Source organism: Phyllobates terribilis, unplaced genomic scaffold (assembly GCF_046119375.1).
Source record: "Phyllobates terribilis strain yellow unplaced genomic scaffold, ASM4611937v1 Scaffold_7__3_contigs__length_470593459, whole genome shotgun sequence".
Classification (NCBI taxonomy): Eukaryota; Metazoa; Chordata; class Amphibia; order Anura; family Dendrobatidae; genus Phyllobates; species Phyllobates terribilis.
The window spans coordinates 430706879-430994606 of NW_027362767.1; the positions used below are offsets into that span (position 1 = coordinate 430706879).

The 287728-nt window shown below is 46.2% G+C and overlaps 5 protein-coding genes across 7 annotated transcripts; 4 read left to right on the plus strand and 1 right to left on the minus strand.

The window, feature by feature from the left end:
- The first annotated feature begins 43287 nt into the window (after positions 1-43287).
- On the plus strand, positions 43288-47927 carry LOC141153322 (carbohydrate sulfotransferase 4-like). Its single transcript, XM_073638039.1, has 3 exons — positions 43288-43719; positions 46356-46418; positions 46525-47927. Exons 1-3 carry the CDS (start codon positions 43589-43591, stop codon positions 47678-47680), a joined length of 1350 nt encoding a protein of 449 aa, XP_073494140.1. The 5' UTR covers positions 43288-43588; the 3' UTR covers positions 47681-47927.
- Positions 47928-68019: 20092 nt separating this feature from the next.
- On the plus strand, positions 68020-81966 carry LOC141155237 (carbohydrate sulfotransferase 4-like). Its single transcript, XM_073642035.1, has 2 exons — positions 68020-68219; positions 79050-81966. Exon 2 carries the CDS (start codon positions 79062-79064, stop codon positions 80199-80201), a length of 1140 nt encoding a protein of 379 aa, XP_073498136.1. The 5' UTR covers positions 68020-68219; positions 79050-79061; the 3' UTR covers positions 80202-81966.
- A 13925-nt stretch (positions 81967-95891) lies between these two features.
- MGAT1 (alpha-1,3-mannosyl-glycoprotein 2-beta-N-acetylglucosaminyltransferase) lies at positions 95892-123573 on the minus strand. 3 transcript variants are annotated; one of them, XM_073642037.1, is made up of 4 exons: positions 123359-123573; positions 109109-109170; positions 100151-101043; positions 95892-97170 (listed from the first exon to the last, which is right to left on the minus strand). In XM_073642037.1, the coding sequence occupies exons 3-4, from the start codon at positions 100742-100744 to the stop codon at positions 96418-96420; spliced, it is 1347 nt and encodes a 448-aa protein (XP_073498138.1). In that variant the 5' UTR covers positions 100745-101043; positions 109109-109170; positions 123359-123573; the 3' UTR covers positions 95892-96417. The 3 variants fall into 3 exon arrangements, with proteins under 3 accessions (XP_073498138.1, XP_073498139.1, XP_073498137.1); XM_073642038.1 differs by having other exon boundaries at positions 109105-109170; XM_073642036.1 differs by lacking the exons at positions 109109-109170; positions 123359-123573 and adding an exon at positions 105434-105649.
- Positions 123574-123841: 268 nt separating this feature from the next.
- PPP1R11 (protein phosphatase 1 regulatory inhibitor subunit 11) lies at positions 123842-132173 on the plus strand. Its single transcript, XM_073642039.1, has 3 exons — positions 123842-124238; positions 124616-124724; positions 130676-132173. The coding sequence occupies exons 1-3, from the start codon at positions 124161-124163 to the stop codon at positions 130843-130845; spliced, it is 357 nt and encodes a 118-aa protein (XP_073498140.1). The 5' UTR covers positions 123842-124160; the 3' UTR covers positions 130846-132173.
- A 1370-nt stretch (positions 132174-133543) lies between these two features.
- On the plus strand, positions 133544-194247 carry LOC141155608 (uncharacterized). The gene is made up of 10 exons (XM_073642475.1): positions 133544-133693; positions 156882-166676; positions 166767-166952; positions 169287-169405; positions 184783-184841; positions 185855-186012; positions 186311-186370; positions 190845-191007; positions 191453-191626; positions 192850-194247. Exons 1-10 carry the CDS (start codon positions 133615-133617, stop codon positions 192917-192919), a joined length of 10863 nt encoding a protein of 3620 aa, XP_073498576.1. The 5' UTR covers positions 133544-133614; the 3' UTR covers positions 192920-194247.
- Positions 194248-287728: the final 93481 nt, after the last annotated feature.

A 287728-nucleotide genomic window follows, 5' to 3' on the forward strand; every position in this document is an offset into this window, starting at 1 on the left:
ATTGGACATGTATTCTATGACTGGTAAACAGAGAGCCGATGAGGTTCTACCATTGTACCCAGAAACCTGAGGACAATATCCGGGACTACGCCTGGCGCTTACAGGAAGCCCTGCGGGCCCTGAAACAGGTTAGTCCAGCCAGCATACAAGATGAGAATAAAATGCTGACGGAACAGTTCATCCGGGGGTTGAGGTCCCAGGAGGAGAGCAGAACTGTACGCTGGTGGGCTTTAGATCATCCAGACGCCACCTTTGACACCCTTAAGGACATGGCTATAAAGGGTCTGCAGCCCCTGGAAACATCAGGGACTGCTATCCAGCGTTACCGGGGTGAGGCCACCCCAGTGCCCGCAGAACCCACTGCTCCTTCATTAACGGCTGAAACAAAGATGCAAACAGTGCCCCCTAGCGAGCTGGACAAACTGCGCTCTGAAGTGCGTCAGCTGAGTAAAACCCTGGCCACTGTCATGAGCACCCTGCAGCTACAGACGGAGCCCGAGCCGGAAGGAAGGATCCTACTCGCCGACAGCCCTGAGGATGTCCCCTGGATGAGGAGAAGAAGGAGGACAACGCCAACCCGTAGGAGGACAATGCCACCCCGTGGGAGCACCAACGACCAGCGTCGCCCTCCAGGAGACTTCATCTGCTACCGTTGCCACAAGGCAGGCCACACAGCACGGAACTGTCCTTTAAAAGGGCAAACCCTGGGGCCGAGGGCCGACACCCAGGAGTAAATCAACCAGGCCCATCAAGCTGGTACCACCGGTTCGTAGGAGGAAGGCATTTCCTGTCCATCGTGCTGGACAGTATAGCCACACCTGCATTACTGGACACCGGCTCACAGGTAACCATCATACCTAATGTCCTCTACAAAAGGTACTGGTCCGTAGATGAACTCCAGCCGCCAGCCCCGAACCTCTCTGTGTATGCCTCTAACGGCCTTCCTCTTAACCTAGTAGGGGTTAAGGACGTGACAGTGAAGGTGGGGAGAGTGGAACTAAAGGACCAAGGACTAATTGTCATAGAATCTAACCCTGGTGATACAGACTTGTATATGATACTTGGTACAAATATTGTTGGTAACTGTTTGGGAGAAGTGTTGTTTTTGCTCCAACAGATTGCTGACACTGCCAAACCAGGGCAGAGGAAGGTGCTCCAGAGAGAGATTCGAGCCCTCCTGTACCAGCAGCAGGTAAAGCTAACCGGTGGTGAGATTAGTAATGTACGGGTGACAGACCCGATACCCATTGTGATTCCCCCAATGAGTGAGATGCTGATTTGGTGTAGGGCAGCAATAGGTCTCAAGGGACAGAACTACCAGTCGGTAGTGGAGCCCATTAGCTCGGAACACAGACCTACGCTCTTAACTGCTAGAGGAGTAGTTGACGCACGCAATGGGAGGGTACCCGTCCATCTCCTAAATTGTGGGGAGGAGGAAGTTAAATTGCCAAGGTATGCCACTGTTGCTAGATTGTATACTGTGAATGATGATGCCATACACACAGTAGAGTCCTTAACCTCATCAGACACAGTGGAGGGTAATGACTCAGAAACCCAGGTGGGGGATTGGTGTCAACAGCTCCATGTTGGGACTGACGCCACTCCTGTCCATCAAAAACAAGGTGTATACAGGGTGGTTCAGGAATACGAACAGGTATTCAGCAAACACCCACTTGATTTTGGGAGGATTAAAGGGGTACAACACCATATACCCACAGGTGACCATCCACCCATCAAAGAACGTTACAGGCCCATACCACCAGCACGCTACCAGAAAGCGAAGGAAATGTTGCATGACATGAAGAAAGCAGGGGTAATAAGAGATAGCTGTAGCCCCTGGGCAGCTCCCCTGGTCCTGGTCAGGAAAAAGGATGGAAGCATGAGAATGTGTGTAGATTACAGACAGGTAAATCGCATAACACATAAAGATGCATACCCTTTGCCCCGTATAGAGGAATCCCTGGCTGCACTAAAGTCTGCAAATTACTTCTCTACCCTTGACCTCACTAGTGGGTACTGGCAAGTAGCAGTTGCTGAGGAGGATCGGGAGAAGACGGCCTTCACTACCCCGATGGGACTCTGCAAGTTCAACAGTATGCCGTTCGGACTCTGCAACGCTCCTGGAACGTTCCAAAGATTAATGGAGTGCTGTTTGGGACACCGTAACTTCGAGACCGTGCTGCTATACCTGGATGACGTGATAGTGTACTCCAAGACGTATGAGGACCATTTGAAGCACCTGGCGGAGGTATTTGAGTTGTTGTCCCGGTATGGGATGAAATTGAAGCCTTCCAAGTGCCACCTGCTCAAACAGAAGGTCCAGTACCTGGGGCACATCGTCAGTCCAGAAGAAGTAGCACTAGACCCGGAGAAGGTCACTGCCATCCAGAAATGGCCGGAACCGAAGAATCTCAAGGAGGTACGTCAGTTCCTGGGACTGGTCGGGTATTACCGGAGATTTGTAAAGGACTACACCAAGAAGGCAGCGCCTTTGCAAAATATCCTGGTAGGACAGTCCAACAGAGGCAAAAAAAAACCCCTTCCAGTGGGGTAAAGAGCAGACTGAGTCCTTTGCAGTGATGAAAGAGATCCTGACTGGTGAAGAAATCCTGGCCTACCCTGACTACAGCCAACCTTTCCTGCTGTACACTGATGCCAGCAACGAGGGACTAGGAGCTGTGTTGAGTCAGAAGCAGTATGGCAAAGAGAAGGTGATTGCCTATACCAGCAGGAAGCTTCGCCCTACCGAGAGGAATCCAGAAAACTATAGCTCCTTCAAGTTGGAGTTCCTGGCCTTGGTTTGGGCCATCACTGAACGATTCAAGCACTACCTAGCCTCCACTAAGTTCACGGCCTATACTGACAACAACCCCTTTACATATCTAGAAACAGCCAAGTTGGGAGCCATGGAACAGCGTTGGATGGCCCGGCTGTCAAACTATCAGTTCACCATCAAGTACCGGGCAGGCCACAAGAACGCCAACGCCGATGCCCTATCCAGAATGCCTCACCAGTCGGACACTGAAGAAGAAGTGGATGACCTGGAGGAGATTGAGCTACCTGCCTTCCACAGAAATGGGATGGTCCACGAGCAGCACACCTCCAGGAGGTATCGTGGTAAGACACTAAACCCTTTACCTCATCACAGTTGAAAGGAGACCCAGGACAGCGACCCGGTTGTCAGCCATATCAAAGAACTGATAACCCAGGAAGGTTCCTCCCTGGAGAAGGACGTTCCTCCAGAAGCCAAGCAATTGTGGAATGAGAGAAGCCGGCTGTTCATCTATAGTGAGAAGCTGTGCCGAAGGTATGTCAACCCAAGGACCCATGAGATGGTATGGCAGATCGTAGTGCCCAGGACAGACATCCAGATGGTGCTGGAGGCCTACCACGATCAAGCAGGTCACTTTGGCTGGAAGAAGCTGGAAACCCTGCTGAAGGACCGGTTCTACTGGGTTGGAATGCGGAGCTCCATAGTGAGGTGGTGCCGGAATTGTGGGCCCTGTAGCCTCAGAAGAAAAGACTATGGCAGCCAGAAAGCACCCCTGCAGTCCATCAAGACAACCCAGCCCCTGGAGATCGTCGCTCTGGATCATGTCAAGCTGGCACCCAGCAGGTCAGGATACTCCTATGCACAGACCATGGTGGATCACTACTCCCGGTTCCTGGTGGTAGCCCCCGTCAAGTATCTGACGGCAGAACCTGCAGCAAGGACGTTTCAAGCATACTTCTGCAGGCTCCATGGATACCCGGATAAGGTGCTGACGGATCAAGGCCCTGCCTTTGAAGCCGAGATGTTCAAAGAGTTTTGCCATCTGTACGGGTGTAAGAAGATTCGGACTACGCCGTACCACCCTCAAACCAATGGTCTATATGAAAAGATGAACAATATCGTCATAGACCTGCTGAAGACCTTACCTCTAGAAGAAAGGAATCAGTGGCCAGACAAACTACCTGACCTGGTAGATCTGTACAATCACATACCTGTGAGTGCCACCAATTGTACTCCAGCGTACCTCATGAGAGCAAGACCCGGAAAGTTGCCCATAGACTTGGAGCTTGGAGTGGTAGAGCCAGGAGCAGATATGTCCACTGAAGACTGGGATACGACTCGACAGGAGCAGTACAAGAGAGTACAGGCCTGTGTCGAAGACAGTCTAAATAGGGTGAGAGATAAGCAGGAAGCACAGTACAACAAGAGTGCACCAGCAGAACCCTTCACACCTGGAGAAGTTGTGCTGAAGCGAAAGAGAAGAACCCACAAGCTTGACGACCAGTGGGAAAGAGAGCCTTACACTGTGCTGGATTCCAGGTTCGACAATAGAAAAACCTGTCTAATCAGTAAAGATGGAGGTAAGACAACTGCAACAGTCTCAAGAGACCACTTAAAGTTGTGCCCAGGTCTATTGAACCCACAGGAAGAAGTACCTCTTATAGTGCCTGAAGAACCCAAAGAAGATGTACTCCATACTGTCTTCGGAGATTTGCCGGCAGATTGGCCTCAACTGGATGGAGCTGTAATAATACCTGTGATACACTTCTACCAACAGCCAGAAGACCCTCCACTGCAAGTAAGACCTGTAAGTGCCCCAGAAGAGCCTGCTCAAGAAGAATCCCCGGAAGAAGGATCACCGGTAGAAGCAGAGCCAGAAGGCCCAGCAAACAGTGTACTTGCCAGTCCCATCGAGAGGTTAAGACAGTTCTACAATTTGCCCACACGTACAGTACAGACCAAAAGTTTGGACACACCTTCTCATTAAAGATTTCTCTGTATTTTCATGACTATGAAAATGTACATTCACACTGAAGGCATCAAAACTATGAATTAACACATGTGGAATTATATACTTAACAAAAAAGTGTGAAACATCTGAAAATATGTCTTATATTCTAGGTTCTTCAAAGTAGCCACCTTTTGCTTTGATGACTGCTTTGCACACTCTTGGCATTCTCTTGATGAGCTTCAAGAGGTAGTCACCGGAAATGGTTTTCACTTCACAGGTGTGCCCTGTCAGGTTTAATAAGTGGGATTTCTTGCCTTATAAATGGGGTTGGGACCATCAGTTGTGTTGTGCAGAAGTCTGGTGGATACACAGCTGATAGTCTGAATACTGTATACTGAATAGACTGTTAGAATTTGTATTATGGCAAGAAAAAAGCAGCTAAGTAAAGAAAAACGAGTGGCCATCATTACTTTAAGAAATGAAGGTCAGTCAGTGCGAAAAATTGGGCAAACTTTGGAAGTGTCCCCAAGTGCAGTTGCAAAAACCATCAAGCGCTACAAAGAAACTGGCTCACATGAGGACCGCCCCAGGAAAGGAAGACCAAGAGTCACCTCTGCTTCTGAGGATAAGTTTATCCGAGTCACCAGCCTCAAAAATCACAGGTTAACAGCAGCTCAGATTAGAGACCAGGTCAATGCCACACAGAGTTCTAGCAGCAGACACATCTCTTCAACAACTGTTAAGAGGAGACTTTGTGCAGCAGGCCTTCATGGTAAAATAGCTGCTAGGAAACCACTGCTAAGGACAGGCAACAAGCAGAAGAGACTTGTTTGGGCTAAAGAACACAAGGAATGGACATTAGACCTGTGGAAATTTGGTTCCAACCACCGTGTCTTTGTGCGACTCAGAAAAGGTGAACGGATGGACTCTACATGCCTGGTTCCCACCGTAAAGCATGGAGGAGGTGTGATGGTGTGGGGGTGCTTTGCTGGTGACACTGTTGGGGATATATTCAAAATTTAAGGCATACTGAACCAGCATGGCTTCCACAGCATCTTGCATTGGCATGCTATTCCATCCGGTTTGCGTTTAGTTGGACCATCATTTATTTTTCAACAGGACAATGACCCCAAACACACCTCCAGGCTGTGTAAGGGCTATTTGACCAAGAGGGAGGGTGATGGGGGGCTGCGCCAGATGACCTGGCCTCCACAGTCACCAGACCTGAACCCAATCGAGATGGTTTGGGGTGAGCTGGACTGCAGAGTGAAGGCAAAAGGGCCAACAAGTGCTAAGCATCTCTGGGAACTCCTTCAAGATTGTTGGAAGACCATTTCCGGTTACTACCTCTTGAAGCTTATCAAAAGAATGCCAAGAGTGTGCAAAGCAGTCATCAAAGCAAAAGGTGGCTACTTTGAAGAACCTAGAATATAAGACATATTTTCAGTTGTTTCACACTTTTTTGTTAAGTATATAATTCCACATGTGTTAATTCATAGTTTTGATGCCTTCAGTGTGAATGTACAATTTTCATAGTTATGAAAATACAGAGAAATCTTTAAATGAAAAGGTGTGTCCAAACTTTTGGTCTGTACTGTAGATCTGACAGGGTAGCAGACAGTGCAAACACAGACATCAACAACACCCCAGTACTACGTAGGTCAACACGCAGTACAAAAGGCCAGATCCCTGCCAGGTATAAGGAATAAGTTAGAAATACCTGCAGTGTAAATAGTTACCCAGTTGGGTATTGCCTACTGTCATTATTAATTATGTGAACTGGACATTATATGTGCATTTAGTTACCCGTAAAGGTATAAAGACTTGTAGGCTGAGGACTGTGAGCAGCCCAAAAACTGTTCCTATACATAGTTGCACTCCCTAGAGGAGTGCCCCTTAAGTGACCACAGAACAAAAACCCGTTTGGCGTGGCCGAAGACGTGGTCCAGCACCTGGATCACTTATGCCCTGTAGCCACGCCCAGGGCCTACGTTGAGGGTTTTCAGGCTGGTCCCTCATGTTCTTTCATCGGTGAAATGAACACCAGGTTACAGGACTTACTGTAACTTTATTAATGTTAATATAATTGTTGTTATTATTATTATTGTTGTAACCTGTTACAAAAATGCTTCAGTCCAGGAGTACTGAATTGTACTAGGGGGGAATGTGACGCCCTGCTGTGCACAGGTGCCACAGAACCCAGTAGGGTGCATGGATGGACTTCTCCACAAGAGGCCCTCACACATTCACACACTACCACCCTACCACCTCAGACCACCAGAGGGAGCCCCGTTAGGGACATATATAGATGGAGGGTGGAGCCAGGCAGCTCAGTTTAGTCTGTGAGTTGAGAGTGTGCTGGCACTTAGACCAGTGAAGAGGCAGCACGCAGGCTGCAGTGCCAAGGCCTACAGCATGAGTTGAAGCCTAGTGAGCTCCCTGAGTGTGGCCGAAGGCGAGAGGAGAGAAGAAGTAATGAGGGGGCAGAGGAGCGTATCAGGCTCACCCCGAACTATAAACCAGACACCGGGTCCGCGCATACAGGGTCCCTTTATACCCAGTAGGGATCACCGGCATACCTGGAGGACTACAAGTCCCAGGTCGACCAACGCTGACTACCGTACCAGGGTTAGCAGTCACGGAGGCCCCAGCGTCCAGGGAGAATGATCTCCAAGAGAAGGCCCTACCACCAGGTCAGCAGGTGCAAGAGAGAGAGACAGTAATCAAGCCAGGCCTAGCTCCAGGCAGGTCAGAAGCTTAGCAAGTGAAAGCAATGGATCAGGAGGTCCTATACCCGCTCACTGGGGAGAGTCCAGAAGTGCACCCTTCGTACCGAGTACCCTGGACCATACCTGCATCTACACCAGTAAAGGTACTGAAGCGAACCCCCGTGTGAGTGTCCGTCATTTCTCCCTGAGCCGTCCTGGTCGTCTCTCACCTGTTCCACCATCCATTTCCCCACGCTGCCCTGAGGCCCGCTCCACCTGTGGGGAGCCGTTCCATCATAAGCTGCCCTAACATCCGCCTCAGAGGACTGTCGCAGCGCTGGTAATTCTTACCAGGCACCACAGGTGGCGTCACAAACTATTCCAAAACCCCATATAAATAATTCCCCCTTTTGTTGACCGCCCTGGGCCACGGACCGGGCCAGCCACCGTGATATCCCCCACCAGCATCCATAGGCCCGGCTGCCGAGTACCCCACGGCTCTGCGGGCGCGTCATCTCCGTATGTCATGTGAGTGCTATGCGAGTATGCGATTATTTTCTCACCTAGTATCCATATGACATCCATCTGCAATGCATTTTTAATATCTTTTACATACTATAATGCTCTATGTAACTTAAAGCTAGTTTACAAAACTAATAAAGCAATCTTATATAAAGATATAGATAGATGATAGAAAGATATTACTGTAGATATATTATTACTGAAGATATATAATAGATAGATAATGAATAGATAGATATTAGAAAGATCGATAGATATCCTGCAGATATATAATTTCACAAACCCCCTACATATTATAAACTTACACCCTTTAGTGCCTTTCATGTAGAGTTTATTCTACAGATTTTTAGCCTTGTTTAACCTAATGAATAAATAAATGAAATCATGACATCAGGTTCCACTTATTTTATAAAACCAGCCAAGGTAAAGCAGACAGCTGTGAGCTGATATTATCAGACTGGGAAGGTCTCTGATTATTGGGCCCTTCCCAGCCTAAAAATACCAGCCCACACCCGCCCCAGAAGTGGCGCACCACGCACCACATTAGCTGCTCCATTTCTGGCGCTTTGCCAGGCTCTTCCCAATTGCCATGGCGCAGTGGCAATCGGGGTAATGGTAGTTGGGGTTGATGTCAGCTGTGATTTGTCCAAGAACACAGCTAACATCAAACCCTGGTATTAGAAATGGAGAGGTGGCTATCAAACACCCCCATTAACAAACCAGTAATAATAAAAAAAAACACCACACATAGAAAAATACTTTATTTAAAAAAAAATCCCTCCCTGACACTTTCTCTGGTTCACCAATTTATAAAAATTAAAAATCCCATGCAGGTCCGACGTAGTCCAGGGAATCCGACGTAGTCCACAAATGGATACCTGAAAGACATAAAAAGAGAGAAACAAAAACAAAACACTGTCCCTCGTTCACCAATTTATTATTAAAAAAAGGTCCCACGCAGCTCCGACGTAGTCCAGCACTTCCTACGACTAGTGTTGAGCGAATTTGTTTAAAATTCGGGTTCGTGTATTTGTATTCGTATTTTATTTAACCCTAGAACGCATACCTGGGGCCTCGCAGACCCTCCCTGTTAATTGTTTTCTATTTTCTGCAAGATTACTTTAGTTAGAATTTTTAAACTCTAGGTATTCCTCACGTATATAGTTGTTTGTCATAGAATCATAGAATCATAGAATGGTAGAGTTGGAAGGGACCTCCTGGGTCATCTGGTCCAACCCCCTGCTCAAAGCAGGATTCACTAGATCATCTCAGACAGATGTCTGTCCAGCCTCTGTTTGAAGACGTCCATTGAAGGGGAACTCACCACCTCTCGTGGCAGCCTGTTCCACTCATTAATCACCCTAACTGTCAAAAAGTTTTTTCTAATATCTAATCTGTGTCTCCTCCCATTTAGTTTCATCCCATTGCTTCTAGTCTTTCCTTGTGCAAATGAGAATAAAGATGATCCTTCTACAATGTGACAGCCCTTGACATATTTGTAGACAGCTATTAAGTCTCCTCTCAGTCTTCTTTTTTGCAAGCTAAACATTCCCAAATCCTGCAACCGTTCCTCATAGGACATGGTTTGCAGACCAGTCACCATTCTGGTCGCTCTTCTCTGAACTTGCTCCAGTTGTCTTTTTTAAAATGTGGTGCCCAAAACTGTACACAGTATTCCAGATGAGGTCTGACCAAAGAGGAGTAAAGACCGATAATGACTTCACATGATCTAGACTGTATGCTTCTGTTAATACATCCCAGAATTGTATTTGCCTTTTTTGCTGCTGCATCACACTGTTGACTCATGTTCAGTCTATGATCTATTAGTATACCTAAGTCTTTTTCACATGTACTGTTGCTTAGCTCTACTCCTCCCATTCTGTATATGCTTTTTTCATTTTTATTGCCCAGATGTAGTACTTTGCATTTTTCCCTGTTAAAAACCATTCTGTTGGTTGCTGCCCACTGCTCCAGTTTATTTAGGTCTTTTTGAATCCTCTCTCTCTCTTCTCTAGTATTAGCTATCCCTCCTAGCTTTGTGTCATCAGCAAATTTAATCAGTTTACCCTCAATTCCTTCATCTAAATCATTGATAAAGATGTTGAACAATACAGGTCCCAGGACGGAGCCCTGTGGTACCCCACTTGAGACATTCATCCAGCTGGATGTGAAGCCATTTACAACCACCCTTTGAGTCCGATCACTAAGCCAGTTATGAATCCACCTAACAGTTGCCTGGTCCATTGCATACTTGGTAATTTTTTCAATAAGGATGGTGTGAGATACTTTGTCAAATGCTTTGCTGAAGTCAAGATATACTATATCTACAGCATTTCCCTGATCCACCCAGTCAGTGATTCTGTCATAGAAGGAAATTAAGTTAGTCTGACATGACTTGTTAGTTACAAACCCATGCTGACTCTGGTTAATCACTTCATTCTTATCCATGTACTTACATACATGTTGTTTAATAATTTGTTCAAAGATCTTTCCTGGTATAGAAGTCAGACTCACCGGCCTATAGTTCCCTGGGTCCACCTTCTTCCCCTTTTTGAAGATAGGAACAACATTTGCTTTTCTCCAGTCTTCTGGGACTTCTCCTGTTCTCCAAGAATTTTCAAAGATTATGGAGAGTGGTTCTAAAATTTCTTCTACGATCTCCTTCAGTACTCTGGGGTGTAATTCATCTGGACCTGGAGACTTGAACTCATTTATGTTAGCTAAATATTCCCTCACAATCTTTCTGTCTACAGATAACTTGGATTCCTCTATTCCTTTAAAAGGACAGTGAAGATCAGTTGATGTTACATTTTCTTTCTGAGAGAAAACAGATGCAAAATAGGAATTAAAAAGTTCGGCCTTCTCAACATCCTCTCTTACCATTTCTCCATTTTCATCCTGTAAAAATCCTATAGCATCTTTGACTTTTCTTTTACTTTTGACATACCCCCAAAATCCTTTTTTATTGCTTTTGACATCTCTTGCAAGCCTTAATTCATTGTCAGCTTTAGCTAACCTGATGCGTGCCCTGCAGGATCTGCAGACTGCATTATAATCTTCTTTAGATATGCCTCCCTCTTTCCATTTAATAAACATTTCTTTCTTTCTTTTTAGCATGTGTTTAAGTTCTGTGTTCATCCATCCTGGTTTCCTTAAATGCTTCCCATTCTTCCTACTTTTCGGGATTGTTAACGATTGTGCTTTGAGAATCTCATTTTTAAAAATTTCCCATCCTTCCTGGACATTTTTGTCCTTAAGGACATCCAGCCATTGGATCCCTCCTATTCTCTTTCTGAGTCTCTTAAAATCTGCCTTTCTAAAATCTAACCTTGAAGTTTGAGTCTTCACATGTCTTCCTCCTCTAGTTATCCAAAATTCTATAATAGCATGATCGCTGCCTCCTAGGGTCCCAGCCACCTTTACCTCCTCAACCATTTCCTCCCTGTTTATAAGGATTAGATCCAAAGTAGCAGATCCCCTTGTTTTCTCCCCTACCTTTTGGAAGATAAAGTTGTCAGCAAGAGAGGATAAGAATTTGCTTGACCTGTTAGTTTTACTTGAGAGAGATTCCCAACAAATGTCTGGATAGTTGAAATCTCCCATGACCACTACGTCATATTTTTTGGAGAACTTGGTCATTTGAAACATAAAGAGTTCATCCATATCTTCAGCTTGCCCAGGTGGCCTGTAGTAAATGCCTACAATGATGTCCTACAATGCCTACAATGCCTACAATGCCTACAATGGTGTCCTACAATGGTGTCATTTTTGTTTGAGTTATTCCATGTTATTTGCACACGGGCCTAAAAGGCCCCAGGTATGTGAAAATGTAGATTTTTATGGTCATGCATTCTATGGTTAAAAGATAAATCATTTTCTGACGACACATCCCCTAGAATTGAATAATGTTACAATCAGTTTGAAATCATCAAGGCATCCAGAGAACAAGCATGAATTCATTATAAACACCAGTTCTGTACTTTTCCACTTCCTTTCTTCTGGTGATCTCATTTAGTGGTGGTACTTCTTCTTTTACTACATTGGCTACGGTGATAATCGATTTCTGAAGAGGTTCACCTCTTTCCAACTGTGCAACAGTGCTTATGGCCTCCTGGCTGTGGAGGGAACTGCAGCCGCCACTATTTACGTAAATGGGGCCAATATGAGTTCTTTACACGGTACCTGGCTCCATCATGAATGGGCGTTTGATCTCAAGATCCTCTTCCATCACCAAAGAGAAGACCTGAAGCTCCTGTGAGTGTCAAGTCCTAATGTTTATGGTTGCCAAGTTATCTTCATTTTGAAGACCAGCAATGGTCCTGGATAGTGATGATCTTACAATGTAAATTCTACACGAATATGGCACATTCGGATTCGTGATCAGAAATGCGAGCAAAATTTCTTAAATTCGGGAAAAATTGGCAATGTTCGGCAAATAAATGCGGGACCGTGATTGCCGAGCAACTCCAGCGTTTTTAGCTGTTTTGCTAGCATAGAGCTTGTTTATGATGAGCGGGGGGACGTGGTAGATGAGTGGGGGGGGCTGGTGATAGCTTAGAATCGGTCAGATCAGCGGCACGCTTGTAATTTCTTTTTTCTTCCTGTAGGCGGTAACTTTAAGTCAGGAAACTGCAGCTAGCCAATCAGAGTGCAGGAAGCATCCACAGTGTCCCAGACACAAAGGCTTCTGCAATTGGCTGCTGAAATCACATGTTCTCTCTATATAAAAAGCGTCCATGTTCCCTCAGTGCCATCTTATCCATGTTACCGAAGGAGACAGACGCTGCTGAGTGTGCTCCTCATGTGTAATGAGAGATATTATCTAGATAGATGGGCCCTTGTGTGGAAGTCAGATAGTGTAGACAAGTCTTCTGCTGTGTACCTGTTCAATCAACCTTGCAGCACTTTTTTTTTTCTTGCGCAATTACTGAGATTCAGACAGAAAGAACAGGGCTCATGGCATACAACTGTGTTGTGCATTGGTTGTACTGCGCTCCATGCAGGAGTATCCCTTCAATCTATTTTTGCACTTGCTAATGTCATCAAGCAAGCAAGCCCTTGTAGGCCATTTTTTTATTTTGTGGGGTTGAAATTCAGCTATCTGCAGAGCTCGTCAGTGCGGAGCTTCTGAGTGCAGAGCACAAAAACCTTTTTTTTTTTCATTTGCTAATGTGATATTGCAAGCTGTGTTAGCCCAGTTTGTGATTTTTTTGGTGGGTGAACTTCAACTGTATGCACAGTAAAACAAATATATTTTTTCTGTTGTCAGGCAGAGTCCACCAAAGATTTTTTTGTGTGGCAAATGTCGTCACTTAATTTTGGGTCTTCTATCCTTTGGATTACGGGCTCGGAGAGAATGAAGACACAGGACAGGATGTTTGTGTCTAAACATACTCTAAAAACTTTATTACAAAACACAGGGCTAATATACACCCTAAAGGCAGGAAACGGATTTGCCATATATGGTTCGATTATACAGTTTAGTTGAACAAGCGAAAAAAGCTAGTTTCTGTATGCTTTAAAATATTTAATTAGACTTATCTAGTTAGCAAGGTCATTTCATCTTTCTGCAAGAACACATTATTGCTACAAGAAGAAACATCTGGCCAGGGAGAATCACGTTATCTTTTTAGCAAGGACACGCTATTGATACAAGAAGGAACATTCATAGCTGTTGTTTTCACCTAAAATAACTGTCAGACTTATATAGCATAGATGGGGCCTTTAAACTTGAGGGACTCCATCTTCTACTATAACATTCCATCCTTTTGTTCCTTCATTTATCAATACGAATTTCTATGTTTTCTTTTAGTACAACGCTGAATACACATTAAAAAAAAACTTAAAAACCAAATAAACCGCAAGACACATTAGCAAAACCTGTAAAATAGCTTGTACTATACCAGCCAACCACCCACCAATACCTTTAAACCAATTTGTGGGATTTAGAAAGGAAAATCTCTGTGTGGAATTATTGGCCCAAGTATCTGAACAGTTCACCCAAAAGTTTATCTCTTCCCATGAGACTGGGATAGCGAGAAAGGGTATGCTAGTGGACGTCACAGGGGCATGTGTACATATCCAACAATTAGCAATGGTCTGGTTTTGCTCCTTTAGTCCATCGATTAGAGCAAGATGGTGTCTAATGAATCTATTGTCGTCTCCATCCATGGTGCCTAACCTAGTCCATGCACCTGTGGTCGCATGTATGCAGGTAAGTATAAACAATGTCATCATTCTTTGTCCGCTGGTTCTCCTAGTATCTTTTTGCAATGGGACGCGTGGATCCAGGTCTCTTTTCCCTCTAGCTTAACGGCTGTACTTGTGGTCAGCAGAACTTGAAAGGGTCTGTCAAACCGTGGATCTAGGCTTTTCCTCACGTGTCTTTTTAGAACCACCCAGTCTCCAGGTTGCAGCGTATGGCTGCTAGAGTCTTGATCTGGATCTGGAAGAGAACTGAAGACATTATCATGTACTTGCTTAATCTTTTTGTGTAAAGCCCTCACATAGGAACTTAGCACATGGTTGTTCATTTCTAATGCTTGCGGATAGAAACACCCTAGGCTGGGTACGTTGCCAAACAATATCTCATATGGAGAGAGTCCAGTCTTTCTATTAGGCGTGTATCTTACTGAAAACAGAGCAAGTGGTAAACAGTCCAGCCATGGTTTTCCTGTCTCAGCCATGGCTTTCTGAATTTTTAATTTCAATGTCCCATTCAGTCTTTCCACTTTACCACTACTTTGCGGGTGATATGGGGTGTGGAATGCTTGTTGAATTCCTAGAGCTGACATGACTTCATTCATTATTTCACCTGTGAAGTGTGTACCTCTGTCACTCTTAATTACCTCTGGTACCCCATACCTGCAGACCACCTCCGCAAGCAGTTTCTTTGCGGTTGCCGCAGCCGTAGCTTTGGCAATCGGGAAAGCCTCTGGCCATCCTGAGAACAAATCAATACAGACCAACACATATTCCCATGATCCTGACTTTGGCAGCTGAATATAATCAATTTGCAGTCTCTGGAATGGATAGAGGGGCCGGGGTGTGTGTTTGGGTGGTGTTTTAACTACTCTACCCTGATTATGTGTAGCACATATCATGCACCATTGTACCAGGTTTTCAATACAGGTGGAGAATCCTGGTGCCACCCAATGTTTCTGCATCACACTCATCACACCCGTTTTAGATTGGTGTGTCGGCCCATGTAGTATCTGGGCAGCTGCTGGGTACAGTGCCCTTGGAAGGCATCGTCGTGTCCCTTTCCCCCATACCCCATTTGCTTCATTCAGGCATGCACCTTCCTTTAACCACTTATCAACCTCCTCCTTTTGAGCCTGAGCCTGCATTTGGGATAAGATGTCCTCCAACACAAAGGGGTTTTTAGGGGCACTTAACTGACGTACTGTTGACCCTTGTTGCGGCTTACAGGCTGCTGTTTTTGCTGCTGCATCTGCCATCGCGTTTCCTCTGCTTACCTGGTCGGTGCGTCTGGCATGTGCTCTTACCTTTATGACAGCTACTTGTTGGGTAGTTGTAGCGCATCAATTAACTGCTGGACCGCATCAGCATTCTTAATGGGGTGTCCTGCTGCCGTCAGGAAACCTCTTGACTTCCATATTGGACCAAAATCATGCGATATACCGAATGCGTACCTAGAATCTGTGTAAATGTTAACAATACTACCTCCCGCTAGTTTACAGGCCTCGGTTAGGGCCCTAAGTTCAGCTTCTTGAGCTGACTGGTGTGGGAGCATTGGTTCTGCCTTGATTACTGCATTGAGGAAGACAACTGCATATCCAGTATGGAAGGTACCTGAATCGTCCTGATGACGGGATCCATCTGCAAAAAATTCAAAATCTGCATTTTGTAATTCATGTTCAAATACAGTAGGTAAACCTGCCGTTTCTTGTGCCATCATTTGTACACAGTCATGAGGAACTTCCTCTCTTGGATCTTCCTTAAAAAGCACAGTACCTGACTCCTCCTTTATATCCGAGAGAGGTAACAAAGTTGCTGGATTCAGGGTAGTACACCTCTGTAAAGAAACATTGGGAGGCATTAACAGTGCACATTGTAACCTAAGATGACGTGCTGCTGAGAGGTGAGCAGGTTGCACTTGATTCAATATAGTGTAGACATCATGAGGTGTTAGAACGGTGAGCGGATGATCTAGAACAATGTCTGCGGATTTATAGAGTAATAGTCCAACAGCATGCAGAGCACGTAGCCAGGATGGTGCACCTCTGGCTACCGCATCCAATCTGCCACTAAAGTAGGCAACAGGTCTCTGATTATCACCGTGTGTTTGAGTTAAAACTCCTGCTGCATGTCCAGCTTGTTCATGAAGGTACAGAGTAAATGGGAGCTCATAATTAGGGGTACCCAAAGCTGGAGCGGCCAAAATACGGTTCTTGAGAGAATAAAAACAGTCTATTGCCTCTGATGTTAGTACAAAAGGTGTTGGGGTAAGCAGTCATAGAGGGGCTGCATTAAAACAGAGACGGCATGAATCCACTGTCTGCAATAGGAAACAAGTCCAAGAAAAGTTCTGAGGGCTGCAACATTAATGGGGACGGTGAATGCCTGTACTGCTTGTTTGCGTGCATTTGTTAAATGACGAGCTCCTGGTGTAATGCAATGTCCCAAAAAGGTGACTGAAGATTTACAAAACTGAAGCTTATCTTTCGATGCCTTGCAGCCAGCGTGATAGAGAAACAACATAAGCGATATAGTTGCACTATGACATTGTTTCCTGGAGGGGGCACAAATGAGCAGGTCATCGACATATTGCAGAACAACGATATGTGGTTCAGACCATCCCTCCAGTATTTCCTGCAGACTTGCAGTGTACATTGTGGGTGAATTCTGGGCACCCTGTGGCAACACTGTCCATGTATATTGACTGCCCTGGAATGTGAAAGCAAACAGGTACTGGCAGTCAGGATGTAATGGTACACTGAAAAATGCATTTGCCAAATCGACCACTGAAAAGCAAAGAGAGTTAGAAGGTATCTGTGACAGAAGAGTATGCGGGTTGGGCACAACTGGTGTTAGAAGTTCTGTGACTTTGTTAACCAACCGGAGGTCATGGACCATTCTATATGCGGCTGGTTGTCCTGGCACACTCTTTTTCTTTACTGGGAACAGGGGAGTGTTGCAAGGGGACTGGGTTTTGACTAGGACTCCCCTGTGTAGTAATTTTTGGACCTGCTGGGCTATGGCATTCTTCTGAGCCGAGCTAAGGGGATACTGCCTCTGTTGAGGTAAGATGGCTCCTGGTTTTCATTTTACCATTACTGGTTGAACTCTTAACCTACCAACATCTGTTTTGTCTGAGGCCCAAAAGTCATGTGGTACAGCCTGCTCCAATATCGGGGGAAACTCATTTGTCTCTTCTATGCTGGCAATATCTAGTGACATAATTTTGCAAAGGCTACTTGGTTTTAAACCTGGGGTCATGGTGACAGTGCCATCGGGATGATACTCAATATGTGCTTGTAATTGGGACAACACATCATTTCCCAAAAGGTTACATTGGCCTCGGGGCGATACCATGAGCTGGCTATGTACAGTAGCTCCTTGAATTTGCAGGGGAATTCTCTTAGTGACAGGGAGCAGGACAGACGGGGAATTGAAGGGGGTGGCAATGACATGATGTGAAAAATCAGTGTCAGTGTATGGCCAATCACCTTGCGTAATTACTGAATTGTCTGCCCCCGTATCTACTTGGAAATCGATTTCATGTCCCCCTGGTAGGTTCACCTGCACTATACAACTGGGAGTTGGGGGTAAGGAGATGAGGGGGTTCATGTGCAAGCTACCCTCATCCTATGGGGGCGTTGTTTGGTCGGCTGGAGGACCCGTACTCTGAGCATTTGGATACGGGTTGGTCCTACAATTCTTTCTAAAATGTCCTGGCTTTTTACATCCGTAACACAGTTTCTGTCCTCCTCCTTCAGTCCGTCTTCTGCCTCTGTTGTTTCTGGGGGTCGTCTCTACTACATGTATTCTGGCAGCTCTTTTTGCCAGCGCTATGTCATGCTGTGCCCCCTGAGCTATTCTAGCTAAATCTTCTGCCTTCACTGATCTCCAGTCCGGTCTACTTGCTTTTACCTTCTCTGCAATCTCTTTCTTTAGTCCATTCATGAAAGCACTTGCTAATACCCTCTCACTAGTCTTATTTCCGGGGTTGAACCCCATTTCTGACCAGGTTTTCTTTAGTGCATAGAAATAATCCTTAGGATCTTCCTCCTTTCCCTGCACTCTATCTTCTAGTGTAACTTGCTTTTCTGCTTGTCTGTCTTGACATGCTTTTACCAACGCTGCTGCGAATAGGACTCCAGCTGCTGCATCATTAGATTCTGCATCTACGGGTCCGGTCCTATTGGCATACTGTTTTTTTGTCTCATCTATCAACCTATCATAGCGGGCTTCATCTGCCAATTTTCCCTTAATTACCCCCTGCAGATCTATTCTAGTGGCATGATACGTATCCTGTATGGTGGTGATCATTCTAGCAAAACCCATAGGGGACTGGGACGGATCTGGCAGCTGGGAGATCAGTGCCAACTGCTCTGAAGGGCTCCATGGTCTATACATTAACATTGTACGAGCTTCCTGACCTGGAACCACTGCATCCCCCCCGGCTGCTGCTGCTGCTGGTGCTCCTGGCACAACTACCGTCCTCATTGGGAATAGACTAGCTGGGTGGGGTCTCGGTCCTCCTCATGCCACACAGATGTCTACTGTCAAGGGATTCTGCTGTCCACATCTGGGGCAAACCCAACATTTAGGTTCCTGGGAATTCTGGTACTGGGGTGGGGGTGACGTCGGGAGCGGACAGGGAGGAAAATCTGTCATTCCAGTTTTTGTCAGTCTGTAACGTCCGTCTCCTAATTCTTCAATATTTCCTTCAAAATAAGCGCATGCATTCATCCATGATAGGAGTTAAAGAAGGATTTCCATTTCTCTCCATTCATCTCTCCATTCTCATTCATTCCCGCTTTACACAATATTTTGTCAATTCCAATCAGTGCCTGTTTCCCTTCTCTGCGTACCACTAAGTCTTTGGCTATAATGCCTTCCTTGGCATTTTGGTTCCCCATTTTTTCGGTTCTCCTCACCTAGAAGAGACTCCTCAGTCACTTAGACAATGGTCACTTAGACAATGGGCCACAAAGGTTTCTGAACCATTCCACTACTAGCCTCTCTAGGACTTATACGCCAACCAGAAAAACAGACCAAAAACATCAATCCCGGGACACATCCACAACACAATCATCGGATCCATACTTTCATTCTTAAATTCTCCAAAGGATAGAAGGCAGGACTGTCAATTTATCTGAGGGATTCTACTGGTTCAAAGGGACCTGAGCCAGACAACAATCTGTTGAATTACCTGGGGAGCCGACCGCTCGGGGGTGAGGGAGTCTCTTCTTTGCAGTGATATAATTAGGTAGAATATAACAGTTATTCTTACCTCAGCGCTGTATATATCACCAACAGAGAGCTTCACTCGTCCCACGTCTCGGACCGGTCGAGCACCCTTGGGTAGATTAACTCAAGGTCCCTGTTTGAGGCGCCAGCTGTCGTCACTTAATTTTGGGTCTTCTATCCTTTGGATTACGGGCTCGGAGAGAATGAAGACACAGGACAGGATGTTTGTGTCTAAACATACTCTAAAAACTTTATTAAAAAACACAGGGCTAATATACACCCTAAAGGCAGGAAACGGATTTGCCATATATGGTTCGATTATACAGTTTAGCTGAACAAGCGAAAAAAGCTAGTTTCTGTATGCTTTAAAATATTTAATTAGACTTATCTAGTTAGCAAGGTCATTTCATCTTTCTGCAAGAACACATTATTGCTACAAGAAGAAACATCTGGCCAGGGAGAATCACGTTATCTTTTTAGCAAGGACACGCTATTGATACAATAAGGAACATTCATAGCTGTTGTTTTCACCTAAAATAACTGTCAGACTTATATAGCATAGATGGGGCCTTTAAACTTGAGGGACTCCATCTTCTGCTATAACACAAACGTCATACACTCTGCTAAAAGCCACCTACTATCTTAGTGGCGGTGAAATTCAGCTGTATGCAGAGCATAAAAATCTATTTATTTTTGCTGTGACTAATGTGGTACAGCATGCTAGATCTGAGTTTGAAATATCTTGGAGCATTTATTCTATGTTATACAGTCCTCATCCACAGTCAAAAAATACTTTCTTAGATTCCTAACGTTATACAGCAGGGGATATCGCTATTTGAATTAGTTTGGTGAACATCTCGTATGTTCTACAGGCCTCGTCCACAATAAAAAAAAGACTTTCTTTTGTTACTAATGTGATACAGTAGGGGACATCTCAGTTTTAAATTGTTCGTAGTATATCTCCTATGTTATACAGGCCTCATCCACACTAAAAAAATACTTTCTTCTGTTACTAACGTCATACACTAGGGGACATCTCAGGGTGCCAAGGGAAGGTGGTTCACTGCGATCGAGGGGAGTTGACGATACCAGAAAAACTGTTAGTGAAGGCGAGGAGCAAATGGAAGAAGAAGAGGTGATGGGCGAGCAACAGTCAGAACATGAAGAGGATAATCATCGCCTCTCTGTTTGTGTTTGGCGGGAGGGGACAGAGGAAACAAGCATCAGAGTTACCCAGCCACCAACACAGCATAACCTCAGGTAAGAGCTTGAACCTCAGGTAAGAGCCCTACATGTGAGTGCATTCTTGCTGCACTATCTGCAACATGATCCCCGTATAGCTATGATTCGAAATAGTGCTGACTACTGGTTTGCCACTCTGTTAGATCCATGTTATAAGAGTAAATTTTGCCTGATGTTTCCCTCCCTGGAAAGGGACCTGCTAATGCTGGAGTATCGAAACATGCTTTTACACAACCTTAACATAGGTTTTCCCAAAGCCAGCAGTGAGGCACACAGAGTTCATTGCAGCTCTACACTTCCAACCTCCGGCACGTCAATTCGTCAACGCCAAAATATAAGCAGCAGCAGTAGTGTAAGTGGCAGAACCAATTTCTGTGAGTCCTTTCACACATTTTTTAGACCAGCTCATGCACCTGCACAAGAGAGTACAAGTCTGACATGTGGTGAACGACTGGAGAGGATGGTGCACTCCTGATTGAGTCTCCATCTGCTGGGTTGGCTGTAGTGGAAGAGGTGTCATTCCTAATTCTACAATTTCTACTATAGTGAAATTAATGCCACTTTGCAGGTGTCTGCCACTAATTTTTGGAAATGTGGGGGATCCTGATAGGGTCTCCATCTACTGGGTTAGCTGTAGGGGAAGAGGTGTCTTTTCTAATTCTACAATTTCTACTGTACTGAAATTGATGCCACATTGCTGGTGTCTGCCACTAATTTTTGGAAATGTGGGGAATCCTGATCGGGTCTCCATCTATTGGGTTTGGCTGTAGTGGAAGAGGTTTCTGTCTCCATTAAACTACTACTCTGGTGAAATTGATGTCACTTTGCTGGTGTCTGCCACTAAGTTTTGGAAATGTGGAGAATTCTGATTGGGTCTTCATCTACTGGGTATGGCTGTAGTGGAAGAGGTTTCAGTCTCCATTAAACTACTTCTACTCTGGTGAAATTGATGCTACTTTGCTGGTGTCTGCCCCTAATTTTTGGAAATGTGGGGAATCATGATTGGGTCTCCATCTCTTGGGTTTAACTGTAGTGGAAGAGGTTTCTGTCTCCATTAAACTACTTCTACTCTGGTGAAATTGATGACACTTTGGTGGTGTTAGGCCCTATTTTAGGGAAATGTCGAGAATCCTGATTGGGTCTCCATCTATTGGGTTTGGCTGTAGTGGAAGAAGTTTCAGTCTCCATTAAACTACTTCTACTATGGTGAAATTGATGAAACTTTGCTGATGACTGCTACTAATTTTTGGAAATGTGCGAAATCCGGATTGGGTCTCCATCTATTGGGTTTGGCTGTTGGGGAAGAGGTGTCATTCCTAATTCTACAATTTCTACTGTACTGAAATTGATGCCACTTTTCTGGTGTCTGCCACTAAGTTTTGGAAATGTGGGTCTCCATCTATTGGGTTTGGCTGTAGTGGAAGAGGTTACTGTCTCCATTAAACTACTTCTACTCTGGTGAAATTGATGCCACTTTGCTGGTGTCTGCCACTAATTTTTGGAAATGTTGAGAATCCTGATTGGGTCTCCGTCTGCTGGGTTGGCTGTAGTGGAAGAGTTGGCGGTCACAATTATACTAGTTCTACTCTAGTGAAATTAATTCTCTGGTGCAGATATTTTTGTCACAGGGGTACACAAGATATAATTGAATTTGGTTTTCTTAGTACCGTGGTATATAAAGCAGGCTATATTTCATCTTTTATTGTTTTTGGTGCTGATATTGTTCTCCATACAGGGATGCACATTAGTAATGAGAGAGCACTAAATGTGCTCAACTTAGTGGTTCAGCGGTTTCTCAGATCCTACCCAGACCTGCCAGTACTTGTGAAAGTACAATGGGTGTGTTCCCATTTCAGAAAGTCAGCTATAGCTTCCGCCACCCTTCAGCAGCGTTTCCTGCTCACCGACTGTTGTGCGATGTCACCACATGTTGGAAATCAATGTTGCAGATGTTGGGAAGGATTTGCGAGCAGCAGAGGGCAGTTGTTGAGTACCAGCTTCAACACGCCCATTGGCATTCAGGTCAGCCTCTGCACTTAAGAGCTGATGAGTGGTCATTGATGTCTGACATCTGTGCCGTCCTCCAAAACGTTGAGGACTCCACCAAGATGGTGAGCGGCGATGACGGCATAATTAGCGTCACCATCCCGCTTCTCCATCTACTGAAATGCTCGGTGCTCACAGGTAAAGAGGAGGCATTGCAGGTGGAGCAAGGAACTTTGCTGCCCAGCCTCAACTCATCTCAATGCAGATTGGGTGATAATGAGGAGGATGAGGAGGAGAACATGGACAGTCGTCCTCTTGGGGAGGACAGGGTACTCTTGGCTGTCTTGATACCCCTCTTTCAGTCTCTTCTCCCCCACTAAGGAGCCCAATAGTAGCTGGAAGGTTTGCGCTATGAACTCACCTGAAGGAGAAGCCAGGGCCCACCTGAGGATTCTCTGGTTCTCTGGTGGGCCCGTCCAACCCTGCCGAGAAGCAGCCCTGGCTAAGAGAAGTCTGTGTGAAGGTTCCTGGACACTCTATAGCTGCTTTTTTACTGAGGGGGAAACCCCTGCAAACATGGGGAGAACATACAAAATCCTTGCATATTTTGTCCTTGGTGGGATTTGAACCCAGGATCCCAGCGCTGCAAGGCTTCAGTGCTAACCACTGAGCCACTGTGCTGCCCACTCTGTTCCCCCTCTGATATCTAACATGCTGGAGAAACTTGCACCTACTGCCACTCAGTATCTTCAGCTCCTTTGTGAGAAACGAATGTATTTGGGCAGCCACTCAGTCTACCAAATAAAATTCCTGAGAAGGAAATTGTGGATGGCGTCGTGCCATAGTTCACTGGAAATATTCCACGCTGGTTGGAGCCAAACTGATTCCCATAGAAAAGTACCAGCAGCAAACTAAGGAGATGGTATCCTCTATCATCATCACGACCTTGGCACTATGAACTCTCCTGAAGTAGAAGCCAGGGCCCACCGGAGGAGGCTTCGGTTCTCTGGTGGGCCCGTCCAACCCTGCCGAAAAGAAGCCCTGGCTAAGAAAAGTCTTTGGGAAGGTTCCCGGACACTTTATGGCTGCTTTTTTACTGTGGACTGGCTCCAGTGAGATGTACCGTCCCTGGCCAAATTTACTTGTCCACGTGTTTGTGGTTGGCGGTCCTTCCCACTAAGTGCACTGGGGAGGGCACTGGTAATGTCCTGGAACCGGTGCTTGTGGAAGGCAGGATAACACTGGGAGAAATAGTGGCGGCTGGGGACCGAGTATGGAGACCCGGCCGCCGCCATGAGGTTGTGAAAAGCTTTCGCCTCCACAAGCCTAAAAGGCAACATTTCAAGTGCAAGCAGCTGTCCAGAAATGTGGCAGTTTAGTATTGTGGCCTGTGGGTGGGTGGCTGGCTGCATATTTGTGCTTGCATTCCAAGTAACAGAAAACTAAGGAGATGGATGGCCTCATCATCATAACAACTTGCAAGGTTTGCGCTATGAACTCTCCTGATGTAGAAGCCAGGGCCCACCGGAGGAGTCTCCTTTTCTCTGGTGGGCCTGTCCAACCCTGCCGAGAAGCAGCCCTGACTAAGAAAAGTCTGTGTGAAGGTTCCCGGACACTCTATAGCTGCTTTTTTTTACTGTGGACTGGCTACAGCAATCCATAAGATTGCAATCTATAAGATGCCTTCACTGGCTCCCAATTGCCCAGTGTATCTAGTTCAAACTACTAAAACTGATGTACAAAGCTGTCCATAACCTTTCTTCTCTGTACATCTCTGAACTAATCTCCCGATATATTCCCTTACGTAATCTCCGGTCCTCCTCACACCTCCTTCTTTCCACACTTATATGTTCCTCACCCAATCGCCTCCAATACTTCTACCAAATATCCCCCATCCTCTGGAATTCTGTGCCTCAACACGTCCGATTAGCCAACACATTCGGATCCTTCAGACACAACCTGAAAACCCATCTCTTCAAGACAGCCTACAGCCTGCCATTGCCTCACTGCCACCTCAACACGAGCGGAGCTAATGCAACGCCACAACCTACTGTCTCCTTCCCCACCATCCTATAGAATGTAAGGCCACAAGTGTAGGGTCTATAAGACTACAGTATATGTCACCTTGTCAAAGCCCAGTTATGTTCTCCCTCTGATATCTAACAATAACAAACAGATCATGCTGGAGAAACTTGCACCTACTGCCACTCTTCAGCTCCTTTGTGAGAAACTAATGTTTACTCAGCCAGTCTACCAAATAAAATTCCAGCGCTTCCAGGCCGGGATAGTGGGGAGAAATTGCTGTACCATTAGGTTGAGGATGCGAGCCATGCAAGGCACGAGTCTGAGGTTGCCCCGGCATAGGGCCACCACCAGGTTTGCACCATTATCGCACACAGCCTTCCCTTGCTCCAGGTTCAGTAGAGAAAGCCATTGCTTAAACTCGGCCTGGAGAGCTGCCCACAACTCTTCAGCTGTATGACTGCGATCTGCAAGGCATATTAATTTTAGCACTGCCTGATTGCGGTGAGCCCTGGCTGCGCAGTACGGAAGTGGGGGGATTCTCTCTGCACTGTTGGAATGTGTGTCTCATTAAGGCAGAGGTTGAAGGTGCAGGTGGAGACCCAAGAGGAGGTAGAGGATGCTGAAGCACTGGAGGAAGTGTTAGATACAGAGGTTTGTCCCGCAAGCCTTGGGGATTCAAACGCTTGCTGTCTAATGACATCTTGGTGTCTAGTGGTTTAGTTCTCCATCCCCTGGTGTGTAGTGGTTTAGTTCTCCATCCCTAGCTGTTTAGTAGGTTAGTTTTCCAACCCCTGTTGTTGTGGCGCTCAGGGGATGGGGACTACTCGGCGCCCGGGCCTTAATGCCTGGTCTTGGGGGAAGTCGCGGTGGTCGGCTCCCAGGCCTGTACCCTGGGGTCTCTCTTAAAAAAGGGGAAAATGAAATGTCAAAGTTCGTGATGCCATCTGTGGTGTCTGGTGAGGATCACCAGCGCTGCGGCAGTCCACTGAGGCCGGTGTTACGGCAGCTTTGATGGTGTAGCTCCCCACAGGTGGAGCTAGGCCTCAGGGCAGTGATGTTAGACGAGGTGCACGATATGGCGGTGACCCAGCCGGGTCCAAGGAAGAACAGGGCACACACACACACGGTTTGCTTCTGTACCTTTTACTGGTGGAAATGCAGGTACCGTCCGGAGCACTGTAGGGTGAGGGGTGCACTGCAGGACTCTCCCCAGTGAGCAGGTGTATGGCCTCCTGTTTCTTCACCGCTTAGTGTTAGTCTCTGGCCTGCCTGGAGCTAGGCCTAACTTAGTCTCTGTTCTGCACCGGCTGATCCTGTGGTAGGGCCTTCTGTTGGAGTACACACTCCCTGGTATATGGGGCCTCGGTAACTCCTGACCCTGGTATAACAGTCAGCGTTTGGTATTCCTGGGACATGTAGTTCGCCAGGGGTTTGGTTGTCTTTTGCTGGGTGTAAAGAATCCCTGCAGACTCGGACCCGATTTCCTGTATATGGTTTCTGGGGTGAGCTGGTAAAGCTCCTCTGCCCCCAGTGCTACTCACTCCTCTAGCCTTCGGCCTACTCGGGCCCTCACTAGGCTATACACACTGGCAGTTAGTTGGCTGCCTCTTCTGCTGCTCTCTGAGCGTCAGCAACGCTCCTAGCTCACTTAACTCGAGCTGCTTGAGTCTGACTGAGCTCCACTGCAGACTGACCTGTTTCTCTGTGTCTCACTCTGCAGGAACTGGCTGTGGACTCCAGACTGTTCTGCCTCACTCACTTCCTGAGGAGAATTTACTCACAGACTCTTCTGCTCTGTTCTTAACTCTGGAGCAGACTGACTCTGCCTAGCTCCACCCTCCATATTTATATCCCTATCCGGGCTCCCTCCGGTGATCTGAGGTAGGGTGGAAGTGTGTGTATGCTCTGAGGGCCTCTTGTGGAGAAATCCTGAAATGCACCCCTCCAGGATCTGTGGCTCCATGCACAGCAGGGCGTCACATTGTCTTATTAGTTTAGTTCTCCAACCCCTGTTTTCTATTAATTTAGTTCTCCATGTTCTGGTGTGTATTTATTTCTTTCTCCAACCCATCCATGCCCACCCCCAGGGGTTAACGTTTGGTGATGAGGGTTTGGATTCTTCTCGGACCCTACTTCGTCCAGGCCTGGATCAACTGAAAAAAATTTTTGGGCATCGCTACACATGCGTTCCACTTCTTGAGTCTGTGAATCTTTGGATCAGACCTCTGATGCCCCGGAATAGAATGTGTGAACAGCTCTGCAGACTCGCCCATCTGTGCTTCCCCACAGTCAGTTGGCCGGTTGGAGAGTTGTGACGTGGGTGAAAACAAGGGTAGTTGAGGTGCCACCTCTGAGGACTGTACTGTGTGTGATGTTAAGGTGGAGGAAGAGGAGCAGAGGCCACTTGATGCTGCGCTTGTCATCTACTGGAGCATATGTTCTTCCTGCCCCTCATCTACAAGGTGTGCTGCTGTTCGACTGCCAAAGAAAGGGAGTGGAGCGCAGTAACAGAAATTTTAAAAATGCTGCACAATTGCTCACTGCAGCAAAACAAACCTACTTCTCGCCTCTCATATCATACGTGTCTCACAACCCTAAACAGCTATTCAGTACTTTCAAGACCGTCCTCTGTCTACCAGCTCTCCCTCTCCTCTCCTCTCAGCTGAAGACTTAGCCTTATTCTTCAAGCAGAAGATTGACAACATAGCAAAGCTTTTGCTTTAAGTCCCAACAACCCCTTCTCATAACGACTCAACTCTCCTCCTCCAAAGCCAGATTCTCCGCCATCATGGAAGATCATCTTTACTCTCCAAATCACATCTCACCACCTGTGAACTTGACCCAATACCATCCCACCTCATTCCAAAGCGTACCACAGTCTTCACACTAAGCCTAACCCTCCTCTTCAACCTGTCACTAACAAGTGGTGTCTTCCCCTCATGATTCAAACAAACCTCGATCACACCCATCCTATGTTTAGCTATCGCCCCATCTCACTTCTCCCCTATGCCTCCAAACTACTGGATCAACACGTCTATTTTGAACTGTCCTCCCACCTCTCCTCCTGCTCCCTCTTTGACCGCTTACTATCTGGCTTCCGACCGCACCATTCCACTGAAATTGCCCTGACTAAAGTCACCAACGACCTACTAACTAGAGATGAGCGTTGTTCTACTCGAACTGTTCGCCAATCTCAAATTCGAGCTGTTTTGGGCGGTGTTCGAGCCGGTCGGCGAACACGAACAATTTGAGAAAAATTCGGCTGTTCGAGGTTATGTTCGATAACTGTTCGTGCACCAAAATCATAACTGGATTTTTTCTCAGTAATGCTGATAATCAATGTTAATACGCAGTTTGAGTGTACAGCGGGGGGAGGGGCAGGGGATGGATCTCTGCAGGAACAATGAAGATCTCCATTTTTTTTTCTCTTTCCCGCATTTGCAGTGGGGAGGTGCAATCTGTCAGCCTATCAGCAGCGCACACACGGAGCGAAGTGCTTTTTTTCACACAAGCAAGGGCATGTGTCATTGGCAGTGTATGTCACATGTCCTTGCCCTATAAGACCCAGCCATTTTCCCCGTCGCCACCATTTTCTCACTGCTGCAGCTGCGTGTTAGAAGGCACCGCTGTTGCTGTGTGCGCTATACCTTGTTAATTTCAAGCCAATTTTCGCACAAATATACAGATAGCTTGGGAGTAGGGAATAGTTGTGATTGCAGTCCTTTTAAGGACTAGGTTACAGCATTTCCTACGACTTTTATCAAGCAGGTCTGTGCTCTTAAATAGATAGATTGTGGGAGTAAAGACTAATTGTAATTGGAGTCCTTTTCAGGACTAGGTTACATCAGTTCTTATCAGTTTTTGCCAGGCAGGTCTGTGCCAGTGCTGTGCAAGTTTTTTTCACAGCATTTGGCTGAATCTAGCAAAGCTAATCCTTTTTGGCCTATTGCAGAGTGTGTTAGTCAGTGGAGTAGCCTATCTGTGTTGCAAGATATACCACCTGTGTATAGAATACCAATTTTTTTACTGCACCTAGTGAAGTAAAATCTTTTGGGCATAGCATCATTCTATTAGTCCATCTATACTGACCTCCATCAGGTTGCAAACTGAATATAATTTTTTTCTGCATCTAGCTCTGAAAAAATATTTGGGCTTCTAGCAGTGTGTGGGACTTGGTCTATTAGTCCATCTATACTGACCTCCATCAGGTTGCAAATTAAAAATAATTTTTTTCTTCATTTAGCTCTGAAAAAATATTTGGGCTTCTAGCAGTGTGTGGGACTTGTTCTATTAGTCCTTCTATACTGACCTCCAGCAGGTTGCAAATTGAATATAATTTTTTTCTGCATCTAGCTCTGAAAAAATATTTGGGCTTCTAGCGGTGTGTGGGACTTGGTCTATTAGTCCATCTATACTGACCTCCATCAGGTTGCAAATTAAAAATAATTTTTTTCTGCATCTAGCTCTGAAAAAATATTTGGGCTTCTAGCAGTGTGTGGGACTTGGTCTATTAGTCCATCTATACTGACCTCCATCAGGTTGCAAATTAAAAATAATTTTTTTCTTCATTTATCTCTGAAAAAATATTTGGGCTTCTAGCAGCGTGTGGGACTTGTTCTATTAGTCCATCTATACTGACCTCCATCAGGTTGCAAATTAAAAATAATTTTTTTCTGCATCTAGCTCTGAAAAACTATTTGGGCTTCTAGCAGTGTGTGGGACTTGGTCTATTAGTCCATCTATACTGACCTCCATCAGGTTGCAAATTAAAAATAATTTTTTTCTGCATCTAGCTCTGAAAAAATATTTGGGCTTCTAGCAGTGTGTGGGACTTGGTCTATTAGTCCATCTATACTGACCTCCATCAGGTTGCAAATTGAATAAAAAAATTTTCTGCATCTAGCTCTGAAAAAATATTTGGGCTTCTAGCGGTGTGTGGGACTTGGTCTATTAGTCCATCTATACTGACCTCCATCAGGTTGCAAATTAAAAATAATTTTTTTCTGCATCTAGCTCTGAAAAAATATTTGGGCTTCTAGCAGTGTGTGGGACTTGGTCTATTAGTCCATCTATACTGACCTCCATCAGGTTGCAAATTAAAAATAATTTTTTTCTTCATTTAGCTCTGAAAAAATATTTGGGCTTCTAGCAGTGTGTGGGACTTGTTCTATTAGTCCTTCTATACTGACCTCCAGCAGGTTGCAAATTGAATATAATTTTTTTCTGCATCTAGCTCTGAAAAAATATTTGGGCTTCTAGCGGTGTGTGGGACTTGGTCTATTAGTCCATCTATACTGACCTCCATCAGGTTGCAAATTAAAAATAATTTTTTTCTGCATCTAGCTCTGAAAAAATATTTGGGCTTCTAGCAGTGTGTGGGACTTGGTCTATTAGTCCATCTATACTGACCTCCATCAGGTTGCAAATTAAAAATAATTTTTTTCTGCATCTAGCTCTGAAAAAATATTTGGGCTTCTAGCAGTGTGTGGGACTTGGTCTATTAGTCCATCTATACTGACCTCCATCAGGTTGCAAATTGAATAAAAAAATTTTCTGCATCTAGCTCTGAAAAAATATTTGGGCTTCTAGCGGTGTGTGGGACTTGGTCTATTAGTCCATCTATACTGACCTCCATCAGGTTGCAAATTAAAAATAATTTTTTTCTGCATCTAGCTCTGAAAAAATATTTGGGCTTCTAGCAGTGTGTGGGACTTGGTCTATTAGTCCATCTATACTGACCTCCATCAGGTTGCAAATTAAAAATAATTTTTTTCTGCATCTAGCTCTGAAAAAATATTTGGGCTTCTAGCAGTGTGTGGGACTTGGTCTATTAGTCTATCTATACTGACCTCCATCAGGTTGCAAACTGAATATAATTTTTTTCTGCATCTAGCTCTGAAAAAATATTTGGCCTTCTAGATGTGTGTGGGACTTGGTCTATTAGTCCATCTATACTGACCTCCATCAGGTTGCAAATTGAATAAAAAAATTTTCTGCATCTAGCTCTGAAAAAATATTTGGGCTTCTAGCGGTGTGTGGGACTTGGTCTATTAGTCCATCTATACTGACCTCCATCAGGTTGCAAATTAAAAATAATTTTTTTCTGCATCTAACCCAGCCAATAGTTTTGGCCTAATACCACAGTTTGGCCACTCAGCTCTGCTCGGTTACCATCCATTGTTTTTTGTGCAAACAACTCCAGAGTTGTGAATTAGTTAACCACCAAAATGAGTGGAAAAAGGCCTGCTGCTGGTGGAAAGGGGAATAGGCGTGTTGGGAAGGGGAAAAAAGGTTGTGTCCGTGGGGTAGGTGTTAAAGCAACAGTAACATCTGCAGAAGAAAGACCATCTTCCAGCCAAACTAAAATGTCTACTTCTTTTAGCGGACAATGTGATAAGATCCCTTTCTTACGGCCACGCCAATCGCTACAAATTCCAGATGAGGCACAAAAACAGCAGGTGCTTCAACGGATATCAAGTGCTCCTTTAAGTGGGCTCTCCTCCACATCAACTTCAACATCACAAATACTCCAGTCCTCAAAGGTGTCACCCAAATCGCACTTGCTTCCTCACAGCTCCCAAATCTCCAGCTGCCCGTCTGAGTATGAGGTAGAACAGATGGTTGAGTCTGCAGAGCTGTTTACTCATACTATAGCCTGGGAATCAGAGGTCGACTCCAGCGCTTCTGTGAATCCAGAAGAGGAAATGATCTGCACTGATGCCCAGAATCTTTATGAGTCGGATCCAGGACCAGACGCAGAAGGTTCTGACCATAATGTAGACCCTCATTCCCAAACTGTAACTCCTGTTGGTGGAGACAATGAGGAAGACGATGATAACACTCAAATACCTGATTGGAGCGACAACTTTAGTTTTTTGTCAGGGCAGGAACAGGTTGGCTCTGAGGACGACGGGTGTGATAACGCACAGGGTGATGATGATGAGGTCGGAGATCCCACTTACTGTCAACCCACAGTCAGCCAAGAGATGAGGTCAGCAGAGGAGGTGGAGGAAGATGCTAGTGACGACGAGGTCAGGTTGTGCCTTCCTGGACAGAGACGTAGTACTGGAAGCACGTCAACAACTGCATCCTCAAACACAACTCTGCCTCTCACCACAAGTCGTGGTGGCTCTTCAGGTCGCATGGGTGCTAAGCCTTGCATAGCCTGGGCATTTTTTCAGATCGATAAAGATGACCCAACTCGTGTTATCTGTAACATTTGTCAGCAAAAGCTAAGTAGAGGCCAAAAAATACATAGTTTGAGTACTTCATGCATGAACCGGCACATGGACATGAAGCATAAGTTGCAGTGGGAAGCTCAGTGTGCTACAATGCGGCCTAGCCGGCCGGGCCAACCACCGTCTGCCATATCTTGTGCATCCGCGGCCTCTTCATCCTCTGTGACTGGGGGGACAGCAGTCACACCTGTTTTGGGGCGCAGACCTGCCACCTCTTTACCCGCAACAGCCAGCGTGATTGGCAGGTCATCATTTTCTTTGGAGGTGGTAACACCAGCTGGTCTTGAGCGCTGTCCGACATCGATAGCACCACCTTTGGATCAAGGCAACCTAACATGTCCGCCTGCATCTTCCTCACAGACCGGCAGTTTGCCGGGGACACCCTTATCAACCCCGTCTAAGCACAATAGCCAGCCCTCGGTCCCTCAGATGTGGACAAGTAAAAGACCATTTCCTCCTAGCCATGAGAAAGCTAAGAGGTTGAATTTCACCATCTGCAAGCTCTTGGCTACAGAAATGCTGCCTTTCCGCCTGGTGGACACAGAGGATTTTCGAGACCTTATGTCCGTCGCAGTGCCCCAGTACCAGATGCCCAGTCGGCACTACTTCTCAAAGAAAGGTGTGCCTGCGCTCCACCAGCATGTCGCACACAACATCACCGCTTCTTTGAGAAACTCTGTGTGTGACAGGGTGCATTTCACCACAGACACTTGGACGAGTAGGCATGGACAGGGGCGTTACATGTCGCTGACTGGGCACTGGGTAACTATGGTGACAGCAGGACAAGGGGCTGCTGTCCAAGTCTTGCCGTCCCCACGAGTTGTGCGTCAATCCTCTTTATGTCAAAGTTCCTCCACTGCTTCTGCCTCCTCAACCTCCTCTCGGTCTTCCACCTGCACCCAAAGCCTGTCTGGTCATGCCACAAGCTTTCTAACTGCGCAGAAGGGATCCTGCACACCTCCTTACTATGCTGGCAGTAGGGCTCAACGTCATCAGGCGGTTTTTACATTGAAATGTCTGGGAAATGTGAGTCACACAGCTGAGGAGTTGTGGTCAGCTCTGGAGAACCAATTTCATTAATGGTTGTCTCCACTGGACCTGAAACCAGGGAAGGCCGTGTGCGACAATGCTGCAAACCTGGGTGCGGCCCTTCGCCGGGGCAATGTCACACACGTGCCTTGTATGGCTCACGTGTTGAACCTGGTTGTCCAGCAATTTTTAGCCCACTATCCCAGACTAGATGGCCTTCTGCAGAGGGCACGGTCGCTGTGTGCTCACTTCCGCCGTTCGCATCCCGCAGCTCAGCGACTTACATCTCTACAGAAGTCGTTGGGCCTGCCACTTCACCGGCTAAAATGCGATGTGCCTACCCGGTGGAATTCAACTCTGCACATGTTGCAGCGACTGTGGCAGCACCGACAAGCCCTGGTGCAATACGTTCTGACGTATAGCCTGGGCCAACGAGATTCAGAGGTGGGGCAAATCACGCTGGAGGAGTGGTCTCAGATCAGGGACCTATGCACCCTTCTGCACAGTTTTGAAATGGCGACGAAGATGTTTAGTGCTGACGATGCCATTATCAGCATGACTATTCCGGTGATTTACATGCTGGAGCACATGTTAAACAGAATTCGGAGTCAGGTGGTGGCACAAGAGGAGGTGGAGGAAGTAGAGGAGGAGGAGTTGTATGCGGAAGGGCTAACATCTGCAAGGTCCAGACGGTCGGCAGCACCAAGGCGGCAGGCATGTGAGGGTGGGGGAGATGATTTTACCAGGGCGCATGGTAGCAGCCAAACTAGTGAGGAAGGTGCAGGAGCCCAGGAAGAAGTGGAGGACGAACTGATGGAAGACTCATCAGATGAGGGAGACCTTGATCACATTTCTGTTGTGCGAGGTTGGGGGGAGAGGACAGAGGAAGAAAGCATGATTGTTACCTCGCCACCAACACAACAGGGACTTGGTGCTCCTGGATGCGCAACACACATGAGTGCCTTCTTGCTGCACTACCTGCAACATGACCCTCGAATTGTGAGAATTAGAAATAATCCTGACTACTGGGTTGCCACACTGTTAGATCCCCGGTACAAAAGTAAATTTGCAGAAATTATTCCTGCCATAGAAAGGGATGCACGCATGCAGGAGTATCAGCAGAGACTGTTGCAGAATCTTACATGTGCTTTTACACAAAATACCAGTGGTGCACGTAGTGAATCTCACAGTTCCAACTTGCCAACCGTGGGACCGTCAAGTGTTCAGCACTCAAACCGTAACAGAACCACAGTATCTGCTGGTAACATCAATTTTGCGGAATCATTTCACCACTTTTTTAGCCCATCCTTTGCAAGGCCACAGGAGACAAGAAGTCTGACACATAGTCAACGCCTAGAGACGATGGTACAGGAGTATCTCCAAGTAAACATTGAAGCCACGACTGTGTCACTGGACCCTTGCTCTTTTTGGGCTTCCAATCTGGATAAATGGCCGGAGCTAGCCACTTACGCCTTGGAGATCTTGTCATGCCCCGCAGCCAGCGTTCTGTCTGAACGTGTGTTCAGCGCTGCTGGTGGTGTGCTGACAGATAAGCGCACGCGGCTCTCCACTGATAATGTAGACAGACTCACGTTCATAAAGATGAACAAATCATGGATCCGAAACGACTTTTCTACCCCTGTGTCATCCTGGGGAGAGTAAAAGCTTGATGATTGGTTAAAATCACCCTACCAACCGTTTTAAGCTTTCAAATTACTAATCATGTTTATCTGTATCTTGACTGGAAAATAATTTGGGCTTTGTAGCAGTGTGCAGCACTGATCCTATTAGGCCATCTATAATAAGCTTCACCAGATTTAAAATTAAAAATAATTTTTAGCTGCATCTAGCCCGGAAAATAATTTTGGGGCTCCGAGATGCGCAAGACACATAAGTGCCTTCTTGCTGCACTACCTGCAGCATGACCCTCATATTGTCAGAATTCGAAGTAATCATGACTACTGGGTTGCCACACTCTTAGATCCCCCAAACTTTTCGATCAACCTTTTCATTTTAATAAAGACCAAAAAAATGGTCATTTTTGAAATTATAAGCATTAGCAGGTTGTTAGAAACTGAAATCAAACAGTTTTCAACTCAAAACTTTATTCTAGGTGATGTTACATTTTCACATAGGACCCCTTGTTCGAAAGGAGCTTCTGAACTCTCTCGTCCATTGAATTTGTCAGGTTTTGGATGGTTTCTGCTTCAATTGTTTTGCATGAGGATAGAATACCCTCCCAGAGCTGTTGCTTAGATGTGAACTGCCTCCCGCCATCATAGACACTCCTTTTAATGATGCTCCAAAGGTTCTGAATGGGGTAGAGGTCAGGGGAGCATGGGGGTCACACCATAAGTTTGTCCCCTTTTATGCCCATATCAGCCAGAGATGCAGATGTTTTATGTGCAGCATGAGATGGTGCATTATCATGCAGAAAAATGATCTTGCTGTGAAATACACGGTTCTTCTTCTTGAACCATGGCAGGAAGTGCTGTTTGAGAAAATCCACATACATTATGGAGTTCATCTTTAGCGCCTTCAGGGATCCTAAAGGGGCCGACAATCTCTCTCCCCATGATTCCAGCCCAAAACATTACTCCACCTCCTCCTTGTTGGCGCTGTAGCCGTGTTTGCGTGGGGTGTCCATCAACCAGCCATCCTCCACTCCATCCATCTGGACCATCGAGCGCTGCACGGCACTCATCCGTGAACAAAACAGTTTTGAAATCAGTCTTCATGTAATGTTTGGCCCACTGGAGCCGTTTCTGCTTGTGTGAAGTGGATAGAGGAGGTCGACAGGATGGCGTATGCACAGCTGCAAACCTCTGAAGGACCCTGCATCTTGTTGTTCGGGGGACGTTGGAGGCACAAGCAGCTTCAAAAACTTGTCTGCTGCTATGACAAGGCTTTTTTGCCGCTGCTCTTTCAACCTGACGTAATTGCCTGTAGGAAAGAGTCCTCAATTTGCCCTTATCAGCACGCACATGTGTGTACTGTGAATCAGCTACATACTTCTTGATTGCCAAGACACTTCATCCTGATCATCGCACAATGTTGATTGTAGTCATGCCTTGACCTAAACACTCCACAATTTGTTGCTTCTCAGCAGCCGACACATCCTTTTTCTTTCCCATTTTGGCAGAAAATGTAGGCTGCTTAATAATGTGAGACAGCCTTCTTAAGTAGTCTTGCCTTTCATTGGACACACCTGCCAAACTAATTAGCACAGGTGTCTGCAATTGCTTACAGTGATATAAAGAGCCCTGACACACATCACCATCAATGAGTTTAACTGACAAACAAACAAATTCTTCCCTTATCACTCCTAAACACTTTTTGCATAATAATTTGGAACGCAGTGTACATGTGCTTTTCCACAAAACACCAGTGGTTCACGTAGTGAATCTTACAGTTCTAACTTGCCAACCGTGGTCTGTATGGAATTGTTCAATAAAGGGCCCAAAATTAAGATAACATAGATGGGAGAGGTCTCTATGAATAGGAATTCCTAAGTATTTGATACCCTGTGAGGGCCAGGCAAAGGGAAAGTTGGACTGGATGGAATCCTATATGGATTTGGGAAGGGAGACATCGAGGGCCTCAGACTTCGCTGCATTGATTTTAAAATTTTACCATGTAACAAAGTGATCTATTTCAGCCATAACAGCATGGATGGATATATGTGATTGAGTGATATATACTAGGACATCATCAGCAAATAGAGAGCACTTGTACTCGGTGCCTCCCACCTCAATCCACCTAATATTGGGGTTATGGCGAATTGATGAGAGCAGGTGCTCCGTCACTAGGATGTATAAGAGAGGGGACAGAGGACATCCCTGCCTTGTCCCACTGGTGATTGTGAAAGGTGATGAAAATGTTCTGACGCACCCCCTGGGCCTTGGGACACCCGGAGCCGGACCCTTTTTGGTGGATGCTGGTGGTTGTAGTCTTCGTGGCGGCGACCCGGTTCCGTGGCTCAGGGCGGTCAAACCAGTGGCGGAACTATTTATGTGGTTTTGATGTTTAAATGTCCGACTACGCCACCCGTGGATTGCGGTCAGAGTGAACCGCCGCTACAGGGCAGACCGCTGAGGCTGGTGTTGTGGGTGCAGCAGAGCGTAGCATAACTCCCCACGGGAGGAGTATAGCCTCAGGGCAGTGTATGCGGAGGATGGGGGTGATGGTGCAGGGCAGCAGCAGTAACGACACGGAGTCAGTGATGCAGTTCAGGGCCTTTACTCACAGTTCTTATTATCCAGACCACGTCTGCAGGTAACGGCTGCCCACGTCGTACTGTGCTCACCAGGTGAGGGGCTCAGACAACTCCCAGATAACTTTGGAGCGCTTCACAGGACCCCCTTTGTGTGTCCTTTGTCTGGCCTTTCTTACCAACACTTCTGTCCGGCTGCCTCGGGCCTCCTCTTGGTAAACTTGGCGCCAGTTTCCCTGACCCTATGTGGTGCCTTCCTAGCGGGTGGAGCAAGGGGCTGCGCCACATAAAATGTCAGAGCCTCCGGTTTCTAGCTGAGGGTCGTTTCCTGCCTCCACTAGTTCGGGGACCGGTCTCCCCCTTTGGCCTGACCCCTCCACGCAGGTGGATTCGGGCGTGCGGTGGCGACTCGCCCGTCCGCACCCCTGGGATCCCTTCATTCCTCGTTCCTGGAGCCTTCTCCGCTCCTCTTCCTTCCTTCTCCCTCTTGCAGGCCTGGGCCTCTGTTACTAGGCCTGCCTCCGGAGCAGAGCTCATGCAGAGCCCCTGCTCCCTGCCACTTCTGCTCAGACTTCTCTGCACTGAACTAAGATGGTGCCCACCTTTTATACTCCCTTCTCAATGCACCCAGGAACTGCTTCCTCCCTGCTCCTGCACTGCAGGGTTCCCCTTCCTCAGTGTTCCCTCCCCCCACTCCAGCCAGGGACAGGGACTGTCGTGCCCATCTCAGGGGCATATTGGTCGCCCTGCCCCACGGCAATGTGGTGTAATGCATGCAGGTGTCGGGTCCTGATCCACACTCCATCCTTATCTGAGAGTGAGATATCACACCTCTGGGTGAGGTGCAATACGTCTGTAGCAACCGAGCCCTCGGTGCTACAGTTCCATTTATCTTCAGCCTAGGTGACGTATTGTGATACAGGGCCGTGATTTTGGCTATAAAAGGGTCCCCTAGACCCCTACCCCAAGCTTTTTAAGAGAATCATATATGGCGTGCCAGGAGACTCTATGGAATGCTTTCTCAGCATCCAACGAGAGTATCTACTTACAAATTTTTAACTGCATCTAGCCCAGGAAATACTTTGTGCCTAGTAGCAGTGTCTGCTAGTCAGCGGATTATCCCGGCTGTTAAGCAAGCTACACCACCTGTAGTTTGGACACTTAATTTTTTCAAAGGAAATGCTTCGGGACCACGGGATACTCAGTGAAGAGCATCAGGAGGCACCCCAAGGCATAGGGGCTGGGACTGGCACTAGGATGCCTTGCGGTGGACAGCCGAGCTCGATCCTTATAAAAGCTTTTTAACTGCAGCAGCTTTAGTGGACGCTACTGGAGCTGGAATTACGCGGCTGCTGGCATGAGACTTGCCCTCCAATAGATCCTTGTAAATGGATTTAAAGTGTATTCATTCAAATTAGAGGGACAATCTAAATTAAAAAGCTTAGAGCTGCCTCCACCACAGGGGGGCTCTCTCGACCCACCAGCGGACATGCACCAGTATTGGGAGAGGGGGGCTGGCCGTCAGGGTTCACCGCGGCTCTGGCACAAACCCGGCGACACGGAGGTGGCACGGGCAGGAGCGGACTGGCCGTCTCGGCTTCTCACTTTTTGGATTTTAGAAGGGCATGACATGCCTATATCTGTGTCTCCCCCTCCTTTTACTCCTCCACCTCTTTTCTTTTCGCATGACTATATGTACTTGTCACTTTTCCATGTGTTAGTTGTGTCTTCTGAGCAGTTTGTCAGCTTTTGGACACCTTTGAAGGTGTTTTCTATGTGTTTCTATGTGTTTTTGTTTGCCTGCCATTGGTTTTAACGGTGTTCGAAGGTGTTCGACGAACAGTTCGACGAACAGTTCGGCGAACACACGGGTGTTCGACGAACCGAACCGAACTCGAACACTACGGGGGTGGCTCAACACTACTACTAACTGCCAAATCCAAGCAAGACTACTCTGTCCTCCTCCTCCTAGACCTGTCATCTGCCTTTGACACAGTAGACCATGCCCTCTTTCAACAGACTCTCATCTCTCGGCATCACAGACTTGGCCCTGTCTTGGATCTTTTCATACCTAATTGACAGGACATTCAGTGTCTCCCACTCACACACCACCTCCTCATCTCACCCACTATGTGTCGGTGTCCCCCATGGTTCAGTTCTAGGACCCAGGCTCTACTCCATCTACCCCTTCGGCCTGGGACACCTCATAGTCTTATGGCTTTCAGTATCACCTCTATGCTGATGACACACAGATCTACCTCTCTGCACCTCATATCACCTCCTTACTAACCTAAATCCCACAATGTGTGTCCTGTATTTCATCTTTCTTCTCTGCTAGATTTGTAAAAATTAACATGGATAAAACAGAATGCATCATATTTCCACCATCTCATTCACCCCCCCAACTGACCTATCCATCAAAGTGAATGGCTGCCCACTCTCCCCAGTCCCGCAAGCTTGACTCTGATCTGTCCTTCAAACGTCAGATCCAAGCCATTTCCACTTGCTGCTGACTCCAAGTCCAAAGTATCTCGGGGATCCGCACATTCCTCAACCATGAATCTAGAAAAACACCAGTGCACACCCTCATCATCTCCCGCCTCGACTACTACAAGCTCCTGCTCTGTGGCCTCCCTTCTACCACTCTCGCACCCCTCCAATCTATCCAAAACTGCGCTGGCTGATTAATCCACCTGTCACCTCGATATTCCCAGGCTTTTCCCCTCTGTCAATCTCTGCGCTGGCTCCCTGTTGCCCAGAGACTCCAGTTGAAAAGCCTAACTTTGGCATACCAAGCCATCGAAAACCTGTCTCCTCCATACATGTGTGACCTAGTCTCCCTGTACTAGTTCCCTGCACGCAACCTCCCATCCTTCCAAGATCTACTTCTCTACTTCCCTCTTATCTCTTCTTGCCACTATTGCATACAAGATTTGTCTCGTGCATCTCACCTACTGTGTAATGCTGTACCCCAACACATCAGACTGTTGACTCGCCCAGGGGGATATGGGGGACTCGGTACCCGGGCCTTTACCTTCTTGGGATGTCACGGCAGTCGGCTCCCAGGCCCGTACCCTGGGGTCACTCTTTAAAAGGGGTTTGTTACTTGAAGGGATGTGTCAGGGACGGCACCGGCAGGATCACACAATATCCCACCGCTGCCACCAATTGTCAGGGATTCCACCCACACACAGTCAGTACGACACCGGGGAGATCACACAATAGCTCACCGTGCCGTCACGCTGTCCGTATTTCGTCCGGAGTCGCGAGCACGCGATCCAGACTACTCTATACGTAGGTATCGGTAAGCGACCAGTGAGCGTATGGCTCAACACCCTGGGTTCCACAGCCTGGAAACCGTGTTTAACGCCCTCCGTACAGTCACTGTCAGCTTCACGATAGCCCAATTATTAATACTCTCTGCCACCACTGGCCGAGTTTGAAATATAATACAGGCCTGGCCGGACGCCTGCGTTTTGGTAGCGTATATGGCTTCGGGAAGGGAACGATTACAGAACAAAAGAAACAGAACTATTAAATTTTATATTTAATCCAAAGGGAGGCAGTGTTTAGGAAAAATATATACAAGGATGTTACAAGGGAGACATTAAGATACATAAGCAGTTACAAAAAATAAACAGGGTAAAAAGAAGACAACTTACTCTATACGATCGTGGAGACGATTCAATATAGGTGGAGGAGGGGCTCCCCGGATTGAATATGCTGTTATTGAACAGGACCCGTTGCTTATAATTCTTGTTCCCCCCTGGCAATGAGTGCTCCTGTCTTCTCCATAGATTCTTTTATACCTAAGGGGAGATCTGGCCACACGCCCCTTGTGACATCATGTGGGCCGGTCTCCAGCCTGTACATTTTTTTTAGAAACGCTAACTTCTGCGATAACTCATCGCCCGTTGATCGCAGAAGCTTGCAGACTACGCCATTTTTTCCCTTAAGATTTTATCTTTATTTTGATATCACACTTCACATAGCTGCAGTCTGCCATTCTGATGTTTTTGCACTGCAGCTCCCTGATTTTGGTTACAGCCCTGGAAAACTACCTACACATTCCTGGGCTGATTTAGTTACTACCCATTTGGGCCTCGTTATTGCCGGACGTATGGAACTCATAATATTTCATATCTAATATCGGAGTCAGTGCGTCTAGAAGTTTTCCTTTGAGGCTCGGGAAGCCGCTTCAACAGTTACACGCAAATTAGTGCAAGCCTGCGTTTTAATTACCTCCTGCGTCTCTCAGAGACAAGATGCTTGTTTCCTAACGAAGTTATAACACTCCTTGGCGGGCCATGTTTGCATAACTATTTACCAGGCGTGTGTTAATTGGGGCTTTTGTGCTGAGCAGAAGGGGAATAAGGGAGGGGGGTGAACATCTCTGTCAGGCAGATATGGAAGAACATTTTCCTGACATTTATATTTTATAATATTCCTGACAGGATGAATAACAGTTTTGTCTCGTGACGCCACCTGTGGTTCCCGGTAACGGGTACCGGCGCTGCTGCAGACCTCTGGAGCAGGTGTTAGGGCAGCTGGGTTGGTGCGGCTCTCCACAGGCAGAGCACAGCTCCAGGGCAGTGTAGGTGCAGATGGTGATGCTGGGCGTTGTAGTGCAGGAGCGATAGCGTGGTAGAAATAACTGACAGAAGCAGTGGGGTGCAGTCATCCGAGTTTATTCACAGTTATTTAGGTTCCTCAGGTAGCACTAGATAGCTGACAGTCTCCCACGTCGCGCTGCGTTTACCAGGCAGAGGTTCAGCACTCGCTCAAGTATCTCAAGAGCACTTAGCGGGACCCCTCTCTGTATGTTCCTTTCTTAGCCGACTTCCCGCGCTGGGTCTCTCCCTCCTGCCCTGCGCCCCGCCACACAAAGTCCTGATAGGGTACCTTGAGATCCCTCTGGGCAACTTGAAGTTCCCGGACCTTGCTTGGTGCCCTTTTCGGCGGCTTAGGTGCGGATGTGGCAGCTGCACCTTGAAAGTGCAGAAGCCTCCGGTTTTCTAGCTGAGACGTAAAGACAGTGCTCCCCTGTTCTGCGTCCTCCACCCACACCCACTACTTGGTTCCCCCTCACTTTTGGTTCCCCCCACTCCAGCCAGGGACGGGGCAGCAAAAGAAGTGCATAATGCCCTTCCAGCCGGCCTGGAGTAGTGTAGTGTTGAGTACAGATGTTGGGGTCCCGGGCAGTACTCCATCCTTACCTGAGAGAAGGAGATTCCATACCTCTGGGTGAGGTACAGTACCTCTGTGGCGACTGAATCCTCAGGGGCGCCACACTGCCACCTACCATGGAAACCTTGAAAAGGAAGCTGAAGACACACTTCTTGTGACAAGCGTACAATCTGCGGTAAGCCTCACTCCAGCATACCGCTGTACCCTGACCTACTGTACCCTCACCCATCCCTTGTACATTGTTTATGCGCCCTCGTAGTCAGGGTCCTCTCTCCTCTTGTACCAGTCGATGACCCTTTTTCACATGTAACGCGCCACGGAATAAATGCCTCTGTAATAGTAATAATAATTATAGTACTTGTACTCTGGGTCAATTGATGGCACTTTCCTGGTGTCTACCCCTTATTCGATGTGTTTTGACAGCTTTTGGGCCTGCATGAAGGTGTTGTATATGCATTTTTTTTGTCCCCCCCATTGAATCCTATGATGTTCAGAAAAGTTCGTCGAACATTCGACGAATAAATTCGGCGAATGTTTAATTGTTCGGCGATCATTTTCGAACCGAACATTGAAATGTTCGCTCATCTCTAGTCCTGGAGGTAGGACCCTCCACAGATAAAGCATTGAATGCCTCTCCTAAGCCGTGGTTGTCTAAGTCATGGAGGACCTCTTTCTCTTTTTCAGCTCGGGATTCGGCACAGCATATACCACCTATATACCATGACTTTTTTTTTTCTTAAGGGCATTATCATTGGGGTAAGTTTTGTATCACAAGAGGAGTACAGACCCTCCTTTCATATTGCCAATGATAAAGTATGACTGGAGCAGATGGAAGCAGACAAGAATGGCCAAATAATCGCAACAGGTCATTGTGTATCTTAAAATAGTAAGGCATCTAATCTGCATGACCTAGTTATGATAATAGATGTGTGCGGTTGTATAAGTTTCACCTAATCAAGAAAAACTTTTAATCACACCTTGAGCCTGGACTTCATGCAGACTAATTGGCACATATTTAACATTTAGCTAATAATTTCAGGAAGGGAAATATCTCAGGAGCTTCTTTAAGAGTTCAGTTAGTTCTCATCTACTCCAAGCTACGAACAGGTTCTTCTCCAGAACGTCAGGTTCCGCTTTACGAGGCAGAATAATTGGTTCCTGTAGATTGTAAATTTGGATTTATTCGCCCACAGCGATCTGTTCTGTTTGTTGACTCATTTTCATCGTTTTAATTGTTTTCTATAGTAAGTGAGGAAAGGTTCCAGCTTTACTGACATGTTTATGGGCTTGAGTTTTCAACGGCATGTAACACCTTTGTTGCCAATGGTAAAAATGTATGGAGAATGGAAAGACGCATTCAACAATCTTCACTCTGGCTCCTCACTCAAATCAGATTGGAGAAGAAGGTAAGAAGTTCCTGTCCACTGTCCTCTCTTAGGACTAGTTATGATTTTTTTAGCTATAGAATTTGTATGTTTGATGACTCTTTGTTAACCTGTTGATATTTTGGGAAAATAAGAAATGAGAAAGCGCTCCTAGTGTAGATCATATGGCTAAACCTCTGACTGAGTCGGTGGATACACTCACCAGATGCTGTTGTGCGCTGTTAGACACAACACTGAGAAACACATGATGGATCTCTCTGACGGCTGCAGCTACGCCCGCTGGGCCTCGGACTGGTGAGCTCCGGAACTGTAGTGATTAGCAATGCAAAAATTGTTTTCAGGGCTGCAAGAGCACTACGAATATTGGAATTTCCAAGTGGATAAAAAATAAAAATTCTTGAATGGGACTACGCGTTTCGCAGCTGATCTAGCTCCTTCCTAAGGTATGTACAATCAGGAAGTAACAGGTGACTTTTATAAGGGTCACAAAAGAATCAAACATTGTAAAAACATGAATCAATGTATATAATAAAATACGCAAAACAACATATTACAACTAAAATCTTATCCTGGATCATATTATGGACCATTTGCACTTTTGCATATGCAAATCTAAAGGTAATTCTTGAGATATTCCCTCAGATTAACCCTTCAATGGAAGGTGCTCTCAGTGCATTCATTGAGGCCCTCAGGTGTTAGGTTTGATAATTTGAAGATCCAATAGGATTCACTATTAACCCCTTTACCACCTTGGATTTTTCAGTTTTTTGCATTTTCTTTTTTTGCTCCCCTTCTTCCCAGAGCCAAAACTTTTTTATTTTTCGATCAATATGGCCATGTGAGGGCTTGTTTTTTTGCGGGACGAGTTGTACTTTGGAACGACACCATTGGTTTTACCATATCTTGTACTGGAAAACAGGAAAAAAATTGCCGTGAATCTGTGAAATAGGTGAAATTGCAAAAAATGCAATTCCACTATTGTTTTTTTTTTTTACCATGTTCACTAAATGCTAAAACTGGCCTGCCATTATGATTCTCCTGGTCATTATGAGTTCATAGACACCAAACATGTATAGGTTCTTTTTCATTTAAGTGGTGAAAAAAAAATCTAAATTTGCAAAAAAATAAATAAATGGCGCCATTTCCGAGACCCTTAGCGTTTCCATTTTTCGGGATATGGGGCCGGGTGAGGGCTTATTTTTTCTGCACCGAGCTGTCATTTTTATTAATACCATTATGGGGTAGGTAAAATGTTTTGATCATCCGTTATTGCATTTTATTGCAATGTTGCTGCGACCAAAAAAACCCATAATTCTGGCGTCTTGATTTTTTTCTCTTTACGTCGTTTGCCGATCTGATTCATTCTTTTTATATATTGATAGATTGGGTGATACCAAATATTTGTATTTTTTATAATTGTTTTATTTTGAATGGGGTCAAAGGAGGATGATTTAAACTTTCATATTTTTTTTTTATTTTTTTATATTTTAAAAAACATTTTTTTCACTTTACACATGCTTCAATAGCCTCCATGGGAGAGTAGAAGCTGCAATCATCTGATCGCCTGTGCTACACACAGCAGAGCTTCAGCCCTGCTATGTGTAACAAAAGTGCTCACCTGTTGTGAGCGCCGACCGCTGGGCTGCGCTCATAGCATCCCGGCAATGACAACCGCAGGGGTCTCCTGCAGACCCCGGTTTGTCATCCCAACCCATCAGCGACCCACGATCATGTGACACGGGCGCCGATGTGCGGAGTTAGTGATGCGCTTCCGGAGCATGCATGTTAAATGCCGCTGTCAGAGATTGACAGCAGCGTTTACCTTGTTAACTGCCGCGAGTTAACAGCTGCTGTTAGGGGCACCTGATAGCTGCACAGATCAGCTGTCATGTGCCCAAAAACATGCGGGCTCATCGCCGGAGCCTACATGGACTGCAGCGATACGACCTTGGACGTATGAGTATATCCAAGGTCGGAAAGGGGTTAATCAGCTTCTGAAATCGATTTGGAATCCTTTCTGCTATCTGTTCAATGATAGTAAGATTTAACCCACTCGGATCTTTCTGATATTCTAATAAGAATAATAATTTCAAATACAATTTCAGAAACAGATTAATAGGGAATCCTATTGGATCTTCAAATTATCAACCCTAACAATGAATGCATTGAAAACACCTTCTAATGAAGGGTTAATCTGAGGGAATATCTCAAGAGTTAATCTGAGATTCGCATACGTAGTTTTTAGTGCAAATAGTCCACAATATGGTCAAGGATAAATTTTCCAGCAGTTGTAATATGTTGTTGTGCACATTTTATTACATTATATACATTGACTAATGTTTTTACATTGATTATGGACGTCACTGGTGACCCTTGTAAAAGTCACCTGTTACTTGTGTTTGTAGATACCTGAGGAAGGAGCTAGATCAGCTCCGAAATGCAAAGTCCCATTAAAGAATTCTTATTTTTCATCCACTTGGAAACTCCATTAGTCGGCAGCGCTCTTGAATCCCACCAGAGAATAATTTTTGCATTGCTAATTACTGTTGATATTTTTTGACTTCCATTTCTTGATGGATAAAATTTTAAGCCTCAATGCACTTTGACAGTTCTTATTGACTTCTAATGGCTTCCATCACATTTCTGTGTTTCTGAAGGCAAGGCTTACTCGTAGGAACCAAGCAGTACGGAAAAGAATGCCGATGTGAACAAAGACTTAGGTATATTTCTATTGTTTTTTGTTTCTTTTATGTTTCCATTGTATGATATGTGGAAACCTTTCTTGTTTCCTCTCCCTCACTCACATGAATAACTCTCTGCTCTTAGGTTTTGCAGCGCCATGTCCATCCGATCAGTCTTCTGCTTCTGTGTGCTTTTATACATCATTTTCCTTTCATACCAGCTTTCCACACTCAGTTTGGTCTCCAAGTTGCCAAACTCCAATGAAACAAAGAAAGCACCCATCCATGTTCTCATTGTATCTTCTTGGCGTTCTGGCTCTTCCTTCATCGGGCAGATCTTCAATCACCACCCCGATGTCTTTTATCTTTTTGAACCAGGACATTCAATCTGGATGAGATTTAGAAAAGAAGGGGCCAGACTTCTTCACTACGCAGTCAGAGACCTCATTCATTCGCTTTTCACCTGTGATGTTACCCCATTACAACATTACGTCAGTGGTGATCGCCAGCACATCTCCAGCATATCCTTCTTCGCAGAAAGTCGAGCTTTGTGTTCACTACCTTCTTGCTCACTTCCTCTACCATCTGAGGTCTACGATCGGTCAAAATGTGTCCAACAGTGTCAGAAATCCACCTTCGATGAAATGGCAAAGGCATGTGGCACTTACAGTCACAGGGTCATGAAAACAGTACGAATCCTGGACTATTCTGTTCTCCTTCCGCTTTTTCGAGACCCTGCCCTTGATCTTCGGATCATCCACCTTGTTAGAGACCCCAGGGCGATAGTATCATCGAGGAGATGGTTTGAACTCAGTGTTGATGATCCCATTGTGCTTAAGGAACATGACAAAGCCACAAAAGGTCCGGTCATGGCCACGATCTGCAAAGCACAGGCAAGCATAAACAAAATGGTCAACACAGCCGGAGATTACCTAAAGAGGAGATATCTGCTCGTCCGTCATGAGGACTTGTCAAGAGAACCTATCGCGAATACAAAAAAAATCTATGAGTTTGCTGGACTTAAAATGACTCCAGATCTGGAGCAATGGATATATAACATCACTCACGTCGATGTTAGGCAAAAGAACGCATTCATGACATATTCTAGAAAGTCTTCAAATGTTGTTCAACAGTGGAGGAAGACCATGGACTTCAACAAAGTGAAGGAGATTGAGGCATACTGCAAGGAAGCCATGGACTTGTTCGGTTACTTGCCAGTGGGTTCAAAAAGTGATCAGCAAAATATGAGCCTGGACTTTGATATCGTCGTGTCCGAAAAAAAACCATTTATCAAAATATAAAATTATTTAATCCATTTGTTAAACACCTAAAAAAATCGAAATCACAGAATCAACGTTTTTTCGAACGCCCCACTTCCCTAAAAAAAATACAATAAAATGTGATCAAAATCTATCTATAGCTGTAAAATGGTATCAATAAAACTACAGCTCAGAAAGCAAAACACACACAAGCTCTGACACAGCTCCAGGGACGCGAAAATAAAAAAACGGAAAAAAAACTGTACAAATATCAGGATATGACATGAACCAAATTTTTTTTTTTTACAAGGGTCTAAATTTTTTAACCACAAAAAAAAAAAAAATATATATATATATATATATATATATATATATATATATATATATATATACACATATAAGATCTAAACTGTTTTGCTCAGCAACAAGTACTTACAAAAAACAAAGGTTTTTAGCACATAAATTGGCCAATTCATGTGTGCCCATCAACCACGGCAAGGTAACCACCCCCTGATGGGTAACTACTCTGCCTTCCATGCCACTTTTGGGCTACAAGCCTACAACTAAATGGACAAACATGTTTTCTTCTGGGCTAAAAACACCTACATTTAATATTTTCATTGTTAAGACATATCTGCTGCTGGAGGCTGCTGCATTCTTTTGATATATTTTACTAGCTATTGAACCCGTTCTACGCCCGGGTGGCGAGCATTTTTATTGGTATATGGTCTCCCATGCTGGTATGTGTGGTATGTGCTGCCCCCCTCCTGGTATTTGTGCTGCCCCCATCCTGTCCCCACCATCCTATCCCGGTATGCATGGCACCCCTCATCCCCAATCCCGGTATACATGGCACCCCTCATCCCCTATCCAGGTATGCGTGGCACCCCTCACCCCCAATCCTGGTATGCGTGGCACCCCTCATCCCTATCCTGGTATGCATGGTACCCCATCCCTCATCCCCATACTGGTATGCATGGCCCCTCATCCTAATCCTGGTAGCATGGCACTCCTCATCCCTATCCCGGTATGCATGGCCCCTCATCCGAATCCCGGTATGCATGGCATCCCTCATTCCCATTCCCGGTATGCGTGGCTCCCCTCATCCCAATCCCGGTATGCGTGGCTCCCCTCATCCCCAATCCCGGTATGCATGGCCCCTCATCCGAATCCCGGTATGTATGGCATCCCTCATTCCCATTCCCGGTATGCGTGGCTCCCCTCATCCCAATCCCGGTATGCGTGGCTCCCCTCATCCCCAATCCCGGTATGCATGGCCCCTCATCCGAATCCCGGTATGTATGGCATCCCTCATTCCCATTCCCGGTATGCGTGGCTCCCCTCATCCCAATCCCGGTATGCGTGGCTCCCCTCATCCCAATCCCGGTATGCGTGGCTCCCCTCATCCCCAATCCCGGTATGCATGGCCCCTCATCCGAATCCCGGTATGTATGGCATCCCTCATTCCCATTCCCGGTATGCGTGGCTCCCCTCATCCCAATCCCGGTATGCGTGGCTCCCCTCATCCCCAATCCCGGTATGCATGGCCCCTCATCCGAATCCCGGTATGTATGGCATCCCTCATTCCCATTCCCGGTATGCGTGGCTCCCCTCATCCCAATCCCGGTATGCGTGGCTCCCCTCATCCCAATCCCGGTATGCGTGGCTCCCCTCATCCCAATCCCGGTATGCGTGGCTCCCCTCATCCCAATCCCGGTATGCGTGGCTCCCCTCATCCCAATCCCGGTATGCGTGGCTCCCCTCATCCCAATCCCGGTATGCATGGCATCCCTCATTCCCATTCCCGGTATGCGTGGCTCCCCTCATCCCAATCCCGGTATGCGTGGCTCCCCTCATCCCAATCCCGGTATGCGTGGCTCCCCTCATCCCCAATCCCGGTATGCGTGGCTCCCCTCACCCCACAATCCTGGTATATGCGTGGTCGCCTCACCCCACAATCCTGGTATATGCGTGGTCGCCTCACCCCACAATCCTGGTATATGCGTGGTCCCCTCACCCCACAATCCTGGTATGTGTGGCCCCCTCTTCCCTTTCACACTGTACACACATACAAAAAAAAATAAACAGTTATACTCACCTTTCTTCTCTGTGCTCCAGCGCTGCTGTGTCCTCTTCTGCCGGAGGCTGGGGGAGGAGTGCGGAGCCGGAGCTCCGCGCTGTCCGGCGCCATTTTGCTGAAGACACACTGTAAATATGTCTTCAGTAAAATGGCAATGGATAGCGCTATGAGCACGCGCCGATCCGATGCCTCACTCCTGCCCCCGGTCTCCGGCCAGAAGAGAGGCGCCGCGGCAACGCTCTTCCCAGGTAAGTATGCAAGTATGGCGCCGGAGATCCCGGTATGCGTTCAGTGTCTACACATACCGCGATCTCCGGCGCCATACACCCCCTCTTACCTGTAACGGCTGGATGCCTGCTTCTGTCTGGAGCCAGACTGAGCGTCACGCATGCGCAGTCTATCGAGGCTTCAGACAGAGGGACGCTTGCAGCGTTATATTATAGATAGTTACGGCAGCTGGCACCAGTTCACATTAGGAGGTGCTGGTCAGGTTTGTGTGTATATATATATATGTAAACCTATATGTTATATGTTTGGTATCGCCGTAATCGTACTGACCTGGAGAATCACATTACCAGCTGGTTTTTACTGCACAATAAACGCAGTGAAAACAAAATCCCCAAAACAATGGCGGCATTGTGATTTTTTTAAACCATTTTAGTAATTTTTTCTCTGTTTTTCACTACATTATTTGGTAAAATCAATGGCGTCATTCAAAAGTAAAAGTCAAAAACCAGTCCTCGTAGGGCGAAGGGGAAGGAAGAATACAAGTTATGGCTCCTGTAAGAAGGAAGGAGAAAAGCAAAAGAGCAAAAAACGGAACATGTCGGGTCCTTAAAGGGTTAAGTGGCTAGTCAGCTGTTACCTGAGCCGGATCCATAATCAGGTATATGATTATCATGTGGATGGGAGATAATTCCTCATCTCCATAACTCGTCCGCCTGACAGCGACATTCCACTCTCTGTGGAAATCACAGACGCAGGAGCTTCTCCGGGGACGACGCTCACGTATTCAGAGTCGCCGGTCAGTGACCCACGGGCAGCAGCCTGACGCTGCATGTACAGATGTAGCAGAGCTGGAACTGCTCCAAAATGTCTTCTGAATTGCAGTGACTTCATTTCCTGCCATGCCATGGAAGGGAATAACGTTGTTAGTATATGACATACTCAGCTCTGCTACATGGCCAAACTTATCTCAGCTCCTTCTCATAATGACAGTGAGATGGTCAGGTATAGCAGAGCAGTGTTTGTCAGTGAGATGGTCAGGTATAGCAGAGCTGTGTTTGTCGGAGAGATGGTCAGGTATAGCAGAGCTGTGTTTGTCAGTGAGATGGTCAGGTATAGCAGAGCTGTGTTTGTCAGTGAGATGGTCAGGTATAGCAGAGCTGTGTTTGTCAGTGAGATGGTCAGGTATAGCAGAGCTGTGTTTGTCAGTGAGATGGTCAGGTATAGCAGAGCAATGTTTGTCAGTGAGATGGTCAGGTATAGCAGAGCTGTGTTTGTCAGTGAGATGGTCAGGTATAGCAGAGCTGTGTTTGTCAGTGAGGTGGTCAGGTATAGCAGAGCTGTGTTTGTTAGTGAGATGATCAGGTATAGTAGAGCTGTGTTTGTCAGTGACATGGTCAGGTATAGCAGAGCTGTGTTTGTCAGTGAGATGGTCAGGTATAGTAGAGCTGTGTTTGTCAGTGAGATGGTCAGGTATAGCAGAGCAGTGTTTGTCAGTGACATGGTCAGGTATAGCAGAGCTGTGTTTGTCAGTGAGATGATCAGGTATAGCAGAGCTGTGTTTGTCAGTGAGATGGTCAGGTATAGCAGAGCAGTGTTTGTCAGTGAGATGGTCAGGTATAGCAGAGCTGTGTTTGTCAGTGAGATGGTCAGGTATAGCAGAGCTGTGTTTGTTAGTGAGATGGTCAGGTATAGCAGAGCAGTGTTTGTTAGTGAGATGGTCAGGTATAGCAGAGCTGTGTTTGTCAGTGAGATGATCAGGTATAGCAGAGCTGTATTTGTCAGTGAGATGGTCAGGTATAGCAGAGCAGTGTTTGTCAGTGACATGGTCAGGTATAGCAGAGCTGTGTTTGTCAGTGAGATGGTCAGGTATAGTAGAGCTGTGTTTGTCAGTGAGATGGTCAGGTATAGCAGAGCAGTGTTTGTCAGTGAGATGGTCAGGTATAGTAGAGCTGTGTTTGTCGGAGAGATGGTCAGGTATAGCAGAGCTGTGTTTGTCAGTGAGATGGTCAGGTATAGCAGAGCTGTGTTTGTCAGTGAGATGGTCAGGTATAGCAGAGCTGTGTTTGTCAGTGAGATGGTCAGGTATAGCAGAGCAGTGTTTGTCAGTGAGATGGTCAGGTATAGCAGAGCTGTGTTTGTCGGAGAGATGGTCAGGTATAGCAGAGCTGTGTTTGTCAGTGAGATGGTCAGGTATAGCAGAGCTGTGTTTGTCAGTGAGATGGTCAGGTATAGCAGAGCTGTGTTTGTCAGTGAGATGGTCAGGTATAGCAGAGCAGTGTTTGTCAGTGAGATGGTCAGGTATAGCAGAGCTGTGTTTGTTAGTGAGATGGTCAGGTATAGCAGAGCTGTGTTTGTCAGTGAGATGGTCAGGTATAGCAGAGCTGTGTTTGTCGGTGAGATGGTCAGGTATAGCAGAGCTGTGTTTGTCGGAGAGATGGTCAGGTATAGCAGAGCTGTGTTTGTCAGTGAGATGGTCAGGTATAGCAGAGCTGTGTTTGTCGGTGAGATGGTCAGGTATAGCAGAGCTGTGTTTGTCGGAGAGATGGTCAGGTATAGCAGAGCTGTGTTTGTTAGTGAGATGGTCAGGTATAGCAGAGCAGTGTTTGTCAGTGAGATGGTCAGGTATAGCAGAGCTGTGTTTGTTAGTGAGATGGTCAGGTATAGCAGGGCTGTGTTTGTCAGTGAGATGGTCAGGTATAGCAGAGCTGTGTTTGTCGGTGAGATGGTCAGGTATAGCAGAGCTGTGTTTGTCGGAGAGATGGTCAGGTATAGCAGAGCTGTGTTTGTCAGTGAGATGGTCAGGTATAGCAGAGCTGTGTTTGTTAGTGAGATGGTCAGGTATAGCAGAGCTGTGTTTGTTAGTGAGATGGTCAGGTATAGCAGAGCTGTGTTTGTCGGTGAGATGGTCAGGTATAGTAGAGCTGTGTTTGTCAGTGAGATGGTCAGGTATAGCAGAGCTGTGTTTGTCAGTGAGATGGTCAGGTATAGTAGAGCTGTGTTTGTCAGTGAGATGGTCAGGTATAGCAGAGCTGTGTTTGTTAGTGAGATGGTCAGGTATAGCAGAGCTGTGTTTGTCAGTGAGATGGTCAGGTATAGTAGAGCTGTGTTTGTCAGTGAGATGGTCAGGTATAGCAGAGCTGTGTTTGTCAGTGAGATGGTCAGGTATAGTAGAGCTGTGTGTGTCAGTGAGATGGTCAGGTATAGCAGAGCAGTGTTTGTCAGTGAGATGGTCAGGTATAGTAGAGCTGTGTTTGTCAGTGAGATGGTCAGGTATAGCAGAGCAGTGTTTGTCAGTGAGATGGTCAGGTATAGCAGAGCAGTGTTTGTCGGTGAGATGGTCAGGTATAGCAGACCTGTGTTTGTCGGAGAGATGGTCAGGTATAGCAGACCTGTGTTTGTCAGTGACATGGTCAGGTATAGCAGAGCTGTGTTTGTCAGTGAGATGGTCAGGTATAGCAGAGCTGTGTTTGTCAGTGAGATGGTCAGGTATAGCAGAGCTGTGTTTGTCAGTGACATGGTCAGGTATAGCAGAGCTGTGTTTGTCAGTGAGATGGTCAGGTATAGCAGAGCTGTTTTTGTCAGTTAGGTGGTCAGGTATAGCAGAGCTGTGTTTGTCAGTGAGATGGTCAGGTATAGCAGAGCTGTGTTTGTCAGTGAGATGGTCAGGTATAGCAGAGCTGTGTTTGTCAGTGAGATGGTCAGGTATAGCAGAGCTGTGTTTGTTAGTGAGATGGTCAGGTATAGCAGACCTGTGTTTGTTAGTGAGATGGTCAGGTATAGCAGAGCTGTGTTTGTCAGTGAGATGGTCAGGTATAGCAGAGCTGTGTTTGTCAGTGAGATGGTCAGGTATAGCAGAGCTGTGTTTGTTAGTGAGATGGTCACGTAAAGCAGAGCTGTGTTTGTTAGTGAGATGGTCAGGTATAGCAGACCTGTGTTTGTTAGTGAGATGGTCAGGTATAGCAGAGCTGTGTTTGTCAGTGAGATGGTCAGGTATAGCAGAGCTGTGTTTGTCGGTGAGATGGTCAGGTATAGCAGAGCTGTGTTTGTTAGTGAGATGGTCAGGTATAGCAGAGCTGTGTTTGTCAGTGAGATGGTCAGGTATAGCAGAGCTGTGTTTGTCAGTGAGATGGTCAGGTATAGCAGAGCTGTGTTTGTCGGTGAGATGGTCAGGTATAGCAGAGCTGTGTTTGTTAGTGAGATGGTCAGGTATAGCAGAGCTGTGTTTGTCAGTGAGATGGTCAGGTATAGCAGAGCTGTGTTTGTTAGTGAGATGGTCAGGTATAGCAGAGCTGTGTTTGTTAGTGAGATGGTCAGGTATAGCAGAGCTGTGTTTGTTAGTGAGATGGTCAGGTATAGCAGAGCTGTGTTTGTTAGTGAGATGGTCAGGTATAGCAGAGCTGTGTTTGTCAGTGAGATGGTCAGGTATAGCAGAGCTGTGTTTGTTAGTGAGATGGTCAGGTATAGCAGAGCTGTGTTTGTCAGTGAGATGGTCAGGTATAGCAGAGCTGTGTTTGTTAGTGAGATGGTCAGGTATAGCAGAGCTGTGTTTGTTAGTGAGATGGTCAGGTATAGCAGAGCTGTGTTTCTCAGTGAGATGGTCAGGTATAGCAGAGCTGTGTTTGTTAGTGAGATGGTCAGGTATAGCAGAGCTGTGTTTGTTAGTGAGATGGTCAGGTATAGCAGAGCTGTGTTTCTCAGTGAGATGGTCAGGTATAGCAGAGCTGTGTTTGTCAGTGAGATGGTCAGGTATAGCAGACCTGTGTTTGTTAGTGAGATGGTCAGGTATAGCAGAGCCGTGTTTGTCAGTGAGATGGTCAGGTATAGCAGAGCCGTGTTTGTCAGTGAGATGGTCAGGTATAGCAGAGCCGTGTTTGTCAGTGAGATGGTCAGGTATAGCAGAGCTGTGTTTGTTAGTGAGATGGTCAGGTATAGCAGAGCCGTGTTTGTCAGTGAGATGGTCAGGTATAGCAGAGCTGTGTTTGTCAGTGAGATGGTCAGGTATAGCAGAGCCGTGTTTGTCAGTGAGATGGTCAGGTATAGCAGAGCTGTGTTTGTTAGTGAGATGGTCAGGTATAGCAGAGCTGTGTTTCTCAGTGAGATGGTCAGGTATAGCAGACCTGTGTTTGTTAGTGAGATGGTCAGGTATAGCAGAGCTGTTTTTGTCAGTGAGATGGTCAGGTATAGCAGAGCTGTGTTTGTTAGTGAGATGGTCAGGTATAGCAGAGCTGTGTTTGTCAGTGAGATGGTCAGGTATAGCAGAGCTGTGTTTGTCAGTGAGATGGTCAGGTATAGCAGAGCTGTGTTTGTTAGTGAGTTGGTCAGGTATAGCAGAGCTGTGTTTGTTAGTGAGATGGTCAGGTATAGCAGAGCTGTGTTTGTTAGTGAGATGGTCAGGTATAGCAGAGCCGTGTTTGTCAGTGAGGTGGTCAGGTATAGCAGAACTGTGTTTGTTAGTGAGATGATCAGGTATAGTAGAGCTGTGTTTGTCAGTGAGTTGGTCAGATATAGCAGAGCAGTGTTTGTTAGTGAGATGGTCAGGTATAGCAGAGCAGTGTTTGTCAGTGAGATGATCAGGTATAGCAGAGCTGTGTTTGTCAGTGAGATGGTCAGGTATAGCAGAGCTGTGTTTGTCAGTGAGATGGTCAGGTATAGCAGAGCTGTGTTTGTTAGTGAGATGGTCAGGTATAGCGGAGCTGTGTTTGATAGTGATATGGTCAGGTATAGCAGAGCTGTGTTTGTTAGTGAGATGGTCAGGGGTAGTAGAGCTGTGTTTGTCAGTGAGATGGTCAGGTATAGCAGAGCTGTGTTTGTCGGTGAGATGGTCAGGTATAGCAGAGCTGTGTTTGTCAGTGAGATGGTCAGGTATAGCAGAGCTGTGTTTGTCGGTGAGATGGTCAGGTATAGCAGAGCTGTGTTTGTCAGTGAGATGGTCAGGTATAGCAGAGCTGTGTTTGTCAGTGAGATGGTCAGGTATAGCAGAGCTGTGTTTGTCAGTGAGATGGTCAGGTATAGCAGAGCTGTGTTTGCTAGTGAGATGGTCAGGTATAGCAGAGCTGTGTTTGTCGGTGAGATGGTCAGGTATAGCAGAGCTGTGTTTGTCAGTGAGATGGTCAGGTATAGCAGAGCTGTGTTTGTCAGTGAGATGGTCAGGTATAGCAGAGCTGTGTTTGTCAGTGAGATGGTCAGGTATAGCAGAGCTGTGTTTGCTAGTGAGATGGTCAGGTATAGCAGAGCTGTGTTTGTCGGTGAGATGGTCAGGTATAGCAGAGCTGTGTTTGTCAGTGAGATGGTCAGGTATAGCAGAGCTGTGTTTGTCAGTGAGATGGTCAGGTATAGCAGAGCTGTGTTTGTCAGTGAGATGGTCAGGTATAGCAGAGCTGTGTTTGTCGGTGAGATGGTCAGGTATAGCAGAGCTGTGTTTGTCAGTGAGATGGTCAGGTATAGCAGAGCTGTGTTTGCTAGTGAGATAGACATTTAGAGCAGAGCCGTGTTGTTTGCTCCTTTTTGCAGAACTGAGCTTCCCCGGTGCAGCGGAGCTGAGTTTGTAAAGTGCATTAGAGCTGGGTTTGTCAGATATAAGCTGAGAGTCATTTGCAGATTTCTTTCATTAATTTGATTTGATTCCCATAAAGCTCAGCCCGTCTGATATCCCCGGAGACGTTTGGCACTTTACTGGTTCACGCTGTAATCACTTTACTGTGTTGTATTTGTTGGGAATAGTGCAGCGGATAGTGGTGATCGTGGGTAGGAAATATTCCTAGAAGTTCATTTTATTTATTAGATCCAGGATTCTTAAAAAAGTTAGGGGCTCATGTCTTTTGCTATAAAGAGCCACATCCCCTGGTGTCTTCACACATCTATATATCCCGGCAGTCACCACTAGAGGGAGCTCATTAAATTGAGAATTTTACATATTCATATGCTGTGTCCGCCATCTAGTGGTGGCAGATGGAATAAAAATGTTTTTAACTATTTTTTAATATTCAGAATTATCAAATGATAATGAAAAATATAGAAAACAAATCATGTCTATATATGTGTCATCTATCTATCATTCTAGTATCTATCATCTATCTATCTAGTCATCTCAAATCACTATTTGTGGCAAGATACATACATTACATTTATACATTTAACACTGCATTACTGCAATATAGACTATACTAATTCCACAAATTGGTCAGTTCATGTGTGCAAAGGAACAAGGAGGAATTCAGCACTTCCATCCAACCATTAATAAAAATTCTGACTTCATTGGAAAAAAATAAAAACTTGGAATCCAATTCACATCTTAAAATCTGGCGCGTTTCTGGCTATCCAGCAGTCAATGAATATAAAACAGATCATTAGAATCTGTGCAGTGTATCAGACAAGTGTGATGCATGAATCAGACCTGAATGTAACACTATGTATACAGTCTGCATCTTGTCATCGATGATCATCGCACTCCATCTATCTATTGTTCTTACAGGTGTGGCACCCAACTTTCCAACTGTGTGATAAACCTTACCATTCCTGTCTGCACGAACCTGGTATGTTTGTAAGGGGACCCTGCACGACCCCCGTTCAGCACTTTTTTCTTTATGGCCAGCCTCTTTTACTTTGCCTGCCTTTATATCCTGTATCTGTCTCAATTTGTAATTATCTGATAAAGATGGGTCAGAGGCCTCTCCCCTCTGCTTCACATCTGAATGCATTTGTTAGCACATATATTGTGAGCAGTGAGTCTGCCGACGTAGTCTACGCAAGTGTGTCAGACAAGTGTGATGCCTGAATTAGACCTGAATTTAACCTGAAGGAAACTAAATACCCAGTCAAAGTAAACAATGTTTTTGTTTGTTTTCACTCTCTCCCCTATAGTCCTTCACTTTCTACTAACCTCCTAAAAACTAAACCTAGTAAGGAACTGGTCATCTCACCCTCCATTCTCCCCATCCATCTCACCTCCTCCTCAGAACTGTTCCTCAACATTCAATCCTCTGTCTCCAAACACAGACAGCCACCTCATGCCCTTTCCTGCTCCCACCTGCTAACACTTTCCTTGCTCCTCCTCACTGCCGGCAATATCTCTCCAAATAAATAATCCTGGCCTTACTCAGGACTTCCCCACAGTCACTTCCGCTTTCTATCCATGATCTGTCACAAACTCTCGTAACCCTTCTAACCTTATACCCATCCGCACTGCCCAAGCGTCCCCAGTACCACTAACAGGAGCTCTATGGAATGCTCGCTCCGTCTGCAATAAACTTTTCTACATCCACGACCTTTTCATTACTAACAAACTTTCCTTCCTAGACATCATCGAAACCTGGCTCACCCCCTCTAACACAGTCTCTCCAGTTGCTCTTTCCTATGGTGGATTTCACCTTTCCCACACACCCCGTCCCAGCAGCAAACATGGCGGAGGAGTTTGTTTTCTCCTCTCACATAACTGCTCCTTCACCCAAATTCCACTGCCACCTTCCGTTACTCTCCCCTCTTTTGAGGTGCACTATGTGCGCATCTACTCCCCCTCCAACCTCCAGCTGGCCGTCATTTACCGCCCCCCAAGGCCAGCCACCACTTTCTTCGACCATTTCACCACCTGGCTACTTCACTTCCTTTCCGCTGACATCCCCACTATAATCATGGGCGACTTCAACATCCCCATTGACACTTCCCACTCATCTGTCTCTAAGCTTCTATCTCTCACTTCCTCCTTCGGCAGTCCACTCACAAAGATGGCCACACGCTGGACCTCATCTTCACCCGCCTCTGATCCCTATCTAACCTCTCTAACTCTCCTCTCCCTCTTTCTGACCACAACCTACTTACATTCTCTGCCTTCTCATCTCCAGGTGGACAATCCTCACTCCACAAACTTGCACACCCTCGCAGAAATCTCAAAAACCTCGACCTACACTCGCTCTCTGAATCCCTTCTCCCTATTACAGACATACGTTCCTTACACGATGCAATGCTGCTGCCGCTTTGTATAAAAACCAACAGCTGCAGCTCTCGATTCATTCACCCCCCTCACACATACCAAAGCTCGCGCAATCAACAGGCAACCCTGGCATACCAACCTGACTAAATAACTGAGACAGGCCTCCAGGGTTGCTGAGTGGGGTAGGAAATGGTCCCACTCCAAAGAGCACCTCATCGTATTCAAACAGTCCCTCACTACTTTCAAGTCCACACTCACTGCAGCAAAACAAACATACTTCTCATCTCTCATATCCTACCTGTCTCACAACCCTAAACAGCTTTTCAACACTTTCAATTCTCTTCTCCGTCCCTCAGCGCCTCCTCCCTCTCCTCTCAGCTGAAGACTTTGCCTCATTCTTCAAGCAGAAGATTGACACAATCAGACAAAGCTTTTGCCTAAAGTCCCCACAGCCCCTCATCATATCTACTCAACCCTCCTCCTCCAAAACCAACCTCTCCACCATTACAGAAGATCAAGTTTCTGCTTTACTCTCCAAATCACACCTCACGACTTGTGAACTTGACCCAATCCCGTCCCACCTCATCCCTAACCTTGCCACAGTCTTTATCCCAACCATAACCCACCTCTTCAACTTGTCACTAACAACTGGTGTCTTCCCCTCATGTTTCAAACATACCTTGATCACACCCATCCTCAAAAAGCCCTCCTTTGAACCATCCTCTGTGTCTAGCTATCGCTCCATATCACTTTTCCCCTATGCCTCAAAACTACTGGAACAACATGTCCACCTTGAACTGTCCTCCCACCTCTCCTCCTGCTCCCTCTTTGACTGCTTACAATCTCGCTACCGAACCACACCATTCCACTGAAACTGACCTGACTAAAGTCACCAATGACCTACTAACCGCCAAATTCAAGCGATATTACTCCGTCCTTCTCCTCCTGGACCTGTCATCTGCCTTCGACACAGTGGACCATTCCCTCTTACTACAGATTCTCTCATCTCTTGGCGTCACAGAGTTTGCCCTGTCTTGGATCTCCTCATACCTAACAGACAGGACATTGAGTGTCTCCCACTCACGCACCACCTCCTCATCTCACCCCCTATTTGTCGGTGTCCGCCAAGGTTCAGTTCTAGGACCCCTGCTCTTCTCCATCTCCATCTACACCTTCGGCCTGGGACAGCTCATAGAGTCTCACTGCTTTCAGTATCACCTCTATACTGATGACAAACAGATCTACCTCTCTGTACCTGATATCTCCTCCATACTAACCAGAATCCCACAATGTCTGTCCGCTATTTCATCTTCCTTCGTTGCTAGATTTCTACAACTTAACATGGGCAAAACAGAATTCATCATCTTTCCCACATCTCACTCAACCCCCCCAACTGACCTATCCATCATAATCAATGGCTGCCCACTCTCCCCAGTCCCGTAAGCTCACTGCCTCGGGATAACCCTTGACTCTGATCTCTCCTTTAAACCACATATCCAAGCCCTTTCCACTTCCTGCCGACTCCAACTCAAAAATATCTCCCGAATCCGCACATTCCTCAACCACGAATCTGCAGAAACACTAGTGCACGCCCTCATCATCTCCCGCCTTGACTACTGCAACCTCCTGCTCTGTGGCTTCCCCTCTAACACTCTCGCACGCCTCCAATCTATCCTAATTTCTGCCGCCTGACTAATCCACCTGTCCCCCCGCTATTCCCCGGTCTCTCCCCTCTGTCAATCCCTTCACTGGCTCCCCATTGCCCAGAGACTCCAGTTCAAAACCCTAACCACGGCATACAAAGCCATCCAGAACCTGTCTCCTCCATACATCTGTGACCTAGTCTCCCGGTACTTACCTGCACGCAACCTCCGATCTTCACAAGATCTCCTTCTCTACTCCCCTCTTATCTCCTCTTCCCACAATTGCATACAAGATTTCTCCCGTGCATCCCCCCTACTCTGGAAGTCTATACACCAACATATCAGACTCTCGCCTACCGTGGAAACCTTCAAAAGAAACCTGAAGACCCACCTCTTCCGACAAGCCTACAACCTGCAGTAACCACCGCTCCACCACACCGCTGCATGACCAGCTCTACCCTCACCTACTGTATCCTCACCCATCCCTTGTAGATTGTGAACCCTCGCGGGCAGGGTCCTCGCTCCTCCTCTACCAGTCGTGACTCGTTTTTGTTCAAGATCATTGTAATTGTTTTTGCTATGTACACCCCCTTTTTCACATTCAATATACAACACTATAAATAACCAACATATACAGTATGTGTGGGTGTTCACCCAAAAGATATAAATAACAACAAAAGATCGAAAGAACACCCAAATTATCAATAAAAATGTTTCTATTTCATATTAAATATAAAAACTGCTAAAAATATATAAAATAGGGGAAAGAAACCAGGAAAATCATAGGGAAACGTATAGAAAGTGGGTCTAATTAATTAGTATCAATTACAAGGTAGCATAGTAACACATAGTGAATCCAATATTGAGGTTACACAAATGTACTTGTAGGATTCACACATCTATCTCAATAGACCTACAGAATATAATGCCCTCTGCATACACAAAAACCTATATCTATAGGGTAATCACATAAATTTCAGTGGACCAACCAAGTATAATTCCATACACATACATAGAAGACCTCTTAGGAATATATCACAAAGTAGAATATACCATATTTTTCGGACTATAAGACGCACTTTTTTCCTCCAAAATTTTGGAGGAAAGTGGGGGGTGCGTCTTATAGTCCGAACATATGTTCTGTGGCTGTGGGAGGTGGGGAAGCTGGAGGAGCAGGGCACAGGAGACAGCAGCCGCCTCCTGCAGCCATGGGTTGTAGTGAATATTCATGGTCTTTAATAGCGGGAACACTGACTGCCGAGCGCAGCAGGAGCCGCGCTGCGGCTACAGTGTGCACACTGTTGAAAAGAGTGAATGGTCACTGAGCCCAGAGTCCCGGCGTGGGGAGCGGTGATTATTCCGGCACAGCACTTCACTGTGTAAGGGCAGATGGCAGGGACACCATGCGCGCCCTGCCATGCGTGGCTCACACATTGAGAGTGTCGGCAGCAGAGCGGTACGCAGCGCTGGAGGAGAGAGGAGATGAGTATGATTGTTTATTTTTTTTGTGGCCAGCGTGACGGGGATTAGGGGGTGCCAAGCATACCAGGATGGAGGGAAACCATGCATACCAGGATCAAGGGGTGCCATGCATACCAGGATGGGGGAATCAAGGGGTGCCATGCATATCAGGATGAGGGAATCAAAGAGTGCCATGCATACCAGGATGGGGGAATCAAGGAGTGCCATGCATACGAGGATCAAGGGGTGCCATGCATACCAGGATCAAGGGGTGCCATGCATACCAGGATCAAGGGGTGCCATGCATACCAGGATCAAGGGGTGCCATGCATACCAGGATCAAGGGGTCCCATGCATACCAGGACGGGGGAATCAAGGGGTGCCATATATACCAGGATGGGGGATCAAGGGGTACCATGCATAACAGGATGGGGGATCAAGGGGTACCATGCATACCAGGATCAAGGGTTGCCATGCATACCAGGATCAAGGGGTGCCAAGGATGGGGGATCAAGGGGTGCCATGCATGCCAGGATGGGGGATCAAGGGGTGCCATGAATACTAGGATGGGGATCAGGGGGTGCCATGCATACCAGGATGGGGGATTGTGGTGCCATGCATACCAGGATGAGGATGAGGGCCACGTATACAAGGATGGGGATGAGGGCCACGTATACCAGGAAGGACTGGCCATATATACCAGGATGGAGGATATTAACAGAATTGGGGGACATTACCCCAATACCAGTGTCAGCAGCAGACCCCCTCCCCCCATAACAGGGCATCATGACCACATTTTTTGCTTCCATTTTTTTTCTATTTTCTTCCTCTAAAACCTAGGTGCGTCTTATGGTCCAGTGCGCCTTATAGTCCGAAAAATAAGGTAGATAGATAAATGGAAAAATTATTATACCAGATATAGCTGCCCTGAGCAGGAAAGCCAGGAACAGGGTGATTGAGGTGATTGCAACGTGCTGGGAGACGGCATATTTCCCAATGAGCGCCTCTTTCTGGCGACACATTAGCAGCCCCTGTGAATTATTTTGCGGAGGATTTCACCCTGGAAGGTATTTCATAACAATTTTCTTAATTTCATTGAATTGAGAACCGTATGGTGTAGAAAAAGTAACAAAGGATGAATAATGTGTTGATTTAAGAGGAGGACTGTTTCTAGAATTGTATAACGAGCTATCTCTAGATTTGTTTTTAATCTTATTAAACGCATTGCTTTATTGTCAAATCACGAAAGCCTCCGTCTTTAAGTTTGTTGCAAATAAAGGTGTCCTCGTGAAGGAAAGCGTCATCATTAGAGCAGATACGTCTGGCATGCGGAAATTCACCATAAGGGATAGCTTGAATGTCTTGGATGACAGCTACTAGAGAGAAGAATTGTATGGCCTGCAGTATCCTTTCGGTATAATGTTGTCTCTTCCCCACCCACCGATGGTATGCCTGAGTGTGAGATACAAAAATTAAACGTGAATATCAGGATGATTAGCAGTAAAAAGTATATTGTGATCACCGGTGTTGATGTATTGTATAAACTGTGGGATGGCCGATGTGTCTCCCGACCAAGTGATGAGGAGATCATCTACATAACGGCCATACCACATGATGTGGGAAAAGAAAGCATTATGGTCAGAAAATATGAAATATTCCTTCCAAGCCATATAAAGAATGGCTAAAGATGTGGAAAAATTGCGAGCCCATCGGGGGCGCCTTGTATTTGTAGGCAGAATTGTGAATGAAACATGAAAAAATCATGACTTAAAGGGGTTGTCTGGTCAAAACTGATAAGTCTGTAGTCAGACTGGAGACTTATGAATCCCCCAAGCGTACACACATTCCACTGGGGGGATTCACCAGTTTCAGACCCGGTAAAGGAGAGTATATATGAATTATACCTATCCCCGGACAGTGGGCAGGCCTCGCTCTCCATACACTTGTATAGAGCTGTGCATAAAGTGTACTACAGATTTGGGGTTTTTTTTCGCAAAGATTTTAGTTACTTACAGATAAATTACATTTGTAAGATTTAGGCCACAGATTTTCTCAGGGAAACATTTTTTACAAACTGGTCACCTCCAACTACAGACTCCTGTTCGCATCTGATTTGACTCTTGTGCCCGGCATTCATTTGAATGCGGTAGGTTTTAGGTCACTGCCATTTTTCCGGGTCATGACAAATACCTTCTTGAGGGTTTCCTGCTGTTCAGGAGGTTTCAGCATTACCCAGGAGATTTTGGCAACTCTCATAGGGCTTTAGAAAGTCCTCTTTTTGGCCACCTCACAGATGTTATCACAATCTATTCGCCAAAATCCTCATTCCTATTATGTCCAAGAAATTTATGGAAACAAACATTACTGAGTTTAGGAAATTTTCAGTCCTTCCTTACATAATTCTTAAAAATCCCTCCACAGCTCACGTTACCTCTCCAGCCCAATTTACACAGGCACAGCCAATGCTCCCAGAGTAGTTCACCGAACTATGACAGCATCTAAAAAATTAGGTCACTATTACATATATTTTCCAGGATGCCTAGACGGGTTGGAACAAATCAATAGTTACCAACAGTCCTGAGTTGCCAATTTGTCAGGACTTCTCAGATTTATTGGAAACAATTTCAACAAAGTTGTAAATGTCCTGGACCAAAAAGGGGTGATGTTTGTCCAACCCAACCTAAAAGTTGAAGTTCCTGCTGGGTTCTGACCATACCCAGGGATTGAGTGGACACTGTCAGCTCACAGATCAGATTACAGTAGCCTATTGAAATCTATGGCGTGAGGAGGAAGAAGGAGTAATAGAGAACCCAGATTGTACTGCTGCTTTCAAGTGTCTTATCTCAGCTCACTGCTGGACTCACACCTTCACAGCTCAGCACTTCTGTTTAATGTCCCTATGCTGCTGCTTCTAGTAAATGTTTTATCTTAGCTCAGAGCTGGATTCACATCTACACTGCTCAGTACTGCTGTTTCATTTCCTCCATGCAGCTGCTTCTAGTAAATGTATTATCTTACCTCAGAGCTGGATTCACATCTACACTGCTCAGTACGCTGTTTCATTTCCTCCATGATGATGTTGCTTCTAGTAAATGTATTATCTTACCTCAGAGCTGGATTCACATCTACACTGCTCAATACTGATGTTTCATGTCCTTCATGCTGCTTCTAGTAAATATATTATCTTACCATTCAAGCTGGATTCTGATCTACACTGCTCTCTACTGCTGTTTCATGTCCTTCATGCTGCTTCTAGTAAATGTTTTATCTTACCTCAGAGCTGGATTCACATCTACACTGCTCAGTACTGCTGTTTCATTTCCTCCATGATGATGTTGCTTCTAGTAAATGTTTTATCTTAGCTCAGAGCTGGATTCACATCTACACTGCTCAGTACTGCTGTTTCATTTCCTCCATGATGATGTTGCTTCTAGTAAATGTTTTATCTTAGCTCAGAGCTGGATTCACATCTACACTGCTCAGTACTGCTGTTTCATTTCCTCCATGCAGCTGCTTCTAGTAAATGTATTATCTTACCTCAGAGCTGGATTCACATCTACACTGCTCAGTACGCTGTTTCATTTCCTCCATGATGATGTTGCTTCTAGTAAATGTATTATCTTACCTCAGAGCTGGATTCACATCTACACTGCTCAATACTGATGTTTCATGTCCTTCATGCTGCTTCTAGTAAATATATTATCTTACCATTCAAGCTGGATTCTGATCTACACTGCTCTCTACTGCTGTTTCATGTCCTTCATGCTGCTTCTAGTAAATGTTTTATCTTACCTCAGAACTGGATTCACATCTACACTGCTCAGTACTGCTGTTTCATTTCCTCCATGATGATGTTGCTTCTAGTAAATGTTTTATCTTAGCTCAGAGCTGGATTCACATCTACACTGCTCAGTACTGCTGTTTCATTTCCTCCATGCAGCTGCTTCTAGTAAATGTATTATCTTACCTCAGAGCTGGATTCACATCTACACTGCTCAGTACGCTGTTTCATTTCCTCCATGATGATGTTGCTTCTAGTAAATGTATTATCTTACCTCAGAGCTGGATTCACATCTACACTGCTCAGTACTGATGTTTCATGTCCTTCATGCTGCTTCTAGTAAATATATTATCTTACCATTCAAGCTGGATTCTGATCTACACTGCTCTCTACTGCTGTTTCATGTCCTTCATGCTGCTTCTAGTAAATGTTTTATCTTACCTCAGAGCTGGATTCACATCTACACTGCTCAGTACTGCTGTTTCATTTCCTCCATGATGATGTTGCTTCTAGTAAATGTTTTATCTTAGCTCAGAGCTGGATTCACATCTACACTGCTCAGTACTGCTGTTTCATTTCCTCCATGCAGCTGCTTCTAGTAAATGTATTATCTTACCTCAGAGCTGGATTCACATCTACACTGCTCAGTACGCTGTTTCATTTCCTCCATGATGATGTTGCTTCTAGTAAATGTATTATCTTACCTCAGAGCTGGATTCACATCTACACTGCTCAGTACTGATGTTTCATGTCCTTCATGCTGCTTCTAGTAAATATATTATCTTACCATTCAAGCTGGATTCTGATCTACACTGCTCTCTACTGCTGTTTCATGTCCTTCATGCTGCTTCTAGTAAATGTTTTATCTTAGCTCAGAGCTGGATTCACATCTACACTGCTCAGTACTGCTGTTTCATTTCCTCCATGATGATGTTGCTTCTAGTAAATGTTTTATCTTAGCTCAGAGCTGGATTCACATCTACACTGCTCAGTACTGCTGTTTCATTTCCTCCATGATGATGTTGCTTCTAGTAAATGTTTTATCTTACCTCAGAGCTGGATTCACATCTACACTGCTCAGTACTGCTGTTTCATTTCCTCCATGATGATGTTGCTTCTAGTAAATGTTTTATCTTAGCTCAGAGCTGGATTCACATCTACACTGCTCAATACTGCTGTTTCATGTCCTTCATGCTGCTTCTAGTAAATGTTTTATCTTACCTCAGAGCTGGATTCACATCTACACTGCTCAGTACTGCTGTTTCATTTCCTCCATGATGATGTTGCTTCTAGTAAATGTTTTATCTTACCTCAGAGCTGGATTCACATCTACACTGCTCAGTACTGCTGTTTCATTTCCTCCATGATGATGTTGCTTCTAGTAAATGTTTTATCTTACCTCAGAGCTGGATTCACATCTACACTGCTCAGTACTGCTGTTTCATTTCCTCCATGATGATGTTGCTTCTAGTAAATGTTTTATCTTACCTCAGAGCTGGATTCACATCTACACTGCTCAGTACTGCTGTTTCATTTCCTCCATGATGATGTTGCTTCTAGTAAATGTTTTATCTTACCTCAGAGCTGGATTCACATCTACACTTCTCGGTATTTTTATTTCATTATCTCCATGCGGCTGCTTCTAGTAAATGTATTATCTTACCATTCAAGCTGGATTCTGATCTACACTGCTCTCTACTGCTGTTTCATGTCCTTCATTCTGCTTCTAGTAAATGTTTTACCTTACCTCAGAGCTGGATTTACATCTACACCGTTCTGTATTGCTGTAGAACATCCTCCATGCTGTGCAACATATAGATGGTGGAGCAAGAATCCCTCCTATTTGCATGTATTGTATACAAGGGACATCATAGCAGCTCTTCTAAAGACTCAGAGACAATTGAAAATTACTGATAGAATCTGTAGAGGAAAAAAAATTGAATAATGCAGAAATAAAATCATCTAATGGCCAGAAACAGTTTTATTCCTCTTATGCTCAAATGACGGTCCCTTTAAAGGGGACAATCTACGTTCTATACCTCTGTTGATTGAAATAATTATAACAATATGGCCATTTTCTTTTCAACTTTTTTTTTGCCATAGCCGTTGCATGATGATCTTTGGAATCTTTTTGATTAACTTCACTACACTTTTTCTTTTTTTTTTCTTTTGGCTGTGGGTGTATAAAAACCTTGGCTTCATTTTCATGACAATAAAGTGAGGAGTGGTGTCTATATATATATGGAACTTGACAGCTTACTCAAAGGTCGCTAATATGAAGGAAGTGGAATGTGCTCTGCAGCAGGTTCCTCCACCGGTGACATTATAAGTCTTTAGGCTTCGGAATTCACTTTCCAAGGGATCGAATGCAACTGTAAAAGGCACAATATACCAGAGATAAAGGACATTTCTCCAGAAGACCAGGGAGCCATGAAGGATTACTAGCCGGGTTAGAAAAAAAGGTGAGATGGCTCTTTATATTCCTCTTTTGATAGAGGGTGGGGGGGGAGATAAAAGGTCCAATCAGTGATATGAAATGATACAAGAACATAGGAAAAAAATGATGGTGTATAAATGTAGTGGGCCAAAATGCATGACGGGCTAGAGATCTTCTTCAGGCTCCAGCCATTAATTCTATGGGCTTATGTGTATCATATACAGTGGCATGTAAAAGTTTGGGCACCCCAAGTCAAAATTACTGTTATTGTGAACAGTTAAGCAAGTTGAAGATGAAATGATCTAAAAGGCCTAAAGTTAAAGATGACACATTTCCTTTGTATTTTAGGCAAAAAAAAATATTTTCATCTTGAAAATTGCAAAAAAGAAAATGGGTATAGAAAAAAAAAAGTTAATGATGACACATTTCCTTTGTATTTTAGGCAAAAAAAAAATAAATTTCATCTTAAAAATTACAAAAAAAGAAAATGGGTATAGAAAAAAAAAAAAAAAAAGAGAGGAAAGACCAGGACAAAAGATCGTTTGTGCTTCCTAAATTTATATGATGTAAATCTTTAGTAAGTAACAAACACAAAAGCCAAGACAAAGAGAAACATTTAAAACTGCGCCAAAACCTGTTCCCAAGACTGGGATACAAGCCATATATCCGGCATGATGACCAATAGAGCCATGTAAATGTGGTGGATATCTGAGATACCTATGAATGGACACTAACCCTAAACTGATGTCCCGTAGTGTTAAGTAAAGAAGAAAGGTGCAATATACATGTACAGAAATAAATGATGCAACATAAAGAGGAGATATAAAATAATCAATAACTGTGTACAATAAAGTGCACCCAGGTAAGTTGGCTAACGTATCGCTACAAGAGGTGGCTTTTTCAGGTGGTTGACCCCTGATGGAGCCACCTTCTATAGCGAAACGCGTGGGTCCTCATTCCCGTATGATGCTTTTCCTATGAGCTAGTTTACCTATCCATTTACTTCCAGTTATTTGGGTATTTTGCTTGTTTTTGGTTTTTCTCGAGCTAGTTTACCTGTATGACACTACACATTTTATTGCATTTTATCCACACTTTATTGCACATAGTTATAGCTTGCTTTTTTATATATAGATTTTTATACCTCAAGATTTATTGTCTGTGCATGTGCATTGCACCGTCCTTCTTTACTGAATGCTATTGGACATCTTACACATGGTGACTTTTTAGCATAGAGATCATGCACAAAGGTAAATCTCTCCATTGTGAGAGAACTCCAAAAACTTGAAGGGCATAGATATAACTATTTTCCATTGTTTCAGCTCGTGGCGAAGGGGGGTGGTAATAAATATAATATTGATGGACAAAATTAAGGGACATATCTTATTTTTAGAGGTAAAGTAATTTAATTAATTACGGTAGAAAAGGGTTCTTTACAGTAAGAGCAATCAAATTATGGAACTTTTAATCACAAATGTTAGCAATAGCAGATACAAAGTCAGGGGTCGCCAAATAGGCTAGACTTTAATCTCATAACTGCTCCTAAAGTTTGAAAGGTATCGATATAACAATTTTTCAATGATACAGCAGAGGATGACTGATGGGATGTTAATGGTGACATCTACATATAGTCCTTCAAAAAGGTTTAGTTCCAATGAGAGAAATTACAGAGGGGACAACCAGTTCATAAATCAAAGAAAGAAAAAGAAAGAACAATCCGACCATAGAGACCCAACACGTCATCTAAGGTGAAAACAAGGTTATTTTTATTTAATACAGGTGGCAAAAATAGATAATAGAACAATGACAAGAAAAGTAAAACATATAAAATCATCTAAAAACAGGAGCGCACACCCAAGAGTATGTAAAGGTCATGAAGGGAGAGATAAATCGAACAATACGTTGTATTCACGTGTGCTGAAAATAGAATATACACACGTATGCAAAAGCCATATGGAATGGACCGATACATTTAGCTGCATTAGGTATTCCAATTGTAAGGATAATGATTCAATACTACTACAAAATATGTAGAATGCTACTGCGTATATGTACACTGCTCAAAAAAAAATAAAGGGAACACGCAAATAGCACATCCTAGATCTGAATGAATGAAATATTCTCATTGAATACTTTGTTGTGTACAAAGTTGAATGTGCTGACGAGAAAATCACACAAAAACCATCAATGGAAATCAAATTTATTAACCAGTGGAGGCCTGGATTTGGAGTCACCCCCAAAATTAAAGTAGAAAAACACACTACAGGCTGATCCAACTTTGATGTAATGTCCTTAAAACAAGTCAAAATGAGTCTCAGTATTGTGTGTGGCCTCCACGTGCCTGTATGACCTCCCTACAATGCCTGGGCATGCTCCTGATGAGGCTGAGTATTGTGTGTGGCCTCCACGTGCCTGTATGACCTCCCTACAATGCCTGGGCATGCTCCTGATGAGGCTGAGTATTGTGTGTGACCTCCACGTGCCTGTATGACCTCCCTACAATGCCTGGGCATGCTCCTGATGAGGCTGAGTATTGTGTGTGACCTCCACGTGCCTGTATGACCTCCCTACAACGCCTGGGCATGCTCCTGATGAGGTTGCGGATGGTCTCCTGTGGGATCTCCTCCCAGACCTGGACTAAAGCATCCGCCAACTCCTGGACAGTCTGTGGTGCAACGTGACGTTGGTGGATGGAGCGAGACATGATGTCCCAGATGTGCTCAATCGGATTCAGGTCTGGGGAACGGGCGGCCAGTTCATAGCTTCAATGCCTTCATCTTGCAGGAACTGCTGACACACTCCAGCCACATGAGGTCTGGCATTGTCCTGCATTAGGAGGAACCCAGGGCCAACCGCTCGAGCATATGGTCTCACAAGGGGTCTGAGGATCTCATCTCGGTACCTAATGGCAGTCAGGCTACCTCTGGCGAGCACATGGAGGGCTGTGCGGCCCTCCAAAGAAATGCCACCCCACACCATTACTGACCCACTGCCAAACCAGTCATGCTGAAGGATGTTGCAGGCAGCAGATCGCTCTCCACGGAGTCTCCAGACTCTGTCACATGTGCTCAGTGTGAACCTGCTTTCATCTGTGAAGAGCACAGGGCGCCAGTGGCGACTTTGCCAATCCTGGTGTTCTGTGGCAAATGCCAAGCGTCCTGCACGGTGTTGGGCTGTGAGCGCAACCTCCATCTGTGGACGTCGGGCCCTCATACCACCCTCATGGAGTCGGTTTCTAACCGTTTGTGCAGACACATGCACATTTGTGGCCTGCTGGAGGTCATTTTGCAGGGCTCTGGCAGTGTACCTCCTGTTCCTCCTTGCACAAAGGCGGAGGTAGCAGTCCTGGGGTTGTTGTCCTCCTATGGCCCCCTCCACATCTCCTGGTATCTAGACACTACGCTGACAGACACAGCTACCCTTCATGTCACAGCTCGCACTGATGTGCCATCCTGGATGAACTGCACTACCTGAGCAACTTCTGTGGGTTGTACGGTAGACAACGCCTCATGTGACTGTACCTATAGGGGTGAGAGCAATGGCAAAATGAAAAAGTGACCAAAACAACAGCCAAAAAGGATGAGAACAGAGAAATGGTCAGTGGTCACCACATGTAGAACCACTCCTTTATAGGGGGTATCTTGCTAATTGTCTTTCATTTCTACCAGTTGTCTGTTCCATTTGCACAACAGCAGGAGAAATTGATTCACAATCAGTGTTACTTCATAACTGGACAGGTAGATTTCACAGAAGTGTTATTGACTTGGAGTTACATTGTGTTGTTTAAGTGTTCCCTTTATTTTTTAGTGTACAGTATATACAGGGTTGGCCATTTATATGGATACACCTACATTAAATGGGAATGGTTGGTGATATCAACTTCCTGTTTGTGGCACATTAGTATATGGGAGGGGGAAAACTTTTCCAGATGGGTGGTGACCATGGTGGCCATTTTGAAGTCGGCCATTTTGGATCCAACTTTATCTTTTTCAATGGGAAGAGGGTCATGTGACGCATCAAACTTATTGAGAATTTCATAAGAAAAACAATGGTGTGCTTGGCTTTAACGTAACTTTATTCTTTCATGAGTTTTTTACAAGTTTATGACCACTTATAAAATGTGTTCAAAGTGCTGCCTATTGTGTTGGATTGTCAATGCCGCCCTCTTCTCCCACTCTTGACATACTGATAGCAACACAGCAGAAGAAATGCTAGCACAGGCTCCCAGTATCCGTTTGCTGCACATCTCGTATCTTCACAGCATAGACAATTGCCTTCAGATGACCCCAAAGATAAAAGTCTAAGGGGGTCAGATCAGGAGACCTTGGTGGCCATTCAACTGGCCCACGACGACCAATCCACTTTCCAGGAAACTGTTCATGTAGGAATGCTCGGACCTGACACCCATAATGTGGTGGTGACCATCTTCAGGGAAAGCGCCATCTTCAGTGCATAAAGAGGGCAACACATAATCATGTAGCAATTTCAGATATCCAGTGGCATTGAGGTTTCCATTGATGAAGAATGGCCCCACTATCTTTGTATCACACCATACATACTATCAAGATATTAACTTGTAAAAAACTCATGAAAGAATAAAGTTCCGTTAAAACCAAGCACACCATTGTTTTCCTTATGAAATTCTCAATAAGTTTGATGTGTCACATGAACCTCTTCCCATTGAAAGAAATAAAGTTGGATCCAAAATGGCCGACTTCAAAATGGCCGCCATGGTCACCACCCCTCTTGAAAAGTTTTCCCCCTCCCATATACTAGTGGGCCACAAACAGGAAGTTGATATCACCAACCATTCCCATTTAATTTAGGTGTATCCATATAAATGGCCCACCCTGTATATAGTACAAGACCAAAGATTTCACTGACTTGTTACATTACATGAGTGATATCTATTGTAAATTCAACAATATCTCAGAAATCGGCGAATCCTTGCAGCGCACAGTGCAGACCGGACATTATAGTCCTCCATACAGTATTATGAGCCCCATATAATGCTCCATACAGAATACTGGCCCCCATATAATGCTCCATACAGGATACTGGCCCCCATAAAATGCTCCATACAGGATACCGGCCCCCATAAAATGCTCCATACAGGATACTGGCCCCATAAAATGGTCCATACAGGATACTGGCCCCCATTTATTGCACCATAGAGAATACTGCCTGACCCCCATATAAAGCTCCATGAAAACTGGGCCCCATGTAATGCTCCATGCAGGCTGTGGCCCATGCAATGCCCCATGCAGGCAGGGCCCCTTATAATTCCCCATGCAGGCTGGGCCCCTTATAATTCCCCATGCAGGCTGGGCCCCATATAATTCCCCATGCAGGCTGGGCCCCATATAATATTCCATGCAGGCTGGGCCCCATATAATGCTCCATGTAAGGCTGGGCACTATATAATGCCCCATGCAGGCTGGGCCCCATATAATGCACCATGTCATATATAATGCCCCATACCCCATATAATGGCCCATGCCTCCTGGGCCCCATATAATGCAATATGCCTCCTGGGCCCCATATAATGCAATATGCCTCCTGGGCCCCATATAATGCCCCATGCCTCCTGGGCCCCATATAATGCCCTATGCCTCCTGGACCCCATATAATGCCCCACACCTCCTGGGCCCCATATAATGCCCTATGCCTCCTGGGCTCCATATAATTCCTCATGCAATGCCCCAAGCCTCCATACATAAAAAAAAATAAAAATATCAAATACTCACCTCACCTCTCCAAATGCCGCTGCCACTGCTCTGCTCCGGACTCCTTAGCATCGCCATCTTCCCGCTCTTTGCTACACTGTGACTGCTCAGCAGAGGGCGCGGTGGAAAGATGTCATTGCGCCCTCTGACCTGAGATGTCACAGTTAGGAGGCGCGAGACACCGGAGCTGCGGGGAGAGGTAAGTATTGTGCCAGACGGGGCACTGAGCAAGAGGAGGGAGGGGCCCATAGTGCGCCAGGGTGCCCGATGGCGAATGGGCCCTCCCGCCTGCTCAGGGCCCCATAGCAGTTGCATGGCCTGCTGCCATTGGTGGTACGCCACTGCCTACGAGAAACGGATAGAGGACCTGAGAATGTTTAGCTTGCAAAAAAGAAGGCTAAGAGGAGACACAATCCCTGTACTGTGCCGATTTGATAATCTATTGATAATCCCGCTGCAACTTGATTGTGGTGTGCAGACGGGTTGCGATGAAAGCCCAAGGTCTGCTGAAGGTCGGGCCTGAGGAGAGGCTATATACTGCAATATTATTGTACATATGTATATAGTACAAGCGAGCAAACTATCGCAGGTTTAAGTCCAATAGGGAGATCAAAACTTTTTTTTTAAATATTTTAAAAAAAAAACTCAAAAGTTTGATGCACCCTGGTGTTTCCAGTATAACAAGAAAGACATGAAAAACATTTTAAAAAAAAACAATTATTTAACCTGTATGGTAAACAGCATAAAGCAAAAAAAGAAAATGAATAAAAACAATAAAACATCATATGTTCCCCCAAAATGATCCGAAAAAAACTACAGCTTGCCATGCAAAAATAATAAAACCCCTCACACAGCTCAATTGCCGAAAAATAGGGGTGTTACGAGTCTCAGAACTGCAACATTTTTTTTAATAACCTTAAATATAGAGTCGTAGATCGCTCATTCAGCTGCACATGGAGGTAGACACAGGTGCGCTGTCCCTTTAAATTTCTGGTTGGTTTATTAAAATGCAGCATAAACCAACTCTGAGTCCATAAAAGAAAACACGGCCCTTTGGGCAAAACAGGGAAAACAAAGCAAAACTGGTGACACAAAAACACAGTCTTTGTGGTAGCAGGGATCCACCTGCTCAGAGTTCAGCAACTCCACGTGGTTCAGGATAGCTCCACACGCAAACAGATCTGGAGTTCCTCTCTCCAGACCTACTGAACACTGAATGCCTCAGCAGGCCGAGTATTTAAACCCCAGACCACACCCTGGGGTGGAGATACGGTGAATGGCCTCCTGCCCGTACTATGGCCATTCACAAAAAACTGGCCCATTTAAATATGACTGACTAACACTCTCAGCACATATCATGCAGGAGAAGACTTCCAGTTCCACATCACTTAAGCTAATAACCTCAGTGAAACACGTCTCACCTCCGACACTCTGCCAGTGACTTTGTCACTATATATATATATATATATATATATATATATATATATATATTATATATATTTAAAAAAAAGAAGAAAACTATAGCTTGGAAATTTTCTAGAACTCAAGAATACTTGACTGGACCCACCAGTTTCAGAGTGGTAGACCATGTAATGTGAATGGCGACCTTCTGAGGAGAGAAAAGTTAGGCGAGGAGTCCGATCCTTTTTCTCTGGCAGGAGATAGTCTGCCACTGAAGGAATCTTGCCCCATCCCACCCTATGATGCTTTCACTTGGGGGGGTCTTCAGACCTGGCAGCGATCTCAGGTGTATTGGCACCAGTAGTTATGAAGCGAATCCTACTTAAGCCGCCACACAACCAGCAGAGGACAAGAAGAATCACTTATTAATCTCTTAGGTAAACTCTGTTCAAGAACTTTTCCAGTGACTCATTGTATAGCCATACGCTTCACTTCTGGGTGTCTACTGCTGCTGCATCTTTAATAAAGCGCTGTACCTTTAAATACTCGAAGTGACATTTCCTTGGAGACTCATACCCCACCACCTTTTAACGACGAGGACAATTTTCATTCTCACGCATTCATTTTTCCTCTCCTTCTACCAAGAGCCAGAATTTTTTTGTTTTCCCATTCCCATCGCCATCGCCATACGAGGTCTTGTTTATTGCGGGACGAGTTGTAGTTTTGAATGATATTTTCACTTGAACATACAGTGGTGGCCAAAAGTATTGGCACCCCTGCAATTCTGTCAGATAATACTCAGTTTCTTCCTGAAAATGATTGCAATCACAAATTCTTTGGTTTTATTATCTTCATTTAATTTATCTTCAATGAAAAAACACAAAAAGAATTGTCCTAAAGCCAAATTGGATATAATTCCACACCAAACCTAAAAAAGGGGGTGGACAAAAGTATTGGCACTGTTTGAAAAATCATGTGATGCTTTTCTAATTCATGTAATTAACAGCACCTGTAACTTACCTGTGGCACCTAACAGGTGTTGGCAATAACTAAATCACACTTGCAGCCAGTTAACATGGATTAAAGTTGACTCAACCTCTGTCCTGCGTCCTTGTGTGTACCACATTGAGCATGGAGAAAAGAAAGAAGACCAAAGAACTGTCTGAGGACTTGAGAAATCAAATTGAGAGGAAGCATGAGCAATCTCAAGGCTACAAGTCCATCTCCAAAGACCTGAATGTTCCTGTGTCTTCCGTGCGCAGTGTCATCAAGAAGTTTAAAGCCCATGGCACTGTGGCTAACCTCCCTAGATGTGGACGGAAAAGAAAAATTGACGAAATATTTCAACGCAAGGTTGTGCGGATGGTGGATAAAGAACCTCGACTAACAGCCAAACAAGTTCAAGCTGCCCTGCAGTCCGAGGGTTCAACAGTGTCAACCCGTACTATCCGTCGGCGTCTGAATGAAAAGGGACTGTATGGTAGGATACCCAGGAAGACCCCACTTCTTACCCCGAGACATAAAAAAGCCAGGCTGGAGTTTGCCAAAACTTACCTGATAAAGCCTAAAACATTTTGGAAGAATGTTCTCTGGTCAGATGAGACAAAAGTAGAGCTTTTTGGGAAAAGGCATCAACATAGAGTGTACAGGAAAAAAAAAGAGGCATTCAAAGAAAAGAACACGGTCCCTACAGTCAAACATGGCGGAGGTTCCCTGATGTTTTGGGGTTGCTTTGCTGCCTCTGGCACTGGACTGCTTGACCGTGTGCATGGCATTATGAAGTCTGAAGACTACCAACAAATTTTGCAGCATAATGTAGGGCCCAGTGTGGGAAAGCTGGGTCTTCCTCAGAGGTCATTGGTCTTCCAGCAGGACAATGACCCAAAACACACTTTCAAAAGCACTATAAAATGGTTTGAGAGAAAGCACTGGAGACTTCTAAGGTGGCCAGCAATGAGTCCCGACCTGAATCCCATAGAACACCTGTGGAGAGATCTCAAAATGGCAGTTTGGAGAAGGCACCCTTCAAATATCAGGGACCTGGAGCAGTTTGCCAAAGAAGAATGGTCTACAATTCCAGCAGAGCATTGTAAGAAACTCATTGATGGTTACCGGAAGCGGTTGTTCACAGTTATTTTGGCTAAAGGTTGTGCAACCAAGTATTAGGCTGAGGGTGCCAATACTTTTGTCTGGCCCATTTTTGGAGTTTTGTGTGAAATGATCAATGATTTGATTTTTGCTTCATTCTCTTTTGTGTTTTTTCCTTGCAAGCAAATTAAATGAAGAGAATAATACCAAAGAATTTGTGATTGCAATCATTTTCAGGAAGAAACTAAGTATTATCTGACAGAATTGCAGGGGTGCCAATACTTTTGGCCACCACTGTACAATGTACTGAAAAACGGGGAAAAAAAACAAGTTGGATGAAATGGTATTAAAAAACTAATTAGCCATGGGGTTTTTTGGGTTTCAGTTTTACAAATGTCATGATCTGGGAACATTTTTCTTCGTGTCAGTACGATTATGGAGATACCAGACTTAGAAGTTTTTTTTTTAATTATTATTTTGGTAACTTAAAAAAAAATTGGTTTATGTCGTCATTTTTTGAGACTCGGAAATGGTTTACTTTTCCGTGTGTAGGACGTGTGTGCAGGATGAATAATTGTGTGCCGGGCTGATTATTTTATTGATACCATTAAGCAGTATCAATAAATAGATTTTTAATGTATTTCTTGGGGGATGTAAAACAAACAAAAAATATGGCAATTGTAGCATTTCCGCTGTTTTGTTTTTTTACCGCATTTACGTTAAATTAGTTTTAGAATATTGATAGATTGTAATTTTGCCAACTGCTTTTTTTTTAATTATTTTTTTTTAATCCTTTAGTTTTGGAATTTATAGTTAAAATCATGGTCTTTTATGCTTCACATGAGAACCTAGATGAAAACCATGGACCCTTCAGCAGGGGCGGAGTGATGAGTGCCTGAACTTGAGGCCACCAGGATCACGCCACTTAAAGGGAACCTGTCATTTTGGAAGACACTATTTACCTTGCAGATATAGCATTAATCTACAGGTTAATAGCGTTCCAATGATGACTGGCCTAACTGAAAGTGTGGCTACTGGGAGAAAATTAACTTATTTCCTCCTGGGAGCTGCCAGCTTTTAGTCATGGGGGCGTGCACAACGGGGCTGCAGTCATCGCTCACATCACCACAAAAATATTGATTACTTCCAGTCCCTGTTGGATCTGATCTGAAAGTGTTACTCAGCCTTACCCATCTCTTTTACCAAGTGACCACAGAGTTATGATATCTGTCGGCCAAGTGGTCATCAGTGGTTCCTCCCTTCCACCCTATACAGACATACCCTCTGCATGGCATTTGTTCTCCTCTGGTGGCAGGTTACCTCATTTGAGCTGAAACGATCAGTCATGCTGAAAATCCAACATGCCCAACCTTTCTTTAAAATCCAACATACCCAACCTTTCTTTCCTTGACATTTAATGTTGGGGAGAGTTTGGACACACTCATACTTTGTAGATAATCAAAAGTGTCAGACTCTTCCTATGTTCATCTTGTATGGTCCAGTTTTCGAGGAGCCCCCTCACCACACTTCAACAAGACAGGAAGAGAAGAAGGCGTTTTTACATTATGCCCAGAATATGCTGTTGTTGTTATTATTATTATTACATTTTTGTTATAAAGGGACTTTTTTTCTCATTACAGACGAACCACAACATGGCTCCTCGCCTTACACTCCTACGCTTCACCATTGTGTCACTTCTCATCTTCTTCTCTGCATGGATTTTTAAAGGCTATGTAGGCTTTGAAGGCCATGAAGAAAAACGCATTCATGTTCTCATTCTTTCATCGTGGAGGTCTGGCTCTTCTTTCTTGGGGCAGATATTCAACCATCACCCTAATGTTTTTTACATCTATGAGCCGGCACGAATGGTTTGGGTCAAATTCCCCAATCACAAGGCCAGCCTATTGCATTATCCTATCAGAGACCTTTTCCGGTCATTATACAGTTGTGATGCGTCTCCTGTACATGAATACCTTCCACGAGGCGGGCGGTATATTTCTGATCTACCTTTTTGGGCTGAGAGTTGGGCTTTATGTTCAGCACCTGCTTGCAAAGCCTTAAATAAAAATGAGGAGTATGATCGACCCACTTGTTTTCAACGTTGTGGTTATGTTCCCTTAAAAAAGATGGAGGAGTCTTGTGAGGTCCACAGTCATGTGGTTCTGAAGACGGTTCGTGTCCTAGACCTTGGTTCTCTGGTCCCACTTTTAGAAGATGCCAATCTTGACCTTAGAGTCGTTCACCTGGTAAGGGACCCACGGGCTGTGGCTTTATCTCGATTAAACTTTAAGCTTCTGAATGATGAGGATCTCATCGTGGTCAGAGAAGATAAAGAACAGCAAAATAAAAAGTCAAATCCTAATGTCACCCAAGTTATGGCCAAAATATGCGAAGCACAAGTGGCGATCAACAATTTTAGCAGACAAGCAGGTAAAGCCTTGCAAGGAAAGTATATGATGATACGGCATGAGGACTTGGCTCTTGAACCATTGACTGTGGTCAATAAGGTCTACAAATTTACAGGTCTAAGCCTAAATGAAGATCTTCAAAAATGGTTGTATAATATCACCCACCAACACAAAAAAGTGCAAAGAGGGTTCATGAACTTTGCTGAAGACTCCATGAAAATTGTTCAGAAGTGGAGGAAAAATCTTGACCACAAAGTGGCATTAGAGATTCAAGCTGTTTGTCAGAAGGCGATGGAAGTGTTCGGATACAGCCAAGTGAGGACTCTGAAGGCGCAACAGGACCTTTCGTTAAGTTTAATGAATGACGTAGAGAAGAACAGATAGTGCTCACTTCAAGTTGGATATTATATTTCTCGATCGTAGTTACAACTAGTTGTAAAGAATCCCGTCAGTCAATAATGTTAGGGCCTCCTATACATTTTGGGGTCCTGCTGCAGAGTGATATCTATCTATGCACCATAAATACTGGGATTCACCATTTGCCTCATGGAAAATCGACACCAACATGAGTTTAGATGTATCATTTTAACATAACTTATTTATTTTGCCAATATGTAATTTAGAATTATACAATAAAGCCTTGATAATTAGTTTGAGGGTAAGATTTGGCCAGTACCCAATATGGTTGCCATTACAATCCCTACTAGGGCTGTGAAATGTTTTTTGCGTTCTTGAGTGATGTTTTTCTTTTTATGGAATGACAGTAGCTTGGTATATTTGCGAATAATAAGTCAAAGTCGCTAAGAAATTGGGGGAGCAATTTGCATGAAGCCAGGATGGCAAAGGACATGGGCTATATCAATGAAGTTTTATCAAAGCTAACTAACAGAACGTATCCAAGAAAAAGTTTTATTTAAAACATGAACGACCAAAGACAAAAAAAAGCAATAAAGAACGCAAGTAGCCTATTTCAGAAATGATGCAAGATCAAATACCCACCAATTACTCAAAGTGGGAAATTAGTCTAACCATCATTTTATTTTTTATCATATAAATCAATAGTGCATGTGAACATAAGAAACTTTGCAATACACGGACGAGCAAAAGGGTAACAATGTTTTCAACTTTTGACTTTCAGGCTCCATATCTCACCATCCACTACTGTTTCGAACGTGAAACTACCATCATTTAAAAAACAATCATCTTGGCTATCTCATACATAAATTTGACTTACAACTATTTAGCAATCTGTCAGCTAACAGTTTATCATAAACAACTACGAGACAACTGTAATATAGTAGTGCAACCTGCAGATAAAGAAGGCTAAATAGTTATCCTGGATAATCTGTTATATCACAAATTAGTTATGAATCTTTTGTCAGATTCATCCACATACCGCAAGTTAACTTATGATCCTACCAATCGCATTGCTACTAGTGATGAGCAAGCGTGCTTGTTGAACCTTTTCACCGAGCATGCCTGGGTGCTTACTGAGTATCTTCGGCGTGCTCGCATATTTTTGAGTCCCTGCGTCTGCATGATTTATGGCTGTTACACAGCCTCAACACATGCAGGGATTGCTTGTTTGTTAGGGAATCATCACGTTTTCAGGATGTATAACAGCCATAAATCATGCAGACGCAGGGACTCGAACATAATATACGAGGACGCCGAAGCTACTCGGTAAGCACCCGAGCATGCTTGGTGAAAGGATTAAACGAGCACACTCGCTCTTCACTGATTGCTACCAATGTCTAAAGTTACTTGAAGGAGTTATCCAAAGATACATTACCAAAAAGAAACAAGAATATTTTTTGAATGACACTCCAGCATGTCCCATCTTTAATGCCCTTCCCAAAGTACACAAGGGTTGTTTTCCTTCACCACTTCGTCTCATTGTGGCAGGCATAAATTCACTGAGAACTTATCAACATGGCTGGACAACCTGTTGCAACCTTTTGTGTCCAGACAAGCAGTCATATTAAAGACACTAAACAGTTACTACAAATTATGGATAATATGACTTGGTTTGATCACTATAATTGGGGTACCGGTTGTGTTATTTCACTATATTCATGCATTCCCTATGACATGGCTCTTAGAGCTTTATCATTTCATCTGCATAATTAAAGACAATTTTCAGACAGTTTATTTGCATATATTTTATCTGTCACTTAATTTTTATTAACAAATATTTTTTTTCCTTTGATAATGAATATTATTTGCAGGTTAAAGGCGGTACTATGTGCATTAAATTTTCACCTTCGCTTATATATGGCATGATAGAAGGAGACTGTTTTATATTCATCATCTAATCCCTTCCACAAGAATATTGTTTGGTACGGTAGATATATTGACGATTTGCTGTTTATCTTCTCTACCAGCCATAATTCTTGCCAGATGTCTTCTTTTTCTAGTTTTCTTAACGATAATGAAATCAACTTGAGATTTACGGTTGAATGTCATACACATACTACACCTTTTTTGGATATCCTGTTAAAGGCAAACTCTACTAAGAAAGGAATAGATATCAAGATATATAGAAAGCCAATTAGTGGCAATTCTAATCTGCATGCCACTAGCTGTCACCCATTTCATGTTGTAAAAAACCTTCCGGTCGGTGAGTTTGACAGGACTCGCAGAACATGTTTTAAGGATAAAATTTTTGATACAGAATGTGACATCATCCACAAAAGACTTACTTTGCGAGGATATGCCAAACTTTTATTAACCAGAGAACAAGCTGTTGCTAAATCTAAAACAAGACAGTGTCTTTTGTACAATAACAGAGATTATAATGAGCGAAAATATTCTAATCAAATCACTTTCACAACTACTAGTTATTACAACATCCAAGGTATCACAAGTAAAAACCTACCTGTATTGTATCAGGATGAAGTCCTTTCACAAATCTTGTCCTCTTGGAGTAAAATTCTCTGCGCGCCGAGCCGCTTCCCTTGGTAATATCCTCTCACCTAGTCTGTTTACCAGAAATGAAAATAAATCAAATAAAACGTGGCTATCCTGTATAGATAATATTTGCTGCGGACAATCAAGGTGTAGTTTATGTAAAAAAAAAATTCATTTTTTTTGTCATTAAAGCCTAAACACATATACGATATAAAAACATTCATTAATTGCAATACTACACATTATGTATTCAGCAGAGTGTTGCATACAATATACTACACGGAAATTGAAGATAAGGATAGCAGAACATACTCATGATGCGGTTCCTGACCCGTTGAGAATTAGACGTTCCATGTCTGGTTTATCCAGGCATTTTCATGATATACAGTACAGACCAAAAGTTTGGACACACCTTCTCAATTAAAGATTTTTCTGTATTTTCATGACTATGAAAATTGTACATTCACACTGAAGGCATCAAAACTATGAATTAACACATGTGGAATTATATACTTAACAAAAAAGTGTGAAACAACTGAAAATATGTCTTATATTCTAGGTTCTTCAAAGTAGCCACCTTTTGCTTTGATGACTGCTTTGCACACTCTTGGCATTCTCTTGATGAGTTTCAAGAGGTAGTCACCGGAAATGGTTTTCACCTCACAGGTGTGCCCTGTCAGGTTTAATAAGTGGGATTTCTTGCCTTATAAATGGGGTTGGGACCATCAGTTGTGTTGTGCAGAAGTCTGCTGGATACACAGCTGATAGTCCTACTGAATAGACTGTTAGAATTTGTATTATGGAAAGAAAAAAAGCAGCTAAGTAAAGAAAAACGAGTGGCCATCATTACTTTAAGAAATGAAGGTCAGTCAGTCCGAAAAATTGGGAAAACTTTGAAAATGTCCCCAAGTGCAGTTGCAAAAACCATCAAGCGCTACAAAGAAACTGGCTCACATGAGGACCGCCCCAGGAAAGGAAGACCAAGAGTCACCTCTGCTTCTGAGGATAAGTTTATCCGAGTCACCAGCCTCAGAAATCGCAAATTGACAGCAGCTCAGATTAAAGACCAGGTCAATGCCACACAGAGTTCTAGCAGCAGACACATCTCTACAACAACTGTTAAGAGGAGACTTTGTGCAGCAGGCCTTCATGGTAAAATAGCTGCTAGGAAACCACTGCTAAGGACAGGCAACAAGCAGAAGAGACTTGTTTGGGCTAAAAAACACAAGGAATGGACATTAGACCAGTGGAAATCTGTGCTTTGGTCTGATGAGTCCAAATTTGAGATCTTTGGTTCCAACCACAGTGTCTTTGTGCTACGCAGAAAAGGTGAATGGATGGACTCTACATGCCTGGTTCCCACCGTGAAGCATGGAGGAGGAGGTGTGATGGTGTGGGGGTGCTTTGCTGGTGACACTGTTGGGGATTTATTCAAAATTGAAGGCATACTGAACCAGCATGGCTACCACAACATCTTGCAGCGGCATGCTATTCCATCCGGTTTGCGTTTAGTTGGACCATCATTTATTTTTCAACAGGACAATGACCTCAAACACACCTCCAGGCTGTGTAAGGGCTATTTGACCAAGAAGGAGAGTGATGGGGTGCTACGCCAGATGACCTGGCCTCCACAGTCACCAGACCTGAACCCAATCGAGATGGTTTGGGGTGAGCTGGACCGCAGAGTGAAGGCAAAAGGGCCAACAAGTGCTAAGCATCTCTGGGAACTCCTTCAAGATTGTTGGAAAACCATTTCCGGTGACTACCTCTTGAAGCGCATCAAGAGAATGCCAAGAGTGTGCAAAGCAGTCATCAAAGCAAAAGGTGGCTACTTTGAAGAACCTAGAATATAAGACATATTTTCAGTTGTTTCACACTTTTTTGTTAAGTATATAATTCCACATGTGTTAATTCTTAGTTTTGATGCCTTCAGTGTGAATGTACAATTTTCATAGTCATGAAAATACAGGAAAATCTTTAAATGAGGTGTGTCCAAACTTTTGGTCTGTACTGTACACCGATCAGTCGTCCTGGTCCCTTGGCAGGGAAACAGCCCCAAAGCATGATGTTGCCATCCCCATGCTTCACAGTAGGTATGGTGTTCTTTGGATGCAACTCAGCATTCTTTCTCCTCCAAACACAACGAGTTGTGTTTCTACCAAACAGTTCTACTTTGGTTTCATCTGACCATATGACATTCTCCCAGTACTCTTCTGGATCATCCAAATGCTCTCTAGCAAACTTCAGACGGGCCCGGACATGTAATGTCTTAAGCTGGGGGACACGTCTGGCACTGCAGGATCTGAGTCCCTGGCGGCGTAGTGTGTTACTGATGGTAGCCTGTGTAACGTTGGTCCCAGCTCTCTGCAGGTCATTCACTAGGTTCCCCTGTGTGGTTCTGGGAGTTTTGCTCACTGTTCTTGAGATCATTTTGACCCCACGGGGTGAGATCTTGTGTGGAGCCCCAGATCGAGGGAGATTATCAGTGGTCTTGTATATCATCCATTTTCTAATTATTGCTCCCACAGTTGATTTCTTCACACCAAGCTGCTTGCCTATTGCAGATTCAGTCTTCCCAGCCTGGTGCAGGGCTACAATTTTGTTTCTGGTGTCCTTCGACAGCTCTTTGGTCTTCACCATAGTGGAGTTTAGAGTGTGACTGTTTGAGGCTGAGGACAGGCGTCTTTTATACTAATAACAAGTTCAAACAGGTGCCAGTACTACAGGTAATGAGCGGAGGACAGAGGAGCCAGTACTACAGGTAATGAGCGGAGGACAGAGGAGCCAGTACTACAGGTAATGAGCGGAGGACAGAGGAGCCTCTTAAAGAAGAAGTTACAGGTCTGTGAGAGACAGAAATCTTGCTTGTTTGTAATTGACCAAACACTTATTTTCCACCAAAATTTGAAAAAAATTTCTTTCCAAATCAGACAATGTGATTTTCAGGATTTGTTTTCTCATTTTGTCTCTCATAGTGGAGGTTGACCTATGATGTCAATTACAGGCCTCGCTCATCTTTTTAAGTGGGAGAACTTGCACAATTGGTGGCTGACTAAATACTTTTTTTCCCCACTATATAGCCAGAACTGTTTATCTCTCCCATAGTAATGACTCTGCTTTCCGTCACCTGTCTCATCCATTGCATTATTTCTGTGTCTTATTCTGTATAAATATGTGACTCTTCAGATTTTGCGTTATGCTAGCCTGAAGAAGAGACCTGCATAGTCTCGAAAGCTTGCAACTTGTCACCATCTTTTTAGTTAGCCATTAAAAGGTATCAACCACTGAGGACTCTCAAATCTAAATATTTTTCTATGTACGGACAGGGACAAAGAGTTTAAGAGCCACGATTGTCTTGTCCTTGTACGACCTCTGCTGATAAAAAGATGGAACTACAGGAATTTGGTGGAAAACGCTGTCGCACTGTCCTGTTACTCAGTTTTGGAACGCAATTTTAGTAATTTCTTATTGCTATTGATTAGAAACATTTTAAAAAGTCCAAAAGTAAAAGGAGCAGCATCAGCGCCCATTATTTCATTATTTTGCAAATGGGTTTAAATTCTTCAGGGGACAATGAGTTTTGTTTAAGTTTTCAGCTTGTAGCCTCCAAGGTAATAACTGATGACTTATCAAAAAAAATGGCACATTTCTGGAAATTCTGGATTTTCGTTGACATCATCCGTTGTGTTGTGATATGTTCTACAAGGAGTGGACTGTTTTCACTTACATGTAATAACCTTTATGTAAAGGGCAAAACAATAAGAATGGTGAAAGAAATATATGACAGTTCATGAAATCCCTTTGCATCAGTCTCACAAATGTTACAGAAAAAGCAACAACAGCGACATTTCACCCAGAAAACATTCCCGAGAATTGCACTAAATTCCTATCCTGACCGGCAGCACAAACCTAGTCTGATACTGCCCCTATGTACAAGAATATAACTACTATAATACTGCCCGCTATGTACAAGAATATAACTACTATAATACTGCTCCTATGTACAAGAATATATCTACTATAATACTGCCCCCTATGTACAAGAATATAACTACTATAATACTGCCCGCTATGTACAAGAATATAACTACTATAATACTGCTCCTATGTACAAGAATATATCTACTATAATACTGCCCCCTATGTACAAGAATATAACTACTATAATACTGCCCCTATGTACAAGAATATAACTACTATAATACTGCCCGCTATGTACAAGAATATATCTACTATAATACTGCTCCTATGTACAAGAATATAACTACTATAATACTGCCCGCTATGTACAAGAATATAACTACTATAATACTGCTCCTATGTACAAGAATATATCTACTATAATACTGCCCCCTATGTACAAGAATATATCTACTATAATACTGCTCCCTATGTACAAGAATATAACTACTATAATACTGCTCCTATGTACAAGAATATAACTACTATAATACTGCCCCCTAGGTACAAGAATATAACTACTATAATACTGCCCCCTATGTACAAGAATATAACTACTATAATACTGCTCCTATGTACAAGAATATAACTACTATAATACTGCCCCCTATGTACAAGAATATAACTACTATAATACTGCCCCTTATGTACAAGAATATAACTACTATAATACTGCTCCTATGTACAAGAATATAACTACTATAATACTGCCCACTATGTACAAGAATATAACTACTATAATACTGCCCCTTATGTACAAGAATATAACTACTATAATACTTCCCTCTATGTACAAGAATATAACTACTATAATACTGCTCCCTATGTACAAGAATATACACTACCGTTCAAAAGTTTGGGGTCATTTAGAAATTTCATTATTTTTGAAAGAAAACATGTTTTTTTTCAATGAAGCTAACATTAAATGAATCAGAAATACACTCTATACATTGTTAATGTGGTAAATGACTATTCCAGCTGCAAACGTCTTGTTTTTATTGCAATATCTACATAGGTCTATAGAGGCCCATTTCCAACAACCACCACTGCAGTGTTTTAATGGTACATTGTGTTTGCTAACTGTGTAAGAAGGCTAATGGATGTTTAGAAAACCCTAGAAAACCCTTGCACAAGTATGTTAGCCCATCTGAAAACGGTTTGGCTGATTTGAGAAGCTATAAAATTGACCTTCCTTTGAGCTAGTTGAGAATCTGGAGCATTACATTTGTTTGTTCTATGAAACTCAAAATGGCCAGAAAAAGAGAACTTTCATGTGAAACTCGACAGTCTATTCTTGTTCTTAGAAATGAAGGCTATTCCATGCGAGAAGTTGCCAAGAAACTGAAGATTTCCTACAACAGTGTGTACTACTTCCTTCAGAGGAGAGCACAAACAAGCTCTAACCAGAGAGGAAAGAGAAGTGGGAGACCCAGCTGTACAACTGAGCAACAAGACAAGTACATTAGAGTCTCTAGTTTGAGAAATCGACGCCTCACAGCTCCTCAACTGGCAGCTTCATTAAATAGTACACGCAAAACGCCAGTATTAACGTCTACAGTGAAGAGGCGACTCCGGGATGCTGGCCTTCAGGGCAAAGGGGCAAAGAAAAAGCCATATCTGAGACTGGCTAATAAAAGGAAAAGATTAATATGGGCAAAAAAACACAGACATTGGACAGAGGAAGATTGGAAAAAAGTTTTATGACAGAAAAATCAAAGCTTGAGGTGTTTGGATCACACAAGAACATTTGTGAGACGCAGAACAACTGAAAAGATGCTGGAAGAGTGCCTGACGCCATCTGTCAAGCATGGTGGAGGTAATATGATGGTCTGGGGTTGCTTTGGTGCTGGTAAAGTGGGAGATTTGTACAAGGTAAATGGGATTTTGAATAAGGAAGGCTATCACTCCATTTTGCAAAGCCATACCCAGTGGACTGTGCTTGATTGGAGCCAATTTCATCCTACAACAGGACAATGACCCAAAGTACACCTCCAAATTATGCATGAACTATTTAGGGAAGAAGCAGGCAGCTGGTATTCTATCTGTAATGGAGCGGCCAGCGCCGTCACCAGATCTCAACCCCATTGAGCTGTTGTGGGAGCAGCTTGACCGCATGGTGCAAAAAGTGCCCATCAAGCCAATCCAACTTGTGGAGGGGCTTCAGGAAGCATGGGGGGAAATGTCTCAAGATTACCTCAGCAAATTAACAGCTAGAATGCCAAAGGTCTGCAATGCTGGAATTGCTGCAAAGGAGCATTCTGTGACGAAAACAAAGTGTGAAGGAGAAAATTATTCTTTCAAATAAAAATCATTATTTCTAATCTTGTCAATGTCTGGACTATATTTTCTAATCATTTTGCAACTCATTTGATAAATAAAGTTTTCATGGAAAACACAAAATTGTCTGGGTGACAACAAACTTTTGAATGGTAGTGTAACTACTATAATACTGCCCCCTATGTAAAAGAATATAACTACTATAATACTGCTCCTATGTACAAGAATATAACTACTATAATACTGCTCCTATGTACAAGAATATAACTACTATAATACTGCTCCAATGTACAAGAATATAACTACTATAATACTGCTCCTATGTACAAGAATATAACTACTATAATACTGCCCCCTATGTACAAGAATATAACTACTATAATACTGCCCCCTATGTAAAAGAATATAACTACTATAATACTGTCCCTATGTACAAGAATATAACTACTATAATACTGCTCCTATGTACAAGAATATAACTACTATAATACTGCCCCCTATGTACAAGAATATAACTACTATAATACTGCCCCCTATGTAAAAGAATATAACTACTATAATACTGTCCCTATGTACAAGAATATAACTACTATAATACTGCCTCCTATGTACAAGAATATAACTACTATAATACTGCTCCAATGTACAAGAATATAACTACTATAATACTGCTCCTATGCGCAAGAATATAACTACTATAATACTGCCCCCTATGCACAAGAATATAACTACTATAATACTGCCCCTATGTACAAGAATATAACTACTATAATACTGCCCCCTATGTAAAAGAATATAACTACTATAATACTGTCCCTATGTACAAGAATATAACTACTATAATACTGCTCCTATGTACAAGAATATAACTACTATAATACTGCCCCCTATGTACAAGAATATAACTACTATAATACTGCCCCCTATGTAAAAGAATATAACTACTATAATACTGTCCCTATGTACAAGAATATAACTACTATAATACTGCCTCCTATGTACAAGAATATAACTACTATAATACTGCTCCAATGTACAAGAATATAACTACTATAATACTGCTCCTATGTGCAAGAATATAACTACTATAATACTGCCCCCTATGCACAAGAATATAACTACTATAATACTGCCCCTATGTACAAGAATATAACTACTATAATACTGCCCCCTATGTACAAGAATATAACTACTATAATACTGCTCCTATGTACAAGAATATAACTACTATAATACTGCTCCTATATACAAGAATATAACTACTATAATACTGCTCCTATGTACAAGAATATAACTACTATAATACTGCCCCTATGTACAAGAATATAACTACTATAATACTGCCCCCTATGTACAAGAATATAACTACTATAATACTGCCCCTATGTACAAGAATATAACTACTATAATACTGCCCCTAACTACTATAATACCATCTCTAAAACGATAAAAACAACCTGAATGACCTGATATCAGGTATCTGCCCCTTGCAGAACACACGGGGGGCAGTATTTCTAATTCTCCCCTCTGTCACACTAATCGTCAGTTCTGTGATCGGCTTTGGCGAGACAGTGGGATTACGCCACGTATGTAGAGATTTTGCAACGCCAAACAAGCAGTGAGAATGGCAGGCGTCCTTGGCTGTAAATCATGGGTTACATTACATACAGCTGTTGTGGTTCAGTGAGAACAGGGGAAAAAGCAGAGACAAACCCCACATTCACCTCACGGCTGGCTGGAATTAAAGTCATACTGCTCGTCTGCAAATCATTTGCTGAGAATATGGAGTATTAGTGTTCGGTTAGGGAACGTTCCCACATACTGGATTGACTGTGGAAAATTTCAGCGGCAGCAAATCAGCCTTGAAGGTCTCACACTATGGTGCTTAATTCATGCAGTGATGGCAGTATTCTGCGGAGAGAGGGCGCCATGTAAGTGTAGTATCGAGAATCCATTCTAAGGATGATGAACGATGAGGTATTACTCTCACCTTGTTATGTTGTGGGATGGGTGGGCACAACTCCATGGTCGGCCATGATTCTCCCGTGCATCCCCCCTACTCTGGAACTCTCTACCACAACATAGACTCTCTCCTACCATGGAAACCTTCAAAAGGAACCTGAAGACTCACCTCTTCCAACAAGCCTACAACCTGCAGTAACCACCGCTCCACCATACCGCTGCACGACCAGCTCTACCCCCACCTACTGTATCCTCACCCATCCCTTGTAGACTGTGAGCCCTCGCGGGCAGGGTCCTCGCTCCTCCTCTACCAGTCGCTGAATTGTTTTTGCTCAATATCATTCTAATTGTTTTTGCTATGTAGACCCCCTTTTTCACATGTAAAGCGCCATGGAATAAATGGAGCTGTAATAATTATATCGGGGGGTTTCTAGCCACTATAGTCTGAATGAGGAAATCCTCCAACTCGACCTCCAATCTAAACTTAGCACAATGGAAGAAAATGTACTATTACTAGCAGCGATCCCACAGTGAGAGGAAGCTTGGATCCTAAAAGCGCGGTAACCACTTATTTTACTGGACATAACGCATTTCAGCTCTAGAGTGAACCTTCATCAGACACAACGCGTTTCAGCTCTATAAAGCGAGTGTTCATCAGATACGTCTTTATCAGGTACCAGATGAAGACTCACCCTACAGAACCAAAACGCGCTGTATGTCCAATGAAAGCGAAAGTTTCTGTACCTTTAGGACCCAAGTTTCCTTTCACCGTGACATCACCTCTAGAAATAGTCTATTTTCTTCTACCACTGCAGGTGGCCAAAATCCACAAAATCTATGTACTCACCTTCCAATCTTCCGTGGTAACGCTCGGCTCATCCACCACTAGTTTGGACCCAGGCAATGACCCATCAACATGTGACCACGCTGCAGAGGTTGATTCAGAAGGCCAAGAAGCAGGGACTGTTTGGGGGAATGAGCGAGCGCGACAACGGAAGTGGCAGAAGATTGGACGGTGAGTATACAGATTTTTTTTTTTTTTTTTTTTATTAAAATGACATATGTCCAGCAGATCTGAGGATTTTGCTGCGCATTTCTGATTAATGTGTCCAAAAAAACTGAACTACTGATCTTTTTTTGTTATGGATTTTGACTTCTTCATTGAGCTCCATGGAGAAAATTCAAAGGAACCCGCAACAGGTCCACAACAGAAAAATGTAAAAATCCACTCAGAAATGTACATTTCTGCATTTGTTAATAAATCTTATTCATTTTACTGTGATGAAAAAAAAAAAACCCTCACATACGGCGGTAATATGGCTACAGGATTCAGGCCCCCCGTCGTAGAACTTTGGGAGGATCTAAGTTCAGTGGCTCCAGATCTAAGAGATTGCAGCTGTAGCAGCCACTTGTTTGATCTTGTACACTGTCATAGAAATGAGCAAATTGCTTTTGTTTCCCGAATTTTTAGGATGAAAGTGTCCCACGCAACCCTGACACGCGTTTCGCTCTATCAAGGGAGGTCACCTTGATAAAGCGGAAAGCGAAACGCGCGTCAGGGTTGCGTGGGACACTTTCATCCTCTCCCTAATATGGGTAAGTTACTATTTTATTAGTCGTGCAGTGTTGCCTCTGACTCCCGATACTTTCAGGATGTATACTATTCCTTCACCATCTATATGTATGACTCTGTAGACGTATACTGTCAAAAACTTGTTTGACACGGGTGTCTTTATTATTTTTTTGCCACTGTACGATTTATGATTATCTTTGGGTGGGACTCTCCCACGCTGTGTATGTTTTTTCCTCCTTTATTTTAAGACCTCTTGTTGATACTTGGTAAATATACATTTTAATCATGTTGTCAATAAAATATTGTTTTTTATTCTATTTGGCGGTTCATGGTTACTCCAATTCTTTTCTCGTCTATATACTATAGGAGTACTTTTCCTTTCCCCATTTTGTTATATACTCTGTGGGGGAACTATATTATTGATTTTTTGTTCCCAACCATATTTACTGAATATGCGCAATTTGAATATTTGGATGGGGGCCTCTCCATAATGCTTTGCAGCTATCTCATCAGAGTATAGCGCAGCCAATCCAGAAGGCCTATCGTAGCCTGTATAAAAGCAGAAGCAGGAAATGCAGTAGCCATTATGTGGAGTCTGGATAGGGAGAGGACGTCACAGCTCATAGTTTAGTCATACTAGTACTGCCGTCACAGGCACCAAGTACTTATTCACTGGGAATTCAGATCCAAGAGGTCGAAGAGCTAAGTAATTACTACAGGGTGATATTTTGCTTCTATGGCAAACAGGAAAAAAAGGAAAGTGTTCTTGTTCCAGAGTCTGCGTTTTGTTAGGAATCCACCTCTCCCAGCACTGTTCTACGGCAGCTATTCAGTGGCTAGAGAAAGTGTGCAGAAATACCCGGATCTGGCCTCCTCCATGTAGTCGCCCAAACCCAACACTGATGTCATGTTATAAACTGTCCTACAAGCACTTGGTTAAAACCTATTTTTTTTCTGTAAAAAGATCAGTAAATGAGCCAAAATTCATCACTGTTCCATAATATTTGCAATTCACACTGTACAAGCATAAGGCTAGAGCACGGGAGAGATTTGCATACAATGGTAATACAAACCGAAAACCGACCACTTACGAGAACGATGCGCAAACATGCGTAATTTTTCATCCATACCTACCACTATAAAACTGAGGCCGGCCACGCACATCACTTGGCTGCCGGCCACGCACATCACTTGGCTGCCGGCCACACACCGCACATGGCTGCCGGCCGAATGATGTGCGTGGAAGACAGCCATCTCTCCCAGGCACAGGAGAACTCGTGCTCTCTAGGAAAGATCGGCTGACAGATACGTCAGTTGGCGGCTTATCCTCAGGAGAATAAAGCGATTGGCAGTCTAAAATGAGACATGTCTGATTAACATCTCCTCCAATGATCAGTCGGACTGCTGTCCCGACATACAGAGTGGCAGCTGAACCCGTTGAGACAGTCTAATAAGTACGGGGGCCTTTAAAGCGGTCTTTCAACCTAGCACTCAAACGTAACTGTATATTAGTCATGTACAGTCACCCTACCTGGAGTATCCAAATCCTCTTGCATCCAAGATGGCCGGTAAGTCTAAGGAACGCTTCCATGCTATTCCTATGCTATGGAGTTTGGGTGCAGACTGACCACCAGGGCGGTGGAGTCGGTAAGCCAAACCTCCAACTCAATTTCCCTGACTCCCGACTCCCCAGCACCGGTCACTACTGAGCGTGTACATAAAGTGGAGCACAGATTCATCTCAACTAAAAGCCGAGATCCTTAGATCAGGAACAGAACAGACATTTATAAGATATTTCATAACTTTCCCAAATTCTTATGAAAACATTTACAGCACATTCTGCTTTGTGCTACTGTACCCAATTTATTATATATATTTTAGGAGTCAGAGTGGGTCCATTTTATACCGACTCCAACAAAATGGACATCGACTCCGCGGTTCCACAGCCCTGCTTACCACCGCACACTATGCCATGTGGTGGCCATTTTGAATGCAGGTTGACCAAAATTGTGGTTGCAATGGAGGAAGCAGCAGAAGCTAAAAAAAAGGGGTCCCCGGCGAGGATGAACATATATGCGAAATGTATAGTCACTTTTCAGTGTCAAGTTGAAGGATCCTTTTAGTGAGGACACGTCTCTTGCTTAAAAAAAAAAAAAAACAACTTCCTTGGCAAAAAAAAAATAAAGTTATATATATATAATATATATTAATAACAAAAAATCATCGAGTTTCCAATTTAGCTGCACTTTTCCATTTTGCTCTGCCTCGCTTCACTGTAAAGATATTCACATTTGTTGCACCTGGAGAGCACTAGGTGAAATTTCTGCTTGTAGACCGACTGGGCGTTTCTTCAGTCTTCTCTGGGGACAGGCGCTTTCTTCCTTCCCAGATGCTGCCATCATAACTCGACTGCGACTGCTAAATCAACTGTGATTGACAGCGTCTAAAAGGCAAGGGAGAGCACATCCCTAGAGAAGACTGCAGAAATGCTGAGTTGGTCTGGAAGCAGAGATTTCACATAGTGCACTTCAAAAGTAACAAATGTGAATATCGCTGCAATGGAGCAACAGCAAAAAAAAGGAAAAAAGAGAGGGAGAATCAGGAGAGCTCAGAGATTTTTACAAGGCATTTCACTCATTGTTTTAAGCAAGGTACAAGTCATCTTTAGCTGGTCATACTTTAGGGATTTCAGATGACCTTTTTCTGAACAACTCATCATTTATGGTCGGTCTCTGAAAGTTTGTTCTCTTGTATAACAATTCAGTCAAAATAGCTAATCTCTCTCTACTGCGATCTGGGCTTCCATCAAGCGGTTGTAGAGCACTAAACAAGTACATGAATTAAACACGGGTGACCAACTCTTTGGCAGATAGCTGCAGTATGTTCTACCCTTTGGGTCACGAAAGTTGCAGCTGGCCAGCTAAAAAATAATCTAAAGTTAGTGTATTCAGCCATCCATAATCACCACAGTATGTCTATCGGTAGAGGTTCCAGTCTTTTTTTCATCAAGTTCCTTTCTCATTTACACCATCTGTAATCATCACCATTTCATGCAAACTTTCGAGAACCACAAACATTGGGGAGATGCCTCCACCAGTCATACTCTGGAGAGATTTTGGAATACGGCTGCTTTAGGCTCAATTCAGATATCAGAGTTTCATGGTCAAAGTATAGAACATAGTCCACAAATCTCCTATCCCAAACTCAACAGCCTCATATATGCCTGACGCTGCTGCGTTTGGGTCAGGAGATTCGCGCCAGGTCTGGGAAGTCAGTCCATACTCAGGCTTAGGCCAAGGCCACCGTATACAAAAAAAAAAAAAACAACAAATCCAAAAACTTACAATACAAGGCAATCAATAATACAGGAATACAGTTTAGGACACTTAGAATTATACATTCAAAACATTTTTTATAAGCAAAAAAAACAAAAACAACCACACACTGTATATGTGCAAAGACATCCATGTTGTAATTTGCCTCTAGGACTCAGACTCATTTGGCTGTAAAGGTCACTTTATTGAGGTGAATTAATAAAACGGAAGGAGACGTTGAGAGCGGTGGCTCCCCTCCGTTGCCAGGAACCATTGTTGGCGGAGGTGATCTCTTCCTGAGTGCGTAGCTGTGTAACCACAGCGAGGTCCCCAAACTGCTGGTCATCTTCATGACTGTCCGAAGTAGTTCCTCAAATCCTTCATAATACTTCTGCACCGCCCTTCATAAAAGCTAACGTATATGGTGGGTCGTTTTCCACCACATCTCACGCAAGCCATAAGCTTCTTAATGGTACATATTTCTCATAGTAAATAGCACCTAAGCATATTGGACCCTCTGAACCTCTCACAGAAAAAAAATAACCTTTTATTCCCTGTCTCACTTTTTTTTTTCTCCAAGTTTTCTCCTAAACTTGGAGAAACATTATGTCCATGATGGATCATATCCTCCCCAGTTTTGAGGAGGTGCCAAGAACACCCTCCTACCTCTATGAGTAAAAGAAATAACTCCCATGTAAGCTACACGGGCTACCCCTGACTTCAGGTCATCCATTACACCAAAGGCCCTGGCCAAAGCCTTAAAAGTATCTCTAGTTGTGTATTCCACCCTTACCGTCCTACCACCGGGCACTTGTCCTTGAAGAACTTCTTCTGCCCGAACTTTGGATGACCCATAAACTTGTTCCATAAACCAGGGATCATAGTTTTCTTTTAAGAGGTATGAAAGGTCTATTTTTGTGAAGGCCACTGGGTCCTGGTTCAGTTTGATGAATCTCAGATGCTGGTCAAAAAACTGACCCTGGCTGACGCCTTTCCTTCCAAATGTTCTGGTGCGAGGCAACTCCGGCCGTACACATGCCCTACCAAGTCTCTGCTCAGGCCGCCTGACCCAATCATCCCAAAAGGCTGCTGGCCACTTGACCTCAAGTTCTTCCCATAGCTCCCGAAGCAGCAGCCACCCAAGGCCTGAGAAAAAGTCAGAACGGTGAAGGATGGAGCTGCCCTTGGCTTCCACCAGAGCCTCCTTCCCATTATCATTCCAAGCAGAGATGCACCACAGTGTGGGATCCTTTAGTAGAAGGTAATATGTACTGAGGAAGTATTCGTAGAAATCTGGAGCCACTTCCAGATCATCTTCTACTACGATGACAGACTTGTAACCCATGACCTTAAAGATCTGAAAAAGAAAAATGCATTGTCACATATCATCCTCTCAAACGAAGTAGACCTCACCCCTGCTGAAGAGAATCTATAGAGACCCAACACTGGTGTTCAAGCACTCTGTGGTGAACACGTTATATTACCTACAGGCTGTATTATGCTCCAGAGCTTCATTCTCAACATTCCTGGTTTCAGAAGTGAAATCTTTGGGGACTTTGGTACTCCTATGATTCTGCATTACTACACTAATGTAGGAGAAAGATCACGTCCCTTAATTATTGAAGTTAAGCAAAACTGCTGGGTCTGTCAACAAGCATGTCTCCGAAAGCAATCAGCAGACTTGTGATTACTGCTCTGGAGTATAATGTCAGGACTGGAACAAAAGAAAGATTAAAATATTTATAAGAGTAATTAATCCCCAAATAGGAAAACGCTGCAGTACTCTTCTGGTGCTGAGATACAGTACAGGGCAAAAGTTTTAGGCAGGTGTTGAAAAGACGACGCAAAGAAAGAATACTAGAAAAAAAATATATAACAGAAGTGTTAATGCAAAGTGAACAAAGAAAACAGAAATCTAAATCTTCCCCCCAACATTTAGTTTGACCAATCAAGACAGCATCACACATCAATTCTTCTCGGTCACTTGTACACAGGTTATGAAGGATTTCGGCAGGAGGTTGTGCCAAACATCTTGGAGAACTGACCCCAGATCTTCTGTGTAGGAGGCTTGTGCAGATCCTTTGGTCTCTTCATTTGATCCCGGACAGACAGGATGATGTGAGATCAGGGATCTGTGGAGCCGGATCATCACCTCCAGGACTCCTCGATCTTAATGACATTGGCTGATGTTTGAGGTCATTGGCTCCAAATTTATTCTGCAGCGGGACAATCAGATGCCTATCTGATGGATAAGTATCCGCCTGGATTCTTCAACACTGAAGACACCAAGAAATGGGCAACATGACCTCAGCAGTCAGCCAAGGGAATATAGTGCAGCAGATGAGACAGTGCCATCAGCTCAGAACTGCCAGCATCTAGTAGGACCCAGCTACACACAACTACTGATTGCGGAAGTCTGGCCAGAAGTCGTCTTCATGTAAGAATTTCAGGCAAAAAAACAAACCTTCTACTTGAAAACGAGTGACTCAACTACGTATGAAAATATAGGAACCAGGGTGCCGAAAAAAAGTCAGCAGGAGCTCTGGACCGAGGAGTCACAATGTGAAATATTTGACTAACAAAAGGGCTGGACACACAAAATTGAGGGTCTACAGGAACCGTGCAGTAGGGCGGAGGACCCAGCCAGTTTGTGGCTGCATTTCAGCAAATGGAGTTGGAGGATTTGGTCAGGATTAAAGGTGTCCTCAATTCTGAGAAATACAGGAAGATACTTATTCATCATGTAATACCATCAGGAGAGTGTCTGATAGGCTTCAAATTAATTCTGTAGTCGGACAACAACCCCAAACATCCAGCCAATGTCATTAAGAACGAGGAGTCCTGGAAGTGATGATCCAGTGACAAACATCCCTGATCTCACATCATCCCGTCTGTCTGGGATCCCATGAAGAGAGAGAAGGATCTGCACAAGTCTCATACACAGAAGATCTGGGGTCAGTTCTCCAAGGTGTTTGGAATAAGCTCTTGCCGAGTCACTTCATAACCTATGGAACTGTAACTAGTAAAAGTGATGAAGGTAAAGGGCGACCATCAAATATTGATGGGATTTAGATTTCGCTTTTGTCCATTCATAACTTATTACTACTTCTATTTTTCAAAGTTTAAAGTCTAAAAAGTTTGCCCAGTGCTCTATAGGCAAATATAACATTTTTATTCTTTTAGATTATGCATTTTAATTACACTTTGATCATGGAAATGCATGAACGCGCCAGTCACTACAAGGCGACCACCCTCAGATGGAGTCCTTACAAATATGAAGGTGCACAGAACAATTACCCAGGCCCATAAAATAATATCTCAGTTTGGGAGGTGATCGCGATCTCTTTAGACTCTGAAAACCTCTTACCTGGGAATGGTGATAAATACAATGACCTTCCTACCCAGTTTTAGCAATGTGAGGAGCGAAACTAGCAATAGTGAAATTTCTGGCATCAATAGTACCTGGTGGGCTACACATTTTCAGGCATACTGGATTGTCAATGACAAAGTATACAAAGATCACCGTTAAGGATACAGCTAGGGGTCCGACCTCTGGGACCTCCACTAATCCCGAGAATGAAGGGCCAAGATGAGGTTTCAGAGCTGCTTTCCCTTCAGCCGCGCAGTAGTAGGTGGCTGGGACAGCCCTGTGCAGAAGACAAACTGTGAGGGGGAACACAACAGCCCCTCACTCCCAGGCTAGGTGGAAGGCAGACTACTAGCAATCATTAAAGGGGTTTTCTGACAAAAATTAAAATATAAAGACAAGTACAGATAGAAAAAATCTAAAATAATGAATAGTCACCCTCGCTAACCTCCTCGGCACCAATGTAGACTAGTCTAGTGGGATAGAAAGTGAGGACATCTGACCAGCGGAGCTTGTGATTGGTAGTGGTCCAGTAACTGGAACAGGACGTCAGAGGCACCTCCAATAATGCTCTATTACAGTCACATGACTGTGTCAGCCAATCACAAGCCTCAGTGGTCAAGCGACTGAAGAATGGTTACTGCTGGAGACCACCGGAGAGGTTGGCATTAGAGGCGGTGGAGTAAGCATTCCCACCATAGCTATGTGTTTGTTATTTATTTATTTTTTTAAGCCAGATAACTCCTTTAAGTGATGGCATATCCTAATGATATGCCACCACTTTAAGCATTGCTCTTCCAGATTTGAGGTCAGGTTATGGGTTGGGGAATGGAGCTGGTCAAAGAATTTTCTGTTGAACTATTGTGGTGCGAGGAAACTGTGGACTCACTGTACATGGGGGATATTGTGGTAAAGAAGCTGCGGCCTGGAAGGAGAAATACAAAGCTGCACGTACAATATACAGACGTACCTGGTTAAGCGCCCATCTATAGTGCCTGGAGATTTTATAGTAGCCCTGAAACTTTCTATGTTCTGGGGGAGCAGGCACCTCGGAGAGGTCAGGCTGACTGATGTGAGTGACGGCATCTCCGTAGGAATCAATAACTCTTGCAGTTTCGGCATGGCCGCAGTCCTGGCTTACAATGATGGGAAACTGCTCTGCCGAGGGCCGGTGCTTGAGCAGGGAGTCCAGGCACTTTCTCACTGAGGGCCGGTCACATGCTACGACGAGAACTGGAATGACTGTTGACTGCGAGTCAGAGGCCACAGGCGTTGGCGATGGAAGAGAGGCATTAAACAGCCGCTGAGGCAACTCAGGACCACGGGCAGCATTTGGCGGAGCGGGCCGGCGGTTAAGCAACCCGCTATAGTGGTGGATTTGCTGGAGAAGCCCCTTCTGTTTCTCTAATTCAGCTTCTGCTTCTTCAGCAAGTCGGATTACATGTGCCGTAAGGTCTAAAGCGTCGGGAGCCTTTGGACGGCTCATGAGGTAGAGTAGAAGAATGGCATTCCATGAAATAAACAGGGCCGCCCCCCAGGCCGCCACGCTAACCTTGCGCGGCATTCCCCTGGGGGGTCCCAGTATGTACTTAGATGGGCGAGCTCTGGAAGCAATGGACGTGCCGCTTTCAAGTCACGGAAGACTGAAGATTCGCTGTTTGACCCTTGTGTTTGGCGTTTTACAAATGCACCAGAGGTCCAAACAGTCGAGAAATGTTACACGTCTGTATCTTACGCAGAGAGGAGGCTACACAAAGCATCAAAGGGACATTTACAAAGGAAATGCTGAGGACATCCTCCACTTCTCAATGCCGCATGACCAGATGGATCCTCTTGAAACAAAGCAACCTGACATCCAAGGACCTGTAAAAGAGATAAGAGATCAGGACATAGATCTACTGGTAACTAGTCAGACAAGAATACAGGGGAGACATTCACGGCACCGCAGTTCTGTTTGTAAGGAGCCACTAAAACGGCCATCACCAGTGACTACCGGCCAAAATAGGTGGAGCAAGTTAGGGATGACATTACTAATCAGGTCACTCCAGAGTTTATGGCCAGTAATCCAAATAAGTAATCCAAGTAATCTGGGCTGTGACTAAGGTACGACGCACCTTCTGCCTCACATCTCAATGACCTACGCATTTCCTAGTAATTGTCCGGCCACATAATCCTCAGCACTGGGGACCGGTCCAGTTTATGGAGGCCCAGAGATGTTGCCATGAAAACTGACAATATACGCTCACGTCATGGGAATGTCATCCTGCAGCCACAATCCGGAATTACAGAGCGTGGAAATGAGTAAGGAGATTAATGCAGCGGTAATTGGCCGGCTCTGCAGTCAACGACCGCGGGCTTCCTAAACCGATGACATGTAAATCAGACACTTCAGTGATTAGTGGAAAAAAATACAAATTATGAACAAAAGTCAACAAGCAAAGAAGATAAAGTCACCCGGTAAAGGCTTCCGCATGGCATCTAATGACAGATATGTGCTAGAAACATAGCGCTTATTATAGGTATTTTATCTGACCGGGAAGATCAAAATGACTGCAAGTCAATCTATATTCATTCACTATCATTTGCATCTTACGACTTCAATTTTTTCACACAAATGATTGAACCTACGATCCATTGTTGGCTTGTCCTCTCCCCCAACTTCAATAAATCATCATTGGTTCGCTCATTGTCCTATCCCCCAACTTCAATAAATCATCATTGGTTCGCTCATTGTCCTATCCCCCAACTTCAATAAATCATCATTGGTTCGCTCATTGTCCTATCCCCCAACTTCAATAAATCATCATTGGTTCGCTCATTGTCCTATCCCCCAACTTCAATAAATCATCATTGGTTCGCTCATTGTCCTATCCCCCAACTTCAATAAATCATCATTGGTTGGCTCGTTGCCCTCTCCCCCACCCATTGTTGCCTTGTTCGCTGCATTCTCCTTCTCCATACATCATAATTGGTTCGCTCACTGCTCTCTCCGTTCCGCGGCCACCATTTGTTCGATTTTTTGCCCTCTTCCCCTCCTTTCACCATTGTCTTGATCGTTGGTCTCCTCCTCCCTTCACCATCACGGGTTCGATCACTGAGCTCTACCTTACCAATCATCTGTTTGATCGTTGGATTCTCTGCCTCCCTTACACATTTCTCGTTCGAACATCGGATTATCTCCCTTTTACCCATGAGGTTTCAGTCACTGATTTCTCAGATTCCATTACTGATCACTGTTTTCTCCCACCTCCCTTAGTCATCAGTGGTCTCCATCCCTCCCTTGCAGTTTACTTTGTTGTTGGTAGCACATACTATTTATATGACAGGATGTGCTGGCAACAAAATGACGCTTTTCATAGCTGCTGGTACGATTGTTGGCTTCTCCCCCCGTCCTCTAGATCATTGTTGGTAGCCTAGCTCCTGCTTATATGACACCATGTGCTGGTAAGAAAAAAAAAAAAACAATGATTTTTATGTCTGCATAAAAGATACGATTGACAACAACGGATCAAATTATAGTTTGTTGTTGGGATTGGTGGACATTATTACAGTAGGAAAGGATCAAAACCAAATGTTAGTGTAAGCCATTGCTCTGAGGATTATCGCCCAGTGGAGAAACAGCTGGGCGATAATCAGCTGAAACAGCAAATTTGGAAGAGTAGCCATCACTGAACTCCCCGACAAGAAGCCCTGTGATTACGTGACCTGGAGTTGGTGAAGATGAGGTTCTTTTGACGCTGGTTATAGTGGTTTCATCGGCCTGACTAGATCTATATTACTGCAACACCATCTACATTTGGTTACTGTCATATACATGTTACAACTTCAGCTTTTCAGCCTCATAACTGAACTTGCGATGAGTGAGGGAGGGAAGAAACCAACAACAGTTCGTAAGTTCCATCGTACCTCTTTTCCTGTACCTTACCAGTCGTAGGCCCGATCGTTGCCCTCTCCCCCTCCGGCCGTTGCCCTCTCCCCCTCCGGCCGTTGTTGTCCCGATCGTTGCCCTCTCCCCCTCCGGCCGTTGTTGTCCCGACTGTCGCCCTCTCCCCCTCTAGCTGTTGTCCCTATTTTCGTCCTCTCCCCCTCTAGCTGTTGTCCCGATTGTCGCCCTCTCCCCCTCTAGCCGATGTCCTCCCGATTGTCGCCTTCTCCCACTCTAGCCGATGTCCTCCCGATTGTCGCCCTCTCCCCTTCTAGCCGATGTCCTCCCCCACTCTAGCCGATGTCCTCCCGATTGTCGCCTTCTCTCTCTAGCCGATGTCCTCCCGATTGTCGCCCTCTCCCCCTCTAGCCGATGTCCTCCCGATTGTCGCCTTCTCCCTCTCTAGCCGATGTCCTCCCGATTGTCGCCTTCTCCCTCTCTAGCCGATGTCCTCCCGATTGTCGCCTTCTCCCTCTCTAGCCGATGTCCTCCCGATTGTCGCCTTCTCCCTCTCTAGCCGATGTCCTCCCGATTGTCGTCCTCTCCCTCTCTAGCCGATGTCCTCCCGATTGTCGCCTTCTCCCTCTCTAGCCGATGTCCTCCCGATTGTCGTCCTCTCCCTCTCTAGCCGATGTCCTCCCGATTGTCGCCTTCTCCCTCTCTAGCCGATGTCCTCCCGATTGTCGCCTTCTCCCTCTCTAGCAGTAGTCAGAACGTTCGTTGCCCTCTTCCCTTTCCAAGTATTAATTTCACTGTTGCTCTCCCCCTACATTACACATCATTGGTTTGATAGTTGGTTTCTCCTCCTCCCATTATTTTTGCATACAAGATGCCATGGCTGACAATAGGGCGGACTATCACTTGCCATTGGATTGCTGGACAAGATTATACTGGACTCCCCAACAAGAGGAGCTGGGATTCTCCGTATTATGATCTATTGGGTGGTTTTCGACGTCTGCCGAGCTGCGGTCTGGAAAGCTGCCAAACCAAACAGACAATTCCCTGCAAACAGGTGGTTCAAAAAAAAAAAGAAAGAAAGACGACCATGAAGACAACAACTATGTCAGGAGCAGCTCGGAGAAGGTAATGGAGTCTTACAAAGTAACCACGTTCCTCTAACAATCGAGTCATACGGAAAGTCTTCATCCTTTATGAAACAAGAACCAACTATGGCACAGCGAGCTCAGCCGCCGTATCTCAGCACCTGTCCGATTCCTGGCATTCTTGTCCTTGGGGACCGTTCCTCTACCCCTCCCCCACCTCAGATTAACGACTCTTTTAATAAGAGATTAAGCGTTTTAAATAGCAGGTTAACCAGATTAGAGAAGAGTAAAAGCAGCGGAGAGAGAAGCAGAAACCCAGGTGATCATGTGGTTAGGAAATAGGGAAGGGTCACGCTGCCATATGGAAGCGTGCGGAGACCAAGTCTAGCGGCCGCACCAGTCAGCAACCACGAAAACAGGAAACTGAGCAGGGAAGGTTATCGTCTCCATGACCTTAGGCAATCTGTGCCTCTCCAGAGGGCTAAGGAACTACAACTTTTACAAATTAGAAAAAAATATATATATATTCAAAGCAATAGAAGGCCACCGAAAATTGGCAACACCCGAGACCTAATCCAGCCGGGTGGAGGCAGCTCCTAACAAAGGGAACAAATCCTGCTGGTGGTAGTGTAAAGAATGGTGGACTTCTAGAATGACAGCCTCCAATAGGGGATGCTGGTAGTCCAAGACGATTAAATTAGTTTTCGATTTCGCCTTCTCCCCGACACAGCGCCACTCTTTTCCATAGGCAGTATCCGGTACTGCAGCTTTCGGGTGAATGAATACTTAATCAGGACAAACCTCAGCTTTAATACTTCTTCTTCCTTAATATCTAAAAATTGGAGGACTAAGCGGCCATTTATCTGTCGGCAGATCCCATCTAATGTCTGGGACCAGATTTGAGCAGCTCTGATAAAGTAAATCTCACAAATTCTACAATTTTGCCATCAAATGAGCAGATTTTTATTTCTTTTTTCCCCCTAAAATAAAAAAAGAAGACACTCTCTTGACCCGAAGACCCCCATAGAATAATGTCTCTGCCAGCTTTAACCCCGTCTTTCACAACTAGAGCCCCCTACACAGGAGGGTCCGCCAGGTTGAGGGGCATGCTTACATTATATGATAGTGACTGACAGATGTGGGCAGAGAGAGTACAGGCGAATCGAAGAAGAGAAAACTAAGAACTTCAAAAAGGGTTTAAATACAAGAAATTACTGGAGGATAAAGGAGAGCGAAGGAGAGAGTCAGCCAAGAAGGAAGAATAGAAAGTACGATATAATCCGACCTGTAGGTCTCAGTGATCGCTTCGTCGGAGGAACTTCTTTCACAACTTTCCAAACTTTTTCTCTTCTGGGCAGAGTCTCGCCCTCTTCCTTCCCTATTGCTGACTCTCACCCCTTGGCTGAGCTCTACTGCTGTCTCTTTCTCTCACGGACTGTCTGGCTTCTTCCTGCACTGCTCAGGAAGTCAGCTGAAAAAGCATTAGATTACAGGCAGTCACACATGAAAGAGACAGCCCCAAGAAGGCGGGTTCTCTCATTATCCACTCCAAGAGGGACACGCTCCAGCCTCAGTCACATGCAAGCAAAACTGCACAAACCGGGCGTGCAAAATTCACAGCATGTGTGTGGTGGAGCCCCCGGCCCCCCGCACCTATAGGACACCTTACTGGGTGATGCTACATGGAGGCAGTGGGGTCAGATAGCGGAGATCAGCCCGGCTTACATTACAGCTACACTTCTACATGTCCTGAGGGGAACACTTGTCCTATATTCACCAGTCTAGAAGAAAAGGGTTGAAACGTATCTGTGCTCCATCCGATCCCCCCTTAACCCACTACTTAGTGTCCGCCAATTACCTAAGGAGGCAAGAGACAGACCTTCCCACATACATTGGTCTGCAGCTTTCTAAGCTTTAGCAAAAAAAAAGTTTCAAAAAGGTGTTTTCAAGACTATTATATAGAAAAAAGGTCCAGAAAAATAAATATGCAATTAGCAAAAATAGTCACATATACTAAAATGCTACAAAAAGTCCAAAAAAAACACAGCGTGCATGGACTTATTCATATGGTGTGGAATCTAAAGTAACATTCAGCTGGAAAAAGATAGAACTTTTGTATTTTCATGCTGCCAGTTTGGGAAGTTACAAAAGTAGTATCTACTGATACTGGCCAGCTAAGATTGAGCAGACCGGCCCCTATTATAACCAGATTACTGTAGAGGAGCAGATCCGGCACCGCTCGTAGAACCGGATCAGTTCATGGATCATAAAAGGTACTGCTGTCAGGAGTCCTGGATGTACAGAGAGGACACTCCAACCCCAAACACCATGTTCGGACCATCCCTAATCACACCAGCACTGCTGTCAGGAGTCCTCGATGTACAGAGAGGACGCTCCTAAACCCCATGTCAGGACTAGCCCTAATCACAAAGGAACCGCTGTCAGGAGTGCTGGATATTTGGAGAGGATACTCCAACCCCTACCACCATGTTTGGATCAGCCCTAATCATACAGGCACTGTTGTCAGGAATCATGGATATCCAGAGGACACGCCCAACCCCAAACCCCATGTCCGCATCATCCCTGATCACAGAGGAACTGCTGTCAGGAGCCATGGATGTGCAGAGAGGATGCTCCCAACCCCAAACACGATGTCAGGACTAGTCCTAGTCACAGAGGCACTGCTGTCAGGAGTCATGGATGTTTGGAGGGGACACTCCCAACCCCAAACACCACATCAGCACCAGATCAGTAATAGCCCTAATCATAGAGGCACTGTTGTCAGGAGTCAGATATTCAGACATGACTCCCCCAACACCTTGTTAGGACAAGTTTTAGGCCAGTACACAAGCACTTAAAAGGATTTTCCTCTTTGCAGACTTTTGTACTGAAGTCCCGCACAGGTCCCGGCACTGCCGCTGCGCTCTGCGCACTCGGACTATGGAGAGTTTCCTCCCCGCCTCGCTATTGCTGCCAGTCCTGGAACAAGAGCAAAGTACAATCTGTGACCGACGTCTAAACAACTCTGCGCCTGGAGAACGCAGCTCGTAAATGGCAGCAGGCGGCTCTCTGGATCCGGTACTGCTGGTCTGGCCACCGCCCAAAGCCAGCTCAGTAACTGCACTAAAAATAAAGCGGACATTGCACAGGCCGCCACCGGAGCCACGAGGCGGCTCAGAGATCCCAACGCTGCATTGTTACACGGGGTTAACCCCTTCCCTCGTCAAGTGTCAGTCCTCACTGTGGTTCTGGCATTCTCATCATGAACCAGGAAGCTCAGGATGAGCAGACAGCACACACCCCAGCTGTATGACCAAGCATAAGTACACAATACACAGCTCCTCTGGGAGCCGAGGACCCCGAACATTTGCTCATATATATGCAGCTTTTTGGGGGGTGCTCTCACATGGTGGTGGCAACACTGAGGACACGTGAACAGTCCGACCAATCAATGGAAGAAGGAATAATGGACTCCCATCTGTACAGAGATCATTAACTCTCCGCACACCAGACCTGCGGAGGAATGGAGCGGCGCCCCCTGCAGGAATCACTCCCGTCACATGCAGCGTTTATACAGAGGTGAGAGGTCGCCTAGTCCATCAGGTCACTGATCCACGGCTCGTATAAAGCATAGAGGGGGCAGGCATCCGATTCATCGCTCCGTTTTATGGGCTCCGTATACAATGTACAACACCTGCTGCAAATCCCGGGGTGTCGGGAGGAAAAACGCTGCGGAAAATACGAAGATTTATTGTTGCGCCTGTATCTCCACTCAATAGTAGGAGTCAAATCTGCTGCAAAAACGCTGAAGGAAAAAGTAAGCAACGAGTGCAGGAGACTCCAGAGATCACATTCACTGTGCTGCTACTAGGAAATCAGTCAGGTTTATGGCAAATCTACACAGGAAAAACAGAACGTGTAGAGTCTCACTACAGAGATAGGAGGAAAGAACAGGTAACAACACAATCTTATGTATCTGTATACAGAGAGCTCCCCCTAGTGGTGGCTGCAGACAGGATCTTATCATGTATCTCTGTATACAGGGAGCTCCCCTTAGTGGTGGCTGCAGACAGAATCTTATCATGTATCTCTGTATACAGGGAGCTCCCCCTAGTGGTGGCTGCAGACAGGATCTTATCATGTATCTCTGTATACAGGGAGCTCCCCCTAGTGGTGGCTGCAGACAGGATCTTATCATGTATCTCTGTATACAGGGAGCTCCCCCTAGTGGTGGCTGCAGACAGAATCTTATTATGTATCTCTGTATACAGAGAGCTCCCTCTAGTGGTGGCTGCAGACAGGATCTTATCATGTATCTCTGTATACAGGGAGCTCCACCTAGTGGTGGCTGCAGACAGGATCTTATCATGTATCTCTGTATACAGGGAGCTCCCCCTAGTGGTGGCCGCAGACAGAATCTCATTATGTATCTCTGTATACAGGGAGCTTCCCCCTAGTGGTGGCTGCAGACAGAATCTTATCATGTATATATGTATACAGAGAGCTTCCCCTAGTGGTGGCTGCAGACAGAATCTTATTATGTATCTCTGTATACAGGGAGCTCCCCCTAGTGGTGGCTGCAGACAGGATCTTATCATGTATCTCTGTATACAGGGAGCTCCCCCTAGTGGTGGCCGCAGACAGAATCTCATTATGTATCTCTGTATACAGGGAGCTCCCCCTAGTGGTGGCTGCAGACAGAATCTTATCATGTATCTCTGTATACAGGGAGCTCCCCCTAGTGGTGGCTGCACACAGGATCTTATCATGTATCTCTGTATACAGGGAGCTCCCCCTAGTGGTGGCTGCAGACAGGATCTCATCATGTATCTCTGTATACAGGGAGCTCCCCCTAGTGGCTGCAGACAGAATCTCATCATGCATCTGTATACAAGGTGCTGGATATATATAGTATTTTATTTTTACACACACACATATTATATAGGACTGTCTCACTTGCCCCAGAGTGCCATTGCCGTTCCCGGGTCTCCAGTGATTTTGCTTCATTTTGATGTCATGTCTCTGTATAAATATATAAAAAAAGAAAAATGTCCATTAGAACAGTCACATATAGTACAAGTAAAAGCAGTGACAATTCATTGGACGTCACAGAAAATTAAAGGGATGCTCCACTTTTCAACATCACATCTTAAGTTTACAAAAAAGAATATATATATATTTACCAATCTCATAGTAATCCCCAGTTTTAGCAGGAATGATACTCCATTCACAGCCAGAGCTGCGCTCAGAGTCCTCCTGCCTTACGGTCACCAGACTGCAGTGCATGGTGGGGGCTCAAACAATAACTGCACAGTAAGGCATTGTCTGTCAGGGTGTGTGTGTGTGTGTGTGTGTGTGTGTGTGTGTGTGTGTGTGTGTGTGTGTGTGTGTGTTGCTCTGGATGTGACTAGAGCATAAAACCCACATTACTTTCATATCGGTGCAAGAAAATAAAATGACTTCAGTTTAGGTTGGAGATCCCCTTTAACGCCTTTTACTGGGTATTTATGTCGCCTTTGGCTACGCGAGTGCAGCAACAGATGTGAGCAGCGGAAGTCACTCAGTTCCGGAGAGGGAACAGTTCTCACTTCTGCAGATATTTCCGTCCACAGAAACAACCAGAACCGGTTCATCTTCTGTCACCACAAGTATCGTCAGAAGTGAGAACTCTGCAGCGGCACGAGGAGGCGGCGTGGATCCGGGGCATCACCAGCGGCTCGGGCAGTCAGTAATAATCAGATTTTATCATGGAGAGCGAGCACAGATACTCCGCACAGTACACCTGCATCCCTGCGCACTTGCCCCACGGCCCCTCCACAAAGCTTCCCGTGTCCTGGAAATAAGAACACTCCAGGTTTCGGCTAATTTGCAGCCCCCTGGATCTTCCCCAAGTGCTCGGTCAGGATTTGTCAAAACAAAGAACATTTTATATATGAATTATAACATTAAATAAGAGCTGGGAAAAATAAATAAATAAAAATAATCGGGGGAGAGGGGGTTGAGGACACGGGACAGGAGAGGATGCGTTTCTGTAGCAGTTTTATTACCCGAAAATGGGCAACAGAGAAATAGGGCCTGCAAAGACGTCCTCCTTCTCGTATGACCACCTTTAAAGGCGCAGCAGCAGAAAATCCTCTCTGGGGGGGTAGGGAGTGTCGGAATTATTGGGACCCGAACTGGACACAAAAGCTGGTGTTACTCCCCTGTCCTGGCTCCAGCGCCGGGACGACACCTGAGATCTCAGGAAGCAGAGCACCCCGCTTTTCCAGGAGCTAGCCTCGTCTTCCACTTCGACTCTGTACCTGACAATAACATTCGTGTCGGCTATCCTGTACTATTCCTGTGTGTAGCCGCGCTCCTGCAGCAAGGTATCACATGCCTACACATCTCTGCTGTCCCGGTACTAGCTGCACATGTGGCTCAATTGCATCTAGTGCTTCCAGCTCTGTTTGCCCATCTGCCGTCCTACATACCCTGCTGACCCCTTCTGCAAATCCATCTCTGCTGCATCGTCGCCTTCAGTCCGTGCTGCTCACCCTGACCAACAGTTTAGTGAAGCTCTCTCACTAGGAGAGCTGAATGGAGCAATAATATGTATGCATGGGCAGCACTCCTTTACTGCCTCTAGAGGTGGTAATTATGCATGCCCATTACTGTTCCCATAGGGCCACAGAAGTTAATAGCGGTGGTCATGCGAGCGCTCTACTGCTCCTGTCACACAGGAGATACTCTAATGTTGATCAATAAGCGATCACATAATTATCACCTATCTGAACGATCAATATCTCCTGTGGTTTTGTCTGAGCTTTCACTTCTGGGATGCAGATCTGTCGTTCGGGATGAAGCCACCGACGGCGACCAAAATGAATCAATATGGAAAAGCAAAAATGACAACAGATATCGCCATCGAGCGGCGAGTACCGCCAGGTATCACAAAAGGTAGAGACACCAGCTGGAAATGGAAGCAAATCTGACTTTCCAGCCACCCAATCCCTCTACAGTCCTGCTCATCGTTATTGGCCCCGTGAAGGGTAAGTACATAATGTGGAATATTTACTGAAGAAAAGGAATCAAGTGAAACAGTTTTCTGTATAGAGACTCGTGTTAAATGCAAAAGAGCAAATGATAAACAATAATTTACAACAAAAAACAATGGGAGGGAAAAATAGTAAAACCTAAAGCTGCTGTCACTGGTATTGTCACCCTTTACATTAATTTAGTATGGAAACACATTTTGACTCGCCTGTGGGAAATCACAAAAGATTAATTATCGGTGCCCATGTGACATGAATTAGCCAATGAACGATGACTTAAGTGTTTTAAAAAGCCACATGGTAGGTCCTGTTCCTTTGTCACAATGGTGAAGACAAAGGAGCTGTCTGAGGACATCAGAACTGCTATTAGCAAACACAAGACTTCCAAAGGCTATAAAGCCATCTCCAAAGACCTTGCTATCCTAGTTTCAACAGTGCACAATGTTATTGAGTAGTTTGCTAAACATGGAACCGTGAAGAACCTCCCTGGAGGTGGGGGAAAAGAGGAAAACTGACAAGAGATGTCTTCGAAGGTTGGTGCGAATGGTGGAAAAAACACCACGTCAAACATCCAAAGACCTGAAGGTCAACCTGGAACAGTCTGGGGTCATGGTTTCAACACCCCCGTAAGAAGATAACAGCGAAACGGCGTAGGAGTTCTGAGAGGCAAGTGCTGTTAATATGGTCAGTTTGTAGCGATTTTTACAGGGCACATTGACTGTTCCATGGCACTTTGCATATCTGTAAGCAGTTGTTTACGGTCTATTTAATGGAATGGGGTAGTGCAGACATTTTTCTTTTTAAATATAAGCACTTAATGATCACAGATTCAAATGTCTGACTCCCCACCCTGTAATTTATTTCATTATTATATTGATCGACTGAGTATAGCACTTTGCATTTGCACTTTGTCAAATCTGTTTACATTTGTCCATAATACTGGTCTAAATAGACATCATGTGAACAAGGTGGTTTAGTTTTTGTTATACAATTATGATGAATGTGATATGACCAAGCTATATATTGCATCTCTCTTTCCTGGATGTCCCCTGTCATATTTATATATTTTTCTGCTTTTTAATATAAATAATGAATAAAAATATACATTTTTAATTTAAAGTAGAGTCTCTGTCATCATATGGGTTTGAAATGAATAACCGCATGGGATTAAGTGTATAGTAAGTACCATACGCCGCACACTAAACCATGCAGAGCTTTATTGGCGAAGGCCAAGGAAGAAATCAATGCTGAGGAAGAGACATAAAAAGGAATGACTGATCTTTGTTAAAGAGTACCTTGACAAACCACAATCCTTCTGGGAAAATGCTCTGTGGGCAGATGAAACAAAAATAGAGCTTTTTGGCAATGCAAAGCAACAGTTTGTTTACAGACAGCGCAAGAAAGCTTAAAAGAAAAAGAACACCTTACCAACAGTTAAGCATGGTGAAGGATCCATAATGCTGTTGGGTTGCTTTGATGCGTCTGGTACTGGAGGCGTTGATCGTATCACAAGAATCGTGAAATCAGAGAATTATCAAGAGATTTTAGAGTGAAATGTCCGACCCAGTGTAAGAAAACTTGGTTTGAGTAGAAGATCATGGGTCCTCCAACAAGACAATGACCCAAAGCACACATCTAAAAGTACACAGGAATGGTTGAAAAAGAAAAAAAGTGGACTGTTTTAAAATGGCCAACAATGAGTCCTGACCTCAATCCCATTGAAAATCTTTGGGGTGAGCTGAAATCTGCCATTGGGAAAAAGATCAGTCCAAACATTCAAGAGCTCGAACAAACCGCAAAGGAAGATGGGAGAAAACTCCAGCTGAGAAGAGCAAGAAGCTTATAGATGGCTACAAGAAACGTCTGGAGGTTGTCAGCAACGCCAAAGGGTGTGCAACCAAGTATTAATTAGGGGGGCAACCAAGTATTAATTAGGGGGGCCTTCATTGCTGCACATGATGTTTATTCTGTTTCTTCTTTGAAATTGCAACATGGAAGATGAAAAGCAATGCTTTATTGTTGTATTACTTTGGACCACTAATTAAAAAATCCTGAGGATATAACTTTGGAACATTTCCATTTTTTCTGAAGATATTGTACAGTCTATGAAAAAAAATGAAGGGGTGCCAATAATGGGGAGCAGCACTGTAGATATTGACCACACTTAAGGTGTCTAGGATTAGAAAACATGGCGACTTTCTTATAGGAACAGCTTCATCCCCGTCCACTGCTGCAAAAACGATAACATTAACATGTCGGAGTTGTGGAAACACTCATTTACATGAAGGTGAATTAATCTTCACGAGGAGAGAGCAGAAAACGTAAAAGTGTAATAGTTGGTTTCAAAAGGAAAGCAGAATAAGCAAAGAGCAGCTACTACGCTTCCCTCTGAGTAGATATCAGCTAATCCATAAAATATTGATCAGAGGCGTTCCAGGTTCAGAAGCGGCATCTAGAGCGGCGATGTGCGGCTGCCACTGGGGAAGCAGAGGTGGCATCTAGAGCACTATGTGCGGCTGCCACTGGGGAAGCAGAGGAGGCATCTAGAGCGGCGATGTGCGGCTGCCACTGGGGAAGCAGAGGCGGCATCTAGAGAGGCGATGTGCGGCTGCCACTGGGGAAGCAGAGGCGGCATCTAGAGAGGCGATGTGCGGCTGCCACTGGGGAAGCAGAGGCGGCATCTAGAGAGGCGATGTGCGGCTGCCACTGGGGAAGCAGAGGTGGCATCTAGAGCACTATGTGCGGCTGCCACTGGGGAAGCAGAGGAGGCATCTAGAGCGGCGATGTGCGGCTGCCACTGGGGAAGCAGAGGCGGCATCTAGAGAGGCGATGTGCGGCTGCCACTGGGGAAGCAGAGGCGGCATCTAGAGAGGCGATGTGCGGCTGCCACTGGGGAAGCAGAGGCGGCATCTAGAGCACTATGTGCGGCTGCCACTGGGGAAGCAGAGGAGGCATCTAGAGCGGCGATGTGCGGCTGCCACTTGGGAAGCAGAGGCGGCATCTAGAGAGGCGATGTGCGGCTGCCACTGGGGAAGCAGAGGCGGCATCTAGAGAGGCGATGTGCGGCTGCCACTGGGGAAGCAGAGGCGGCATCTAGAGCCGCGATGTGCGGCTGCCACTTGGGAAGCAGAGGCGGCATCTAGAGAGGCGATGTGCGGCTGCCACTGGGGAAGCAGAGGCGGCATCTAGAGAGGCGATGTGCGGCTGCCACTGGGGAAGCAGAGGAGGCATCCAGAGCACTATGTGCGGCTGCCACTGGGGAAGCAGAGGAGGCATCTAGAGAGGCGATTTGCGGCTGCCACTGGGGAAGCAGAGGAGGCATCTAGAGAGGCGATGTGCGGCTGCCACTGGGGAAGCAGAGGAGGCATCCAGAGCACTATGTGCGGCTGCCACTGGGGAAGCAGAGGCGGCATCTAGAGCGGCGATGTGCGGCTGCCACTGGGGAAGCAGAGGCAGCATCTAGAGAGGCGATGTGCGGCTGCCACTGGGGAAGCAGAGGAGGCATCTAGAGCGGCGATGTGCGGCTGCCACTGGGGAAGCAGAGGAGGCATCCAGAGCACTATGTGCGGCTGCCACTGGGGAAGCAGAGGAGGCATCTAGAGCGGCGATGTGCGGCTGCCACTGGGGAAGCAGAGGCGGCATCTAGAGAGGCGATGTGCGGCTGCCACTGGGGAAGCAGAGGCGGCATCTAGAGAGGCGATGTGCGGCTGCCACTGGGGAAGCAGAGGCGGCATCTAGAGCACTATGTGCGGCTGCCACTGGGGAAGCAGAGGAGGCATCTAGAGCGGCGATGTGCGGCTGCCACTTGGGAAGCAGAGGCGGCATCTAGAGAGGCGATGTGCGGCTGCCACTGGGGAAGCAGAGGCGGCATCTAGAGAGGCGATGTGCGGCTGCCACTGGGGAAGCAGAGGCGGCATCTAGAGCCGCGATGTGCGGCTGCCACTTGGGAAGCAGAGGCGGCATCTAGAGAGGCGATGTGCGGCTGCCACTGGGGAAGCAGAGGCGGCATCTAGAGAGGCGATGTGCGGCTGCCACTGGGGAAGCAGAGGAGGCATCCAGAGCACTATGTGCGGCTGCCACTGGGGAAGCAGAGGAGGCATCTAGAGAGGCGATTTGCGGCTGCCACTGGGGAAGCAGAGGAGGCATCTAGAGAGGCGATGTGCGGCTGCCACTGGGGAAGCAGAGGAGGCATCCAGAGCACTATGTGCGGCTGCCACTGGGGAAGCAGAGGCGGCATCTAGAGCGGCGATGTGCGGCTGCCACTGGGGAAGCAGAGGCAGCATCTAGAGAGGCGATGTGCGGCTGCCACTGGGGAAGCAGAGGAGGCATCTAGAGCGGCGATGTGCGGCTGCCACTGGGGAAGCAGAGGAGGCATCCAGAGCACTATGTGCGGCTGCCACTGGGGAAGCAGAGGAGGCATCTAGAGCGGCGATGTGCGGCTGCCACTGGGGAAGCAGAGGCGGCATCTAGAGAGGCGATGTGCGGCTGCCACTGGGGAAGCAGAGGCGGCATCTAGAGAGGCGATGTGCGGCTGCCACTGGGGAAGCAGAGGCGGCATCTAGAGCACTATGTGCGGCTGCCACTGGGGAAGCAGAGGAGGCATCTAGAGCGGCGATGTGCGGCTGCCACTGGGGAAGCAGAGGCGGCATCTAGAGAGGCGATGTGCGGCTGCCACTGGGGAAGCAGAGGCGGCATCTAGAGAGGCGATGTGCGGCTGCCACTGGGGAAGCAGAGGCGGCATCTAGAGCCGCGATGTGCGGCTGCCACTTGGGAAGCAGAGGCGGCATCTAGAGCCGCGATGTGCGGCTGCCACTTGGGAAGCAGAGGCGGCATCTAGAGAGGCGATGTGCGGCTGCCACTGGGGAAGCAGAGGCGGCATCTAGAGAGGCGATGTGCGGCTGCCACTGGGGAAGCAGAGGCGGCATCTAGAGAGGCGATGTGCGGCTGCCACTGGGGAAGCAGAGGAGGCATCCAGAGCACTATGTGCGGCTGCCACTGGGGAAGCAGAGGAGGCATCTAGAGAGGCGATGTGCGGCTGCCACTGGGGAAGCAGAGGCAGCATCTAGAGAGGCGATGTGCGGCTGCCACTGGGGAAGCAGAGGCGGCATCTAGAGAGGCGATGTGCGGCTGCCACTGGGGAAGCAGAGGAGGCATCCAGAGCACTATGTGCGGCTGCCACTGGGGAAGCAGAGGAGGCATCTAGAGAGGCGATTTGCGGCTGCCACTGGGGAAGCAGAGGAGGCATCTAGAGAGGCGATGTGCGGCTGCCACTGGGGAAGCAGAGGAGGCATCTAGAGAGGCGATGTGCGGCTGCCACTGGGGAAGCAGAGGAGGCATCCAGAGCACTATGTGCGGCTGCCACTGGGGAAGCAGAGGAGGCATCTAGAGCGGCGATGTTCGGCTGCCACTGGGGAAGCAGAGGAGGCATCCAGAGCACTATGTGCGGCTGCCACTGGGGAAGCAGCGGAGGCATCTAGAGCGGCGATGTGCGGCCGCCACTGGGGAAGCAGCGGAGGCATCCAGAGCACTATGTGTGGCTGCCACTGGGGAAGCAGAGGAGGCATCTAGAGCGGCGATGTGCAGCTGCCACTGGGGAAGCAGAGGAGGCATCTAGAGCGGCGATGTGCGGCTGCCACTGGGGAAGCAGAGGAGACATTTAGAGCGGCGATGTGCGGCTGCCACTGGGGAAGCAGAGGAGGCATCTAGAGCGGCGATGTGCGGCTGCCACAGGGGAAGCAGAGGCGGCATCTAGAGCAGCGATGTTTCCTGCCATTCTTGTGGGTTCACACAAGGATGGAGACACTGTACCAAGAGGAAATACCAGAATGAATTGTGCAGAGCTGCTCTGAACTCGAAAGCTGGGACCTACAGGTGCTTCTCACAAAATTAGAATATCATCTAAAAGTTAATTTATTTCAGTTCTTCAATACAAGAAGTTAAAGTCATGTATTATATAGAGTCATTACACATAGAGGGATCTATTTCACGTGTTTATTTCTGTTAATGTTGATGATTATGGCTTACAGCCAATGAAAACACAAAAGTCATTATCTCAGTAAATTAGAATACTTTATAACAACAGCTTGAAAAACGATTTTAAAATCCAAAACGTTATCCTACTGAAATGTATATTCAGTAAATGCCCTCAATACTTAGTCGGGCTCCTTGTGCGTCAATTACTGCATCAATGCGGCAATGTGGCATGGAGGGATCAGCCTGTAGCTGCTGAGGGGTTATGGAAGCCCAGGTGGCTTTGATAGCCGCCTTCAGCTCGTCTGCATTGTTGGGTCTGGGGTCTCTCATCTTCCTCTTGACAATACCCCATAGATTATCTGACCAATCAAGCACAGTGATACTGTTGTGTGTAAACCAGGTATTGGTACTTTTGGTCGTGTGGACAGGGGCCAAGTCCTGCTGGAGAATGACATTTCCATCTCCATAAAGCTTGTCGGCAGAGGGAAGCATGAAGGGCTGTAAAATGTCCTGGTAGACGGCTGCACTGACTTTGGTCTTGATAAAACACAGTGGACCTACACCAGCAGATGACATGGCTCCCCAAACCATCACTGATTGTGGAGACTTCACACGAGACCTCCAGCAGCTTGGATTGTGGCCTCTCCACTCTTCCTCCAAACTCTGGGACCTTGATTTCCAAATTATATGCAAAATTTACTTTCATCTGAAAACAACACCTTGGACCACTGAGAACAGTCCAGGTGTTCTTCTCCTTGGCCCAGGTAAGACGCTTCTGCCGTTGTCTATTGGTGATGAGTGGCTTGACACAAGGAATGTGACACTTGTAGCCCATGTCCTGGATACGTCTGTGAGTGGTGGCTCTTCAAGCAATGACTCCAGCAGCAGTCCACTCCTTGTGAATCTCCCCCAAACTTTTGAATGGCCTTTTCTTAACCATCCTTTCAAGCCTGCGGTTATCCCGGTTGCTTGTGCACCTTTTTCTACCACACTTTTTCCTTCCACTCAACTTTCCATTAATCTGCTTGGATACAGCACTCTGTGAACAGCCAGCTTCTTTACCAATGACTTTTTGTTGCTTACCCTTCTAGAGTATGTCAATGACTGCCTTCTGGACATCTGTTAAGTCAGCCGTCTTCCCCATGATTGTGGAGCCTTCTGAAACGGACTAAGGGGCCTTTTTAAATGCTTAGGAAGCCTTTGCAGGTATTTTTTGTTAATTATTTAAGTTTACTGAGATAATGACTTTTGTGTTTTCATTGGCTGTAAGCCATAACCATCAACATTAACAGAAATAAACACGTGAAATAGACCCCTCTATGCGCAATGACTCTATATAATAGACCCCTCTGTCCGCAATGACTCTATATAATAGACCCCTCTGTGCGCAATGACTCTATATAATAGACCCCTCTGTGCGCAATGACTCTATATAATAGACCCCTCTGTGCGCAATGACTCTATATCATAGACCCCTCTGTGCGCAATGACTCTATATCATAGACCCCTCTGTGCGCAATGACTCTATATCATAGACCCCTCTGTGCGCAATGACTCTATATCGTAGACCCCTCTGTGCGCAATGACTCTATATCATAGACCCCTCTGTGCGCAATGACTCTATATCATAGACCCCTCTGTGCGCAATGACTCTATATCATAGACCCCTCTGTGCGCAATGACTCTATATCATAGACCCCTCTGTGCGCAATGACTCTATATCATAGACCCCTCTGTGCGCAATGACTCTATATCATAGATCCCTCTGTGCGTAATGACTCTATCATAGATCCCTCTGTGCGTAATGACTCTATATAATAGATCCCTCTGTGCGTAATGACTCTATATAATAGATCCCTCTGTGCGCAATGACTCTATATAATAGATCCCTCTGTGCGCAATGACTATATAATAGATCCCTCTGTGCGTAATGACTATATAATAGATCCCTCTGTGCGTAATGACTCTATATAATAGATCCCTCTGTGCGTAATGACTATATAATAGATCCCTCTGTGCGCAATGACTCTATATAATAGATCCCTCTGTGCACAATGACTATATAATAGATCCCTCTGTGCGCAATGACTCTATATAATAGATCCCTCTGTGCGTAATGACTCTATATAATAGATCCCTCTGTGCGTAATGACTCTATATAATAGATCCCTCTGTGTGTAATGACTCTATATAATAGATCCCTCTGTGTGTAATGACTCTATATAATAGATCCCTCTGTGTGTAATGACTCTATATAATAGATCCCTCTGTGTGTAATGACTCTATATAATAGATCCCTGTGTGTAATGACTCTATATAATAGATCCCTCTGTGTGTAATGACTATATAATACAGTAGATCGCTGTCTGTAATGGCTCTATATAATATAGGAGCTTCACTTTTTGTATTGAAGAACTGAAATAAATTAACTTTTTGATGATATTCTAATTTTGTGAGAAGCACTTGTAACTCACTTTCCATCCGGGGCACCTCGCGGGCGAGGAGAGATATCTGAGGGAACGATTTATATATTTTGGAGACACTTCTAACCCTTTCTCCAATACTCTGAGGCTTCTGCCTGGCAGCGGCTCCTCGCAGCCCGTGGGAGGGTTTGCTGCCCTGTACAAGCTGCAATGTGCCATAAGCTGCGTCTCTGCGCGGTCTGTCGCGGTTCCCTCGGATATAGGGAGAAGGAAGAATATTTCAGATAAGTCCGTATGTGATGGATAATCGACAGAACAGGGGATACAGGAATGATCGCGGGGGGTCTTAAACTCCCACGTGAATGGCGCGATCGTGCACGTGTGACCATTGTCTATTCACCGTCCATGGGAGCCAGACCCTCATAGATCCAGAAGTGAAGGCAGCAGTGGTCGGGCATCTTCACTCCTACTCCAGTCACACAGGGGCCATTGACCTCTATTCCCATCATCAGGGGGTCTCATCATGCAAGGGGAGATCATGTCGAGATCACCCATACTATGGACAGGTGATAAATGTTTGGGACCACCACATTAAGCATCTGATGGGTGATTAGATCCCTTTGTATTACACCCCTGAAGTATTTATAGGCAAAGACAGCAAATGTGATGTGAACAGAGCCAAAAGTGACAAAAAGAGATGAAGGGAGAAGTCTGGGCTCTTTCTTCACATTGCTTGGACCATCCCTTTATACACAAGTCCGTAACCCCCAGCAGTGTGAGCCGTGCCCCATGGATGCCCGCTGCTTGGACTGGTTTTCCTCAGCGGCACATTTCTTGAGATCTGGTACGTAGACGCCGCTGCCACCTGCAATCTCTGCTGACCACATGAGGAGTTCAGAGGAGCAGCAATGTAGCATCCAGACCCGGGAGCATTACTAGCCAGGACTATCACCCCCCCCCCATCAGACCACAGGGAGGATTACTAGCCAGGACTATCACCCCCATCAGACCAGCGAGTTATTCATATCCAAGACCATCACCCCCATCAGATCACAGGGAGGATTACCAGCCAGGACCATCACCCCCATCAAATCACAGGGAGAATTACCAGCCAGGACCATCACCCCCATCAGATCACAGGGAGGATTACCAGCCAGGACCATCACCCCCATCAGATCACAGGGAGGATTACCAGCCAGGACCATCACCCCCATCAGATCACAGGGAGGATTACCAGCCAGGACCATCACCCCCATCAGACCACAGGGAGGATTACCAGCCAGGACCATCACCCCCATCAGACCACAGGGAGGATTACCAGCCAGGACCATCACCCCCATCAGACCACAGGGAGGATTACCAGCCAGGACCATCACCCCCATCAGACCACAGGGAGGATTACCAGCCAGGACCATCACCCCCATCAGATCACAGGGAGGATTACCAGCCAGGGCCATCACCCCCATCAGACCACAGGGAGGATTACCAGCCAGGACCATCACCCCCATCAGACCACAGGGAGGATTACCAGCCAGGACCATCACCCCCATCAGATCACAGGGAGGATTACCAGCCAGGACCATCACCCCCATCAGATCACAGGGAGGATTACCAGCCAGGACCATCACCCCCATCAGACCACAGGGAGGATTACCAGCCAGGACCATCACCCCCATCAGACCACAGGGAGGATTACCAGCCAGGACCAGCTGATCAGTACCAGCGGGGGGCGCTCTTAGATCAGTGTTGGCAGGAGGGGAGAGGTCTGGGCCCAGGAGGGTTGATGCTCCATCCACAGATAATGCTCTGGTTTTGTTCCTCAAACAATCACTAATTATTAACCCCTTAAGACGGTTTGTCACAATGTATCAGTGCAGGTAAAACGTATCGTTCTAGAGTCCAGGCAGTGGCTCACTGAGGATTGTCCTGACTGGATACATTATAACAAACCCTCAGCTGTGAGACATAATGGAGGACAGGATCTCCACCTATGGATGTAGCGATGCTTCCAGTCGCTGACAGCAGCAGAGATCTTGAGAAATGGCGATGAAGTCAAACAAATAAGTTAGAAACTTTCAGTTTCTGGAAACATTACACAACGATCACCTGGATATCACAGCCCCCCAGAGGTCGCCCCCCCACTGACCATGAAGTGACGGCGCGTCCGAGAGATGGGAGAACGTACGGCCATGGAAATCCTCCTGTAATAAGCGGGACGGAGCTGCAGTACCCGGGACAGACATCGCCAAATGAGCGGCGCTGCGCCTGGCAAACCATGAAGGGGGCACCAAGACCCCGACCAATGAGATGTTCTAATGTAATGACAACCTGCTACGTATCACCATTATAGGATGGGTTCTCTACCGTAAGAGCAGCGACAGTACAGAGGGAGAACAACCCGCAGCCCCCACAGCTGGACAAAAAGAACTCCGCACTGAACCCCCTCCCCACCAACCATCAACAGCTCCGTACTGAGCCCCCCCCACCATCAACGGCTCCACACTGGGGGCCCCCCCCGCCATCAACGGCTCCACACTGGGGGCCCCCCCCGCCATCAACGGCTCCACACTGAGGGCCCCCCCCGCCATCAACGGCTCCGCACTGAGGCCCCCCCCCGCCATCAACGGCTCTGCACTGAGGCCCCCCCCCGCCATCAACGGCTCTGCACTGAGGCCCCCCCCCGCCATCAACGGCTCTGCACTGAGGCCACCCCCCACCATCAACGGCTCTGCACTGAGGGCCCCCCCCGCCATCAACGGCTCCGCACTGAGGGCCCCCCCCCGCCTTCAACGGCTCCGCACTGAGGGCCCCCCCCCGCCATCAACGGCTCCGCACTGAGGGCCCCCCCCCGCCATCAACGGCTCCGCACTGAGGGCCCCCCCCCGCCATCAACGGCTCCGCACTGAGGGCCCCCCCCCGCCATCAACGGCTCCGCACTGAGGGCCCCCCCGCCATCAACGGCTCCGCACTGAGGGCCCCCCCCCCCGCCATCAACGGCTCCGCACTGAGGGCCCCCCCCCGCCATCAACGGCTCCGCACTGAGGGCCCCCCCCGCCATCAACGGCTCCGCACTGAGGGCCCCCCCCCGCCATCAACGGCTCCGCACTGAGGGCCCCCCCCGCCATCAACGGCTCTGCACTGAGGGCCCCCCCCGCCATCAACGGCTCCGCACTGAGCCCCCATAAGCCGCAGGCAGCACATGTGCGTTGCTGTACGTTGGCGGTAAGGACCAGTACAGGGATGAGGACGCGGAGCTGCTTACAGGAGGACGGCGGTGACTGAGTCTCCAAGACAACGGCCGAGATCAGAGATGACTCCGATCCTGGACATTTCACCCCTCAGAACCCGCAGTCTGCAGTCAGGGGGGCACAAGAGGCGCAGAAGGTGTCTGTAGTGAGGGGGGTCCCAGGAGGAGTCAGTATGAGGCAGAGCCCCCCGGACCCTCCATCACTGTCTTGGGCAAAAATCAGCACAAAAAGGGCAGAACCCCAGAAGGGCGTATCCGGGGAGCAGAGACCCTGCAGACGTTGTGCCCCCAATGTGAGGACTGTACAGGGGGCAGCACTGACCTGCAGGACACACTGAGGCAGCTCTGGGGGCTACTGGGACTTGTAGTGCACCAGAGGACAGCAGACCCCCACTCACCACAGCCCCTGCAGCCCCTCAGCAGCAGCTCTGCCCCCCACAGCTCAGGGTCTGGGGTGAACGTCATATACAAGACACAGATGACGTCAATAAACACCACAAAGTCAGAGATAGCGTGACGTCAGAGTCACCTACCCCGGGGTCACGTGGTGCCTTCCCCTGCCTCAGGCTCCTGGCGCTTCTCTCTCTTTTGCCTTCTCTCTACCTCTCCCTCCTCCCCCTTGTCATTTCAACTTCCGCCGGAAGCTGCTACCAGGACGCTGTCGCTATGGCAACGGGTGCTTCGATTCCCTCTCGCAAGACGGCGACCGAGGACTCAGTGCGGGGGACTTGGCGGAGGGATATGTGGTATCTGTAGTTAGTAAAACGCGGATTTATCCGTGCACATGAAAGGCAATTAGACTGGAGCTGTGATTGGTCAGTTCCGGAATCAGGACACGCTATTGGCTGTCTGTTACTCCTCTCGTGGATGTGCATACCTGTCCTCACAGCGGAGCTATTTTACTGACGCCTCTTACATCTTTACAATGCGATTTAATCTCCAGTAAAATGGCGTCGGGACGTACCTGTAATAGATATGGAGGAGACGCGCTCTCTAGTGTCAGCTTACGTCACACTATGAAGACTAAAGCGCCAAGCGGCGGCCATGATGGTTCCGGGCAGAAGTGAATGTTTGTTAATGACAGGAGGAGACGGTCGTGAATTGTAACGGGTGTTCAGCGGAAATATCAGCGAGTACAACCGGAGGACCGGACGGCCCTCACACCATACATAAAGCAGCAACGAGACGGCAGCGGCTCCCGGGAGCAGTGAGAGGAGCGGAAGTGGCCGGATAGAGCGCCGGAAGTGGGGGAAGTGGCCGGTTTGTCCTCCTGCAAGCGGAATCTGACGCTTCTCCAGTCGTATCGGAGCCCGGGGCGACTCAGCATCCAGTGACATGGCGGAATCCTCCGGGACGGCGGTGGGGGGCGGAGCCGCGTCCAGTACTGTGACCACCGAGAGCGAGGCGCAGCCGGTGAGTGACGCCATCAGCGCTGTGTGCGTATGGCGCTGGCTTCTTCTTAAAGGGGCTTTCCTACAGATGACATATCTGTAGGTGCCTAATGGCGGGGGTCTCACCCATCACCGAGTGGGGTCCGGGCCCCCCTAGTCTGCATGTTTGGGGGCAGCCAGATGTGAGACTCTGGGGTCCCTGTGTGAGGCCTTTATTAGCTCCGGTGACCTTCAGCAATCTCTTGTGTACTCGAGAGACCAATGCCATCAGCGCCCCCGCAGGAGAGATGCGGGATTACACCGTCCTCTTCGTGGGGTCCTCCACAGTCAGAGACCCTCGTAAATCAGGACCCCCCGGAAATGGGGGATCGTTAACTCTTTGTCTCCCTCTGTCTGCAGGAGCCGCGCTCCCTGACCATAAAGCTGCGGAAGAGGAAACCGGACAAGAAGGTGGAGTGGACGTGTGACACGGTGGACAACGAGAACCTGGGCCGGCGCTCCTCCAAATGTGAGCGGCACGGGGGGGGGGTGGTATGACTGCGGGGGTCTCCGGGGAAGGCTGACCACTGGGGGAGGGGAGAGTAATGAGACTCCTCCGGACTAATGGCCGAGGTGAAGCCGTCCGTGTACAACATGAATGTCCATCTCTGACTGCAGCGTCCAGGAGGTGTCATCTGGGGCAGCAGTGGGTGGTCTGCATGGGAGGTGTAATCGGGGGCAGCAGCGGGCGGTCTGCACGGGAGGTGTAATCGGGGGCAGTAGCGGGCGGTCTGCACGGGAGGTGTAATCTAGGGCAGCGGCGGGCGGTCTGCACGGGAGGTGTAATCGGGGGGCAGCGGCGGGCGGTCTGCACGGGAGGTGTAATCTGGGGCAGCAGCCGGCGGTCTGCACGAGAGGTGTCATCGGGGACATGAAAACCTTTACAGCACATCCTGCACTGAACCCAATGTATTATATATTTCAGGAGTCGCTCCGTTTTATACAGACTCCGACCCCACAGCCCTGTGTAAAAGTAGAAACGTCTATAACCCACACGATAAACGCCTAAAAAGCAAGAAGCCGCCCTGTGCTCTGGAATCACTGCTTTACCTCCAGCCCAAAAATACACTAAAGTATTATGTTACCCAAAATGGATGAAATGTCAGCACAAGAAAAAACCTCAGGGAGGAAAAAATAGAAAATCATTTGCTGATGAATGGGTTAATTTTGGCGTAACCTAGCCGACCCTCTGTGTGTGTGTGTGAGAAAAGGGCGGCCCCCCACTCTGTGTGTGGGGGGAGGGGGGAGCCCCTCTGTGTGTGTGTGAGAAAGGGGCGGCCCCCCTCTGTGTGTGGGGGAGGGGGGCCCTCTGTGTACATTGGGTCCCTAGAGTAAATATCAGGGGAATTCCTCTGCTCAATATCGGTCCCCATGACAGATCAGTGGCTCCTATCTGCTCCCGGCGGCCGCTCTTCTCCCCGTTACTGCTGAGGACATGTTCGCGCTCAGTGATTGGGGGGCTCTGACTTCTGGATAAGCCGTGGCTGCGGCTCTGACGTGGTGCCGCTCCCTCTTCTCTACTCGGTGACGCCCTGGACCTCGGCTGTGCAGGAAGCTGCAGTGTGACCCGGGTAGACCAATGCTGCTCCGCTGGATCCTCCTCGTTCAGAGGGTCTTGGGTCGGACCCCCGAGGGTCACACAGTGAGGACCTGCAGTGACTCCAGCACAGGAGCCGTGGTGTCGGCACGGCGTCCGTACAGAGAGCGTGTCGGGGCTATTCTGTACGGCGCTGGTGCATGGTTGTTACCATGACTACATGTCATTTTTCCCTGATTTCCCCAATATGGCCGGTCTGGCGGCTCTCCAGGCCCGTCCTGACACGTCTCCGTGATTCATCCTGCTTGGCTATATTAGGAATGTGAGCGTTGGTGACATCTGACGGTGGGCGTTCATGGAACGTCTTCATTGGGTTACCATGGAAACGGGAAATTGTTCCTAGAATCTGCTGGAAGATGAGGATGGACTGTCAGGTGCAGGGGACACGTGAGGCTCTGCTGGTCTGCACCGTGCTTGGAGAACATCGGGGAGGGTCCCACAGCCCTGACCTTCGCCCCTCATAACCTACGGCCCAATTTTAAAGGGTGTTTACAGGAAGAATAAAGGAATAATCACTGGTTACCAATTCAGTCCTCTGTTGCTCCGATTATCCCTGCACGGATGTACAGTGGCTTCCAAAGTATTCACCCCCTTGGCATTTTTTGTGTTTTGCTACCTCACAACCTGGAATTTCACTATCTTTTTTTGAGGGTGTTCTCGCTCTCCGACTGTTTAGCGTAAGCGTGGATTGTGGTCCCACTGTGCCGTGGACCGAGAAGAGCCTGGAGCGGCGTGACTAAGCCCTAACACCAAGACTGACCTCGGATGCAGTTACTGATGCTGCGATCCGAGGAGAGCCCAGGAGGGGTGGTATCACGTGCCACTTCAGGACGGACCTCGGAGGCACAGCAGGTGACCATCAAAGAGATATACAGACTGACACGGCTGATATACTGGCACGGGAAGGACCCAGTTCAGACTGGACAGACAGGAACAGCTTCAGGAAGAACTGGGTCACTGGCAGGAACGACTGGAATACAGGAACGGGTAGGACACAGTTAAAACTGGGCGGCCAGGCAGGGAAACACAGGTGTGGCCAGGGCTAGGTTCACATGGAACAGACTGGGTAAGATTTGCACAGAGCAACTTCAAAGACAAGTACACACAAGACCAATACAAGGACAGGCAGAGCCAAGTTCACACGGGGTACTAACAATGGAGTAGCAAGTGTACTCGCTAAACAGTAATGTTGCACATCAACCACAGAATAGAGATGGGCACTTGTTCACACACTGCAGGTATAAGAAAAAAGATCCAGACATGAGGTTCAGGGATAGGTCCTAATTCAGACACGAAGAGATTCAAGTATCGGTTCAGGATTCAGACCTGGGTACTCAGCCCCCAGGGTGGCAGAAACAGGACAGCACTTGGCAACTCAGTAGTTGCAAACACACACACTGAAAGAGAGTGTTGCACAGGCACCTCCCAACAGGTGGAGGTGATTTAAGTACCGAGTGCTTCCCAGCAATAGGCTGTGGACACATTAGAAATGCATGAACTGTTTCTTTAAGAATAAGGAAGTGCACGCACAGCCAACCTAAGCAAACATGTACAGCAAGCAGAGGATCGGAAACTCCCTGCACAGCCCGGGGTGGTGAGTAAGTCGGTGTCCCTGCATGGTGATGGATGGGAAGCCATGCAGGGATGCCAGCAGTGATGTTATAGAGGGTTTGCATCAGTTCATGTAAAGAGCATGCCTACTGTGAACATTTGCTTTTATTTATATTGTGAAGCAAACATCAAGTAGAACAAAATTACTGAAAACTCCAGTGTGCATAACCATTCACCCCTCCTCCCAAAGTCAGTACTTTGTGGAGCCTCCTTTTGCAGCAATTACAGCTGCAGTCGCTTTGGATAAGTCTCTATGAGCTTTCCACATGTGGCCACTGGGATTTTTGTCCATTCCTCAAGGCAAAACTGCTCCAGCTCCTTCAAGTTAGATCAAGTGAACAGCAATCTTCACGTCTGACCACAAATTCTCCATTAGATTAAGGTCTGGGCTGTGACTCAGCCACTCCAGAACATTTACACGTTTTCCCCTTACACAACTCGAGTGCTGCTTTAGCAGTATGCTTTGGGTCATTGTCTTGTTGGAAGGTGAACCTCCGTACCAGTCTCAAATCACTGACAGACTGTAACAGGTTTTGCTCAAGAATATCCCAGTATTTCGCACCATCCATCTTCCCCTCGACTCGGACCATTTTCCCTGTCTGCTGCCGAAAAACATCCCCACAGCATGATGCTGCCACCACCTTGTTTCACTATGGTGATGGTGTTCTTGGGGTGATAAGCTGAGTTGTTTTAGTGCCAGACATAGTTAATCTTGGTGGCCAAAAAGTTCAGTTTTGGTCTTCTCTGACCACAGCACCTTCCTCCATATATTTGGGGAGTCTCCCACATGTCTTTTGGCAAACTCAAACGAGCCTTACACATTTTTTATGTAAGTAATGGCTTTTTTTGTGCCCACTCTTCCATAAAAGCCACCTCTATGGAGCGTACGGCTTATTGTGATCATATGGACAGATACTCCAGTCTCTGCTTGGGAACTCTGCAGCTCCTTCAGGGTTACCTTTTGGTCTCTGTGCTGCCTCTCTGATTAATGCCCTCCTTGCCTGGGCTGGGAGTTTTGGTGGGCGCCCTTTCTTGGCAGGTTTGTTGTTAGTACCATGTTCTTTCCATTTGATGATAATGGATTTGATGGTGGTCCGGGGACCATCGGAGATTGGGAGATTTTTTTTTTTATAACCCAACCCTGACTTGTTCTTCTCAACTTTGTCGCTGACCTGTTTGGAGATCTCCTTGGTGTTCATGGTGTTTAATTAGTGGAGCCTCTTGCTTAAAGAAGTTGTACACTACTTGGAAAACTCCTTGTCATACCCCACGCTTGGCCCCGGTAAAATAAAAAAAACTTATACTCTCCTCCTGTGCCATTGCTGTTCCAGCGGTGTCGGCCCTTGCGGTCCCTAGGCTCCCATGCTGTTGTGTGACACGTGACTCCGGCGCCCAATCAGCGCTGGCCTCACTGTCTCCGCCTTCGTACGAATTGACATGAAGAGGAAGTCAGAGATCGGCTGCCACCCGGACCTCCTCTTCACGTTCAATTCGACAGAAGGCGGGGACAGTACCGCCGGTGCTGATTGGGCGCCGGAGTCACGTGTTACTAGAACTGCCCGGGGAGAGCGAATGCCGACACCGCTGGGACGGTGCCAGCACGGGACGTGATTATAAGCTTTTTTTATTCTATGGGGGCCAAACATTTCGATCAAGAAGGGGTTGTCCTAGTAGTGGAGAACCCCTTTAATGGTGTTGCAGCCTCTGTGGCCTTTCAGTAAAGGTAAAGTGTATGTACTGACACAGGTGACACTTAGATTGCACACAGGGGGACGTCCTGTCACTAAGCATGGGACTTATGAAGGGAATTGCTTGCACCAGAAATTTTTAGGGGCTTCATAGTAAAAGGGATGTATACATATGCACATGCCAGTATTTAGTTATTTGATCCCATAAATGTAATTTATGCCTATATTTTTCTCACTTCACCAACTTAGACTATTTAGCGCTGATGCATCACACACAAATCAGATTACAAAGATATTTATATACAGGTTGTAATGTGACAAAATAGGTAAAACGCCAAGGGGGGTGAATACTTTCACAAGCCACTGTATATGCAGTTATTGGCTGCAGCAGTCATGTGCCTGCAGAGCCAGAAGAAGCCACTGGAGCAGTAATCCTGGAGCGGTCGGGATTTGATGGGCAAATTCTATTTATTATCAATATTCCGTGTTTTGTCAGATTTTGTCCAGTCCTGAAGGCCCCTTTCAGCCGCGCCGCCATATTCCACTACCTGAAAGGAAGAATTAAAAGGATCAGCTGTACAGACTACAGGGGAAGAGCAAGAAACGGAGATTCCCCACCCCTAGATTCAGAGATTGCTTCCCTGCCTCTTTGTAAAGTTATCAAGCACAGATAGTACTGCTTTCCTATCTTTCCCTCTGTAAATGATGATGTTGGCACAGATGTTGCTGCCTCCCTGTCTCAAACTGTAAATTATTCAGGCACAGATAGTAGTTCTTCCCTGTCTCTCTCCCTCTGTAATTGATGTTGGCACAGATAGGTAGGTAGTACAATCTCTCTGTAAATGACGTCTGCACAGATGGTACTACGCCCCTGTCTCTCCTACAGTAAATAATATTGGCACAGATGGTGCTGCCTCCCTGTCTCTCCCACTGTAAATAGTGTTGGCATAGATGGTACTACCTCCCTGTCTCTCCTACTTGAAATGATGTCGGAACAGATGGTACTGCCTCCCTGTCTCCCACTGTAACTAATGTTGGCACAGATGGTTCTACTTCCCTGTCTCTCCCACTGTAAATGATGTCAGCAAAGATGGTACTACCTCCCTGTCTCTTCATCAGTAAATAATGTTGGCACAGATGGTACTACCTCCCTATCTCTCCCACTGTAAATGATGTCAGCACAGATGGTGCGGCCTCCCTCTCTGTCCCGCTGTAAATAGTGTTGGCACAAATGGTGCTGCCTCCCTTTCTCAAACTGTAAATTATTCAGGCACAGATAGTGGCTCTTCCCTGTCGCTCCCTCTGTAATTGATGTTGGCACAGATAGGTAGGCAGTACAATCTCTCTATAAATGAGGTCTGCACAGATGGTACTACCTCCCTGTCTCTCCTACAGTAAATATTGTTGGCACAGATGGTACTGCCTCCCTGTTTCTCTGTAAATGGTTCAGGCATAGAGTATACATGGTACACGTCTGTGTAGGACCAGATGTGACGCATCTCTTCCCTCTGCTTTCTCCTTCAGGCTGCTGCATCTACGAGAAGCCGAGGGCATTCGGAGAAAGTTCAACCGAGAGCGAAGATGATGACGACTGCTGCGAGAGTGCTCACTGTATCCGGGGCCACAAAAAGAGACCTGGGGGCCAAGATACACCTCCACCCAGCCACGACCGTGCCGGCAGCATGCAGCACTGAGACACCGGGGGGAAGAGTGACCGAGTGCATCTTATACATTGCTGTCCCCAGCGACCGCTGCTGCCTGTTGTGAGAGTCTCTCTCCATGACTGCGACTGTCACACGGCAGAAAGCGGGTTCTGTATTGATGTCATTGTATGGAGAGTCAGTGTAGAGCGGATGACCCAATGGTAGACAGCCCGGCTGGGGAGGGTTCACTGATGAGACCCCATTATTTAGCCGGTCGGTGGTCATTCTCGCACATGTGCTCTGTCATTCCCGCCCCTGATGATATCATGGCTCCTCCGCCGGCCTCTAGCTCATTGAATGTACGTGCATGGCGCCTCCCGGCTGATATTCAGCGGCTCCCGTAATCGCTTCTGACCAATATAACATCATATATCCGACTGAATGTATTTATAGAGATTCCCTACATCTGCCTTGCCTAAACTATGCCGTGAGAACTCCGTGACTATGTATTATAGTGTGAGAAAAGTCACCTTAAAGGGGCTGTCCAGGATTGTAAATACATGGCTACTTCTTTCCAAAAACAGCGCTAGCCTTCACTACAGGTTGTGGGTGGTATTGCAGGTCTGTAGCATTCACTTCAATGGAACCGAGCTGCAGCGTCCCACACACAACCTGTCGACGGGAGGCAATGTATTTCAAAAGAGGCAACCATAAGTTTAAAAGAAAAAACCCTGAACAACCCCTTGAAAATGTTCTCATGTTCATAGTCCCCAAAATGGAGACCCTCTCTGTATTATCGCCTCATTCCCACCATGTCATACCACATTTCTCCTGTAGAGGCCACTGCAGGAACACTGCCCTTCTCCAGCACCACCGGCGATCACTCGCAGGACATCGTTGTAAGAGGGGGGGTTATTGGGCGAAATAACACCCCCTTAATATTGCTTGTTTCCCTCTCTTCCCAAATTCCTGGACGACTCCAGGACTTTCGTTCATTTATTTTAAGAAGGAAATGCCCTTGAAAAATTACAGGACACCAGAATTGGTGCCAGAGCCGTCTGCGGGCGATCCGACACCAGCCGTAGACTGAACACAACCATGGGGCTAGTGGTGGCTCAGTCTGCGGGGGACGGGACGGCCGGGTCCTTGCTTTCTCCTTCGTGATCCCGCAGGATTTCTCCGCTCCTCTCTGCACATTTCCGATCAGTCGGGTTTTCTAGAGATGCACATGGATATAAGGTTGGGCTTCGATGACCTTAGTGACCCCGTTAGCATGGGTCCCCTCTGTATTATTGTTCCGTTGGCTCTTTATAGAAATCTGTATATTGTGGTTTTATTTTTATTTCTTCTCCTTGGAATTAAATGATTTCTGTTTGTTATCCATGTCCTGAAATGTTTAATCCTGGTTGCAGGCGCCGGTCACATTTAGGGGCGGCTTAGACTCCGCTTTAGAGAGGGTCTTGTGTAAATCGCTTTTCATTTTGCTTATACAGTCCCTCTGCGGACTTATGCATTTCCATAGTTACAGGCACAAACAAACCCCCAGAGGACTAATCAGTCGCTTGAAACTTCTCAGACATTGTTGCAGAGGTCATCCTCTTCCTGTACGTGGCGTCTGTAAACACTCAGTTCCTTCTTTGACGGATATCACTATTTCTGCCCATTATATGACTTGCATCCTGCATTTTTCACCAGTTTTTCCCTCTGCCGACTCAGTCCCTAATTTTCAGTTGTCTCTCTGCTAGTGGGAAGAGAATAGCAGCTCTGATGTCTCCCGCAGATAGTCATCAAATATTCCTGCTCCCCTGTCTCTTGGACATGTATCTTGCACAACTGGATGACAATATACAGAAGTACAGAGCAGTGTATCTGTGAATCCAGTACTTGGGTGAGATAATCATATATTAAACGTTGTGGAAGTACTGCGCTGTGTAGCTGTGGTTCCAATTCTGGGGAGAGTGATAAACACTACAAGTATCAGCGTGATGGGCAGCTGTGAATCCAGCATTTGTGTGACATAAATCATCAGCATGAAGGACATACTACAACAGTACTGAGCAGTGCAGCTGTGAATCCAGCTCTGAGGTAAGATAAAGAAGAGGTATGGAGGATATACTGCAACAGTACTGAGCAGTGCAGCTGTGAATCCAGCTCTGAGGTAAGATAAAGAGGAGGTATGGAGGACATCATATAACAGTACTGAGTAGTGTAGCTATGAATCCAGCACTTGGGTGAGGTAAATGCTAGAAAGCAGGAGCTTGGATGGTGTTAGCTGTATGCAGCAATATAGGTGTGAATCCAGAATTGGGGTGAGATAAAACATAGTAGAAAGCAGCAGGATGGAAGACATTATACATTGGTACTGAGCAGTGTAGCAATGAATCCATCTCTGGAGTTGGAAAGAAAACGGTATTTGTGAACACCAGGACTGTGTGTGGTGCTTTCAGCCAGTAGGAGGCGCAATCAGTGGCCTATGCTTTTTAATGGTCTCCTGAACCCATACACTCTAAAGTGAAAAACATTTTTCATGGATCTCTATCAAATCAAAGGACATAACTGTGCAAGAGCAAATCGCATCCACAGAAATGCTCCGCACGCAACCTATTTTCCCGAATCGAATGATTACAGATTTTGTTTGCTGAGTGACGAGCATGGCTCCCTTATCAGAGTTCCTCCCTAACTTTACACTTGGCCTCTGCGATAGGGTGGAGTTTATAGAGAATAATTTAGGAAATATTTCCTTATTCATGAAATCTGCGCTGAGCTAGTAAGGATTGTCAGCTCGGATCTCTGCACTCCTGGCATCCCGTATCCCCCGGCATGGCGCTCGGTGCTGCGGTGAGCGCGCTCTGCGGCTGCCTGCTGTGGTTTTCTGTACTCTACATACAAGGCTCTTCTGGTGAGTACTGTCCTGATGGTTACTATGGAGGGGGTCCTCAGTCTAGTTGAGTCTCTTAAGATTTCACGGGGGTTAATGATTTTGTGGGATGGAAGAAAACCAAATTCCGCTGTTTGGAGCCTTAGATGTGACCTCCGTTTTGCTTCTTCTGCAGCCTCTAGTTATCACTGTACATCAGAGCTGATCCAATGGCAGCATCTCCAGACCTTTGCTCTTTGAACAATATTCCTGGTTTTTGACCAAATCAAGGCTGAACTTTCATCTGGTCATAGATCAACTTAAAAGATGAGTAGACGAGAGAGAAAAGGGTCTCAGCGCAGAAGACGAGCTCGCTGCCCGAGTCACAGCTCACTCATTGTGCAGTTTATGTACAGTGATACGTAGAGGATGTGACCGCTTTCACCCGTTACTTTTTTTACTTATAAATAAAGCACCGTATTTTTCAGTTTTTTGTGATGCTTTTATGGCATTTTTACCTGAACTTTTAGGAGGCTTTTTTTTTGGCAAGTGTATGCTGCTCCATAATAAAATCCCCACTAACCCTGAAGACACAGTGACATCACAGGATGGGTAACTCGCTGCTTGATCCTGAGAATGGGGGTCTGAAATGCCCTATAGCAATTGATGGTATCTGCTCCACCGCCCAATGTATTGTCTATGGGACTGCCGGGGGTCTCCTACACAGAAAATAGAGCTGCAGCCACGGCCTAAGTCTACCAGGGCATTCTACAGTCTTGTTCTCCGGATCGGTGAAGGGTCCCGATGGCAGGATGGATTTAGGCCTCATCCACACTGACTTAATACGGAGCCTTAGAATTGGCTGCTAAACAGGTGCTCGGGCTTGATAAGAAAATCATCGGGTGCGGTATGTGCGGAGGTTTTCTTTGCGAGCATTGCTTCTACAGAAGAATATCTGCATACGTACAGCACCTGACCTGCAAACTGAGCCCCGTATGACTGTATAGTACAGATCATTGCTGTGCAACCTCCGGGCCGGGTACACGAGAAATTCAGCACATTTTGAACTCCGCTTCTTCTCTGAGGAGCAAAGACAGCATTCTGCAGTATGCTATGTACTGTGCCACATGGAAGCTCCAAAGGCCACCATTATACTGAGGAACAGAAACAAAATTCTGCAGTATTCTAGGTACAGTGCTACATGGAGGCTTTAAAGGCCACTGTTATACTGAGGAGCAGAATGTCATTCTGCAGTATGCTATGCACTGTGATACATGGAGGCTTTAAAGGCCACTGTTATACTGAGGAGCAGAATGTCATTCTGCAGTATGCTATGTACTGTGATACATGGAGGCTTCAAAGGCCACCGTTATACTGAGGAGCAGAATGTCATTCTGCAGTATGCTATGTACTGTGATACATAGAGGCTTCAAAGGCCACTGTTATACTGAGTAGCAGAAACAGCATTCTGCAGTATGCTATGTACTGTGATACATGGAGGCATCAAAGGCCACCGTTATACTGAGGAGCACAATGTCATTCTGCAGTATGCTATGTACTGTGATACATGGAGGCGTCAAAGGCCACCGTTGTACTGAGGAGCAGAATGTCATTCTGCAGTATGCTATGTGCTGTGGTGCATGGAGGCTTCAAAGGCCACTGTTATACTGAGGAGCAGAATGTCATTCTTCTGTATGCTATGTACTGTGATACATGGCTTCAAAAGCCACTGTTATACTGAGGAGCAGATTGTCATTCTGCAGTATGCTATGTACTGTGATACATAGAGGCTTCAAAGGCCACTGTTATACTGAGGAGCAGAATGTCATTCTTCTGTATGCTATGTACTGTGATACATGGCTTCAAAAGCCACTGTTATACTGAGGAGCAGAATGTCATTCTGCAGTATGCTATGTACTGTGATACATAGAGGCTTCAAAGGCCACTGTTATACTGAGTAGCAGAAACAGCATTCTGCAGTATGCTATGTACTGTGATACATAGAGGCTTCAAAGGCCACTGGTATACTGAGGAGCAGATTGTCATTCTGCAGTATGCTATGTACTGTGATACATGGAGGCTTCAAAGGCCACCATTATACTGAGGAGCAGAATGTCATTCTGCAGTATGCTATGTACTGTGATACATGGAGGCTTCAAAGGCCACTGTTATACCGAGGAGCAGAATGTCATTCTGCAGTATGCTATGTACTGTGATACATGGAGGCATCAAAGGCCACCGTTATACTGAGGAGCAGAATGTCATTCTGCAGTATGCTATGTACTGTGATACATGGAGGCTTCAAAGGCCACCGTTATACTGAGGAGCAGAATGTCATTCTGCAGTATGCTATGTACTGTGATACATGGAGGCTTCAAAGGCCACCGTTATACTGAGGAGCAGAATGTCATTCTGCAGTATGCTATGTACTGTGATACATGGAGGCTTCAAAGGCCACTGTTATACTGAGTAGCAGAAACAGCATTCTGCTATGTACTGTGATACATGGAGGCTTCAAAGGCCATTGTTAAACTGAGGAGCAGATTATCATTCTGCAGTATGCTATGTACTGTGATACATAGAGGCTTCAAAGGCCACTGGTGTACTGAGGAGCAGATTGTCATTCTGCAGTATGCTATGTACTGTGATACATAGAGGCTTCAAAGGCCACTGTTATACTGAGGAGCAGAATGTCATTCTTCTGTATGCTATGTACTGTGATACATGGAGGCTTCAAAGCCCACTGTTATACTGAGGAGGAGAATGTCATTCTGCAGTATGCTATGTACTGTGATACATGGAGGCTTCAAAGGCCACTGTTCTACTGAGGAGCAGAATGTCATTCTGCAGTATGCTATGTACTGTGATGCATGGAGGCTTCAAAGGCCACTGTTATACTGAGGAGCAGAATGTCATTCTTCTGTATGCTATGTACTGTGATACATGGCGGCTTCAAAGGCCACTGTTATACTGAGGAGCAGAATGTTATTCCACAGTATGCTCTGTACTGTGATACATGAAGGCTTCAAAGGCCATTGTTATACTGAGGAGCAGAATGTCATTCTGTAGTATGCTATGTACAGTGATACATAGAGGCTTCAAAGGCCACTGTTATACTGAGGAGCAGAATGTCATTCTGCAGTATGCTATGTACTGTGATACATAGAGGCTTCAAAGGCCACTGTTATACTGAGGAGCAGAATGTCATTCTGCAGTATGCTATGTACTGTGATACATGAAGGCTTCAAAGGCCATTGTTATACTGAGGAGGAGAATGTCATTCTGCTGTATGCTATGTACAGTGATACATAGAGGCTTCAAAGGCCACTGTTATACTGAGGAGCAGAATGTCATTCTGCAGTATGCTATGTACTGTGATACATAGAGGCTTCAAAGGCCACCGTTATACTGAGGAGCAGAATGTCATTCTGCAGTATGCTATGTACTGTGATACATAGAGGCTTCAAAGGCCACTGTTATACTGAGGAGCAGAATGTCATTCTTCTGTATGCTATGTACTGTGATACATGGAGGCTTCAAAGGCCACTGTTATACTGAGGAGCAGAATGTCATTCTTCTGTATGCTATGTACTGTGATACATGGAGGCTTCAAAGGCCACTGTTATACTGAGGAGCAGAATGTCATTCTGCAGTATGCTATGTACTGTGATACATGGCAGCTTCAAAGGCCACTGTTATACTGAGGAGGAGAATGTTATTCTGCAGTATGCTATGTACTGTGATACATGGAGGCTTCAAAGGCCTTTGTTATACTGAGGAGGAGAATGTCATTCTGCAGTATGCTATGCACTGTGATACATGGAGGCTTCAAAGGCCACTGTTATACTGAGGAGGAGAATGTCATTCTGCAGTATGCTATGTACTGTGATACATGGAGGCTTCAAAGGCCACCGTTATACTGAGGAGCAAAATGTCATTCTGCAGTATGCTATGTACTGTGATACATGGCGGCTTCAAAGGCCACTGTTATACTGACGAGGAGAATGTCATTCTGCAGTATGCTATGTACTGTGATACATGGCGGCTTCAAAGGCCACTGTTATACAGACGAGGAGAATGTCATTCTGCAGTATGCTATGTACTGTGATACATGGCTGCTTCAAAGGTCACTGTTATACTGAGGTAGTAGAATGTCATTCTGCTGTATGCTATGTACTGTGATACATGGAGGCTTCAAAGGCCACTGTTATACTGAGGAGCAGAATGTCATTCTGCAGTATGCTATGTACTGTGATTCATGGCGGCTTCAAAGGCCATTGTTATACTGAGGAGCAGAATGTCATTCTGCTGTATGCTATGTACTGTGATACATGGAGGCTTCAAAGGCCACTGTTATACTGAGGAGCACAATGTCATTCTGCAGTATGCTATGTACTGTGATACATAGAGGCATCAAAGGCCACCGTTATACTGAGGAGCACAATGTCATTCTGCAGTATGCTATGTACTGTGATACATAGAGGCTTCAAAGGCCATTGTTATACTGAGGAGCAGATTGTCATTCTGCAGTATGCTATGTACTGTGATACATGGAGGCTTCAAAGGCCACTGTTATACTGAGGAGCAGATTGTCATTCTGCAGTATGCTATGTACTGTGATACATAGAGGCTTCAAAGGCCATTGTTATACTGAGGAGCACAATGTCATTCTGCAGTATGCTATGTACTGTGATACATAGAGGCTTCAAAGGCCACTGTTATACAGACGAGGAGAATGTCATTCTGCAGTATGCTATGTACTGTGATACATGGAGGCTTCAAAGGCCACCGTTATACTGAGGAGCAAAATGTCATTCTGCAGTATGCTATGTACTGTGATACATAGAGGCTTCAAAGGCCACTGTTATACTGACGAGGAGAATGTCATTCTGCAGTATGCTATGTACTGTGATACATGGCGGCTTCAAAGGCCACTGTTATACAGACGAGGAGAATGTCATTCTTCTGTATGCTATGTACTGTGACACATGGCTTCAAAAGCCACTGTTATACTGAGGAGCAGAATGTCATTCTGCTGTATGCTATGTACTGTGATACATAGAGGCTTCAAAGGCCACTGTTATACTGAGTAGCAGAAACAGCATTCTGCAGTATGCTATGTACTGTGATACATAGAGGCTTCAAAGGCCACTGGTATACTGAGGAGCAGATTGTCATTCTGCAGTATGCTATGTACTGTGATACATGGAGGCTTCAAAGGCCACCATTATACTGAGGAGCAGAATGTCATTCTGCAGTATGCTATGTACTGTGATACATGGAGGCATCAAAGGCCACCGTTATACTGAGGAGCAGAATGTCATTCTGCAGTATTCTATGTACTGTGATACATGGAGGCTTCAAAGGCCACCGTTATATTGAGGAGCAGAATGTCATTCTGCAGTATGCTATGTACTGTGATACATGGAGGCATCAAAGGCCACCGTTATACTGAGGAGCAGAATGTCATTCTGCAGTATGCTATGTACTGTGATACATAGAGGCTTCAAAGGCCACTGTTCTACTGAGTAGCAGAAACAGCATTCTGCAGTAGGCTATGTACTGTGATACATATAGGCTTCAAAGGCCACTGGTATACTGAGGAGCAGATTGTCATTTTGCAGTATGCTATGTACTGTGATACATGGAGGCTTCAAAGGCCACCATTATACTGAGGAGCAGAATGTCATTCTGCAGTATGCTATGTACTGTGATACATGGAGGCTTCAAAGGCCACTGTTATACTGAGGAGCAGAATGTCATTCTGCAGTATACTATGTACTGTGATACATGGAGGCATCAAAGGCCACCGTTATACTGAGGAGCACAATGTCATTCTGCAGTATGCTATGTACTGTGATACATGGAGGCTTCAAAGGCCACCGTTATACTGAGGAGCAGAATGTCATTCTGCAGTATGCTATGTACTGTGATACATGGAGGCTTCAAAGGCCACTGTTATACTGAGTAGCAGAAACAGCATTCTGCTATGTACTGTGATACATGGAGGCTTCAAAGGCCATTGTTAAACTGAAGAGCAGATTATCATTCTGCAGTATGCTATGTACTGTGATACATAGAGGCTTCAAAGGCCATTGTTATACTGAGGAGGAGAATGTCATTCTGCAGTATGCTATGTACTGTGATACATGGAGGCTTCAAAGGCCACCGTTATACTGAGGAGCAGAATGTCATTCTGCAGTATGCTATGTACTGTGATACATGGAAGCTTCAAAGGCCACCGTTATACTGAGGAGCAGAATGTCATTCTGTAGTATGCTATGTACAGTGATACATAGAGGCTTCAAAGGCCACTGTTATACTGAGGAGCAGAATGTTATTCTGCAGTATGCTATGTACTGTGATACATAGAGGCTTCAAAGGCCACCGTTATACTGAGGAGCAGAATGTCATTCTGCTGTATGCTATGTACTGTGATACATGGAGGCTTCAAAGGCCACCGTTATACTGAGGAGCAGAATGTCATTCTGCAGTATGCTATGTACTGTGATACATAGAGGCTTCAAAGGCCACTGTTATACTGAGGAGCAGAATGTTATTCTTCTGTATGCTATGTACTGTGATACATGGAGGCTTCAAGGGCCACTGTTATACTGAGGAGCAGAATGTCATTCTTCTGTATGCTATGTACTGTGATACATGGAGGCTTCAAAGGCCACTGTTATACTGAGGAGCAGAATGTCATTCTGCAGTATGCTATGCACTGTGATACATGGAGGCTTCAAAGGCCACTGTTATACTGAGGAGCAGAATGTCATTCTGCAGTATACTATGTACTGTGATACATAGAGGCTTCAAAGGCCACCATTATACTGACGAGGAGAATGTCATTCTGCAGTATGCTATGTACTGTGATACATGGAGGCTTCAAAGGCCACTGTTATACTGACGAGGAGAATGTCATTCTGCAGTATGCTATGTACTGTGATACATGGCAGCTTCAAAGGCCACTGTTATACTGAGGAGGAGAATGTTATTCTGCAGTATGCTATGTACTGTGATACATGGCGGCTTCAAAGGCCACTGTTATACTGACGAGGAGAATGTCATTCTGCAGTATGCTATGTACTGTGATACATGGCAGCTTCAAAGGCCACTGTTATACTGAGGTAGTAGAATGTCATTCTGCAGTATGCTATGTACTGTGATACATGGAGGCTTCAAAGGCCACCGTTATACTGAGGAGGAGAATGTCATTCTGCAGTATGCTATGTACTGTGATACATGGAGGCTTCAAAGCCCACTGTTATACTGAGGAGCAGAATGTCATTCTTCTGTATGCTATGTACTGTGATACATGGCGGCTTCAAAGCCCACTGTTATACTGAGGAGCAGAATGTCATTCTGCTGTATGCTATGTACTGTGATACATGGCGGCTTCAAAGGCCACTGTTATACTGAGGAGCAGAATGTCATTCTGCAGTATGCTATGTACTGTGATACATAGAGGCTTCAAAGGCCATTGTTATACTGAGGAGCAGATTGTCATTCTGCAGTATGCTATGTACTGTAATACATGGAGGCTTCAAAGGCCACCGTTATACTGAGGAGCAGAATGTCATTCTGCAGTATGCTATGTACTGTGATACATGGAGGCTTCAAAGGCCTTTGTTATACTGAGGAGGAGAATGTCATTCTGCAGTATGCTATGCACTGTGATACATGGAGGCTTCAAAGGCCACTGTTATACTGAGGAGGAGAATGTCATTCTGCAGTATGCTATGTACTGTGATACATGGAGGCTTCAAAGGCCACCGTTATACTGAGGAGCAAAATGTCATTCTGCAGTATGCTATGTACTGTGATACATGGCGGCTTCAAAGGCCACTGTTATACTGACGAGGAGAATGTCATTCTGCAGTATGCTATGTACTGTGATACATGGCTGCTTCAAAGGCCACTGTTATACTGAGGTAGTAGAATGTCATTCTGCAGTATGCTATGTACTGTGATACATGGCTGCTTCAAAGGCCACTGTTATACTGAGGTAGTAGAATGTCATTCTGCTGTATGCTATGTACTGTGATACATGGAGGCTTCAAAGCCCACTGTTATACTGAGGAGCAGAATGTCATTCTGCAGTATGCTATGTACTGTGATACATAGAGGCTTCAAAGGCCATTGTTATACTGAGGAGCAGATTGTCATTCTGCAGTATGCTATGTACTGTGATACATGGAGGCTTCAAAGGCCACTGTTATACAGACGAGGAGAATGTCATTCTGCAGTATGCTATGTACTGTGATACATGGAGGCTTCAAAGGCCACTGTTATACAGACGAGGAGAATGTCATTCTGCAGTATGCTATGTACTGTGATACATGGAGGCTTCAAAGGCCTTTGTTATACTGAGGAGGAGAATGTCATTCTGCAGTATGCTATGTACTGTGATACATGGCGGCTTCAAAGGCCACTGTTATACTGACGAGGAGAATGTCATTCTGCAGTATGCTATGTACTGTGATACATGGAGGCTTCAAAGGCCATGGTTATACTGAGGAGGAGAATGTCATTCTGCAGTATGCTATGTACTGTGATACATGGCGGCTTCAAAGGCCACTGTTATACTGAGGTAGTAGAATGTCATTCTGCAGTATGCTATGTACTGTGATACATGGAGGCTTCAAAGGCCACCGTTATACTGAGGAGCAGAATGTCATTCTGCAGTATGCTATGTACTGTGATACATAGAGGCTTCAAAGGCCACTGTTATACTGAGGAGCAGAATGTCATTCTGCAGTATGCTATGTACTGTGATACATGGAGGCTTCAAAGGCCACTGTTATACTGAGGAGGAGAATGTCATTCTGCAGTATGCTATGTACTGTGATACATGGAGGCTTCAAAGGCCACTGTTATACTGAGGAGGAGAATGTCATTCTGCAGTATACTATGTACTGTGATACATGGAGGCTTCAAAGGCCATGGTTATACTGAGGAGGAGAATGTCATTCTGCAGTATGCTATGTACTGTGATACATGAAGTCTTCAAAGACCATTGTTATACTGAGGAGCAGAATGTCATTCTGCAGTATGCTATGTACTTTGATACATGGCGGCTTCAAAGGCCATGGTTATACTGAGGAGCAGAATGTCATTCTGCAGTATGCTATGTACTGTGATACATGGCGGCTTCAAAGTCCACTGTTATACTGAGGAGCAGAATGTCATTCTGCAGTATGCTATGTACTGTGATACATGGCGGCTTCAAAGGCCATGGTTATACTGAGGAGCAGATTATCATTCTGCAGTATGCTATGTACTGTGATACATAGATGCTTCAAAGGCCACTGGTATACTGAGGAGCAGAATGTCATTCTTCTGTATGCTATTTACTGTGATACATGGCTTCAAAAGCCACTGTTATACTGAGGAGCAGAATGTCATTCTGCAGTATGCTATGTACTGTGATACATGGAGGCTTCAAAGGCCACTGTTATACTGAGGAGCAGAAACAGTATTCTGCAGTATGCTATGTACTGTGATACATAGAGGCTTCATAGGCCACTGGTATACTGAGGAGCAGATTGTCATTCTGCAGTATGCTATGTACTGTGATACATGGAGGCTTCAAAGGCCACCATTATACTGAGGAGCAGAATGTCATTCTGCAGTATGCTATGTACTGTGATACATGGAGGCTTCAAAGGCCACCGTTATACTGAGGAGCAAAATGTCATTCTGCAGTATGCTATGTACTATGATACATGGCGGCTTCAAAGGCCACTGTTATACTGACGAGGAGAATGTCATTCTGCAGTATGCTATGTACTGTGATACATGGCGGCTTCAAAGGCCACTGTTATACAGACGAGGAGAATGTCATTCTGCAGTATGCTATGTACTGTGATACATGGCAGCTTCAAAGGCCACTGTTATACTGAGGTAGTAGAATGTCATTCTGCAGTATGCTATGTACTGTGATACATGGAGGCTTCAAAGGCCATGGTTATACTGAGGAGGAGAATGTCATTCTGCAGTATGCTATGTACTGTGATACATGGAGGCTTCAAAGGCCATGGTTATACTGAGGAGCAGAATGTCATTCTGCAGTATGCTATGTACTGTGATACATAGAGGCTTCAAAGGCCACTGTTATACTGAGGAGCAGAATGTCATTCTGCAGTATGCTATGTACTGTGATACATGGCGGCTTCAAAGGCCACTGTTATACTGAGGAGCAGAATGTCATTCTGCAGTATGCTATGTACTGTGATACATGGCGGCTTCAAAGGCCACTGTTATACTGAGGTAGTAGAATGTCATTCTGCAGTATGCTATGTACTGTGATACATGGAGGCTTCAAAGGCCACTGTTATACTGAGGAGCAGAATGTCATTCTGCAGTATGCTATGTATAGTGATACATGGAGGCTTCAAAGGCCATGGTTATACTGAGGAGGAGAATGTCATTCTACAGTATGCTATGTACTGTGATACATGGAGGCTTCAAAGGCCACTGTTATACTGAGGAGGAGAATGTCATTCTGCAGTATGCTATGTACTGTGATACATGGAGGCTTCAAAGGCCATTGTTATACTGAGGAGGAGAATGTCATTCTGCAGTATGCTATGCACTGTGATACATGGCGGCTTCAAAGGCCATTGTTATACTGAGGAGGAGAATGTCATTCTGCAGTATGCTATGTACTGTGATACATGGAGGCTTCAAAGGCCACTGTTATACTGAGGAAGAGAATGTCATTCTGCAGTATGCTATGTACTGTGATACATGGAGGCTTCAAAGGCCACTGTTATACTGAGGAGCAGATTGTCATTCTGCAGTATGCTATGTACTGTGATACATAGAGGCTTCAAAGTCCACTGTTATACTGAGGAGCAGAATGTCATTTTTCTGTATGCTATGTACTGTGATACATGGAGGCTTCAAAGGCCATGGTTATACTGAGGAGGAGAATGTCATTCTGCAGTATGCTATGTACTGTGATACATGGCGGCTTCAAAGGCCATGGTTATACTGAGGAGCAGAATGTCATTCTGCAGTATGCTATGTACTGTGATACATGGCGGCTTCAAAGGCCATGGTTATACTGAGGAGCAGAATGTCATTCTGCAGTATGCTATGTACTGTGATACATGGCGGCTTCAAAGGCCATGGTTATACTGAGGAGCAGAATGTCATTCTGCAGTATGCTATGTACTGTGATACATGGAGGCTTCAAAGGCCACTGTTATACTGAGGAGCAGATTATCATTCTGCAGTATGCTATGTACTGTGATACATAGAGGCTTCAAAGGCTACTGGTATACTGAGGAGGAGAATGTCATTCTGCAGTATGCTATGTACTGTGATACATGGCGGCTTCAAAGGCCATGGTTATACTGAGGAGCAGAATGTCATTCTGCAGTATGCTATGTACTGTGATACATGGAGGCTTCAAAGGCCATTGTTATACTGAGGAGCAGATTATCATTCTGCAGTATGCTATGTACTGTGATACATAGAGGCTTCAAAGGCCACTGTTATACTGAGGAGCAGAATGTCATTCTTCTGTATGCTATTTACTGTGATACATGGCGGCTTCAAAAGCCACTGTTATACTGAGGAGCAGAATGTCATTCTGCAGTATGCTATGTACTGTGATACATGGAGGCTTCATAGGCCACTGGTATACTGAGGAGCAGATTGTCATTCTGCAGTATGCTATGTACTGTGATACATGGAGGCTTCAAAGGCCACCATTATACTGAGGAGCAGAATGTCATTCTGCAGTATACTATGTACTGTGATACATGGAGGCATCAAAGGCCACCGTTATACTGAGGAGCAGAATGTCATTCTGCAGTATGCTATGTACTGTGATACATGGAGGCTTCAAAGGCCACCGTTATACTGAGGAGCACAATGTCATTCTGCAGTATGCTATGTACTGTGATACATATAGGCTTCAAAGGCCACTGGTATACTGAGGAGCAGATTGTCATTTTGCAGTATGCTATGTACTGTGATACATGGAGGCATCAAAGGCCACCGTTATACTGAGGAGCACAATGTCATTCTGCAGTATGCTATGTACTGTGATACATATAGGCTTCAAAGGCCACTGGTATACTGAGGAGCAGATTGTCATTTTGCAGTATGCTATGTACTGTGATACATGGAGGCTTCAAAGGCCACCATTATACTGAGGAGCAGAATGTCATTCTGCAGTATACTATGTACTGTGATACATGGAGGCATCAAAGGCAACCGTTATACTGAGGAGCAGAATGTCATTCTGCAGTATGCTATGTACTGTGATACATGGAGGCTTCAAAGGCCACCGTTATACTGAGTAGCAGAAACAGCATTCTGCTATGTACTGTGATACATGGAGGCTTCAAAGGCCACTGGTGTACTGAGGAGCAGATTGTCATTCTGCAGTATGCTATGTACTGTGATACATGGAGGCTTCAAAGGCCACTGTTATACTGAGGATGAGAATGTCATTCTGCAGTATGCTATGTACTGTGATACATAGAGGCTTCAAAGGCCACCATTATACTGACGAGGAGAATGTTATTCTGCAGTATGCTATGTACTGTGATACATGGCGGCTTCAAAGGCCACTGTTATACTGACGAGGAGAATGTCATTCTGCAGTATGCTATGTACTGTGATACATGGCTGCTTCAAAGGCCACTGTTATACTGAGGTTGAGAATGTTATTCTGCAGTATGCTATGTACTGTGATACATGGAGGCTTCAAAGGCCACCGTTATACTGAGGAGGAGAATGTCATTCTGCAGTATGCTATGTACTGTGATACATGGCAGCTTCAAAGGCCACTGTTATACTGAGGTTGAGAATGTTATTCTGCAGTATGCTATGTACTGTGATACATGGAGGCTTCAAAGGCCACCGTTATACTGAGGAGGACAATGTCATTCTGCAGTATGCTATGTACTGTGATACATGGCGGCTTCAAAGGCCACTGTTATACTGAGGAGCAGAATGTCATTCTGCTGTATGCTATGTACTGTGATACATGGCGGCTTCAAAGGCCACTGTTATACTGAGGAGCAGAATGTCATTCTGCAGTATGCTATGTACTGTGATACATGGAGGCTTCAAAGGCCACCGTTATACTGAGGAGCAGAATGTCATTCTGCAGTATGCTATGTACTGTGATACATGGAGGCTTCAAAGGCCACCATTATACTGACGAGGAGAATGTCATTCTGCAGTATGCTATGTACTGTGATACATGGCGGCTTCAAAGGCCACTGTTATACTGACGAGGAGAATGTCATTCTGCAGTATGCTATGTACTGTGATACATGGCTGCTTCAAAGGCCACTGTTATACTGAGGTAGTAGAATGTCATTCTGCAGTATGCTATGTACTGTGATACATGGAGGCTTCAAAGGCCACTGTTATACTGAGGTAGTAGAATGTCATTCTGCAGTATGCTATGTACTGTGATACATGGAGGCTTCAAAGGCCACCGTTATACTGAGGAGCAGAATGTCATTCTGCAGTATGCTATGTACTTTGATACATAGAGGCTTCAAAGGCCACTGTTATACTGAGGAGCAGAATGTCATTCTGCAGTATGCTATGTACTGTGATACATGGCGGCTTCAAAGGCCACTGTTATACTGAGGAGGAGAATGTCATTCTGCAGTATGCTATGTACTGTGATACATGGAGGCTTCAAAGGCCACTGTTATACTGAGGTAGTAGAATGTCATTCTGCAGTATGCTATGTACTGTGATACATGGAGGCTTCAAAGGCCACCGTTATACTGAGGAGCAGAATGTCATTCTGCAGTATGCTATGTACTTTGATACATAGAGGCTTCAAAGGCCACTGTTATACTGAGGAGCAGAATGTCATTCTGCAGTATGCTATGTACTGTGATACATGGCGGCTTCAAAGGCCACTGTTATACTGAGGAGGAGAATGTCATTCTGCAGTATGCTATGTACTGTGATACATGGAGGCTTCAAAGGCCACTGTTATACTGAGGAGCAGAATGTCATTCTGCAGTATGCTATGTACTTTGATACATGGAGGCTTCAAAGGCCATTGTTATACTGAGGAGGAGAATGTCATTCTGCAGTATGCTATGTACTGTGATACATGGAGGCTTCAAATGCCACTGTTATACTGAGGAGGAGAATGTCATTCTGCAGTATGCTATGTACTGTGATACATAGAGGCTTCAAAGGCCATGGTTATACTGAGGAGCAGAATGTCATTCTGCAGTATGCTATGTACTGTGATACATGGCGGCTTCAAAGGCCACTGTTATACTGAGGAGCAGAATGTCATTCTGCAGTATGCTATGTACTGTGATACATGGCGGCTTCAAAGGCCACTGTTATACTGAGGAGCAGAATGTCATTCTGCAGTATGCTATGTACTGTGATACATGGAGGCTTCAAAGGCCATGGTTATACTGAGGAGGAGAATGTCATTCTGCAGTATGCTATGTACTGTGATACATGGAGGCTTCAAAGGCCATGGTTATACTGAGGAGGAGAATGTCATTCTGCAGTATGCTATGTACTGTGATACATGGAGGCTTCAAAGGCCATGGTTATACTGAGGAGCAGAATGTCATTCTGCAGTATGCTATGTACTGTGATACATGGCGGCTTCAAAGGCCATGGTTATACTGAGGAGCAGAATGTCATTCTGCAGTATGCTATGTACTGTGATACATGGAGGCTTCAAAGGCCACTGTTATACTGAGGAGGAGAATGTCATTCTGCAGTATGCTATGTACTGTGATACATGGAGGCTTCAAAGGCCATTGTTATACTGAGGAGGAGAAACAGTAATTTCCAGGGCTAGGACATTATAAAATGTGATATAAGTACGTGCATATTCATAATATACCATGTATCAAAATATTCTCAACATGATTATATAAAGTGTAGAAATGGAGCCATACCAGGATGTGCCTGTATCACTGTAATGGCGTCAACCCCAAACCGCATTTCGGCTCTGCCTTCGTCATGGCCAGACGTCTGCTGTCTATTCTTATGGAGGTGATGATTGTTTTTCATTGTTTTTTCTTCTTCACAAAACTGGGTCATGACACTGTTGCTACAAATGGCTTTATTTACTTGCCCTGCCTTGTCGTCCATTTGTCTTCAGACATTTTCTTGAAGCTTTTTGCTCTCGCCCATATAGATAAGCGATGACCGCATTACTTGGTCGCTTTTCTTGGTACTGACTGTTCTGATGTTTTAAGGTGGAGCAGCATAAATGACCCATAAATCACGGCCGAGCTGGAAGGAGAGCGATGAAGTGATTCAAGAAAAAACATATTACTCAAACAGGAGATAATTTAGGCACAACATTTCTAGATTTACTTCCTGTACAAGAGCGATAGGAAAAAAGTAATGAGCCACTAAGAAAGTATAATACATCCAAAAATCTGGTTCCTCCTATAACAGCAGTCTGATCTGTAGTCTGGAGCCCCCCCTATAGCAGCAGTCTGGATGTGTAGTCTGACGCCCCCCTATAACAGCAGTCTGGATGGGCAGTCTGGAGCCCCCTATAACAGCAGTCTGGATGGGCAGTCTGGAGCCCCCCTATAACAGCAGTCTGAATGTGTGGTCTGGAGCTCCCTATAACAGCAGTCTGAATGTGTGGTCTGGAGCCCCCTATATCAGCAGTCTGAATGTGTAGTCTGGAGCCCCCCTATAACAGCAGTCTGGATGGGCAGTCTGGAGCCCCCCTATAACAGCAATCTGGATGTGTAGTCTGAAGCCCCCCTATAACAGCAGTCTGGATGTGTAGTCTGGAGCCCCCTATAACAGCAGTCTGGATGTGTAGTCTGGAGCCCCCCTATAACAGTAGTCTGGATGTGTAGTCTGGAGCCCCCCTATAACAGCAGTCTAGATCTGTAGTCTGGAGCCCCCTATAACAGCAGTCTGGATGTGTAGTCTGGAGCCCCCTATAACAGCAGTCTGGATGTGTAGTCTGGAGCCCCCTATAACAGCAGTCTGGATGTGTAGTCTGGAGCCCCCCTATAACAGCAGTCTGGATGTGTAGTCTGGAGCCCCCTATAACAGCAGTCTGGATGTGTAGTCTAGAGCCCCCCTATAACCTCAGTCTGGAGCCCCCTATAAAAGCAGTCTGGATGTGTAGTCTGGAGCCCCCTATAACAGCAGTCTGTATGTGTAGTCTGGAGCCCCCTATAACAGCAGTCTGGATGTGTGGTCTGGAGCCCCCCTATAACAACAGTCTGGATGTGTGGTCTGGAGCCCCCCTATAACAACAGTCTGGATGTGTAGTCTGGAGCCCCTATAACAACAGTCTGGATGTGTAGTCTGCAGCCCCCCTATAACAGCAGTCTGATGTGTAGTCTGGAGCCCCCTATAACAGCAGTCTGGATGTGTAGTCTGGAGCCCCCCTCTAACAGCAGTCTGGATGTGTGGTCTGGAGCCACCCTATATCAGCAGTATGATGTGTAGTCTGGAGCCCCCCTATAACAGCAGACTGGATGTGTGGTCTGGAGCCACCCTATATCAGCAGTATGATGTGTAGTCTGGAGCCCCCCTATAACAGCAGTCTAGATGTGTAGTCTGGAGCCCCCCTATAACAGCAGACTGGATGTGTAGTCTGGAGCCCCCCTCTAACAGCAGTCTGAATGTGTGGTCTGGAGCCACCCTATATCAGCAGTATGATGTGTAGTCTGGAGCCCCCCTATAACAGCAGTCTGGATGTGTAGTCTGGAGCCCCCTATAACAGTAGTATGATGTGTAGCCTGGAGCCCCTCTATAACAGCAGTCTGGATGTGTAGTCTGGAGCCCCCTATAACAGCAGTCTGGATGTGTAGTCTGGAGCCCCCTATAACAGCAGTCTGGATGTGTAGTCTGGAGCCCCCTATAACAGCAGTCTGGATGTGTAGTCTGGAGCCCCCTATAACAGCAGTCTGGATGTGTAGTCTGGAGCCCCCTATAACAGCAGTCTGGATGTGTAGTCTGGAGCCCCCTATAACAGCAGTCTGGATGTGTAGTCTGGAGCCCCCTATAACAGCATTCTGGATGTGTAGTCTGGAGCCCCCTATAACAGCAGTCTGATGGGTAGTCTGGAGCCCCCTATAACAGCAGTCTGATGTGTAGCCTGGAGCCCCCTATAACAGCAGTCTGATCTGTAGTCTGGAGCCACCCTATATCAGCAGTATGATGTGTAGTCTGGAGCCCCCCTATAACAGCAGTCTAGATGTGTAGTCTGGAGCCCCCTATAACAGTAGTATGATGTGTAGCCTGGAGCCCCTCTATAACAGCAGTCTGGATGTGTAGTCTGGAGCCCCCTATAACAGCAGTCTGGATGTGTAGTCTGGAGCCCCCTATAACAGCAGTCTGGATGTGTAGTCTGGAGCCCCCTATAACAGCAGTCTGGATGTGTAGTCTGGAGCCCCCTATAACAGCAGTCTGGATGTGTAGTCTGGAGCCCCCTATAACAGCATTCTGGATGTGTAGTCTGGAGCCCCCTATAACAGCAGTCTGATGGGTAGTCTGGAGCCCCCTATAACAGCAGTCTGGATGTGTAGTGTGGAGCCCCCCTATAACAGCAGTCTGGATGTGTAGTCTGGAGCCCCCTATATCAGCAGTCTGGATGTGTAGTCTGGAGCCCCCTATAACAGCAGTCTGTATGTGTAGTCTGGAGCCCCCCCCCCCCCCTATAACAGCAGTCTGGATGTGTAGTCTGGAGCCCCCTATAACAGCAGTCTGGATGTGTAGTCTGGAGCCCCCTATAACAACAGTCTGGATGTGTGGTCTGGAGCCCCCCTATAACAACAGTCTGGATGTGTAGTCTGGAGCCCCTATAACAACAGTCTGGATGTGTAGTCTGCAGCCCCCCTATAACAGCAGTCTGATGTGTAGTCTGGAGCCCCCTATAACAGCAGTCTGGATGTGTAGTCTGGAGCCTCCCTATAACAGCAGTCTGAATGTGTGGTCTGGAGCCACCCTATATCAGCAGTATGATGTGTAGTCTGGAGCCCCCCTATAACAGCAGTCTAGATGTGTAGTCTGGAGCCCCCTATAACAGTAGTATGTGTAGCCTGGAGCCCCTCTATAACAGCAGTCTGGATGTGTAGTCTGGAGCCCCCTATAACAGCAGTCTGGATGTGTAGTCTGGAGCCCCCTATAACAGCAGTCTGGATGTGTAGTCTGGAGCCCCCTATAACAGCAGTCTGGATGTGTAGTCTGGAGCCCCCTATAACAGCAGTCTGGATGTGTAGTCTGGAGCCCCCTATAACAGCAGTCTGGATGTGTAGTCTGGAGCCCCCTATAACAGCATTCTGGATGTGTAGTCTGGAGCCCCCTATAACAGCAGTCTGATGGGTAGTCTGGAGCCCCCTATAACAGCAGTCTGGATGTGTAGTGTGGAGCCCCCCTATAACAGCAGTCTGGATGTGTAGTCTGGAGCCCCCTATAACAGCAGTCTGGATGTGTAGTCTGGAGCCCCCTATAACAGCAGTCTGGATGTGTAGTCTGGAGCCCCCTATAACAGCAGTCTGGATGTGTAGTCTGGAGCCCCCTATAACAGCAGTCTGGATGTGTAGTCTGGAGCCCCCCTATAACAGCAGTCTGGATGTGTAGTCTGGAGCCCCCTATAACAGCAGTCTGGATGTGTAGTCTGGAGCCCCCCTATAACAGCAGTCTGGATGTGTAGTCTGGAGCCCCCTATAACTGCAGTCTGGATGTGTAGTCTGGAGCCCCCTATAACAGCAGTCTGGATGTGTAGTCTGGAGCCCACCAATAACAGCAGTCTGGATGTGTAGTCTGGAGCCCCCCTATAACAGCAGTCTGGATGTGTCGTCTGGAGCCCCCCTATAACAGCAGTCTGGATGTATAGTCTGGAGCCCCCTATAACAGCAGTCTGGATGTGTAGTCTGGAGCCCCTCTATAACAGCAGTCTGATGTGTAGTCTGGAGCCCCCTTATAACAGCAGTCTGATGTGTAGTCTGGAGCCCCTCTATAACAGCAGTCTGGATGTATAGTCTGGAGCCCCCCTATAACAGCAGTCTGGATGTATAGTCTGGAGCCCCCTATAACAGCAGTCTGGATGTGTAGTCTGGAGCCCCTCTATAACAGCAGTCTGATGTGTAGTCTGGAGCCCCTCTATAACAGCAGTCTGGATGTATAGTCTGGAGCCCCTCTATAACAGCAGTCTGGATGTATAGTCTGGAGCCCCCCTATAACAGCAGTCTGGATGTGTAGTCTGGAGCCCCTCTATAACAGCAGTCTGATGTGTAGTCTGGAGCCCCTCTATAATAGCAGTCTGATGTGTAGTCTGGAGCCCCCTATAGCAGCAGTCTGGATGTGTAGTCTGACGCCCCCCTATAACAGCAGTCTGGATGTGTAGTCTGGAGCCCCTCTATAACAGCAGTCTGATGTGTAGTCTGGAGCCCCTCTATAACAGCAGTCTGGATGTGTAGTCTGGAGCCCCCCTATAACAGCAGTCTGGATGTGTAGTCTGGAGCCCCCTATAACTGCAGTCTGGATGTGTAGTCTGGAGCCCCCTATAACAGCAGTCTGGATGTGTAGTCTGGAGCCCCCCTATAACAGCAGACTGGATGTGTAGTCTGGAGCCCCCCTCTAACAGCAGTCTGAATGTGTGGTCTGGAGCCACCCTATATCAGCAGTATGATGTGTAGTCTGGAGCCCCCCTATAACAGCAGTCTAGATGTGTAGTCTGGAGCCCCCTATAACAGTAGTATGATGTGTAGCCTGGAGCCCCTCTATAACAGCAGTCTGGATGTGTAGTCTGGAGCCCCCTATAACAGCAGTCTGGATGTGTAGTCTGGAGCCCCCTATAACAGCAGTCTGGATGTGTAGTCTGGAGCCCCCTATAACAGCAGTCTGGATGTGTAGTCTGGAGCCCCCTATAACAGCAGTCTGGATGTGTAGTCTGGAGCCCCCTATAACAGCAGTCTGGATGTGTAGTCTGGAGCCCCCTATAACAGCATTCTGGATGTGTAGTCTGGAGCCCCCTATAACAGCAGTCTGATGGGTAGTCTGGAGCCCCCTATAACAGCAGTCTGATGGGTAGTCTGGAGCCCCCTATAACAGCAGTCTGATGTGTAGTCTGGAGCCCCCTATAACAGCAGTCTGATCTGTAGTCTGGAGCCACCCTATATCAGCAGTATGATGTGTAGTCTGGAGCCCCCCTATAACAGCAGTCTAGATGTGTAGTCTGGAGCCCCCTATAACAGTAGTATGATGTGTAGCCTGGAGCCCCTCTATAACAGCAGTCTGGATGTGTAGTCTGGAGCCCCCTATAACAGCAGTCTGGATGTGTAGTCTGGAGCCCCCTATAACAGCAGTCTGGATGTGTAGTCTGGAGCCCCCTATAACAGCATTCTGGATGTGTAGTCTGGAGCCCCCTATAACAGCAGTCTGATGGGTAGTCTGGAGCCCCCTATAACAGCAGTCTGGATGTGTAGTGTGGAGCCCCCCTATAACAGCAGTCTGGATGTGTAGTCTGGAGCCCCCTATATCAGCAGTCTGGATGTGTAGTCTGGAGCCCCCTATAACAGCAGTCTGTATGTGTAGTCTGGAGCCCCCCCCCCCCCCTATAACAGCAGTCTGGATGTGTAGTCTGGAGCCCCCTATAACAGCAGTCTGGATGTGTAGTCTGGAGCCCCCTATAACAACAGTCTGGATGTGTGGTCTGGAGCCCCCCTATAACAACAGTCTGGATGTGTAGTCTGGAGCCCCTATAACAACAGTCTGGATGTGTAGTCTGCAGCCCCCCTATAACAGCAGTCTGATGTGTAGTCTGGAGCCCCCTATAACAGCAGTCTGGATGTGTAGTCTGGAGCCTCCCTATAACAGCAGTCTGGATGTGTAGTCTGGAGCCCCCCTCTAACAGCAGTCTGAATGTGTGGTCTGGAGCCACCCTATATCAGCAGTATGATGTGTAGTCTGGAGCCCCCCTATAACAGCAGTCTAGATGTGTAGTCTGGAGCCCCCTATAACAGTAGTATGTGTAGCCTGGAGCCCCTCTATAACAGCAGTCTGGATGTGTAGTCTGGAGCCCCCTATAACAGCAGTCTGGATGTGTAGTCTGGAGCCCCCTATAACAGCAGTCTGGATGTGTAGTCTGGAGCCCCCTATAACAGCAGTCTGGATGTGTAGTCTGGAGCCCCCTATAACAGCAGTCTGGATGTGTAGTCTGGAGCCCCCTATAACAGCATTCTGGATGTGTAGTCTGGAGCCCCCTATAACAGCAGTCTGATGGGTAGTCTGGAGCCCCCTATAACAGCAGTCTGGATGTGTAGTGTGGAGCCCCCCTATAACAGCAGTCTGGATGTGTAGTCTGGAGCCCCCTATAACAGCAGTCTGGATGTGTAGTCTGGAGCCCCCTATAACAGCAGTCTGGATGTGTAGTCTGGAGCCCCCTATAACAGCAGTCTGGATGTGTAGTCTGGAGCCCCCTATAACAGCAGTCTGGATGTGTAGTCTGGAGCCCCCCTATAACAGCAGTCTGGATGTGTAGTCTGGAGCCCACCTATAACAGCAGTCTGGATGTGTAGTCTGGAGCCCCCCTATAACAGCAGTCTGGATGTGTCGTCTGGAGCCCCCCTATAACAGCAGTCTGGATGTGTAGTCTGGAGCCCCCTATAACAGCAGTCTGGATGTATAGTCTGGAGCCCCCTATAACAGCAGTCTGGATGTGTAGTCTGGAGCCCCTCTATAACAGCAGTCTGATGTGTAGTCTGGAGCCCCCCTATAACAGCAGTCTGATGTGTAGTCTGGAGCCCCTCTATAACAGCAGTCTGGATGTATAGTCTGGAGCCCCCCTATAACAGCAGTCTGGATGTATAGTCTGGAGCCCCCTATAACAGCAGTCTGGATGTGTAGTCTGGAGCCCCTCTATAACAGCAGTCTGATGTGTAGTCTGGAGCCCCTCTATAACAGCAGTCTGGATGTATAGTCTGGAGCCCCTCTATAACAGCAGTCTGGATGTATAGTCTGGAGCCCCCCTATAACAGCAGTCTGGATGTGTAGTCTGGAGCCCCTCTATAACAGCAGTCTGATGTGTAGTCTGGAGCCCCTCTATAATAGCAGTCTGATGTGTAGTCTGGAGCCCCCTATAGCAGCAGTCTGGATGTGTAGTCTGACGCCCCCCTATAACAGCAGTCTGGATGTGTAGTCTGGAGCCCCTCTATAACAGCAGTCTGATGTGTAGTCTGGAGCCCCTCTATAACAGCAGTCTGGATGTGTAGTCTGGAGCCCCCCTATAACAGCAGTCTGGATGTGTAGTCTGGAGCCCCCTATAACTGCAGTCTGGATGTGTAGTCTGGAGCCCCCTATAACAGCAGTCTGGATGTGTAGTCTGGAGCCCACCTATAACAGCAGTCTGGATGTGTCGTCTGGAGCCCCCCTATAACAGCAGTCTGGATGTGTCGTCTGGAGCCCCCCTATAACAGCAGTCTGGATGTATAGTCTGGAGCCCCCTATAACAGCAGTCTGGATGTGTAGTCTGGAGCCCCTCTATAACAGCAGTCTGATGTGTAGTCTGGAGCCCCCCTATAACAGCAGTCTGGATGTATAGTCTGGAGCCCCCCTATAACAGCAGTCTGGATGTATAGTCTGGAGCCCCCCTATAACAGCAGTCTGGATGTATAGTCTGGAGCCCCCTATAACAGCAGTCTGGATGTGTAGTCTGGAGCCCCTCTATAACAGCAGTCTGGATGTATAGTCTGGAGCCCCTCTATAACAGCAGTCTGGATGTATCGTCTGGAGCCCCTCTATAACAGCAGTCTGATGTGTAGTCTGGAGCCCCTCTATAACAGCAGTCTGATGTGTAGTCTGGAGCCCCCTATAGCAGCAGTCTGGATGTGTAGTCTGACGCCCCCCTATAACAGCAGTCTGGATGTGTAGTCTGGAGCCCCTCTATAACAGCAGTCTGATGTGTAGTCTGGAGCCCCTCTATAACAGCAGTCTGATGTGTAGTCTGGAGCCCCTCTATAATAGCAGTCTGGATGTATAGTCTGGAGCCCCCCTATAACAGATGTCTGATGTGTAGTCTGACGCCCCCGTATAACAGCAGTCTGGATGTGTAGTCTGACGCCCCCCTATAACAGCAGTCTGGATGTGTAGTCTGACGCCCCCCTATAACAGCAGTCTGGATGTGTAGTCTGACGCCCCCTATAACAGCAGTCTGGATGTGTAGTCTGACGCCCCCTATAACAGCAGTTAGGTATTTTTTTATGTTTTTATTGTTCCTTAGGAAACAGTGACAGCGGGAGAGCAGCGTGTCTGATATGTGACGCCGGTAACTCCCCATCAGAAGAGACCGCTATGGAGATGTCTCAGGATAGTGACACAACTAACACTACGACTATGGATACAGCTATAAACAGTGAGGACACTGGTCCTACTGCACATGAGAGCATATCCCATACTACAGAGGAGGATACTGGTCCTACTGCACATGAGAGCATATCCCATACTACAGAGGAGGATACTGGTCCTACTACACATGAGACCATATCCCATACTACAGAGGAGGATACTGGTCCTACTGTACATGAGAGCATATCCCATACTGCAGAGGAGGATACTGGTCCTACTGCACATGAGAGCATATCCCATACTACAGAGGAGGATACTGGTCCTACTGCACATGAGACCATATCCCATACTACAGAGGAGGATACTGGTCCTACTGTACATGAGAGCATATCCCATACTGCAGAGGAGGATACTGGTCCTACTACACATGAGATCATATCCCATACTACAGAGGAGGATACGGGTCCTACTGTACATGAGAGCATATCCCATACTACAGAGGAGGATACTGGTCCTACTACACAAGAGAGCATATCCCATACTGCAGAGGAGGATACTGGTCCTACTACACAAGAGAGCATATCCCATACTACAGAGGAGGATACTGGTCCTACTACACAAGAGAGCATATCCCATACTGCAGAGGAGGATACTGGTCCTACTACACATGAGAGCATATCCCTTACTACAGAGAAGGATACTGGTCCTACTGCACATGAGAGCATATCCCATACTACAGAGGAGGATACTGGTCCGACTGTACATGAGAGCATATCCCATACTACAGAGGAGGATACTGGTCCTACTGCACATGAGAGCATATCCCATACTACAGAGGAGGATATTGGTCCCACGACACATAAGAACATATCCCATACTACAGAGGAGGATACTGGTCCTACTGCACATGAGAGCATATCCCATACTACAGAGGAGGATACTGGTCCTACTGCACATGAGAGCATATCCCATACTACAGAGGAGGATATTGGTCCCACGACACATGAGAACATATCCCATACTGCAGAGGAGGATACTGGTCCTACTGCACATGAGAACATATCCCATACTGCAGAGGAGGATACTGGTCCTACTGCACATGAGAGCATATCCCATACTACAGAGGAGGATACTGGTCCTACTACACATGAGAACATATCCCATACTACAGAGGAGGATATTGGTCCTACTGCACATGAGAGCATATCCCATACTACAGAGGAGGATACTGGTCCTACTGCGCATGAGAGCATATCCCATACTACAGAGGAGGATACTGGTCCTACTGCACATGAGACCATATCCCATACTACAGAGGAGGATACGGGTCCTACTGCACATGAGAGCATATCCCATACTACAGAGGAGGATACTGGTCCTACTACACATGAGATCATATCCCATACTACAGAGGAGGATACTGGTCCTACTGCACATGAGAGCATATCCCATACTACAGAGGAGGATACTGGTCCTACTGCACATGAGAGCATATCCCATACTACACAGGAGGATACTGGTCCTACTACACATGAGATCATATCCCATACTACAGAGGAGGATACGGGTCCTACTGCACATGAGAGCATATCCCATACTACAGAGGAGGATACTGGTCCTACTACACATGAGATCATATCCCATACTACAGAGGAGGATACGGGTCCTACTGCACATGAGAGCATAGCCCATACTACAGAGGAGGATACTGGTCCTACTACACATGAGATCATATCCCATACTACAGAGGAGGATACTGGTCCTACTACACATGAGAGCATAGCCCATACTACAGAGGAGGATACTGGTCCTACTACACATGAGATCATAGCCCATACTACAGAGGAGGATACTGGTCCTACTGCACATGAGACCATATCCCATACTACAGAGGAGGATACGGGTCCTACTACACATGAGATCATATCCCATACTACAGAGGAGGATACTGGTCCTACTGCACATGAGATCATATCCCATACTACAGAGGAGGATACGGGTCCTACTGCACATGAGATCATATCCCATACTACAGAGGAGGATACTGGTCCTACTGCACATGAGATCATATCCCATACTACAGAGGAGGATACTGGTCCTACTGCACATGAGATCATATCCCATACTGCAGAGGAGGATACTGGTCCTACTGCACATGAGAGCATATCCCATACTACAGAGGAGGATACTGGTCCTACTGCACATGAGATCATATCCCATACTGCAGAGGAGGATACTGGTCCTACTGCACATGAGAGCATATCCCATACTACAGAGGAGGATACTGGTCCTACTGCACATGAGAGCATATCCCATACTGCAGAGGAGGATACTGGTCCTACTGTACATGAGAGCATATCCCATACTGCAGAGGAGGATACTGGTCCTACTGCACATGAGAGCATATCCCATACTACAGAGGAGGATACTGGTCCTACTGCACATGAGAGCATATCCCATACTACAGAGGAGGATACTGGTCCTACTGCACATGAGAGCATATCCCATACTACAGAGGAGGTTACTCGTCTTCGTAAAACTGTAAAAGAGAATACAATCTACACACCAACTGAAACAACCGATAGAAGTGAAAATACGGGTAACACTATAAATCAGAAGAATACAATCATAACTCATTACAGATCTGGCCATAATGAGAGTGTAAATACCATTCCTACCGCACCTGAAGGAACTTTTCCTAGAGTAAATAACACAGCCCATACTACAACTGAGAGTATTGTACCTGTAGTAACTGAGAACACAGCCCATACTACAACTGAGAGTATTGTACCTATAGTAACTGAGAACACAGCCCATACTACAACTGAGAGTATTGTACCTATAGTAACTGAGAACACAGCCCATACTACAACTGAGAGTATTGTACCTGTAGTAACTGAGAACACAACCCATACTACAACTGAGAGTATTGTACCTATAGTAACTGAGAACACAACCCATACTACAACTGAGAGTATTGTACCTGTAGTAACTGAGAACACAACCCATACTACAACTAAGAGTATTGTACCTATAGTAACTGAGAACACAGCCCATACTACAACTGAGAGTATTGTACCTGTAGTAACTGAGAACACAACCCATACTACAACTAAGAGTATTGTACCTATAGTAACTGAGAACACAGCCCATACTACAACTAAGAGTATTGTACCTATAGTAAATAACACAGCCCATACTACAACTGAGAGTATTGTACCTATAGTAAATAACACAGCCCATACTACAACTGAGAGTATTGTACCTATAGTAACCGAGAACACAGCCCATACTACAACTGAGAGTATTGTACCTGTAGTAACTGAGAACACAGCCCATACTACAACTGAGAGTATTGTACCTGTAGTAACTGAGAACACAGCCCATACTACAACTGAGAGTATTGTACCTGTAGTAACTGAGAACACAACCCATACTACAACTGAGAGTATTGTACCTGTAGTAACTGAGAACACAACCCATACTACAACTGAGAGTATTGTACCTGTAGTAACTGAGAACACAACCCATACTACAACTGAGAGTATTGTACCTGTAGTAACTGAGAACACAGCCCATACTACAACTGAGAGTATTGTACCTGTAGTAAATAACACAGCCCATACTACAACTGAGAGTATTGTACCTATAGTAAATAACACAGCCCATACTACAACTGAGAGTATTGTACCTGTAGTAACTGAGAACACAACCCATACCACAACTGAGAGTATTGTACCTGTAGTAACTGAGAACACAACCCATACTACAACTGCGAGTATTGTACCCGTAGTAAATAACACAGCCTATACTACAACTGAGAGTATTGTACCTATAGTAAATAACACAGCCCATACTACAACTGAGAGTATTGTACCTGTAGTAACTGAGGACACAACCCATACCACAACTGAGAGTATTGTACCTGTAGTAACTGAGAACACAGCCCATACTACAGCTGAGAGTATTGTACCTATAGTAACTGAGAACACAACCCATACTACAACTGAGAGTTTTCTACCTATAGTAACTAAGAACACAGCCCATACTACAACTGGGAGTATTGTACCTGTAGTAACTGAGAACACAACCCATACTACAACTGAGAGTATTTTACCTATAGTAACTGAGAACACAACCCATACTACAACTGAGAGTATTGTACATATAGTAACTGAGAACACAACCCATACTACAACTGAGAGTTTTGTACCTATAGTAACTAAGAACACAGCCCATACTACAACTGGGAGTATTGTACCTGTAGTAACTGAGAACACAACCCATACTACAACTGAGAGTATTGTACCTGTAGTAACTGAGAACACAACCCATACTACAACTGAAAGTATTGTACCTATAGTAACCGAGAACACAACCCACACTACAACTGAGAGTATTGTACCTATAGTAACCGAGAACACAACCCATACTACAACTGAGAGTATTGTACCTGTAGTAACTGAGAACACAACCCACACTACAACTGAGAGTATTGTACCTATAATAAATAACACAGCCCATACTACAACTGAGAGTATTGTACCTATAGTAGATAACACGACCCATACTACAACTGAGAGTATTGTACCTATAGTAAATAACACAGCCCATACTAAAACTGAGAGTATTGTGCCTATAGTAAATAACACAACCCATACTACAACTGAAAGTATTGTACCTATAGTAACTGAGAACACAGCCCATACTACAACTGAGAGTATTGTACCCACAGTAACCGAGAACACAACCCATACTACAAGTGAGAGTATTGTACCTATAATAAATAACACAGCCCATACTACAACTGAGAGTATTGTACCTATAGTAACTGAGAACACAACCCATACTACAGCTGAGAGTATTGTACCTGTAGTAACTGAGAACACAACCCATACTACAACTGAGAGTATTGTACCTATAGTAACTGAGAACACAACCCATACTACAACTGAGAGTATTGTACCTGTAGTAACTGAGAACACAGCCCATACTACAACTGAGAGTATTGTACCTATAGTAACTGAGAACACAGCCCATACTACAACTGAGAGTATTGTACCTATAGTAACTGAGAACACAACCCATACTACAACTGAGAGTATTGTACCTATAGTAACTGAGAACACAACCCATACTACAACTGAGAGTATTGTACCTATAGTAACTGAGAACACAACCAGTACTACAACTGAGAGTATTGTACCTGTAGTAACTGAGAACACAGCCCATACTACAACTGAGAGTATTGTACCTATAGTAACTGAGAACACAACCCATACTACAACTGAGATTATTGTACCCATAGTAACTGAGAATACAACCCATACTACAACTGAGAGTATTGTACCTGTAGTAACTGAGAACACAGCCCATACTACAACTGAGAGTATTGTACCTGTAATAACTGAGAATACAACCCATACTACAACTGAGAGTATTGTACCTATAGTAACTGAGAACACAACCCATACTACAACTGAGAGTATTGTACCTGTAGTAACTGAGAACACAACCCATACTACAACTGAGAGTATTGTACCTATAGTAACTGAGAACACAGCCCATACTACAACTGAGAGTATTGTACCTATAGTAACTGAGAATACAGCCCATACTACAACTGAGAGTATTGTACCTACAGTAACTGAGAACACAACCCATAGTACAACTGAGAGTATTGTACCTGTAACAACTGAGAACACAACCCATACTACAACTGAGAGTATTGTACCTATAGTAACTGAGAACACAGCCCATACTACAGCTGAGAGTATTGTACCTATAGTAAATAACACAGCCCATACTACAACTGAGAGTATTGTACCTGTAGTAACTGAGAACACAGCCCATACTACAGCTGAGAGTATTGCACCTATAGTAAATAACACAGCCCATACTACAACTGAAAGTATTGTACCTATAGTAACCGAGAACACAACCCATACTACAACTGAGAGTATTGTACCTGTAGTAACTGAGAACACAACCCATACTACAACTGAGAGTATTGTACCTATAGTAACTGAGAACACAGCCCATACTACAGCTGAGAGTATTGTACCTATAGTAAGTGAGAACACAGCCCATACTACAACTGAGAGTATTGTACCTATAGTAAATAACACAGCCCATACTACAACTGAAAGTATTGTACCTATAGTAACCGAGAACACAACCCATACTACAACTGAGAGTATTTTACCTGTAGTAACTGAGAACACAACCCATACTACAACTGAGAGTATTGTACCTATAGTAACTGAGAACACAACCCATACTACAACTGAGAGTATTGTACCTGTAGCAACTGAGAACACAACCCATACTACAACTGAGAGTATTGTACCTGTAGTAACTGAGAACACAGCCCATACTACAACTGAGAGTATTGTACCTATAGTAAATAACACAGCCCATACTACAGCTGAGAGTATTGCACCTATAGTAAATAACACAGCCCATACTACAACTGAAAGTATTGTACCTATAGTAACCGAGAACACAACCCATACTACAACTGAGAGTATTGTACCTGTAGTAACTGAGAACACAACCCATACTACAACTGAGAGTATTGTACCTATAGTAACTGAGAACACAGCCCATACTACAGCTGAGAGTATTGTACCTATAGTAAGTGAGAACACAGCCCATACTACAACTGAGAGTATTGTACCTATAGTAACTGAGAACACAACCCATACTACAACTGAGAGTATTGTACCTAAAGTAACTGAGAACACAGCCCATACTACAACTGAGAGTATTGTACCTATAGTAACTGAGAACACAACCCATAGTACAACTGAGAGTATTGTACCTGTAACAACTGAGAACACAACCCATACTACAACTGAGAGTATTGTACCTGTAGTAACTGAGAACACAGCCCATACTACAGCTGAGAGTATTGTACCTATAGTAACTGAGAACACAACCCATACTACAACTGAGAGTATTGTACCTACAGTAACTGAGAACACAGCCCATACTACAACTGAGAGTATTGTACCTATAGTAACTGAGAACACAACCCATAGTACAACTGAGAGTATTGTACCTGTAACAACTGAGAACACAACCCATACTACAACTGAGAGTATTGTACCTGTAGTAACTGAGAACACAGCCCATACTACAGCTGAGAGTATTGTACCTGTAGTAACTGAGAACACAACCCATAGTACAACTGAGAGTATTGTACCTGTAACAACTGAGAACACAACCCATACTGCAGCTGAGAGTATTGTACCTATAGTAACTGAGAACACAACCCATACTACAACTGAGAGTATTGTACCTATAGTAACTGAGAACACAGCCCATACTACAACTGAGAGTATTGTACCTATAGTAACTGAGAACACAACCCATAGTACAACTGAGAGTATTGTACCTGTAACAACTGAGAACACAACCCATACTGCAGCTGAGAGTATTGTACCTATAGTAACTGAGAACACAACCCATACTACAACTGAGAGTATTGTACCTATAGTAACTGAGAACACAACCCATACTACAACTGAGAGTATTGTACCTACAGTAACTGAGAACACAGCCCATACTACAACTGAGAGTATTGTACCTATAGTAACTGAGAACACAACCCATAGTACAACTGAGAGTATTGTACCTGTAACAACTGAGAACACAACCCATACTACAACTGAGAGTATTGTACCTGTAGTAACTGAGAACACAGCCCATACTACAGCTGAGAGTATTGTACCTGTAGTAACTGAGAACACAGCCCATACTACAGCTGAGAGTATTGTACCTATAGTAAATAACACAGCCCATACTACAACTGAAAGTATTGTACCTATAGTAACCGAGAACACAACCCATACTACAACTGAGAGTATTGTACCTGTAGTAACTGAGAACACAACCCATACTACAGCTGAGAGTATTGTACCTATAGTAAGTGAGAACACAGCCCATACTACAACTGAGAGTATTGTACCTATAGTAAATAACACAGCCCATACAACTGAAAGTATTGTACCTATAGTAACCGAGAACACAACCCATACTACAACTGAGAGTATTGTACCTGTAGTAACTGAGAACACAACCCATACTACAACTGAGAGTATTGTACCTATAGTAACTGAGAACACAACCCATACTACAACTGAGAGTATTGTACCTATAGTAAATAACACAGCCCATACTACAACTGAAAGTATTGTACCTATAGTAACCGAGAACACAGCCCATACTACAACTGAGAGTATTGCACCTGTAGCAACTGAGAACGCAACCAATACTACAACTGAGAGTATTGTACCTGTAGTAACTGAGAACACAGCCCATACTACAACTGAGAGTATTGTACCTATAGTAAATAACACAGCCCATACTACAACTGAAAGTATTGTACCTATAGTAACCGAGAACACAACCCATACTACAACTGAGAGTATTGTACCTGTAGTAACTGAGAACACAACCCATACTACAACTGAGAGTATTGTACCTATAGTAACTGAGAACACAGCCCATACTACAGCTGAGAGTATTGCACCTGTAGTAACTGAGAACACAGCCCATACTACAGCTGAGAGTATTGTATCTGTAGTAACTGAGAACACAGCCCATACTACAACTGAGAATATTGTACCTATAGTAACTGAGAACACAGCCCATACTACAGCTGAGAGTATTGTATCTGTAGTAACTGAGAACACAGCCCATACTACAACTGAGAGTATTGTACCTGTAGTAACTGAGAACACAGCCCATACTACAACTGAGAGTTTTGTACCTGTAGTAGCTGAAAACACAACCCATACTACAACTGAGAGTATTGTACCTGTAGTAACTGAGAATACAGCCCATACTACACCTGAGAGTATTGTACCTGTAGTAACTGAGAACACAGCCCATACTACAACTGAGAGTATTGTACCTGTAGTAACTGAGAACACAGCCCATACTACAACTGAGAGTATTGTACCTGTAGTAACTGAGAACACAGCCCATACTACAACTGAGAGTATTGTACCTGTAGTAACTGAGAACACAGCCCATACTACAACTGAGAGTATTGTACCTGTAGTAACTGAGAACACAGCCCATACTACAACTGAGAGTATTGTACCTGTAATAACTGAGAACACAGCCCATACTACAACTAAGAGTATTGTACCTGTAGTAACTGAGAACACAGCCCATACTACAACTGAGAGTATTGTACCTGTAGTAACTGAGAACACAGCCCATACTACAACTGAGAGTATTGTACCTGTAGTAACTGAGAACACAGCCCATACTACAACTGAGAGTATTGTACCTGTAGTAACTGAGAACACAGCCTATACTACAGCTGAAAGTATTGTACCTGTTGTAACTGAGAATACCACCCATGCTATAGCTGAGCGAGCTACTACTATAATAAATCTTAATACAATTTATACTACAACTGAGAAAACTATACCAACTGTAAGTGAAAATAAAATTCATACTACTGAGAAACCTTTTCTAACCAAAAGTGGGGACACAACCAATTCTTCACTTCCAGCTGTTAGTGAAAATACAAACCATACCACAATCGTAAGAACTCATCTGACTGTAAATGGGTCTACAATCCATATGACCGAGGGACCTTCCCGTACTCTAAGTGATGAAACCGTCCATCCTACATCCAAGAGCACCGTCCCGACCATAAATCTGACTACAATCCACATTTCAGTTACAACTGAAGTTCTCACTACGCCAGGTGGGTGTTATTGGCTGTTGTTGTTGATTTTCCATCGGCTGTTATTACTCTTTCACAGTTTGAAATTTACCCACAACTTTACTTTTTCAGTTTGTTTGAACGAAGGTGTTTTCAATGGAACGAGTTGTGTCTGCCCAGCTAACTTCACAGGACCTCGATGTGAAACTTCAACCAATCCCTGTTACAATGGGGGAACATTCAACGGCAAAGGGTGCAACTGCCCAGAACCCTTTCTAGGCTCTCAGTGTCAATTTTCTAATTCGTCTATAACTATTAGTAAGTACATTGGATGGACTGATAAAAAGGTCTAAAAAATGTCTGTGTTCTCCATAGTGACCAATCACACCATATCTTTCATTTTATATAGTGCCCTTGAAAAACGATAGCTGTGATTGGCTGCTTAGGGAAACAAGGATCGCTTCTCTTTTGGACACTTTTCATCAATTTATGTTTAAACTTTGCCCTCTGGCCCATAGAGGGGGGAAAGCCCATATTATGGCCATATGTCCCAATAGATAATTCAACCCCTTTTAATAATTTAACCAAGAAAAATGAACAGCATCCTGGTGTACTTTAATTTTTGCTGCTTTCCTGTTAACTCTCAGGCTGCGGCATCGTACAACTTCAAACCCTTCAGCTTGATCATCTGTTTTACCGGTTAATCAATAGTTATGGGCTCTAGAAATTCACAATGATTGGTGAAGGGTAAATGGGAATGGGGACCGGATCGTTAATATCATCAAAAGGGTCTAGCAGGTACTTATGTATCAACCCATATTAAACTGGCTCCTTTGTGGCCTTTAAATGGGGGTCGTCTTCTACTGGACCTTTGAGATTGCCAAAAAATAAAAACAGAGGGTAAGTTATTTTCTCGCCTATTCAAGTTGTGCAAAAACAAGGACAACTCTGTGAAGCACATTTGGTTCCAATCAATGATGCTCCCGGCTGCCGCTCCACCTACCCGGCCAGTAGATCTCAGACTTCAAGATATTGACAAGGAAAAGCTACATTTCAGCATAAAAACAGCAGTTTAATCCAAGCCACTGCTGGTATAACTGAAGACTATAATTCAAAAATGAAACTTTTATTGTACAACGCGTTTCGGAGTTATTTTTGCTCTTTTCTCACATACACATCTTTAGGTTCCAAATGAAGATACTGGCAAGGAAAAGCCGAATTTCAGCATAAAAACAGCAGTTTAACCCAGGCCACTGCTGGTATAACAGAAGAGCATAATTCAATAAATCCAAAAATGAAACTTTTATTGTACAACGCGTTTCGGAGTCATTTTTGCCCTTTTCTCAGATACACATCTTTAGGCTCCAAATGAAGATACTGACAAGGAAAAGCTGAATTTCAACATGAAAACAGTTTAAACCTGGCCAGGTTAAGAGCATAATCCAATAAATCTGATAATTTAACTTTTATTGTATAACATGTTTCCGAGTTGTTTTGAATCCTTCGTCAGGTAAATATAATGAGCAAGTCCCCCACATTAAAGAATGATGTAATAGTCACATTACAAGTAAAAATGCATAAATATATCAGCATGTTCCCTACATATAAAAAAAAACGATTATGAAAAGGTAAATTTAATTGTAATTATAATTTCAATTATATTTATTTTTTACAATTGTTTTTCTGTATGGGGAACATGAGGATATATATATATATATATATATATATATATATATATATATATATATGGACATTTTTATATAATAATTGTATGTTTTGGAGTTAATTGATGCATTTTTAATTGTCATGTAACCATTACGTCATTTTTATGTGTATAAAAGTGGGGGACTTACTTGTTATTGAACATGCACCTGATGAAGGAGTCAGAACGACTAGGAAACGCGCTGTACAATAAAAGTTTCATTTTAGGATTTATTGCATCTTACTTTGTTGTTTTTATGCGGAAATTCTGTTTTTCCTTTGTCAGTATCTTCAGTCGGAGCCTACAAATATGCATCTGACGAGGGACACAGAGCATCTTGGAAACGCGTTGTACAATAAAACTTCCATTTTCGGATCAATTGGATTATGCTCTTGAGATATTCCAGCAGCAGCTGATGTTAAACTTCTGTTTACTTGCAAAACTCAGTGTTTCCTTGTCAGTATCTTCATTCAACGCCTGATATGTATTTGATGAAAGAGTCAGAAATGCGTTGTACAATGACAGGTTCATGTTTGGATTTTTGGGTTATGTTCTTCAGATATTCCAGCAGTGGGCAAGGTTAAACCACTGTTTTCTTGTGAAATTCAGCTTTTCTCTGTCAGTATCTTCATTCAGAACTTGATATATATCTGACAAAAAAAAGTCAGAATGAATTCAAAACGCGCTGTACAATAGAAATTAATTTTCAGATTTTTTTGGGTTATGCTCTTCATATATACCAACAGTTTCAAGGTTAAACCACTACTTTTATGCTGAAATTCAGCCTTTTCTTGTTTATATATCACAAAGTTCAGCCAGTTGAAGTCTATAGGAATAATATCGATGTGCAGTAGAATGAACCTGACCAATCTCACTGTTCCTAGCAGCATCGAGCTCCAATACAATGCGAGGTATTGAGCCTTTAATGATGTTCTTGTTACATTTACCAGGTGAAGTGAATCTGACAGCAGCATTTCATCTGAAGATTTACAACCGCAATTATTCCGAAGAACTTAACGATACGGCCAGCAAGGACTACATAAATATGGCCGACAAATTTAAGAAAGAGGTGAGGAATCTTAGCTTTATTCACTTGTCACCAATTCTGTTGATGTTTAGGAACAGTTACCAAATCTAATCAAAAGCCGATGGAACGGATGATAAAGTCATTGTCACGAACGTAGTTTGTGGAATCAATGTGCCATGGACCGCGGAGAGCTCGGAGGGGCGTGACTAAGCGAGCACCAGACTGTTCACTAGAGCCTCTGATGGTGAGGTTAGGCTTGGCTCCCGATGAACGCAAGGTGCCACTCCAGAACAGACTAACAGGTGTGCAGCAGCTGGACCCAGTAGGACAGGCAGGATGGGGCTCAAGAGTGGCAAGCAGGATAGCACCGGAGTGCGTCAGGCTTGGTTGCACCAGAGTGCAGCAGGCAGGGTTGCACCGGAATGCAGCAGGCTGGGTTGCAACGGAGTGTGGTCGGCTGGGTTGAGCCGGAGTGCAGCAGGCTGGGTTGAGCCAGAGTGCGTCAGGCTGGGTTGCGCCGGAGTGCGTCAGGCTGGGTTGCGCCGGAGTCCGTCAGGCTGGGTTGCCCCAGAGTATGGCAGGCTGGGTTGAACCGGATTGCGGCAGGCAGGGTTGCACCAGAGTGCGGCAGGCTGGGCGGCTCAGGAGTGCAGCAGGCTGGGTTGCACCGGAGTGCAGCAGGCTGGGTTGAACCGGAGTGCGGCAGGCTGGGTTGCACTGGAGTGCAGCAGGCTAGGTTGCACCGGAGTGCGGCAGGCTGGGATGCATTGGAGTGCGGCAGGCTGGGTTGCACCGGAGTGCAGCAGGCTGGGTTGCAGCGGAGTGCAGCAGGCTGGGTTGCACTGGAGTGCGGCAGGCTGGGTTGTACCGGAGTGCGGCAGGCTGGGTTGCACCGGAGTACGGCAGGCTGGGTTGCACCGGAGTGCGGCAGGCTGGGTTGCACCGGAGTGCGGCAGGCTGGGTTGTACCGGAGTGCGGCAGGCTGGGTTGTACCAGAGTGCGGCAGGCTGGGTTGCACCGGAGTGCGGCAGGCTGGGTTGCACCGGAGTGCGGCAGGCTGGGTTGTACCAGAGTGCGGCAGGCTGGGTTGCACTGGAGTGCGGCAGGCTGGGTTGCACCAGAGTGCAGCAGGCTGGGTTGCACCGGAGTGCGGCAGGCTGGGTTGCACCGGAGTGTGGCAGGCTGGGTTGTACCAGAGTGCGGCAGGCTGGATTGCACCAGAGGTAGTCAGGCATAGTAGCGTGGACTAGTACACAACCTTTACAACATAGACTGCAGAACAGGAAGGTTGCTCAGGCACCTCCTCAACAGGGAGAAAGCAATATATATGGAATATCCCACAGCCATTGGCTGGGGACGTAATAGCAAGTGTGCGCGCTGGCCCTTTAAGAGGGTGGGCGCGCGCATGTTCGTGCCCTAAGGACATGGCTGGAAGCCCTGCTTGAAGCAGGCAGCGCACGGGAGGGGAAAGCATTGGCCACAGCGCAGGTGAGTGTACTGACACACCGGAGTCCCTGCCTGTCAGGGTGAGGATCCAGTGTGACACTCACAGTTGTCACCCATCATTTCATTTTTTAATTTTATCATTACAAAAATTCCCCATTGTCCCATTACTTCCTGTATGTGAAGTATTTTTCTTTAAAGCTCAGTAGCTTTTCCTACGAACTTGTCAATGTCTACTTACTTAAAGGGGTTCCCCACTTCTTTTCTAGTGTAGCAGATGTGTAGGGGACATGACATTGTGGCACTTACTGATATAGAAGTCTTACAGGTTCTCCTCCTGTTAGTACATCCTCCCTCACAGGCCTCACTGCTTTGCTGTTCTTGTAATGGAGCCTGTGACCAGGCGTGTCCATCAGCCTCCTCCAATTATAAAGCACCTCACCCAGGAAAGCTGTTTTAATTGCAGGAGGTCTGGTCACATGCTCCACCACCAGCAGCCACTACATGGACAGGAAAGCAGTCCCGCCTGTGAGGGAGGAGGAGGAGAACCTGTAATACTTAAGTGGGACAAAACCAACACCAACACATTTGGTAAAACAAAAAATGACCCCATGAAGATCAGGAGGAGCAGGAAATGTGACAGCTCCTTAAGCTGGTCTCCCGGCCGTCTTCTTTCAAGTCTAATGACAGGGTTGGATTAAGGTTGATGGAAAGGAACAATTACAATGGAAATGATCATTCACCGGCTAAACATTTAAGAATGAATGTCCATGGCCTTGTCAGAGTTGCGATCACTCAACCAACAACATACTTTAATCCAACGTATTTGAGGCTTTTTGAGATTATACCAACATGTTCAGAGACATATTTACAACATGTACCGAAAAAAGTCAAGTCCTTATGGAGGAATCATGACTTCATACGGGAACTGGTTGTGATTGGAGACGAGTGAATCGGTTTGAGCTGAATCAAATTCACCTCGAATTTGCAAAGAATTCAGCTTTGCCCCAAATTAATTTTTTTTGAGTTATTCGCATTCTGCGACATTTTGCTGACTTGTAGAAGGTTGAAAGGAGGCTTAAATATTAAAGAAGGTAGTATACTCATCTCACCGCTCACCTGTCCTGCTGCAAATCTCCACCTAGTGTCCTGCTTGCTCCCTCTAGCTCTGGTGTCCTCTTCCATGTCTTCTTTTACTCATTGCAGGCACTTCCGAGCTCAATAGACCTCAGGTGAGAGATGTTGTGCCCTCATGAATTTTGGGTATCGCAACATGCATAGGCTTTGGGCAACACACTGTGACGCACTTACCAGAGGCGTAACCTGCATGTTCGTCAGATCTATGGGCCATTGTAGCGTTCCAGATCCTGTGAAGATATACATGTTTGCCCTCTCATGTAGCAATGTCCCCCATCCTGTAATAATGTTCCTGATCCTAACCCCCTTCCTGTAATAATGTCCCCCATCCTGTGCTCTTTTCCTGTAATACTTTAATAATGTCCTCATCCTGGCCCCTCTCTGTAATAATGTCCTTATCCTGGCCCCTTTTTGTAATAATGTTCCCCATCCTGGACCTCTTCCAGGTATAATGTCCTCCACCCTGGGCATTTTCCAGATATAATGTCCTCCATCTTGGGCATTTTCCTGGTATAATGTCCACCACCATCCTGGGACCCTTCCAGAAATAATGTCCCCCATCCTGGTATAATGTTTCCATCCTGGGTCCCTTCCTGGTATAATGTTCTCCATCCTGGACGTGCAACGTGCATTGCCTGAGGTTTATTTAGGACAGAGTGAAAGTATACACAGACGAGGACATCACCTGCCATGGAGACTGAGACTTGAAGGAGCCAGTAGAGGTTCAGGCGTGGGCATACGGCATTGAGACAGCTGAGCGGCAATGTAGGCATACTATTTTTGTTTGTTTTTTAACCTCAACGGTTTCATTTTCTGGTCAAACTCAAGTGACCTGACTAATTTGATTTATGGCAGCTTGGCTAATCACTAGTTGTAATTCTTAGTAGTGATGAGCGAGCACTAAAATGCTTGGGTACTCGTTGTTTGAGTCGAGCACATTGGAATACTCGGGTGCTCGATCCGAGCAACGAGCCCAATGTAAGTCTATGGGAAACTCAAACATTTTTACGGTGGCCCCCACGGGAGGTCTGCAGAGGGCCTAAAAATTGCCCAAATTGATGGGAAAAGTGCTCAAATGACATGGGAAAAGCATAGGGAAAACCCATGGAAGCATCTCTGGCTCCCAGGTCACTGCTGTGAGCAATTTTGACAGAGTATTACGCCACTTTTATGGACTCACAATAAAACATACAAAAACGAAACCAAAATGGATTTTCCTGGGAAAAATGTTAAGGAACATCCTTTCCAGGGTAATGACTTGTATAAAAGGCAAAATAAATAACCAAAAACAAAAATGCTACTCCACACCTTGGGCTATGTTCACATGTAGCGTTTTTGATGTGTTTTTGCACTTTTGCATTGATTTCAACGGTGAAAAATACATTCAACAGTAAATGTCATTTTAACATTTACTACCTTATCTCCTTATCTGGCCATGCTGTGTGTGAAACATGATCAGTCACATCCTGTTTCATTTATAAAGGAGGGACTCTGAAAGTCACAAAGCCTATTTTTATAGGGTCATCAGGCAGCCCTTACTATTTTTAAAGGGCCAGCAGTCGGCCCTTACTATAGTTAGAGAGCCATCAACCAGCTATGCTTTGTTGTTCCCATTATTAACAAGTGGGTCTCCTATACTATTATTGCATATGCAGTGACTGCAAGGGCTGCCAAAAATTTGGACGCACCCCAATACCCCTTTGAAGAGACATAGAGGAGGGCCTCAAAAAAAAATGTTCCCATTATAAAGTAGTGTGTCTCCTATAGTGGTAATGCCCAATGCAGTGACTGCAAGGGCTGCCTAAATTTGGGTAAAACCCCTATACCAATTTAAAGACACATAGAGGTGGGTCTCAGTAACAAAATGTTCCCATTATAAAGGAGCGATTCTGCTATACAGTTATAGGGTATGCAGTGAGTATAACGGCTGCCTAAATTTGGGAAAAACCCCAATACCAATTTAAAGACACATAGAGGTAGGCCTCTGTAATGACATGTTCCCATTACAAAGGAGGAGTTCTGCTATACAGCTATAGCGTATGCAGTGAGTACAATGGCTACCTAAATTTGGGAAAAGCCCCAATGTCAATTTAAAGAATAAGACACATAGAGGTGGGCCTCAGTAACAACAAATTCCCATTAGAAAAGTGTGGGTCTCCCATAGTGTTCTTGCGTATGCAGTGACTGCAATGGCTGCCAAAAATTTGGATGCACTCCAATAGCCCTTGGAAGAGACGTAGAGGAGGGCCTCATGAAAAAAATGTTCCCATTATTAGGAAGTGGGTCTCCCATACTATTATTGCCTATGCAGTGAATGCAAGGGCTGACAAAAATTTGGACGCACTCCAATGCCCCTTGGAAGAGACGTAGATATGGTAATATAGTAGATATGGTGGTGATATGGTGGTGGAGGATGAAGATGAGGAGAAGGAGGAGGACAAGAGCAAATAGACAAAATCAGAAAGCGTATACCCATGTCTGGGTGTGAAGAGATGCATGGGAATACACCTCCCAAAAAAAGGACACTGAATTTGAGTTTATGTTACACTGCTATCATTCGGTGGTGTTGAGAAGTCTGACTCAATCCAGCTCTTGTTCATTTTTATAAGAGTCAGCCTGTCAGCATTTTCAGTTGACAGGTGGATGCGCTTATCAGTTATAATTCCCCCTGCGGCACTAAAAACACGCTCTAACAAAACGCTAGCGGCAGGGCAGGCCAGGACCTCCAAAGCTTACAGAGCCAGTTCATGCCATGTGTCCAGTTTGGATACCCAATAATTATAAGGCACAGAGGAATCACGGAGGACGTTGGTACGGTTGGCAAGGTACTTCTTCAGTATCTTCCCAAACTTTTCCCTCCTTGGGAGACTACCCAGCGCATCAGGGCTTGTGCGATGGTAGGGTCTGAGAAAACTGTCCCAGAAATTTGACAGTGTTCCCCTGCCTCTGCTGGATTGCATTTGTGTCTCTCTCACCTGTACTCCTTGGTTGTCCAAAGAACTGTGACCTCTGCCATCAGTGTTTTCAGATGGGAATTTTTTTAATAATTCTGCAACATGAGCCTTCTGGTACGGCCCCATTTTAGCAGACCTGTCCGCCACGGGATTAAGAGATAGAAAGTTAAGAGATAGAAAGTTCTCCTTGTAGCGTGGGTCTAGCAGTGTCACCAACCAGTAATGACTGTCACCCAAAATTTGGAGAATGCGAGGGTCACAGGAAAGGCAGCGTAACATAAACTCAGCCATGCGTTCTAGACTGCTAACAGGCAATACTTCTGTGTCCTCACCAAGAGGACGACTGACCATGCTCTCCTCCTCATCCTCCTCCTCCCTCTCCTCAGGCCATCCACGCTGAACAGATGGTTTGACAGTTGTGTGGGTAGTATCGTCTATAGCACAGGAAACTAGCTCCTGTTCTTCCTCCTCCTAATCTTCCTCATTGTCACCCAATCCATGTTGGGATGAGATGAGGCTGGGCTGTGTGTAATCACCCTTTATGGTTCCTTGCTCCATCTCATCGTGCTCCGTCTTCAATGCCTCCTCTTTAATTGTGAGCAGCGAGCGTTTCAGAAGACAGAGAAGCGGGATGGTGGCGCTAATTATGGCGTCATCGCCACTCACCATCTTGGTGGAGTTCTCAAAGTTTTGGAAGATGGCACAGATGTCTGACATCCATGTCCACTCCTGAGGTCTTATGTGTGGAAGATGACCTGAATACCGACGGCGGTGTTGATGCTGGTAGTCAATAACTGCCCTCTGCTCCCCCCAATCCTTCCAACGCATGGGGATATCGCACACTAGACGGTGAGCTGGAAGCTGCAAACACTGCTGAAGCACGGCAAGGACGGCGGAAGCTGTAGCTGACTTTCTAAAATGGGCTCACAGGCGGTGTACTTTGACAAGCATATCTGGCAGATCCAGGTAGGTTTTGAGAAACCGCTGAACTACGAGGTTAAGCACATGGGCCAGGCATGGTACGTATGTGATCTCGCCTCGCCTCAGAGCAGCCACCAGGTTCCGGCCATTGTCACACACAACCATGCCTGGCTATAGGTTAAGTGGTGTCAGCCACAGATCTGCCTGCTCTTTCAGAGCTGTCCATATCTCTTCCACGGTGTGCGGTTTGTCACCTAACCATATTAGCTTCAGCACAGTGTGTTGCCGCTTGGCCGAGGCAGTGCTATAGTCTTATGTGGTCATTTTGGACACCGAGGCTGAAGAGGAGGAGTAGGTGCAGGAGCTGTAGAATGTGGGGGCAACCCTGGTTGACCCAGGGCCCGCAATCCTCAGCGTCGGGAGGACTTGTTCCGTCCCAAGGTCCGACTGAGTCCCGGCTTCCACTATATTAAACCAGTGTGCCATCAGCGAGATGTACCGTCCCTGCCCACAAGTACTTGTCCATGTGTCCGTGGTTAGGTGGACCTTCCCAGTAACTGCGTTGTTGAGGGCACGGCTAATGTTCTGGGACACATGCTTGTGTAATGTGGGGATGGCACACTGGGAGAAATAGTGGCGGCTGGGGACCAAGTACCGAGGGTCAACCGCTGCCATCAGGTTGCGGAAAGCTTCCATCTCCATGAGCCTAAAAGGCAACATTTCCAGCGCAAACATTTGCGAAATGGGTGAAAATAGTAGTGTGGTCTGTGGGGTGTTGGCTGCGTATTTGGGCATGCATTCCAATGACTCGGGTAGGGACAACTGTATGCTGCACTGGGACTAGGACGTGCTTGCTGAAGGTGCTAGTTGAGAGTGTGCAATGGCAGGTGCAGGATGGGAGGCATCTTCGCATGTGCCATGGACAGGGGATTGGCGTGCACGCACAACAGTGGAACAAGCAGTGGTGTCACCCGCAGACACTGTTTCTGAACCCTACTGTCCGGCCCACATAGTCGGGTGCTTTGCTGTCATGTGCCTGATCATGCTGGTGGTGGTCAGGCTGCTAGTTTTGCTACACCTGCTGATGCTGGCCTGGCAGATGGTGCAAATATCCTTTTTGGGGTTATCGGCAGAGTCTTTAAAAAATAACCAGACTCGGGAAGAGCTAACAGTTGTACTGGCAACTTCCGTAGTGTTGGTGTTCCGAGCAGCAGTTGCCCGCCTTGTGCCTGCGGCCACCATACTGCTTGTTCCTGCCTGTTGTGGTGCTACGCCTCCCTCCCCCTGTGTGCTGCTGTCCTCGCTCTGCATGTCACCTTGCCAGGTTGGGTCAGTGATTTCATCGTCCACCGTCTACCGCAGTTATATGTGATACATCTGACGGACACCCATGGTTTTAAATAACAGCCCTGTAGTTTAGTATTCTTCACAGTGACCACATGTGAATAGCTTCACTGACACACTGATGCAAAACTCTAAATGGAGGACAATATTTTCCACATTTACTACAAATTTGTGGATTTTTATCGCTGTAATATGGGATGATGGAAAAGAACTGGCTGTATTCTGCAGTGCTAGCAAGAAAATTGAGCACTTAAATTTTGTACTCTTTATTGCTTTTTAAGCAAATAATCTGGATTAAGATTAAAAAAAAAATAGCCCTTGCCCCTGATATCTGGGGTTATGTGTACGGATATCTGTAACAGCAGCAGCAGACAGAACGTGCAATGGACCCTCTTGTGCTGTATACACTGCCACAAACCCTGCCTGCGTAACTCCTGCAATCATCACTGAATATATGCAGCTGGATTAGCCCTCAGAAGGACTGTTAGTTCAGATGGATATATAGATATGCTGTGGAATATGTGATATGCAGAAGTAGTGCAGTTGCTTCCAAAGCATCCAGCAACTGTTACAAATAACACAAACACAGGAGACAGGAAGTGTTGTGCTTCAGAAGGATCCAGCAATTAGAGGGGTTAACACAGTCACAGGCGACAGGGAGTGTTTTAGCAGAGCCCCAAGGGGATTGTAGGGAACTTGTCATTGTAATCTGGCTGAAGCGAAGAGAAAGGTGGTGTGTTATCTGGATCTGACAGAAGGCAACTGAAAAGGATTCAAATTAGGAGAGAAACTAAACACAGGTCAGATAAACTCCCTGAACTAACAGTGCAGAGTATTATCAGGCAGGAAGATAAGGACTGGAAGGATTTGTGTCACAGGGATCATCTCCCTCATCAAACTCCCCCCCCCTCCATCTCCATGCTGTTTATTATTGTGTCCTTGTGAAGGAAAAGCCTGTGGTTGTGTATGCATAGAAGTGTGCTGCTAAGAGATCTAATCTATGCTGAATTATGCCACTGAAGAGACTGTAATACTATGCCTTGTGAAGAAACTACTGTATTGTTACTGGAGCCAGTTGCTCAAGAAACTCAGACCATACTGTAATGAACATTGTGCTGTAATATCCCTGAATTGCACTAGCCGTGCTTCAGATTAAATTCCACTGTTAAACTGTTGAAAAACACTCTTGTCAGATGTGTCTGGTCAGCAATTGAATCTATTGTGTGCCTGAGAGAAGCTGCAGCCTACGGTCGCCCTGAGTAACGGTTCCCCCAGGATTGCAAAGAATTCATGGAACCCGTCTCGCCCCTATCTGAACCTAGCGGCGTGCGTGTAACGAATACTTATACTAACTAATAAACAAGCTAATCTCTCCCTGACTCAGCAGCAGCTTTCCCTACTCTGCCTGTTTACGGGGTAGACTGTGACGAGCATAGGGTCACCAGGTCTTATATAGACCAGATGATGCTATGCGGCCAGCCAATCACTGTAATGGCACAACCAACATGAATACGGCATTACAGTGCGTGGCAGCCAATCCCTGCATGTTAATTGGCTCTTTAAAGAGCGCTAAATATGCAGGGAGGGGACCCGAGTTCCCGCCCGAGCAACCCGGAAATACTCGCCGAGTGCCGAGCAGTGGCGAGCAGGCTCGCTCATCACTAGTTCTTAGATCTCTTTCCAATTTTTATATGATTCTTTATTATTCAACGGCCTTCGGCTCATTCTCAAACCATCGAGACTTGATAGATGAACGCTCTGTAGGAAGATCGATTTTGTCCAAGCCTAGATAGGTCCAGCAGGGTCTTCTGCACCGTTATCTTGATAGTATCAAGCCATCAGGCTGCTGGTTTTCCTTTTCGCCTTGTTCTTTATATTCTTTCGAAGATTCATTATGGTAAAAAACTTCCCCATTACAGCAAAGATGTTCCTCTCCTGGGGAACCCTTACAGCTATGTAATTGTCACTGTGAAATAGATATATCGTGGTGTTGTCCTTCTCCTGAAAACCCCTAACCCTGTTTGTAAAAACCTCAAGGATTCACAGAGACCTTGTTTGGGAATCACTGGTATAGGACCTTGGTAGCTGTAGGTTTGTTTTTTTTTTAATTTTATAAAATAGGTTGCACTATTTTCATCTTTAACCCCTTAATAACATCTGACGTACTAATACGCGTCTGTGCCCTGGGACTTAAGAGCCAGACCCGTATTAGTACGTCATCGCGATCGCGCGCGCACACAGGCTGTGCGGGCGTGATCGCCGCCGGGTGTCAGCTGATTGTCACAGCTGACACCCGGTACTATGTGCAGGGAGCGGTCCTGCACCGTTCCCAGCACATTAACCCCCGCGATGCTGCGATCGAAGTCGATCGCGGCATTGCGGGGGCAAGGGGAGATGATCGGCGATACTCACCTCCTCTTCCGGCTTCCAGCGCAGTCTGCAAAGGCTTCCCGGGTGTTGCCATGACGACCCGATGTCGTCATGACAACATCCGGGTCACCAGAGAGCAGGAAGATTGCTTGGACATGCGCAGTGCATCTCCAAGCAATCTTCACACTGTGCACTTCTGACAGCCTTCATGGCATAGGGATGGTGCTCCATTCCTGTGCCATGCAGGCGATCAGAAAAAAAAAAAGTGAAAGTCCCAGAGTGGGACAAAGTAATAAAGTGTATAAACTGTGTGAAAGTGGAAAAAAAAAAAAATGTGCAAAAATATTATAAAAAAATAAAAAAAATAATACACCAAAAATAAAAATATAATGTACCCATCAATAAATATTATTATAAAAAAAATAAAAAAAAACCAATAAAAGTACACATATTTGGTATCGCCGCGTCCGGAACAACCTGACCTATAAAACTGTCCCACTAGTTAACCCCTTCAGTGAACACGGTAAAAAAAAAAAAAAAAAAAGAAGCAAAAAGCAATGCTTTATCACCATACCGCCAAACAAAAAGTGGAATAACACGCGATCAAAAAGACGCATATAAATAAAAATGATACCGCTAAAAACGGCATCTCGTCCCGCAAAAAACAAGCTGCCATACAGCTCCATCAGCCGAAAAATAAAAAAGTTATAGCTCTCAGAATAAAGCGATACAAAAAAATATTTTTTTCTATAAAATAGCTTTTATTGTGTATAAGCGCCAAAACATAGAAAAATGATACAAATGTGGTACCGCTGTAAACGTACTGACCCGAAGAATAAAGCTACCTCATCAATTTTACCACACGCGGAACAGAATTAAAAAAAAAAAAAAAAACAATTCCTGAATTGTTGGTTTTTGTTTATTCTGCCTCCCAAAAATCGGAATAGAAAGCGATCAAAAAATGTCACGTGCCTGAAAATGGCACCAATAACAACGTCAAGTCATCCCGCAAAAAACGAGCCGTCACATGACTGTCTGCCAAAATCTGGAAAATTATAGCTCTCAAAATATGGCGATGCAAAAACTAGATTTTACAAAAAATGCGTCTTTTAGTGTGTGACAGCTGTCAGTCATAAAAACCCCATATGATTCTGGCATTGCTGTAATCACACCGACCCGAAGAATAAAGTCGTCTAATCACTTATACCGCACAAGGAACGGCGTCAAAAATAAACTCTTGGGTTAGGATTGGGCTAGGGTTAGGGCTGGGTTTGGGGCTAGGGTTGTGCTAGGGCTAGGGTTGTGCTGGGGCTAGGGTTGTGCTGGGGCTAGGGTTGTGCTGGGGCTAGGGTTGTGCTAGGGTTAGGGCTGGGGTTGGGATTTTTTTCAAAAGTAAGAAAAAAAGATGACGATATGGCGACTAGTGTTGAGAGCAAGTGCTCGCTACTTGAGTTTGCATCGGGTGCTCTGGTATGCATTGAGTATCGTGGGTATTTGAGTGACATGCTCGAGTCTCTGCCCCATATGCTTCGCAGCCAAAAAACTTTACGGGGATTGCCTGCCATGCACGAGCGATCCCCGCATGTTTTTTTTTGGGTGTCTAATAACCGTGAAACATGCGGAGCAGGGACTCGAGCATGTCACTCGAGCACACGCTGTACATGGTGCATACCTGAGTACCCGATGCAAACTCAAGTAGCGAGCACTTGCGCTCAAGAATAATGACAACTTATTCAATATGATGACCTAATGTAAACAAATTCTGTGCCGTACCTCTGGGTTCAAAATGTTCACTATACACCTTAATAAAATCCTTGAGGGGTATAGTTTCCAAAATGGGGACACTTGTGGGGGAGCTCCACTGTTTAGGCACATCACGGGCTCTCCAAACGCGACATGGTGTCCGCTAACAAATTGAATGGAAAATCGGCTCAAATTGTTAGCGGACGCCATGTTGCTTTTGTAGAGCCCCTGTGTGCCCAAACATTGGAGCTCCCCCACAAGTGACCCCATTTTGGAAACTAGACCCCCCAAGGCACCTATCTAGATGCATAGTGAGCACTTGGAATCCCCAGGTGCTTCACAAATTGATTCGTAAAAATGAAAAAGTGAAAAAAAAAACACTTTTTCATTTTTATGAATCAATTTCTGAAGCACCTGGGGTTCCAAGTGCTCACTATGAATCTAGATAGGTGTCTTGGGGGGTCTAGTTTCCAAAATGGGGTCACTTGTGGGGGAGCTCCAATGTTTGGGCACGCAGGGACTCTCTAAATGCAACATGGTATCCGCTAACAAATTGAATGGAAAATCGGCTCAAATTGTTAGCGGACACCACATTGCGTTTGGAGAGCCCCTCTGTGCCCAAACTTTGGAGCTCCCCCACAAGTGACCCCATTTTGGAAACTAGACCCCCCAAGGCACCTTTCTAGATGCATAGTGAGCACTTGGAACCCCCAGGTGCTTCACAAATTGATTCGTAATAATGAAAAAGTGAAAAAAAAAAACTTTTTCATTTTTATGAATCAATTTGTGAAGCACCTGGGGTTCCAAGTGCTCACTATGAATCTAGATAGGTGCCTTGGGGGGTCTAGTTTCCAAAATGGGGTCACTTGTGGGGGAGCTCCAATGTTTGGGCACACAGGGACTCTCCAAATGCAACATGATATCCGCTAACAAATTGTCGGCTCAAATTGTTAGCGGATATCATGTTGCATTTGGAGAGTCCCTGTGTGCCCAAACATTGGAGCTCCCCCACAAGTGACCCCATTTTGGAAACTAGACCCCCCCAAGGCACCTATCTAGATGAATAGTGAGCACTTGGAACCCCTAGGTGCTTCACAAATTGATTCGTAAAAATGAAAAAGTGTTTTTTTTTTCACTTTTTCATTATTACGAATCAATTTGTGAAGCACCTGGGGGTTCCAAGTGCTCACTATGCATCTAGAAAGGTGCCTTGGCGGGTCTAGTTTCCAAAATGGGGTCACTTGTGGGGGAGCTCCAAAGTTTGGGCACAGAGGGGCTCTCCAAACGCAATGTGGTGTCCGCTAACAATTTGAGCCGATTTTCCATTCAATTTGTTAGCGGATACCATGTTGCATTTAGAGAGTCCCTGTGTGCCCAAACATTGGAACTCCCCCACAAGTGACCCCATTTTGGAAACTAGACCCCCCAAGGCACCTATCTAGATGCATAGTGAGCACTTGGAACCCCTAGGTGCTTCACAAATTGATTCGTAAAAATGAAAAAGTGTTTTTTTTTTCACTTTTTCATTATTACGAATCAATTTGTGAAGCACCTGGGGGTTCCAAGTGCTCACTATGCATCTAGAAAGGTGCCTTGGGGGGTCTAGTTTCCAAAATGGGGTCACTTGTGGGGGAGCTCCAAAGTTTGGGCACAGAGGGGCTCTCCAAACGCAAGGTGGTGTCCGCTAACAATTTGAGCTGATTTTCCATTCAATTTGTTAGCGGATACCATGTTGCATTTAGAGAGTCCCTGTGTGCCCAAACATTGGAGCTCCCCCACAAGTGACCCCATTTTGGAAACTAGACCCCCCAAGGCACCTATCTAGATGCATAGTGAGCACTTGGAACCCCTAGGTGCTTCACAAATTGATTCGTAAAAATGAAAAAGTGTTTTTTTTTTCACTTTTTCATTATTACGAATCAATTTGTGAAGCGCCTGGGGGTTCCAAGTGCTCACTATGCATCTAGAAAGGTGCCTTGGGGGGTCTAGTTTCCAAAATGGGGTCACTTGTGGGGGAGCTCCAAAGTTTGGGCACAGAGGGGCTCTCCAAACGCAATGTGGTGTCCGCTAACAATTTGAGCCGATTTTCCATTCAATTTGTTAGCGGATACCATGTTGCGTTTAGAGAGTCCCTGTGTGCTCAAACATTGGAGCTCCCCCACAAGTGACCCCATTTTGGAAACTAGACCCCCCAAGGCACCTATCTAGATGCATAGTGAGCACTTGGAACCCCTAGGTGCTTCACAAATTGATTCGTAACAATGAAAAAGTTTTTTTTTTTTCACTTTTTCATTTTTACGAATCAATTTGTGAAGCACCTGGGGGTTGCAAGTGCTCACTATGCATCTAGATAGGTGCCTTGGGGGGTCTAGTTTCCAAAATGGGGTCACTTGTGGGGGAGCTCCAATGTTTGGGCACACAGGGGCTCTCTAAACGCAACATGGCATCCGCTAATTATTCAAGCAAATTTTACAATCAAAAAGTCAAATGGCGCTCCTTCCCTTCCGAGCCCTACAGTGCGCCCAAACAGTGTTTTTTCCCCAAATATTGGGTATCTGCGTGCCCAGGGGAAATTGCACAACAAATTTTGGGGTCCATTTTTTCTTGGTACCCCTGTGAAAATAAAAAGAATTGGGTCTAAAGTAACATTTTTGTGAAAAAAGTTAAATGTTCATTTTTTTCTTCCACATTCAAAAAATTCCTGTGAAGCACCTGAAGGGTTAATAAAGTTCTTGAATGTGGTTTTGAGCACCTTGAGGGGTGCAGTTTTTAGAATGGTGTCACTTTTTGGGTATCTTCTGTCATAAAGACCTCTCAAAGTCACTTCAAATGTGATGTGGTCCCTAAAAAAATGGTTTTGTAAATTTTGTTGGAAAAATGAGAAATCGCTGGTCAACTTTTAACCCTTATAGCTCCCTAACAAAAAAAAATTTTGGTTCCAAAATTGTGCTGATGTAAAGTAGACATGTGGGAAATGTTATTTATTAACTCTTTTGTGTGACATATCGCTCTGATTTCAGGGCTTAAAAATTCAAATTTTGAAAATTGCAAAATTTTCAAAATTTTCGCCAAATTTCCGTTTTTTTCACAAATAAACGCAAGTGATATCGAAGAAATTTTTACACAATCATGAAGTACAATATGTCATGAAAAAACAATCTCAGAATCAGGGGGATCCGTTGAAGCATTCCAGAGTAATTACCTCATAAAGTGACAGTGGTCAGAATTGTAAAAATTGGCCCGGTCATTAACGTGCAAACCACCCGCGGGGCTTATGGGGTTAAGTATCTTTTCTAGAAGGATTTATCATCAACGAAAAATAACGGCAGCAGAACGCGTAGGGACCTATTAACCTCAGGATGGGGTCGGGATATTTTTCACACAGGCCGTAGATTATTTTCGTTCTGATTTTAATCTCAACTTCAATAAATGTTTATCAAACAAAAAAAAAAACTAAAAAATGTAGAAAAAGATAATTGTTGACAAAATTTCTCCTTGTTCGTTTAGATCCGTGGGATTTTCATAAATGTTACGGAATTCAAAGGATTATCAAATATTGTTTTCAGGTGAGGATCGACAGAAATTCTGCAGCTTTGTGAACAGAAAAATAACACAAACCAATAGTAGAGAAAGTTCCGAAAGTGATTATTAAAGTTACAACTTTTATAGGTTTAAAAAATATGGATCCCTTCTCACCGCCTCCAATTGTTTTTTTGCTCTTTTATTTTTCTCTCCCTTTTCTCTAAGAACTGTAACTTTTTCTTTATAGCCATATTCGGATTTCTTTTGACGAGGCGAGTTGGAATTTTTAAATTCCACCATTAATTTGACCGATAAAAATGATATGAATTTAATTTTTCCATTAATATTTTATTACTTTTCAATTTTTTTTTAAATGCGTTTGTGTCTCCAGAACGTGAGACCCACAATTTTCTCACTTTTCTATCGATGGACTGTCGGAGGGCTTGAGTTTTCGAGTTGAAGTTTTTAGTAGTACAATTTTTGGGATACATAAAACTTTTTTGATTGTTTTTTTTACCCCATTTTCTGCGGAGGTGGAAAGTGTCAATCCTGGTGATTTTATTATTTCTATTTTACAATGTTCAACATACGAGATAACATTTTTTTACAGAATGATAGATCTGACTTACCAAATTTGCTTTTTCAATTTACAAAATGGGAAATTAGTAATAAAAACTTTCATGTTATTCCGTTTAAAAAAAAAAAACAAAATGAAAGAAAAAAATCTTAAATGATTTTTTACATTTTTTTTCAGTCTCCCTAAGGATTAATGAATGAAGGATTGACAACTAGAATTTACGAATTGGGATCATTAGAGCTAAAGAATTTTGTTCACGGATGTACCCTTAAAAATCTTTCTAAAAACTTGTCCAAAGGAAATTTTTATTGCATTTTTTCAGAAACAGCGCCATATCCATCCACTGGTTGTACGTGGTATTGCAGTTCACCTTCATTGAAGTGAATGTAACTGAGGTGCAATTCCACATACAACCTGTGGACTAGTGTGGCGCTGTTTTTAAAAGGAAGAGCATCATCAATTTTTTTCTCTTTGTGATAGGAATGGAAGCATAGATGTGAGTTATTTGGCTCTGATCACCCTCCCCATTGGCCCCCGGCAGGTGTTGAGCCACAACCTGAACACAACAGTGAACGATATGGTATATAAACTCCAGGCCGCCTACCAGTCCACACCAGAATGTAACAAGCGAGACCACGGTATCTATCACATGTGTAATGCTCTAATCAATGGAGGTCAACATATATTGGGAGACGACTGATGTTCTCCAGCTAAGGGAACATTTGGGGTGGATTTTTCACACTTGGTTCCTCTCTTGCTCCCAATGCCAATCAGCTGGTGTAAAGCCAAGTTGATTTCTTCTAGAACCACAAACAATTTTATAACTTGCTCCAGTATTTTATATACTGAAATTAGATATTATCTGTAAGTGTTAATTAATTAACAAAGCACCCAAGTTGTGGAACATTAACAACCCATGGTCTCCGTCTTCTCCAGATATGTTCTGCTTCCGTAATTCCTCCATTCGTGCAACTCCTGGTGACATCAATTATGCAGGTGAGAGCCGAGGTCCTTCGCAAAAATGTGTGATGGGTAGTTTGGGATCAGTACAGGATAAGTAATGTAATGTATGTACACAGTGACTGCACCAGCAGAATAGTGAGTGCAGCTCTGGAGTATAATACAGGATGTAACTCAGGATCAGTAATGTAATGTATGTACACAGTGACTGCACCAGCAGAATAGTGAGTGCAGCTCTGGAGTATAATACAGGAGGTAACTCAGGATCAGTAATGTAATGTATGTACACAGTGACTGCACCAGCAGAATAGTGAGTGCAGCTCTGGAGTATAATACAGGATTTAACTCAGGATCAGTAATGTAATGTATGTACACAGTAACTGCACCAGCAGAATAGTGAGTGCAGCTCTGGAGTATAATACAGGAGGTAACTCAGGATCAGTAATGTAATGTATGTACACAGTGACTGCACCAGCAGAATAGTGAGTGCAGCTCTGGAGTATAATACAGGAGGTAACTCAGGATCAGTAATGTAATGTATGTACACAGTAACTGCACCAGCAGAATAGTGAGTGCAGCTCTGGAGTATAATACAGGATGTAACTCAGGATCAGTACAGGATCAGTAATGTAATGTATGTACACAGTAACTGCACCAGCAGAATAGTGAGTGCAGCTCTGGAGTATAATACAGGATGTAACTCAGGATCAGTACAGGATCAGTAATGTAATGTATGTACACAGTGACTACACCAGCAGAATAGTGAGCGCAGCTCTGGAGTATAATACAGGATGTAACTCAGGATCAGTAATGTAATGTATGTACACAGTGACTGCACCATCAGAATAGTGAGTGCAGCTCTGGAGTATAATACAGGATGTAACTCAGGATCAGTAATGTAATGTATGTACACAGTGACTGCACCAGCAGAATAGTGAGCGCAGCTCTGGAGTATAATACAGGATGTAACTCAGGATCAGTAATGTAATGTATGTACACAGTGACTGCACCAGCAGAATAGTGAGTGCAACTCTGGAGTATAATACAGGATGTAACTCAGGATCTGTAATGTAATGTATGTACACAGTGACTGCACCAGCAGAATAGTGAGCGCAGCTCTGGAGTATAATACAGGATGTAACTCAGGATCAGTAATGTAATGTATGTACACAGTGACTGCACCAGCAGAATAGAGAGTGCAGCTCTGGAGTATAATACAGGAGGTAACTCAGGATCAGTAATGTAATGTATGTACACAGTGACTGCACCAGCAGAATAATGAGTGCAGCTCTGGGGTATAATACAGGAGGTAACTCTGGATCAGTAATGTAATGTATGTACACAGTGACTGCACCAGCAGAATAGTGAGTGCAGCTCTGGAGTATAATACAGGAGGTAACTCAGGATCAGTAATGTAATGTATGTACACAGTGACTGCACCAGCAGAATAGTGAGTGCAGCTCTGGAGTATAATACAGGAGGTAACTCAGGATCAGTAATGTAATGTATGTACACAGTGACTGCACCAGCAGAATAATGAGTGCAGCTCTGAAGTATAATACAGGAGGTAACTCTGGATCAGTAATGTAATGTATGTACACAGTGACTGCACCAGCAGAATAGTGAGTGCAGCTCTGGAGTATAATACAGGATGTAACTCAGGATCAGTACTGTAATGTATGTACACAGTGACTGCACCAACAAAATAGTGAGTGCAGCTCTGGAGTATAATACAGGAGGTAACTCAGGATCAGTAATGTAATGTATGTACACAGTGACTGCACCAACAAAATAGTGAGTGCAGCTCTGGAGTATAATACGGGATGTAACTCAGGATAAGTAATGTAATGTATGTACACAGTGACTGCACCAGCAGAATAGTGAGTGCAGCTCTGGAGTATAATACAGGATGTAACTCAGGATCAGTACAGGATCAGTAATGTAATGTATGTACACAGTGACTGTACCAGCAGAATAGTGAGTGCAGCTCCGGAGTATAATACAGGATGTATCTCAGGATCAGTAATGTAATGTATGTACACAGTGACTGCACCAACAAAATAGTGAGTGCAGCTCTGGAGTATAATACGGGATGTAACTCAGGATAAGTAATGTAATGTATGTACACAGTGACTGCACCAGCAGAATAGTGAGTTCAGCTCTGGAGTATAATACAGGATGTAACTCAGGATCAGTAATGTAATGTATGTACACAGTGACTGCACCAGCAGAATAGTGAGTGCAGCTCTGGAGTATAATACAGGATGTAACTCAGGATCAGTAATGTAATGTATGTACACAGTGACTGCACCAGCAGAATAGTGAATGCAGCTCTGGAGTATAATACAGTATGTAACTCAGGATCAGTACAGTGTCAGTAATGTAATGTATGTACACAGTGACTGCACCAGCAGAATAGTGAGTGCAGCTCTGGAGTATAATGCAGGATGTAACTCAGGATCAGTAATGTAATGTATGTACACAGTGACTCCACCAGCAGAATAGTGAGTGGAGCTCTGGAGTATAATACAGGATGTAACTCAGGATCAGTAATGTAATGTATGTACACAGTGACTGCACCAGCAGAATAGTGAGTGCAGCTCTGGAGTATAATACAGGATGTAACTCGGGATCAGTACAGGATCAGTAATGTAATGTATGTACACAGTGACTGCACCAGCAGAATAGTGAGTGCAGCTCTGGGGTATAATACAGGATGTAACTCAGGATCAGTAATGTAATGTATGTACACAGTGACTGCACCAGCAGAATAGTGAGTGCAGCTCTGGAGTATAATACAGGATGTAACTCAGGATCAATACAGGATCAGTAATGTGATGTACAGTGGTGTGAAAAAGTGTTTGCCCCCTTCCTGATTTCTTATTCTTTTGCATCTTTCTCACACTTAAATGTTTCAGATCACAAAACAAATGTAAATATTAGACAAAGATAACACAAGTAAACACAAAATGTAGTTTTTAAATGAAGATCTTTATTATTAAGGGAAAAAGAAATCCAAACCTACAGGGCCCTGTGTGAAAAAGTGATTGCCCCTCCCCCTTAAAACATATATTAGCTGTGGCTTATCACATCTTTGGGAAGCTGAGTTCAATTTCCATAGCCACACACAGGCCTGATTACTGCCACACCTGTTCTCAATTAAGAAATCATTTAAATAGGACCTGCCTGACAAAGTGAAGTAGACCAAAAGATCCTCAAAAGCTAAACATCATGCTGCGATCCAAAGAAATTCAGGAACAAATGAGAAACAAAGTAATAGAGATCTATCAGTCTGGAAAAGGTTATAAAGCCATTTCTAAAGCTTCTGGAGTCCAGCGAACCACAGTGAGAGCCATTATCCACAAATGGCAAAAACAAGGAACAGTGGTGAACCTTCCCAGGAGTGGCAGACCGACCAAAATTACCCCAAGAGCGCAGCAATGACTCATCCAAGAGGTCACAAAAGACCCCACGACAACATCCAAAGAACTGCAGGCCTCACTTGCCACCGTTAAGGTCAGTGTTCATGACTCCACCATAAGAAAGAGACTGGGCAAAATGGCAGAGTTCCAAGATGAAAACCAATACTGAGCAAAAAGAACATAAAGGCTCGTCTCAGTTTTGCCAGAAAACATCTTGATGATCGCCAAGACTTTTGGGAAAATATTCTGTGGACTGACGAGACACAACGTGAACTTTTTGGAAGGTGTATGTCCCATTACATCTGGCGTAGAAGTAACACAGCATTTCAGGAAAGGAACATCATACCAACAGTAAAATATGGTGTTTGTATTGTGATGGTCTGGGGCTGTTTCTCTGCTTCAAGACCTGGAAGACTTGCTGTGGTAAATGGACCTATGAATTCAGCTAACTAACAAAAAATCCTGAAGGAGAATGTCCGGCCATCTGTTCGTGACCTCAATTGAAGCGCACTTGGGTTATGCAGCAAGACAATAATCCAAAACACAAGAAAAACAAAATTAAGACTTTGAAGTGGCCTAGTCAAAGTCCTGACATTAATCTGATTGAGATGCTGTGGCATCACCTTAAAAAGGTGATTCATGCTCGGAAACCCTCCAATGTGGCAGAATTACAACAATTTTGTAAAGATGAGTGGGATAACATTACTCCAGAGAGTTGTAAAGACTTATTGCCAGTTATCGCAAATGCTTGATTGCAGTTGTTGCTGCTAAGGGCAGCCCAACCAGTTATTAGGTTTAGGGGGCAACAATCACTTTTACACACAGGGCCCTGTAGGTTTGGATTTCTTTTTCCCTTAATAATAAAGACCTTCATTTAAAAACTGCATTTTATGGTTACTCGTGTTATCTTTATCTAATATTTAAATTTTTTTTGTGCTCTGAAATATTTAAGTGTGAAAAACATGCACTAGGAATTATGGCTCCATTGCTATGTGCATACTTACTTTGGTAGATATATAATTCTGATTTTACTTCGGTCATCATTTTCACATTTGACGGTGAATTCTCCTACTTTGATTTCATTTCAGATTTCTGCCATTCGGCTGCTCCTCCCAGGTTTTCTGAATACTACTTCCCCGACAATACAGACTCAGGATTTCGCTGTGTGTCCGTCTGTGCGCCAGGAGCTCCTGGAGAGATGAACTGCCACTTTGGAGACTGCAGGTTACTTCAAACAGGGCCCGAGTGTGTGTAAGTACAAATATCACAATATAAATGCGTCACGATACAATGGAGACGTGAGATTTTGAAGGGACACTGGAGATAAAAAATCATCATAAAAAAAGGGTTAGAAAAATATGATGATTACAACTAAGAGCAACGAAAGATTGTAAGTATAGAGAAGGTAGATGCTATAGGAAGGCAACTTGAGGTTCAAAAGAAGGGCAGAATTGTTATCAGGTCGATCCATCTTGAACTTCAAGGCTCAGCCATTTATGGAAATTTTGGAATATCTGTAAACTAAACCCAACAACCTTGAAAGATTTTCCACAACTGAGCCATCTGGAACTTCAAGGCTCAGCCATTTAAGGAAATTTTGGAATATCTGTAAACTAAACACAACAACCTTGAAAGATTTTCCACAACATCATCGATCATAAGTCCTACTCTATGTCACCATCTCCTCTCTCCGCAGGTGTCATGATACCAAACATTTCTGGTATTTTGGAAACGACTGTCAGACTCGGATCAACAGACCAGGGGTCATTGGTGGGGTCTCCACGCTTCTGGCCGTGCTCCTCATCCTCCTTGTGATCGTCCTGGTGGTAATACCGTTACGTAGATGTGGAAAGGCTGAGATAAGTTCACGGTGAGTCTTAGTTATGAATTTCCTAAAAGTATTTCCAACTTTTATACTGCAGAGATTCTTATGTTTATTTTTAGAAAATTCTGAAACTTGAAACCTGGTCTTCAAGACTGGATCTTGGGGACCTTTAATGCAGTCATCAAAATTGATGTCCTGTAACCACCCTGCAATATTGTCCATTATTACTCCCAACCTACCAGTCTGACCAAAAGGTTGTACCCATCCAGAGGGGGTAAAAGTCAACAGATGCTCTTCGATTGGGGTTTGGATGTTACATGAAGGTGGTGGATATAATGCAGCATAGGATGAAGGGTGGGTGAAGCGAGGTGAAGGATGGATATTGCAAAAATGTAGCATATGGTGTACAGCAAGCATGAGCTCCAGATGCCCATGTGGTCCCCTCTGAAGGGGATGGGGGTATCTGGGAATATGTCCTTGGCAGTCAGGATAAAAACACCTAGGTAAGATGTCAATGTGCTGTGCCATATTGTTTCTTGTTCCATAGTCTGGGCCTGGTAAGGTCATTGCTTGTAGCGCGGGATACATTGTCTTACCGAAGCACGATATGGCAACAAACATCACCTATAGGTTCATGAAACAAAATTGTAGGGGTCCCTCATCCTTCCATATTAGGTCTCTGCTCGCTCTTAAGCATTGTCGACTCTTAGGTTGTGTTTTCAAAAATACCAAGTTTTTCAAGCGTAAACCACTTCAGGAAATTCTGCTTTTTTCAGGAGTTTTTCTTTTCCCGTTGCAGTTTGGAAGCATTTTGGAAGTTGTTTTTTTCTATACCATTTTTTTGCTGCTTTTTTTGATTGAACATTTGGAGCATTTTCCATCAGGATTATCTTCAAAGGAGTGACTTGAACTTATTTTTTTGTTCCACCAGACATTTTTCAGTACTTTCTTTAGGGATAGAAATGTTCAAAAAACTTCTCGTATGACCAGAAAAGTGGATTTCCCATAGAAATGTAAAAAAAAAAGAAGAGTTTTTGAAAAATAAATTTAGGAGCAGATCCACTTAAGAAAAACTCCTCAAATACTCCATGTGTATAGCTTTAGGGTTTGTTCATGCGAAATATGCTTCAAAATCCACATGAAACCAATTCAGATACTCTTTGATGTGGATTTTGAGGGGAATCCGCTTCATTATCCATGTAAGCAAACTCCCTGTGACCCCCATCCTTACCCCTGATCCGTGTTCACCTTCCTGTCTTGTCTTGCAGGACACTTCTTGACACAGATTACACCGACTCGATCACCGGCCCACAGTGGTACATCCCCAGAGATGAATAAGACCGAGAAGCTGCCGATCATGAGATTGGATGACGACGAACTCACAGGAGACGGACGGGATCATCTCCCAAGAACGGATGATATTCATGTGGTCTATTACTCTCTAATCTGGATACAACGGAACGGAAATAATGATGGAGACTTTGTCACAACAGGAGGTGATGTAGAAAGACAATCTCTGGATTTTAGAGGATCTTTTCCCTTTTTTTTTTTTGTAAATACTGTAGACATTTTCCTGGACATTACGTATGAATGATGTCACCACCTATTATTGTGATGTCATGCTCCCTATACACTGAGCGAGTATGAAGGAGGTGGAGACGACGTCCTGCTCTCGTAGGTGACCACCAGGTGATACCTAAGCCCTCATAAGACCTTTATGTAAATGGTCTTATGAGGTAAATGCGCAGGAACATAAGGAAGAGGTGGAGGACAATATAGGAAGCATTTCTGCTGGAGTTCTCCTTTACGTCACCTTATTCCAACCTCCTGACTTTGCTGTTATCATGTGTTATTGTTAGAGTTTTGTTAATCTCCTGAAATTCTATTCCAATTGTGGGGGGTTAATTAATTACATTGAATAAATTCTAAACAAATCCAATTTTGCTGCCAATTTCCTCCAAAATTTAGATATTAATGAATCCGAATCCCCTCAAAAAAAGTTTCATAATCTCCTCTCCTCGGTTCTCCTCATATCTGTCCTGCCACTGGACAATTCTCCAGTCGGCTCCATCTTGTCCTTCGTTTCCTTCCAGAACTTCCCTCCGCTGGCTCTGCCATAGTCTAGGCTCTACGGGGGTCAATCTCATGTATCGCGCTCATGTGACAGCGTGGGGCCTCGTCAGAAGAGCTGTTAGCTGGAAGACCTGGGGGAAAAAGAAAGCCAAAAAAGAGCCGTTAAGGGACTGTGCGGCAACAGGTCAAAAATGGCGGGGGGACCGAGGAGAGGGGAGTATAACAGAATAGTTTATTGACTTTCTTAAACTCTTTCTTGATCATCAAAAGCCAACAAAATAGAGCCTAGTTGGCTGTCATTTCAGAGAATTTGCAGAAATTGAATCTCCAAAATTTCACATTCATTAGAATCTTAATTTAATAAGAAATTTGCAGCAAAACCACTTTTCTTAGGCTCCGTTCGCTGTTCTCTACTCATTGTATATAATTGTTGTGCACGGGCACCGAGGTCGCTTCTCATGGACGTCAGTAGTAATACTTCTGTATAATGACAGGGGGCGCTCTCTCCTTCTCTCTCCGCGCTGTGGACATATCTGGGATCTATTTATTTTTATACCTTTAATTTAAGCACATAATAAAGCTATAAGATCGCACATCTCTGTCTCTGTTACTTAGTCTTTCAAACTATTTTACTAACTGAAAACTTTTGATTGATGGATTGTGTGGGGAGAGAAAACAATTCCTGTGGATCGTAAAGATAAAACTGATTGGATCCTTACAAGGTTAAAGAAATGAAAGTGCAGTACCGCACTGTGGCCTCTAGGTTATGCCCTTATGTAATAAACCATCAAACCGCGCAAAAATGTCATTTGTGCTTTTATCTGTGAAAACTTTACAATTGTCAGTGTGAATGGATTTAGAAATGATCCAATGAATTATGAGAAAGAAGAAATGACGTGGGAAGTTTCCGATATATTTAAGTTGATAAGGGGTAATTTGTGGATTAAGGTTTGTGGCATTATTCATTCATGATATGGTGGTAATGATTGGTTATTATATGGCGGTATTGTGGTATTACTCAATCATAGCATAGTAGTAATGATTGGTCAATTAAAGAGGAGCTCGTTGGATCTTTTCGAGTTGAAGATGGATCAGAATCACCTCCCAAACCTCAATAAACAGACTGTAAGTCTTAACTCAATATACACTTGGTCCAAAATAGATAGATAGCCCCTATCAATGTCTTACATTTTTTTCATTTATAACGATATACATAAATAGGACTACTTCAGCATACTACAAACCCAAAAGAACATGGATACACATAAAGTGTCAAGTGCATGTCAAGATCTACTATTGCACCTGTCCCAAAACAAAAGATAAACCAAAGTTTTATGTGCACAAAAAGTCTACACACTAGCAACCAAGTATACATATTCCCAATATAGAAGAAAAAAATCAAGGTTTTATATACATAATAAAACCATGCAACTAACGGCCAAGTATGCATATTCTCCACGCGTTTCCCCTTCGTTCGGTTCATGAGAACATAATAGCCTTCCTTATAGCAGAAAAAATGCAAATATGGACATGCCAGAATTCAGACTTAGCTTACATAGTGGTCATTCAGATAGTCCAGAGACGGCAGGCGAGCAATGTCCATCCATGTGTGCCAGGAGATCAGTACCAGCCTTATGTGTTCAGTACAAGAAGCCCTCCATTTAAAGTAGTTACTAACAGGATTTCCGGTCAGGACAGTTTCTTTCACAGGCCAGTGGAAGGCAAATGCGCTCCACCCAAAAAAACAGCTATAAACAGGAGAAACTCAATAAATGAGTGGATTCACGGTTAATTTATGAGCACATCTGTAAATAAAAGAATAGTATCCCAGAGGACTAATTTCATGGTGAATATACGGACCTACTATTTCATCGATACTATTAGTAATACTGTACTTATTTGAGCCATGCTTAATAAAGAACTGTTATAATAACTACAAAAGATTGTGGACAAAACCTATTGAGGATAATGGGCCTGAAAACGGGTCTCCTTAAAGGAAAACGCTGGGTTCATGAGAACATAATAGCCTTCCTTATAGCAGAAAAAATGCAAATATGGACATGCCAGAATTCAGACTTAGCTTAAATAGTGGTCATTCAGATAGTCCAGAGACGGCAGGCGAGCAATGTCCATCCATGTGTGCCAGGAGATCAGTACCAGCCTTATGTGTTCAGTACAAGAAGCCCTCCATTTAAAGTAGTTACTATCAGGATTTCCGGTCAGGACAGTTTCTTTCACAGGCCAGTGGAAGGCAAATGCGCTCCAACCACCAAACAGCTATAAACAGGAGAAACTCAATAAATGAGTGGATTCACAATTAATTTATGAGCACATCTGTAAATCAAAGAATAGTATCCCAGAGGACTAATTTCATGGTGAATATATGGACCTACTATTTCATCGATACTTTTAGTAATACTGTACTTATTTGAGCCATGCTTAATAAAGAACTGTTATAATAACTACAAAAGATTGTGGACAAAACCTATTGAGGACAATGGGCCTGAAAACGGGTCTCCTTAAAGGAAAACGCTGGGTTCATGAGAACATAATAGCCTTCCTTATAGCAGAAAAAATGCAAATATGGACATGCCAGAATTCAGACTTAGCTTAAATAGTGGTCATTCAGATAGTCCAGAGACGGCAGGCGAGCAATGTCCATCCATGTGTGCCAGAAGATCAGTACCAGCCTTATGTGTTCAGTACAAGAAGCCCTCCATTTAAAGTAGTTACTAACAGGATTTCCGGTCAGGACAGTTTCTTTCACAGGCCAGTGGAAGGCAAATGTGCTCCAACCACCTAACAGCTATAAACAGGAGAAACTCAATAAATGAGTGGATTCACAGTTAATTTATGAGCACATCTGTAAATCAAAGTATAGTATCCCAGAGGACTAATTTCATGGTGAATATACGGACCTACTATTTCATCGATACTTTTAGTAATACTGTACTTATTTGAGCCATGCTTAATAAAGAACTGTTATAATAACTACAAAAGATTGTGGACAAAACCTATTGAGGACAATGGGCCTGAAAACGGGTCTCCTTAAAGGAAAACGCTGGGTTCATGAGAACATAATAGCCTTCCTTATAGCAGAAAAAATGCAAATATGGACATGCCAGAATTCAGACATAGCTTAAATAGTGGTCATTCAGATAGTTCAGAGATGGCAGGCAAGCAATGTCCATTCATGTGTGCCAGGAGATCAGTGTCAGCCTTATGTGTTCAGTACAAGAAGCCCTCCATTTAAAGTAGTTACTAACAGGATTTCCGGTCAGGACAGTTTCTTTCACAGGCCAGTGGAAGGCAAATGCGCTCCACCCACCAAACCGCTATAAACAGGAGAAACTCAATAAATGAGTGGATTCACGGTTAATTTATGAGCACATCTGTAAATCAAAGAATAGTATCCCAGAGGACTAATTTCATGGTGAATATACGGACCTACTATTTCATCGATACTTTTAGTAATACTGTACTTATTTGAGCCACGCTTAATAAAGAACTGTTATAATAACTACAAAAGATTGTGGACAAAACCTATTGAGGACGATGGGCCTGAAAACGGGTCTCCTTAAAGGAAAACGGTAACAGAGAACCATTGGGTGAGCCATTCAATAAGAGGAAAAGAGATAAGGAGGAGGAAAATGGATCATATAAAGCAACCAAACTGAAGCTGATCATTAAGGCCATCAGGTCTATTGCTCCTCATATGGTGAATCCACCTAGCCTCTTTTTGTAGTATCATACGGTCCTAATCACCCCCTAATGGGTGGCGTGTCTACCTCAATAACAGAGAAACTGAAACAATCCAAATTGCCACCATGTGTGGCGCCCCTGTGGGTTCAGTCGCCACAGAGGTACTGCATCTCACCCAGAGGTGTGGTATCCCACTCTCAGGTAAGGATAGAGTGCTGCCCGGGACCCTAACACCTGCATCCAACACATCCACTTCAGTAGGGCAGGGCGAGATTGCTCCTACGGGAGAGCACAGTCCCTGGTCCCTGGCTGAAGTGGAGGGAAGCCTAGTGAGGGGGAACCATGTAGTGGGTGTGGATGGAGGACGTAGATCAGGGGAGCAATTGTGAGGGAGTGATATAAAAGGGGGAACCATCTTGAAAGTTCAGTTCAGTCAGTGAGAGAGAGTGGTGTTGGAGGAGGAAAGTGAGGGGAGCAGAGGCTCTGCAAGAGCTCTTCTCCAGAGCGGGCCTGAGGAGAGGCCCAGGACTGAAGGAAGAGGAGAGGTGTAGCACCCTGAGGATTCGGCTGCTACAGGAGTATTGCACCTCAACCCAGAGGTGTGATATTCCACTCCCGGGCAAGGATGGAGAGTGGAACTGAGCTCGGTAGGCTGCATGCACTACACACATCCCATTTCCGAGGAGCAGACCGACGGTACTCCCACTTAGAAATGTGCAGGTACGACCGAGTCTGTTCCTGGCTGGAGTGGGAGGGGGGTGGTGCATCCCAAGTAGTGTAGGGGCAGATAGGGGGAGCAGCCTGGGTAAAGTTAGGAGCTCATTGGGTGCTGGTCACCTGAGCTCACACATAGAGGGTGTATATAAGGTGGGCACCAACTAAGATCAGGGTCAGATGCAGAGAACAAGTCAGATGCAGAGAACAAGTCAGTTGGAGACAGCAAGACAGCTGCAGAGGAGCAGACAGCAAGCAGAGAGGAAGTCAGCCTGCAGCAAGAGAGAGACCCTGAGTGAGAGAGGAGCAAAGAAGGAGTACCCAGAGGGGAAAACAGAGAGGACCCAAGAACCCAAATTAAAGCACTGGGTGAGGAGTCGGCACAGGGTACCGGAACCCAAGCTGGTGGGGGCAGAAAACACACCCTAGCCAGAGACCGGAGACCGTGGGCAGCGTTTGTCACGGTCACCCATTACATCCACCCCGAAGGCACACCACATGAAGGGTCAGGGAACCCAAGGCCAAGGGTGTCCCAACAGAAGGCCCGAGGGAGCTGGACCTAGGTGGATCCCTGGTGGGGACGGCCAGAGAACGGGACAGAAGGAGAGCTCAGGGCCACGCTCCGGACTTGTTTGGGGGTTGGCTGGATCCAGGACCTGGTGGACGCAGCACGGCTCGGGTGGTCACTCGGAGCTGGAGTGACCAGTACAACATCTGCAGTAAGTAAACACCCTTAACTGCACAACCCGACTCTGTCTTCATTGCCGTCTGCACTGCACCACCACAACCCCCATCCTCTGCACCTGTCCTCCCTGAGGCTATACCCCTCCCGTTGGGGGTTATCCCACCAAGCTGCGCACCCACCATCAGCCTCAGCGGACCCTGCTGCAGCGGCGGCCACAGTGACCGCATCACAACGGGTGGCGTAGTCGACACAAAAGAACTCTTAATAACATCTGTAGGACTGCCACATAACACTGAGCTTGACGCCCTGGGCACGGGGCCGGGTCACAGCCGCTCGGAGACTACAACCCCCCATCTGATCCGGTGCCTGGTATTCCCCTCAAAAAGGAATATGTCCCAGGGGGCGCGTCAACTTTGGCGTAGTCGGCAGGATTACGTGCCCGCAACACCCGGGTACTGCGTGCCTGAAGAAAAGTGCAAGTTTACCTCAGAAAGAAGTCTCCCGCCGGTTCCGGAGGGTCCACGCCATCGGACTCCATCACCAGTCGTTTCCCGCCGATTGTCCGCCATTTCCAACTTGTTCCCGCCATCTGCAGAGTTTCCCGCCACTGGGCGACGCTTCCCGCCAAAACCGCAGATTTCCCGCCTTGGAAGAGCAGCGGACGCCATTATGGGCGTGCCAAAGGAGGGCAAGAGGCCACCTCCCATCGTGGGCCGGGACAGAAAATGGCGCCAAAAGTGGAAACCGCCCCCACCAACAGAGACTGTGATGCTGGAGGTGTCTGTCAGCGTGAAAGAACTACCCCTGGAGCTGACAGTCACCGAGTTGCCCCGGGACCGCCCTCGAAGTGGGAGGAGACGAAAGAAAAGAGCGAAGATGGGTGCCGCCTGGAGCAGTCTGGAGCGAGCGCACCCGGAGGCAAGAAGTCTAACGAGGAGTAGCGGAGAAGTTTACCCGGATATGGAGAGAAAGCAGAACAGCACCGGCCCGCTGGCCAGGAGTCTGCTAAAGACCGAGGAAGGAGAGCAGAGCAGCACCGGCCCGCTGGCCAGGAGCCTGCTGGAAGAAGAGCAGAGCAGCACCGACCCGTTGGTCAGGAGCCTGCTAGACACCACGACCCCACTAGGCCTAGTGGAGGTCCTTGCACAGCTCCCCCGAGACCGGGAGTGTGCACAGACTGCCCTGGAGGGCCTCGCACGGAGGATGGCCCGGGTACAGCGCGAGATACTGGCGGAGTGGAGCCGGGAGATGACCCAGCAAGCTGAGACCAGTCAACGGAGCACGCTACCCTGGAAGAGGAAGCAGACCGCCTCTGAGGATGGCGCGGGAGGACCCAAGGCCGGAGACGGCGCCGAGAAGGGAGCCGAACGCATGGAGGCAGGTAAAGGGGACGCCTATACCCCAAGCCGAGAAACCGCCCACCTGCCCCAGCTCCCCGTCGCAGAGCCCGAAAGTCCCCCTGCTGTGCCCGTAGCCGCCATGTCACCGCTATGGACTAGGCCCCGACCGGAAGCCGCCGCAGCGACCCCTGTGACGTCACGCGCCTCGACCCGGAGCGTGACAAAGCAGGAAATACCACCAGCCTGGTCGCAAGGCCTAGTACCCCCGGGCGCCGCATCACCAACAGCGCCCCCTACCTCCGCGGAGCCTCCGGCCTGGCCGCAAGGCCAGGTAGCCCAGGGTGCCGCCGTCCTAACGGTGCCCTTCACCTTCCAGGTGCCCCAGGCCTGGCCGCAAGGCCTGGGCAACCCGGGCGCCACCACCACCGCGCCCGCGCCCGTAAAACCAAGGGTGCCACACCTGGGGGAGGACTTGTTCAGCCAGCTCACATGGCCGGACGGGCGGCCCTTCATCTGGCCCGAAGGATACCATGAGCTGGAACGGCAGCAGAAACTAAGACCCCTGGATGAACCCCTGATTCCGGCTCCGAAGCCCGTGGCACGGATCTCGCCCCCGCTAGCGGAAGCACAGTTTGAGTGGGACCCCACCGGAGAAGATCTAATGGGGTTCACTCAGGAAACTAGGGCAGCTGCAGCAGAGCGTGCGGAGTGCTGCCGCCAACAGCTCGAGGAGTTTGCGAGGGAGCGGAGAGAGAGGCGGGTCCGGGAACAACAGGCCCAAATAAGGAGCGCCGAGCAAAAGAGCCGGACCAGGAGGGACCCCCGTGCAGCGCACAGTCCCCGTACCACCGGGACTGTAATCAAGTTTAACCAGCAGCACGGGTGGGGCTTCATTCGAGACAACAACACCCCCGGCGACGTCTTTGTCACGCGCAGAGACGTGGAGTCCCATCTGCCGGAGGGGCACAGAGGTCGTGACCTCTACATCGGAGATGAGGTCACCTTTACCCGGCACAAGTGTGCCAAAGGACCTTACGCCCTCCACGTACACCGCCTGACGGAGGAGGAGTTGCGGTGCGAGGAGGAGGAGCAAGAGGACCCGGACGGGTCTGAAGTAACAACCAGCTGTAAGCAAAGAGCAGGAGGAAGACGCCGTTGAGTGCGGCAGAGCAAGTGATGTAAATAGTTACCCGACCGGGTACCAAAGAAACTGTTGATACATATATATATAGTCCCCGTTGGGACCAGCAAGTGTGAACTGTTTACCCGTTAACCCCTTAATCCCACAGGCTGAGGACTGTGAGCAGCCATTCCCTTCCCTCTACCTGGCCGAGGACTGAGAGCGGCCAACTTCCCTTGTAAATAGTTGCGCGTCCTAAAGCGCCCCCTACCGGTTTTATAGGAAAACCAGTTTTTCTAAGAGACTGTCGCACTTTTCCCGGACACACGTTGCACAGTGTCCGGAGGAAGAACCTGAAACAAGAAACGACTACGAGAATGTTTATATGAAAAGTTTTATATATATAATGTTTTATATGTTTTATTATGTTTATATGAAAAAAAAAAAAAAAAATTTTTGTATGTTTTGGTGTTTTTGTCTTTACAGCCCGAGGACATGCTGTGATTTACCAGGGGGGAATGTAGCACCCTGAGGATTCGGCTGCTACAGGAGTATTGCACCTCAACCCAGAGGTGTGATATTCCACTCCCGGGCAAGGATGGAGAGTGGAACTGAGCTCGGTAGGCTGCATGCACTACACACATCCCATTTCCGAGGAGCAGACCGACGGTACTCCCACTTAGAAATGTGCAGGTACGACCGAGTCTGTTCCTGGCTGGAGTGGGAGGGGGGTGGTGCATCCCAAGTAGTGTAGGGGCAGATAGGGGGAGCAGCCTGGGTAAAGTTAGGAGCTCATTGGGTGTTGGTCACCTGAGCTCACACATAGAGGGTGTATATAAGGTGGGCACCAACTAAGATCAGGGTCAGATGCAGAGAACAAGTCAGATGCAGAGAACAAGTCAGTTGGAGACAGCAAGACAGCTGCAGAGGAGCAGACAGCAAGCAGAGAGGAAGTCAGCCTGCAGCAAGAGAGAGACCCTGAGTGAGAGAGGAGCAAAGAAGGAGTACCCAGAGGGGAAAACAGAGAGGACCCAAGAACCCAAATTAAAGCACTGGGTGAGGAGTCGGCACAGGGTACCGGAACCCAAGCTGGTGGGGGCAGAAAACACACCCTAGCCAGAGACCGGAGACCGTGGGCAGCGTTTGTCACGGTCACCCATTACATCCACCCCGAAGGCACACCACATGAAGGGTCAGGGAACCCAAGGCCAAGGGTGTCCCAACAGAAGGCCCGAGGGAGCTGGACCTAGGTGGATCCCTGGTGGGGACGGCCAGAGAACGGGACAGAAGGAGAGCTCAGGGCCACGCTCCGGACTTGTTTGGGGGTTGGCTGGATCCAGGACCTGGTGGACGCAGCACGGCTCGGGTGGTCACTCGGAGCTGGAGTGACCAGTACAACATCTGCAGTAAGTAAACACCCTTAACTGCACAACCCGACTCTGTCTTCATTGCCGTCTGCACTGCACCACCACAACCCCCATCCTCTGCACCTGTCCTCCCTGAGGCTATACCCCTCCCGTTGGGGGTTATCCCACCAAGCTGCGCACCCACCATCAGCCTCAGCGGACCCTGCTGCAGCGGCGGCCACAGTGACCGCATCACAACGGGTGGCGTAGTCGACACAAAAGAACTCTTAATAACATCTGTAGGACTGCCACATAACACTGAGCTTGACGCCCTGGGCACGGGGCCGGGTCACAGCCGCTCGGAGACTACAACCCCCCATCTGATCCGGTGCCGGGTATTCCCCTCAAAAAGGAATATGTCCCAGGGGGCGCGTCAGAGGGAGCAGGATAAAGGCTCCAGGAACAGAAGGGAACCCAGGGGTACGGGCAGTGCTGGAGGCCGCCTGTACGCCCGAATCTGCCAGGCGGTGGAGAGATCGACCCGCAGAGGGGACCAGCCCCTAAACTAGTGGAGAACTACAAGGCTCAGCTAGGAACCGAAGGCTGCTGTACTTGCAAGGTGCAGTGGCCACATCTGCAACTATATCGCCGAAAAGGTGGCCACAGAGGGTCTAGGGGACTGCAGGTCGCCCGACAAGACCCGAGGCTACCGGATTGGGACACTGGTTGTGAGGCACAGGGCAGGAGGGTGAGAGCCAGCGCAGGAAGACGACTGAGGAAGGCACATAGAAAGGGGTCCTGTCAGGCACTCTTGAATTACCTGAGGGATTGCTGAACCCCTGCCTGGTGAACGCAGCACGACGTGGGAGGTTGTAGTCCGGAACCTGTAGCCTGAGGAACTTATGACTCGCCCAGGGGGATATATTGGGGAGACTCGGTACCCGGGCCTTTACCTTCTTTGCAGGATATCACGGCAGTCGGCTCCCGGGCCCGTCCTCTGGGTCACTCTTTAAAAGGGGATTTGTTAACAGTTTGTCTCATGACGCCACCTGTGGATTCTGGTAATGGTTACCAGCGCTGCTGCAGACCTCCGGGGGGTGATGGGATGGCAGCTGGGATGTTTCTGCTCCCCATTGACGGAGCGGGCCCCCCCGGGGCAGGGTTGATGGAAGGGATGCAGGTGAGAGATGGCCCGGTCGGGTCAGGGGGAATGACGGACATGCACACAGGGGATTCGCTTCAGTACCTTTACTGGTGTAACGGCAGGTATGGTCCAGGGTACTTGCTAGGAAGGGTGCACTTCAGGACTATTCCCAGTGAGCGCGTATAGGGCCTCCTGATCCGTTTCTTCCCCTCTCTAAGCTTCTGGCCCGCCTGGAACTTGGCCTAGCTTCTATGTTGTGTTGCTCTCTCACCTGACCGCTTGGTAGTAGGACTTTTCTTTGGCAACCACTATCCCCGAACGCCGGGGCCTTCGTGGTTCCTAGTCCTGTATTTGATGGTAGCTTCAGGATGATCAGGGGTCTGGAAGCCTCCTGGTATGCCGGTTGTCCCTACTGGGTGTAGAGAACCCTGTAGGCGCGGACCCTGTGTCCGGCTTGTGTCTTGGGGTGAGCTTCTGTCACGCTGTCTCAGTATACTGGAGGTCAGGGGCCTAAGCTGACCCTAAGCTGGGGCCCTGACTAATCCCTCAACCTGGAGGTACTGTTAAAGGTACAGAGGTCCAGACCGCCAGCGTAACCCCTACCTCCTGAGGATCCCTGTACCTAAGTAATCTAGTCCTGAGAAGGACCCCGATCACAACAAAAGGGGACAAGTAATAATATGCCCACACACAGTACTTAGACGAACGAGACAGTACAAGGGAAAAACCAAAACCACCTTGCATACAAAAACTACACAACTACAACAGAGGGAACACCAACGGGAAGGAGATAAATGATAAAGCGAGGAAGGGAAGAAACACTCCAAATACACTTATCTCAGAAACTCCAAATACCACGATCCGCTCTGTTAGTCTGTATGAAATGCTTTCACCGACACTTCCCAAACAGACCAGCAGGCATTTGAAGGAGTCTCACTAAATCAACATTGATTGCAGCTGGGCGAGGCTGGACCTCGTCTAGCACAGAGAGAGAGAGAATTAACTCCCTCACTGCCGAAAACACAAAGCACCAAAAAGTCAGCTGCGAGAAGTCAGGCTGTGTAATCGTGACGATCTTCGTGGCGACACACCCGTGACAGTACCCCCCCTTCTACGAGGGGCCTCCGGACCCTCAGGGCCAGGTTTATCCGGGTGAGTCGTGTGGAAGGCCCGAACTAATCGGTCTGCGTTAATATCCGACGCAGGAACCCACATCCTCTCCTCAGGTCCATACCCTTTCCAATGAACCAGGTACTGAAGGGACCGGCGATTAAAACGTGAATCGATGACCCTTGATACCTGGAACTCCAAGTTACCATTGACCACCACTGGAGGGGGAGGTAAAGGTGACGGTACCACCGGCGCCACATACCTCTTAAGCAACGATCTGTGGAACACGTTGTGAATTTTAAACGTAGGGGGGAGGTCAAGACGGAATGCCACCGGATTAATAATAGAACTGATTCTGTACGGCCCGATGAACCTGGGACCCAGTTTCCAGGAGGGAACCTTAAGTTTAATATTCCTGGTAGACAACCATACCCGATCGTTCACACTTAGGTCCGGACCAGACACTCTCCTCCTATCAGCCATACGTTTGTATCGGTTCCCCATAGTATTCAGATTCTTCAGCACCCCTCTCCATACTGAAGCGAGTGATGAGGAAAATCGTTCCTCCTCAGGAACCCCCGAAGAGCCCCCCCTACTGAAAGTACAAAACTGGGGGTGAAAACCATATGCCCCAAAAAACGGGGACTTACCAGTGGACTCGCTCCGCCTATTATTAAGAGCAAACTCTGCCAGAGGTAAGAAAGAAGCCCAGTCCTCCTGGTTCTCTGACACAAAACACCGGAGATATGTCTCCAAGCTCTGGTTCATACGTTCCGTCTGACCATTGGTCTGAGGGTGAAAAGCCGATGAGAATGACAAATGCATCCCCCGCCGTGCACAAAACGCCTTCCAAAACTTGGACACAAACTGAGACCCCCGATCAGACACCACATCGGAGGGTACCCCGTGAAGCCTCACAATCTCCCCAATGAACACCTGCGCAAGAGTTTTAGCATTAGGGAGAGCCGGAAGAGCGATAAAATGTGCCATCTTGCTGAACCTGTCCACTACAACGAGTATGACCGTTTTACCCGAAGACGGAGGGAGGTCCGTAATAAAGTCCATAGACAGATGAGTCCAAGGACGCTCCGGGATCTTCAAAGGTAAGAGGGCCCCAGACGGACGGGTATGTGAGGTCTTAGAGCGCGCACAAACCCCACAGGACGCGACAAAAGTTACCACCTCCTTATGTAAGTTAGGCCACCAAAACCGACGCGAGAGGAGATCCACAGTTGCTTTACTCCCCGGGTGTCCTGCCAAAACTGAGTTATGGTGTGCCTCGATCACCTTTTGTCGCAACTGATCTGGAACAAACAGTCTCCCCGGAGGTCCAACAGGGGCGCCCCCCTGAGCCTCCAATACCTCCTCCTCCAGCTCAGAGCATACTGCCGAAACCACCACCCCCTCCTGAAGGATAGGAATCGGGTCGTCCGTATTCCCGGCCCCAGGGAAACTACGAGATAAGGCATCCGCCTTTACATTTTTTGACCCAGGACGATATGTAACGACAAAATTAAACCTGGTAAAAAACAATGACCACCTAGCTTGTCTGGGATTCAGACGTTTCGCGGACTCCAGATATAGCAGGTTCTTGTGATCGGTGATGACGGTGACCGGATGGACTGCCCCCTCCAAAAAATGGCGCCACTCCTCAAAAGCTAACTTAATGGCCAAGAGTTCCCTATTGCCGACATCGTAATTCCTCTCAGCGGACGACAATTTTTTAGAGAAAAAGGCGCACGGATGCCACTTACCAGGGGACGAACCCTGTGACAATACTGCTCCCACCCCTACCTCGGAAGCGTCTACCTCTACAATGAATGGCTGTGACGCATCAGGTTGAATGAGTATGGGTGCCGAGGCAAAACATTTTTTCAAGGAGGAGAATGCTTGACAAGCCTTGTCAGACCACCTAGAAAAATCCGTCCCCTTTTTAGTCATGTCTGTGAGAGGCTTAACCATGGACGAGAAATTACGAATGAACTTCCGGTAATAGTTAGCAAACCCCAGGAAACGTTGTAGTGCCTTAAGATTCTCTGGCCGATCCCACTCAAGAACTGCCCGCACTTTCCCAGGGTCCATACGAAAACCGGACGCTGAAACCAGGAAGCCTAAAAACTGGAGTTCCTGTACGGCGAACACACACTTTTCCCATTTGGCATACAGTTTATTATCCCGCAAGATCTGTAACACCTGCCTAACGTGCTCCTGATGAGACACCAGATCCGGCGAGTAAATTAAGATATCATCCAGATATATGACAACAAACTGTCCCACCAGGCGGCGAAAAATGTCATTAACAAAGTGTTGGAACACCGCCGGGGCATTAGTCAGACCGAATGGCATGACAAGGTTCTCATAATGCCCCTCCGGAGTGTTAAACGCCGTCTTCCACTCATCCCCCTCCTTCATCCTAATCAGATTGTACGCCCCCCTGAGATCCAACTTAGAGAACCATTTGGCGCCCACGATCTGATTAAAGAGATCGGGAATAAGTGGGAGTGGATACGGATCTCGGACCGTAATCCGATTAAGTTCACGGAAATCCAGGCAAGGGCGTAGGCCTCCATCTTTCTTCTTAACAAAGAAGAACCCCGCAGCCACCGGTGAAGATGAAGGTCTAATATGCCCCTTAGCCAGACTTTCTGAAATATAATCCTTCATGGCCTGACTCTCAGGACCAGAAAGGTTATACAACCTAGCTTTAGGTAACTTGGCCTCAGGGAGCAGTTTTACAGAACAGTCATACTCGCGATGAGGAGGTAGTTCCTGACACCCTTTCTCCGAGAATACATCCTCAAAGTCCGCCAGAAATGGAGGTAAGACCCAAGGAGTAACCGCACCGATGACCGTGTTCATGCAGTTTTTATTACAGAATTTACTCCATTGGTTTATCTCTCTGGTTTGCCAATTAATAACCGGGTTATGCTTAGTTAACCAAGGAAGGCCCAACACTATAGGAGTGGGAAGACCCTCCAACACGTAGCAAGACAACAGTTCTTTATGTATCGCCCCCACCTGAAGTTTTACGTCATGCACAGCTTGCAAAAAACTTCCCTGACCGAGAGGCCTGGCATCGATCGAGAATATGGGGATGGGTTTAGCCAACTCACTCAATCGCATACCTTGAACCCGGGCAAACCGAGCATCAACCAGATTAGCCCCGGCCCCACTATCCAGAAGAACAGATATCCTCTCAGTTCTCGTACCCACCACCACCTCCGCCGGTACGAGAAACTGAGACGAACCTAGGGACGAAATACCTACTCCCAGATTGCCGTCCACCACACAACCTGGGATCAACAGTTTTCCAACGACTCTTCACTCTGCAAGGGACGGGATGGACACCTCCCAATAAAATGTCCCTTTCTCCCGCAGAAGAAACACCTTCCTGTCTTATGGCGCACCACCGGTCCCCTCCCCCGAAATGATGTCCCTCCTAATTGCATAGGCTCCTCTGGACTGACCAGGGGAACCACCATATGAGGGGACCTTGTAGGAGGTGGAGTCATCACAGGGGGTCGAGTTATCCCGCACCTCTCCCGAAGCCGTCTGTCAACGCGAATAGCCAGGGCCATAGCGGCTTCCAGTGACGCGGGAGAGTCATACTGTGCCAACACATCCTGTAATTTGTCGGATAAACCTTGACAAAACTGGCTCCTAAGAGCCGGGTCATTCCACTGGGTGTCCGTGGCCCACCTACGGAACTCCGAACAGAATTCCTCCGCCGGACGATCTCCCTGCTGGATCCTACGTAACTTAGACTCAGCAAGGGAGATCCGATCTGGGTCATCATATACGAGTCCCAGAGCAGCAAAAAACCTATCCACTGACTGGAGAGCCGGGGAGCCCGGGGGAAGAGAGAATGCCCAAGATTGTGGGTCCCCTTGTAGGAGCGAGATGACAATTCCCACCCTTTGTTCTTCACTCCCCGATGACCGAGGCCGCAGCCGAAAGTACAATTTGCATGCCTCCCGGAAAACAAAAAACTTGTCCCGCCCCCCAGTGAACCTGTCAGGGAGAGCTACTTTAGGTTCTGGTCCGGCTTGCTCCTGAGGATGCAAAACCTTGGACCTAACGTCCGCCAGCTCCATGGACAAACTCTGCAACTGCCGAGCTAGACCGGCTACTGGATCCATGGTAGCTGGGGAAAAACTAAGCGGGTCGGTGAAAATGTCACGCTGTCTCAGTATACTGGAGGTCAGGGGCCTAAGCTGACCCTAAGCTGGGGCCCTGACTAATCCCTCAACCTGGAGGTACTGTTAAAGGTACAGAGGTCCAGACCGCCAGCGTAACCCCTACCTCCTGAGGATCCCTGTACCTAAGTAATCTAGTCCTGAGAAGGACCCCGATCACAACAAAAGGGGACAAGTAATAATATGCCCACACACAGTACTTAGACGAACGAGACATTACAAGGGAAAAACCAAAACCACCTTGCATACAAAAACTACACAACTACAACAGAGGGAACACCAACGGGAAAGGAGATAAATGATAAAGCGAGGAAGGGAAGAAACACTCCAAATACACTTATCTCAGAAACTCCAAATACCACGATCCGCTCTGTTAGTCTGTATGAAATGCTTTCACCGACACTTCCCAAACAGACCAGCAGGCATTTGAAGGAGTCTCACTAAATCAACATTGATTGCAGCTGGGCGAGGCTGGACCTCGTCTAGCACAGAGAGAGAGAGAATTAACTCCCTCACTGCCGAAAACACAAAGCACCAAAAAGTCAGCTGCGAGAAGTCAGGCTGTGTAATCGTGACGATCTTCGTGGCGACACACCCGTGACAGCTTCAGACACTTTTCTGCCCCCTTAACTCCTCTATCCTCGCTCCTTGCCTCGGCCACACTCCGGGCCCTCAGTGCACACAGAGCAGCTCACGTGCTGCTTCTTCACTGGTCTAATTGCCAGCACACTGTCTGACTGACTAACTCACTCCACCCTCCAGTTTATATATCCCTAACAGGGCTCCCTCTGGTGGTCTGAGGTGGAAGGGTGGAGGTGTCTGTTGGTAGTGAGGGCCTCTTGTGGAGAAGTCCATCCATGCACCCTTTTGGGTCCTGTGGTACCTGTAGTAGCAGGGTGCCACATTCCACCCTAGTACAATTCAGTACTCCTGGACTGAAGCATTTCAAACAGGTAACAACAAGTAACAATAATAATAACAATAACAGTGTTACAGTAAGTCCCGTCACCAGGTGTCCATTTCACTGATGAAGGTGTAACAAGAGTAACATGAGGGACCCACCTGAAAACTCTCAACGTAGGCCCTGAGCGTGGCTACAGGGCATAAGTGATCCAGGTGTTGGACCACGTCTTCGGCCACGCCAAACGGGTTTTTGTTCAGTGGTCTTTTAATATAAAACCAATAGGGGGCACTTTAATAAGTGCAACTATTTACAACGGAAAGTTTTTGGCTGCTCACAGTCTTCAGCCTACAAGTCTTTATACCCTTTACGGGTAACTAAAGGCACACATTATTTTCCAGTTCACACAAAAACAAATTTTCCTACTGTACCCTTACGGGTAACTATTTCACACAGTGTTCAGTCCCACTTACTCTTGCTTAGTAGTGGTGTCCCCGCCTGGGGAGGGTACTCCTGGTTTTTGCCGACTGACCCAGCTGGGTCATCGCAGGCTGCAGGGGCATGTCCTGTTCCTCCTCGACCACACGATGTACTTGGAGGGCATACCACCCGCGTTCCCCGTGGTGTCTGGTGTAAGTGACACGGTCACCGGGATACGGGTTTCTGTCGGGATGGCCATGGGTATCACTGGAGTCTCGACCCCTGCTGGTGGGGCGGCCGCTCCAGCCTGAGCAGCGTCGGGTGCGAGTTGAGCATCGGGAGCGTTAACCGATGCTCCAGCATATTGCTGGTCGTCGGCCATGGTTGCGCCCCCCAGTAAACCGTAGCCTACCTTCTTTGCTTTTATCGGGTAGGCCGCAGCTCCGCAGATCACGGTCTCCTTCCAGGACCTGACGCTTCCTGGTGTGGCGTCAGAGCGCGAGGAGGGGCTTGGGCGTCACACGCTACTATCAGTCACGCCTCTCTGGTTCCCGTGGTTACGCCCCTCTTCTTCTCGCGCGGCGACGCTGTAATGGCGGCGATGTTCACCACAGTTCAAACACAGTTCAAATACGGCACACAGTACCCGGTGGCAACGGGCACGAAATCCTGTTCGTGACGCCAGGAAGAGATGACTCGCACAGGGGGATATATGGGGGAGACTCGGTACCCGGGCCTTTACCTTCTTTGCAGGATATCACGGCAGTCGGCTCCCAGGTCCATCCTCTGGGTCACTCTTTAAAAGGGGATTTGTTAACAGTTTGTCTCGTGACACCACCTGTGGATTCTGGTAATGGTTACCAGCGCTGCTGCAGACCTCTGTGGGGTGATGGGATGGCAGCTGGGATGTTTCTGCTCCCCACTGGCGGAGCGGGCCCCCCCGGGGCAGGGTTGATGGAAGGGATGCAGGTGAGAGATGGCCCGGTCGGGTCAGGGGGAATGACGGACATGCACACAGGGGATTCGCTTCCGTACTTTTACTGGTGTAATGGCAGGTATGGTCCAGGGTACTCGCTAGGAAGGGTGCACTTTAGGACTCTCCCCAGTGAGCGGGTATAAGGCCTCCTGATTCGTTTCTTCCCCTCTCTAAGCTTCTGGCCTGCCTGGAACTTGGCCTAGCTTCTATGTTGTGTTGCTCTCTCACCTGACAGCTTGGTAGTAGGACTTTTCTTTGCCAACCACTATCCCTGGACGCCGGGGCCTTCGTGGTTCCTAGTCCTGTATTTGATGGTAGCTTCAGGATGACCAGGGGTCTGGAAGCCTCCTGGTATGCCGGTTGTCCCTACTGGGTGTAGAGAACCCTGTAGGCGCGGACCCTGTGTCCGGCTTGTGTCTTGGGGTGAGCATCAGATGCTCCTTTGCCCCCTTAACTCCTCTCTCCTCTCTCCTTGCCTCGGCCACACTCCGGGCCCTCAGTACACACAGCAGCTCAGGTGCTGCTTCTTCACTGGTCTAAGTGCCAGCACACTGTCCGACTGACTGACTCCACCCTTTAGTTTATATATCCCTAACAGGGCTCCCTCTGGTGGTCTGAGGTAGAAGGGTGGAGGTGTCTGTTTGTAGTGAGGTCCTCTTGTGGGGAAGTCAATCCATGCACCCTTTTGGGTCCTGTGGTACCTGTAGTAGCAGGGTGCCACACTTAACAACTGTGAGTAAACTCGGAAGACTGCACCCCACTGTCTCTGTGATTATTGTCTGCACCATCACCCCCTGCACTACAGCGCCCAGCTTCACCTATAACATCTACACTGCCCTGGAGCTAAGCTCTACCTGTGGAGAGCCGCACCAGCTTTGCTGCACTAACATCAGCTCCAGAGGACCTGCTCCGCAGCGGCGGCTCCCTTTAGCCGCATACCACAGGTGGCGTCACGAACTTTGTACATAAATCCCCTGTAAATATCTCCTTTTATTTACCGCCCTGGGTCACGGACCGGGTCACTGCCACTGTGACATCTCCCCTTGTAATGACCGGCCCGGCACCGAGTACCCCACAGCCCAGGGGGCGCGTCATACTTGGCATCACGAACAGGATATGAACCCACCCGTTATCACCGGGTATTGTGCGCCTAGAGACTGTGTTTGCTACTGAATGTGGCGCCCGCCCCAGAAGAACAGGCGCCATTATGTGCGAACCAAAAGACAACAAGAGACCGCCTCCCATCATGGGCTGGGTCCCAGAATGGCGCCAAAAGTGGAGCACGCCCCAAGCAGCAGTGACCATGAACGTGGATGTGTCCATCAAGGTGGGGGAGCTGCCCCCAGGTGTGGCCGACAGCAAGCAGCCATGGGACCGCCCCCGAAAGTGGAGAGGAAGAAAGAAGAAGACTGGGAGACAGGGTGTGGTCTTAAGGAGACCAGACAGACCACACCCGGCAGGCAAGATGGAAGGAGGTGAGCCTGGTACTCCGGCATGCGGGCTGCAGCAAGACGAGACACCTCTTACCTTGGAAGAGGTGATCAGTAAGCTGTCCCTGGAGGACGCGGAGTTCCTCCACGCCGAGATGTGTGAGCTAAGTCGGCGGGTGGGAGAGGCCCAGCAAACAGCCATCGCCAGCTGGAAGAGAGAGGTACTGGAAAAGATGAGAGCGAGACGGCAGCAAGCACCAGAGTCCACCCGCAGCGCCCCAGCCCCGGCGGAGCCTAACCAGGAGGAGGAGAGCAGCCCAGGAACGGCCGTGGGAGCAGGTAGGAAGTGTTTCCCTGTCCCGGGCGCAGACCGCGCTGACCTGCTCCTGGGCCCCCTGGCGGCGCCTCCATACCAGGGCGCGCACGCTCCCGACTTGCTCCAAAGCCCAGAGTCAACTACACCGGGTGCCTGCTCCGCCGACCAGCTCCTCGAGCCCCTGGCGGAATCTCTTTACCTGGGCGCCTGCTCCGCCGACCAGCTCCGCGATCCCCTGCCAGAATCCCCATACCACCTGGCCGGCTCTGCCGATCCACTCCTCGACCCCCTGGTGGAGTCCTCATACCCGGGCGCCTGCGCAGCTGACCTGCTCCTGTGCTCCCTACCGGAGCCATTAGCCCCTGCACCTGGGTGGGCATACGGAGGCCCCACTTATAACTGGTCCGCCAGGAATGCCGACCAGTGAGGACTCCCTCTGACGCCCATGCCTGCACCCCCGGTCGCCTGCCCAGGAGGAGAGGAGTTCCGGTGGGACAACCGGGAAGGGGACCTCATGGGGTTCCCGCGGGAGACGCAGGCCCAGGCCCTCTGGAGGGAAGAGCACTGCAGGAGGGAGCTCCTGCAGTTGGAAAAGGAGCGATATGATCGGCAGGTGCGGTGGGAGCACATGGAGGCCCGAAACATGGCGGCCAAGGCCCGGGCCCGCCAGGTAAAGTGCACCACACCCAGTCCCCGTCTGGAGGGGATAGTGGTCAAATTTGACTTGGACGCTGGGTGGGGCTTTGTAAGGGAGCCCCACACTGATAGGGATGTATTTGTTAACCGGCGGGATGTAGAACCCCACCTCCAACAGGGGCATCCTGGCCGGGACCTATACCCCGGTGACGACGTCACCTTTACACGTCACAAGTGCGAACGTAGGTGGTACGCCCTTCATGTGTACCGGGTGGCAAAAAGAAGAGACCTGACCCCGCAGCCCCAGGCTGAAGACCCGGCTGGGTCAGCCTGTAAAAACCAGGAGCTTCCTCCCCAGAGGGAGCCCCGTTGTTAAGTTGTTTCAATAACAGAAACTGTACATAGTTACCCGAAAGGGTACAGCAGAGATACTGCGAGTTTGATTGGAAAGTTTTATGTGTGTGACTTGCCCAGGGAGATATGGGGGGGTGACTCGGTACCCGGGCTTTTACCTTCTTTGTAGGATGTCACGGCAGTCAGCTCCCGGGCCCGTCCTCTGGGGTCACTCTTTAAAAGGGTTTTTTTGTTAACAGTTTGTCTCGTGATGCCACCTGTGGTTCCCGGTAATGGGTACCGGCGCTACTGCAGACCTCCGGGGGTGATGGAATGGCAGCTGGGATGTTTCTGCTCCCCACAGGCGGAGGGGGCCCCCGGGGCAGGGTAGTTGCAGATGGTAATGCTGGGCATTGTAGTGCAGGCGCGGTAGCGTGATGGAAATAACTGACAGAGACAGTGGAGTGCAGTCATCCGAGTTTACTCACAGTTCTTTTTAGGTTCCTCGGGTACACTGTTCAGGTGTCAGACTCCCGCGTCGCACTGCATTTGCCAGGCAGGGGTTCAGCACTCCTTCAGGTAGATTAGAAGCACTTAACGGGACCCCCTTTCTTATGTTCGTTCCTTGATCGACTTCACACGCTGGGTCTTCTCCCTCCTGCCCTGCGCTCCTCACTCACAGTCCCGATCGGGTGCTCTGAAGTCCCTTCTGGGCAACCTGGAGTTCCCGGACCTACTTGATGCCCTTCACGGCGACTAGGGTGAGGCTGTGGCAACTGCACCATGGAAGTGCAGAAGCCTCCAGTTTTTCCAGCCGAGACCTGGAGTAAGACGGCTGGTCCAGGGACCGGTTCCCTTCCTGCGGCCTGATCCCTCTGACTCTTGGCAGATTCGGGCGTACGGGTGCCGTCCTGCACTCACCGTACCCCCTGCGATCCCTTCTGTTCCCGGAGCATTCCTCCCTTGCTCCCACTCCTCTACTGGGCCTCTCTCACTAGGCCCACAATGGAGCAGAGATCCTGAAGAGACTCTGCTCCCCTCCTCTCCTTGCTACTCACTGGCTGAACTGCATTCACTAACTAAGATGGCTTCCCTTTTTATATCTATTCTCTAAGTGCTCCCCTGTTCTACGTCCTCCACCCACACCCACTACTGATTCCCCCTATCTTTGGTTCCCCCCCACTCCAGCCAGGGACAGGGCAGCAGAAGAAGTGCATAATGCCCTTCCAGCCGACCTGGAGTAGTGTAGTGTTGAATGTGGGTGTTGGGGTCCCGGGCAGTACTCCATCCTTACCTGAAGAAGGAGATGCCACACCTCTGGGTGAGGTGCAGTACCTGTGTGGCGACTGAACCCTCAGGGGCACCACATGTGTATATCCAGTTACCCGGTAAGGGTACCAGAACTTGTAGGCTGAGGACTGTGAGCAGCCAAAAACTCTCCATTGTAAATAATTGCACTTCTTAAAGTGCCCCTTATTGGTTTTATGTAACAACGAATGACCTCAGAACAAAAACCCGTTTGTCGTGGCCGAAGACGTGGTCCAACACCTGGATCACCTATGCCCTGCAGCCACGCCCAGGGCCGGCGTTGAGGGTTTTCGGACGGGTCCCTCAAGCTCATGTTTGCTAGCTAGCACCTTGATAAAGAGAATGGACACCCGGTTGCAGATCGTACTGTATCCTGTTGAAAAATGTTTTATATGTGAAGAAAAATGTTATTTAAAAATTCTTATAATGTTTTGATAAAAGCGTAACCAGTAACGTTCAAGTAATGTGCCTCCCATAAAGGGAAGAAAAAGTTTTGCTGATTAATCTTATATGTGAATGCATTCTAAAATTTTTGTAAGTGTGAAATACCATGTTTTTACTCTGTTCCAGCCCGCGGATGTGCTGTGTTTTAGCAAGGGGGTATGTGACGCCCCTGCGGGTTCAGTCGCCACAGAGGTACTGCATCTCACCCAGAGGTGTGGTATCCCACTCTCAGGTAGGGATAGAGTGCTGCCCGGGACCCTAACACCTGCATCCAACACATTAACTTCAGTAGGGCAGGGCGAGATTGCTCCTATGGGAGAGCACAGTCCCTGTTCCCTGGCTGAAGTGGAGGGGAACCTAGTGAGGGGGAACCATGTAGTGGGTGTGGATGGAGGACGTAGATCAGGAGAGCACTTGTGAGGGAGTGATATAAAGGGGGAACCATCCTGAAAGTTCAGTTCAGTCAATGAGAGAGAGTAGTGTTGGAGGAGGAAAGTGAGGGGAGCAGAGGCTCTTCAAGAGCTCTGCTCCAGAGCGGGCCTGAGGAGAGGCCCAGGACTGAAGGTAGAGGAGAGGGAGCAGGAGAACAGAAGGGATCCCAGGGGTACGGGCAGTGCTGGAGGCCACCCGTACGCCCGAATCTGCCAGGCGGTGGAGGGATCGAACCGCAGAGGGGACCAGCCCCTAAACTAGTGGAGAACTACAAGGCTCAGCTAGGAACCGGAGGCTGCTGTACTTGTAAGGAGCAGTGGCCACATCCGCAACTATATCGCCGAAAAGGTGGCCACAGAGGGTCCAGGGGACTGCAGGTCGCCCGAAAAGACCCGAGGCTACCGGATTGGGACAATGGTTGCGAGGCGCAGGGCAGGAGGGCGACAGCCAGCGCAGCAAGACGACTGAGGAAGGCACTTAGAAAGGGGTCCTGTCAGGCACTCTTGAATTACCTGAGGGATTGCTGAACCCCTGCCTGGTGAACGCAGCGCGTCGTGGGAGGCTGTAGTCCGGAACCTGTAACTTGAGGAACATAACAACTGTGAGTAAACTCGGAAGACTGCACCCCACTGTCTCTGTGATTATTGTCTGCACCATCACCCCCTGCACTACAACCCCCAGCACAACCTATAACATCTACACTGCCCTGGAGCTAAGCTCTACCTGTGGAGAGCCACACCAGCTTTGCTGCACTAACATCAGCTCCAGAGGACCTGCTCCGCAGCGGCGGCTCCCTTTAGCCGCATACCACAGGTGGCATCACAAACTTTGTACATAAATCCCCTGTAAATATCTCCTTTTATTGACCGCCCTGGGTCACGGACCGAGTCACTGCCACTGTGACATCTCCCCTAGTAATGACCGGCCCGGCACCGAGCACCCCACGGCCCAGGGGGCGCGTCACATGCACACCTCTAACATTATTAGATGTTGGAGTATCCAGGGCATTCAAAATGTCTTGACAAAGAACGCAAGTCCCGCGTTCGAAAAGAGTTGTCCTGGCCATAGAACATGACTGTGGAATCTGGTTTTAAATATTTTCTACAATAAAGAAACTTTGGGCTATTCATGAAGCTGGAACCCTCTTTTTTCGTACACCTCATTCAAAATGTCATCTACATGTTCCCCCACCCTCCTCCGCAGCTCACGTTTCGTTTTTCCTATGTAGTCCTTGTGGCAGATGCATTAAAATAAGTACACCACCCCCATAGTCCTACAGTTTGCAAAATGCCTACACTGGTAAATTTTACCTTTACCAGTACTAGTGCTAGAGAAGGTTTTCGCTCTCGAAATGTACTTACATCCTCCGCACCTAAAGGTGTCATTCTTCCTGTTTTCAAGCCCCGTTAGGGGTCTTCTTATGGGGGAATGGGTTCTATGTACTAACTGATCACGGACAGATCTCCCCTTGCGATAGGTTATGGAGGGAAGTCAGGAATGAGGTCATCTATGACAGGATCCATTTTTAGTATGTTCCAATATTTTTGAATGACCGTCTTTACTTCTCCTGACTTGTCATCAAAGGTGGCAATAATCTTGATCTGAGACTCTGAGTCTTCACTCCTTCCATTTCTAAAAAAGTGTAGTCTATCCCTTGCTGTTTTAAACGCATCAATTAGTACATTTAGTGGGCAGCCCCTATCAACAAATCTATCTCTAAGGTTCTGAGCTTGATGATGGAATTTCGTAATAGAGGAACAATTTTTCCTAACACGGAGGTATTGCCCCTTTGGTATCTCCCTTCTCAAGCTGGAGGGGTGATAGCTGTCCCAACGCAAAAGATTATTTTGTAGCTGTGGGTTTTCAAAAGGTTTCAGTGATGATATGTCCTGTGTCATCCCTGCATAGTGGAATCAACAATGTGTCTTGTGCTTGTTGTGGATGAGATCATGTCGGTTGAGTAGGATCTAGAGGAGGTGTAGAAGAAGAGAAATAACCGCTGCCTGGTGGTGGAAACAAACGTAGCTCCTAGTCGCGGGGACTCATTTAACCTGTTTCAGATGTGGTGATGCAGCTGAAAACATTCACCCAGTCACCTGTTCAACGCATGCATTGTCCCTGGCCTTAGTTGCTGATTCAGGTATCTTTGGAGCTTAAAGACAAATCTAGAGAGTGGACTACATTCCCCTGCATGTGAAAACCGAATGCAGATATCCCTTTCTGCAAGATATAATGGCGCCTTGGCATCTTCCAGTGAGGTTGAATGCACACCATCTTTTCCCGAAAGGCAGCAGAATCCACAAACTGGTAAGGCAGCGACTGCACCACCAGCAACTTCACAAGAAGTGAGTTTAGATGGCAAACCAGTGGATGACTGGGAGTGTATAGTTGTTCCCTTGACATACAATTGACGATGAATATTTGCCGTTTCGATGAAGAAGGAGGTGGTGTACTTGGAGTGCCACATGCAATAGAAGAGGATGACAATGATGGTGGTGATGATGACACAGAACAAGTGCTACCTAAAGGTAAGGCTTAGCTGATGAAAAGACAAGTGAGAAGGAGGAGGGGGACAACTCGAGGCTTGCACTGATTGCTGATTGGCTTGACTTTACCAAAAAAGCAGGTGATGTCGCCTCATGTGGCGATGGAGGTCCGTAGTCCCTAGTCTATTTTCTTTTGCAAAGTCTGTGATGTGCCAAAGAATTGTATGACGGCAACATGCAAAACAACACACACAGGAGTATCCCGCTCATATGACTCGCTACCACCGGCCTCCTCCACCAACAGCACATGTGTAGCGTCGGCGTCCCTGCCCTCTGCTAGGCAGGGACGCTGTTCCCCTCACCTCTCTGCTCCGAGCCCGGCGTCCTCCTCCCGCTCTGCTGGCAGCGCGCGCTCCTTCCCATCCACTGTGCTTAGGGCGCGCACGCGCGCTCTCCCTCCCTCTTAAAGGGGCCGCGCGCGCTCCTTCCCATCCACTGTGCTTAGGGCGCGCGCGCGCGCTCTCCCTCCCTCTTAAAGGGGCCGCGCGCGCTGTCCTAAGGAGTCCCCGGCCAATGGCCGGAGGACTTCACCATATATAAGGCACCTCCTCCAAAATGGAGGTGCCCGAGCAATGTTGTTGCACTGTTCTACTCTGCTTCAGCCCTCAGGTCCCGTTGCCAGTTACCTGCCTGATTCCTGCCAGAGTCCTGCCAGTTTGCTGTCTGTTTCCTGCCCGATATTCTGCTACCTGCCTGCTAGCCTGAGGTCCGACGGTCTGCCTTACTACTCCTGTCAGTCTGTCTAAGGACCAGCTTGCCCGCTCACCTGGGAGCGCACATCAACTACCTGCCTGCTTGCCTGAGGTCCGATGGTCTGCCTTCCAACTCTTGTCAGTCTGTCTATGGACCAGCTTGCCCGCTCACCTGGGAGCGCACATCTGCTACCTGCCTGCTAGCCTACCTGGAGGCTCTGCCGTCACGTGCTGTGACCACCTGCCTGCCCAGTGACTCCTGCCCGCTCACCTGGGAGCGCTCATCTGCTGCCTGTCTGCTAGCCTACCTGGAGGCTCTGCCGTCACGTGCTGTGACCACCTGCCTGTCCAGTGACTCCTGCCCGCTCACCTGGGAGCGCTCATCTGTCGCCTGTCTGTTGGTCTTCCTGGAGGCTCCGCCGTCACATGCTGTGACCACCCGTTTATCCAGAGACTCTCGCCTGCTCACCTGGGAGCTCACGTCTACCATCAGCCGCCACAGGTCGTACCAACCCTTTTCCCAGAGACTGCCCCGGTCACTTGCTGTGACCATCTGCCCGTTCACCCAGAGACTGCCCCGGTCACTTGCCGTGACCATCTGCCCGTTCACCCAGAGACTGCCCCGGTCACTTGCCGTGACCATCTGCCCGTTCACCCAGAGACTGCCCCGGTCACTTGCCGTGACCATCTGCCCGTTCACCCAGAGACTGCCCCGGTCACTTGCCGTGACCATCTGCCCGTTCACCCAGAAACTGCCCCGGTCACTTGCCGTGACCTCCTGCCCGTTCTTCTAGAGACTGTCCCGGTCACCTACTGTGACTGCCTGCCTGGTCGCCACCCGCTCCCTTACAAGGACCGCCCCCTTGTATAGTAGCTCAGAGGTTCCGCCTCCCAGACCCGTTACAGTTTGCTCGGGCCATGGAACCCGGTGGCACCCAAGCTCCCTCGCTCTCGGACCTCTGTCATGAACTGTCCCGTCAGAGGTCCCAACAGGAGTCCATCCTGGGTCACCTGCGGAATGTCAATTCTCGCCTGGACACTCTGACTGCTCCACCAGCAACCACCGCCAGTGCCATGACTCGCAACCCGGCAGCTCCGCTGCCCACCAATACCATGGTATCCTACCCCGGACCCCGGCTTTCTGCACCTCCTCGCTTCGGAGGCGACTCCGCCCAGGCTCGGGGCTTCATAAATCAGTGCACCCTGCACTTTGAACTATTGTCCCACTAGTTTAACTCCGACCGGGCCAAAATTGCCTTCATCATGTCCCATCTCACCGGGGAGGCCCTGGCCTGGCTAAATCCTCTATGGGAGAGAGGAGACCCCCTGGTGTCCGACTTGCCTGCCTTTCTCACGGCTTTCCGGAAAGTCTTCGACGAACCCGGACGGAAGACCTCATCCGCATCATCTCTGCTACGCCTCCATCAGGGAAGTCTCACCGTGGGCCAATATGCCATACGGTTCCGTACCCTTGCCTCGGAGCTGGCCTGGGATAACGACGCTCTGGTATCCGTCTTCTGGGAGGGTCTGTCCGGCCGTATTAAAGATGAACTTGCCGGTCGGGACATTCCTACCACTCTCGATGACCTAATAACTCTTGCCACCCGGATTGACCTACGGTTCCAGGAGCGTGCCAAAGAGGTCACCCGTGAGAGGAGGTTTCCATGTCTAGCTCCTACTTTTCAGAAACCCGTCACTCCATCCGTCTCTCCCCAGGTACACTCTCCTGAGCCTATGCAGGTCGACCAGACCAAGATGGTCAAAACTCGTCAGGACTTACGCCGTGCCGAAGGGAGCTGCTTCTACTGTGGCAGTAAGGAGCACCGGATCCGTACCTGCCCGGAGAGGTCGGGAAACGCCTGTGTCTAGGTTCGCTCAGAGAGGTCAACCTAGACAAGAATAAATCCTCTCCATCTCTGCTACTGTCAGTCTCTATTATCTGCGGGGAGAATCGTTATTTCGAACTAGCCCAACTTGACTCTGGAGCGGCCGGGAATCTTATCTCACAGTCCCTGGTAGAAAAATACCGCATTCCCACCAAACCTCTGGCTGTACCATTATCTGTCGCTGCTGTGGATGGAGGCCTCTTACCACGTCCCATCCAACTCATCACCGAATCCGTAACTCTGCAGGTGGGAATGCTGCACTCTGAGAGCATCTCTTTTCATGTTCTGCCTGGACTCTCTCACGCCCTCTTACTAGGTCTACCTTGGCTCCAGAGACATGCACCCGTGCTTGACTGGCAGACCGGAGAAGTCCTTCGCTGGGGACAGGACTGTCATAAGACTTGTTTGGTTCCTGTTCATCCCGTCCGTCCTTCTCCTACCCCAACTAATCTACCTGGACTTCCGATTCCCTATTGGTCATTTGCTGATGTCTTTAATAAAAAGGAGGCAGAGACATTACCCCCTCATAGACCATACGACTGTCCTATCGACCTGTTACCCGGTACTACTCCTCCCCGTGGGCGTATTTACCCATTGTCCGCAGCTGAGACCCGGTCGATGTCCGAATATATTGAGGAGAATTTGGCCAGGGGATTCATCCGGAAATCTACCTCCCCGGCGGGAGCAGGCTTCTTCTTCGTAAAAAAGAAGGACGGCTCTATCCGTCCCTGTATAGACTATAGAGGCCTTAACCAGATCACAGTGAAGAATAAGTACCCCCTTCCGCTCATTCCAGAATTATTTGATCGCCTGAGGGGGGCTAGAGTCTTCACCAAACTGGACCTCCGTGGGGCGTACAACCTGGTCCGTATCCGTCAAGGGGATGAATGGAAGACTGCATTCAACACCCGGGACGGCCACTATGAATATCTGGTAATGCCCTTTGGTCTCTGTAACGCTCCTGCCGTCTTTCAAGAGTTGGTCAATGACATCTTCCGGGACCTTCTCTACTCTTGCGTTGTGGTGTACCTGGACGACATCTTGGTCTTCTCTCCGGATCTCCAGACTCACCGGAGGGACGTTCGTCAGGTCCTGCTCAGGCTCAGGCAGAACCACCTCTTCGCTAAATATGAGAAGTGCCTCTTTGAGCAGACCTCGCTTCCGTTTTTGGGCTACATTATTTCTCAGACCGGCCTACGAATGGATCCAGAGAAACTGTCTGCCATCGAGAAATGGCCCCGACCGGAGGGGTTGAAGGCCATTCAGCGGTTCCTGGGCTTCGCCAACTACTACCGCCTCTTCATACCGCACTTCTCTTCCCGGACTGCCCCAATTTCCGCGCTCACCCGTAAGGGTACTAATCCCAAAGAGTGGCCGCCCGAAGCAGAGGAGGCCTTTCTTTCCTTAAAACAGGCCTTCTCTTCCGCCCCGGTGCTGCATCGTCCGGACGGCAACAAGCAGTTCTTTCTGGAGGTTGACGCCTCCTCCTCTGGAGCCGGAGCTGTACTTACTCAAAAATCTTCTTCCGGGAGGATGGTAACTTGCGGCTTCTTCTCCAAACTCTTCTCCTCTTCTGAGCGCAATTATTCCATAGGAGACCGAGAGTTATTGGCCATCAAGCTGGCATTGGAGGAGTGGCGTTACCTACTCGAGGGGGCTCTTCATCCGGTAATAATTTACACTGACCACAAGAAGTTGGCTTATCTCCAGCATGCCCAGAGACTTAATCCGCGCCAAGCCCGGTGGTCCTTGTTTTTTGCTCGCTTTGATTTTATTCTACATTTTCGTCCGGCTGACAAAAACATCAAAGCAGACGCCTTGTCCCGATCCTTTCTGGTATCTGATCTCGAGGAAGAACCTAAACATATCATCGATCCCGCCAGAGTAATGCAGGTGGCTCCCGTGAGTCTAAATCGTCTCCCTCCCGGTAAGACGTTCGTATCGGTACCTGATCGGGAGAAGATCCTACACTGGGGTCATTCGTCTAAACTAGCTGGCCACGCCGGTCAGAAAAAGACCCTCCAGCTTATTTCCCGGCACTACTGGTGGCCTAACCTGCGCAAGGATGTAATAGACTTTGTTTCTGCCTGTGTGTCCTGTGCCCGCAACAAAGTTCCGAGACACCTGCCAGCCGGTCGCCTTCTTCCTCTGCCAGTACCTGCTGTCCCCTGGCAGCATATTGCGATGGACTTCATTACTGATCTTCCCGTCTCTGCCGGTTGTACGGTCATTTGGGTGGTCGCTGACCGCTTTTCCAAGATGGCTCACTTCATTCCCCTGCCAGGCCTCCCGTCTGCACCCGAGCTGGCTAAAGACTTTATCCGCCACATCTTCCGTCTTCATGGCCTGCCCCGTCACATCGTGTCGGATCGTGGGGTACAGTTCACTTCTCGTTTCTGGAGAGCCACTTGTAAATTGCTAGACGTCACCCTGGACTTCTCCTCCGCTTACCACCCACAGTCTAATGGTCAAGTGGAGCGGATCAATCAGATCCTGACCAGTTACCTCCGGCACTTCGTTAATGCCCACCATTCTGACTGGGTGGATCTCCTGCCATGGGCCGAATTCTCGTACAACAATCACAAGAGCGAATCTTCCTCCAAATCCCCGTTTTTTGTAGTCTTCGGTCAGCATCCTCGGATCCCGTTTCCCGTCTCCACCTCGGTGGACAATCCGGCTGCGGAATCTCTTGTTAACAAATTTTCCTCCACATGGGAGAGTACCCGGTCCGCACTCCTTCTGTCATCCGAGCGTATGAAAAGACATGCTGACAAAAAACGTCTGGATCCTCCTCAATTCCGTCCAGGGGATAAGGTCTGGCTCTCGTCCAAGTATGTCCGGCTCAAGATTCCTTCCTATAAGTTAGGGCCTCGGTTCATCGGTCCTCTGGAAGTCATCAGTCAGATCAACCCGGTGGCCTATAAATTGAAACTCCCGGCCAACTTGCGGATCCCTAACTCCTTCCATGTATCTCTCCTCAAACCTGTGGTACTTAACTCTTTTTCCAAGTCTACAGGCACGCCTCCTGCTCCGGTTTCTGCTGAAAACGAATTTGAGGTAGAGAACATTCTGGCCACCAAAAGGGTAAGAGGGAAGACCTTTTTTCTAGTAGATTGGAGGGGGTTTGGTCCTGAAGAGAGAACGTGGGAGCCCCGGGAGAACATCCATGCCCCTCTCATCCTTGCTAAATTTCTGTCTGGCCTAAAAAAGGGGGGGCCTAAAGGGGGGGGGTACTGTAGCGTCGGCGTCCCTGCCCTCTGCTAGGCAGGGACGCTGTTCCCCTCACCTCTCTGCTCCGAGCCCGGCGTCCTCCTCCCGCTCTGCTGGCAGCGCGCGCTCCTTCCCGTCCACTGTGCTTAGGGCGCGCGCGCGCACTCTCCCTCCCTCTTAAAGGGGCCGCGCGCGCCGTCCTAAGGAGTCCCCGGCCGATATTCTGCTACCTGCCTGCTAGCCTGAGGTCCGACGGTCTGCCTTACTACTCCTGTCAGTCTGTCTAAGGACCAGCTTGCCCGCTCACCTGGGAGCGCACATCAACTACCTGCCTGCTTGCCTGAGGTCCGACGGTCTGCCTTCCAACTCTTGTCAGTCTGTCTATGGACCAGCTTGCCCGCTCACCTGGGAGCGCACATCTGCTACCTGCCTGCTAGCCTACCTGGAGGCTCTGCCGTCACGTGCTGTGACCACCTGCCTGCCCAGTGACTCCTGCCCGCTCACCTGGGAGCGCTCATCTGCTGCCTGTCTGCTAGCCTACCTGGAGGCTCTGCCGTCACGTGCTGTGACCACCTGCCTGTCCAGTGACTCCTGCCCGCTCACCTGGGAGCGCTCATCTGTCGCCTGTCTGTTGGTCTTCCTGGAGGCTCCGCCGTCACATGCTGTGACCACCCGTTTATCCAGAGACTCTCGCCTGCTCACCTGGGAGCTCACGTCTACCATCAGCCGCCACAGGTCGTACCAACCCTTTTCCCAGAGACTGCCCCGGTCACTTGCTGTGACCATCTGCCCGTTCACCCAGAGACTGCCCCGGTCACTTGCCGTGACCATCTGCCCGTTCACCCAGAGACTGCCCCGGTCACTTGCCGTGACCATCTGCCCGTTCACCCAGAGACTGCCCCGGTCACCCAGAGACTGCCCCGGTCACTTGCCGTGACCATCTGCCCGTTCACCCAGAAACTGCCCCGGTCACTTGCCGTGACCTCCTGCCCGTTCTTCTAGAGACTGTCCCGGTCACCTACTGTGACTGCCTGCCTGGTCGCCACCCGCTCCCTTACAAGGACCGCCCCCTTGTATAGTAGCTCAGAGGTTCCGCCTCCCAGACCCGTTACAACATGCTACATTACTTGCTGACCACAGGAAAAGCTAATTTTGCCCCAGAAGCTGTTTGTAATGCACTGTGTCTGTGCTGTGTATCGCCGATGTCAGCAACTTCCTCAACTCCTCGTTACCCCTGTCTGGTTCCCAGATTTTGTCCAACACAGATGCATCATTTAATTGCCATCCTTGATTTGGATGACAGTTGCCTCTGTGTCTGAAATGGTCTGTGCTTCCTTGCCCTCCCTTCCCTGACTGATCATGCCAAAAGATTTGTCCTGGCTCAGATTGCTACTAGTGATGAGCGAGTATGTTCGGTTAACCCTTTCGGCAAGTATACTCGGGCGAGTACCGAGTATCTTCAGCCTACTCGGTGATATGTTTGAATCACTCCCGTGTGCATGATTTGCGACTGTTTGACAGCTTTAATACATGTGAGGTATGCCTGTTTCTTTCGAATTCCTCACATGTATTAAAGCTGTCAAACAGTCACAAATCATGCACACTGGAGTGATTCATACATATCACCGAGTACGCTGAAGATACTCAGTACTCGCTCGAGTATACTCGCCGAAGGGGTTAACCAGACATACTCGCTCATCAGTAATTGCTACTACTACGGACAGAAATGCCCCCTGAGGAAGTACTGAATACGAAACGTGCGTTGGGGCTAAGGGACATCAGACACCACACGTGCTGTACTGGTCACAATCCCCTATTAAGGTAATTACCTCTATAATAAACGATTTGTAGGTTTATTTTCTGTTACATCCAAGGCTAGGGGTTATATCCCAGCCCGTAACATGGTTTACTGAATATTTAAATGATGGGTGGTTCCTAAAGGGACTATGTGCCATTGTACACACGTTTGTATTTATTTTACATTAAGCTGCATGGAAATTGTTTCCAAAAAAATATATATCAAAGCCTGTTTGGCTTAAATACTTCTATGTGGTGTAATGTAGCCGCTTGCTGCATTGCTAAAATGTCCAGGGGGTGTGTTCTGGCTGACCTTTTACCTCCCCCTCAGGTGACTGATCACATGACTGTGACATCATCACAGGTCCTGTGTGCACAGAAGGGTATATAAATCCTGGTGGTTTTGAAACAGTGTGAGAGAGAGAGGCCTGGTGAAGCCTGGAAGGCAGAGGCTGGATCCCTGTGTTTGAGATACCAGTAGCCTTGGAAGGCAAGAGGCCTGGTCCCTGTGTGGGACTCCACTAGCCTGGAAGGCAGAGGCTGGATCCTTGTGTTTGAGGTACCAGTAGCCTTGGAAGGCACGTGGCTTGGAGACTACATCTGGGAAGCCTTAAAGCCACAGCTGTGGCAGAACCAAGCTGATAGAAGCAGCTGAGACTCGGCAAAGGTAAAATTGGCGCTTTAAGTGAATATTGTCGCTGTACCTTGCTGAAGTCTGTATTTGAAGCCAAGCGGGCATAGCTGCCACTGAAAAGGCTCTAGGATACATGTGTAACATTCCTGCGAGCCACTGAGATGGACTATGTTTGAGCGGTTTATGATGTGTAATAAACTGCTGGATTTCATATTACCGGGAAACATTGCATGTGTGCTTTAATTGACCCGGTGAAGCGAGTACCCCCCAGCGTGATGAATAGCGCTACCTTACATGTGGTTGGAGAATGCGGGCAATGGCAGCCTGGTTTTTAGGGGTAACGGCACAGGATGACGATTGTGAATGCAAGCATCTGGCTGTAACTCGGTGGGGTTACGAAAATTGTTGTCGCACTCAAACCTGGTTTGCTGTGGCTTGGTGGGGTCACGAAGATTAAAGCATCTTGCTGTAACTCGGCGGGGTTACGAAAATTGTCGTCGCACTCAAACCTAGTTTGCTGTGGCTTGGTGGGGCCACGAAAATTTTCCGGGGAGAGCAGTGTGAACAGTGTACCGCGATGGCTATGAATGGAGCAGTATCCCCAGACGGAATGGAGAAGTGGTTAGAGGACCGGCTGCAAACGCTCTTCAGCAAAATAGAGTTTTCTGAAGAAATGCAGGAGCAGATAAAGATGGCTGTGAAGGGAGCAGCAGATGAGACTGAAGCTGCTGAGCGGTTAAGGTACCTGTTAAAGTTAAAGCAACAGGACATGGTGCAGGAACGACAGGAGCTGTTGGCACCATATAGAATGGTGGCAGCGGACCATTCTGTGAGTTCTCCTGGGGCGCCAGTATTGTCCCAGAGTGCCCGGGGAGGTGGTAAGAGATGTTGTGATCTGGGTCCTAAGACTATCGCGTGTTTTTTTTTTTTTAAATTCCCCTACAGGTGTGGGTGTCCAAAAGGGGGTGGAGTCTCAAAAGGGGGCAGAGTTTCAAAAGAGCATGAAGTATAGAAAAATAAAATTGGTTACTGGTTGTGGGTTGGTACCGCCTAAAAATGACAATTTGACCGTTGATAACGGGGTAGCTCCAGTAGAAGGGGTTGACGTCAAGGTGGGAGGTGACTTGTTGGTCCACAACACCATGGGGAGTGACACAGACCCCATAGCTGACGGTGACACTACGAAAGTAGAAAGATAGTTCAGTCAGGAGGAGCTAGACGAGGTGAGAAAGACCCCCTCTCGTCGTCGACGGCGCAAGGGCCACAAAAAAGTTGCTTCTGTAGCCATTGCTGAAAGGGCAAATAAAGAAAATGCAATGTTGTGTGCCTTTATTCCGAGTGTGGATCCTCCTTTAGAGGCAGAAGATAAGGAGGAAGAGTTGGATGCAGTTCTGCACATTCGTTACAAGCAGGATGATCTACTGAGACAGAAGGATCAGGAACCGACAGCCTTGAAGGAGGAGGTGGCCAAACCTGACCAAGAGCTGGAGCCTGTCAGGCAGCAGTATCAGAGTGACGTGCAGCAATTAAGGAAAAACCTGGAGAACGTGTCCTCAGACCAGCTGAGCCTGGAGTCTGAACGACAGAAAATAAACCAGGTTGTGAGGAACTTACAGCGAGAACTGGAGGAAAGCAGCAAGGAAGTCAACAATTGGAAGGAAAAGTTCCAGAAAAATAAAGAGGAGGTTTTTCAGTTGGAGCATGACAAAGCGGAGTTTGATGATGAGCTGTGCGAGATGAAAGATCGGTTCTCCCTGGTACAGTTAGAGCTGATGCAGGTCAAGCACCTCGCTTTTTGCGCCATTCTGGAACCCGGCCCACGATGGGAGGTGGTTTCTTGTTGTCTTTGGTCTCGTACATAATGGCGCCCGTTCTTCTGGGGCGGGCGCCACATTCAGTATAGAACACAGTCTGTAGGCGCAAAATACCCAGTGATAACGGGTGGGTTCATATCCTGTTCGTGACGCCAAAGATGACGCGCCCCCTGGGCCGTGGGGTACTCGGTGCTGGGCCGGTCGTTGCTAGGGGAGATGTCACAGTGGCGTGACCCGGTCCATGACCCAGGGCGGTCAATCAAAAGGGGAATATTTACAGGGTATTTATAGTTTTTATATACAGTTCGTGACGCCACCTGTGGTATGCAGCTAAAGGGAGCCGTCGCAGTGGAGCAGTCCTCTGGAGCTGGTATGAATGCAGCAGAGTTGGTTTAGCTCTCCACAGGTAGAGCTTAGCTCCAGGGCAGTGTAGATGTTGCTGTTATGGTATAGTGCAGAGGATGGCACAGATAATGATCACAGAGACAGTAAGGTGCAGTCCTCAGGGTTTACTCACGGTTTCAGAGACTTCCAGTTACCAGTACTAGAGTAACTTCCCACGGCGTCCTGTGCTTACTCAGGGAGGGGTTCAGCAAACTCCCAGGTCTCTCCGGAGTACGTAACGGGACCCCCTTCTGTGTGTTCCTTCTGGCCGTCTCCCTGCACCTCACACCCAGTGTCTCAGGCCAGTGGCTGCGGATCTTGCTGGGCGACGTCTTCTCTGTCCCCTGGGTCCTCTATGGCCACCTTTCTGGTGATTAGATGTGGCTTGTGGCTGCAGTACCTGAAATACTGCAGCCTCCGGTTTCCTAGTTGAGGTTTAAGAACTCTGCTAGTTTAGGGACCAGTCCCCTCTGTGCGACCTGACCCCTCCACCTCCTGGTAGATTCGGGCGTACGTGTGGCCTTCAGCACTACCCGTACCCCTGGGGTCCCTTCCATGTTCCTGGAGCCTTTCTTGCTCCTCTCTCTCTCTTCAGTCTTGGGCCTCTTTGGCTAGGCCCTCCTCCTCCTGAGCAGAGCTCCTACAGAGCTCCTGATCCCTCTACTTCTCCTCTCAGACTGATCTGAGTTCCCAAGATGGCTTCCCTCTTTATACTATTCCTAACAAGTGCTCCCCTGATTTACTTCCTCCACCCACACCCACTACATGGTTCCCCCTCTCTTGGTTCCCCCCACTCCAACCAGGGACAGGGCTCGGCAGGAAAGCGACACATCTTGCCCCTCCTGCTGGTCTGGAGTAGTGTAATGTTCGGATGCAGGTGTTAGGGTCCCGGGCAGTTCTCCTTCCTTACCTGAGAGTGAGATACCACACCTCTGGGTGTAATGCAGTACCTCTGCGGCGACTGAACCTACAGGGGCGCCACATATACCCCCCAGGGGTAAATGTTTGTCAGCACATACACTTAGTGCATGGGCATTACAAATATAGAAGACCCGCTCCTTTCTAATGGGAACATTTTTTTATGAGGCCCTCTAAGTCTCTTCCAAGGGGCATTAGAGTGCCTCCCAATTTTTGGCAGCCCTTGCATTCACTGCAGAGGCCAACACTATGGGAGAACCTCCCCTTTCTAATGGGAATTTGTCGTTACTGTGGCCCTGCTCTATGTGTCTTTAAATTCTTAGTGGGTTTTTCCTAAAATTGGTCAGCCGTTGGACTCACTGCATACCCTATAACTGTATAGCAGACTCTCTCCTTTCTAATGGGAACATGTCTAACTCGTCACTGTGACCCTGCTCTATGTGTCTTTAAATTCTTAGTGGGGTTTTTCCTAAATTTGGTCAGTCATTGGACTCACTGCATACCCTATAACTGTATAGCACGCCCGCTCTTTTCTAATGGGAACATGTCGCACTCATTACTGTGGCCCTGCTGTATGCGTCTTTAAATTCTTAGTGGGGTTTTTCCTAAATTTGGTCAGCTGTTGGACTCACTGCATACCCTATAACTGTATAGCAGACTCTCTCCTTTCTAATGGGAATTTGTCATTACGGTGGCCCTGCTCTATGTGTCTTTAAATTCTTAGTGGGGTTTTTCCTAAATTTGGTCAGCCGTTGGACTCACTGCATACCCTATAACTGTATAGCACACCCACTCCTTTCTAATGGGAACATGTCGCACTCATTACTGTGGCCCTGCTGTATGTGTCTTTAAATTCTTAGTGGGGTTTTTCCTAAATTTGGTCAGCCGTTGGACTCACTGCATACCCTATAACTGTATAGCAGACTCTCTCCTTTCTAATGGGAACATGTCGTACCTTGTTACTGTGGCCCTGCTCTATGTGTCTTTAAATTCTTATTGGGGTTTTTCCCAAATTTTGGCAGCCCTTGCAGTCACAGCATGGGCATTACTACTATAGGAGACCCGCTCTTTTATAATGGGAACATTTTTTTTACTGAGACACTCCTCTATGTCTCTTCAAAGGGGTATTGGGTTGCGTCCGAATTTTTGGCAGCCCTTGCAGTCACTGCATATGCAATAACAGTATAGGAGACCACTTGTTAATAATGGGAACAACAAAGCATAGCCGGCTGATGGCTCTCTAAAAATAGCGACGGCTGACAGCTGGCCTTTTTAAGATTAGTAAGGGCTGACTGATAAAAATAGGCTTTGTGACTTTCAGAGTCCCTCCATCATAAATGAAACAGGATGTGTCTGATGATGTGTCACACACCACAATGCCAGATAAGGTTGTAAAATGTTAAATTTACATTTCCCGGTGAATGAATTTGTATTAAAAAATAACATAAAAAAAAACAGTAGGATCTTTCTTTAGTATAAAAAACAGAGTCGTGAATGTAACCTCAATGTAATCACATTGTTCAGCTCCTGCACCTCCTCCTCCATCTCCGAAATGACCACATCAGTCACAAGCTGAAAGCACTGCAGCACTGCCTTGGCCAAGCGGCAACAGGCTGTGCTGAAGATAACATGCTTAATGCTTAGGTGACAAACCGCCCAGCACTGCAAAGTTGTTGAAAGCTGCCTGATCTGTGGCTCTCACCGCTGAACATGCAGCCAGGCATGGTCATGTGTGACAATGGGCGGAACCTGATGACGGAGAAATGACAGCCGGGGTAGATACGGTTTCCCTCTATGCCAGTCCTTTCACCGAGCTAAAGAATATGGCTGTGGTGAAATACAACTCCCACTGAGAAGCTGTTTCAGATTGAAAAACATTGGGCCCACCAGAGGATTTGATTCTGAGGGCTAACCTTTCTCCCCCGCTCAAGAGCCCCATAGCAGCTGCAAAGTTAGCGCTATCATGAACTCTCCTGATGTAGAAGTCAGGGCACACCAGAGATCCTCTGGTGGGACCGTCCAACCCTGCCGAGAAGCAGTCGTGGTTAAGAAAAGTGTGTGGGAAGGTTCCCGGACACTCTATGGCTGCTTTTTTACTGAGGTGGAAACCCACGCAAACACGGGGAGAACATACAAAATCCTTGCAGATGTTGTCCTTGCTGGGATTTGAACCCAGGATCCCAGCGCTGCAAGGCTTCAGTGCTAACCACTGATCCAACGTGCTTCCGTTCACCCTCTAATATCTAACAGGCTGGAGAAACTTGCACCTACTGCCACTCTATCTTCAGCTCCTTTGTGAGAAACTAATGTATTTCGGCAGCCACTCAGTCTACCAAATAAAATTCCTGAGAAGGAAATTGGGGATGGCTTCGCTACTGGTTTTGGGGGCAGTGCTAATACCATGGCGTCGTACCATAGTTTACTGGAAATGTTCCAGGCTGGTAGGAGACAAGCAGATTCCCACAGAAAAGTACCAGCAGTAATGTTCAGGGACCCGCGCTTGTAGAAAGCGGAGACAACACCGGGATAAATAGTGGCGGCTGGGGACCGAGTATGGACATGAGGCATGAGGTTGTGAAAAGCTTCTGCCTCCACGAGCCTAAAAGGCCACATTTCAAGTGAAAGCAGGACTTCCTGGGAGAAATGACAGCTGGGTAGATATGGTTTCCCAAGCCCTTTCACTAAGCTAAAGAATATGGCTGTGGTGAAATACAACTCAGCAAAAAAAGCTGTCTATGGCTCCGTACCATCCCTAGCCACATTCACCTGTCCACGTGTTTGTGGTTAGGCGGTCCTTCCCAGTAAGTGCACTGGGGAGGGCATGGGTAATGTTGTGGGACCCGTGCTTGTGGAAGGGGGAGACGACACCGGGACAAATAGTGTTGGCTGGGACCGAGTATGGATACCCGGTCGCCGTCGCCACCATAAGATTGTGGACAGCTTCCGCCTCCACGAGCCTAAAAGGCCACATTTCAAGTGCAAGAAGCTGTCAAAAATTTGGCAGTATAGTATTGCAGCCTGTGGGTGGGTGGGTGGCTGCCTGCATATTTGCGCTTGCATTCCAAGGAATGGGGTAGGGACAACTGAATGCTGCACTGGGACAAGGACGGTGATTGTTGCAAGTCTGTAACTACAGGTGCATGGCGGGAGGAATCTTTGCATGCGCCAAGGATCACTTATGATGGGAACACTTTTAGTCAGTGACCTGGGAGTCAGAAATGCTTCCAGAGGTCTTCCCCATGCTGTTCCCATGACTTTTCAGCACTGTATGCATGTGTCTGATGATGTGTCACACACCACATGGCCAGATAAGGTTGTAAAATGTTAAAATGACGTTTCCCAGTGAATGCATGTGTCTTGGTTGATAGCAATGCAAAAGTGCAAAAACGCATCAAAAACGCTACGTGTGAACATAGCCCAAGTTGTGGAGGAATATTTTTGGTTTTGGTTATTTATTTTGCCTTATATACAAGTCATTACCCTGGAAAGGATGTTCCTTAACACATTTCCCAGGAAAGTCCATTTTGGATTTGTTTTTGTATTTTTATTGTGAGTCCGTACAAGTGGCATAATACCTCTGACAACGTTGTTGACAGCAGTGATCTGGGAGTCAGAAATGCTTCCAGGGGTCTTCCCCATGCTGTTCCCATGTCATTTGAGCACTGTTCCCATCGATTTGTGCAATTTTTAGGCCCTCTGCAGACCGCCAGGGGGAGCCGCCTGAAAAATACTCGAGTTTCCCATAGACTTACATTGGGCTCATTGCTCGGGTTGAGCACCCGAGTAGTCCAATTTGCTCAACCCGAGCAACGAGCACCCGAGCATTTTAGTGCTCGCTCATCACTAGTTGTGATCAATATATGTAACCATAGACACAAGCGGAATGTTCCAGTTAATGGCTCTTACCCATTGTACCCACGTGGAGAAGCACATCACCAGCCCCAACGCGCGTTTCGCATGGGCTTCCTCAGGGAAGAGGTTGAATAGGTTGAATTGTGGCATATTGAGATAAAAGGGGTCTGGTGGGGACCGCCACCAATAGAAATGGTGAATAGCAAATTAATGTAATAACGGAATTGCTTGCAAGCGAAGTTCTTTTACGCTTGGGGCTTACAGGGGTTACAAAACATAACAAACAGACTATAGGCCAGTGTGGATGGTGATAGCTGTGATTTATAGTTTGCTTGCTAACAATGTCCCACTTCACGTCCAGAGCACTCATTTCTTGCTGGCCCATTCATGAGGAGACTCTCCCACTTCTCAGAAATTGTGCAACCGCGTGGTGCTGTCTGCAGCTACAGCAAACATGGTTGCTCCTTGTGAGGAGCATATTCTGTCTCCTTTTTCTATGTACTTGAAAGTTATCTGAAGTGACGTCCTGGGCCTTCCTACACTACGTCCTGTTTTTGGTCACTGCCCCATTATTTCCGTTCTTGCAAAAGAAGTATTTGTAATGTAAGGGTTAATTCTGCACTGCCGGTATGGAAGAATAAAAGAGAATGGTATCCAGAGAGCGGTTTATTGGTCAACGCGTTTCAAAGTTACATACTTCTTCATGGGTACAAACCACAGTGTACACTCTGGCTTGTCCTGATGAAAAAGTTTGGAACTTTGAAACGTGTTGATTAATAAACCACATTCCTGGATATCGTTCTCTTCTATTCTTCCATACCGGCAGTGCAGAATTAACCCTTACATTACAATTACTTCTTTTCCAAACCGTGGGTCCGGAGCAGAATTGAGCATTTTAGTGGTTGTGGATACACAACCACACCAGGTGAGTACCATTGCCTTTGGTCTCCCCATTACTACTCAGATAAACCCTATTTGCACCACTTTCAGTTTTTCTTAATTATTTCTGTGCTATATGTCAGTAATGTTGAGTTCAGCTGGGCAAGTGCTACTTTGATGCAGTGTTGTGCTGTCTGTAGAGTTATCTATGGGAACATTGAAAAAAGAAAACAAGTCCTTGTAAGGATACAGCAATAAAAATATAAAAAAGTCACTGCATCGTCAAGGTCAAAAATAGCTGCTTAAAGGCAACCTGTGAGTAAGTTTTTGCTACCTCATCTGAGAGCAACATCATGTTGGCAAAGATACCCAGAATCCAATGATGTATCGCTTAGTTTATTGGGTGCGGCCATTCTGACACTATCAGAGCTTTTAGGTTTAGCAATGCAGCAGAGCTGAGAAAGCTAACCCCGCCCACACTAGGCTGTCTGTGTACATACACTATAGACAGTGAGCTGTTTATCACAGGAGGGGGAGGAGCCGGGCTTGCAAGTGTGAGCCAGCTAGTCTCAGCAATGATAATCACAAGGTGATTAAAGCTTCAGTCTAAGCAAACAATAGCACTCAGCTGGACAAGTGACACATCATTGAGTTCGGTGTTTTAACCCCTACCTCATGCTGTCCTCAGATTATAAAGCAAAAACCTGCTGACAGATTCAGTTTAATATACAGTAATTTGTTTACAAGCATTGAGAGACACTGATCTAGAAAGAAAGTGAATCATTATCCCTAATCAGTAATGTATAATTTTTGGTGTCGTACAAAATGTATATTTTTCTTCTAGTTCGTCCGAATGTGCAGGTTACATGTCGGGAGTCAGGAATGATCACAGAGCTTCACTGCCAGGTGTACGGATTTCACCCCCGAGCTGTGGATGTGAAGTGGATGAACGGGGAGGACGAGGTTCACTCATATGAGACCTCACACGTCCTCCCCAATCCTGACGGCATCTATCAGATCAGGGTCAGCGCGGAAGTGACCCCCAAAGAGAGCGACAGATACTCCTGTTATGTGGATCACAGCAGCCTGGAGGAGCCGCTCCTTGTACAATGGGGTGAGTGTGATTGCGGGGGCGGACATATAATTGGTGCAACCTACTGTTCTTGCACACGGTCCTTTTCTGTCTATGTCCGCCATTTGTCATTTGTACTAGGTATATGGCAAAAGAAAAGGCCAATATTTCTGGATTGGTATTTTTATATTTTTGTATCACTAATATTAATCTGGCTTACATCTACTAGTCTTGAAACAGCTAATTTAAAGTAACATTAAACTTACAAAATACTAAAAATTCCAGCAACCCCTTCCTTAATCTCCTCATTTTCTTTGATCCTATTTTGCATTATATGACAGTTAAACTGAGAAATGTATAAAGATACCCTCTCTGTGTTTCCTGGGAGCTCAGCTATATCCTCCTCCTCCTCACCTATCTGTAAGTGGCTGTATGTCTACAAGCTGCAGCAGGAGCCCCCCCCCCCACTTTCCCATATTCACAACAGGAGAAAAGATTGCTAAGCCCAGCCCCTTAGCTAAAGGGATGAGCTTGAAGTAGCGAGATCCCTGTGACACAATTCCTTCCAGTTGTTATCTTCCTGCCTGATAATACTCTGCACTGTTAGTTCGGGGAGTTTATCTGACCTGTGTTTAGTTTCTCTCCTGATCTGAATCCTGTTCAGTTGCCTTCTGTCAGATCCAGATAACACAGCACCTTTCTCTTTGGCTTCAGCCAGACTACAATAACAAGTTCCCCACAATCTCCCTGGGGTTCTGCTAAAACACTCCCTGTCTCCTGTGACTGTGTTAACCCCTCTAGTTGCTGGATGCTTCAGAAGCACAACACTTCCTGTCCCCTGTGCTTGTGTTATTTGTAACAGTTGCTGGATGCCTTTGAAGCAACAGCTCTACTTTTGCATGTCACACTCTTCCCTCCTTTTTGAATGTCGTCCTCAACATTTGCCTTAATTGGTCAATCTGACCAATTCAGAGACAGTGGAGAAAGCTTAGTAACTATATATATAAATTTGTCATTGTCAAATTGGTATAACAATTATAAACATTGATAACAACCTATTTTTACGACCTTTTTCTTGTAGGACTCCTGTAAGAAATAAACAATTAACACAATTAAAACAAACAGCATCTCTTCCGCTGGAGCTTTTCATACGTCTTCAACCAGCTCTCTCTCTCTTACTAGGCCAAAACAAGTCTTTCCACCAGGTAAAATTGTCCATACAGTCTCTCGGTGGTGAATACCAATCAAGTGGGTATACCTGATCCGTAGGCAGAGATACCTGTTTCCAATCGACAGTCGTTGGCACTTGGCTTGGTTCACCAAGTGTCTCATACGTCAGCATCACAGGCCTCCTCACTTCTTGAGTCGACATCCTCCTGGTGGGTTGTTCCTCAGATACCATGGGTTCTTTGTTTGCAGGAGTTTCTTCTGCCACACTCATTTCTCGTACTTCCTCAGATAATCTTGGAACTGCCTCCGTAAATTCCTGTGCTTCTCTTGAATCGTCCGTTTTCACCTGGTCTGGTAATTCTGCTACTCCTAAGTGTCGATCGGTCTCTTCAATGACCGGAGTTCGATTATCAGATCTGGATTGGACTTCATCTGTATTCCTTGGTACAAATTCTGGTGCTTCAGGACTTAGTTCACTCTCCTGAGGATGGTACATCCCTCTCTTCGCCAGTCCGAGAAATAGAACAGCGTGCTGTTCTTCATCCGACCTCTCAAGGTCACTATCCACCTCCAGAGCGGTCGATGGCGATCTGCTCCTGGGAAGTCTTGTGGTGGTGGGAGATAATCACAGGGTAGTAGTAAATTGCATTGGACTACTCTGGTTTTCTTGTCCCCCATTTCCAATCGGATTTCATACACTCGACTATCATCGGCTTTCCTCTTCACAACCACATACACCTTGTCTTCCTACTACGAACAAAGTTTTCCTGGACCACCTTTTTCACGTACGCTCTTGACTAGCACCCGACTTCCCGGCGTCAATTCTGCTCCATAACATTTTCGATCATAGTACTCCTTACGCTTGCCCTGCCCTTGCGTAACCACTTTGGACGCTATGTTGTATGCCTCTGCCATCTGTTCCTTCCATTTCCGAACGTACTCCGGATACGTTTTGTAAGTCTCTGACACCGGAGTATCGAACATGATGTCGATTGGCAGGCTTTGCGGTCGTACATACAATAGAAAGAAAGGTGAGTAGCCCGTTGCCTCGCTCTTTGTACAGTTATAGGCATGCACCACTTTTGACAGGGAACTCTTCCAGTCTTTCTTCTCGTCAGCTGTTAAAGTGCGCAACATGAGCAATAATGTCCGGTTAAAACGTTCCACTTGTCCATTACCCTCTGGGTGATAGGGCGTTGTATGGGATCTCTGAATTCTTCAGTACTTTCCTAACTGGACAAATAGCTGGTTCTCAAATTCTCTTCCTTGGTCATGGTGTAACCTCGTAGGGAACCCAAACTTCAAAGCAAAATCATTGAAGATTTTCTCTGCCGCTGTTCGACCAGATTTATTGGTGGTGGAATATGCTTGTGCAAATCGAGTAAAATGGCCCATCACCACCAAGATGTATTCGGAACCGCCCTTGCATGTCTCTAGATGTAGAAAGTTTATTGAGACCATCTCAAACAAGTACGTCATTTGGATGTTGCCCACAGGTGCCCGGGTTGATGTGTTGGCACGTTTAACTTTCAGACACCCACACTCCCTGGTCACGTACCTCTCAATATCTCTGCATGTACAGCCAGAAGAAGTGCTCACGAATCAAGTTTGTTGTCCTTAACACTCCCAGGTGTCCCATGTTTTCATGGAGTTCTTTGAAGACCAACTTACGGAATGCTCTGGGTAGTACCAACTGCTGGTTTTGTCCTCCTTTACGATACGGGATACCGTCTTCACTGAGGTAGAGCTTCCCCATTCTCTAACTAAAACAGATAGTGCTGGTGACTCATTGTTTCTCTCCCATATACTTGGAAACCGATTTTGGTCCACATAAGGTAGTATTCGGCCAATTATCTGATCTTCCCATTGTGCTCTACGGATTTTTCCTTTTGGTAGTTGTTGAATGGACAGAGGGTGATCTTGTTCTCTCGCTTTTATGGTGGTTTCCATCGTCAACGGAGAGCACAATGGTGTGTCTTCCTCTTGATAAGCTTGCACTGCTTGGGTAGTGCTCTCAATTGCTTCCAGACTGACTTCCTCCGAGCATTGTTGCATGAACTCCTCAGGCTCTAGTGGCATTCTCGACAATCCATCAGCATCCGCATTGCATTTTCCTGGCCTGTACTTGATGCTGAAATTGAAGTCAGCTAGTTCAGCGACCCATCTCTGACCCGTTGCATTCAGTTTGGCTGTAGTGAGGACATAGGTCAAAGGGTTGTTGTCAGTGTATACCTCAAACTCTTTGCTGTAGTAGAGATAATCTCTAAATCGTTCACAGATAGCCCATTTCAATGCCAGGAACTCCAATTTTCTGGAATGTAGATGGTAATTCTTCTCGGCGTCTGTCAACATTTTAGAACCGTAACCGATGACTCTCAATTTTCCAATGAAGAACAAATGGTACGTTGAAATCAGGATATCCCAAGATGGGTTGTTTTAACAGGTAGTCTATTAGTTCTTCCAATACCTCCTGGTGGTCTGCTGTCCAGAGAATGGGCTGTTGGGACGAAACGGCGTTGTTTCTTTAAGCCTGGTCCTACCCGCGTTCTTCTTTTTCTCTGTGGATGTTGTTGACTCTGTCCCCCCCCCCCCCAAGAGGGGGTATAGCGAGGCGGCAATCCTGGAGAAGTTCCTAACGTAAGTACAATAGTAGGAGAGGAATCCTAAGATCTGCCTCAACTCCCCGACAGTAGAGGGCCGCTTGTATTTTAAGGCCAGTACTGGAGCGATTTCTGCTGGGTCCATGGTATATCCTTCCCCGGACACAATTTTCCTTAGAAATCGAACTTGCCTTTTGAACAGTTCACACTTCTTTGGGGTCAACTTAACTCCGTGTTGTTGATACCGCTGTAATACGGTCCTCACGTATTCAACATGCTCCCGGAAGGTTTTGCGGTGTACCACATTGTCATCCAAGTACGACTGGCAGCTATTGTCCCTCAATCCTTGCATCCATGCTCCTCTGAAATTCTGCTGGAGGTGAACTGAGCCCAAACAGTATGCGGATCCACTCATATAACCCCCACGGTGTGGTGAATGCTGTCAAGGGTCTACTGGACTCTTCAACAAACCGTTGATGATATGCTTTACCCTGATCGAAGACACAGAAACTGGTACTTCCTGATAGGCTATCCAGCAAATCTTGAATCTTTGGTATCAGTTGCCGATCAGGCATTGACCTTCGGATTAGTTCCCGGTATTCACAGCAGAGTCTCAAAGTACCGTCCTTCTTCCTAACACAAACAATAGGAGAGGGATAAGACGACTTCGACTTTTGGACAAAACCTCTCTGGATTAGATCTTGTAAATACTCTTTCACTTCACAGTGTAATGGTTTCGGCACAGACATGTAACTTCTGGTTACTGGGGTCATGTCTTTCAAATTGATTTTCAATTGCAATGATGGGATACAGCCTTTATCAGAGTCATCTTTAGGGAATGCGTGACAGTCTTCTCTCAGCATCTGTTTTGCTATCACTATATCTTCAGCACACAAGTGTACCAGGGATACTGGGGGATCCCAGGACCCTGAGGTGGGTCATGCAATTTCCTCCCCTGGGCAACTCCTATTCCTTGGTGGGGAGACTGAATTCACGTTAGACCCCTGGGCGGGTCTCACACTGGCTGGATATACTGTTTTAACGGTTTCGATGTGACCTAACTCAGTCTTTGGATCCAGTCTAAATTAGTGTTTCGTAGTATTCATCACCGGTACTGTCACCCGAGCAAACCCACCAGTAGGAATCATAAGCACATTCTCACCTTGAACTATGCCTTCTGGAAGTTCTTAGGATTCTTTTGGCACGAACAGTCTTTTCTGGACTTTTCTTCCCGGTTCTACCCTGACTCCACACCCCCACCATTTGGTTTGCAGTGATGATGGTTGGGCGCCAGCCTACCTTGACTTCTTATAAGTCCATTGTATTCTGTGCTTTCTTTACTCTATGAATCACATTTTCCGTCACAACGTTGGGTATGGCAAGTGATGTGGCAATTGCATCCACCATCAGCATCCCTGACTTGTGTTTCGTGATGACCTCACTAATTACATTATAACCCAGGATAGGATCCTTTGCCACGTTCTGATCACTGGACATGAGAAAAGGTACCAAAAGCTCAATGGTGTTGCTGTTCTTAGTGGCCCTCAGTTGGAAAGTCACTTCCACCCAGCCTATGAAAGGGATTTCGGTCTGGTTGACAGCTTTGCCGTGGAGTTCCACTGGTCCTAAGCGTTCTTTTAGCGGCCAAAGGCAGGTATGTGGCAAGTAGCACATTCTCCATTCTTCATTTAAAATGCTCGTTTGGGCTCCTGTGTCCCACAGTGCTTTTACCAGGAGTCCATCTAGCTGGCACTGTATAAAGCACCTTTCACCGATTAGGCTGATGAGGCTATCTTTACTGACCGAGGAATCCTCCTCGCAGGAGTACATCATTTGACCTCCGCACTTGGCATTAAGTAACTGATGCCCCTGTCTCTCTTGCAGCTGTTGTAGATGGGAACACACTTCGGGATAGTACTGACACAGCCGTTTTACCTCATGAACCGTTCTTTTGTTTGGTGAGATTTGGATTTGCTTCTGGGGCCTCCTCCGTGTCGCGGTTACCAGTCGCCCTGCACTGGCAACCTCCTGTCTTTTAACCCAAACGACCATGACCATTGTCATTCCTTGGCATAATGTCCTTCCTCACCACATCTTAGACAGTGGACGCACACCATACTCTGATTTGATGAACAGCACACTTCACAAGCTGGGTATCTTCTGTTTGGGAACCCACACCTGGGTCTGGGGGATACAGGTTTGGCCTGGAACAAATCAACTTTTTCACCTCAATCAACTCTGCTCGTAGTTCACCTATTATTTCCTCCCAGTCAGCGCTGGTGGTCCTCTCTTTTGTTGGTGATTTAAGGTTCCCTCTCGGAGGTGGCACTGGAGGGTCTCTATGATGATTTTCGGACTGGCCACTGGGGGTCTCCAACTGCAGCTTACTCATTTTGGTGATTTTAGGAGCAGAGCCTTTCTTTATCTTCTGTTTGCTCTCTGACTCCAAACTAGCTGCCTCATTCATTTTTTCAATTAGGACTTCGTCCAGAATGGCAGGATCCTTTAGGTACTGTTTCAGGTGCAACTTGATGTCTTTGCGGATTAACCCTGTTCCCAATGATATCAAGAACTTCTTCTGGACTAGTCCAGCATCAAACATCTCTTCCACTTCTACATCTCTGGATGCAAACAACAGTCTATCCTCAAGTTCAATTGCTCTGAACAAGAAACTTTGGGGTGATTCATTATTTTTTCTATGAGAGGCTAATGAGTCGGTGGAACAATTCTGAAGTACTCTCTTCTTTATAGCGCCCTTTTAAAATCATCTTTAGCTGTTGCAAGGTCAATTGACTCTTCATTTCTAGCATACTACAGAGGATAAGTCCTGGGCTGATCACTTTCACCACCCCCTCAACGATCTCATCTGGCTGGTAGCCTTTCTGTAAGCCTGCATCGATCTGGTGCAACAAGTTCATATAAGACAGCTTCTCTTTCTGTTCACACGCTCCAATCTGTCCCAGGATCTTGAATTATTTCCTTATGGTGATTTGTGGTGTTAGAGAGGACTGTCTTCCTGATTTATCTAACCAGAGCAGGGTAAAGGTTCTCTCTGAGTCTGTCACCCGTTCAGAGGTTTTGGTCGATTCCTGTTGTTAGGGTTTTGAATTGTTCTTTCAATTACTGTAGTTCTGTGTGCGGACCAAGATTCCAGCTTTTGGTAATTGGTGCCGCCCCTCCATCCTCCAACTTCAACCTGGTTAGAAACTGTCTTAATTCCTGGAGGAATGTCCCCATGACGTCTTCAGCTTTTTTCTCCCCCAGCTCATCCATTTTAGCATTAATGGCAGCTAACCGTTGCCTGCAGTTGTGTGCTGTAGAAATCTGTTCTTCTGACATATTTATATGTTCTACTACTGTTCTCAATTCTTCACAGGTTGACTGAAGAAGCAGCTCACTAATTCTGTTCATTTGTATTTCCACATCTATTGCTGCTAGTGAATTTTCGTTAGGGCTGGTCCCCTTTAACTGGTGTAGCAGAGTTGAATTGAGGTGCTGTGCTGCTGTGTTTTTCCAGACACTTTTCCTCTTCTCCCTCTACACGCTAATTCCCACTCAGGATTCCCCGTACGGCCACTAATGTTACACGCACGCCGCTAGGTTCAGATAGGGCGAGACGGGTTTCATGAATTCTTTGGAATCTTGGGAGAACCGTTACTCAGGGCGACCATATGCTGCAGCTTCTCTCAGGCACACGATAGATTCAATTGCTGACCAGACACATCTGACAAGAGTCTTTTTCAACAGTTTAACAGTGGAATTTAATCTGAAGCATGCCCAGTGTAATTCAGGGATATTACAGCAACAATCTTCATTACAGTACAGTCTGAGTTTCTTGAGCAACCGGCTCCAGTAACAATACAGTAGTTTCTTCACAAGGCACAGTATTACAGTCTCTTTAGTAGTATAATTTAGCATAGATTAGATCTCTTAGCAGCACACTTCTATGCATACACAACCACAGGCTTTTCCTTCACAAGGACACAATAGTACACAGCATTCTTTATCCTGCTTGGAAATGGAGGGGGGGGTTTGATGAGGAAGATGATCCCTGTGACACAATTCCTTCCAGTCCTTATCTTCCTGCCCGATAATACTCTGCACTGTTAGTTCAGGGAGTTTTTCTGACCTGTGTTTAGTTTCTCTCCTGATCTGAATCCTGTTCAGTTGCCTTCTGTCAGATCCAGATAACACAACACCTTTCTCATTGGCTTCAGCCAGACTACAATAACAAGTTCCCCACAATCCCCCTGGGGCTCTGCTAAAACACTCCCTGTCTCCTTTGACTTTGTTAACCCCCCTAGTTGCTGGATGTTTCTGAAGCACAACACTTCCTGTCCCCTGTGCTTGTGTTATTTGTAACAGTTGCTGGATGCTTTTGAAGCAACAGCACTATTCTGCATGTCATACACACCAAACATAAAGGTAAAGAGTCTCAATCCCAAGACACAAGTGTGTGTCTTAATGGACTTTAAATAGGTCTAGGGGTCTAGGGAGATGTTGTAATTGATCCACTTGGGGCAACTTACAAAGACAGACGTGGAGCACAACAGAGGCCAGCAGACCCAAAGGAATGAAGCAGATCCCGGAATACCTAGGACTGGTGTGTAACAGGAACAGCAAAGGGGCAAAACACTGAAGGCTGATAAAGGCTACAGATAGGAAGTTGAAACAATGAGCTTAGATGGTTGAATGAAACGCCACATTTTTTCACTTGGAATCCTTGAATACTGTCTCCATTTTTTCTTTTTTTCTGTACAGTAGGTTAAATAATTTTGTGTCTAGAGGTGTTAAAGAGAAATACGAGGTGATGTTGGGGATGCCAATCAAGTGTTGTAGAGTGGAGCTGAGAAATGGACACCAGATGTGGCCAGAATAGAACAGCAGTATAACAAAGGTGAAACAGCGATGACTGATGTAGTCAAAAAGGAACATCGGCTCTTGATGTATTTGAGCTGGATTTAGGATGACTGTTGTAGGACTGGAATGATGATGACTGATATATTAGAGCTGGAACTTTAAAGACCAATGTAGCAGGGCTCGGATGGCAATGAGCGATAGCTGAATTGGATTGACAATAATTGATTTAGCAACTTTGAATTTCCATTAACTAATGTAGCAGTATTTCATTGGCAAAGGGTTTCCATGGCAGAGGTGCAGAAAGAACCAGCTGATGGAATGGGGACATATTGTTCTGTGCTGGAGCCAAGGAAGTTACTAACAGCAGCCAATATGCCATTCTTATACCTTAGTAAGAAAAGGAGATTGACGTTTCAAGGTAGACCACGCTGTTGTAGAGAGGATGCAGTTCCAGAATGGAATAGTAAATTCCTAGTTTTTATTTTTTATGTGTTTCGTGCTCGCATGAAGCCATTTTTCAAAATCAAACTACATAGAACAAGTTTCTAGAGATCGTCATGCAAAGATGTTTGCAAAACTGGATCTTCGAGGATCATACAACTTGGTTCATGTTATACCAGGTGATGCAAGTGACGCGCCCCCTGAGTCGTGGGGTACTCGGTGCCGGGCCGGTCGTTGCTTGGGGAGATGTCACAGTGGCGGTGACCCGGTCCGTGACCCAGGGCGGTCAGTAAAAAGGGGAATTTTATAGTTTTTATGTATGCAATTCGTGACGCCACCTGTGGTATGCGGCTATAGGTAGCCACCGCTGCAGCACAGGTCCTCTGAAGCTGGTGTTTAATGCTGCAGAGTTGGTTTGGCTCTCCACAGGTAGAGCTTAGCTCCAGGGCAGTGTAGATGTTGTAGTGAAGTAGATGATGCTGGGCGGTGTAGTGCAGGGGATGGCGCAGTTAATAATCAGTCCACAACTCAATGGCGGTTTCCTCTTATGTTTACTTGCGGTGATTAGGCAGACCGGGACACGGGTGCTGGCTAGAAGTGGAAGTCCGGGCAGCCTGGAAGCAAGTAAGGAATCCACCTCACCAGGTGGAGTTGTAGGCCTTCCCTTTTGCACTAATCTCTCTGGCCCTGCTGTTTGTAGCTGTGCTGTGGCCCTTGTCCCTGAGTAAAACGTCTTTGTGCTCACCCGTATGACAGGCAGCTCGGGCCTTGCTGATGCGTCGCTCCCACGTGGTGTTGCTGGGCCCTGCAGTACTGCTGAGCCTCCGGGCGTCTGATGGGGCCAGGAGACCTGCAGTCTCCTGCCCTCTGGTTTCTGCTGCTGGGCCTTCGGTGCCCCACAACCTCGGACTCCGGTATCCGGTTCTTCCGTGCTCCTATCCTCAGGGGTGAACTGCCGTGCAACTCCACTCCCTAGGTCTTTCCTCTTCAACGTCCTGACTTCAACTCTTCTCACTAAGTCTAACTAACCCCGCCTCCAGATCCCAGTTGCTAAGGGGAAGAGCTCCCCTTGCTGGTCTGGAGCCAGGAACGTGTTGCATGTTAGTATACCTGACTAGGGGACCCATGCTTGCTTCCAGGCATGGCATCACCTCTTGTGAGGGAGGCAATGCCACTGTGGCAACCGGACTCCTGGGGTGCCACACAAGCGCGATTGCAGAAGAACAATAACAGCTTCCAGGGGTAGGGAGTGAAATTTCAGCACAATTTAGCAAAGTGAATAATATCAGCCATTAGTGGTCAATTTGCAGAAGGACAACAGAATCCTGACATTGGTTTCCTCTCCATTGTCAAACCTTTCAGATATTTGCAATGGTTGTATGATTTGATCATGATAATTTTATTCAAGGTCTAGAAGGAGGGTATTTCAAACAAGAATGCTTTAGGTTTTGTATAAGTAGTTCTTAAATATGAAAACAAAACCAAGCAAATGAGCCAGAATACATGTTGGTATAAGTGCAATGTGTAGGTGCACATTCACAATGTGGCCATTAGCAGACAAATATAACCTAGAATAAAAACAAAAAGAGCAAATCCCCTGCAGTAAGTAAATTAATGAATAATAATAGTACATGTGGGTTGTTAGTGTTACGGATCTGAGTGGTGGAACCTCTGTGCTTCGGTGCAAGGAGGGACCAGAGGGGCACGACTAAGTACCTACTCGGCCTGAGCAAGGTCGCACGGCGGCTCAATCGACTCCGTGAACCAGGGAGGGACCGAGCAGGGGGACCAGGTGCCACTCTGGGACTGACCTTCTGTGAGAGCAGGTGACTCCTACAGGTCAGATGGCAGGAACTGACCGGTACAGCGGATGAGCACGGCTGGAAGGCTGACGGGTGGTCCAGGTAGATAAGCAGGCTGGTTCGGCAGATAGCCAGACGGGTGCTCGGGGTAGGCAAACTGGCGGGCACAACAGGTAACAGACAGGTGCTTCTAGGTAGGCAGGCTGGCGGGCACAGCAGGTAACAGACAGATGCTTCCAGGTAGGCAGGCTGGCGGGCACAACTGGTAACAGACAGGTGCTTCCAGGTAAGCAGGCTGGCGGGCAGGACTGGTAACAGACAGGTGCTTCCAGGTAAGCAGGCTGGGGGGCACAACTGGTAACAGACAGGTGCTTCCAGGTAAGCAGGCTGGCGGGCAGGACTGACAGGCAGCGGGACCTGAGGGCTGAAGCAAGTGTTAGCACACAGAGCAACAACCATTGCACAGGCACCTCCATTTTGGAGGAGATTCCTTATATAGGGGCAGTCCTCCGGCCATTGGCCGGGGACTCTATTGGACGGCACGCGCGGCCCCTTTAAGAGGGAGGGAGCGCGCGTGCGCCCTAAGCACTGAGCCCAGGAAGCTGCGCAGGAGGACGCCAGACTAGGACCGCGGCGGTGAGGGGAAAGGCGTCTCTGCCCGGCAGGAGGTAGAGACGCCGATGCTACAGTTAGTTGACACTATTTTGACCAAAGCAGAACAAAAGCCATCGCACCCTGACAAGGATTGTTCTAGACTCTTGTTATTCACCTTGCTATGTGCCATTAGACAGATCACATAGAACCAATATAAGGAATAGGGTTCCAGAAACAGCTAACAGTAAATGTCCTAAAATCTAACTTTTAATAGATGAGATTAAAACAGAATGTGCTCAACATACATGAATAAACAAGGTGCAAGATGCTAAAGTGACGTAGTGCAAAATGCCACTTAATGGTACAGTCCTAGAGGATAATAGCATATGTACCACGGCCCAATGGTGGATACCATATATGTGGCCCCTATAGCTCTATTCTTAGAGCAAGTAAATATTAGCAAAGGGCACTTCAGCAAAATAGATACCAGAAATCAGCAGGCCAAAAAATGCATAAGATGTAGCTCGGTTTGTTTTATACTACATGAAGTCTACGTGCACAATACAAGGAATTAAATAGATCCCTTTCAAAGTATAATGTAAACTCATGTGCCTCATACCTCTTTTAGTGTACAGGAATAACCCCCATCAGACAAGTCTATGCAACAAGATCAATAAATAATCTCTCATAGGGGTCAGATCTCCAATTAGGCCATAATAGACAGACCCTACATCCACGCATAACAGTATATGATCACATAACAACCCTATTGTTGGGCAATGCGAGTGCGTGGTCCGTAAGTGCTGAATTGATGCAGATAAACACTCAATTCTAAAACCATGATAACTTGTATTGAACCAGGCAACTTATCTTATAGAAGTCATCTCGCCTCCCCCAGCAGCTCTCGTTTCCCCAGGTGAGATAGGCTCATCAGGAGAAGATAGGTAAAATCATCATCTAGTAGGCCTCTGATGTTGCATTGTGACTAGGCCTACTACTTGGCATCAGAAGCCCAGGCGCAGCGTGAGGGTGCAGGTAGTGGATCGCACATACTGTATTGAACGAAGGAAAAGGCTGGAGGGAGCTATGCAGAAGAACCGACAGGGGGCTGACGTTTTGCTGAATTGGCATGACAAGGATCACAAAAGATTTGGATTCAGGAGACAAGTGGAGAGGCATATTGCAACATCGCTAAATGCACAGTTCAGGCCAGCGGATCAACTGTGGCATTGACCTGAACTGTCAATCTACAGTAGCGCACTTGCCCCACACATTAAGCAGGATGCTGGGAGGCAGAGCACACCTGAAGGTAAAATGAGAAAACCGTCTTAGTACTGTTATTAGCAGCTCAGTCAAGATGCTCAGTGCATGATCAAAATACTCCTGAAGTAGTAGAAATCCAAACAAAATCCGCCACTCGCTTCCTCCATAATAAAAGGACTATATTGCATTGTCATATAGAAAAAAATGTAAAATTCATAAAGACATCTCCGGAGAGGGGACAATATCACCCTCACATTGAACATATAGGATTAATTATAACTGTGGAAGTGAGAAAGAGCTGACACTTCATCCTCCATCGAAGTAGGACCTCCCTGCCGTCACCAGGTAATTACAATAAGGTATCTCTGAGAACCAGCCAACAAGTCTAGGATTCGTATACTCATAGGCGAAGAAGTACAGGGGCTTCCTTTGGTCAAAGGAACTATCTCAGACTCTCTGGAGCCAGTGATCAGTGATGAATATTGGGGTTTGCATCGATCTGATATTTATGGGAGATATATTTTCAGTGTTGTAGTGAAGGGATGAACATAATGCATTCACTCACATCACCATAAGGCCGGCCGAACACCTTCAACTTAATATCGGACAGATGGATGATGATATGCATTCCATGTTTCATCTCCACAGAAAGGCAACATCTTGATCGGAAGCATGACATCAATATCTCCCGCCTGGGACCTCCGAGGTATATATATATATATATATATATATATATATATATATATATATATATATATATATGTATATATATATGTATATATATATGTATATGTATATCTATATATACATATATAGATATATGTATAATCCATGCGTTGGAATCGGAGGTGTATATACCATAAACTCACTGTGAGTTTCCCCATAACCGACCTAGTAGCAGAAACAGCTGCGGTCTTGCCCATCACTTGTCAGTCAATTGCGTAATTGTCCTAAGGATTGGAGGCAGCAGAGTTTTGCCCTCTGACAAATTGGTGGCCGCAGTGTGATCTTCGTGATTCCCCCTGCTGTTATCCCTGACATGCATCAAAAGTTAAAATCCAGGTTGGTCACAAAGGCTCAGACCAAGGACTTTGTAGGTCTGAAATGCATTGCTTGGAGTCTGTATGTGTTCCCTCTTTGTCATTTACTAACTTTTGTGGCATTGTGTGACCAACCTAAATTTTAACTTTTGCTGCAATAAAGTCCTTTTTTATGGAAGAAGCAAGATGTAAAGAAAGCTGAATAAAAAGCTATAATTATTAAATAAAAAAAAGACAAGATCTTTATTAAGATATTATTTTTCTAACCAATTAAAAAATAAGACCAAATTCACATGTCCATAAAACATGGACCATACTTGGATTGCAATCCACGACCTAGCTGACAGGTCTCCTGATTGAGCCAACTGCTTCATATGTGACTAGGAGTCACTTAGCTCAGATAAAGAGGCAACGGTGCAAGCGTGCTCTGTGTTTTCCGTGACTTCTGCGATTTCATGTGATTTCGGCCTAAAGTGTCACCTTTTATGTTACTTTTATATATGTTGAGTATATGAATCTATGTGTAGTCATCATCTCGTCATTTCTTCCTTTTTCCCTCAAGAACCAAAACAGAACCTTCCCCTGGCTGTGATCATTAGTGTGGTGGTCGTCGTCATCGTCGTTCTTGCTCTCACCTTTACTGGAGTCATTATCTACAAAAGTAAGTGCCAATTATTGAGTTAAATTGTATGGCTGAATGTCTGAGATGGAACTATTACCCCATTAATAGGAGAAGGCTAGAATGACAATACACTACAATAAAAAAGTATCTCAGTGTTTGTACTTGTAATCAAATAATCGCTGGTTCAGATCTCCTAGTGGGACAACAGAAAGGTAAAATATAGTTTACCAATAAAAATATTTATTAATCATCCCCTTTTTCCAATTATGTGAATAAAAAAGTTGAACAAAAATAGTCTACTGGTTTGGCCACTTTTGGACCTCTGAACTTTCAAAATATCATATATATTTTGCATGACAAATGCCAAATGTTACTAGTAAGTAAAAAACTTTATCAAGCCCGCCAAAAAAAAACAAACCCTATAATGATTAAAAAGTAAAAAAAAGTAATGGCCTCATTTGGCATCTCTGTAATAGTACTGATCTGCAGAGTAATGCTCCTGAATCATTTACTGTAAATTGCACAATGAATACTGTAAAAGCAAAACCCAAGCAACAATGGCAGAATTTAGTTTTTTTTCCATTCTACAACACAGATTTTTTTTATCACTTTTTTCAGTACATTACATGTAAAATGACATAAATAGTATCATTCATACTACTTGTCAGAAAACAAGACCTTATACATCTATGTCAATAAATCAGTCAGCACTGTTCTGAACCCCAATCTCTAGCTCAGAAACCAAGAAAAGGAATAGAGGTAAATCAAATCTTTATTAATAGAATTAAAAACATATGATAAATAATGAAAAATAAAAAGGGAACCATATAACCCGTGCACATATGAACCATGAACAGCATAAATAACAGAGCTAAGGTTTAAGTAAACCGCATAGATGTCCAGTTTATAGGCTGTACCTTCTAATGGCATACAAAGTTTAACCCCTTACTGACATTGTCAGTAATAGTACGTCCCTGTGCCCTGGGCCTTATGGACCAAGTACGTACTATAACGCACAATGTGGTCGCGCCCCCACAGAAGCGGTGCAGGGCGATCGCCGCCGGGTGTCAGCTGTGACAAGTTGCATGGTGCAATTTCTCCTGTTACCCTTATGAAAATGCAAAATCGGGGCCTGAAAAACATTTTTGTGGGAAAAATGTGATTTTCTTTATTTTTACAGCTCCATGTTATAAACTTCTGTGAAGCACCTGGGGGTTCAATGTGCTCACCGCACATCTAGACAAGTTCCCTGAGGGGTCTAGTTTCCAAAATGGTGTGGGGGGATTCCGCTGTTTAGGCACATCAGGAGCTCTCCAATCGCAACATGGCGTCCGCTAATTATTCAAGCAAATTTTACATTCAAAAAGTCAAATGGCGCTCCTTCCCTACCGAGCCCTGCCGTGCGCCAAAACAGTGGTTTTCCCCCACATATGGGGTATTGGCATGCTCAGGAGGAATTGCACAACAAATTTTTGGGTCTATTTGACGAGCCCAGGGGATGGGGACTACTCGGCGCCCGGGCCTTGATGCCTGGTCTTGGGGGATGTCGCGGTAGTCGGCTCCCAGGCCCGTACCCTGGGGTCTCTCTTAAAAAAAAGGGGAAATGAAATGTCAAAGTTCGTGACGCCACCTGTGGTGTCTGGTGAGGATCACCAGCGCTGCGGCAGTCCACTGAGGCCGGTGTTGTGGCAGCTTAGATGGTATCGCTCCCCACATGTGGAGCAGGGCCTCAGGGCAGCGTAGGAGGGGAGATGGAGGACAGAGGGGACCCAGCCGGGTCAGAGCAAGAATAGGAGCACACACGAAAGTCACTTCTGTACCTTTACTGGTGTTAGTTCAGGAACACCTCGGAGCACTGTAGGGTGAGGGGTACACGTCCGGATTCTCCCCAGTGAGCGGGTGTAGGGCCTCCTGTTTCTTGCCTCTCTGTAGTAAGTTTCTGACCTGCCAGGAGCTAGGCCTAGCTTGGTTTCTGTCCTGCACCAGCTGATCTTGTGGCAGGGCCTTCTCTTGGAGAGCACTCTCCCTGCTTGCGGGGCCTGCGTGACTCCTGGCTCTGTTATGTTTCAGCTCTTGGGTGATCCTGGGACCTGAAGTCTTCCAGGGGTCTCCGGTTGTCTCTACAGGGGGGGTATATGGCCCTGTAGACGCGGACCCGGTGTCCGGTATATGCTTTCTGGGGTGAGCTGGTAAAGCTCCTCTGCCCCCAATGCTACTCACTCCTCTAGCCTTCGGCCTACACGGGGCCCTCACTAGGCTATACACACTGGCAGCTAGCTGGCTGCTTCTGCCGCTCTCTGAGCGTCGGCACGCTCCTATCTCACTAACCTGAGCTTGCTGCTGGAACTGACTCTGTTCTCTAAGCAGACTTTGTTCCTCTCTGCCTGTCAGCAGGAACTCCGTTCTCTGTCTCCACTCACTTCCTGAGGAGAACTGAACTGCCTAACTCCACCCTCCAGTGCCCTATATATGTTCTTATCCGGGCTCCCTCTGGTGGTCTGAGATAGGGTGAAGGTGTGTGTATGCTCTGAGGGCCTCTTGTGGAGAAATCCATCTATGCACCCCTCTGGGATCTGTGGCTCCATTGCGCAGCAGGGCGCCACATATTTTTTCCTGTTACCCCTGCGAAAATAAAAAAAATTGGGGTTTAAAGTAACATTTTTGTGAAAAAAGTTAATTTTCACAAGTTCATTTTTTTCTTCCATATTCCAAAAATTCCTGTGAAGCACCTGAAGGGTTAATAAACTTCTTGAATGTGGTTTTGAGCACCTTGAGGGGTGTAGTTTTCAGAATGATGTCACTTTTGGGTATTTTCTGTCACTTCAAATGTGATGTGGTCCCCTAAAAAAATGGTTTTGTAAATTTTGTTGTAAAAATGAGAAATCGCTGGTCAACCCTTATAAATTCCTAACAAAAAAAAATTTGGGTTCCAAAATTGTGCTGATGTAAAGTAGACATGTGGGAAATGTTATTTATTAACTAATCTGTGTGACATATCTCTCTTATTTAACGGCATGAAAATTCAAATTTTGAAAATTGCGAAATTTTCAAATTGTTCGCCAAATTTCCAATAAATGCTAATAATACTTACTGGGACTGAACAGTCAACAGGTGTGCGGACCCCTGATGCCGCCGTTTCGCCTATGCTTCTTCCGAGGGGCATGGTTTTGAGAGGGGAAGTGCTCCTTAAATATCCCGCCTGTGATAACTCTGGCAATAACATTTGGTTGCCCGGGGTAGGATGCGGTGCATGAAGCGTTCATCAACCGCTCGTGTAATAAAGCGACTTCCGGTTCCTGCTCTTGGAACGCACATGTGGAACACATGCAGTCCCAGGTGCGCAGGACCAGAAGTCAGCAAGCGGCAAGGAAAGAGGAGAAACCGTATATGGCTCACACATACCGCCTGAAGTATGCTCCCCTTTCCATTGTATGCCATTAGTTGATTTGTATGTAAACCTCTATTCCTCTTCCTGGTTTCTGAGCTAGAGATTGGGGTTCAGTCTGAACCGTTCAGAACAGTGTTGATTGATCTATCTACTGAAGACTGGTAAGGTACTTGTCATTTGGACATTGTTGTTTAATATCTATGTCAATAAGCAAATAAGTAAATGTAATTTAAAACAAAAGTGGAAAAAAGCTATCTCTGCGTGCACAGTCATACAGGAAAAAACGTCAATCACTGAGTAGGACCGCCCACTGGACTCATACATACAAACTTCAGGGATTTTGTAGCATCGGCGTCTCTGCCTCCTGCCAGGCAGAGACGCCGTCCCCCCTACCGCCGCGGTCCTGGTCCGGCGTCTTCTGGCCTCCCTGCTGCTGCTGCTGGTGCACACAGCTTCCCTGGCACTGTGCTTAGGGCGCGCGCAACCTCCCTTTTAAGGGGCCGCGCGCGTCGTCCTAAAGAGTCGCCGGCCAATGGCTGGAGGATCTCCCATATATAAGGCACCTCCTTCAAAATGGAGGTGCCTGTGCAAGGTTGTTGCTCTGTCTGCTTACTGTTGCTTCAGCAGTCAGGTCCCTTGCAAGTCAGTCCTGTCTGCCAGTCTGTCTATCAGTCCAGCCTGCCAGTCTGACTACAATCCAGCCCGACAGCCTGTCTACAATCCAGTCCGCCAGTCTGTCTATGGGCTCAGCCCGCCTGCTTACCTGGAAGCACCTGCCAGTTACCTGTCATGCCCGCCTGCCTTTTTACCTGGAAGAACCAGCCTGCTTATCTACCGGGACCACCCGTCAGCCTTCCAGCCGTGCTCATCCAGTGTTCCTGCCATCTGACCCGTGGAAGTCACCTGCTCTCATACAAGGTCTGTCCCAGAGTGGCACCTGGTCCCTCTGCTCAGTCCCTCCCTGGTTCACGGAGTCAATTGAGCCGCCGTGCGACCTTGGTCAGGCCGAGTAGATACTTAGTCACGCCCCTCTGGTCCCTCCTTGCACTAAAGCACAGAGGTTCCACCACCCGGATCCATAACAGTTTGTACAGGCCATGGAACCCGGTGGCCCCCAGGCTCCTTTGCTCTCTGACCTGTACCAGGAGGTCTCACGTCAGAGATCCCAGCAGGAGACTATCTTGTCCTACCTGCGGACTGTCAACTCCCACTTGGACACGCTGTCCACCCCGTCTGTGTCCGCCTCTAGCCGAGCGGCACCCGCTCTGGCGGTACCTCAACCCACTGGCACTATGGCACCCGGCTCTGGACCCCGGCTCTCTGCGCCCCCACGTTTTGGTGGTGACTTTGTCTTATGTCGGGGCTTCCTGAACCAGTGCACGCTGGCACTTTGAACTCCTGGCACATCAATTTCCCTCCGACCAGGCCAAGGTGGCGTTCACCATGTCTCACCTCACCGGGGAGGCCTTGGCTTGGCTTAACCCTCTGTGGGAAAGAGGGGACCCCCTGGTGTCCGATCTTCTGGCCTTCCTCGCTGCCTTCCAGAAGGTCTTCGATGAGCCCGGGCAAAAATCTTCTACTGCCTCCTCACTTCTCCGCCTCCGCCAAGGGAGTCTCACTGTGGGCCAGTAATGCCATTCGTTTCCGAACCCTCGCATCTGAGCTTGCCTGGAACAACGAGGCCCTGGTGTCCACCTTCTGGGAGGGTCTTTCTGGAAGGATCAAGGACGAGATAGCCGGTCGTGACATTCCTACCACCCTGGACGACCTGGTGCCATTAGCTACCCGGATTGACATCCGTTTTTCAGAACGTGCTAGGGAGACTACCCGGGAGAGAAGATTTCCGTGTCTCGTTCCCGTATTCCAAAGCTCAGCCTCGTCACCTGCAGCACCTCGAACATGTTCCCCAGAGGCTATGCAAATTGACCGAACCAAGATGGTCAAGTCTCGCCAGGAGACGCGCCGAGCTGAGGGGAGATGCTTCTACTGCGGCAGTAAAGAGCATCTGATCCGTTCCTGCCCGGTGAAGTCGGGAAACTCCACTGTCTAGAACCTCTTGGAGAGGTCGTCCTAGGCAAGAGTAAATCCTCTCTGTCCTTGACTCTATCCGTTTGTATTTCCAGTGGCGAGACCCGCTTCTTTGAGACTGCCCATCTGGATTCCGGAGCCGCTGGGAATCTTATTTCACAGACTGTAGTGGAGCGATATCAGATTCCTACTATACGTCTGGCTGAACTGTTGGCGGTCGCCTCCGTGGACAGTAGGCTTCTTCCATCCTGCTCGTCACAGAGCCTGTAACCCTTCAGGAGGGAATGCTGCACTCGGAGAAGATCTCCTTTCATGTGCTGTCCGGTTTCTCTCACTCCCTCCTGCTTGGTCTGCCCTGGTTACAGAGACATGAACCTGTCCTGAATTGGAGATCTGGTGAAGTGCTCCTTTGGGGTCAGGAATGCCATGAGTCCTGCCTGGTTCCGGTTCGTCCAGCTCGAACTCCGTCTACTCCGGCTAATCTACCTGGTCTACCGGCACCTTACTGGCCCTATGCAGATGTCTTCGACAAAAAGGAGGCAGAGACACTACCACCTCATAGGCCGTATGATTGCGCCATCAACCTGGTACCTGGTGCCTCTCCACCCCGTGGGCGTATCTACCCCTTGTCGCTGGCTGAGACCCAGGCCATGTCTGAGTACATAGAGGAGAATCTTGCTAGAGGATTCATCCAGAAATCTACCTTCCTGGCTGGAGCAGGAGTCTTCTTCGTGAAGAAGAAAGATGGCTCTCTGCGTCCCTGTATCGATTACAGGGGCCTTAACCAGATTACCATAAAAAATAAGTACCCCCTGCCGCTCATCTCTGAGCTGTTCGACCGCCTTAAAGGCGCGAAGATCTTCACCAAGCTCGATCTTCGTGGGGCGTACAACTTGTTCCAGATCCGCCAGGGAGACGAGTGGAAGACGGCATTCAACACCCGTAACGGTCACTATGAATACCGTGTGATGCCCTTTGGTCTCTGTAATGCTCCAGCCGTCTTCCAGGAGCTGGTTAACGACATCTTCCGTGACCTCCTGTATTCTTGCGTGGTGGTGTACCTGGACGACATCTTGGTCTTCTCTCCGGATCTGCCCACACACCGGAGGGATGCTCATCAGGTTCTGCTTAGGCTCCGGCAGAACCGCCTATACACAAAATTTGAGAAATGCCTCTTCGAGCAGACCTCCCTTCCATTCCTGGGCTATATTATTTCTAAGACTGGTCTGCGGATGGATCCTGAGAAGGTCTCTGCCGTCTTAAAGTGGCCCCGACCAGAGGGGTTGAAGGCGATTCAGCGATTCCTGTGCTTCGCAAATTATTACCGCCTCTTCATCCCTCATTTTTCCTCCTGGACCGCTCCCATCTCTACGCTCACCCGTAAGGGAGCAAATCCCAGGGAATGAACTTCCAAAGCGGAGTAGGCTTTCTTCTCCCTAAAACAAGCCTTCTCCTCCGCCCCTGTGCTGCACCGTCTGGATTGCAACAAGCAGTTCTTCCTGGAGGTTGATGCTTCCTCCTCCGGAGCCGGAGCGGTGCTCACCCAGAAATCCCCGTCTGGGAGAATGGTAACTTTCTTCTCCAAGCTCTTCTCCTAGTCCGAGCGCAACTACTCCATAGGAGATCGTGAGCTGCTAGCCATCAAATTGGCGCTGGAGGAGTGGCGTTACCTGCTGGAGGGGGCGCTGCACCCGGTGGTCATCTACACTAATCACAAAAACCTGGCCTGTTTACAAAACGCCCAAAGACTCAATCCGCTTCAGGCCCGGTGGTCCCTGTTCTTTGCCCGATTCTGCTTCACTCTGCATTATCGCCCGGCGGACAAGAACATTAAAGCTGACACTCTATCCCGCTCATTCCTGTCGCCCGACCAAGAGGAGGAGCCTTTGCATATCATTGACCCCTCCAAGGTAATGTCTGTGGCTCCGTTTGACCTGTCTCGTCTTCCACCCGGTAAGACCTTTGTAGTGGTTCCAGATCGTAAGAAGGTTCTACTCTGGGGCCTTCATCCAAACTAGCCGGCCATGCTGGCCAGAGGAAGACCTTACTGCTCATCGCCCGGCATTACTGGTGGCCTTCCCTGCGCAAGGATGTTGCGGATTTTGTCGCGGCTTGTTCCTCCTGTGCCCATAACAAGGTTCCCAGGCATCTTCCAGCCGGCCGTCTCTCTACTCTTCCCGTACCTTCCGCTCCTTGGCAACACATTGCTATGGACTTTATTACGGATCTCCCTGTTTCTGCTGATTGTACCGTCATTTGGGTGGTCGCTGACCTCTTTTCTAAAGTGGCTCACTTCATCCCTCTGCCTGGTCTCCAGTCTGCATCTGTGCTGGCCAAGGACTTCATCCATCACAGCTTTCGTCTCCACGGCCTACCCCTCCACATTGTGTCTCATCGTGGGGTCCAGTTCACTTCACGCTTCTGGAAAGCTACATGCAAGCTGCTGGATGTCTCCTTGGATTTCTCCTCTGCTTATCATCCTCAGTCCAATGGTCAAGTGGAACGTATCAACCAGGTCCTTACCAGCTTTCTTCGGCACTTCTTCAACGCCCACCATGACGATTGGGTTGAGCTCCTACCCTGGGCCGAGTTCTCCTATAACAACCATGAGGGCGAGTCTTCTTCCAAATCCCCGTTCTTTGTGGTCTACGGTTAACACCCCCGGATTCTGTTTCCCGTCTCTTCTTCTGTGGACAATCCTGCCGCGGAGTCTCTGGTCAGCGAATTTTCTGCTATTTGGGAAGACACTAGATCCGCACTTCTTCAGTCCTCCAAGCGGATGAAGAGACATGCTGATAAGAGACGTCTGGATCCGCCTCTATTCCGTCCGGGAGACAAGGTCTGGCTCTCTTCCAAATATGTTCGTCTCAAGATACCATCGTATAAATTGGGTCCGCGGTTTATCAGTCCGTTCGAGGTTCTGAACCAAATCAACCCCGTGGCTTACAAGCTGAAACTCCCGGCCACCTTACGGATTCCCAACTCCTTCCATGTATCTCTCCTCAAACCAGTTGTCCTTAATTCTTTCTCTGACGACCCAGATACCACCCCAGCTCCAGTCTCCGATGAGGACGTCTATGAGGTAGAGAACATTTTGGTCACCAAAAGGGTAAGAGGAAAAACCTTTTTTCTTGTGGATTGGAAGGGGTTTGGCCCAGAGGAGAGGTCTTGGGAACCCAGGGAGAACATCCATGCCCCTCATCTTCTTAAAGAATTTCTTGCGGGCCTAAAAAAGAGGGGGCGTAAAGGGGGGTGGTACTGTAGCATCGGCGTCTCTGCCTCCTGCCAGGCAGAGACGCCGTCCCCCTGACCGCCACGGTCCTGGTCCGGCGTCTTCTGGCCTCCCTGCTGCTGCTGGTGCATGCAGCTTCCCTGGCACTGTGCTTAGGGGGTGCGCGCGCGCGCGCTCCCTCCCTCTTAAAGGGGCCGCGCGCGTCATCCTAAAGAGTCCCCGGCCAATGGCCGGAGGACCTCCCATATATGAGGCACCTCCTCTAAATTGGAGGTGCCTGTGCAAGGTTGTTGCTCTGTCTACTTACTGTTGCTTCAGCCCTCAGGTCCCTTGCAAGTCAGTCCTGTCTGCCAGTCTGTCTATCAGTCCAGCCCGCTAGTCTGACTACAATCCAGCCCGACAGTCTGTCTACAATCCAGTCCGCCAGTCTGTCTATGGGCTCAGCTCGCCTGCTTACCTGGAAGCACCTGCCAGTTACCTGCTGTGCCCGCCAGCCTACTTACCTGGAAGCACCGGCCAGTTACCTGCCGTGCCCGCCTGCCAGTGTGGCGCCCCTGCGGGTTCAGTCGCCACAGAGGTACTGCATCTCACCCAGAGGTGTGGTATCTCACTCTCAGGTAAGGATAGAGTGCTGCCCGGGACCCTAACACCTGCATCCAACACTACACTACTCCAGACCAGCTGGAGGGGCAAGATGTGTCGCGCTTCCTGCTGAGCCCTGACCCTGGTTGGAGTGGGGGGAACCAAAGTAGGGGGAACCATGTAGTGGGTGTGGGTGGAGGACGTAGATCAAGGGAGCACTGGTTAGAAGTGATATAAAAGAGGGAACCATCTTGGGTGTGGAGTTCAGTCAGTCAGTGGAGTTTGAAGGGAGCAGGAGCTCTGCAGGAGCTCTGCTCGGGAGGAGGGCCTAGGAGAGAGGCCCAAGACTGAGAAGGAGAGGAGGAAGGAGAGAGGAGCAGGAGAAAGGCTCCAGGAAAGTGAAAGGGATCCCAGGGGTACGGGCAGTGCTGGAGGCCACCCGTACGCCCGAATCTGCCTGGCGGTGGAGGGATCAAGCCGCAGAGGGGACCGGCCACTGACCAGTGAGAATTACAAAGTTCAACTGGAAACTGGAGGCTTCTGTACTTTCAGGGTGCAGTTGCCACATCCGCACTCAAGTCGCCAAAAAGGTAACCACATAGGATTCAGGGAACTCCAGGTTGCCCAGAAAGATCAGAGGATACCGGCTTGGGACATTGTTTGGCGAGGCGCAGGGCCAGACGGGTGAGGGCCAGTGCAGGAAGACAGCTGAGAAGGTCATATAGAACGGGGTCCTGTCAGGCACTCTTGAAACACCTGGGAGTTTGCTGAACCCCTGCCTGGTGAACGCAGCGCGACATGTGAGGCTGTAATCCGAACAGTGCAACCTGAGGAACTTAACAACTGTGAGTAAACCCTGAAGACTGCACCCCACTGTCTCTGTGAAGTTATTGCTGCGCCATCGCCCCCTGCACTACACCGCAACATCCATAACAACTCAGCGTAGCCCTGTAGCTAAGCTCTACCTGTGGAGATCTAAACCAACTCTGCTGCATTTACACCAGCTCCAGAGGACCTGCTCCGCAGCGGTGGCTCCCTTTAGCTACATACCACATGTGGCGTCACGAACTGTAAATAAAAACTATAAATCCCCTGTAAATAATCCCCTTTTGATTGACAGCCCTGGGTCACGGACTGGGTCACTACCACTGTGACATCTCCCCTAGCAACGACCGGCCCGGCACCGAGCATCCCACGGCCCAGGGGGCGCGTCACCAGCTTACCTGGAAGAACCAGCCTGCTTATCTACCTAGATCACCCATCAGCCTTCCAGCCGTGCTCATCCGCTGTACTGGTCAGTTCCTGCCATCTGACCCGTGGGAGTCACCTGCTCTCATACAAGGTCTGTCCCAGAGTGGCACCTGGTCCCTCTGCTCGGTCCCTCCCTGGTCACGAAGTCGATTGAGCCGCCATGCGACCTTGCTCAGGCCGAGTAGGTACTTAGTCACGCCCCTCTGGTCCCTCCTTGCACCGAAACACAGAGGTTCCATCACCCGGATCCGTAACAGATTTCAATTAATAAAATGCAATTTTTACTAGAAATTCCCACAAAATTATATATCAATCTGTTCAGCTCCTCCTGCTCTATAACATCCTGCTTTCAGATCACATACAGTTTTCAAAATGACAGGGTCCCCTTAAGGGGATTTAGAGTGTTGTATAAAAAAAAATGAAGCTCTGATTGATATAAGGATCCCTTCAGAATTTTTTTTTTTTACTGGTTGAGAAGGTTTTCCATTGCTAATTCTTTCTTCTTTGCTTATTTCAGAAAAGAAGCACACATTTAGTCGGACCAGTGGTGAGTATTCTGTCGGGGCCTCTGTAACTCTGCTCCGAAGTGACTCCTTTTGATTTGTAATAATAAAAAATGCAAAAAAAAACAGCCATGCGTCTATGTAAGAGGTTGTGGGTGTTAGTGTTGTGCTCCTCTAAGTATTCTGAAAGATCTAGTGGTCATTGGTGGCACAGTGATTTCCCACTCAGGAAGGCAGAACAATGCAGATGAACATTATAGCTTAAAGGGGTACTAATGACTTATCCAAAGGTTAGGTCCTCAATACCAGATTTATGGACGTTTATGGAGGTCTGCCACTGAGCTCCCCTGTTGATCATAGTAACATAGTAACATAGTTTTTAAGGTTGAAGGAAGACTAAGTCCATCTAGTTCAACCCATAGCCTAACATGTTGATCCAGAGGAAGGCAAAAAACCCATGTGGCAAACACTAAGCTCCACATTGGGGAAAAAAATTCCTTCCTGACTCCATACGGCAATCAGACTAGTTCCCTGGATCAACGCCCTATCAAGGAATCTAGTATTTATAACCTGTAATATTATACTTTTCAAGAAAGGCATCCATGCCCTTCTTAAATTTTAATAGTGAATCACTCATTACAACATCATGCGGCAGAGAGCTCCATAGTCTCACTGCTCTTACAGTAAAGAATCCCCGTCTGTGATTATGATTAAACCTTCTTTCCTCCAGACGTAGAAGATGCCCCCTTGTCCCTGTCTCTGGCCTCAGAGTAAAAAGATCAGTAGAAAGGTCTTTGTACTGTCCCCTCATATACTTGTACATAGTAATAAGATCACCCCTAAGCCTTCGTTTTTCCACAGTAAATAACCCCAAGTGTAATAACCTGTCTTGGTATTGCTGACCCCCCAGTCCTCTAATAACCTGTCTTGGTATTGCAGACCCCCCAGTCCTCTAATAACCTGTCTTGGTATTGCAGAACCCCCAGTCCTCTAATAACCTTGGTCGCTCTTCTCTGCACCCGCTCTAGTTCAGCTATGTCTTTCTTATACACCGGAGACCAGAACTGTACACAGTATTCTAAGTGTGGTCGCACTAATGACTTGTATAGAGGTAAAATTATCTTCTCCTCATGAGCATCTATGCCTCTTTTAATGCATCCCATTATTTTATTTGCCTTTGCAGCAGCTGCCTGACACTGGCCACCAAACGTGAGCTTGTCGTTCACCAATACACCCAGGTCTTTTTCAGTTACAGTTTTGCCCAGTGTTTTACAATTAAGCATATAATTATTCATTTTATTTCCTCTGCCCAAGTGCATTACCTTACATTTATCCCCATTAAAGCTCATTTTCCTGTAATATAAAATTGTCCTCCTCTGTATTGATTACCCTGCAGAGTTTAGTGTCATCTGCAAATATTGAAATATTACTCTGTATGCCCCCTACAAGGTCATTAATAAATATGTTAAAAAGAAGCGGGCCCAATACTGACCCCTGTGGTACCCCACTGTTAACTGAGACCCAGTCTGAGTGTTTTCCATTAATAACCACCCTTTGTTTCCTATCACTGAGCCAGTTCTTAACCCACATACATATATTTTCACCTATCCCCATTGTTCTCATTTTATGTATCAACCTTTTGTGTGGAACCGTATCAAAAGCTTTTCAAAAGTCCATATACACAACATCCACTGCATTTCCTTGGTCCAGTCCAGAACTTGCCTCCTCATAAAAGCTGATCAGATTAACTTGACAGGAACGGTCCCTCGTAAACCCATGTTGATATTGGGTCATGAGGTTATTCTTCTTCAGATACTCTATTTTAGCATCTCTTAGGAAACCCTCCAGGATTTTACCCACAGTAGAGGTTAAGCTTACCGGCCTATAATTTCCAAGTTTGGATTTAAAGATTAAAAATAATGGTCTATCTATGACGTTACTTAATTCCTGCAGTACTCGTGAGTGTATCCTATCCGGGCCCGGGGATTTGTCAACTTTAGTGATTTTTAGACGCCGCCGTACTTCCTGTTGGGTTAAGCAAGTGACATTTAATGGAGAATTTTTGTCATCACTGATCATGTTTTCTGTCATGCGATTTTCTTGTGTAAATACTGTTGAAAAAAAATCATTCAGCATATTGGCTTTTTCCTCATCCTCATCCACCATTTCACCCAGACTATTTTTAAGGGGACCAACACTATCATTTTTTAGTTTTTTACTATTTATGCAGTTAAAGAATATTTTGGGATTATCTTTACTTTCTCTGGCAATGATTCTCTCTGTCTCAATCTTTGCTGCCTTGATTTGTTTTTTACAGAATTTATGTAATTTTCTGTATTTATTTAATACCTCATCACTACCTACTTGCTTTAGTTCTCTAAATGCTTTCTTTTTGTCGCTTATTGCGCCCCTTACAGCTCTATTTAGCCATAGTGGTTTCCTCCTATTTCTAGCATGTTTGTTCCCATAGGGTATATATTATGCACAGCTCCTATTCAGGATGCTAATAAATGTCTCCCATTTGCTTTGTGTAGTTTTATGTCTCAGGATATCGTCCCAGTTTATTGCACTAAGATAATCTCTCAACTGTTGGAAATTTGCCTTCCTGAAGTTTAGTGTCCTTGTAACCCCTCTACTACACATCTTATTAAAGGATACATGAAAACTTATTATTTTGTGATCACTATTACCCAAGTGACCCCCAACTGGTATATTTGATATGCGGGCTGGCTGTTATTTCTTCAGGTATCTGCCAGATGTAAACACTTCGAACTGAGCTTCCACTAATGAATCTTTCACTTTGTAGCTCCATTCAAAAGGTTTATATCCGGTAGTTATTAGAACAAATGGCAGCAGATTGGTTGGGGGGGGGGTGCTGAGTGTTGGACCTTCACTTATATGATATTGATAGGTTGGATAGGTTATCAATACCTGTGCCCATACAACCCCTTTACCTTACAGGGAGACAAAAAGAGAAAAAAAATAGTATTTGCAACAGTCGACTGATAGTTGTGACAATTTACTAATATTTCTAATGTCTGCTGACAATCTCTTCAGCAGAAACTCCTTCACGCTGAGTCAACTGAGTTAGTTTTGAAGACTTTCATTTTCACAACTATAATCTACTTAAAGTATCAGAAATTCAAGTGATCTGAATAAAATTTGTTGATAAAACAGATTATATTGAGAATACAAAGTCCAGTTGAAAATGCTGAAAATGAAGGTACCTCAAAAATTATCATTTCATCCTAAAGTTCACAATGAGAAATTTACTTATAGAACATTCTTGAGATTTTTTTTAAGAGAGAGATTCAAATTTTTATTTCCTTAAGGTTTTTTTCTTTACTTTACATATTAGTTAGAAATTATAAAACATACCTGTCATTTCAGTTGATGTTTCACAGTAAACTGGTACGTGTGTGCATATTTTTAGCAATTATTTGACTTTCTTCATATTTTTTTTCACTAGTTTCAGAAGCCTTCAGATTTAGTCTTTAGAGGAGAGTCCTAAATAATGAAAACTCTCTTCATGGGTAGCATTTAGAGATCTAGTGGATCTTTTCAAATTTGAATTTGCCGGCTTCGCCGAATATCCCGCAGGAATTAGCCTTACTTACCCTTTATAGGAAATAGAGGACCCCACTGACCATAAGAGCTTACACTCTATAGGAGAGAGAGGACCTCACTAGCCATAAGAGCTTACACTCTACAGGAGAGAGAGGACCCCACTGACTATAAGAGCTTACACTCAATAGGAGAGAGAAAGAACCCCATTGACCATAAGAGCTGATTATCAGCTATTGCTTTCTGATTTTTTAATACTGCTATCTAATTATCCACTACTGCTGTCTAATTACCAGTTACCTCTGTCTAATTATCCACTGCCGCTGTCTGAGAATCCACTACCGCTCTCTGATTATCCGCTACTGCTTTCTGATTATTTTATACTGCTATATAATTATACACTACCACTGTCTGATTATCCACTACCGCTGTCTGATTATCCACTAATGCTGTCTGATTATCCACTACCGCTGTCTGATTATCCACTACTGCTGTCTGATTATCCTCTACTGCTGTCTAATTATCCACTACTGCTGTCTGATAATCCAAAACCGCTGTCTGATTATCCACTACTGCTGTCTGATTATCCACTACCGCTGTCTGGACTTTTCAAAAGTCCATATACACAACATCCACTGCATTTCCTTGGTCCAGTCCAGAACTTGCCTCCTCATAAAAGCTGATCAGATTAGCTTGACAGGAACGGTCCCTCGTAAACCCATGTTGATATTGGGTCATGAGGTTATTCTTCTTCAGATACTCTAGTGTAGCATCTCTTAGGAAACCCTCCAGGATTTTACCCACAGTAGAGGTTAAGCTTACCGGCCTATAATTTCCAAGTTTGGATTTAAAGATTAGAAATAATGGTCTATCTGTGACGTTACTTAATTCCTGTAGTACTCGTGAGTGTATCCTATCCGGGCCCGGGGATTTGTCAACTTTAGTGATTTTTAGACGCCGCCGTACCTCCTGTTGGGTTAAGCAAGTGACATTTAATGGAGAATTTTTGTCATCACTGATCATGTTTTCTGTCATGCGATTTTCTTGTGTAAATACTGTTGAAAAAAAATCATTCAGCATATTGGCTTTTTCCTCATCCTCATCCACCATTTCACCCAGACTATTTTTAAGGGGGCCAACACTATCATTTTTTAGTTTTTTACTATTTATGCAGTTAAAGAATATTTTGGGATTATCTTTACTTTCTCTGGCAATGATTCTCTCTGTCTCAATCTTTGCTGCCTTGATTTGGTTTTTACAGAATTTATGTAATTTTCTGTATTTATTTTATGCCTCATCACTACCTACTTGCTTTAGTTCTCTAAATGCTTTCTTTTTGTCACTTATTGCGCCCCTTACAGCTCTATTTAGCCATAGTGGTTTCCTCCTATTTCTAGCATGTTTGTTCCCATAGGGTATATATTATGCACAGCTCCTATTCAGGATGCTAATAAATGTTTCCCATTTGCTTTGTGTAGCTTTATGTCTCAGGATATCGTCCCAGTTTATTGCACTAAGATAATCTCTCAACTGTTGGAAATTTGCCTTCCTGAAGTTTAGTGTCCTTGTAACCCCTCTACTACACATCTTATTAAAGGATACATGAAAACTTATTATTTTGTGATCACTATTACCCAAGTGACCCCCAACTCGTATATTTGATATGCGGGCTGGCTGTTATTTCTTCAGGTATCTGCCAGATGTAAACACTTCGAACTGAGCTTCCACTAATGAATCTTTCACTTTGTAGCTCCATTCAAAAGGTTTATATCCGGCAGTTATTAGAACAAATGGCAGCAGATTGGTTGGGGGGGGGGGTGCTGAGTGTTGGACCTTCACTTATATGATATTGATAGGTTGGATAGGTTATCAATACCTGTGCCCATACAACCCCTTTACCTTACAGGGAGACAAAAAGAGAAAAAAAATAGTATTTGCAACAGTCGACTGATAGTTGTGACAATTTACTAATATTTCTAATGTCTGCTGACAATCTCTTCAGCAGAAACTCCTTCACGCTGAGTCAACTGAGTTAGTTTTCAAGACTTTCATTTTCACAACTATAATCTACTTAAAGTATCAGAAATTCAAGTGATCTGAATAAAATTTGTTGATAAAACAGATTATATTGAGAATACAAAGTCCAGTTGAAAATGCTGAAAATGAAGGTACCTCAAAAATTATCATTTCATCCTAAAGTTCACAATGAGAAATTTACTTATAGAACATTCTTGAGATTTTTTTTAAGAGAGAGATTCAAATTTTTAATTCCTTAAGGTTTTTTTCTTTACTTTACATATTAGTTAGAAATTATAAAACATACCTGTCATTTCTGTTGATGTTTCACAGTAAACTGGTACGTGTGTGCATATTTTTAGCAATTATTTGACTTTCTTCATATTTTTTTTCACTAGTTTCAGAAGCCTTCAGATTTAGTCTTTAGAGGAGAGTCCTAAATAATGAAAACTCTCTTCATGGGTAGCATTTAGAGATCTAGTGGATCTTTTCAAATTTCAATTTGCCGGCTTCGCCGAATATCCCGCAGGAATTAGCCTTACTTACCCTTTATAGGAAATAGAGGACCCCACTGACCATAAGAGCTTACACTCTATAGGAGAGAGAGGACCTCACTAGCCATAAGAGCTTACACTCTACAGGAGAGAGAGGACCCCACTGACTATAAGAGCTTACACTCTATAGGAGAGAGAAAGAACCCCACTGACCATAAGAGCTGATTATCAGCTATTGCTTTCTGATTTTTTAATACTGCTATCTAATTGTCCACTACTGCTGTCTAATTACCAGTTACCTCTGTCTAATTATCCACTGCCGCTGTCTGAGAATCCACTACCGCTCTCTGATTATCCGCTACTGCTTTCTGATTATTTTATACTGCTATATAATTATACACTACTACTGTCTGATTATCCACTACCGCTGTCTGATTATCCACTAATGCTGTCTGATTATCCACTACCGCTGTCTGATTATCCACTACTGCTGTCTGATTATCCTCTACCGCTGTCTAATTATCCACTACTGCTGTCTGATTATCCAAAACCGCTGTCTGATTATCCACTACTGCTGTCTGATTATCCACTACTGCTGTCTGATTATTCAAAAACGCTGTCTGATTATCCACTACTGCTGTCTGATTATTCACTACTGCTGTCTGATTATCCACTACCGCTGTCTGATTATCCACTACCGCTGTCTAATTATCCACTACCACTGTCTGATTATCCAAAACCACTGTCTGATTATCCACTACCGCTGTCTGATTATCCACTACCGCTGTCTAATTATCCACTACTGCTGTCTGATTATCCAAAACCGCTGTCTGATTATCCACTACTGCTGTCTGATTATCCACTACTGCTGTCTGATTATCCATTACCGCTGTCTAATTATCCACTACCGCTGTCTAATTATCCACTACCACTGTCTGATTATCCAAAACCACTGTCTGATTATCCACTACCGCTGTCTGATTATCCACTACCGCTGTCTGATTATCCACTACTGCTGTCTGATTATCCATTACCGCTGTCTAATTATCCACTACCGCTGTCTGATTATCCAAAACCACTGTCTGATTATCCACTACCGCTGTCTGATTATCCACTACCGCTGTCTGATTATCCACTTCCGCTCTCTGATTATCCACTACTGCTGTCTGATTATCCACTACCGCTCTCTGATTATCCGCTACTGCTTTCTGATTATTTAATACTGCTATATAATTATACACTACCACTGTCTGATTATCCGCTACTGCTGTCTGATTATCCACTACCGCTGTCTGATTATCCACTACCGCTGACTAATTATCCACTACCACTGTCTGATTATCCACTACCGCTGTCTGATTATCCACTACCGCTGTCTGATTATCCACTACCGCTGTCTGATTATCCACTACTGCTGTCTAATTATCCACTACCGCTGTCTAATTATCCAAAACCACTGTCTGATTATCCACTACCGCTGTCTGATTATCCACTACCGCTGTCTGATTATCCACTACCGCTGTCTGATTATCCACTACCGCTGTCTGATTATCCACTTCCGCTGTCTGATTATCCACTACCGCCACCTGATTATCCACTACTGCTGTCTGATTATCCACTACCGCCGCCTGATTATCCACTTCCGCTGTCTGATTGTCCACTACTGCTGTCTGATTATCCACTACCGCTGTCTGATTATCCACTACCGCTGTCTGATTATCCACTACTGCTCTCTGCTTATCCACTACTGCTGTCTGATTATCCACTACCGCTGTCTGACTATCCACTACCGCTGTCTGATTATCCATTACTGCTCTCTGATTATCAACTACTGCTGTCTGATTATCCACTACCACTGTCTGATTATCCATTACTGCTCTCTGATTATCCACTACTGCTGTCTGATTATCCACTACCGCTGTCTGATTATCCACTACCGCTGTCTGATTATCCATTACTGCTCTCTGATTATCCACTACTGCTGTCTGATTATCCAATACCGCTGTCTGATTATCCACTACCGCTGCCTGATTATCCACTACCGCTGCATGATTATCCACTACTGCTGTCTGATTATCCACTACCGCTGTCTGATTATCCAATACCGCTGTCTGATTATCCACTACCGCTGCCTGATTATCCACTACCGCTGCATGATTATCCACTACTGCTGTCTGATTATCCACTACCACTGTCTGATTATCCACTACCGCTGCCTGATTATCCACTACCGCTGCGTGATTATCCACTACTGCTGTCTGATTATCCACTACTGCTGTCTGATTATCCACTACCGCTGTCTGATTATCCACTACCGCTGTCATCCACTACTGCTGTCTGATTATCCACTACCGCTGTCTGATTATCCACTACCACTGTCATCCACTACTGCTGTCTGATGCCAAATTAAGAGCATTTCTGTAGTATAACCCTTTCCATATGTTCGCAGCTGCTTCGGTCTCATCTTCTATCTCTGATGTATCAGTCACTGCCTCATTGTAAGTATCTGAATAATTCAGTATTTCATAAAAAATAGAAAAAAAAACTATTTTGTATTTTCCTTGCTTAGTAAGTGAACAGCACATTGCTCTACCAGAACGCTCACAGATCATCAGACTGAACTCTTTGCAGTTTAATCTGCCCAATTTCAGCGAGATCAGCGGGAGGTGTTAAATGCTCGGTGCCGGTCAATTGTCTTATTACTTATTTGTCCCATGGAATATTTTTGATTTTAATGAACATAATTAACACCCATATCAAAAATATTGAAAGTAACTGCCCCCCCTATTTACTACTACTAAATATAATAACTTGATGCACCACCATCATGTGTTAATTATTATTCTCTTTATACCAAGTGTAAAGAAATATGTGCAAAAATATTGCAGTATAGAATTATATATAATACCCCAATATACTCCTTCTGATGCAGCGCTTCCAGCCCTCCTCACTGATGCGTCAGAGGGGGACGGGTACATGCCGCGCTGGACGCTGACTCCTTCGTTCCGGCGTTGGCTCCTTCAGCCGGGAGCGCCACCATATCACCGGTACATGTGCTGATGCACCTCATATATATGCAGTACAGACCTAAAGTTTGGACACACCTTCTCATTTAAAGATTTTTCTGTATTTTCAGGACTATGAAAATTGTACATTCACACTGAAGGCATCAAAACTATGAATTAACACATGTGGAATTATATACTTAACAAAAAAGTGTGAAACAACTGAAAATATGTCTTATATTCTAGGTTCTTCAAAGTAGCCACCTTTTGCTTTGATGACTGCTTTGCACACTCTTGGCATTCTCTTGATGAGCTTCAAGAGGTAGTCACCGAAAATGGTCTTCCAACAATCTTGAAGGAGTTCCCAGAGATGTTTAGCACTTGTTGGCCATTTTGCCTTCACTCTGAGGTCCAGCTCACCCCAAACCATCTCGATTGGGTTCAGGTCTGGTGACTGTGGAGGCCAGGTCATCTGGCGTGGCACCCCATCACTCTCCTTCTTGGTCAAATAGCCCTTACACAGCCTGGAGGTGTGTTTGGGGTCATTGTCCTGTTGAAAAATAAATAATGGTCCAACTAAACGCAAACCGGATGGAATAGCATGCCGCTGCAAGATGCTGTGGTAGCCATGCTGGTTCAGTATGCCTTCAATTTTGAATAAATCCCCAACAGTGTCACCAGCAAAGCACCCCCACACCATCACACCTCCTCCTCCATGCTTCACGGTGGGAACCAGGCATGTAGAGTCCATCCGTTCACCTTTTCTGCGTCGCACAAAGACACGGTGGTTGGAACCAAAGATCTCAAATTTGGACTCATCAGACCAAAGTACAGATTTCCACTGGTCTAATGTCCATTCCTTGTGTTCTTTAGTCCAAACAAGTCTCTTCTGCTTGTTGCCTGTCCTTAGCAGTGGTTTCCTAGCAGCTATTTTACCATGAAGGCCTGCTGCACAAAGTCTCCTCTTAACAGTTGTTGCAGAGATGTGTCTGCTGCTAGAACTCTGTGTGGCATTGACCTGGCCTCTAATCTGAGCTGCTGTTAACCTGCGATTTCTGAGGCTGGTGACTTGGATAAACTTATCCTCAGAAGCAGAGGTGACTCTTGGTCTTCCTTTCCTGGGGCGGTCCTCATGTGAGCCAGTTTCTTTGTAGCGCTTGATGTTTTTTGCGACTGCACTTGGGGACACTTTCAAAGTTTTCCCAATTTTTCGGATTGACTGACCTTCATTTCTTAAAGTAATGATGGCCACTTGTTTTTCTTTACTTAGCTGCTTTTTTCTTGCCATAATACAAATTCTAACAGTCTATTCAGTAGGACTATCAGCTGTGTATCTACCAGACTTCTGCACAGCACAACTCATGGTCCCAACCCCATTTATAAGGCAAGAAATCCCACTTATTAAACCAGACAGGGCACACCTGTGAAGTGAAAACCATTTCCGGTGACTACCTCTTGAAGCTCATCAAGAGAATGCCAAGAGTGTGCAAAGCAGTCATCAAAGCAAAAGGTGGCTACTTTGAAGAACCTAGAATATAAGACATCTTTTCAGTTGTTTCACACTTTTTTGTTAAGTATATAATTCCACATGTGTTAATTCATAGTTTTGATGCCTTCAGTGTGAATGTACAATTTTCATAGTCATGAAAATGCAGAAAAATCTTTAAATGAGAAGGTGTGTCCAAACTTTTGGTCTGTACTGTGTATATATATATATATATATATATATATATATATATATATATATATATATATATATATATATATACACCCTACTTGGTATTTAGACACAATCGCCCCCAAAAAGAAGCTGGATGCGAAACGCGCGTTGGGGCTGCTCCCATGGCACTCCCATGTTGTATACTGGGCTGTATCTTAATTTGGGAAAGTGGGACTGCCATCTCATATGTGTCACTATGAATTATCGCTATTAGAATCTTCTCATATGTTGTGATATTTGGCACATTAGCATGACTTCCATCTCCAACTTTGGTTTATAACTTGGCTTTATATAGCAGCCCTTGTTCTGCAATTGCACTTTAGATGCCGTATAGATTCATTATTATCTGGACTTTGCTATATTTAACACGTTATTAATTGTATCTGCCAACTGTTTTATTTACTTTCTATCTTTCGTCGAGTATATTACCTTTGTGTTTTTGGGACACAAGTAATATGTATATGAACTATCATAAATGTACATGTGTATATATATTTGCTTGATTCCTTTGGATGAATCATGCTGTTCTAATTGTTGCTGATTAAGTTTTATGGTAGCCCCCAGTCTTAACTCTTACTGTGTGTATATACATACTTACTCTCCCTTGCCCGACTCCTTATACTCCTGTGGTCCTGTGGCACTTTGATGTCACTGTCCATTCCTTGAAGTTTTTAATGATGTTTGTTTTTATCTGAATTACAGTAATAAAATTTGTACTTTTATTGGATTTGTTCCTGATTCCAGTTTTCTCTTTTTGGGCTATATATATATATATATATATATATATATATATATATATATATATATATACAGTGCCTACAAGTAGTATTCAACCCCCTGCAGATTTAGCTGGTTTGATAAGATGCAAATAAGTTAGAGCCTTCAAACTGCAAACGAGAGTAGGTTTTATGAACAGAAGCATAAATCTTACAAACCAAAAAGTTATGTTGCTCAGTTGAATTTTATTACATTTTAAACATAAAAGTGTGGGTCAATTATTATACAACCCCTATGTTTAATATTTTGTGGAATAACCCTTGTTTGCAATTACAGCTAATAATCGTCTTTTATAAGACCTGATCAGGCCGGCACAGGTCTGTGGAGTTATCTTGGCCCACTCCTCCATGCAGATCTTCTCCAAGTTATCTAGGTTCTTTGGGTGTCTCATGTGGACTTTATTCTTGAGCTCCTTCCACAAGTTTTCAATTGGGTTAAGGTCAGGAGACTGACTAGGCCACTCCAACACCTTGACTTTTTCCCTATTGAAGCAGGCCTTGGTTTTCTTGGCTGTGTGCTTTGGGTCGTTGTCTTGTTGGAAGATGAAATTACGACCCATCTTAAGATCCTTGATGGAGGAGCGGAGGTTCTTGGCCAAAATCTCCAGGTAGGCCGTGCTATCCATCTTCCCATGGATGCGGACCAGATGGCCAGGCCCCTTGGCAGAGAAACAGCCCCACAGCATGATGCTGCCACCACCATGCTTGACTGTAGGGATGGTATTCTTGGGGTCGTATGCAGTGCCATCCAGTCTCCAAACGTCACGTGTGTGGTTGGCACCAAAGATCTCGATCTTGGTCTCATCAGACCATAGAACCTTGAACCAGTCTGTCTCAGAGTCATCCAAGTGATCATGAGCAAACTGTAGACGAGCCTTGACATGACGCTTTGAAAGTAAAGGTACCTTACGGGCTCGTCTGAAACGGAGACCATTGCGGTGGAGTACGTTACTTATGGTATTGACTGAAACCAATGTCCCCACTGCCATGAGATCTTCCCGGAGCTCCTTCCTTGTTGTCCTTGGGTTAGCCTTGACTCTTCGAACAAGCCTGGCCTCGGCACGGGAGGACACTTTCAAAGGCTGTCCTGGCCGTGGAAGGCTAACAGTAGTTCCATAAGCCTTCCACTTACGGATGATGCTCCCAACAGTGGAGACAGGTAGGCCCAACTCCTTGGAAAGGGTTTTGTACCCCTTGCCAGCCTTGTGACCCTCCACGATCTTGTCTCTGATGGCCTTGGAATGCTCCTTTGTCTTTCCCATGTTGACCATGTCTGACTGCTGTTCACAAGTTTGGGGAGGGTCTTAAATAGTCAGAAAAGGCTGGCAAAAGAGATCTTTAATCCACACATGTGAAGCTCATTATTCTTGGTGCCTGAACTACTTCTTAATACTTTAGGGGGACCAAACAGAATTCTTGTGGTTTGAGGGGTTGAATAATAAATGACACTCTGAATTAACTTTTTACGTTTAAAAAAAAACAAAAAAACAAAAACAAAATTTGCTGCAGTGCATTTCCCACTTCCAGGCTGATCTACAGTACAAATGTCACAATGCCAAGTTAATTCCGCATGTGTCAACCAGCTAAATCTGCAGGGGGTTGAATACTACTTGTAGGCACTGTATATATATATAGAAGCGCAATTGTAGTGACCGTACTTCTTTTGGATGTTTTGTATTAAAGTGTATCTCTACTTTGACAAGAATAATGATTATAGTGCAGGGCTCCGCAGTATAATTGTTTTTCTAAATCACTCTATTAGAGGATGTGCAGTTGGCCTCTTTTTTGTGCGGATTCTGCCTGAAAATGCTAAAACAAAAGTAAAAAAAATAATTATCATATGCACAGCAATGTCAAAATGACTTGCTGTGCAAATGTTTCATCTTGGAGCTTCTTTTAGCCACTTCAGGAAGTGACCTGACCATTCTTCGGGCAGCTGCCGTTTGGAAGCCGCCATTATTTTATATGCAACATTTTGTAAAAAAAAAGTTATGAGAAGAGAAGAAAAATAAGTGACACTCAGCATTAGCTCATTATTTTGTGCTTTATTATTCCAAGATCACATGGGAATACAATTAGTGCGTGCTCCACCAAACAAGGCAACGTCCTGCTCCTGCCGCTCTTACTTACCGACTTCAGTGCAGGAGAGAGAGCTGTAGCATCCTGTAACACTCGCTCCCGCACTGGTGACGACCGCCTGGCCAATCACAGCACAGACCTCGGGCGGTCCGGGCTGCGGGAAAAATCCTCAAACAGAGCAATTTAGAAAAACGATCACACTTCAGAGTTTTTCTTTTGAAAGTGGTGGTACGCTTAAATGCATGACCATTTCAAAGTACATGGACGTTTCTACAACCTCCATGATTACAAGTCTTCTGATTTTTGTTTTATTCTTTGTCTTTGTAGATGAAGAAGACGACAGAAGCTATAAACCTCCTGTGCCCTGAGCTGCGGAGACTCTCGTTTTGCAACCTGTCGATCTTACTTATTTCATGCTTTATACACAGAAGGGCCTTCATGTTTTAAATAATCGTGGCAAAGCGCCAGTTTAAAGAATACATGGCTAATAATTACCACAAGCCTACTCAACATTAAATATAATAATAGGAGAAACAGAGTACGTATAGGCGTAAAAACAGTATAACTTTATTAAATGTCAAATATAAAAGCGGCCACTAAAGGTGGCGGCATAAAATAGACAATAGATTACAAAATGCAGCACATAGTAATGTGTATACAGGGTATATATACTTAGGGAAAAGCTTCCTCAAGGAGAAGGAGGAAGGAAGAGGCAAGCACAAAAAGATATAGTACACATCATACAAATGCCCAACTCCATACAAGTGTACAGATGAATATACAATGTCAATATAAGTACCAATATCGCTTACCAGACACAATTATAAATAGAGGTAAGAGACAGGCCAAGGACCAGGAGAAACAAAAGTATACCAGGTGGCCCCAATAGCGCCTCGACGCGCGTTTCGCCCCTTAAATAGAGGGCTTTCTCAAGAGGCATAAATGTGTATAGGAACAGGACCTTTTTAAAGGCTGATAACCGGTCACGTGACCGCATCGTAGGTCACGCGGCCGGAAATCAGGAAGTGATCAGTACCAAGCGGCGCATGCGCCGGACGTCAGGCATCGTCGGCGCGGGCAGCGTCCGTCACCCAGCAACACACATAGCGGAAGCACATGGTATGTGCCCCGGAAGTACGTGGCTAGGAACAAGACGGCCGTGCCCGGGCAGAGAACAGCGTACCTCCGGCGCATGCGCACCGCAAACTGAGCACCAAACAAAAAGTTGCCACTAACCAAAGGAAAACAAACCACGGAAAATAGACAGGGATCAGGATACAAGGGACATCATACATCTCAAGTATAATATAACAAGATACAGCATGAAATAATTTAATCAAATGTAGAAGTTGTATCAGAACGGACAATATTGTCAAAAATGTAGCGAATATCCAAATGTCCGATATATAACACCAGTCCCATAAGATCCAATTTGGTCAACACGTGGGTCACAGAATGTTTTCTTTTATATGTTGTATCTTGGCAACGCAAAATGAAAAAACAAAAAGAAGAAAAAAGAAAGTAAATAAGGTGAAGAGCACACACAGAATAATATTAAAAACCAATTACAAAAATTAAGAACCAAAAAAATTAAAGGGCCACAAAAGTAAATAAAATATAATAGCATAACATCTGAGGCGGAGAACGATCCGTGGAAGAACACATATCACAGAAAAGGAGCGAAACTAAGTGTCTCGTTAAGGCCAAGGGGAGACATAGTTTTCAGACGTATAATCCATTTAGTTTCTTTTTGGCCAAGGATCTTAGTCCAATCACCCCCACGGGAGCCAAGGTGTAAAGCATCAATTCCACGCACCTTCAAAGATTTAGGATCACAATTATGTTTTTGTTGGAAGTGACGTGGGATAGTTTTTAACTCCCGTGGGTCAGCCACCGTCTTTGCTGCGCCAATGTCGCGCACATGCTCCCGTATCCTCACCCGTAGCTCCCTCGTGGTAAGTCCAATATAGATTAAATTGCAAGCACAAGTTGCGTAATAAATTACATTAGTTGAAGCACAAGATATAAAATGGCGGATTTGATAATCACGGGAGCCATCGGATGAGGAGAAGGAAACAGAGCGCGCGGCATTGGCGCAGGCCAGACAGTGGCCGCAGGGAAAGAAACCAAGTCTTGGTCCACGGGACCCAAATGGGTTGGTTGTGGGGGAATGTAATGACTCCGTGTCAAAATGTCACCGAGGTTATTAGCTTTCCTGGGTGTCATGAGTGGATACTCCCCCACAAAATCGCGTAGGGAGGGCTCCGCACCAAGAACACCCCAATGTTTGGAGAGGATCCGCCGCATCTCCCCCCACTCATGATTGAAGGTGGAAATGTAGCGGATCCTCCCCGTATCTCTCTTCCTACCAGGAGTAGTTGAGTATAATAAATGGTTACGGGAAGTAACCCTCGCCCTCCTATAGCCACGGCGGATGCATCTATTACTGTATCCTCGTTCCTGGAATCGTCGAGTGAGATCAGCTGACTGAATCTCAAATTGAGAGTCAGTTGAGCATATGCGCCTCATCCTCAGGAATTGTCCCACCGGGACGGCACCAATGGTAGAAGTAGAATGAGCAGAGGAAGCATGAATGAGGGAATTTGTAGATGTCAATTTACGAAAGACATTTGTCTGTATATAACCTCCTTCATCAACTTCCAAATTAATGTCCAAAAAGGACATTTTGGATTGATGATGGGTATACGTAAGCCTAATTCCCCATTCATTTTTATTTAACCTGCTCATAAATGCCTCCAGCTCCCGCGCTGAGCCCCGCCACAAAAGAAAAATATCATCTATATATCTTAGCCACGTCACGGCCAGGTCGCTACCCTGGACACCCCCATCGCCAAAAATGTCTCTTTCCCAAGCACCCAGGAAGAGGTTGGCGTATGAGGGTGCACAGGCCGCTCCCATGGCCGTGCCACGTCGCTGGAGATAAACAGTATCTTTAAATAAAAAATAGTTGTGATGCAGGACAAAGCGCAGGAGCTCGAGCAAAAAGTCACCAGAGGGGCCGTCCAGGTCGGAGCCCCGGAGGAAGAGGCGCACAGCCTCCAGGCCCAATTTGTGTTGGATACACGTATAGAGGCTTTCAACATCCGCCGTGACTAATAGGGTCTGATTATCCACAAGGACCCCGTCGACCCGTCTCAGGACGTCCGATGTGTCTTTGACATAGGAATATACACATTTATGCCTCTTGAGAAAGCCCTCTATTTAAGGGGCGAAACGCGCGTCGAGGCGCTATTGGGGCCACCTGGTATTCTTTTGTTTCTCCTGGTCCTTGGCCTGTCTCTTACCTCTATTTATAATTGTGTCTGGTAAGCGATATTGGTACTTATATTGACATTGTATATTCATCTGTACACTTGTATGGAGTTGGGCATTTGTATGATGTGTACTATATCTTTTTGTGCTTGCCTCTTCCTTCCTCCTTCTCCTTGAGGAAGCTTTTCCCTAAGTATATATACCCTGTATACACATTACTATGTGCTGCATTTTGTAATCTATTGTCTATTTTATGCCGCCACCTTTAGTGGCCGCTTTTATATTTGACATTTAATAAAGTTATACTGTTTTTACGCCTATACGTACTGTTTCTCCTATTATTTTATTTCATGCTTTGTAGTTTATTACAGGGAAAAAATAAAATATATATATATATATATATATATATATATATATATATTTTTTTTTTGTACGGTGTTAGCGAGAAGATAGAAAAATATTTAGATTTGAGAGTCCTCAGTGGTTGATACCTTTTAATGTCTAACTGAAAAGATGGTCACAGATTGCAAGCTTTCGAGACTACTCAGGCTAGTAGCCTGAAGAAGAGGCCTGAGCAGTCTGGAAAGCTTGCAATCTGTGACCATCTTTTCAGTTAGACATTAAAAGGTATCAACCACTGAGGACTCTCAAATCTAAATATTTTTGTAGTTTATTAGACATTTAGGATATAAAGGCATCCTGTAAGATACACGGCTCAATCACCTTAGAAGGGTCGGCTTTTATGTGGTGTTCCTCTTATCGCGGAGATACTAGGCTGTGACCCACAGATGGCAACATCTTTATGATATAGAAAAGCAGGTTCTCTATGTGCCCCCCACACAGGATACATGTATCCAGGGTCATACATAGAATTATGGGACCCCAAAGCAGAAGTTGTAATTTGGCCTCCCCACAATAAAATATATATATATATTTGGCGGTGTCACAGAAGAGAAGATCACATAACTTTGCAGCCCTTACAAAGTAATTTTGCTTCTATTGAAGCCCCTTAGTATTCCTTTGCACTTAGATACCCCTTTTATGGCCCCCATAAAGTATGATGGCAGGAAAATGCCCCCCAACACAGTATAATACCCCACAGTGAATTCATCTACAGTACGATGGACATTGTAAGTGATGCTGGTCTGAAATCTGTTAGTAGACGCCCTGCAGTTGTAATGTAAGGTGAATACACAGCGCTGAGACAAAGCGCATCAATTGTTGTCTGTTACTAAAGTTATTATTTATAAGGATTTATTCTTAAAAAAATGAAATGTTTACAAATTGAAGACGTCTCCGGACACATTTTCTTATTATCTGTTTTATAGGTTTCCATATAATTATGCCATTATGTGATCACTTTTATTGTCTCTCGTCGAGCTATCAGCAATGCATCATTTTCTGTAAAAGCTGCGCTCATATTTTATTACAATAAACCTATGCGATAACATAAATGCGATCCTTTACTGTCATCTAAATAACTTTAAAATAAAGGTACGTCTGTAATAGAGATGAGCGAATATTTCAATATTCGGTTCTGATTATGATCGCCAAATTTATAATACTCGACAATTTATTCGTCAAATATTCACCGAACATAGCCCGACGCCATTGGATTCAATGGGGGCAAAAATAAACGCATACACAACACCTTCAAACGGGCCCAAAATCTGCCAAAACACATCAAATTAGCGTCAGTCACCAGGAAAGTGGTCTCAATTGACCCACAGTACAAATTTTATAATCACACAGCAGCAGTCAGCCATGGGCCATGCGGTATCAGGGTCTGGGCCAAGACGAGGTGGGTGAGGTATCGGTGTAGGTCTGCTGCGCTGGGAGCTCTGATATCACATGCAACAGATCAACCTGCTTTTATGCTCAGTCACACTCAGATGGCAGAAAAATCAGCTTCATAGATTAGTATTGGTACAAAAATTTAAGAATAGTAACACGGATAGTTGTCTGAAAGTTAGTGGAGGCCTGCCAGTCTGGGAGGCGTACAGCTACAGGCAACACACAAGAAGGAGACCCAACCAGGAGTCTCCCCATTTCCAAAAATTAAAGGCTGACACCACCAAAGTGACATCAATTTCACCAGAGTAGGAATATTATAATTAGAACTATAATAATATAATAATAATAAAATAACAAAGCCCAATTCTGTTCTCCCTCTGATACAAACAGGTCATGCTGGAGAAGCTTGCACCTACTGCTACTCAGTGTCTTCAGCTCCTTTGTGAGAAACAAATGTTTGGGCAGTGTAAGGTGGCTAACGAACACATAGTTGACGGGAGGTATGTATCACAGAGATGGCTGTCCTCTGTGATGTAATCCTGGAATGTTGCTCTACTTCACGTAAGCACTAAGAGGATTGTTTGGTGCATCTAGGCCCAAGTTTTACAGGTAGCTGTAGAGATGGACTGGTCTGGCTACCCACATACCTCACCTCTTGGTGTGGTTAACAAAGTAAAATGGAGTCCGTTGTTTGACACATGGTCTCTGTGTGAGGAGGAAGAGGTCCTCCTGTGTGGTATCTGCAAACTGAGCCGGTGTTTTGGATGCTTTCCAGCTGGTGTGACTAGGACTGGTTCTCAAGAGACTTTGCCTAAAGAACTTTTTACTTCCTTGGCCTGAACTGAAGGCTGTTTATTTTTCTTTGCTTATGGCTGGTTTATGACACCACAATAAGCTAGAATGGACTTCTAAATGGAAACGCTTCCTGTTTTGCCTACCGACCCTCCCAAGTGAGTAGAAACCCCACAGCAGTCAGTCTTCCAAATAAAATTCCTGAGAAATGGAAATTGTGGATGGCTTCACTTCTGGTACTGTGTGCTTATACCAAACCATGGCGTGCCATTCACTGGATATAAGACTTAAGATGCAATATGGCACCTTGGCAAAGCCCAGTTATGTTCTCCCTCTGATATCTAAAAATAAGAAACAGGTCATGCTGGAGAAACTTGCACCTACTGCCACTCAGTGTCTTCAGCATATTTGTGAGAAACTAATGTTTGGGCAGCCAGTCTACCAAATAAAATTCCTGAGGTATGAAAATTGTGGATGGCTTCTGACGCGCCCCCAGGGCCGTGGGGTACTCGGCAGCCGGGCCTCTGGTTGCCGGGGGATATCACGGTGCTGGCCCGGTCCGTGACGCAGGGCAGTCAGTGAAAAGGGGAACTTCTATTATATGGGGATTTTGGGATTATTCGTGACACCACCTGTGGTGTCTGGTGAAGATCACCAGCGCTGCAGCAGTCCTCTGAGGCAGATGTTAGGGCAGCAAGTGATGGGACGGCTCCCCACAGGTGGAGAAGGCCTCAGGGCAGTGTAAGATGGAGTGGTGGTTGCGCTGGGCGTTGTAGTGCAGGGGGAACAATGGTGCCGCTGAAAGAATGGAGTTCTTTAGATACTTCACAGGTGCACGGTGCAGGTAAAGGCCTCCCACGCCGCGCTGTGTTCACCGGGCAGAGGTTCAATCCTTCCCCAGGCAACTTAGGAATACCTGGCAGAACCTCACTTTCTCGTGTTCCTATTTTGACCATCTTTACTCTGGTCCTTCTCCCTCCTGCTCTGCGCTGCCCACTCTCAACCTCGCTTGGGTGCTCTAGATTTCTTCGTGTACGTCGGATCCGGGACCTACTTGACCCTCCTGGGGGATTAGAATGCCGCAGCAATCCCTCTGTCTTCTGACAGATGCGGGGCGTACGGGTGCCGTCCTGCACGCGCCGTACCCCCTAGGCTGTAGAATGGAGCCTACTCCCTGCTCCCCTCTGGGGCCTTCACACTTGGCCCTAACTGCGGAGCAGATCTCCTAATGAGACTCTGCTCCCGGACCGTTCCTCCGAACAGTCCCGAGCTGTTCTTCTGAACAGCTCCCTAGAACTGACACGACTACTCCACCACTCAACTGAACTGAACTGCCACCCTAAGATGGCTTCCCTATTTATACTCCTATGAAAAGTGCTTCCTCTATCTACTTCCTCCACCCATACCCACTATTGGTTCCCCCTACCTTTGGGTTCCCCCCACTCCAGCCAGGGTCCGGGCTCAGCAGAAACATACATTGCGTCTTGCCCCTCCAGCCGGCCTGGAGTAGTGTAGTGTTTGATGCAGGTGTTTTGGGGTTCTGTGCAGCACTCCCATCCTACCTGAGAGAAGGGAGACACTACACCTCTGGGTGAGGTGCAGTACCTCTGTGGCTACTGAACCCTCAGGGGTGCCACACTTCACTTCTGGTATTGGGTGCTAATGGCAAACCGTGTCATGTCATTCACTGGATATTCAAGCTAAGGAGATGGTGGCCTCCATCATGGAGGAGATTGTTCGTTGTCTAGGGGAGCGACCACCTCTGCTGTCTACCTTGTGAACATTGATGATGGTCCCAAGTGAGTAGGAAACCCCACAGGAGCCAGTCTGCCAAATAAAATTCCTAAGATATGGAAATTGTGGATGGCTTCTCTTCTGGTACTGGGTGCTAATACCAAACCATGACATGCCATTCACTGGATATTCCTGGCTGGTTGGAGACAAGCTCATTCCCACAGAAAAGTACCAGCAAGCTAAGGAGATGGTGGCCTCTGTCATGAAGAACAAGTGAAAGAATACCTGCACCGCCTATATAGCAGGAGGAACACACAACCCGTAATTTAGGCACAAATCTGCAAATATGGTTATGGTGGTGCAATGCTTTGGAAAATACAAAATAGCATAACAATGGAGAAAAAAAGAAAAGCTGCACTCACCGTACCATTAAAAGAAATAATCCTTTATTTCATATCCATATAAAAATAATGGCGTGCAGGGAGTGCGGGGAGGAGGAGGACGGACGACAGCTGTTTAGCGCTGACTCAAGCGCTTCCTCAGGTCCAGGTAATTAGTGACACTACATAAGTTCCTTAAATAGGTGGCTACCAGCATAAGTCACATGTTAAAAACAAAATTTACATAGTCATAAAAACATGGAGAGATCTGAACGGTCATTTAATCCCAAAGGATCATTAGCATTCACTCGGGCAATCCATTTAGCTTCCTTTTGCAGGAGCCATTTACTATGGTTACCACTAGTGTTGAGCGAGTATGTTCTGTCCGAGTATGCTCGGGCCGAGCTCCGAGTAGTTACAGCTGCTCGGTGATAAGGTTAAATCGCTCCCATGTGCATGATTTGTGACTGTTTGACAGCTTTATTACATGTGAGGAATGTGTAAGAAATAGACATTCCTCTCATGTAATAAAACTGTCAAACAGTCGCAAATCATGCACACCGATTTAACCATATCACCGAGCAGCTGTAAATACTCGGAGCTCGGCCCGAGCATACTCGGCGAAAGGGTCAATAGAACATACTCGCTCAACACTAGTTACCACCTTTTGAAGGAAAATGTACTTGTTAAATCCCAGCAAATTTTAGAAGTTTAGGATTTGCACCGTGATGATTAATAATATGTGATATTAATCTTTGAGAACCTTTTTGTGTCTCAATTGAATGCAAATGTTCCCTTATTCGGACGAACAGTGGGTGAAATGTCTTTCCAATATAAAAGAAACCACAGGGAAAAAACATCACATGCACAATGAATCTAAATCTACAGGAAATAAAATCTTTAACTAAATGCTTAATAGGGCCAATACGTAACGGATTAGTAGTCAAATGGATGTCGCAAAAAGAGCATGATCCACATTTAAAGTTGCCTTTCGATCTGAAATCTCGTAACCAATTTTTAGATTTATTTGTTAGTCTATGTGAACTAACTATGTCACCTAAATTGTGGCATCTTTTATATGAAATAAGCGGTTTATTCATAGCGGTTTCTGCTAAATCTTTATCTGTCTCCAATAGGTGCCAGTTGTTATATATGGCTTTGCGGATAGTGGTATTAAGAGGACTGTGTTTAAAATGAAAAATTAATCTATTCATATCATTAGTCTTAGTTTTTTTCTAATAGAGCAAGTCATGTTGAGAGAATCTTTTCGCTCTCTCCAAGCAGCATCCAATTCCCGACCTGGGTAACCCCTTTGCCAAAATACTATGTTTAAGTTCATTCGTTTGTTCTAAGAATGTTTGGTCAGAATTATTTATTTTCCTAAGCCGCAAGAACTTTATTTATTTGGTCTTATATACAAGTTATGACCCTGCAAAGAATGTTTCTTAACATTTCTTCTAGGAAAATCCATTTTAGCTTTGTTTTTGTATGTTTTATTGTCAGTCCATAAAAGTGGCGTAATACTCTGACAACATTGTTCACAGATATGCTATTGGTCTGTGGCACCCCAGGGGTCTGGTTACCACAGTAATAGAAATATTACGTCTGAGAGCAAGTGGGAGGTTTCTCTGGTCAGGAGCCCTAAGCATGCAACACCGCCTGCCCAGACCTGGGAGGGGAGGAATCTGCCCTTATAAACTGGGTCTGGGTCAGTTAGAGCCTGGAGACAGTTCCAGACACAGGGAAAGTGTCAGCAAGGAGCTCTGTAGGAGCAGGAGCGAGTGCCAGGGTCTGGAAGCTAGATAGCTCACCCTGGCTGAAGACATTAAGACCGGACACGGAGTCCGAGGCTGTGGGGACATCCAGGTCCAGCAGCAGAATCCAACCGGCAGGGGATTCCATGTCCTCTGACCATAGAAGCCCAAAGGCACGGTCACAAGCAAGGGACCAGCACCGCCATCCAGGAGCGGAGGCTAACAGAAGGCCCCAAGTCACCGGCCATACGGGTGAGCACCACACGGTATACTCAGGGATGTGGGCTACTTCTACCCGCACACAGCAAGGTAGCCAGGAAAGAGTACAGATAGACGGGGAGGCCTACAACTCCACCTGGCCAGGGGAGATCCTGCTAGCTCTCAGACTGACCAGGCCTCTACTGCTAGCCAGTACTCCCGGGAGGGTCTGCTTTATAACATCAGTAAAGACCCTGAACTGCACTGCACAGACTCTGAGTTATTCCTGCTGCGCTCGTGCACCATCACTCCCATCATCCACACTAACTGCCCTGAGGCTATACTCCTCCCGTGGGGGGTCATCCGGTTCTTAGCTGCACACACAACACTGGCCTCAGCGGTCTGCCTTGCAGCGGCGGTCCCCACTGACCGCAATCCACGGGTGGCGTAGTCGGACTATTATCTCACTAATAAGACTGCCACTGAATTGACCACCCTGGGCACGGACCGGGTTGGCACCACGGAGACTACAACCCCCAGCGATCCGGCTCCGGGTATTCCCTGCACAACACAGGCCCAGGGGGCACGTCAGGTCAGCGACCAACTGTGAATAGGTTTGAACACACAACTGCCAGACTTTACATGAAGTGTAATATTTGGCACGCTCCCAAAAATGTCAGGATTATTACCGCACTAATATGGGATCACATCAGATGATGGAAAAGTTTCTCTGCTTCCACAATACAGAAATGCGAATGAAATAAAAAAAAATCTGGCTGTATCAGCTAACAAGCAAACGGAGCAGTAATATGGTGTACTGTATTGCTTTTTAAGCAAATAATCAGGATTAAGAGCAACAAAAAAAAATAGACCTGATATGTAGGGCTATGGATATCTGTAACAGCAGCAGACAGAATGCGCAATGGACCCTAGTATGCTGTATACACTGTCCACAAACCCTGAATGCCTAACGCCTGCTATCACCATCACCAGTAATATATGCAGCTGGATTAGTCCTCAGAAGGACTGTCAGTTCAGATAGATATATATCTTGTTGTGGAATACCTATACCTAACTAATAAACCACCAATTCTATTCCTCACTCAGCAGCACCTCTCCCTACTTACCTGTTTCTGGGGTAGACTGTGATGAGCATAGGGTCACCTGGTCTTATATAGACCCGATGACGCTATCCGGCCAGCCAATCACTGTAATGCCACAGCCAACATGGCTACGGCATTACAGTTCGTGGCAGGTTAATTGGCTGTCTAAAGAGCGCCAAAGATGCGGGCCGGGGACCCGAGCTCCCACCCGAGCATCCCAGAAATACTTGCTAAGCATGTCGGGCAGTGAGATGCTCGGGCAAGTACCGAGCAGTGGCGAGCACGCTCGCTCATCACTAATGGAGACCCAATCAGGAGTCTCCACATTTCCAAATATTAGTGGCAGACACCACCGAAGTGGCATCAATTTCACTACAGTACAAATAGTATAATTTGGACTGACACCTCTTCCATTACAGCCAACCCAGCAGATGGAGACCCAATTTAGGAGTCTCCAGATTTCCAAAAATTAGAGGCAGACACCACTGAAGTAACATCTATTTCATCACAGTACAAATAGTATAATTAGGACCAACACCTCTTCCACTACAGCCAACCCAGCAGATGGGAACCCAATCAGGCGTCTTCACATTTCCCAAAATTTGTGTTAACACCTTCAGCAGCTGCAGCAACAACAGGCACAGAAGCCACGCTAAAGATATCACAGACTGCAATTACACGAGATCAATGCAGCACACAAAAAACTACAACATCGCCTAGTCTGTGTAGTCTGCGATTGGGGTGTAAAAGTCCTTGGAGAGCCATCACTTGTTCATCTTGATGAAAGTTAGGCAGTCTGCACTTTCAGGGGACAGCCGGCTGCGCTTATACTGTATGTCAGGATACTACCAGTAGCACTGAAGACACGTTTTGAGAGAACATTGGATGCTGGGCATGATAAAACCTCCAAGGCGTGACAGCCAAGCTAAGGTCACTAATCCATTTTTGGACTGTAAAAGGGTCCAAACCCTCCCTGATGGTATTGATATTCAGCTCTAGATACTCCTGCACCATCCTCTCCAGTCGTTCACCAGGTATCAGACTTGTACTCTGTTGTGCTGGTGCATGATCTGTTGTAAAAAATGTATGAAAGGACTCACAGAAATTGCTTCTGCCACTTACACTACTGCTGCTGCTAATGTTTTGGCGTTGATAAATTGACGTGATGGAGGTTGAAAGTCCACAGTTGCGATGCACACTGTGTGCCTCACTGCTGTCTTGGGGAAAACCTCTCTTAAGGTTGTGTAAAAGCTTGTTTCGGTAGTCCAGCATTCACGGGTCCCTTTCCAGGGTGGAAAGCATCTGGCAAAATTTACTCTTATAACGTGGATCTAACAGAGTGGCAACCAAGTAGTCAGCACTATTTCGAATCATAACTATACAGAGATCATGATGCAGATAGTGCAACAAGAAGGCAATCATATGTCGGGCTTTTCCAAAAGGTCCAAGCCCATGCTGTGTTGGTGGAAGGGTAACACTGATGCTTATTTCCTCCATCCCCTCCCGCCAACCACGAAAAACAGAGAGAGGATGATTATCCTCTTAATCTTCTGACTGTTGCTCGCCCATCACCTCTTCCTCCTCCATTTGTTCCTCGCCTCTTGCACCTTCACTAACAGTTTGTCTGGTATCACCAGCCTCCCTCGATCACAGTAATCCACCCTCCCTTGGCATCCGCCTGTATGATGACAGTCTGGAACTTTGAGACATTGTTATCCCTTCCGCATCCTGCTCTTCTTCTGGGATCACCAACTGCCGCAGGCTAGTCAAAATCTGCTC

What these genes read in the sequence shown, in the direction of transcription:
- LOC141153322 (XM_073638039.1), top strand. Translation starts at nt 43,589, where the DNA reads ATGTTTATGGGCTTGAGTTTTCAACGGCATGTAACACCTTTGTTGCCA. An exon ending in AAATCAGATTGGAGAAGAAG is followed by an intron (nt 43,720 to 46,355) that starts GTAAGAAGTTCC and finishes GTGTTTCTGAAG; the next exon opens with GCAAGGCTTACTCGTAGGAA. An exon ending in CGATGTGAACAAAGACTTAG is followed by an intron (nt 46,419 to 46,524) that starts GTATATTTCTAT and finishes CTCTGCTCTTAG; the next exon opens with GTTTTGCAGCGCCATGTCCA.
- MGAT1 (XM_073642037.1), bottom strand. Translation starts at nt 100,744, where the DNA reads ATGCCGCGCAAGGTTAGCGTGGCGGCCTGGGGGGCGGCCCTGTTTATT. An exon ending in ATAGATGGGCGCTTAACCAG is followed by an intron (nt 97,171 to 100,150) that starts GTACGTCTGTAT and finishes TTTCTTTTTCAG; the next exon opens with ATCTTTAAGGTCATGGGTTA.
- LOC141155237 (XM_073642035.1), top strand. Translation starts at nt 79,062, where the DNA reads ATGGCTCCTCGCCTTACACTCCTACGCTTCACCATTGTGTCACTTCTC.
- LOC141155608 (XM_073642475.1), top strand. Translation starts at nt 133,615, where the DNA reads ATGGCGCTCGGTGCTGCGGTGAGCGCGCTCTGCGGCTGCCTGCTGTGG. An exon ending in TGAAGTTCTCACTACGCCAG is followed by an intron (nt 166,677 to 166,766) that starts GTGGGTGTTATT and finishes TTACTTTTTCAG; the next exon opens with TTTGTTTGAACGAAGGTGTT. An exon ending in TTATCAAATATTGTTTTCAG is followed by an intron (nt 184,842 to 185,854) that starts GTGAGGATCGAC and finishes TCTTTGTGATAG; the next exon opens with GAATGGAAGCATAGATGTGA.
- PPP1R11 (XM_073642039.1), top strand. Translation starts at nt 124,161, where the DNA reads ATGGCGGAATCCTCCGGGACGGCGGTGGGGGGCGGAGCCGCGTCCAGT. An exon ending in CCGAGAGCGAGGCGCAGCCG is followed by an intron (nt 124,239 to 124,615) that starts GTGAGTGACGCC and finishes CTCTGTCTGCAG; the next exon opens with GAGCCGCGCTCCCTGACCAT. An exon ending in GGGCCGGCGCTCCTCCAAAT is followed by an intron (nt 124,725 to 130,675) that starts GTGAGCGGCACG and finishes TTTCTCCTTCAG; the next exon opens with GCTGCTGCATCTACGAGAAG.